The sequence below is a fragment of the Choloepus didactylus genome, chromosome 16 (genome assembly GCF_015220235.1).
Source record: "Choloepus didactylus isolate mChoDid1 chromosome 16, mChoDid1.pri, whole genome shotgun sequence".
Taxonomy (NCBI): Eukaryota; Metazoa; Chordata; class Mammalia; order Pilosa; family Megalonychidae; genus Choloepus; species Choloepus didactylus.
The window spans coordinates 57036619-57273777 of NC_051322.1; the positions used below are offsets into that span (position 1 = coordinate 57036619).

The window sequence follows — 237159 nt, forward strand, 5'->3', positions numbered from 1 at the left end:
CTGGGGGTGGGGTGGGGTGTGGCTACCAACCCCTGCGCTTCCTCAGAGCTGGAGCGGGGTAGGGAGACTGGGCAGGCCTTGGAAAAATAGAAAGGTCTCCCAAGTGTTGGCATGCCCTTTCCCGCCTTTGAGGGCCATAATGTAAACTTCTGCTACCCGTTAAAAGTGACGGTTTCTTGTTTGTTGGATATTTCTAAAAGTCTATATTTCTACATGAAGGGAACACTTGCACCTTTAGTTACTGACAAAGTCATCAGTATGTTTTCACGTACGTTAACCATTATTTGCAGAAGCCTAATTGGATCAGTTTTCCACTTTGGTTACTAGGAAACAGGGCTGTGCTTGAAACTCTGCTTTTGGAAGGAGTTCTTATTTTATAGATATTTCAACTCAAAGGAATGACTTTTCTAAAACAAAACAAAACAAAACAAAAACAAAAACAAAAAACAACAAAACTACACCCATTCCAGTTCCTTCCCCCCTCAGCCTTCTTTCTTTTAAAATAACTTTTATTGGTGTTAGCATTTTTGTGTGATTGCAAAAGTAATACAGATTCAAAGTTTAAAAATTGGGAAAACTCAGTAAAGCATAAACCTCAGTAAAGCATAAACCCACCATTTAGAGATGACTGTTAACATTTTTCTTTACACAGTCCTGGGGTATTGAGAACTGTTTTTATAAGCCGAAAAGACAGACTTCCAAAAGACAACGACTACGCCTACCTTTCTCCACCAGTGGTCGGAGCCCTGACTCGGGTTTCATTGCGCCCCTCACCTCCATCACTCCACCCCGCCCCCCGGGCTGTCAGGTCAGGCACTGAGAACGACCCGCCCAATAGCAGAAAGGCTGCCTGGCCCACGGCGGCGCGGCCCCTTTAAGGAAGCAGGCGTCCGGGGTTGTGCCCGCGTCGATTGGCGGAGCTCGTAGTCACGTGGTCAATCACGACAGCTGCGGCAGTGGCAGGGCTCCGGCAAAGGCCACGTGGCCCGGGTGGGCGGGTGCAGTAAGTAGCTCCCGGGCAAGGGGAGCGAGTTGACAGATGTGTGTGAGCAGGTACCTGGTCGGCCTCACGTTTTGTGCCTGCTACCTGGCTTCTTACCTTACGAACAAGGTGAGGGGGGCGGGCGCGGGGAGGGGTTGCACGTGGGAGACGGAGTCAAGTAATCTTAGGTGGAACAAATGTAGCCTCCAGCTTTTTATGTTATTTTCCCAGAAGATGATGGACAAGAAGCTGACTGTGTGTGATGCTCCTTTTATTAGTAAGGTTTGTTGGAGGGTAGTGTCTGTTTCATGTTCTGTACACCTCCTGGGAAACAGGATATTTTGACTGGCAGATTCCAGTGGACTTTAATCTTGGACTGTGTAGACTACTTTTAAGGAATAGGCAACAATTGGCTCCTGTTCCCTCGGGAAGGGAAGAGTGGGAGAAGAAATCGCAGGCATCCTGCCTTCTTTTCTAAACAAGCCCCTGCCTCAGAATCCCACAAGATTTCAGAAGCCTTTAAATACAAGACATTACTGCATCTCCTTTCACATCACTGATTCCCAAACTTATTTTTTTAATCCCCATCCCAAGCACTTCCAGTATATTCAAGAGTTTTTCAGTGACTTAATTTTAAGAGTGAAATGTAAGTTTAATTTCAAATATAAAATAAGGTCATGAAATCCTCTTTATGAAGAGACAGAAAAAAAGTGTTGCCGTGAAAAGACAGTGACTGAAAGATAGCTTGACAAAAGTTGAGAATCATTGGTAAACCAAAGGTTTTTGTTTTATTTTGTTTTGTTTTCCCCATAGGATGGGGAAGCTGGCTTGGCTTTGGTACCCTGCATGGATGGGGCATTGCCTCTTGCCCTCTCCTCAGGGCCCAAGCCAAAGGGTGATACCAGACCCAGGACCACATCCCCCACTGTGAGGTTTCTACTGTCCCCCTTCCCTTGCTCCCTTACTCCCCCTACCCCCACCCCCAAAAAAGGAAAACCCTCTTGCTTTCTGGAAAAGAGCTATTAATAGCATTTCCTTATACTTTGCATCTTAGTATGAGTGGCTGTCCTTGGGATATTTAGGGGAAGCTCCTTTACCCTCTCCCCTTCAGTTGGTTTCTAGTCTTGGTGATGGGCCTTTGAAGATCCATTAGTGTATGCTTGCTGGAAGGCAGTGATGGATTTGCAGGCTGGCTCCAGTTATTTGGCTTTTTAGACTCTCTCTAAATCTAAGCTTTTCAATAGGATAAATGTCCTCTTCAAAGGACCGTCTTGAAGATTAATGGAAATAATGCTTATGAGGTGGCTGGCCTAGTACCCCAGCTTGTAGTAAATGCTCAATATGATAAGTGGCAGCTACTCTGGAAGAAAAGAAAGGAAGAGAGGAAGGAAAAACAGTCTTTTGCTTCTTACACGACACAGCAATTAGTTTCTAACTTTTTTTTTTTTCCCTCATGGGACAGGTAGATAAACTAAAAAAAAAGGTAGACTCTTGGCCTTTTGTAGCATCAACTCAGGAATATGTGAATTTATGAAATCCTGGCCCTTTCATTGAACTATTCTAATTTGTCTAGGTAACAATAAGTTGGTGACATCTTTCTGAATTTTTCATGATTGCTTGGAATGCTTCGGCTTAGGACTGCTGGGAAGTGTCAGAGATAGATGGAGAGAGTGGGATAATAACTGCAGAAGGCAGAAAAGAAGGGGAGATGGAGGAGATTGTACAAAGAGGGAGGAAGAGGTGAAATCAAGAGTCGTGGTGAGGCCCAGGTCTGAGTAGGAGAGGTGGCTGTTCCTAACAGGTCCCTGGAGAGGAACTTCGCAGTTCTCAGAAGCATGGACCTTTTATTGCCATGGTTTCAGCTTCTTTTGACAGCCAAGGCTAGTGCTGCTGCTGCCCCAAGGTGGGACTGGATAGAGACCCAATAGGAAGAGACCCTTGTGGTGGAAACTCCCTGGGCATGTTCTTCTGCATCTAGCCTCTGCCAAATTAATTTTCTTTTGAATTAATGAAGATTTTTTGTCTGCAGTAGAGGTGCTCTCAGTTTTTAGAAAACTCTATGATGGTTTCTTTATTTCCATATTTATCAGAGTAGTCTTTTCCTTGAACTGTTCCCCTCTTTTTTTTTTTTTATTTGCAGATGATAGGATCTTTTTTTAAAATTCAGTTTTAGTGAGATATATTCACATACCCTACAGTCATCCACAGTGTACAATCAGTTGTTCACAGTGCCATCGTATAGTTGTGCATTCATCACCAAAATCAATTTTTGAACATTTTCATTACTCCAAAAAAATATATAAAAAAAAGAATAAAAACAAGAATAAAAATATAAGTAAAGAAGAACACCCCAAACTTCCCACCCTCTAACCCCACCCCTATTATTTGTTTACTTTTTGTTCCAATTTTTCTGCTCATCTGTGCATACTTTGGATAAAGGGAGTGTGAGCCACAAGGTTTTCACAATCACGTCACACCATGTAAGCTACATAGGTATACAATCGTCTTCAAAAATCAGTGCTACTGTTGCAGTTCAACAGCTGTTGCCCTCTTTATTTGTGGAAAGCAAATTCAATTTTTTTTTTTTTATCTTGTACATCTCACTTTCCCCCTTCTACTGTTTAAAGGAATGGATGGTTTTTGTTTGAAGTTTAAGGCAGCATGTGTGCTGCTAAAGGAAGCTACTCTAATGTGGGTGGAGAGGAGAAAGGCTTTGAGTTCTGGCTTTTGGGGCCGGGAGTGGCAGAGCCTGGGGATGTGCCCCTCTAAGATGCCAGAGGTCTCTGCGGTGACCTGGGGTCCATCTGTCCCTCTCCCCATCTGTTACAGCTGTTAAGCCGCCAGCCTGGAGGCAAAGTCTGCTTCTGTTCTCCTCCTTTTCATGGTTCCCAAGTTCTTCCTTCTTTTTTCCCAAGAACACTCGCTGCCAGGGCCTTACTGCTTTATCAAATAGCATTTTATTCTGAGCAACATTTTTCATGATGGTGCATGAAAACTTGTTGAAAGGAGAAATTTTTAGGATTTAGATCCCATTTCTTTTGTCACCGATTTCTTTTTTTTACTGTTCTTTAGCCAGGTAAGGTGAGCGGTTCTAGGATTTTCTATCTCCCTCAGTCTCTAGGACAAGGCTAAGCACACAATAAACTAAATAAATATTTTCTATTTTAATGAAGGCCCTTATGGTTGATATAGGACGTGACCCAGATGCTCACTGAATCCTTTCTTGTTTTAGAGTGGAGAGAGGCATATTGAATTATGTGAGCCAGTAGACTTCAGGAAAGAATGGAGGTCCATTTCTTAATAAATATAGAACACAATTAGCCTTAATTGTGGCATTCAAGAGTTCATGCAAGGGGAATTTGGCGTAGGCCAACCCACAGAGAAAAAAACGCACATGTGATCTCATCCAGCGCCAGTCCACTCCGTTGTTTAGATCATGTGAAGAATCAGCCTAGTCCTTGCCTCAGACCAGTTAATGGTTTTAGACTAAAAAAAATTCTTAAAGTGTTCAATTATAGAGAAACTAGAAAAAGATACCCAGAAGGACACAGCACAGTTCCCCCATTCATAAAGTCCTGTAATTCAATTAAAAGACAGTAGAAATATAAGTTGATCTTAGCTGAATTAATGGGTTTTAAAGAAAATCCTTAAAATGCTAAAATATAGCAAAAGTTCTAGGACAACTAAGCTGAATTGGTTAGGAAAAATCCTTAGAATGCAAAAACCAAACTAAACCCTAAACATTAAAGGAAAAACAAGGGAAAGAAAGACTGAGATGTAGTTCTCCTAGAAGGTAAGCTGGACAATAGATAAAGTGGATATCCCAAGAAAACAGACTACATCTGGGGCTTTCTCTAGAGTTGTTGCTCCAGTTAGAAGGCGATGTTTCTGGGGTCTGCTGAGATACCGAGTGTGTGGGCATCCACGATGTTGGACACATCCACTGTGCTCCCCAGTTTCCTCATAATGCCAGCTCCATTCCCCAACCACTGGTGGCCTTGGGGTAAAGCAGGCAGACTTATCTTGTTTTTCTGGCCTGTGATTTTTTTTGGGGGGGATGGGGTGGGTTAAAGGCCTTTTTGATTTGCAAGTGTATTATGTCATTCTTCAGTAGGGATTTCTTTGATTATATAGTCTATCAGTTCTCTATAATTTGACATGTTCATTAATCTGTTTGTTTTTCAGTACGTCCTGTCTGTCTTGAAATTTACCTACCCTACATTATTCCAAGGGTAAGTATCTTTTATGTTCTTTGTACCCATTCGTAGGAAATGTCCAACCAGCATCATTAAAAGTTCTTTAAAATATTTTTAATGACAGCATAGAGTTTTTCATCAAGTAGGCATACTGTTTTTATTTATTTTACTATGCTATTTAAAGTGGGTCTCATTTTTTTAACTATGAAAACAACGTTATAAGGCATTTTTGTACTCAAAGCTGCCAAATTTCTGACTGTTTCTTTTGGACATATTCCTACCTGAGAAATTTGGTTTAAGAGCTTGAACTTCTTTAGTCTTCCCCTTGAATATTAACAAAATTTTTTCCCAAAATGTTTAACCACCTTACATGCCACTTTCACAGAGCATATGTGAAAGTTTCTATAACAGTGTACTTGACGATGACTGTTATTTTTTCTCTTTCTGCTGACTTCATGAGCAAAAGTGGTATCTAATTGTTTTGTCTTGCAATTTCTTAGATTATTCATGAAGTTGGACCATTTGCTTGTGTTTATTATATACTTTTATCTGTTTTTCTGTGAATTGTGTATTTTGCCTTTTACCCATTTATTTTTATTGAGGTTTAAGTATATTTTAAAATTGATTTTAGTGAATCTTTTGTATTTTAAGAATGCCAATCCCTTATCCATCATGTTTATTGAAAGTGTTTTTCTCAATATATTTATTTGCCTTTTAATTTTATTTATAAGTATTTTGATTATTTAAATGTCTTGTTTTTATGTGAACAAATATGTTCATTGATTATTTTGTTGTTCCCTCCATTGCTTTTCTGATTCTTCTTCCCCATCACGAGGTTATGTAGCTGTTTGCCAATATTTCATTAGAGCTTTTTTTACATTTTAATCACCGTCAGTTTATTTTAGTTTATGGTGCAATGTAAGGAAATCATCCTTCCCCCAAAGATTAACAAATTTATACTAACCTCATTTATTGTGTTTTTTGTATGGTTTTTCTTTTCACCTTTGAGTTGTTGATATCCTATATAAAATTATTTTTCTTGGGTCTATTTCTGGAGTACTTATTTGTCCATTTTTATGGAGGGGGTTAGTGCTAAATTGTTTTAATTATCATAGAATTTAAATATATGTTACTGCAAGTCATCCTTCATTCTTTTTTTAAATGTACTTTATATTACAAGCAACATGTTATTTCAGGTGAACTTTAGAATTACTTTGTCAGTTTCCCCCCTCCCCCAATATTTCATAGCAAAACTTTAAAAATATATTTCAGTCAGTAAAGCAGGGATGGTTGTTCTCTTTGGTGAATGGAAAGGGCTTTCTGATCTGGATGGTGCATTCCTTTCTCTTCAGATAGAGGGGCTTGCTTCTAGTACTTGGGTTCCTCCTGTATGGTAATTTTCAGCTAATTGTCCTACTTCCCTCCAGATCAGGGATTCTCACCCTCAGCACCATGACATTTCAGGTTGGATCATCCTTTGTTGTAGGGGCTGCCTGTGCCTTGTAGAAGGTTTAGCAGCATCTCTGGCTAGGTCTGCACCAGACGCCAGTAGCACACATCCCCTCCCCCCTGGTTGTGACAACTCAAAGTGTCTTTAGACATTGCCAAACGTCCTCTGGGGGAAAACCACTCGGTTGAGAGCCACTGCTCTAGATCATACTGCTTGAGGGCACAACCAGTATGTCTGTAAACTGTCACAGTCCCAGAGCTAGCACAGCTCCTGCCACCTCGTAGGTGCTCACTGCTCAATGAATATTGTTAAGTGAACGATGAATACTTTAGTTAACCCTTTACACAGCTGTAGAGCCGGTTTTGCTTCTTGTAAAAAATAAGTTTGTGGAAGGCCAGGCTTGGAAGCACTTTTCAAAGGTGTATGGCTGGAACCCTGGGGCCTCTTAGAGCAGAATTAAGCCATGCTCTCCAAAATAGGTATGTGATCAAGCTGTGGATTTTGTTCTGTATGCTAGAGAGAAAAAAAACAATTAAAAAACTTTTACAGATTCAAACAGGTAAAATATATAAAAAAAAATATTGCTCTGACCATGTAGCCTTAGTCAGCCTGCTAACTTCTCATAAAACATGAAACAACACATAAGTATTTGTCATTGTATTCTGAATGCAATTTTTAGCTGAACTTTCTTTCATACCACTTCTGGATGGAACAGTTGGCCTTATGATAAAAATGCTTGTCTCTGGGTTTCAAAGCCCCGATATTTTCCCTAAAAGCCACAGACTGTAAAGACCCCTCCGTAACTCCTAACCTAGTTCTATAAAAGGCTCAAGTATGTTTCAAGGTTAGAGACTCAAACAATTTATTCATCCATTCATTCGTTCAACAAACATTTTTTGGAGTGCCCACTCTGTTCTATATAGGCACAGTCTTATTCTAATTCTGAAGAGTTTTGCAATCCAGTTGGCAGTGTGGGTAAAAATAAGTAACTGCAGTGCCACGTGAAAAGCACCATAATCCAGATAATTCTGCTTGGCTGGTTCAGTGACAGCTTGACGAAGGAGGAGTCGAGACTGGGTCTGAAGGATGAGCAGGTGTTCACCAGCCCCCAGGGGAGACAGGCAGGGCATGACAGGTCAGAAGGACAAGGTGCAGTGTGCACACACCTGAAGCTCTGGGCGGGCAGTGTGGCCGGAATGTAGCCCCCCAGACAGACAGCCGGAGCTGATCCTGCAGAGGGATGGGTGTGGGCTCCATGTGTCACCGTGACTTTATCCTGTAGTCCAGGGTTCTCCCCTGTAGTGATGCAGCACGCTGGTATGTGGCAGTCACTTCCGGGCTGAGCTGTTGCAAGTCATTTGTAAGTTTGTAGAAAGTTTATTCTGTGTGCTAGATAGAAAAAGAAAAAAGGCAGCGAGGGTGAGAATTATACAGATTCAAAAAACTACTAGCATAAAAATATCACCTGACCAGGTAGCTTAGGCAGTCTGCTGGCTGCTTACAAAATATGAAACGGTACAATAAATGTTTGTCATTATGCATGTAATTTATAACTGGACTTCCCTTCGCATCACTTCTGGGTGACACAGGCCCTGAAATTTATGAATGATTCATCCAAAATAAAAAAGCTGTTAGAGTTGGAACAGAATAAGGTTTTGCCTGTGATATCCCTCTGGCTTATTTGGCATTTTGATTTGCTTTATGGCATGGAGAGGGAGGGGTCTTTATAACCTCTGCATGCTGATGGGCATGTGTCTCATCTGAGCTTTAGGATCCCAAGTGAGTTGTGGCAGAAAAGAGGCTGAGAGTGGCTGCTTATGGCAAAGGGAAGGAAGAAGCACAATTAAAAAACAATTAAATTTGCAGTTTAGAATGAGCCCTCTGTCTGCAGGGTGGGGAATGGATGGTGCAGGACAACTCAGAGACAGGGGACCAGTTAGGGACTAATGCTGTGTGACAGGGGCAGGGGCAGAGGGGCTGAAGGGAGGGAGAGGGAAGGTCTAGGATCACCTCTGGGTTCTGATTGGGCTGATTAGGCATATTAAGAGGACACTCAGGGTGGGGAGGGGGAAGTTCAAGTTTATGCCTTAGGCATGTTTAAATGGTGAGCTTGTGGGATTCCGGGTGGTGGTGTCTGGGTGAGAGCAGGGGTTTGGGAATCGTCAGTGCCTGGGCAGTGGGAGAAGCAGTGGCTGTGGGTAGTTCAGGAAAAGTCTGTAGTAGGAAGAGATCATCAATGTCAGCACTCATCGGAACTAGACTCAAAGGAAAAGTAGAAATCAAGAAGGAAGTCTGAGAAATGGGCTGGTAATTAGGAGAGAGTGAGAGAACAGAGTTCTTAGAAGGGTTAAATGTGTGTGTGTGTTGGTCATCAAACCTGCCAGGGCTGGATAGTGTTTGAGAACATAACACTCTATTAAATTCACCTTGGTACTTATCCATTTCAGGTGGCAGACTTTAATTGGTGGACTTTTGCTTCATGTGTCATGGAAACTGGGCTGGGTGGAGATCAACAGCAATTTCAGGTATAACAAACTCTTCCTGTGTGATTTGTGATTCATACCCTGCTTATGTTTTATATTATTTAATTTCTTTTGGTTTACACAGGCAAAAGAATATAGAATCACTATGAATGAGTTATTAAATCAGCTTCAAAGTTTTTTCGCAAATTTTTTATTTTGAAATTATTTGCAACTTTTAAAATAGTACAGAGAACTATATACCTTTTACTCAGATTCCCAATTGTTATTATTTTACCACGTTTTCCTTTATTATTTTCTCTAGATATACATGCACATATTATTGTTTTCTGAACTATTTGAGAGTAAGTTACAGGCAAGATACCTCTTTACTTTTAAATTCTTTAATGTGTGTTTCCTAAAAGCAAGGACAATCTCTTACATGTGTATAGTAGAGGATATTATGTGTGATCGGTATAGTAGCAGTCCTAGGAGGGCCATGGTGAATGCTAGGAAGATATTGATATAGGCGGATGGCATATGATAATTATAAGTTTAATCGTAGTTTAGTGAGTCGAAATCATTTGTTTTGGGTTAAACTAATTATCATATTCAGTCCATTCTAGGCCCTTTTGGGATCATTTGTATAGTAGAGTTATCAAAATCAGGAAATTAATATTGACACAATACTATTTACCTAATCTACAGACCATATTCATATTTTTTAAATTAAATTCAGTTTTATTAAAATACATTCGCATACCATACAATCATCCATGGTATACAATCCACTGTCCACAGTATGATAACATAGTTATGCGTTCATCACCACAATCTATCTCTGAACATTTTCCTTACATCAGAAAGAACCAGAACAAAAATAAAAAATAAAAGTGAAAAAAGAACACCAAAATCATCCCCCCATCCCACCCCATTTGTCCTTTAGTTTTTATCCCCATTTTTCTACTCATCCATACACTAGATAAAGGGGGTGTGATCCACAAGGTCTTCACAATCACACTCTCACCCCTTGTAATCTACATTATTATCTAATTGTCTTCAGGAGTCCAGACTGCTGGGTTGGAGTTTGGTAGTTTCAGGTATTTACTTCTAGCTATTCCAATACATTAAAACCTAAGAGGTGTTATCTATATAGTGCATAAGAATGTCCACCAGAGTGACCTCTTGACTCCATTTGAAATCTCTCAGCCACTGAAACTATTTCGTCTCATTTTGCATCCCCCTTTTGGTCAAGAAGATACTCTCAGTCCCACGATGCCGGGTCCACATTCATCCCTGGGAGTCATATCCTGTGTTGCCAGGGAGATTTACAACCCTGGGAGTCAGGTCCCACGTAGGGGGGAGGGCAGCGAGTTCACCTGTCGAGATGGCTCAGTTAGAGAGAGAGAGGGCCACATCTGAGCAACAAAGAGGTACTCAGGGAGATTCTTAGGCACCATTACATGCAAATTTAGACTCTCCTTTGCAGTAACGAGCTTCATAAGGGCAAGTCCCATGATCAAGGGCTCAGCACATCAAACCGCCAGTCCCAATGTTTGTGACAACATCAACACCAGTCCAGGTGAGGATGTCCAACACATCCGCACCTTCCCCCAGATCCTCGGGGCTGGGGAGGGGGAAGCTGTAAATATATTTTTTATGAAAACAACTTTACTCATGTTTCCTTAAAAGCAGTTTTATTCTTACTTTTGTCTTCTTCTATTTTTTTTTTTTTTTTTGTAAGGACTAGTAGAACTGGGTGAAGTCAAAAATTCTCAAGATTGTTTCCCTGGAAGAAGTTTGAGAACCACTAGACACTGTTGTCACTTGAACTCTTGTGACACGAGGTTCCACCCAGCCCACAAGATCTGGGTGCATGCCTGGTTTTACTACCTTGCTAAGCTTAGAGCCTTTACAGCTCTATCTTCTGCAGTTGCTGAGGTGGTTTTACAGCCCCACATATGACACCAGCTCATTTAAACTTCTTGTCAAAGATCCCAGTGTCTGGGCTTTTTGTGGATCTTGTGGTTAACACCTATTGGCACAGCTCAGGATTTCTGGTGACCACAGGTCCTTGGCGAAGGGAAGTTCCAGATGGCTAGCAGCAAGGACCCGGAACTAGTGTTCTTTCATTTCTTCCCAAGCTGGGGCTGTTTGCTGTGGCTGCTGTTACCTGTTGGGCTTGTTTTCTTATTACGTCATTAGGGAACTGAAGCCCAGTGAACTTGTGCACATAGCAGAGGTTTCCGCTCCAGTAAACATTAAACGACAGCAGGAAGACAGTTGGGAGTTCCAGAGATCATTGTGGGGGTGGAGTGGGGTGGGGTCCCAAACTGGTATTTCATAGTGTGTGCCACAGAGAACTCATTTAAACTGTCCTAACCTGGCACACAGTGGAATCTTAGGGTCACACTCAAACTAGTCCCAGAACTTGGCATGCAGTTCTTGTGATAAAGGGGCCATATTTGCCATGTCTCTGGCTACATCATGTGCTGACTCCACAAGAGTGAAGACCAAGTCACTCTCCTCCCAGGATCGTCTGCCCTGGCGATTGCTTCTCACCACCTAATCTTGGGTGATGCCCTTGAAACCTCTGTCTTGAGAAACAAAGCATAGTTTTCAGCCTCAAGTTTGTTATTATATGGCAGCTACTGTTGTTGCCAAGCCATTGGAGAACATTGGAAGTGGTTTTTCTAACAGATATTGAAGTCCTTCCCTGATGTCTTCATCTATTTCCAAAATGCGATGCTAACAGAACATTGTGTCCTGTTTTAACTGAGTGGACATCTCTTAGCACAATGAGCCCGTGGCACCCTTTACGGGATTCTCTAACCAGTCCTGAGGACAGACTCAGGTGTGACTTCACTGTGGTTTCTGACACAATCCTACATTTCCTGTATTGCCAGGCTATGGTTGAAATAAAAACACTTGGAAAGTCATTTTTAACCTATTTGCTACATTTTTTCCATTATAAATGAGAGCAGATTTTTGACTCTCAAGTATTCAAGTAAGAGACTTTAGAAGTTAAAAATTCGATGCCATAATGCCTTTGTGGCCAGAGATTTCTAACCTAGGAAATAGACGCCCCACCTCTTAATTTTCCACTGAGGGTGTATGTTGGAGGATATCATTAGTCTTTGATAAAACCTCCAATCTACTCAGTACTGTGCTTAAAGAAACAAACCATTAGCCAATTGGTTAGGGTCCAAGTGTACATTTTTTAATACATTTTTATTGTGAAGTTTAACATATATACATAATGGTGATAACTTTCAAAGTACAACTTAACAAGTAGTTAAAGAGCAAATTTCAAAGAATATCATGGGTCACAGATCCACAACTTTAGCTATTTCCATTATTGTAAAATGTAACATACATCCAAAAAGGTGTTATCTTGCAATCTACAGCTCAACAAGCAGTTATATAGGTAATTTCAAAATTTTATCGGTTATATAGTTCCACAATTTCAGTTCTTTCCTTATTATGCAATGTAGGGTATATACAGAGAGGTGAAGACCTTCAAAGCACAATTCAATGAGTAGCTATAGAGCAAATTGCAAAGGATGTTATAGGGTACAGTTCCACTGTGTCATTTACCTCCTTCCAGCTATTCCAACACCCTAGCATCTAAACAAATATATGTATTTATATAAAGTTTCAGTATTCATAGACCTTTGTTAAATCTTATCTTGTTTGTTGCTACCCCTTCCTCTCACTTAATCCCTTTCTCCATCTTCAGGGGTGTCTAGGCAGTTAGCACCCTAATTTGTTCATATTGAAAAGGGGGTGTCAACAGTATGGGGAAGGTGACTGCATCTGACTGTTATTTTTAAAGAGGCTGTTGCCTCTGGGTTTTATGACTTGTCTGGCATAGGAACACTCTGGTGGATTTAAGTTTCTGTGAGATGAAACTTAGTGACTGTTTTATAGAATCTCTGATAGGGACCTATTGGGGACTGTTTTATTAAGGTCATGGTGTACTATGGCCATTTGGGGTGTCTAGCTAGAACTTGCATAAGAGAAACTCCCAGGATAGCCTTTCGACTCTTTTTGGGATCTCTCAGCCTCTGTGACCTCAGCTTGTTACCTTTCTTTTTTTCCTCTTTTTGGTCAAGTAGGCATTTTCAGTCCCTTTTTGCCAGGGCCAGGCTCATTCCTGGGAATCATGTCCCACATTGCCAGGGAAATTCATTCCCCTTGGAGTCATGTCCCTCATGGAAGGGTGGTTAATGAATTCATTTGCTGAGTTGGGCTTAGAGAGAGAAAGGCCACATCTGAGCAACAAAAGAGGTTCCCTGGAGGTGCCTCTTAGGCATAATTAAAGGAGGGCTGAGCCTCCCATTTGCAAGCCTAAGTTTCACAAGGGCAAGCCTCAAGTCGAGGTCTTGATTTATTAAGTAGTGGGTTCTTAATTCCACTTAATATACATTCCATCCAAGATAAACAGTCAGTTTCTTACATTATCTTCACTTAGTTGTACAGTCATCATCACCCTCAACTTTAAACAATTATCATAACATTATAACATTCCAGAGCTCTTATCAGCTGCGAATTATTCATCCCTAGTATTAGTGTAGTTTTGGTAAGATATTCCTATTAAACTTAGTCTTTAATATGTAATGGGTAGTTTTTCCATATACCACTCTGTTGTTAACCATACCTTGTAAGTATATCATGCTAACACTTATTTAGGTTTCTGGTGCTACTCTGTGGGTTACATGCCTTTAAACAACCATTTGAGAACATGTTCATCTTCAATGAGTCACTGATACTTACAGTCCCATTAACGAACCATAGTCACACCTGACCATTCCAATACCATTAAGTTCATCCTCATTCTCATATCGTTACATATTAGATTATCACTCCCCCTTCACTAACTTCTGTCTATCTCTAAGTCCCCTATATTCTACATTATAAGACTTATTTAACATTTTTCATGGAGTTCACATTAGTGGTAACATACAACATCTCTCCTTTTGTGTCTGGCTTATTTCACTCAGCATTATGTCTTCAGGTTACATACATGTCATATGTTTCATGACCTCATTCCTTTTTACTGCTGCTTAGTACTCCATGGTAAATATATACTATATTTTATTTATCCACTCATCTGTTGAAGGACATTTGAATTGTTTTCCTCTCTTGGCAATTGTAAACAATGCTGCTATGAACCTTGGTGTGCAAATATCTGTTTGTGTCACTGCTTTCAGATCTTCTGGGTATATACCAAGAAGTGAAATTGCTGGATCATAGGGTAACTTGATATCTAGTTTGCTGAGGAACTGCCAGACTTACACAGTGGCTATATCATTATACAGTCCCACCAGCAATGAATAAGAGTTCCAGTTTCTCCACATCCTTTCCAGCATTTGTAGTTTCCTGTTTGTTTAATGGCAGCCATTCTTACTGGTATGAGATGGTATCTCATTGTTCTCTTGATTTACATCTCCGTAATAGCTAGTAAAGCTGAACATTTTTTCACGTGTTTTTGGCCATTTGTATTTTCTCTTCTGAGAACTGTCTTTTCATATCTTTTGCCCATTTTGTAATTGGACTATTTGTACTATTTGTATCATTGATTGTAGGATTTCTTTATATATTCAAGGTATTAGTCTCTTATTAGAAAATATATTTTCTCCCATTGTGTTGGCTGCCTCTTAACCTTTTTGACAAATTTCTTTGAGGTACAGAAGCTTTTGATTTTGAGGCATTCCCATTTATCTTTTTTCTCTTTCGGTGCCTGTGCTTTGGGTGTCAGGTCTAAGACGTAACCTCCTAATACTAGATCTTGGAGATGTTTCCCTACATTGTCTTCTAGAAGTTTTATGGCACTGGCTCTTATTGTGGTCTTTGATCCACTTTGAGTTCATTTTTGTATAGGGTGTGAGGTGGGGGTCCTCTTTCATTCTTTTGGATATGGATATCCAGTTCTCCCAGCCCCATTTGTTGAAGAGACTGTTCTGTCCCAGTTCTGTGCATTTGGAGGCCTTATCAAAAATCAGTCAACTGTAGATCCAGGGGTCTGTTTCTGAGTTCTCAGTTCTCTTCTGTTGATCAATATGTCTATCTTTTTGCCAATACCATGCTGTTTTGAGTATTGTGGCTTTATAATAGGCTTCAGCTGCAGGAAGTGTAAGTTCCCCCACTTCATTTTTCTTTTTTAGAAAGTTTTTAGCAATTCAAGGCTCCTTCCAAATTATTTCCCTTCCAAATAAATTTGATAACTAGCTTTTCCAAATCTGCAAAGTAGGTTGTTGGAATTTTGATTGGAATTGCATTTTATCTGTAGATCAGTTTGGGTAGGATTGATATCTTAATGACTTTTTGTCTTCCTGTCTGTGAACACAAAATATCTTTCCATCTCTTTAGGTCCCCTTTTATTTCTTTTAGTAAAGGTATGTAATTTTCTGTGTAGAGGTCTTTTGCATCCTTGGTCAAGTTTATTCCTAGGTACTTGATTTTTTTAGTTACTATTGTCAATGGAATCTTTTTCTTGAAATGACCTCTTCCATTAGGTCATTTCTAGTGTACAAGAACATTACTGACTTACGTGCATTAATCTCGTATCCCACTACTTTGCTGAATTTGTTTATTAGCTCATGTAGCTGTGTCATTGATTTCTCAGGGTTTTCCACATAAAAGATCATATCATCTGCAGATAATGACAGTTTTACTTCTTCCTTTCCAATTTGGATGCCTTTTATTTCTTTGTCTTGCCTAATTGCTCTGGCTAGCACTTCTAGCACAATGTTGAATAACAGTGGTGACAGCAGGCATCCTTGTTTCATTCCCAATCTTAGGGGGAAGGCTTTCAGTCTCTCACCATTGAGTGCTATGCTGGCTATGGATTTTTCATATATGCCCTTTATCATATTGAGGAAGGTTCCTTCAATTCCTACCTTCTGAAGTGTTTTTATCCAAAAAGGATGGAGAGAACCTAAGATGGCGGCTAAGAGAGACAGAGCAAAAAAACTACTCCATGAAGAATACTAGATAGAGGCCAGAAAGTGACCGAGGACACCAGTTCCAGCGATGCACCAGCTGGACATGGTCTGCTAAATCCACAGGGACTGTGCACTTGATGAAACTGGGAGCGTGCGTTCTGAAATGAGTGAGTGAGCCTGCTGAATGTCTGGCAGCCACGCTGCAGTGTGGGGAAACCATGGGTTGGCATTTGGAGGTGGACTAGTTCTTTTTTAAATAAAACCCAAAAGCGGCTGCAGATACAGCAGCGAGAACCACACAGTGAAGTGTGGCAGGAAAGGGCTGTGCGAATGCCTCAATATCTGGCGTGGAAGATATCCTTTCACGCACCCACTGCTAGTTGTCTTGGAGCAAAGAGGGCAGAGGTGAGCCAAAAGGGGAAAAAAACCATGCCCCTTGCAGCTGTCTTCCCAGCGGGCTGGGAACGCTCCTGCCCAGTGCCGGAGCCACAGCCCAGAGCTGCGTCAAGGGACCCAGTGTGACTGGAAGTGTTTCCAGCAACACTGTGCAGACGCCACAATATCAGGTGTGGACACTAGCCTTTTGTGCACCCACAGCTAATTGTCCCAGAGCTGGGAAGACGGAGCTGTGTGAAAAGGGGGAAATTAACATGCCCCATTCAGCCATCTTTACAGCAGGCTGGGAATGCCCTTGCACGGCCTGGTGGCCCAGGGCTTCCCTTGAGGGATGGCGTGCACTTGTGACGTAGCACAGCCTTCCCTCAGCAGAAGCCCTAGAAGGGCATGGCTGGGAAGAGGAACCCACCTGGAAATCCCAGGGACCATACGCCAATACCAAGGACTTGTAGGTCAGTGGCAGAGACCATCTGTGGCGAGACTGAAATGAAGGTTTAGACTCTTGCAACAGCCTTAAATCTCCAGGAACACCTGGGAAGTTTGATTGTTAAAGCTGCCCTGTCTCCCTAACCGCTCAGACACACACCCCACATTCAGGGCGGACAGCACCAACAACACACCCAAACTTGGTGCACCAGTTGGATCCCACAAGAACCAGACCCCCACACACCACAAAGACAAAGTTGGGGAGAACTGACTTGAGGAGAATAGGTGACTCGCGGATGCCATCTGCTGGTTGGTTAGAGAAAGTGTACGCCACCAAGCTGTAGATCTGACAAATTAGAGATTGGCGTCTGAATAATCCTTCATATCCTAAAAGAACCCTATCAAGTAAAGCAAATGCCAAGAGCCCAAAAACAACAGAAAATTTTAAAGCATATGATAAAACCAGATGATATGGATAATCCAAACCCAAACACCCAAATCAAAAGATCAGAGGAGACACAGTACTTGGAGCAATTAATCAAAGAACTAAAGACAAACAATGAGAGAATGGCACAGGATATAAAGGACATGAAGAAGAGCATGGCACAGGATATAAAAGACATGAAGAAGACCTTAGAAGAGCATAAAGAAAAAATTGCAAGAGTAAATAAAAAAATAGATGATTTTATGGAAATAAAGGAAACTGTTGACCAAATTAAAAAGTTTCTGCATACTCATAGTACAAGACTAGAGGAAGCTGAAAAATGAATCAGTGACCTCGAGAACCACAGAATGGAAAATGAAAGAACAAAAGAAAGAATGGAGAAAAAATCCAAAAAATTGAAATAGATCTCAGGGACATGATAGATAAAATAAAACATCCAAATGTAAGACTCATTGGTGTCCCAGAAGGGGAAGAGAAGGGTAAAGGTCTAGAAAGAGTATTCAAAGAAATTGTTGGGGAAAACTTCCCAAACCTTCTGCACAATATAAATACACAAAGCATAAATGCCCAGTGAACTCCAAATAGAATAAATCCAAATAAACCCACTCCAAGACATATTCTGATCAGACTGTCAAATACTGAAGAGAAGGAGCAAGTTCTGAAAGCAGCAAGAGAAAAGCAACTTACCACATGCAAAGGAAACAGCATAAGGCTAAGTAGGGACTACTCAGCGGCCACCATGGAGGTGAGAAGGCAGTGGCATGACATATTTAAAATTCTGAGTGAGAAAAAATTCCAACCAAGAATACTTTATCCAGCAAAACTCTCCTTCAAATTTGAGGGAGAGCTTAAAGTTTTCACAGACAAACAAATGCTGAGAGATTTTGCTAATAAAAGACCTGCCCTACTTCAGATACTAAAGGGAGCCCTACCAACAGAGAAACAAAGAAAGGAGAGAGAAATATAGAGAAATTTAACAGACATATATAGAACATACTTCCCAAATCACCAGGATACACATTCTTCTCTGTGATCATGGAACTTTCTCCAGAATAGACCATAGGCTGGGACATAAAACAAGCCTCAATAAATTTAAAAAAATTGAAATTATTCAAAGCACATTCTCTGACCACAATAGAATACAAATAGAAGTCAATAACCATCAGAGATGGAAAATTCACAAACACCTGGAGGATAAAAATGAGGGGGAGATGAAAACATTCCTGGATAATCAAAAGCTGAGGGACTTCATCACCAGTAGATCAGTCCTATAAGAATTGCTAAATGGAATTGTGCAGGCTGAAAGGAAGGGACACTAAACAGTTGACTGAAACCACATGAAGAAATAAAGATTTCCAGTAAAGATCACATGGTAAATATAAATACCAATACTACTGTATTTTTTATTTGTAACTCCACTATTTACTTACTACAGGATCTAAAATACATAAAGTGTAATGATAAATCAGTGGTTTTGTACTCAATGTAAAATACGTAATTTTTGACAAGAACTACATAAAGGTGGGGGAATGGAGGAGTATAGGAACATAGTTTATGTGTCCTATTGAAGTTAAGTTGGTATCAAAGAAAACAAGATTGTTATAGACTTAAAATGTTAAATTTAAGCCCCATGGTAAACGCAAAGAAAGTATCAGAGAATATGATCATAGAGATGAAAAGTAGAGTATGGGTTATGAGAAATGGGGGCAAGGGGAATGGTGAGTAAAAAAGAGATGAGTGTAGGGTTTCTGTTTGGAGTGAAGGGAGATTTCCAGTAATGGATGGTGGGAAGTTGATGGCATTGCAACATTGTGAATGTGATTAATCCCACTAAGTGGAATGCTTGGGAGGGGTTGGAATGGGAAGATTTATGCTGTTGATACGTTTCCACAATTGAAAAAAAAGACAGTCTAAATAGATAATGACAATGAAATGCCATAGATGATCCTGGATGAGCAATAAGAATAGAGGAGAAAAGGCTCAAAAGGACACAATTGGGACATAAGAAAAAAATGAAATATAGAATGTAAACTTTATATCAATGTTAAATTTCTTGAACTTCTTAACTACACTTAATGTGATTACATAAATGAATATTGTTTATAGGAAATGTATATGTGAATTATATTATTTTGTTCAAGGATATGTGCAACTTGCTCTCATATGTTCAGAAGACAGCAATATATGATGGATGATAGGGAGAGGGAGGGAGAGGGAGGGAAAGAAAGAAATGGTAAAGGGACAAAATGTTAAAGTTGGTAGATTGGGGTATCAGTGGAAGGGGGTTGGGGTATGCTGGAGTTCTGTGTATGGGGTTTGTATTATTTTTGCAACTGTTACTGTAGTTTTGAATTTATTTCAAAATAAAAATTCAATTAAACAAAAGATGCTGGATTTTGTCGAATGCTTTTTCAGCATCTATTGAGATGATCATTTGATTATTCTCTTTTGACTTGTTAATGTGTTGTTACATTGATTGATTTTCTTATGTTGAACCACTCTTGCATGCCTGGAATGAACCCCACTTGGTCATGGTGTATGATTTTTTTCAATGTGTCTTTGGATTCAATTTGCAAGTATTGTGTTGAGAATTTTTGTATCTATATTCATGAGAGAGATTGGCCTGTAGTTTTCCTTTCTTGTAGTATCTTTACCTGGTTTTGGTATTAGAGTGATGTTGGCGTCATAAAATGAGTTATGTAATGTTCCATTTTCTTCTATTTTTTGAAAGAATTTGAGCAGGAATGGTATCAGTTCTTTTTGGAAAGTTTCATACAACTCTCCTGTGAAGCCTTCTGGCCATGGGCTTTTATTCATAGGAAGTTTTTTGATGACTGATTGGATCTCTTTATTTGTGACAGGTTTGTTGAAGTCTTCTGTTTCTTCTCTGGTCAGAGTAGGTTGTTCATGTGTTTCCAGGAAATTATCCATTTCCTCTAAATTGTCTAGTTTGTTGGTATACAGTGTTCAATAGTATTCTCTTATGATTTTTTAAATTTCTTTGGGATCTGCAGTAATGTCCCCCATCTCATTTATTATTTTGTTTATTTGGGTCTTCTCTCTTTTTGACTTTGTCATTCTAGCTAGGGGTTTGTCAATCTTGTTGATCTTCTCAAAGAACCAAATTTTGGTTTTATTTATTCTATTATTTTTTTGTTCTCCGTATCATTTATTTAGGCTTTAATCCTTGTTATTTCTTTTCTTCTACTTGCTTTAGGATTAGTTTGCTGATCATTTGCTAGCTTTTTCAGTTGTTCCATTAATTCTTTGATTTTAGTTCAAAATAGAACGTTAAATAGCTTATCTGTTCTTCTTGGATTATTGTTCCCCCTTCCTTAATTTCTCTCTATTGATATTCCCCTACATTCTACATTATAAACCATTTGTTTTACATTTTTCAAAGTTCACATTAGTGGTAGCATATAATATTTCTCTTTTTGTGCCTGGCTTATTTCGCTCAGCATTATGTCTTCAAGGTTCATCCATGTTGTCATATGTTTCGCGAGATCGTTCCTTCTTACTGCCGTGTAGTATTCCATCGTGTGTATATACCACATTTTATTTATCCACTCATCTGTTGAAGGACATCTGGGTTGTTTCCATCTCTTGGCAATTGTGAGTAATGCTGCTGTGAACACTGGCGTGCAGATATCTGTTCGTGTCACTGCTTTCCGATCTTCCAGGTATATACCGAGAAGTGCAATCGCTGGATCAAATGGTAACTCTGTATCTGGTATTCTAAGGAACTGCCAGACTGACTTCCAGAGTGGCTGAACCATTATACAGTCCCACCAACAATGAATAAGAGTTCCAATTTCTCCACATCCCCTCCAGCATTTGTAGTTTCCTGTTTGTTTAATGGCAGCCATTCTAACCGGTGTTAGATGGTATCTCATTGTGGTCTTAATTTGCACCTCTCTAATAGCTAGTGAAGCTGAACATTTTTTCATGTGTTTCTTGGCCATTTGTATTTCCTCTTCAGAGAACTGTCTTTTCATATCTTTTGCCCATTTTATAATTGAGCTGTCTGTACTATTGTCATTGAGTTGTAGGATTTCTTTATATATGCAAGATATCAGTCTTTTGTCAGATACATGGTTTCCAAAAATTTTTCCCCATTGAGTTGGCTGCCTCTTTAGCTTTTTGAGAAATTCCTTTGAGGTGCATAAACTTCTAAGCTTGAGGAGTTCCCATTTATCTATTTTTCCTTCTGTTGCTTGTGCTTTGGGTGTAAAGTCTAGGAAGTGGCCGCCTAATACAAGGTCTTGAAGATGTTTTCCTACATTATCTTCTAGGAGTTTTATGGTACTTTCTTTTATATTGAGATCTTTGGTCCATTTTGAGTTAATTTTTGTGTAGGGTGTGAGGTAGTGGTTCTTTTTCATTCTTTTGGATATGGATATCCAACTCTCCCAGCTCCATTTGTTGAAAAGACCATTATGACTCAGTACAGTGACTTTGGGGGCCTTATCAAAGATCAGTCGGCCATAGATCTGAGGGTCTATCTCTGAATACTCAATTCGATTCCATTGATCTATATGTCTATCTCTGTGCCAGTACCATGCTGCTTTGACAACTGTGGCTTTATAATAAGCTTCAAAGTCAGTGAGTGTAAGTCCTCCCACTTTGTTTTTCTTTTTTAGAGTGTCTTTAGCAATTCGAGGCATCTTCCCTTTCCAAATAAATTTGATAACTAGCTTTTCCAAGTCTGCAAAGTAGGTTGTTGGAATTTTGATTGGGATTGCATTGAATCTGCAGATGAGTTTGGGTACAGTGGACATCTTAATGACATTTAGCCTTCCTATCCATGAACATGGAATATTTTTCCATCTTTTAAGGTCCGCTTCTATTTCTTTTAGTAGAGTTATGTAGTTTTCTTTGTATAGGTCTTTTACATCTTTGGTTAAGTTTATTCCTAGGTACTTGATTTTTTTTAGTTGCTATTGAAAACGGTATCGTTTTCTTGAGTGTCTCTTCAGTTTGTTCATTTCTAGCATATAGAAACATTACTGACTTATGTGCATTAATCTTGTATCCCGCTACTTTGCTAAATTTATTAGCTCTAGTAGCTGTATCGTCGATTTCTCAGGGTTTTCCAGATGTAAGATTATATCGTCTGCAAACAATGACAGTTTTACTTCTTCTTTTCCAATTTGGATGCCTTTTATTTCTTTGTCTTGCCGATTGCCCTGGCTAGCACTTCCAGCACAATGTTGAATAACAGTGGTGACAGCGGGCATCCTTGTCTTGTTCCTGATCTTAGAGGGAAGGCTTTCAGTCTCTCACCATTGAGTACTATGCTGGCTGTGGGTTTTTCATATATGCTCTTTATCATGTTGAGGAAGTTTCCTTCAATTCCTAGCTTTTGAAATGTTTTTATCAAAAACGGATGTTGGATTTTGTCAAATGCTTTTCCAGCATCTATTGATATGATCATTTGATTTTTCCCTTTCGAATTTTTAATGTGTTGTAATACATTGATTGATTTTCTTATGTTGAACCATCCTTGCATGCCTGGAATGAACCCCACTTGGTCATGGTGTATGATTTTTTTAATGTGTCTTTGGATTCGATTTGCAAGTATTTTGTTGAGGATTTTTGCATCTATATTCATTAGGGAGATTGGCCGGTAGTTTTCCTTTTTTGTAGCATCTTTGCCTGGTTTTCGTATTAGATTCATGTTAGCTTCATAGAATGAGTTAGGTAGTGTTCCATTTTCTTCAATGTTTTGAAAGCGTTTGAGTAAGATTGGTGTCAGTTCTTTCTGGAAAGTTTGGTAGAATTCCCCTGTGAAGCCATCTGGCCCTGGGCATTTATTTGTGGGAAGATTTTTGATGACTGATTGGATGTCTTTGCTTGTGATGGGTTGGTTGAGGTCTTCTATTTCTTCTCTGGTCAGTCTAGGTTGTTCATATGTTTCCAGGAAATTGTCCATTTCCTCTACATTATCCAGTTTGTTGCCATACAGTTGTTCATAGTATCTTCTTATAATTTTTTTAATTTCTTCAGGATCTGCAGTTATGTCACCTTTTTCATTCATTTTGTTTATATGGGTCTTCTCTCTTTTTGATTTTGTCAGTCTAGCTAGGGGCTTGTCAATCTTGTTGATCTTCTCAAAGAACCAACTTTGGGTGATATTTATCCTCTCTATTGTTTTATTGTTCTCTATGTCATTTATTTCTGCTTTAATCCTTGTTATTTCTTTTCTTCTACTTGGTTTGGGATTGGTTTGCTGTTCATTTTCTAGCTTCTTCAGTTGATCCATTAGTTCTTTGATTTTGGCTCTTTCTTCCTTTTCAATACATGCGTTTAGTGCTGTAAATTTCCCCCTCAGCACTGCTTTTGCTGCATCCCATAGGTTTTGGTATGTTGTGTTCTCATTTTCATTTGTCTCTATATATTTAGCATTTCTCTTGCCATTTCTTCTTTAACAACCCACTGATTGTTTAGGAGTGTGTTGTTTAATCTCCAGGTATTTGTGAATTTTCTAAGTCTCTGATGGTTATTGACTTCTAATTGTATTCCATTGTGGTCAGAGAATGTGCTTTGAATAATTTCAATCTTTTTAAATTTATTGAGGCCTGTTTTATGTCCCAGCATATGATCTATTCTGGAGAAAGTTCCATGAACACTAGAAAAGTATGTGTATCCTGGTGATTTGGGATGTAATGTTCTATATATGTCTGTTAAATCTAATTCATTTATCAGATTGTTTAGGTTTTCAATTTCCTTACTGGTCTTCTGTCTGGTTGATCTATCTATAGGAGAGCGTAATGTGTTGAAGTCTCCCACAATTACTGTGGAAACATCCATTGCTTCCTTTAGTTTTGCCAGTGTTTCTCTCATGTATTTTGTGGCACCTTGATTGGGTGCATAGACATTTACGATTGTTATTTCTTCTTGTTGAATTGCCCCTTTTATTAGTACGTAGTGGCTTTCTTTGTCTCTCAAAACATCCCTGCATTTAAAGTCTATTTTATCTGAGATTAATATTGCTACACCTGCTTTCTTTTGGCTGTAGCTTTCATGAAATATTTTTTTCCCATCCTTTCACTTTCAGTTTCTTTGTGTCCCTGTGTCTAAGATGAGTCTCTTGTATGCAACATATTGATGGTTCATTTTATTGATCCATTCTGCGAATCTATATCTTTTAATTAGGGAGTTTAATCCATTTACATTCAACGTTATAACCGTGAAGGCATTTCTTGAATCTGCCATCTTATCCTTTGGTTTATGTTTGTCATATTTTTCCTCTCTCTCTATTACTATCCTTTATTGTACCCATACCGAATCTCTTTAGTACTGAACCTTTCTCCAAGTCTCTCTGTCCTTTCTTTGTTTCTCTGTCTGTAGGGCTCCCTTTAGTATCTCCAGTAGGGCAGGTCTCTTGTTAGCAAATTTTCTCAGCATTTGTTTGTGAAAAATTTAAGCTCTCCCTCAAATTTGAAGGAGAGCTTTGCTGGATAAAGTATTCTTGGTTGGAAATTTTTCTCACTCAGAATTTTAAATATATCGTGCCACTGCCTTCTCGCCTCCATGGTGGCTGCTGAGTAGTCACTACTTAGTCTTATGCTGTTTCCTTTGTATGTGGTGAATTGCTTTTCTCTTGCTGCTTTCAGAACTTGCTCCTTCTCTTCCGTGTTTGACAGTGTGATCAGAATATGTCTCGGAGTGGGTTTATTTGGATTTATTCTATTTGGAGTTCGCTGAGCATTTATGATTTGTGTATTTATGTTGTTTAGAAAATTTGGGAAGTTTTCCCCAACAATTTCTTTGAATACTCTTCCTAGACCTTTACCCTTTTCTTCCCCTTCTGGAACACCAATGAGTCTTATATTCGGATGTTTTATATTATTTATCAGATCCCTGAGGTCCGTTTCGATTTTTTCAATTTTTTTCCCCATTCTTTCTTTTATGCTTTCATTTTCCATTCTGTCATCTTCCAGGTCACTGATTCGTTGTTCAACTTCCTCTAGTCTTGTACTATGAGTGTCCAGAATCTTTTTAATTTGGTCAGCGGTTTCTTTAATTTCCATAAGATCATCTATTTTTTTATTTTGTCTTGCAATGTCTTCTTTATGCTCTTCTAGGGTCTTCTTGATATCCTTTGTATCCCATACTATGGTCTCATTGTTCATCTTTAGTTCTTTGAGTAGCTGCTCTAGGTGCTGTGTCTCTTCTGGTCTTTTGATTTGGGTGCTTGGGCTTGGGTTATCCATATCATCTGTTTTTTTCATATGCTTTATAATTTTCTGTTGTTTTTGGCCTCTTGGCATTTGCTGAACTTGATAGGGTTCTTTTAGGATTTGTAGACCAATTGAAGTCCTTATCTCTAATTTATCAGATCTACAGCTTCATGGAGTACACTTTCTCTAACTAACCAGCAGGTGGCGTCCACGAGCCACCTGTTCTCCACAAGCCAGTTCTCCCCTGCTTAGCCTTTTTGGTGAGTGGTGGAGTGAGTCTTGTGGGGTCCAATTGGTGTACCAAGCTTGCGTGTGTAGTTGGTGTTGCCCGCCCTGTATATAGGGCGTGTTTCTGGCAGTCAGGGAGGGGGGGTGGCTCTAACAATCAAATCTCCCTGGTGATCCTGGAGTTTTAAAGCTGCTGCAATAGTCTAATCCTTCAGTTCAGTCCTGCCACATTTTGTCTCTGCCACTGACCCACAAGTCCTTGGTATTGGTGTATGGCTCCTGAGACTTGTGAGTGGATCCCTCTTCCAGGCCGTGCACCCCCTGGTCCTCTGTTGAGGGATGACTGTGCTATGTCACAGGTGAGTGCTGTCCCCCCAGGGTGGTTCTGGGCTGCTGGGCTGTGTAGGGGGGCTCCCAGTCTGCTGAAATGATGGCTGAATCGGGCTTTGTTAATTCACACTGCTCCACCTTCCCAACTCTGGGACAGTCAACTGAGGTTGCAGGGAAGGCTAATGTCCACGCCCAGTTTTGTGGTGTGTGCCTGTTATTTGAAGCACTTCCGTCACACTGGGTTGTGTGGGGCAGCTCTGGGCTATGGGGCTGGCGATGGGCAGGAGTGTTTCCTGTCCACCAGGATGATGGCTGTGAGCGGACACCCCCCTTTTCTTGGGAAGTTGTGGTGTTTAGTGAATTCTCTCAGCCAGTGGATTATTGCCTTTTGTCTCAGAGCTCTCTTAGTTCTTCTCTTGTCTTGACCTGCCCAGATTGCAAGTCTTTGAAGCTTTCTGTATTGGGCTTCTTAGAGTAATTGTTTTAGAAAAAGAAAAAAGGATTAAAAAAGAAAAGAAAGAAAAAAGGGCCCTCCTCAGAGATCTAATGGGTTATTGAAATGCTAAGAGACAAAGCAATTAGGGCCATTAAGGAAAGGTCCACAGGGCAGAGAGATCAGCTTTTCTTCGGGATTTGCATATGAGCCTCAGGTCCTGAGCTCTGCCCTTCCCCTTTCTATGTTCACCAGAACTCCAAAAATCCTCCGCTTTTATTTTGGAGTTTTTCGTGCTGTTTTTTTCTATGCCTGTCTCCTCTCTGCTGGGCTGGCTGCTCTCAGATTCTCTGGTGTCTGGTCTCAGTCTATCTATGGTTGGAGTTTGGATCAGTAGAATGAGTTTCTGATAAGGGCTGCCACTGCAGTTCTCCCTTCTCCTTCCCGGAGCTGACAGCCCCTCCTCCCACGGGACTGAGCCTGGCAGGGAGGGGCGCGGGTCCCCTGGCCGCAAAAACTTACAGATTTCGCTGATCTCAGCAGTTCCACATTTTCATGAGTGTTGTATGAAGTATGCCCAAAGACAGATTGCTCTGTGGTGTCCAGTCCACGCAGTTCCTGGCTTTCTACCTACTTTCCTGGAGGAGTAACTAAAACATACAGCTCACCAGTCCGCCATCTTGCCCCACCTCCTCCTCTGGCTTTTTAATTTGGATGTTTGGGTTTTCCGTATCTTCTGGTTTCTTCACATGCTTTATAATTTTTTGTTGTTTTTGGCCTCTTGGCATTTGCTTATCTTGTTAGGTTCTTTTAGACTATGCAGAGTTATTTGAACATTTATCTATAATTTGGCAGAGCTACAGCTTGGTGGAGTGCACTTTCCCTGACCTATCAGCAAATGACACTCTTGAGCCACCTCTTCCCCTGAAGCCAGTTCTGTCCCAACTTCTTCCATGCACTGATTGAGGGTCCAGGAAGTCCCATCAGTGCACAAGTTTTCCGTGTGCACTGAGGACTGCCAGCCCTATGGATGGGGGATGTGCCCTACATGGTTTGATAGGGAGTCCACTCCAGGATACTGTGGTCCCAGCCATTCCCAGGACTGCAGGTGGAGTACTCTGGGGTTGCAGAGCTGTGTGTCTCACCTTCGAGCTCAAATGCCCTACAGTCCCTGTCTGCCATGCCTACCCCCTGAGATTGGGGGACGGCTCCTGGCACTTCCCTGTGGCACCCCTGCCTCTAGGCTTTGCACACTGTGGGCTTCTGTAGAGGAAGAGTGGACACTGTCAGAAGCCTGCAGAATCCCAAATTCCCTCAAGGAAGCTCTCAGCTTTGGGGCTGCAAAGGGTCATCTCTTAGCCACCTGCAAATATGGCTGCATGGGGCATGGAAAGCTGCCCCCCTCCACGCTGTCCTGCCTGCTACAACTGCCAGTCCCTGGCACAGGGGCTCTTGGCTGTGGGTCTGCAAAGAGTTATCACCCAAGCCAAGTGCTGAGGAGGGTGCCCGGGGCATGGAAGGCTGCTCTCCTCCGCGCTCGTCCAACAGCTCCAAGCGCCCATTCTCCAGTGGCGTTCCGGGCTAAACACTCACTGGTCTTAAAATGCAGTCTCTCAGCCTCTCCAAGTGCACAGTCACTAAGGGTGTAGAAGTCCCTGCCCAGCCAGTGGAACCCTGAAACTGCTGTTCTGGAGTGCTTGCTGTCCTTTATCTAGTGTTTTTCACGGAGAAGAATTTTGGTCTGTCTCCCCTAATCTGCCATCTTCCTGGAACCCTTCCAGAGTGTACAATTTTTTAATGATTATTTCTTTGTTTTTAAGTGAGAGCCCACCTTACTCAGAGGTACTGAAGGTTGGCATTTTGAAAACATGTTTTTATGGGTTAGAATTTCATTTTAAGTGACTCTTGTGGTTTTATAAAAAGTTATCTTTGCTCACAGAGGAAAGTTAGGGCTCAAGTTCATGAATTTTTAAATACTTTTCCCTGTTGTTTTCTCTGCAAAGGAGTGCTTTAAGAACACATGTAGAAATGACTCTTCTGGGGGTAATGAAACTGACTTTCAAAACTTCTGCAGGACACAAGCTGAGAACCACGATAGGGACACAGTAGTGACTAAAATCGGGTTGGTGTTGGGGTGATGACTGTGGGAGTGTCTGAGAGAAGGGAGTGGGTGTTGCTGATCTCTGATGATCTCACCCGACTGGAGGGCAGGCAGGGCTGGAATGCCAGGTGTTGATTTATCCCTGCCAGCAGTTCATGCCTGTGACACCCAGTGCATAGGAGACTGTAGGAGTCACACATACCACGGACCTCACCCACATAGCTGCCACTCAGGGCCCATAAAGCCCGTTTCTAAGTCAACAGTGTTAAATCTGAAACTCCCCAGGCTTGAAATTAAAGGCATTATGTCTTCCAGGTTAGCTGGGATTTCCAGGCCTTTGGGACTAGATACTGGCAAAGTACTAGGGCTGGGGTTTTCTTCTTTCTCATATTTATCAGAAATGAGATATGCATCCCTTTTTTTTTTTTTTTTTTTTTTTTTTTTTTCTGCTTCACTTATTATTCAGGGACCTGGGAGACGCAGGCTTCTTTTCATTTATTTTTATCCGTGTGACACTGACATTGCCTCCATCTTTTGTGCTGCACCTGTAGTCCATCCACTAATGCTTACTCAGGCCCATGGCTGGCCTCCATCCTTCCAGGGGAGAGCTGAGGGGCATGAGGCAGCAGTGGAGTGAGACAGCCGCTCCAACAGTGGGAGCCCCTCCACTTGCAGTCAGCAGAGGCCAGAACTTCTGGAGGGAAGACAGCCACGGACTGTCAAACGTGGTGGTGATGGGATCTGAGAATCTAGCTTCTTTGAGGCGCCCATTGGCCTTCAGTGTTTGTCAAGAACCTTAGTGAAGGTGATGAGATCTCCATTTCCAAATCTATCGGGATTACATGTTGAGAATCTTGTGCTAGGGAATGAAATGTGAAGTGGGTAGAAGTGGCGATTCTGCATGTTTAGAGAGCTGGGAAGAACCAGTTAAGATCCCACCCTGAAAAGTGAGGCTTTACAGAAGTCCAGCAGGAGCATGGCCCTTTGTGTCTAATCGGGCACTGTCTCGTGAGTGAGGACTTGGGTAATGTAGCTAGAAAGTGCCAGAGGGATTCAAGCAACCTTCCTCTAAGGCAGGGTCAGCAAACTTTCTGTAAAGAGCCAGAGAGTGAATAGCTGAGCTTTTGTGGGCCACCTCATTTGTGTCACAACCATTCAACTCTGCCTTTATAGTACAAAAGCAGCCATAGACAGTGTAAGAATGGATGAACCGGGCTGTGTTCTAATAAAAAGCTATTTTTGAAAACAGGCAACTGGTCAGATTTGGCACACAGGCCATAGTTTGCTGACCCCTGCTCTGAGTTACGCTCTGTGAGAAAACAGTATCTTCACAGATTCTTGGGTTCAAGTGATTATAGGCTGGCTTTTTCAAGGGAATTGATACTCTGAGTCAGGAGGGAGACTAAAGGGTTAAGAGGCAGGTCTGAGAAAAGCAGGAAGGAGGGAGAAAAGGGGGAATAAGACCCTTTGAGGAACTTATTCGCCAGTAAAGGGCCAAAAACAAAAAAGAAATCTAGGAGGGAGGCGGGGCAAGATGGCAGACTGGTGAGCTGTATGTTTTAGTTACTCCTCCAGGAAAGTAGGTAGAAAGCCAGGAACTGCGTGGACTGGACACCACAGAGAAATCTGACTTTGGGCATACTTCATACAACGCTCATGAAAACGTGGAACTGCTGAGATCAGCGAAATCTGTAAGTTTTGCGGCCAGGGGACCCGCGCCCCTCCCTGCCAGGCTCAGTCCCGTGGGAGGAGGGGCTGTCAGCTCCGGGAAGGAGAAGGGAGAACTGCAGTGGCAGCCCTTATCGGAAACTCATTCTGCTGATCCAAACTCCAACCATAGATAGACTGAGACCAGACACCGGAGAATCTGAGAGCAGCCAGCCCAGCAGAGAGGAGACAGGCATAGAAAAAAAACAACACGAAAAACTCCAAAATAAAAGCGGAGGATTTTTGGAGTTCTGGTGAACATAGAAAGGGGAAGGGCAGAGCCCAGGCCCGAGCTCAGGCCCTGAGGCGCATATGCAAATCCCGAAGAAAAGCTGATCTCTCTGCCCTGTGGACCTTTCCTTAATGGCCCTGGTTGCTTTGTCTCTTAGCATTTCAATAACCCATTAGATCTCTGAGGAGGGCCCTTTTTTTTTTTTTAATCCTTTTTTCTTTTTCCAAAACAATTACTCTAAGAAGCCCAATACAGAAAGCTTCAAAGACTTGCAGTTTGGGCAGGTCAAGTCAAGAGCAGAACTAGGAGAGCTCTGAGACAAAACGCAATAATCTAGCGGCTGAGAAAATTCACTAAACACCACAACTTCCCAAGAAAAGGGGGGTGTCCGCTCATAGCCATCATCCTGGTGGACAGGAAACACTCCTGCCCATCGCCAGCCCCATAGCCCAGAACTGCCCCAGACAACCCAGTGTGACGGAAGTGCTTCAAATAACAGGCACACACCACAAAACTGGGCGTGGACATTAGCCTTCCCTGCAACCTCAGCTGATTGTCCCAGAGTTGGGAAGGTAGAGCAGTGTGAATTAACAAAGCCCCATTCAGCCATCATTTCAGCAGACTGGGAGCCTCCCTACACAGCCCAGCAGCCCAGAACTGCCCTGGGGGGGACGGCACTCACCTGTGACATAGCACAGTCATCCCTCAACAGAGGACCCGGGGTGCATGGCCTGGAAGAGGGGCCCACTTGCAAGTCTCAGGAGCCATACGCCAATACCAAGGACTTGTGGGTCAGTGGCAGAGACAAACTGTGGCAGGACTGAACTGAAGGATTAGACTATTGCAGCAGCTTTAAAACTCTAGGATCACCAGGGAGATTTGATTGTTAGAGCCACCCCCCCCTCCCTGACTGCCCAGAAACACGCCCCATATACAGGGCAGGCAACACCAACTACACACGCAAGCTTGGTACACCAATTGGACCCCACAAGACTCACTCCCCCACTCACCAAAAAGGCTAAGCAGGGGAGAACTGGCTTGTGGAGAACAGGTGGCTCGTGGACGCCATCTGCTGGTTAGTTAGAGAAGGTGTACTCCACGAAGCTGTAGATCTGATAAATTAGAGATAAGGACTTCAATTGGTCTACAAATCCTAAAAGAACCCTATCAAGTTCAGCAAATGCCACGAGGCCAAAAACAACGGAAAATTATAAAGCATATGAAAAAAACAGACGATATGGATAACCCAAGCCCAAGCACCCAAATCAAAAGACCAGAAGAGACACAGCACCTAGAGCAGCTACTCAAAGAACTAAAGATGAACAATGAGACCATAGTACGGGAGATAAAGGAAATCAAGAAGACCCTAGAAGAGCATAAAGAAGACATTGCAAGACTAAATAAAAAAATGGGTGATCTTATGGAAATTAAAGAAACTGTTGACCAAATTAAAAAGATTCTGGACACTCATAGTACAAGACTAGAGGAAGTTGAACAACGAATCAGTGACCTGGAAGATGACAGAATGGAAAATGAAAGCATAAAAGAAAGAATGGGGAAAAAAATTGAAAAAATCGAAATGGACCTCAGGGATATGATAGATAATATGAAACATCCAAATATAAGACTCATTGGTGTCCCAGAAGGGGAAGAAAAGGGTAAAGGTCTAGGAAGAGTATTCAAAGAAATTGTTGGGGAAAACTTCCCAAATCTTCTAAACAACATAAATACACAAATCATAAATGCTCAGCGAACTCCAAATAGAATAAATCCAAATAAACCCACTCTGAGACATATACTGATCACACTATCAAACACAGAAGAGAAGGAGCAAGTTCTGAAAGCAGCAAGAGAAAAGCAATTCACCACATACAAAGGAAACAGCATAAGACTAAGTAGTGACTACTCAGCAGCCACCATGGAGGCGAGAAGGCAGTGGCACGATATATTTAAAATTCTGAGTGAGAAAAATTTCCAGCCAAGAATACTTTATCCAGCAAAGCTCTCCTTCAAATTTGAGGGAGAGCTTAAATTTTTCACAGACAAACAAATGCTGAGAGAATTTGCTAACAAGAGACCTGCCCTACTGGAGATACTAAAGGGAGCCCTACATACAGAGAAACAAAGAAAGGACAGAGAGACTTGGAGAAAGGTTCAGTACTAAAGAGATTCGGTATGGGTACAATAAAGGATAGTAATAGAGAGAGGGGAAAAATATGACAAACATAAACCAAAGGATAAGATGGCAGATTCAAGAAATGCCTTCACGGTTATAACGTTGAATGTAAATGGAGTAAACTCCCCAATTAAAAGATATAGATTCGCAGAATGGATCAAAAAAAATGAACCATCAATATGTTGCATACAAGAGACTCATCTTAGACACAGGGACACAAAGAAACTGAAAGTGAAAGGATGGGAAAAAAATATTTCATGCAAGCTACAGCCAAAAGAAAGCAGGTGTAGCAATATTAATCTCAGATAAAATAGACTTCAAATGCAGGATGTTTTGAGAGACAAAGAAGGCCGCTACGTACTAATAAAAGGGGCAATTCAGCAAGAAGAAATAACAATCGTAAATGTCTATGCACCCAACCAAGGTGCCACAAAATACATGAGAGAAACACTGGCAAAACTAAAGGAAGCAATTGATGTTTCCACAATAATTGTGGGAGACTTCAACACATCGCTCTCTCCTATAGATAGATCAACCAGACAGAAGACCAATGAGGAAATTGAAAACCTAAACAATCTGATAAATGAATTAGATTTAACAGACATATACAGGACATTACATCCCAAATCACCAGGATACACATATTTTTCTAGTTTTCATGGAACTTTCTCCAGAATAGATCATATGCTGGGACATAAAACAAGCCTCAATAAATTTAAAAAGATTGAAATTATTCAAAGCACATTCTCTGACCACAATGGAATACAATTAGAAGTCAATAACCATCAGAGACTTAGAAAATTCACAAATACTTGGAGGTTAAACAATACACTCCTAAACAATCAGTGGGTTAAAGAAGAAATAGCAAGAGAAATTGCTAAATATATAGAGACGAATGAAAATGAGAACACAACATACCAAAACCTATGGGATGCAGCAAAAGCAGTGCTAAGGGGGAAATTTATAGCACTAAACGCATATATTAAAAAGGAAGAAAGAGCCAAAATCAAAGAACTAATGGATCAACTGAAGAAGCTGGAAAATGAACAGCAAACCAATCCTAAACCAAGTAGAAGAAAAGAAATAACAAGGATTAAAGCAGAAATAAATGACATAGAGAACAAAAAAACAATAGAGAGGATAAATATCACCAAAAGTTGGTTCTTTGAGAGGATCAACAAGATTGACAAGCCCCTAGCTAGACTGACAAAATCAAAAAGAGAGAAGACCCATATAAACAAAATAATGAATGAAAAAGATGACATAACTGCAGATCCTGAAGAAATTAAAAAAATTATAAGAGGATACTATGAACAACTGTATGGCAACAAACTGGATAATGTAGAGGAAATGGACAATTTCCTGGAAACATATGAACAACCTAGACTGACCAGAGAAGAAGTAGAAGACCTCAACCAACCCATCACAAGCAAAGACATCCAATCAGTCATCCAAAATCTTCCCACAAATAAATGCCCAGGGCCAGATGGCTTCACAAGGGAATTCTACCAAACTTTCCAGAAAGAACTGACACCAATCTTACTCAAACTCTTTCAAAACATTGAAGAAAATGGAACACTACCTAACTCATTTGATGAAGCTAACATCAATCTAATACCAAAACCAGGCAAAGATGTTACAAAAAAGGAAAACTACCGGCCAGTCTCCCTAATGAATATAGATGCAAAAATCCTCAGCAAAATACTTGCAAATCGAATCCAAAGACACATTAAAAAAATCATACACCATGACCAAGTGGGGTTCATTCCAGGCATGCAAGGATGGTTCAACATAAGAAAATCAATCAATGTATTACAACACATTAACAAGTCAAAAGGGAAAAATCAACTGATCATCTCAATAGATGCTGAAAAAGCATTTGACAAAATCCAACATCCCTTTTTGATAAAAACACTTCAAAAGGTAGGAATTGAAGGAAACTTCCTCAACATGATAAAGAGCATATATGAAAAACCCACAGCCAGCATAGTACTCAATGGAGAGAGACTGAAAGCCTTCCCTCTAAGATCAGGAACAAGACAAGGATGCCCGCTATCACCACTGTTATTCAACATTGTGCTGGAAGTGCTAGCCAGGGCAATCCGGCAAGACAAAGAAATAAAAGGCATCCAAATTGGAAAAGAAGAAGTCAAACTGTCATTGTTTGCAGATGATATGATCTTATATCTAGAAAACCCTGAGAAATCGACGATACAGCTACTAGAGCTAATAAACAAATTTAGCAAAGTAGCGGGATACAAGGTTAATGCACATAAGTCAGTAATGTTTCTATATGCTAGAAATGAACAAACTGAAGAGACACTCAAGAAAAAGATACCATTTTCAATAGCAACTAAAAAAATCAAGTACCTAGGAATAAACTTAACCAAAGATGTAAAAGACCTATAGAAAGAAAACTACATAACTCTACTAAAAGAAATAGAAGGGGACCTTAAAAGGTGGAAAAATATTCCATGTTCATGGATAGGAAGGCTAAATGTCATTAAGATGTCAATTCTACCCAAACTCATCTACAGATTCAATGCAATCCCAATCAAAATTCCAACAACCTACTTTGCAGACTTGGAAAAGCTAGTTATCAAATTTATTTGGAAAGGGAAGATGCCTCGAATTGCTAAAGACACTCTAAAAAAGAAAAACGAAGTGGGAGGACTTACACTCACTGACTTTGAAGCTTATTATAAAGCCACAGTTGCCAAAACAGCATGGTACTGGCACAAAGATAGACATATAGATCAATGGAATCGAATTGAGAATTCGGAGATAGACCCTCAGATCTATGGCCGACTGATCTTTGATAAGGCCCCCAAAGTCACTGAACTGAGCCATAATGGTCTTTTCAACAAATGGGGCTGGGAGAGTTGGATATCCATATCCAAAAGAATGAAAGAGGACCCCTACCTCACCCCCTACACAAAAATTAACTCAAAATGGACCAAAGATCTCAATATAAAAGAAAGTACCATAAAACTCCTAGAAGATAATGTAGGAAAACATCTTCAAGTCCTTGTATTAGGCGGCCACTTCCTAGACTTTACACCCAAAGCACAAGCAACAAAAGAGAAAATAGATAAATAGGAACTCCTCAAGCTTAGAAGTTTCTGCACCTCAAAGGAATTTCTCAAAAAGGTAAAGAGGCAGCCAACTCAATGGGAAAAAATTTTTGGAAACCATGTATCTGACAAAAGACTGATATCTTGCATATATAAAGAAATCCTACAACTCAATGACAATAGTACAGTCGGCCCAATTATAAAATGGGCAAAAGATATGAAAAGACAGTTCTCTGAAGAGGAAATACAAATGGCCAAGAAGCACATGAAAAAATGTTCAGCTTCACTAGCTATTAGAGAGGTGCAAATTAAGACCACAATGAGATACCATCTAACACCGGTTAGAATGGCTGCCATTAAACAAACAGGAAACTACAAATGCTGGAGGGGATGTGGAGAAATTGGAACTCTTATTCATTGTTGGTGGGACTGTATAATGGTTCAGCCACTCTGGAAGTCAGTCTGGCAGTTCCTTAGAAAACTAGATAAAGAGTTACCATTCGACCCAGCGATTGCACTTCTCGGTATATACCCGGAAGATCGGAAAGCAGTGACACGAACAGATATCTGCATGCCAATGTTCATAGCAGCATTATTCACAATTGCCAAAAGATGGAAACAACCCAAATGTCCTTCAACAGATGAGTGGATAAATAAAATGTGGTATATACACACGATGGAATAGTATGCGGCAGCAAGAAGGAACGATCTCGTGAAACATATGACAACATGGATGAACCTTGAAGACATAATGCTAAGCGAAATAAGCCAGGCACAAAAAGAGAAATATTATATGCTGCCACTAATGTGAACTTTGAAAAATGTAAAACAAATGGTTTACAATGTAGAATGTAGGGGAACTAGCAATAGAGAGCAATTAAGGAAGGGGGAACAATAATCCAAGAAGAACAGATAAGCTATTTAACGTTCTGGGGATGCCCAGGAATGACTATGGTCTGTTAATTTCTGATGGATATAGTAGGAGCAAGTACACAGAAATGTTGCTATATTAGGTAACTTTCTTGGGGTAAAGTAGGAACATGTTGGAAGTTAAGCAGTTATCTTAGGTTAGTTGTCTTTTTCTTACTCCCTTGTTATGGTCTCTTTAAAATGTTCTTTTATTGTATGTTTGTTTTCTTTTTAACTTTTTTTTTCATACAGTTGATTTAAAAAAGAAGGGAAAGTTAAAAAAAAAAAAACAAAAAAAAAACAAGGGAAAAAAAAAGATGCAGTGCCTCCTTGAGGAGCCTGTGGAGAATGCAGGGGTATTCGCCTACCCCACCTCCATGGTTGCTAACATGACCACAGACATAGGGGACTGGTGGTTTGATGGGTTGAGCCCTCTACCACAGGTTTTACCCTTGGGAAGACAGTTGCTGCAAAGGAGAGGCTAGGCCTCCCTATGGTTGTGCCTAAGAGCCTCCTCCCGAATGCCTCTTTGTTGCTCAGATGTGGCCCTGTCTCTCTAGCTAAGCCAACTTGAAAGGTGAAATCACTGCCCTCCCCACTACGTGGGATCAGACACCCAGGGGAATGAATCTCCCTGGCAACGTGGAATATGACTCCCGGGGAGGAATGTAGACGTGGCATCGCTGGACGGAGAACATCTTCTTGACCAAAAGGGGGATGTGAAAGGAAATGAAATAAGCTTCAGTGGCAGAGAGAATCCAAAAGGAGCCGAGAGGTCACTCTGGGGGGCACTCTTACGCACACTTTAGACAACCCTTGTTAGGTTCTAAAGAATTGGGGTAGCTGGTGGTGGATACCTGAAACTATCAAACTACAACCCAGAACCCATGAATCTCGAAGACAGTTGTATAAAAATGTAGCTTATGAGGGGTGACAATGGGATTGGGAAAGCCATAAGGACCACACTCCACTTTGTCTAGTTTATGGATGGATGAGTAGAAAAATAGGGGAAGGAAACAAACAGACAAAGGTACCCAGTGTTCTTTTTTACTTCAATTGCTCTTTTTCACTCTAATTATTATTCTTGTTATTCTTGTGTGTGTGCTAATGAAGGTGTCAGGGATTGATTTGGGTGATGAATGTACAACTATGTAATGGTACTGTGAACAATCGAAAGTACGATTTGTTTTGTATGACTGCGTGGTATATGAATATATCTCAATAAAATGAAGATTAAAAAAAAAAAGAAATCTAGGGAGCTTCAATAATTAGTAAGTTAATCTGTGTAGAAATTATTTTAAGCTGTAAAGCAAATATTGACTTTAATTGCAAGGTATTACTATTTTAGGCAGTGCCAGAAGGCAACAGACAAAACCTGCTGTCTTGGTCTCCTATTTTCGTGTTTGAAAATGGTCTTAGGTCCACTAGGTGTCAGCATAACGCACAGAATTCTCAAGAATTCCACTTAATGGCAGGCCCTCCTAAGAGTTTTTTGAGAGCAGATATTCTCTCAATAATGCATGCTGTATTTGAAAAACAAGTGATTTAATTTAATTAGCCTTCCTCTAAATAACAACAGCTTTATAATTCGTGCCTACAGATTTTTGTCAGCTTCTGGTAAAATGCTTTCTTCCTCAGGGTTCTTAGGACTGTAGAATGTGCACAAACAAAAAACAAACAAACCCACAATTCAAACAAGACGCAGTATTTGTGCATATAAATCAATTAAGAAAAATTACATATTACAATGGTTTTCAAACCAGGCCCCATGGCAAATAGTCCGTCGACATGGGCTTACAGTGTCCATCTTTCCCCCAGGAGTTGCTGTGAGACCCTTCCGCTCTCCACCCCCCATGCCCGCCCACCCCCATGTCCCCACAACCCTCCCCAGCCCCGCAGCTCCCTTGAAGTTCAAAGATGTGAGGTTGCACCAGGACCACCTCAGGGTTAACTCCTTCTTGCCTCCTTTGTTAGCACATGGGAGGAGGAAAGAACCTCCCAGTGGGAGGGCCAGGTGGTGCCACGGATGAATTAAAGGTGGGGACAGGGTGTGTTAGTAGTTGCCCAGTTGTTTCCTAATTTCCAGGCCTTTGGTGCTCTTAGAATCATACAGCCTAAGTATGGATAAGCCATTTACCCTCTCTGGAAGGTGGTTTTGTAACCAGTTACAAACTTTAATGCATGTATCTTTGAACAGCAGTTCCACTGCAGGGAACTTACCTTGATGAAAACATCCTGAATATGGGAAGAGAATATATATATTCAAGGATAATTGTGACAGCATTAGAATAGTAAAAACTAGGGATTCATTTAAATATCCAGCAATAGACTTGTATGCAATTATTAATAATTTGGGGGATGACTTTTTTTGACATGGAAAGATATTCATAATATAGGATTAAATTAGGCAGGTTGTGAAACTATATGTGCAGTGGGATCCCATTTTGTTGCAGGGTCATATCTGCACCATGGACAGAAAGCCATTTTGGAAGGAGACACACCCAGATGTTAACAGAGGTTGTCTTTGGGTACTGGATTGCCATTGTAATGTTTTTCTTGATTATCTTGTTTTCCAAATCTTCTAACGTGTGTAGGTACATCCATGCTAAAGAACAGTTATTATGGAAATGAAAATAACTGCCTCAGCTCCAAGTTTCTAATTTCATGACTGTTGCAGAAAAACATGTTTATTTTTTAATGCAGTCAGTTTTTTGTTGTCACAGTAGTAAGCTACAGCATGATTGTTAATACATGTTTATTGAATTTAAAATGGTCAGAATTTCCCATTAGGGCTGTTTCAAAGAGGCTGGTGACAGAATGGAAGTATTTTTCACTCTCATGTCTACTCTGAAGAGCCGAGTAGCCGTAAACACCAGCAATCCAAGTCTCTGAAGGGCTTGAGAAAAGCAGAGAAAGAAGTGGGAATTATGGTCAGGACTGAAGTTTCCTGAAATATATATAATTTTAGGCATTTTATTTATTTCCTTGTTACATATTTATTTCAAACAACTACATACAAATCGCTATAGTTTCAACACCATTCTTTTACTTTTGGCAAAAGATTATTTGAGACAGTTGTTATTTGGTAAGTAATGTTAAACTGCCACCAACAAAAGGTGTTGGTTCCAAGGGTGGCATCTAAACTATTATTAAGATTTAAATAGTCTTGCTTATATATACTCATGTAAAAGTGAACTTGGAGAAGCAAATGTTGTGACTGTTAAGTATGTAGGTTCTGAGAAAGGGTGCTTGAGTTTTTTTGTTTTTGTTTTTTATTAAAGAAGTTATAGGTTTACAGAAAAATCATGCATATAATACAGGGTCCCCCTGTATCACCCTGTATTAGTCAAGGTTTGCTAGGGAAACAGAACTGAAGGGATATATATATATGTGTGTGTGTGTGTGTGTGTGTGTATATATATATACATATATATTATGTAAGTATTATGAGATTTTTTTAATAGGTATTGGGTCATGTGACTGTGGGGTTGGGTGAGTCCAAATTCTGTAGGGCAGGCAAGCTGGGAACTCTGATGAAAGTTTTTGATGTATTCCTCAGGAGAAACTGGCCAGTTGAAGTAAAGTTGGAAATTCTCCCTCCTGACTGCTGAAATCATCACTTCTTTTAAGGCAGCTGTCCACTTTTGGCTGGTACCTGTATGATGTGCAGAACCATCTGTAAACCAGGCCTGAGTTTTCTCTTCAACTGATTGTAGGGAACTCCCCAAGAGGCCATAGCTGTGGGCTGGGAAAGAGAAGGTAAGGTGGCAGGAGTAGGGGCCGTGGGCATTTGGGCCACTTTCTCATATAACTTACTTGTGTCTTTAAGGACCCACTCAAGCCCTATCTCGTATATACCACTTCCATTTTATGATGGAGTGCTGCTGTTCATGCCCAACTTTTTGGCAGGTCAGACAACACCCAGTTAATGATAGGCAACTCAAGTCTCATGGTAATTTGGTGGCCCATGGTTAAGCATTCAGTCTCTACTAAAGCCCAGTAGCAGGCCAAAAGCTGTTTCTCAAAAGGAGTGCATTATCTACAGGGGATGGCAGGTCTTTGCTCCAAAATCCTAAGGGTCTGAGTTGTGATTCTCCTGTAGGGGCCTGCCAGAGGCCCCAGATAACATCTCTATTTGCCACTGACACTTCCAGCACCATTGGATCTGTTGGATCATATGGCCTAAGTGGCAGAGTAGCTTGCACAGCAGCCTGGACCTGTTGCAGAGACACCTCTTGTTCTAGTTCCCCTTCAAAACTAGCAGTTTTTTGGGTCATTTGGTAAATGGGTCATATTCCAAATGTAGAATATGTTGTCTCCAAAATCCAAAGAGGCCAACTAAATGTTGTGCCTCTTTTTTTAGTTGTAGGAGAGGCCAGATGCAGCAGCTTATCCCTGACCTTAGAAGGGATATATTGACATGTCCCACATCACTGGACACCTAGAAATTTCACTAAGGTGGAAGCACCCTGAATTTATGTTGGATTTATCACTCACCCTCTGATCTGAAGTGCTTTACCAATAAGTCTAGAGCAGTTGCTACTTTTTGCTCACCAGGTCCAGTCAACATGATACCATCAACCTAATGGACCAGTGTGATGTCTTGTGGGAGGGAGAGATGATCAAGGTCCCCACCAACAAGATTATGACGTAGGGCTGGAGAGTTGATATACCCTGAGGACAGTTAAGGTATATTGATGGTCTTGTCAACTAAAATCAAACAGTTTCTGGTGGTCTTTACTAATAGAAATTGAGAAAAAAGGCGTTTGCAAGATCAATAGCTACATACCAGTGGGATGTGTTGATTTGCTCTAGCAACTATACCGCATCTGGAACAGCAGCTGCAATTGGAGTCACCACCTGGTTAAGTTTACGATAAACCACTGACACCCTCCAAGATGCATCTGTTTTCTGCACAAGCAAATAGAAGAGTCGATTGGGGATGTGGTGGGAATCATTACCCCTGTATCCTTCAGGTCCTTGATGATGACACTAATCTCTGCATTCCCTCCAAGAATTTACTATTTTGCTAGGTACAGGCAGTTCTGGTGGTTTCCACTTGACCTTTCCTATCTTTGTAGCCCTCACTTCACAAGTCAGGGGAAATGTTGATTTCTTTTTGTTTCATTTTCCTTTTATTCTTTTAAAAAAGTGCCTAAATTCTGGAAGCATCAGACGAACATACCATTCTGTATACTTTGTAAAGCAAGAGTTAGATTCACATGGCCGCCACCTGTGCACTGCCCCAAGCAGCTTCTGCTACACCCAGCAGCCATGGCCTCAGGATCCCCAGTGGGGGTGGCATGCTGAGGTCCACAGTCTCTTCTGAACACGTCTCTATGAGGAAGGACCAGGACTTTAAGGCATTGTCTCCTACAGCTTTAGCCTGGGAAGTCAAGAAACCATGCTGCCAGTTTCTGAGTATGTCCATTCTGATTATGCATTCTGGAACTTGGGAAATAACCACAGAATGGGTCTAGTGACCCACTGGGGACCCACTGTAAGATGGACCTGGGTGAAAACTCTATTGATCACCTCACCTCCAAAAGCCCCTACTCTGGTGGACCACAATGATGTTGGTTTCCTGGAATTAATGTCACTTCCAAGCCAGTGTTGAATAATACTTGAAATGTCTGATCATTTCCTTTTCCCCAGTGCACAGTTACCCTGGTAAAAGGCCATAGGTCTCTTTGGGGAAAGTTGGGAGGAAGAGTAACAGTATAAATTTTTGGCAATATATTAGGGTCCTTCTCCAAGGGGACCTGCTCTTCCATTCATTCAAGGGGCTTTTGGTCTGTAAACTGTCTCAAGTCTGGGAATTGACTAAGGGGCCATGACTCTCTGTTTTTGTAATTCACATTAGACTTTTGTTCCCTTGACCTGGAAGGCTTCTGCTTATACAGATCAAGTAAGAATTTTGTAGATTGTCCATCTACTTTACTGCTAAATACCTCATGATCTACTAGCCAATGCCATAGGTATGTGCAAGTTAAACTATTTTGATTACTGCTTTGAGTCTACTGTCAGTTATGGTAGCCACACCCACCTTGTCTTTGTCTATTAAGTGCTCCCCCTTGGCTTCTGCCTCCCTGGGATCTGATCATCCCCACTGTGTTTAAGCATCCCAGTTCACAGCAGCAGTTCCCACAGTAATACCTGACCTACAGAGAAGAGCTCCAGGGATTGTAGTCTTACAATTTATTCCTCATGGTCCTGGTGGAAGGTGTGTCCTCTGGACATAGCTGGGGTGGGTGAACAGGTCTTCCATGATTAATACACTCTAATGTTCCAATCCCCTCATCTGTATTATACTAGGGCAGTTCTGGCATTTGACCTCAGGCAATGTAGGACCCCTTTCAGTGCATGCTTCAGCCAACCACCTGAACAAACTGTTAGAGCCCTTTCTAACCCTTCAAGCTTCAACTTTGAATCCAGAATCTCTGTTTAGTGGGCCCATATTAGTAATATCACCCTGATCCAACTTTATGTTCCTTCCACCATTATCCCCACATCCTCACTATCCATTCCCATATATGTTCTCCTGATTTCTGTCTATATAAACTGGAAAAATCATGCAGTCCTTTTGGAATACAATGGACCCCCACGTGGGTCACATCTTTTGCCTCACCTTTTGAGGTCTCTTGGGACTTCAGTTCAGTTATAGGTCTGGAAACAAAGAGGGATGGTGGGGGTGGGTCATGAGAAGAATTAGAAGTGTCTTGCAGGCCACCCACTTCAGGGCAATTCCCTTGCAGTTTCATGTGGTGAAAGAGTCCCCTGTGGTGAAAGAGTTTCATGTGGTAAAAAAATTTCATGTGGTGAAAGAGGATTGACATTTTCTGACAGAAGAATGAGGGCTGTTTCCTCAGGGGAGGTGGTTACAGGTTTATCAGGCACAGCAGGGTTAATCTCTTCAAGTGGAGATTGGGTGGCTGATTGCCCAGCACAGCCCATTACAGGTTTGTCTGGCAAAGACTCAGGGGAATCTAGGGTTTTGATGTCCCCACTGTTACATATCCCCATTCCAGTTTTCAGGGTCCCATTCCTTTCCAATCAATGCCCTCACTTTAACAGCAGACACCCTGCGAGGTTGGGAATTCAATTTATGTTGTAATTCAGCCACTGGCACAATGAGACTTTGGGTCTGTTTTTCAGAAATCTCAAGTCTGTGACTACATGAAATAAGATTTTCTTTCAAGGCGTATGTAGAAACTTTCATGTCCTTCATGCAGTGCTTAAGTTGGAAATTTGAAGCCTTGAGGTCATCCCTTTCTTTTATAAATCTATCAAGCATATTTAGGAGCAATCAGCCAAATCATTATGTATTTTAATTGCACAAAATTCTGTTCATGTCTCAAAAATACTCTCACCCAGAGCCTTACCTCATAAGCATTTGAGTAGCTGTATCCTGTGATGATATTTTGCATATCTCTATTGCCAGCTTACCCCATGGACTATCTGGGCCATCTTGATCATTGGGAATAGAGTCACTAGTGCCTTTAAATCTATTCGGGTTAGAGAACCAATTCTAAAAGCCCTGGAATGAACTCAGAAATCTCATCCTTAAGAATCTGTTTCTCAAGAACCAAATCTGTATTAGTCAAGGTTCTCTATGGAAACAGAACTGACAGGAGATATATATATATAGTGTAAACATTGAGATTTTTTTAATAGGAATTGGCTTATGTGACTATGGGGATGGGCAAGTCCAAATTCCATAGGGCCGGCAATCTGGGAACTCCAATGAAGGTTTTCGATGGATTCCCCAGGAGTAGCTGGCTGGCTGGAATAGAGACGGAAACTCTCCCTACTAACTGCTGAAGTTATCACTTCTCCTTTTAAAGCCTTCAATTGATTGGATGAGACTCCTCTCATTGCTGAAGGCAATCTCCTCGGCTGACTGTAGTGGCAGTCAACTTACTGATGATTTAAGTACACGAACTATCCTCCAGTAACGATCAGGCGAGTGCTTGCTTGGCTAAACTGGGCACTATAACCTGACCAACTTGACAAATGAACTTAACCATCACACACCTTATTATTAACACCTTGTATTGTGTGGTATTTTTGTTACAATTGATGAAAGCACAGTTTTATAATTGTACTATTAATCGTATTCCGTGGTTTAACTTACGCTTCACTGTATTGTGCAGCTCCATAGATTTTTTTTTTTAATTTTTATTCTAGTGGCATGTATATAACCTAAAATTTCCCCTTTTAACCACATTCTAGTAGATAATTCAGTGCTGTTAATTATGTTCACAATGTTGTGCTACCTTCACCACCATCCATTACCAAAACTTTTCCATTTGTCCCAAATAGAAACTCTGTATATTTTAAGCCTTAACTCCCTACTCTGTATTCCCACCCCATCCCCTGGTAACCTATATTCTGGATTCTAACTCTATGAGTTTGCTTATTCTAATTATTTCATGTCAGTGAGATCATACAATATTTGTCCTTTTGTGTCTGTCTTATGTCACTCAACATGATGTCTTCAAGATTCATCCATGTAGCAAAACTTCATTCCTTTTTAGAGCTGCATAATATTCCATTTTGTGTATATACCACATTTTGTTTATCCTTTCATCAGTTGATAAACATTTGGGTTTCTGCCATCTTTTGGCAGCTGTGAACAATGCTGCTACAAAATCAATGTGTATATATTTGTTGGAGTCCCTGCTTTCAATTCTTTGGGGTATATACCTACAAGCAGGATAGCTGGGTCATATGGTAATTCTAAACAACTTTCTGAGGCACTGCCAAACTGTCTTCCACACTGGCTACACTATTTTACACTCCACCAATAATGAATATGTGTTCTTGTTTCTCCACATCCTCTCTGACACTTGTAATTTTCTGTTTGTTTGTTTGTTTTTCAGTAGCCATTCTAGTGGTGTGAAATGGTATCTCACTGTGGTTTTGATGTGCATTTCCCTAATGGCTAATGATGTTGAGCATCTTTTTGGCTATTTGTATATCTTCTTTGGAGAAATGTCTCTTCAAATCTTTTGCCCATTTTTAAATTGGGTTGTTTGTCTTTTTGGATTTCTCTTTGTATTCTGAATATTAAATCCTTATTGGAAATGTGGTTTACAGATATTTTCTCCCATTATGTTGATTGTCATTTCACTTTCATGATAAAGCTCTTTAAGGTTCAAAAGTTTTTAATTTTGATGGATTCCCATTTATCTATTTTTTCTTTTGTTGCTTGTGCTTTGGGTGTAAAATCTAACACAGGGCCCTGAAGATGCTTTCCTATGTTTTCTTTTAGGAGTTTTATAATTCTGGCTCTTATATTTAGGTCTTTGATCAATTTTGAGTTGATTTTAGTATATGGTGTGAGGTAGGGGTCCACCTTCATTCTTCCTTTTTTCTTAAATTCAGTTTTATTGAGATATATTACATACCATACAATCATCCACAGTGTACAATCAGTTGTTCACAGTACCATCATACAGTTGGGCATTCATCACCACCATCAATTTTTTTAATGGTCTAAAAATCTTTAATTTTTGTGTACCAGGTTCATAAAGAATACCTTATCAGAAAGAACAAGCATGGTGAAAACTTTTAAAGAAATTCTTCTGTGAGTGTATATATGAAAGTTGTAATTTTTTTAATTTAAGCATCATGTGATATGTAAAGCAAGAACAAGGAAAGATGAGGCTTACTTTTAACAGTATTACTTAGTAACATATTAAATATATTTTAATATATTATCAAATCTGTGAAGAACCACAGGTTAATATACTTCTGCTGGTTACTTTTTAATTTTTTCACTTTAAAGACAAGACCAAAATCAAAACCTCTAAACTTATGGTTTCAACTTGGAAGAATCAAAGAATGGTTGTAATTTAAAATAGTTATCAATAAAGCAAATATTCTTTTGAGTGTTAATAGCTGATACTGAAACAGGATAAAGTATAAACATCATATTCTGCTCTTAATTTGAAGGTGCCAGTGAAATCAATTCAAATATTTATTCTGAAAGATGCTACTATGAAGGCTGCACATTCAAATATAGATAATGAGTATTTAAAATTAAATTTATGGAATACCTAGAAAATGGGTTTCTTTGGAACTTGCAGGCAAATTTATAATATTCATTAGCAATGATTTTTTAAAGACTTAGAAGGCCAATATTTTAATATAAAACTAGGTTTAAAATTGTCTTCCTTTAGTGTTTTCAATTGTCACATGGCCATGAACCAAAGAATCAAATAATTTCAAATGAACACTGGTACTATTTGGACAAAAATTCTCATGTGTCAGTACTTTTAATGTTGTGTACATCAAATTATAGTAGAAAGACAACTATAAACAAAATACAGTCCCTGTTTTCATTAACAGCACAACTGTGTTACAGTAAACCAAGTTTATGTTCAACCATCAGTGTGGTTCTCCCATTACTTCACTCTGTGATGGATCATTAAGAATATCTTCAAATCCAATAGTCTCATCATTATCCTTCAAAATATCCAGTGAAAAGTTTGAGCTTGGAAGAAATGGAAGCCGCTAAGCATGCTGCGCTTTCTTGAGTTCCATCTGTAATTTTAGTGGAGCAAACAGACCCTGGATGTTTCTCAGTGTGGAAAAATTCATTTTATCTTGGTTGAGCTGGAAATTCTTTTCTGATAATTCAAGAGGATGACTGGGCAAAAGTTCATTTTTCACACAAGGAAATCCTCTCCGAAGAAGATCTTGACTTTCAAAAGGGCCGTTTGCTGAAAGTTCAGTTACTGGAATACTGTCCTTTAGCTGAGATCCAAGTCCTCTGGCATTCATCTTCAGCCTGCTGTCCACACCGCCTCTCAGCCCCGTCCACAGTCAATTTTTAAACATTTTCCTTACTTCAAAATAAATGAATAAATAAATAAATAAATAAATAAAAATAAAAATAAAAATAAAAAAGAACACCTAAAGCATTCCCCCCACCCCCGTCCAACCCTATTTTTCGTTTAATTTTTGTCCCCATTTTTCTACTTATATGTCCATACACTGGATAAAGGGAGTGTGAACCACAAGGTCTTTACAATCACACAGTCACACTGTGTAAGCTACATAATTATACAATCATCTTCAAGAATCAAGGCTACTGGGTTGCAGTTCAGCAGTTCCAGGTATTTCCTTCTAGCTGTTCCAATACACTAAAAACTAAAAAGGGATATCTATATAGTGCATAAGCATGCCCTTGAGAGTAACCTCTTGACTGCATTTGAAATCTCTCAGCCACTGAAACTTTATTATTTCATTTTGCTTTCTCCTTTTGATTAAGAAGATTTTCTCAATCCCATGATGCTGGGTCCAGGCTCATCCCCGGGATTCATGTCCCACATTGCCAGGGAGATTCACACCCCTGGGAGTCATGTCCCACATGGAGGGAGGACAGTGAGTTTACCTGCCGAGTGGGCTTGGGGGCAGGAGGTGGGGGCACATCTGAGCAACAGAGAGGTTCTTTGGGGGTTACTCTTAGGCACAATTATAAATAGGCTTAGCCTCTCTTTTGCAGTAATAAGCTTCATAAGGGCAAACCCCAAGATCGAGGGCTCAGCCTACTAAATTGGTAGTCCTCAGTGTTTGTGAGAATATCAGTAATAACCCAGGTGGAAAGTCCAACATTTCTGCATTTTTCCCCAGTTCCTCAGGGGGGCCCTGTAAATACATTTTTACTCTCTGCCCAAATTATTTTGGGATGTATTAGGACTTCACACTAACCTGTACAAACCTACCAGATCTCACTTCCTATTCAAAGTTCAAAGTAATTATGGTGTTTGAATAAACTGACCATACAAGTTAAATTATTTAGTGTGCTACAGAAAATATAGATCCTGCACCAAATAAACATCTCTTCCCTTGGTCTCAAACAGAAGTTGAAGTTTTAAAACCCAGTCAATATTGTCTTTACCTTTTGGCCTGATTTGCCTTAGTCCCAATCAAATCCGCATCATTCCTATTTCTAATTGAAGTCTGATCTCTTTTTCAGCTTTTTTTTAACAGTTGTTGTATGAGGTAATACTGACATTCATAGCTGCCAAGTTCTAGCTCTGAGTTTCAGGTGTCACACAGATACCCAAAGTTCCAGAGACCAACCAGGTTATACATGAAGAGCTCAGCATCTCAGAATTTGGAGATAACCATTACAAATCAGCAATAGATGTGACTGCTGTAAGGTCTTACAATCTAGGGACCCTTACAATAAGCAGTCGCCTGATAATCTGTGCTGCTCTAAGATTCAGTTTGCAGAGTTTACACATTATAATTAGTCCATATTAGTGAGGTGTTTGATGTTTATCTTTTCATTTCTGGTATACTTCCTCAAAATGCTGTCCTCAAGATCCATTCACCTAGTTGCGTGTCTCACAACTTCATTCCTTGTTGCAGTTGCTCAATATTCTATTGAATGCATACACCACAGTTCACCATTCTGTTCATCAGTCAGCGTACTCTTAGGCCACCTCCATCCATTGCAAATCGTGACTACTGCCACCATAAACACCAGCGTGCAAGTGTCACCTTCATTCTTTTGCGTATGGAGATCCAGTTTTCCCAGTGCCATTTGTTGAAGAAAGTTTTCTTTTCCAGTTGAGTGGTCTTCATCCCCTTGTCAAAACTCAGTTGGCCATAAATGTGAGGGTTATTTTCTGAACTCTCAATTCAGTTCCATTGGGCTATATGCCTGTCCTTGTGCCAGTACCATACTATTAGATTATTGTGGCTTTGTAACAAGTTTTAAGATTGGCAAGTTTGAGTCCTCCAACTGCATTCTTCGTTTTCAAGGTGGCTTTGGCTATTCAGGGCTATTCACCCTTCCATGTAAATTCCATATACATGATTGACTTTTTCATTTCTACAAAGAAGTCTGTTGGAATTTTGATTGGGATTGCACTGAATCTGTAAATTGCTTTGTGTGCAATTGACATCTTAGCAATATTTAGTCTTCCTATACATGAACACAGAATATTCTTCCATTTATTTAGGTCTTCTTTGATTTCTTTTAGCAGTGTTTTCTCTATGCAAAATCTTTACATCCTTGGTTAGATTTATTCCTAAATATTTGATTGTTTCTATTGCAAATGGATTTTTTTTTTCTTGATTTCCTTTTCCAATTCTCCAATACTAGTGTATAGAAATACTACTGAGTTTTGGGTGTTGATCTTGTACCCCACCACTTTGCTGAATTCATTTATTAGCTCTAGGAGCTTTGTTGTGGATTTTTCAGGATTTTCTATATACAGGATCATGTTATCCGCAAATAGGGAAAGTTTTACTTCTTCCTTTCCAATTTGGATGCCTTTTACTTATTTTTCTTGCCTAATTGCTCTAGCTAGAACTTCTAATACAGTGTTGAATAACAGTGTTGACAGTGGGCATCCTTGTCTCGTTTTTGATCACAGAGGGAAAACTTTCAGTCTCTCACCATTAAGTATGATGTTAGCTGTGGGTTTTCAGTATATGCCCTTTATCATGTTGAGGAAGTTTCCTTCTATTGCTAGTTTTCTAAGTGTATTTTCAAGAGTGGGTGCTGTATTTTGTCAGATTCCTTTTCTTTGTCAATTGTGCTGATCAGGTGATTTGTTCTCTTTATTCTGTAATGTGGTGTATTACATTAATTGATTTTCTTATGTTAAACCAACCTTGAATACCTGGGATAAATCCCACTTGATCACAGTGTATACTTCTCTTAATGTAATCAGCGTTTGGATTCAGTTTGCTAATATTTTGTTGAGGATTTTTACATCTATATTCGTAAGGTTTGTTAGTCTGTAGTTTTCCTTTCTTTTGGTATCTTTATCTGGCTTTGGTATGAGGGTGATGTCCTCATAGAATGAATTAAGGAGTGTTCCCTCCTCTTCGATTATTTTTGGAAGATTTTGAGCAAGATTGGCGTTAATTCTTCTTGAAATGTTTGGTAAAATTCCCCTGTGAAGCCATCTGGTCTTGGGGTTTTCTTTCTTTGGAGGTTTTTGATCACTGAATCAATCTCTTTGCTAGTTATTGGTTTGCTGAGATCTATTTCTTCTTGAATAAGTGTAGGTAGTTTGTGTGTTTCTAGGATTTTATCTGTTTCATCCAGGTTATCTAATTTGTTAGCGTACAGTTGTTGATAGCATCATCTTATATTCCTTTTTATTTCAGTGTGATCAGAAGCAATGTTCCCCTTTGCATTTCTGGTTTTATTTGCGTATTCTTTCATTTTTTGTTCCATCAGTCTAGCTACAGGTTTGTCAATGTTACTGATCTTTTCAAAGAACCAACTTTTGGTTTTGTTGATTTTCTTTATTGCTTTTTTTTGTTTTCTATTTCATTTATCTCCAATCCGATCTTTGTTATTTCCTTCCTTCTGCTCACTTTTAGTTCAGTTTACCCTTCTTTTACTCATTCTTCCAGTTTTGAGATTAGGCCTCTGATTTGAAATCTTTGTTCTTTTTTAATGTCTGAATTTAGAGTTATAAATTTCTTTCTCAGCACTGCCTTCACTACATCCCATGAGTTTTTGGTATGTTGTATTTTCATTTTCATTCATCTGATATTTCCCAATTTCTCTTATGATTTCCTCTTTAAACCACTGGTTGTTTAAGAGTGAGTTGTTTAAGTTCCACATAATTATTAATTTTCCATTTCTCCCTCTGTTATTGATGTCTAGCTTCATTCCATCATGATCATAGAATATATGTTATATTATTTCAATATTTTTTAATTTATTGAGGCTTGTTTTGTGACCTAAGGTCTGGTCTATCCTAGAGAATGATTCATGTGCGCTTGAGAAGAATTTGTATTCTGTTTTGTTGGGTGAAGTTTTCTATATATGTCTATTAGTCCTAGTTGGTTTAGAGTATCATTCAAGTCTTATATTTCCTTACTGATCTTCTGTCTAGTTGTTCTGTCCGTTATTGAAAGTGGTGTATTAAAGTCTCCTACTATTAATATAGAACCACCTATTTCTTTCTTCAAATCTGTCAATATTTGCTTCATGTATTTTGGGGCTCTGCTGTTAGGTGTATATACATTTATATTTGTTATATCTTCTTGTTGAATTGATCCCTTTATTAGTATGTAATGACCATCATTGTCCTTCGTTACAATTTTTGAGTAAAGTCTGTTTTATCTGATGATAGAGTAGCTACCCCAGCTCTCTTTTGGTTACTACTCACATGGTATATTTTTTTTACCATCCTTTCAATTTCCACCTATTTATGTCTTTGAATTTAAGGTGAGCCTCTTCCAAACAACAAATAGTTGGGTTATGTTTCTTTTATACATTCTCCCAATCTCTGCCTTTTGACTGAGGGGTTTAATCCATTTACATTTATAGCCACTACTTATAATGCAGGACTTTCTTCTGCCATTTTGTTATTTAGTCTTTGTATGTTTTAGTCCTTCATTGACCCTCAATTCTTCTGTTAATACCTCCTTTCATTTTTATTTGATTTTTTTTTTTTTGTATTGTACTATATTGAGTCCCTTCTCATTTCTATATGGATATGTTTTGTATATTTTTCCTTGTGGCTACCATGGGGTTAAAATATAACATCCTAAATATATAGTAACCATATTTGATTTGGTACCAACTTGACTTCAGTAACATGCAGATACACTGTTCCTATACTGCTCTGTCCCCCCACCTTTTTTTGTATCTGATACAAATTATTTCTTTTTGTGTTGTATGTCCAGAACTGTAAATTTATCATTACCTTTTATGAATTTGCATTTTAGCACTTGTAGGAAGTAAGAAGTAGGGTTATATACCAAAAAATACAGTACAATACTCCTGGCATTTATAATCACCCAAATGGTTACCTTTACCAGAAGTCTTTATTTCTTTATACCATTTGGAACTCCTGTCTAGTGTCTTTTCCTTTCAGTCTGAAGAACTACTTTTATCATTGCTTGTAGAGCAGATCTAGTGGTAATGAACTCCCCAGCTTTTGTTTATCCGGGAATGTCTTAATCTCTCCCTTGTTTTTTTTTGTTTTGTTTTGTTTTTAATAAATTTTATTTCGAAATAAATTCAAACTTACAGGAACAATTGCAAAAACAGTACAAACCCCATACGTAGAACTCTAGCATACCCGACTCCCCTCCCCCGATACCCTGATCCACCACCTTTAATATCCTGTCACACCACCATTTCTTTCTTTCCCTCCCTCTCTCCCTCTCTCCCTCCCTCCCTGTCTATCATCCATCATCTATTGTTCCTCTGAACATAGGAGAGCAAGCTGCGCATATCTTTGAACAAACACTATAATTCACATATACCTTTCCCATGGACAAGAACATTCTTTTATGCAATCCCATTAAGCACAGCTAAGAAGTTCAAGAAGTTCAACATTGATACAAAGCTTACATTCTGTATTTCCTTTTTTTTTTCTTATGTCCCATCTGTGTCCCTTTGAGCCTCCTCTCCTCCATCCTCAGATCCCATCCAGGATCATCCTTGGCATTTAATTGTCATCTATTTAGACTGTCTTTTTTTTTTTCAATTGTGGAAACATATATACAGCCTAAATCTTCCCATTCCACCCCCTCCCTAGCATTCCATTAGTGGGATTAATCACATTTAGAACGTTGCAATGCTATCACGTTCCCACCATCCATTTCTAGAAGTTTCCCTTCACCCCAAACAGAAACCCTACACTCATTTCTTAACTCCCCATTGCCCCTTTCTCACTTGTTTTTGAAAGAAAGTCACACTAGATAGAAAATTCTTGATCAGCAGTTATTTTCTCTCAGCACTTTAAGTATTTCAGTCCATCTGCCTTCTTGTCTCCATGGTTTCTGACGAGAAATTGGCACTCAGTCTAACTGGGATTCCCCTGTACATAAGAACTTGTTGCTTTTCTCTTGCAGCTTTCAGAACTCTCTCCTTGTCCTTTGCATTCAGCAGTTTGATCAATCGAGAAGGGGTATATTTTTCTTTAGGTTTATTCTGTTTCATGTTCCCTGGGTTTCTTGGATGTACATATTCATGTCTTTTGCCAAGTTTGAGAATTTTTCTGTTATTTTTTCTTTGACTATTCCTTCTTCCCTTTTCTCTCTTTCTTCTCCTTCTGGGACTCCCTAATATATATATTGGTACACTTGATCTTGTCTCAATCAAGTGACAGGCTATTTTTGCTTTTTATATATTTTTTCTTTTTGCTTCTCAGCCTGACTCACTTCAATTATATTGTTTTCGAGTTCACTGATTCTTTCTCCTTCCATCTCCAGCTTGCTGTTGAAAGTCTCGGGAATTTTTTCATTTCGGTTACTGTGGTCTTCAACTCCAGTAATTCTGTTTGATTCCTTTTTAAAATTTCTACCTCTTTATTGCAACTCCCATACTGTCATTCATTGTTTGCTTTATATCCTTTAGTTCTTTTTCTGTATTTACCTTCATCTACTTGCACATATTGATTCCTTTTTTAAAAGTCTTTGTATGATATATACGATATAAACAAATACGGGGTTCTTTGCCCGGTGCACACAGAAGCCCATCTGTGACACCAGCTATATGTGGGGCAGGAGATCAGATGGCCTGTCAGCCCAAGCATTTGTCTCTCTAAGGAGTCTAAGGAGTTCAGGATTTTTATGGATTCAAACAAGAGGGGTTAGAGTAGTTACCATTACAGTAGTAAGTATACACAGGACTGAGACTAGTTGAGTTTCAGAAATTTCAGGTATTCACTTCTGCCTATTCTACAACATAGAAAGAAAAAACACCTATATAATGATTCAGTGATTCAGTAATCATAATCATTTGTTAATTCTTAATTTCTTGGTTACATATATCCACAGCCTCATCTTATTCATTGATGTTTTCTGGATTTTATCCACTTCCTTTGGATGGGCCATTGTTTCTTGTTTCTTTGTCTTATATTTTTTGTGGCACACTGTACATTTTAATGTTTTAAAATGTTAGCTCTGGGATATTTTCCTTAGATGTCTGTTTCTTGAGTTTGTATCAGCTAGTAGTATGGCAGAGATTTTCTTGAGTGTCAGGATCTAACAAAACCAAGCAAACCTAAGCAAAAAACACTTTACCTTCTTTGCAAATTGTTTTGGCATCGACTGGTGCTCTGTATCGGAGTTCAGCCCTCCTATCAGAAACGTCAGCCCAATGTGAATGCAAACTGCGGGACCTTCCCTATCTTTTCTGGGCCTGTGTCTTTTCCTGGGCTTGTGCTTACCGGTGGCCTTAGGAATTGTTCTAGTTTGCTAATGCAGCCAGAATGCAAAATACCAGAAATGGATTGGCTTTTATAAAGGGGGTTTATTTGGTTACAGAGTTACAGTCTTAAGGCTATAAAGTGTCCCATGTAACACATCAACAATTGGGTATGTTCACTGGAGAAAGGCCATTGGCATCCAGAAAACCTCTGTTAGGTCGGAAGGGATGTGGCTGGTGTTTGCTTATATTTCAAAATGGCTTTCTCCAAAATGTCTGCGTCGGCTTCCAAAGGCTGTCTTCAAAATGTCTCTGCAAGCTGCAGCAACAAACTCCTTCTGTCTGTGCTCTTATATAGTGCTCTAGTAAATTAATCAAGGCCCACACTGAATGGGCGGGGCCACACCTCCATAGAAATGATCTAATCAGAGTTATCACCTACAGTTAGGTGGGTCACATCTCCATGGAAACAACCTAATCCAAAGGTCACACCCTAATCAAAAAGATTAATCAATATGCCCCCACAAGATTGCATTAAAGAACATGGCTTTTTCTGGGGGGCATAATATATCCAAACTGGCACAGGACTTCTCCTGCTTATAGGTGTTTGCCTCCTCTGCTTCCCAGGAAACAGACCTTCTCCCTCTTCTAGGTGTTTCACTGCAGGTCTTAAAGCAGGTGAGCCATTGTCCTAGGCTCTCTGCCTCAATTGCTTCTTACACTGCTTTCCTTGTCTCATGCTGCTTTTTCCTGGAGGGCAAACTCTGGGAGGGGCGGCATAGTGGAGAGGAGTTTCCCAATTCACTTCTTCCAGCCAGAGAGGCCAGGGACCTACAAAGGGAGTGCAGGCCAGCTCCAAACTGCCCTGGGGAGGGGATGACAGAGGAGGCACAAAGGGAGCCAGGAGCTTCTTTCACTGCTCCCCAAAGCTATGTTTCCTTGACTTGGCACCTGCCTGGCAAATACAGCCCCTCAACTGTCCTCTGTAGCTCTTTGGAAGCCAAAGCTATGTTTTCTTGACTTGGCACCTGCCTAGCAAATACAGCCCCTCCACTGCCTTTGTCTGGGGCAGTTGGAACAATGACGGCCCTCAGAGCCAGGGATCCAGTGATCCAAAGTCGCTAATCAGAAGCAGTGATCAGTGATTGGACCATATATACCCCTCCCCCTCTTGGATCTTGTGAACTGGATTTTTATTTCCCTGTCTGTCACCAGCAAGCTACGCCAGCCCCACCTGCTGCTTGCTGTGAGGGTGGGCGACAGTAACCGCTGTGCAGAGAGAGCAATTCACTGGGTGTTTATTGTCATCTCCCAGCCTCTCCCTCCTGCTCTTCCCTGGATGCTGTACAGTAGATTCAGACAGGTCCTGCCTGTTTAATAGTTGTTCTGCTGGAGGGATTGATTCCTGGAGCTTCCTACTCCAATCTTCCCACAATTTCTGCTTCGTTTCCTGATACATTGTGTTGCTGGTATCAATCCAGAGAGGGAAGGAAAACTTTTTTTTTTAAGTTATAAAAGTAATACAAAAAAAAAAAAAATAAAAATAAAAAAAAAAAATAAAAATAAAAAAAATAAAAAAAATAAAAAAAAAAAAAAAAAAAAAAAAAAAAAAAAAAAAAAAAAGTAATACATGGTGCTTCATTCAGCAGATATTTGGGGGTCTGCTATGTGCCAGGCATTGCTCTAGGTGTGGGGGCTAGGCAGTGAACAAAACAGACAAAAGTCCCTGCCCTCACAGAGCTTACATTCTATTCGAGGGAGACAGACAACAAAACGATAGAAAAGTAAATATATAATGTTCTGGATAGGGATGGGCTGATAGGATGGCTTTTGAGCAGAGATCTGAACATGTGAGAAAGTGGACCCTGCAGTTATCTGGAGGGAAAGGTTTCCAGGGAGCAGGGACAACAGCAAGCCCTGAGCTGCTTGACAAGTTAGATGAAAAACAATAAGGCCAGTAGGCAGATTTTTTTCCCCACTTTTAAATGCAAACATTTTGGAAGATACCTTTTCACCCACATCCAAGATGAATTTTCAAGGATAAAGTCATAGAAGTGGATTTGCTGGCTAAGGTGTATGCATGTCTGTAAGGCTTTTGATACATGTGAGAAGCAGCCTGCACATGCATTCCAGAAAGGAACCACCTTGCAGCTCACAACAGTGTGGAAAGGTGCTGGCTCCATGTCCCCCATATGAGAAAGGAACTTTAAAACCTGGCTGATTTCTTGGGAAAATTTGGAATATTTTTGTTTTCATTTGAAGTTCTTTTATTATTAGGGTGGTTGAATAATTTTTCATGTTTATTGACCATTTGTATTTTGTATGTGAGAGAGAGAGAAAGCGTGTATGCATGAAAATTACCTTTTTTTTGTCCATTGACTTTTTTTTGTTGGGGATTTCATCTCTTTCTTATTGATTTGTAAACATCATTATACATTCAGGATATTAAACTGCAGTCTGTTTTGTATGTTGCCGTTATTTTTGCATTGTTTGTTCCTTTCTCTTTCCATGTTCTTTATGGTGTCGTTTGGCCAGTGCATTGCATGTTGGCAGATCTGTCCATCTTTCCCTTACTGGCTTCGGTTCTCGTCCCTTAGAGGTATTCGTTAAATTTAATCTGCTAATTGCTGGAAAGTTCTCCAGAGTGAAGAGAACTGATTTTAATTTCAAAATATTTGGGTAACCATGTAAATGTTCTAAGACTATACTCTCTGGTGCCCAGAACCAGGTCTGATTCCATTACTCATTGCTGCATCCTTCTAGAAAATAATCTTCAGTTAGAGCAGAGCTAACTGGGATTTTAAAATTGCAGCTACATTTCTTCCTGAAGAAACGATTCAAAGAATATTTCAAGAGGCAATAAAGCACAAAGAAATACCACATTTGTAGTTCTTATCTTCACCTCTTCTCCAGACTAGCTGGAAAGTATGAAAAATTCAGTTGTCACGAATTGTATCTGCATCAGGTGGCTATTGAAAGGTCTGACCCTCTGAGTTTTGAACATTAGCCATCATGGACCCAACGTCTTGTTCCTGAAATAGCAGCACGAGTAAATAATTCTTCACATTATGCAAATAGAAAAGGTGTCTGTGCCCGTTTGGATGTATTATATCCCCCAAAATGCCATGTTTTTTTGATGCAATCTCATGGGGCCAGTCGTATTACTGTTGATTGGGTTGGAACCCTTTAATTGTTTCCATGGAGATGTGACTCAATCAACTTTGATTGGATAATTTCCACGGTGGTGTTACCCCACCCATTCAGGGTGGGTTTTAATTAAATCACTGGAGCCATATAAAACAGCTGACAACAGAAGGAACCCAGTGCTGTTGCAGCCGAGGGAGTCATTTTGGAGATGGCCATTGAAAGTAGACTTTTGCTAGTCCAGAGTTTGCCTGGAAGAAACTAAGAGAATACCGCCAGATGCCTAGAGAGAAATGTCCTGGGAGAAAGTCATCTTGAAACCAGGACTCTGGAGCAGACACCAGCCACGTGCCTGTGCCTTCCTAGCTAACAGAGATTTTTTGGACACCATCGGTGTTCATTGAAGGTAGCCTATTGTTGATGCCTTAATTTGGACACTATTAGGGCCTTCAAACTGTAGATTTGTAGCCAAATAAACCCCTTTTATAAAAGACAATCCATTTCTGGTATTTTGCGAAATGGCAACATTAGCAAACCAGAACAGTTTCCAAACATGCTACCCAGAATGATGAATACCCGACGGTAAGGACTCGCTTCCCTTCCTGCCTTTTCTGTGGTCCGTGTGACAGTCACCTCTGGCATCCTAGCGGTTTCGCTGGCTGATTTGCACCCCCCATGTCCCCACCCACCCCCTGGTTTGTCCTCCACAGTGTGGAAAGTGAGCCTTTGAAATGTGAATCAGATCGTGGTCTTCCAAGTCCAGCACAGGGCAGCGGCTTTCCTGCACTGGTGGGAAGCAATCCCTGTCCCTTCCACAGCCTCCAAAGCCCTGAGGGGTCCAGCCCTTGGCCACCTCCTTGAACCTATCTCCTTCCCCTCTTTCCCATGCCCCCCTCCAGTCTCTCCCACCATCTTCCCTGCTGTCCCTCCACACCCCCGGCATGCTCTGCACCCACTTCCCTGACCCACCTGCCTCTCATTGCTCTATGTGTTGCTCTCCACCACTCCCCCCCCCCCCCCACCGAGAGCTCAACGCTAGAGTGTATTTATTTGACCATCTGTGGATGAGTCTATGTATCCAGACACCAAGACACAATTAGAGTTGCAAGATTTATTGCCTGTGAAAGGTAAAGGGAGATGGAGCAGGAGCAGTTGGGAGAGCCTCTAGACGGCCATGTGGGCCTCACACCTGTGAAAGAAGTTGGAAAGGGAAGGAGGATGAGGGAGGGGAGCAGGGAGAGAAGAAAGAGGGGGGAAGGAGGAAGAAGAGGTCTGTATTGTAGCCAGAGAAATCTTTTCAAAATGCAAATCGGGCCATATGATATCATCCCCACCCTTATGTTTGTTCCCCCATCTTCTCACTTGCCCTCCTCCAATTTCCTTCTGCCACAAGGCCTTAACACATGCTATATTTATGTCTGGAATGTTGTGTCCCTTCCTCAGCTCTACCCCGTCCCCTATACCCACTAACTTTGGATCTCATCTCAAATAACGCTTATTTAGGGTACCTCCTTCTATATTCTCTGACTGGGTCAGATGCCCTTATGGGATAGCATTATCCTTTATAGTCTCCTTTGTGACATGTATCAGTGTGATAATTGTACATTTATTTACATGGGCAAAATAGACATGGTTCTTACCTTTATAAAACTTACAGTGATTGGGGGGGAGAAAATAATATGTGCAAAAGCTCATTTATCTGACAGTCACACAGATAAATGGCGGGTTAATTGAAAGTCATAAAATGGGGAATTGATCTATTTATTTTAAGATGTACAATTATGCATTAATTTGCTAAGTTTTTGGCATATGGATTGTTGACTGGTGTTCCCTCAGGTGCCTTTTTTTTTTGGCATAAACTATACTTAACATATACTCTATGATTTTTCAGATTTTCAGCTGCAGACTTCTTCTCAATTTTTAGTGATTTCTCCTTTTTCCCCTAACCTCTTACATTTGCCTTGCCTACACCTGTTCTGGCAGCAGTCTTTCCAGTGACCCGTATGTACTGCCCCGAGGAGCAGCTAGATTTTGAGGTTGGTGCTTGGTGCAGGAAGGCAGCTGGCTCACTGATGAGAGAGCAGAGACTCAAGAAGGGCTCGGCCACCACCTGTGCCTCGGGCAGGGGTCTGACGTCCACTGTTGCGCCCACTGCTTTGGCTCTGCCCGCCTGGGAGTGGGCCCTGGGTGGAGCGGCTGTAGGAGCACCAGCTCCAGGGCTGCCTGGGCCCAAGTTGTGGCCCACGTTTGGAGCAGGGAGCTCCCACGACTGCCCAACAGCATTTCCCAGACGTCCCTTGGGTCCAAACAGACCTGCATATATTTTTTCTAGTAAAAGCCCCTTCTTTGTATTTTAGGGTGGAAGGTTAAAATACAAGATGTTCCTGAGGAATGTTTTCCTCCTGTCCACCGGCTGCTCAGACTTGGAGCGCATCACTCAGCAGGAGTTTCCTTTGTTTATTTTAAGAGGGGATGGACTGCAAATATTTGGGGCCCCGCTGACCTTACATTCCAAAGTCCCGGGCTAGCCTCAGTGAGGCCAGCTGTCGTTTTTCCCGGTGCCTCCCCTCCCTCCTCATCAATGCCCTGCCTTCCGGTACCCAACAGGCCGTGGGCCTGTGGCCTGTCTCCACTCACCAGGGTGAGCCCAGTGTCTAACATCAGGGCCTTTGCTTAGAAGAGTAGAACTGGCTGGTGTTACTCTTGACCCCTTAGGATGGGGGATGGTTTCCTTCTTGCTCTGTCCACCTTCTGGCTGGGTTTGCAGACATCTGTTACTGCAACAGGACGAGTGGTGACAGGGAGTAGTCCTCAGATAATTAGCTGCTTGGGTGGCTGTCGGAGCAAAACCATGTTGTGTTTGCAGCTTGCTTGTTTATGTCAGTGTCTCCCATTGGATTATGAGTATAAAAGAATGGTTAAAAGCTCAGGCTTCAATTATTCACAGTAGCCAACCCAAGGGCCCATCGACCCATCCACAGATGAAAGGGTAAATAAAATGTGGTACATCTGAACAATGGGATACTATTCACCTGTAAAAAGGAATCAAGTTCTGGAACATGGTACAATGTGTATGAACCAGGCAACTGTTATGCTTGGTAAAACAGGCCAGTCACAAAAACACTCTAGTTCTCGTATATGAAATACCTAGCATAAGCAAATTCTTAGAGACAGAAAGTAGATTAGCAGTTACTGGGGGCTGGGAGGAATGGGGAAGGGGGAATTATTGCTTAATGGGTACAGAGTTTCTGTTTGGGGAGATGAAAAAGATTTGGTAATTGATGGTAGTGATGATAGCACAGCATTGTGAATAGAGTTAAAAACCGAATTGTATACTTAAAAATAGTTAAAATGGGAAATTTGGATTTTATTTGTTACCACAATTAAAAAAAAAAAAAAAGATAGAGCTTTAGAGTCAGCCAGGAACCAAATTCAGATTCTGACTTTGCCATTTACCAGCTGTTCTGACTACAGGGAAATGACTTAAAATCTTTGTGCCTCAGTTTCCTCATCCATACAGTGGGGATAATAACAATACCTTCCTCATAAGATTGCTGTGCAATTTTTTTTTTTTTTTATAAAGCATATAAACCATTCAGCACAGGGCCTGCTTTGTACCAAGTGCTCAACAAATGTTAACTGCTGGTGCTCCTGTTAATTCTTGTGCTCTCAGCACTTTGCAATTTGCTATAAATATTTGCTGAATAACTTTTTACTATGTGGCAAGTAAGGTTTGAAGGCCTTACTAGTGATCGGGAGCATTTTAATGCCAGCTTCTTTGGGAATTCGTACAAAAACAGGTTTCACTATCAAACTACAACCCGGTAGCCTTGACTCTTGAAGACGATTGTATAGCAATTAGCTTACAAGGGGTGACGGTGTGATTGTGAAAGCCTTGTGGATCGCACTCCCTTTACCCAGTGTATGGATGGATGAGTAGAAGGGTGGGTACAGGAAACGGAATGGAGAATGGGGTGGGAGGTTGGGGATGATTTGGGTGTTCCTTTTTTGCTTTTATTTTTTTGTTCTTGTTTTCACTTTTTCTGGTATAGGGAGAATGTGTGGAAGATGGATTGGGGTGATGAATGCACAACTATGTGGTGGTACTGTGGACAGCTGATTGTGCACTTTGGATGGTTGTATGGTATGTGAATTATCTTAATAAAATTGAGTTATTAAAAAAAGCAGGTTTCATCATGGATAGAGCACCTGCTTGTGCTAATAAAACCAGCAAAGACCATTTATTGGGCAGGCACCATTCCAGGAGAGCAGTTCATTGAGTTAGCCAGAATTATGATGCTATATCCTGTTGGAATGGTTTCATTTATTTATATCCATTATTAGAGTAACTCCAGGAACTTGAAATAATGGTTCAAATGCATTTGTAGCTGATGGGGGAAGCGAGTTGCAACATCAATGATAAGCACTCTATGTAAAAGCTGAGACTTCGCTTTTCTCAAAAAGAGAACGAGATTTGAAACTGAAATGGAAAAGTGGTTCCTGGGGTGGCCGCTAATCGAATCCAAGAAATGTGTGCTTCAGAAGTCCTTGAAGATTCCCTGAACCGGTATTCCGAGAATGCCAGGTTAACAGTTGGAAGTCACCATACGGCCACCTAGCTGAAGCTCTGGCACTCTTTTTTTTTTTTTTTTCCGGATTCTTTCCTTTGACACTGTGGTTCCTTTTGATGTGGTTCCACGGAGCTGTGTGACATATTGCCTGGGTAAATTATCCTCTTTTTATTTTTAATAATTGGACATGGATTCAAAACTTCTGGCCTACTTAAAATCCAAAGAGTAATGTTCACTACCCCTTTTTAAAAAAAGCAATCTGTTTGTTCTCTCTTCCATCCTGCAGCCAGGCTTTTCCAGCTTCCTGCTCCTTTGTGCTTTATCTGTGGGATCAGGAATGGTGGGCAGTTGGTAGAATTCCAGCATCCGTGGTGTGTGTGTGTGTGTGTGTGTGTGTGTGTGTGTGTGTGTGTGTGTGTGTGTGTGGCTTTTCCTGCCTCCATCGTGGGTAAAGGACCACGTCACACCCAACGAGTCACTCAGGGATGGCTAAGTCACCCCTGCTGCAGTGCGTGGTGGTTCTGGAGAGTCAACGCCGTGCAGCCAGGTCTTTTTTACATAACTTGGTGAAAGCATTATGGCTTTTTCCCTCTTTCCAGGTCTGATGTTTGTGCGTGGCTCCCTGCTTCAGTGCTGTTTGTGGGTATAATCTATGCTGGCTCCAGAGCGTTGTCCAGACTGGTAAGTGTTGGAGGTTTTGGGGGGACACTCCCTCACTACTCGTCCCCTCCCTCTTGTAACTTATCCGAGCCGTGGATCAGTGGAGTACAGAGTGTCAGCTTTCATGATGGTAAAAGTAGATTGGAGAACAGGTCTTGGACCTGAGGCCCACATGGGGCCTTTTACTCCCTCTCCCTGAATTGAAAATAACCAGGTAACAAGGAAGGGTCAGCTTGTTTTACAAGATGGAGAAGCATAGACAGAGCAGCAGAAACAGAGCAGCGATGTTTAGAGGCAGCCACAGACAGGCCCTGCCCAGCTGCTTCCCTGCGGACATAGGAAGAGCAGGGCCAGTGCTTGGCTGGAATGCAGGCCGTCCCCGGGGCAGGCAGGGAGGCTCTGCCTGCCCCCTGCTCCTGATACACTGTAGCCCTACCCATGGCCTCCATCCTGTGCATAGGGTGCCTGGTAGAGAGCTGACACTCCGTACAATGGGGACAGTTAATAAAGTGAGCTGTCTGTTCCACCCTCCCACACCTTTCCCCCAGAACCAGGCTCTGCAAAGGCAGTGAAGAGCAAAGCTGCTTTCCAGATACATTATTCGAAACTTCAAAAAGCTCACTATTTGCCATCAGAAGAGAATCCATTAAAACCACTAATGACGGAGGGCAGCTTAAAAATCAGGAGCAGCCTGCTGAGTACACTGCTGCCTCTCCCTGACTTGTACCTTGAAAGCAAACTTTTTATCTATGGGAAAATGGTTGCATCCTGACCTTCGGGAAAATGCAGAATTTGCACAACAACTTTAGTCTTTTTACATAAAGTTTATTGTGACATTGATCCTTTAGGTCTCACATTCAAAAACGGTAAAAACAAACACACCATCAAAATCCACCTAACTGGATAGCAATATCACTGTTAGGACAACAACCCCAAAGTTGCAGAACCACAGTTGAGAATGTGATTTCTGAATTGAATCACGGCTTTTCTCTCATGATTCACAAGCGTGCATAGATGGAATGATGTGTGCAAAGGGGAAGCAGCGTCCTGGGTGGGCCTGAGAGATGACCTACAGCCTATGTTGGTGCCCAGCCCAGGAACCCAGGCTTTCTTGGGCTTTCAGCTGCCTCTTCCTGATTCTCCCAGGCTCCTGCTGGGCTACTGCCTCACTTTACAAATAATTTTCTGGCTTGCAGAGGGCGCTTCCTCTCCTATGGTATAGAATATAGGATTGGTTGAAAACAATGTGTCACTCAAAGGTTTTTAAATATTTTTTGTAGATTCTGGATCATTATGGATGCCAGAATTTTGAAGTTTGAATGAGTCAGGCATTATGCTAATAATAAGAATCTTTTTTGCTTATACAGTGCTTTCTCATATGTTTCCAGAGTGGTTTCTTCTGTATCTCTTATGAGATTCTCATAATCATTGGAGAGGCAATGCTTGAGGCTGATGCTACTCAGCTGGCAGAGGGAGAAACTTAGGTCTGGAGGGTGTCCCTTACCTAACTCTGGGCCAGGGGGTGGTGGCTCTTCTGACCCCTCACATTTTGCCTTTTCAGCTTTGTTTCTTTAGGACCAATGCATGTGGATTTCAGAATGAGTCCAGGGTACACAGTCATGCAGAACTGTGTAACTGCAGTCTCTTTTGCTTGCAAGGGTTAGAAGGCTCCCCAATTGGTCTATGTAAAAAGAAATTTCATTGGTTCACCTATCTGAAAGTCATAGGGTAGATCCCCTTCAGGCATGGCTCAATCCAGGGGCTCCAATGACATACTCAGAATCCAATCTCTCTCCCTCCATCTCTCAGCTCTGCTCTCTGTCTTTGCTCTGTTTCACATCCAGGCTCTACCCTCATGGGTGTACTAACTCCAGGCTCACATCTTCAGAACTTTAAGTCTAATGGAAAGAGACTGTCTTCCTGGTAGCTCCTGCATGAGCCCAGGATTCACTAAGTGCTACTGCCCATCTCTGATTTGAGAACTAATGAGGGTGGGAGTGGGACGGAAGAGGGTGTGTGTGTGATGTTAACTGTCTGGTCCCAGATTGTGGCCTCCCTGTGACTGGAGAGACGGAGAACACTGCTTGGACAGCCCTGGGGATCCCCACTCGGATCCCATGGACTGAGAGAGGGTGTAATGGGTCCTTAGTATAGAGGGGGTGGGTCTTACCAAAAAAAGGGTGAGCAGGACAACTTCAGAAGTCCATGTAGTATGCTGTCAGGTAGGTGGGGAGTTCTGCAGCCTAGAAGAGTGCTTCTCAAAGGGTAGTCCCCGGGTCACGCCAGACTGTGAACTCATCACCATAAAGACAGCAACTTTGGCACTAAACACACTATTTTGTTGAGCTGTTTTTTTTTTTTTTTTTTTTTTGGTAACAAGATTTTTTGAAGAAAGAAGCCCTGTATTCTGGTGCAAGCTCCTTATTGTCTCCAGTCCCAGCACTTTGAGGAGTGTTGACCTTCTTTAGCAAACAAAAAGAAGCCGTTGCAATCCAGACTCTTTGAACAAAAGAAAACCACCGGAAATCAAACATACCAGATTAGAGTGGAAGGAAGAGGGGAAGGAGACACATGGTTTTTTTAGAGAAATATCTTAACCCAGCAGCTTTGCTTTGATTTAGGAGTTCTCTGTTTTTATAGAGTTGCTTAAAAATTAATAGAGTGGATCAAACAGGAGGCCCTCAGACAGCTTGTGTTAGATAGAAAACAGGCACCCATCTGCTGGCGCCAAGTTGTCAATTTAATGAATCCGCAAGGAATTGGGGGAAAGTGCTCTGTTAAAATCTGTGGGTGTATTGTTATGCAAAATGCTTTCGAGGTAGCTCTGCTCCGTGGAGGTTGCCTTGATCTGACAGCCTTGGAGGGCTCTTCTCCAGATGAGCAATTCAGGAGCGCAAGCTGGTTGAACTCTGTAGAGGCTCTGTGGGACAAGTTCCTTATTGATTATTCCACCTCAGACTCATAACTGAATGATATGGAGGATTAAGGGAAAGGAGACAATTTTGGTAGCTGTCTATGCAAGTATTTGTTAGGGGTCTACTATGTGCTAGAGGCTTAAGGACAAATAAGGTATGATACCTGGCCTTGAGGAACTTAAAATGGGGAGAGCAGCCAGGGACACACAACTCACCACAGGCACAGCCGACACGACTGTTAGGTGTTCCACATGTGCCAGCATTTTCTGTTGTCAGTCCTCATGACATGAGGTCGGACTTATTACTCCCATTTTCCATATGAGGAAACTGAGACACGGATTATTTGCGTGAAGCTCAGTGACTACTAAATGTAAAAGCAGGGATTCAAAATCCCAGGTCTGTCCAACAATAACAGTTCATCTCCAAAGCTTACCCTCTTTCCTTCCTGAATCTCAGCACCCAAAGGAGATGAGTCCATCAGGATCTGCTGGGGAGGCAGGGACAGGAATGGTTTAGCTGCTTTCCCTGCTACCAGAGCGCTGTCTGGCCTGTTTCACCCTCGTTCCTGCATTGGACAAGGGCACTGTGATGATGTCTCGATAGTGTGGCAGCCTTTGGAGAGAAAGTACAACTTGGATGGGTCATTACTACTCTTGCTGTGTAGACGTCTCTCCTGGCCTGCAGCCCTCTCAGCTAGTCACTTGTGCTGGTGTGTCTAGGACACATGTGCAAATTCTTTACACCAGTGGCTTGCCATGGAGAGGCTATCCAGGTGTTGCTTGGACTTGGCTGCTCAAACCATGCTGCTTCCTTCTTTGGGCAGCCAAGGTCCACAGCTGGAGGGACTTGGCTGCAAACCGTCCCAGGACTGGAATTGGTTTCCTTACCGAGGTATTTGAGCTTGGTCCTCCCTAACTGCTTGTCAGGGTTTCTCTCTTCCATGAGCACAATGTTCACTCACCACATTAGACACAGAGATGGGATAGGGGGCTGGTGGTCAAAGGGAGACACACACAGGTAATTAAATCCATGTGGGGGAAGTTACTCAGCAAACTGGAGCTCTTTGATCCCCTCCTGTGTTTGGCTCCAGTATCGTGTAATGGAACTTGGATCCACAAAAGAAAAGAATGTACATAATGGTGGAGAATGGGGAGCCTTCTCATAATGTTTCCTCTTAGGGCTGAGCAGAGCTCTAGCTACAGCTCTCCTTCTTCCAGTTGTTTTCTTATCAGAGGTGATCAAAGTAGTACTGTAAGGTGCAGGCTCAGGGGGAAAACATGAAACCCCTCCTCTGGATTTTAGTTATCTTCTTGCTCCATCTAAACCCAAAACCCTTATAAAATGGTTTCTCAAAACTGGGCTCCAATAGAAGTCCTCTTGAGGATTGTGTGAAGAGGAGGGGATGATCATGTGTTCTCACTTGTCCCATTCAGAACTCCTTTGGGGTGCTATGTAATGTGCATGTTTAACGTCACTGAATTCTATTATAAACACTTGGGGAAAAAGTGCAAGAAAAATAGCAATTTTCTGAGAGCAGACAAGTCTGCTCCATTTCCTGAGTTCGTGCCCCTAAGTGAGCGAGCTGTCACACTGAATCTGCCTCTTAGGCCTTTTCTTGTTGCCATGCATCTCTCCTAGTGTTAGCATCTTTGCCAAGCAGCAGGAGCTTCTGGTGTTTGAAGGTACCAGTTTTCTTTGCAACAAGGTCCCTAAACACATCAGCATCTTTTTCTAATGCTCAAATGAAGGACAGAGGTGGCCTCCAAAGATTGGTCCTGGAGATTCATTGGGAAAAAGGGGAGTCTGGGCCCCTGCCCCCAAGGACTTTGCCATCTAATCACAGAATAATACAGTTGAAGTAAATAAACATTTAAATTTATTCCATGTAAATCAAATTATGCGTGTGCTCATTTATATGCACATATATGCATATTCAAATACTCCACCAACATCCAAAAAGGCTGAGTGAGACCTTGTAACAGCCCGAGGGGGCTTTACCAGTCAAAAGATGAAAGAAAACGCCCAGCATCTGCTGAAACATGGACTTTATTTAGGGCTTACTCACAGGGAGGCAGAATTTAAATGGCTTTTCTCTCTCCGGGCAGGCGCAGCTTTCGCAGGGACAATCGGCGGCACGATTCAGAGAACAGCAAGCCCTTTTATAAGGGTTTTAGACAAAGACATTCCTAAGGTTGGGGGGGAGCATAGATACAGGAACAAGGTCACTCTGACCTGAGGGGTGGTACAGGAAGGATTAGAATAACACTTGTACAATTACATTTTGCAATTTTTGTGAGACTAAGAGTCTCTCACTTCCTGCCTGCTTCCCATAAAGTTACATTTGAAGGTCAATTTACCCTTTTTCTCCTTACTGGGTTACAAAGAGGATAGGTTAAACATTTAGCTGCCTTGGTCTCGCAGACTGCTGTGCACCAAAGATCTGCAGGCCTGTTTTGCTCAGGCCATGGCTTGCCACAGAGCTTATAAGAATACTTATCTAAAAAAAGATATTTTTTTGAGTGTGAATAGGATTTTAGAAGAAATCTAGGTAAAGGGCAATTGAAGTAGACCACAGAGAGAGTTAGCACATAAAAATTTATGCTGTAATATCTTACACAATAAACAAATAGCTAAAATAAGGCTCTCAGCTTTCTGCAGTCAGATGCAAACATTACAAGACTCTCAGTGCTTGTAAGAAAAAAAGCAAATGTGGCTCAAGAGAAACACAGCTCTTCCTGGCTCTCAGGCCTGAGGGGAAGTTCTTCTGAGTCTTTCTAAAGGGTAGACTGGGTGACTTAGTGGGGCAGAGTTTTTAATGTCCTTGTAACAAAAAATTGTGAGTTCATATCTAGGATTCTTCAAGGATTTTAGAGGCATAATGATATAGTACAGTTCAGTAGGAGCAGTTCTCTTGGGGGTAAAACTGGAGGTGAAGCCCCTGCTCTCTGGGTGCCTGACACCGTTCAGGGATGGGCAAACTCCTCCTGGGCAGTCCTCAAGCTGCATTATTTCTTGCATGCACGATTTTGAGAAAAGTTGGGTTGCAAACTGTTCAAAATCAGTCTTTGGCAAGAGCCTGGAGTGCAGTTATTCTATATGGTAGATAAAGGATATGTCCACATGTTTAAAATTGCTTCAAAGGAAGGTAAGATTGACGTTCTTTTATCAGAATTGAGGAGGCTATCCAGGACCTATGCTTGAAAAAGGGGGTGCTCCACACCTCTGCAGAGTGAGCCAGAGACGTGCCTGTGAGCAGGGCCAGGGTTTTCCATAGAAAACTGTACTAAGTCAGGCCCAGCACCTGAACAAATAACAAGCAAGGCTTTCAGAGTTCTGCTCAGAGAAGCATGGTACCATGAAACATTTCTAAGTAATAGTTACATATTTCCCATTATAGCCATAGAAAAATTTCTATGGTACATGATGAAATGTTGAATTTTAAGCTAATGGACCCTAAGTGTAAATTAGTTGCAAATTGTGCTCTAGGTTGTTAAATGAATTGGCCTGCAGTATAGTTGAATTTGGTCCACTACATTTGGTCAGATGTGTGTAAAAAACGATGATTTGGGCTTTATGGTAGTTGATGTTGGGCTGGGCTTTCTGGTGATACAGGGTAGAATCTTTTGTTGTTGAGGCCATTCCTCGAGTCTTGACAGTGTGGAAGAACATATTTATTTTTCTCTTCTCTTTAGCAGCATGCAAGCACCCAAATCACCTAAAAGCAGTTTCAGATTAATAAGATGCATGTTAAAAAGAGAACCAGAACACATCCTTTGCTCTTCTTATCTGGAAAATGGAGATGTTAATTGTATCTACCTTATAGAGTTATGGTGAACATTAAATGAGGTAAAACATGTAGGAGTCAGGAAAGTGCCTGGCACATCATAGGCTCTCCGAAATCTTGGCTTTTATTGCTATTAACGTTTCTTAGAACTCCTGTCTGATTTGACAAGAGTTGAGTCCTACTGACCCTGACTCCACAGTCACTGACAGGATGGGTTGGGGGGTGGGTGGGAGGGGCCTCCTGGACTAAGGTAGCATCATTCTTGTCTAGTGTAACCCAGGGTCTTGTTCACAGAGTTTACAGGTCAAGAAAAGACCAGTCATTTATTAAAGCTGCAAACCATTTTAGATTGTTTTTTAAAGATTTCTACACGGTTGGTAAAAAATGTAACTGGTCAATTATAGAATAACTGTCTCTAAGGCCTCGTGGCTTCTGAGTAGGAAAACGGCCTGAGCAACTCAGATTCAGAATTTAAGTAGGAGTGGAAGATAGCTCTTTAAAAAGTGGCATAGATATCACTCTGGGTTTTCCAGGTATGACTAGAGTAAGCAAGTTGGCACGATTTGGAACCAGCTGGTCAAATTGGACTTTGGACAGTGATGGGTCCAAGAAGTTTTCACTTGGTACAACGTCCTTGGCGTGACGTGGGTTTTATAGCATGAGGCTGGGAGTGTGAGCTTTGCAGTGAGACGGGCCAGGCTGCAGTCAAGGATCTGCCCCTCAACCAGCGGTGAGTGCTGGAGCAAGTCGCTCCGTCTCCCTCAGCCTTAATGTCCTCATCTATAAAATCACAGTAATCACGTCTACTAATAGAGTTGGTGGGAAGTTGAAATAAGAGAATGCAAATAAAATGAATAGTACTGTGCTTGAAACATTGAAGGCAATAGATACATGTTAGCTATTAGTGAATTTTTAAATCAATTCTACATATGTAGATCCATCTTTTTCCAGAATCTGATCAGAATAGGGCCTAGAGCCTACAAAGATTGAGAAAACTGCCCCTCATGTAGAAAATTGAGAAAATCAACTCTGTTTTTGAGGACTATGAGGATGTAGAGTTCCATAATCTCAGGCCTAGATCTGGTCTCATTACTAGTTTTAAAAATGGCAAAAGCCATTTTAAATAAATAATTTGATAGGCTCCAGGTCACCCTTTCACATTCACACGCAGGTATCACATGATTAACCGGGCCAAAAGTTTCTTTGTTACCTCCTCAAGTCAAGAACTAGAAATCCAGGGCCCGAGTTTGCCAAACATGAGCCCAATAGATAAAGCCAATTTTAAAGAAAATATAAGCAATCTCTTCAATCATCTTAAAACACACAAAAATAATTTAAAATATAAATATTTCAGAGGAATATAAAGAAATGAAAAAAAAAATTAAAATGGATAAAGCATGATTTTAAAAGGAAAAAAATGAACTTGTAATGAAAGATAAAGTAAAAGAAGAATACTTTGAAAAGATAAGGAAAATATAAGGCTAGGACTCAAGAAATAAAACAGCGCAAATCAGAACAAAATACTAAAACAAGTTATAAATTTTTTTTTTAAATATTTTTAAAACAAGGTAAAAATATAGTCTCCAAAAAGATGAAAAATTAGTACAGCTGGAAGTAGACAAGCAGCATAATCTTTAAATGGGTGCCCTAAGAGCGGGACTGCTGGTGGAAGATAGCAGTAGTCTTTTGTACTGTGCTCCCACGCTCCAAGCAGAAGCCTTTCTTGACATTTTTTCAATCACTCCTCACAACAGCTCCAGGTTACAGGTCTTGTTATCCTCATACTGCAGATAAGGAAACTAAAGTTTGGAAAAGTAAAGTGCTTTGCTCCAGTAGCAGATGGAGGAGCTGGAGTCTGAACCCCAGCCTGTTATCAAAACCCAAGTTCTTATTCTTTATCTTTTTCCACCTTCCAGGAAGCATCGTTATCATCATCAACCACAAAGACAATAACAGAAGAATCCCATGTCCCTTAATTCTGCCCCCTCACCTTGTCAAGATTACCTGTCAGGTTAGGAGAGACTGCCGTTCTAGCTCAACAACAGGAAATGGACAGCGGATAATTGCTGTACCCACCAGCCTACGAAGTGGTACTTTGTAGCTTCCCTTCCCATTTTATCTTTTATTATTATTTTTGTTTGTTTTTGCAAAACTGATCACAGTTATTCAAATACTTACCAAATCCTTTCAGTTCATCCCTAAGTATTTCCTTAATCTGGCCACTCTTCTCCCCCCTCATTGCCACCACCATGTTCTGGCCACGATCTTGTTGCTCCTTGTGTTAGTTTTCCATGGCTGCTGTAAAAGAACTACCACAGACTGGGTGGCTAAAATTTATTCTCTCAAAGTTCTGGAGGCCAGAAGTCCTAAATCCCTCTCACTGGGCTGAGATCACAGTGTGGGCAGCGGCTCTAGGGGAGAAGCTATTCCTTGCCCCTTCCAGCTCTCAGTGGTTGAGCCGCTCCTTGGATTGTGCTGCATCATGTCAGGCTTCAAGGCCAGCATCTTAAATCTCTCTCTCCTTCATCTTCACGTAGCCTTCTCCTTCTGTGGGTGTAACATCTGCCTTCCCCTCCTTCTTATGAGGGTGTGTGTGGTTACATTTGGGATCCACCAGTAATCCAGCATAATCTCCCACATCAAAATCCTTATCTTGATCTCCTCTGGAGAGACCCCTTTTCTGTGTAGTGTAACACTCAGATAATGGGCATTAGAGTATACAAGTCTTTTGCAGGCCATTTTTCAGCCTTCCACACTTCTGGACTTCTGCCTGTTCTCTACGCTACAGCTCAAGTGCCTTCAACATGCAGGTCTGATGTCCATTGGCTGCTGTGGCCCTCGGGACCAGGTCCCAGTTGCCTGACCTCTCACCTTCACCTCCCCCCGCTCTCCTCTTCCATTTTATGTTGCAGCCAGGCTCAACTTCCGCTAGTTCCTTGAAGAAGCCAAATTCACTCACTTGTCTGGGCCTTCACGTCCTCCTCAGCCTGCAGCTCTTGCCTCTCTTTTGGTTTGGCTCACTCCAGAGCAGCTTTCTGTTTTCATTAAGGCTTTGGACTTGACTTCCTTCAGGAAGACTGGCAGTCCCCTCACAGGGTATGGTCCCCTGCTGTGTAGTCCTTTTGTGGCACTTACCGTAAAACACCGTCACATGTCCACCTGGTTCACAAAACGCGTCCCCGTACCTAGCATGGAGCCTGACACACAGTTGGTGCTCAATAAGTGTTTGTTGATGAGAATACCTGCAGGAGGGGAGCCTCTCCACCCTACCCATAATGGTACTACAACAAAGCACTCCGGTCCACTCTGGCTGGAGAGGATTGCTTACGTGAATGCCTGGAGTTCCCAGAGATCTTTATTTTTAAGTGAAAATCAAGAATTATGTGATTACGAGACTGAAGAAAATGTTTTCATACCTATGACTCTGTTTTCTTTCAGGCCATTCCTGTGTTTCTCACGTTGCATAATGTAGCTGAAGTTATCATCTGCGGGTACCAGAAGTGTTTTCAAAAAGAGGTAAATGATGGGACAAAATGCGAGTTTCATTCCTGTTGCTCTAAATTTCAAAGAAGCTTTTTTTTTTTCTTATGGTCCAAGTTAATGTCTACCTCTTCCTGCCACCAATTTCCAGTCAAGACTGCCTGACATTGGTCAGATTGTGGGGATCACAGTTTTGAAATCTGGGTTAGTCAGGGTTCTCCAGAGAAACAGAACTGAAGGGACATGTATGTATGTATGTATATGTATGTATGCATCTTTGTTATATATTAAGAGATTTATTCTAGGAATTGACTCATGTGACCATGGGGATTGGTAAGTCTGAATTCCATAGGTTAGGCTATCAGTTGGACATTCTGATGAAGGTGAAGTTGAATTCTCCAGGAGAAACCGGCTGACAGAGGTAGAGATAGAAACTCTTCTTTCTGTCTGCTGAAACTCTCAGTTCTCATTTTAAGACCTCCAACTGAATGGATGAGGAGATTTCTCTCATAGCTGAGGGCAGGTTCCTTTGTTGATTGTAGATGCAGCCATCCATAGATGCAATCAACTGACTGATGGTTTAAATTCATCTATGAAATACCCTCACAGTAACAATCAGGGCAGTGCTTGCTTGACCAAGCAAATGGGCACCATAACCCAGCCAAGCTGACACATGAAATTAGCTATCACAGCATCCCTTCAAACATAAGGGAAGATGCTCATTGACTCAGCGCTGGGCGAGGTTGGGACCGACCCTCGGGGTACAGAGAAGAGCTGATGTAGTGAGGAGAGCAAACACTCTGATGGCTAATCTTTTTTTTTTTAATTGATTTTATTGAGATATATTCACATACCATGCAGTCATACAAAACAAAGCGTACATTTAATTGTTTACAGTATCATTATATAGTTGCGCATTTATCATCAAAATTAATTTTTGACGTTTTCATTACCACACACACAAAAATAATAAGAATAAACATTAAAGTGAAAAAGAGCAATTCAAGTAAAAAAGAACACTGGGTGCCTTTTGTTTTGTTTTGTTTTGTTTTGTTTTCCTTCCCTCATTTTTCTACTCATCCATCCATAAACTAGACAAAGGGGAGTGTGGTCCATATGGCTTTCCCAATCGCATTGTCACCCCTCATAAGCTACATTACACCCCTCATTTTTATACAGTCGTCTTCAAGATTCATGGGTTCTGGATTGTAGTTTGATAGTTTCAGGTATTCACTGCTAGCTATTCCAATTCATTAGAACCTAATTGTCTATATTGTGCATAAGAGTGCCCACCAGAGTGACCTCTCGGCTCCTTTTGGAATCTCTCTGCCACTGAAGCTTATTTAATTTCCTTTCACATCCCCTTTTTGGTCAAGAAGATGTTCTCCATCCCACGATGCCGGGTCTAGATTCTTCCCTGGGAGTCATATTCCACGTTGCCAGGGAGATTCACTCCCCTGGGTGTCAGATCCCACGTAGGGGGGAGGGCAGTGATTTCACCTTCCAAGTTGGCTTAGCTAGAGAGAGAGGGCCACATCTGAGCAACAAAGAGGCATTCGGGAGGAGGCTCTTAGGCACAATTATAGGGAGGCCTAGCCTCTCCTTCGCAGCAACAGCCTTCCCAAGGGCAAGTCCTGTGGTAGAGGGCTCAGCCCATCAAACCACCAGTCCCCTATGTCTGTGATCACATCAGGAACCATCGAGGTGGGGAAGCCCAACACCCCTGCATTCTCCACCAGCTCCTCAAGGGGGCTCTGCATATTTTTTTCATTGTTTTTTTTTTATTAACTCTTTTTTTTTAAATCAACTATATAAAAAAAATTTTAAAAAACCGTACAATAAAAAAACGTTTCAAACAAACCATAACAAGGGAGTAACAAAAAGACAACTAACCTAAGATAACTACTTTACTTCCAACATGTTCCTACTCTACCCCAACAAAATAACCTAGTATAGCAACGTTTCTGTGAACTTGTTCCTACCGCAACCATCAGAAATTAAAAGACCATAGTCGTTCCTGGGCATTCCCAGAACGTCAAATTTACCCACGATAGCTTATCTGTTCTTACTGGGTTATCATTCCCCCTTCCTTAACTGTTCTCTATCACTAGTTCCCCTACATTCTACATTATAAACCATTTGTTTTACATTTTTCAATGTTCACATTAGTGGTAGCATATAATATTTCTCTTTTTGTGCCTGGCTTATTTCGCTCAGCATTATGTCTTCAAGGTTCATCCATGTTGTCATATGTTTCACAACATCGTTCCTTCTTACAGCTGCATTGTATTCCATTGTATGTATATACCAAATTTTATTTATTCACTCATCTGTTGAAGGACATTTGGGTTGTTTCCATCTCTTGGCAATTGTGAGTAATGCTGCTGTGAACACTGGCATGCAGATATCTGTTAGTGTCACTGCTTTCAGATCTTCCAGGTATATACTGAGAAGTGCAATCGCTGAATTGAAGGATGGCTCTATATCTAGTTTTCTAAGGAAGTGCCAGACTGACTTCCAGAGTGGCTGAACCATTTTGCAGTCCCATCAACAATGAATAAGAGTTCCAATTTCTCCACATCCTCTCCAGCATTTGTAGTTTCCTGTTTGTTTAATGGCAGCCATTCTAATTGGTATGAGATGATATCTCATTGTGGTCTTAATTTGCATCTCTCTAATAGCTTGTGAAGCTGAACATTTTTTCTTGTGTTTCTTGGCCATTTGTATTTCCCCCTGAGAGAACTGTCTCTTCCTATCTTATGTCCATTTTATAATTGGGCTGTCTGTACTATTGTCATTGAGTTGTAGGATTTCTTTATATATGCAAGATATCAGTCTTTTGTCAGATACATGGTTTCCAAAATTTTTTTTCCATTGAGTTGGCCGCCTCTTCACCTTTTTGACAAATTCCTTTGAGGTACAGAAACTTCTAAGCTTGAGGAGTTCCCATTTATCTATTTTTTCTTTTGTTACTTGTGCTTTGGGTGTAAAGTCTAGGAAGTGGCCGCCTAATGCAAGGTCTTGAAGATGTTTCCCTACATTATCTTCCAGGAGTTTTATGGTACTGTCTTTTATATTGAGATCTTTGATCCACTTTGAGTTAATTTTTGTGCAGGATGTGAGGTAGGGGCCCTCTTTCATTCTTTTGGATATAGATATCCAACTCTCCCAGCCCCATTTGTTGAAAAGACTGTTTTGTCCCAGTTCAGTGGCTTTGGGGGTCTTATCAAATCAGTTGGCCGTAGCTCTGGAGGTCTATCTCCAAATTATCAATTCAATTCCATTTATCAATATGTCTGTCTTTGTGCCAGTACCATGCTGTTTTGACAACTGTGGCTTTATAATTAAGCTTCAAAGTCAGGGAGTGTAAGTTTTCCCACTTTGTTTTTCTTTTTTAGAGTGTCTTTAGCAATTTGAGGCATCTTCCCTTTCCAAATAAATTTGATTACTAGCTTTTCCAAGTCTGCAAAGTAGGTTGTTGGAATTTTGATAGGAATAGCAGTGAATCTGTAGATGAGTTTGGGTAGAATTGACATCTTAATGACATTTAGCCTTCCTATCCATAAACATGGAATATTTTTCCATCTTTTAAGGTCCCCTTCTGTTTCTTTTAGTAGAGTTATGTAGTTTTCTTTGTATAGGTCTTTTACATCTTTGGTTAAGTTTGTTCCTAGGTACTTGATTTTTTTAGTTGCTATTGAAAATGGTATCTTTTTCTTGAGTGTCTCTTCAGTTTGTTCGTTTCTAGCATATAGAAACATTACTGACTTATGTGCATTAATCTTGTATCCCGCTACTTTGCTAAATTTGTTTATTAGCTCTGGTAGCTGTATCATCGATTTCTCAGGGTTTTCCAGATATAAGATCATATCATCTGCAAACAATGACAGTTTTACTTCTTCTTTTCCAATTTGGATGCCTTTTATTTCTTTGTCTTGCCGGATTGCCCTGGCTAGCACTTCCAGCACAATGTTGAATAACAGTGGTGACAGCGGGCATCCTTGTCTTGTTCCTGATCTTAGAGGGAAGGCTTTCAATCTCTCACCATTCAGTACTGTGCTGGCTGTGGGTTTTTCATATATGCTCTTTATCATATTGAGGAAGTTTCCTTCAATTCCTACCTTTTGAAGTGTTTTTATCAAAAAGGGATGTTGGATTTTTTTTTTTTTTGATTATTTGAATATGGAGTTAACTTTTTTTTTTTATCATCATTTTATTGAGATATATTCACATACCACGCAGTCATACAAAACAAATCGTACTTTCGATTGTTTACAGTACCATTACATAGTTGTACATTCATCACCTAAATCAATCCCTGACACTTTCATTAGCACACACACAAAAATAACAAGAATAATAATTAGAGTGAAAAAGAGCAATTGAAGTAAAAAAGAACACTGGGTACCTTTGTCTGTTTGTTTCCTTCCCCTATTTTTCTACTCATCCATCCATAAACTAGACGAAGTGGAGTGTGGTCCTTATGGCTTTCCCAATCCCATTGTCACCCCTCTTAAGCTACATTTTTATACAACTGTCTTCGAGATTCATGGGTTCTGGGTTGTAGTTTGATAGTTTCAGGTATCCACCACCAGCTACCCCAATTCTTTAGAACCTAAAAAGGGTTGTCTAAAGTGTGCGTAAGAGGGCCCACCAGAGTGACCTCTCGGCTCCTTTTGGAATCTCTCTGCCACTGAAGCTTATTTCATTTCCTTTCAGGGATGTTGGATTTTGTTGAATGCTTTTTCAGCATCTATTGAGATGATCGTTTGATTTTTCTCTTTTGATTTGTTAATGTGTTGTAATATATTGATTGATTTTCTTATGTTGAACCACCCTTGCATGCCTGGAATGAACCTCTCTTGGTCATGGTGTATGATTTTTTCAATGTGTCTTTGGATTTGATTTGCAAGTATTTTGTTGAGAATTTTTGCATCTGTATTGATGGCTAATCTTGAGCCACATGATCATGTCTTGGTGGAGGTAGACACAACCTGCTGGGAGCATGAGCATACCCTGTAGAGATCAGCTTTTCTTTCCATCCTCAGCTCGACTTCAGACCAGCTAGAGAAGTTCCTCCACCTTCCCAGCCTCTGTCTATGAAGAGCGGGTAATAACGACATTTGACACAGAGCTGTTGAGGGTACTCAGCGAGACGCACTTGTTAAGTACTTTGAACAGTCTCTGGCTCATCCTACATGCTCAGGACTATTTTTATTATTTATATTTCTCTGACCTCTGCCCATTTGAAATGGTTTCATACAGGATATGGGAGACTTATAAACCATAGGGAGGCTAGTTGGCCGCTTCCGGAGGGCTCTTGTGGACGTTCAGGAGATGTGTCCTTCCCGGGGGTCTGAGGCCTCTCCCCACACCTATGCTGCCTCATTACCTAAGCCCCCATAAACACTCTCAGTGCTGTCGGTTCACCAAGAATGGGTTGGCCCAGGAGACTGACTCTCACGGGCCCAACTCTGAAAAAGTGTGTTCATAAAACAACCTGCAAGCAGAAAAACCAGCAAGCCCGTTTTGCTCACATGTGCCCCTCCAGCTCTTGCCTCCCCTCGCCCCTTCCCTGCCCCACCGCAGCATCCTACAGAGAGTCAGACTGGGTCCCATCTACCTTTGAACCATTCCTGCTCCATCCCCACTGTCCCCCTGCGCTCCCTCTGACGTCGCCGGTGACTTCATCTATGTGCATTTGTTGGCAGCCTATGCTGTCGTCACGCTCTTTGCCCCCGTGGCCTTCCTGACCTGCTCCCTGCCTGGCTCTCTTCCCTGCCCGCCTTCGAGGACTCCGTCCTAGGAGCCCTGTGTTCTCAGGCCACATGCTTTCTGGCTGATGTCACCCACACCATGGCCTCAGCTTCCCTCTGCTCATGGTGACTCCCCATCCCCTCCTCCAGTCCAGTCCCGCTGTCCTCCGGTTCTCCACCTGGCTGCTCATGGCCATCAGAAATGCGAAGGGATGAAAATGGAACTGCTCTGTTCCCCAGACCTGCCTGTCACTTGGGAATTCCTATCCTCGGGTCCTTGGGGTCCCTTCCCCTCTACAGCCAGTCTGTCGCCACATCTGCTCATTCGCCATCCTGATGTCTCTGCCACAGTCCCCTCCTCTGCAGCCCCTGCTGCACCGTCTTAGTTCAGGGCCTCATCTCTTCCCTCAGAGCCTCCATCACTCAGCCCTCGCGAGTCCTGGGCTCAGACGAGGATTGTTTCCTCTGCTGCTGTCACCCGGATGGCTTCAGATGCCCCAACTGCCCGGCAGGTGTGTGGCAGTGTCCTGCCCAGTCCCCTGGTCACTTTCCTCTTAACCTGACAGCAAACCTCTTCAAGCACCCCTCATTCACTCTATGTACATCCCTTAACACCTCCATATTCTCTTACTGTGTGGGAGCCAGATTCCCCAGAGACCTCTTTCTCATGAAACAGAGCCTTTTATATGAATTTTAAAATGAAGATTTGCCTGGTTGAGGGATAAGATCTGGGCATCTCCACAGAATGTTTCTTCTTGGTGGACAAGTCGATTCAGGAAACCAAGTTTGGGTCAGACAGACCAGGTCGAGTGTGGGACCCAGGGGCTGGGAGCGTCCTCAAGGGGTATTTCCACCAGGCAGGGAACCCCCCTCCTCTCTGGAGATGGGCTCAGACCTCCAGGACGAGAGGACCTTTCCTTGGAAACCTTTGGATAAACACTAACATAGTTCCAATCTTCTACTCATTTCATCACTAGCAGAAAAACATCATTTCTTCTCAGGGATCTTTTCAATTATTTAAAAGAATCTTTTTTTTTTTTCCCTTTATGAATGTAATATGATGTGATGTAAGTTGTAGAAAATGCAGGGGGAAAATAAACAACCAAGAAATGAAGTATGATTCTACTTCCTTGAGTTCACAATCTTCTCTTCAGACTTTTTTCTGTGCACATCTATATACATATTTACACAAATTGTAGTATATTTTCTGTTTTTCCTCTTAACAGTTTATCAGGAATCGTGTTCATGTTATCATTCTGCTGACGTTAGAACATAATTTGTTGGCCAGTCCCTATGTGTAGACTTTAAGAGGGTTCTTCTAGTTTAGCATTAACATCTGCTCTGCGATGGAGGTTCTTATGATGTGTTCTTTTTTTTTTTTTTTTTTTTTTTTTTTTTTTTTAATCATCATTTTATTGAGATATATTCACATACCACGCAGTCATACAAAACAGATTGTACTTTCGATTGTTTACAGTACCATTACATAGTTGTACATTCATCACCTAAATCAATCCCTGACACCTTCATTAGCACACACACAAAAATAACAAGAATAATAATTAGAGTGAAAAAGAGCAATTGAAGTAAAAAAGAACACTGGGTACCTTTGTCTGTTTGTTTCCTTCCCCTACTTTTCTACACATCCATCCATAAACTAGACAAAGTGGTGTTTGGTCCTTATGGCTTTCCCAATCCCATTGTCACCCCTCATAAGCTACATTTTTATACAACTGTCTTCGAGATTCATGGGTTCTGGGTTGTAGTTTGATAGTTTCAGGTATCCACCACCAGCTACCCCAATTCTTTAGAACCTAAAAAGGGTTGTCTAAAGTGTGTATAAGAGTGCCCACCAGAGTGACCTCTCGGCTCCTTTTGGAATCTCTCTGCCACTGAAGCTTATTTCATTTCCTTTCACATCCCCCTTTTGGTCAAGAAGGTGTTCTCCGTCCCACGGTGCCAGGTCTACATTCCTCCCTGGGAGTCATATTCCACGTTGCCAGGGAGATTCACTTCCCTGGGTGTCTGATCCCACGTAGGGGGGAGGGCAGTGATTTCACCTTTCAAGTTGGCTTAGCCAGAGAGAGAGGGCCACTTTATGATGTGTTCTTAACGTGACTTATGTTCCTGAGCAGACAGCCAGCCTGGGGTCACAAGCTGCACAATAGCATGCCACCTTGCATACTGCTTCCTGTTCCTTCAGCAAGGGCTGTTTTGATCCATTATGTGTCAGGTGCTACTAGAATCAACTTTGCACAGTGATTTCGTCATCTCATTCCAAGAATATGAGTATAGACACTATCTGGAGCACCTAGTTCATTTTCACCATCCATAGCTAGTTCTTTGCATATGTACACGTGCACACACAATTGCACACAGTTTGACCTTACGGTAATGTGAGGCTTGTGGAAATCGTCTTACTACTTTGCATATATTTATTAATATTCATATACTGCTATTTGTTCATTCATTCAATTGTTCAACATTTATTAAGTACAGTATATGCTATATGTTAAACCTTTTGCCAGGCCTAAAGCTACAGAGATGTAGAAGACACATTTATTACCCTCTCAAAACTCCAAGTTGAATGAGTTTAAGAAACACTTCTGGGATGCCCATAATATGTCATATGGCCCTGTAACAGAGGTGTGAGTTCTAGACTGTGAGTCTGTTTGGAAGGTCAGTGAAGGCTCCTCCAGGGGCTAGACCTGAGCTGAGTCACACTGACAAGTAGGAATTTCCTTAACAGGGCGCCCCAGGCAGAGGAAATGGCAGGTGAAGGCTCACGGCCTGAAGGGACTGAGGGTGGTTTTTGCAGGGCTCTCGGCTGCGGCAGAAGAGCATGGTGAAGGGCTGGGGTCAGAAGCCAGATCACCTGGGTCCCGACCCTGTGACCTTGGGCAACCTACTTTGAACCTCAAGTTTCCTCATGTGTCAAGTGGGAGAATTAATACTTCTGACTTGGTAATTAAATGAGCTGACACATGGTGTCCTAGTCTGCTAATGCTGCAGAATGCAAAACACCAGAGATAGATAGGCTTTTATAAAACGGGGGTTTATTTCACTACACAATTACAGTCTTAAGGCCACAAAACGTCCAAGGTAACACCTCAGCAATCGGGTACCCTCACCGGAGGATGGCCAATGGCCTCCGGAAAACCTCTGTTAGCTAGGAAGGCAGCTGGCATCTGCTCCAAAGCTCTGGCCTCAAAACGGCTTTCTCCCAGGACGTTCCTCTCCAGCAAGCTTGCTTCTCTTCAAAACATCACTCCCAGCTGCACTCTCTTTCTTCCCCCCGAGTCAACTCATTTATATAGCTCCACCGATAAGGGCCCACCCTGAATGGGCGGGGCCACGCCTCCATGAGAACATCTCATCAGAATCATAGCCCACAGCTGGGTGGGGCACACTCCAAGCAAATCCAACCATCACCAAAACTTCTGCCCCACACAAGACCACAAAGATAATGGCATTTGGGGGACACAATACACTCAAACCGGCACACATGGGAAGCACACAGCACAGGGTAGCTACCAGAGTAAGCAAGCTGAGCCACAGGGACATTAGCTAATTAGTTTCATTAGGACTTACTACCTGTTATTTTTGACTGAGGGGTCTGGAAAGGGGAGCACTCTGGCATTAGCACAGCTCCGGATGGAGTGGAGCTCAGTATCATTACGTATGTTCATACATACTTGCTTGTTTTTACTCTCCACTTCTCAGGTTCCAGCTTCCTGTAGTCAGAGGCAGTTTTAAATAAGAAAAGAATCAAAGACTCTGTCTTCTGGGATGGATGAACTCTTGCAGGCACAGGAGTGCTTTGTTGCCCTGAAATGCAAGCCCTGAACAGTTAGTAGTTCTTTGCTATTCATAGAAGAGTCGGAACATAGCTTTGTCTCTCTCCTCTCCATGCCTTTTCTTCCACCAGACTGCTGAGGATTCCGTTACATGGAGCTTGCAGTCTTTTAGTGACACATCTCCCAAAATGAGGGAGATTATCCAGGTATTCCGAGCCAAGATCACCCTTGCCCTGCAGCATCTCTGTAGTTGAGGGATAACTGATAAACACCCACAAGGTGGCAGTAGAGTCACAAATGGCCTTGCCTAGCTGAGCTCTGCAGGGGCAGGGTTTGACCAGGACAAGAGATTAGATCTTCAAGTGTCAAACCACAGCTTTGGATAGAAATAGAATCTGTTTATTAAAACAATGAAACTTGGTTATTTAGGAAACATGAAAACTTAAGGTAACCTTCATAGCAAACCACATGTTTCTCTGGTCAGCTCTTTACTTTTTAACGATATGTTTATACCTCACCCTGTTGAATTTGGTGTCAAAAATTGTAATTTGCCTCAACTAGCCAAATAATCCATCGGAAATGTTTAAAAATAATCTCTTTTCCTACCTGTGCATTTCCCTGATTAAATATTTTAAAAATCTGTGCTATTGCCTGCTATAACTGCCTTCCTGAGTGCAAAGGACTATTTTCCTTAAACTCACTAATTAAAAGGAATTGATGAGGTTAGAGTTTAACGTTACAATCTCTTGAACTTGGGGAGCTTTAAAAACCAAGTTCAAGCTGCCCTGGTAAAAAGGAACTTTTTCTTCTTCGCTCCAAGGTGGAGCAAATTGGTCTTTCTTTTTTCTGTTTCTTAATTTACACATCATACCAGGTAATTTATAGCACTGTTCAGAGTCAGAGCTGGATTAATGAAAAGAATATTTAAAGAGACAGGCCTGGAATAGAAGTTGAACAAGGGTTTAATTAGTTTTCTTAAGCAGGTTATATCGATTTCTCTATTCTTTTCTTCATGTATAAGATATTAGAAACCGTTTTGTTTTCCACTGGTAAACTTAGTTTCAAAGGTGCTGTGAGAGGCACTTGGTGAAAATGGTAACCTCTGCATATGCAGCATGCTTTGCTGAAGTGACTCAGCTCTGGAACTCTGAGTCATCCTTCATTTGGCTCAACCAAGGAAAAGCCTCAATAAATAACAAAATGCAGCAAGCTTTTCAGCCCCGAGTACACTTACTCATAATTTATTTTTCTCCTGATTTAAATGTTTTCTTTTAAGGAAAAAAAAAAGAGTTTTTAAAGACTAATCATAAGTCTCTTTACTTTCATACAGAAAACTTCTCCTGCAAAGATCTGTAGGTAAGTTAAAAAAAAAAAAAAACTTCTGAAATACTAGATTTGACCTGATTTTAAACTCTGATGACAGGCTGTTTGTTGAAGATTCATATTCTGGGAGCCGGCAGAGAAATTTATTATAAACATGCATATCCGTATTTTATGTCTTATTTAAAAAAATTGATCTCTCTCTTTTTTTGAAATATTTTATTCCTAAGGGGAAAACAAGCAAAACAAACCCATGTCAGATTGCAGCTATCAGTGCCCAGAACTTCACTTACAAGTAGTTGTGCAATACTGATGGAGAGTGAAAATGAAAAACATGAAAATGACTTACATTTTAAAAAATGATTTTTGCAGTTTATTGGGTTTTTAAGATTTTCCGTGGTGGAAAAAGCCATGGCCTACGAGTTTGGGAATCTGAGCTGCAGGCCTGAGCCCCAGCAAAGTGCTCATGGGCAGGTTTCCTAATCCTGCATGCCTCAGTTTCCTTGGCTGAAACATAAACTGTGCTGGACTCCCTTGTGGGTCCCCCTGGTTCCAGTTTTCTAATTCCAAACTGAGAGCCTCGTTTCGGACTGCTTCCTGCTTCTTCCCTAGTAGCTAAGAAGCTCAGTCCTGTAGGTGGAAAACCAAAAGGGACACTTTGATACATGGATTTAGGACCTTTTGTTTCATTTATTTCTGGGCTTTCATCCAAACTTTTTGTTTTTATTACTGGCTGCTACTTGACAAAACAAACTGTCAGGGCTCATCTTGTTTAAAGGGGGATTAGCCGACGTGAAAGAACGGCACTGAGGTCACTAAACACTGATATTGTCAGGGATTGCTCAGGGCCCAGGCTTGGTGGGAAACCCGACAGCTGTCTCATTCTGTGTCTTCCACTCTTCCCAGCCCCAAGGATTTGTCCGTTGAAGGGCTCCCTCACACTCATTCCCTGTGGGTGGGGACGTGCACTGTGGTCTATAAAGCATCGGACCGCTATCGGACCTTCAGCACTGGACCCATTAGGGTTCTCCTCTCCTCTCCCACCTAACCCCTACCTATTCCTGTTCAGTCCCGGGAGACCCTTCCAGACAAACTCTGCTCCGCCCAGCCCTCCTTGCCTTGCCTTTGGGTCCCTCCGCCGTCCAGTCCTGGTCCCTGTCTAGGCCATTTGTGTGTGTGCCTCGGCGGCGGGCGAGGCTGTAGGAGCAGGGGGCCTGGCGTGGATGTCGCTGGCTGTCCTTCCCTTCCCAGTTGGCTCTGAGGATTCTGTGGACCAGCTCTCCTGCCTCGGCCCCAGCCCACAACACGCATCTGTTGGGGAGGCAGCTACTGCGATGACAAGAGAGGACGTCAGAGGAGGGGCACAGGGGACAGCATTGATCAGCATCAGCCTTTTCAGTGTACTCAGGTTATAAGTATGGGGTTGTTGTGTTTACAGATATTAAATATATACATATGCTATCTATAGAATATAGAATTATGTATGTATTTAGACCATATATTGGCATGAGATGTTATATGACAAAGCCCCCTGAATGTGAAAATGCTGTATTCAGTGTTTTCGTTTATGCCTTTGACCCTTTGCTGTTGCTGAGGGGTAGTGTGACCCAGCAATATTTATGTTGCTGCATTTATAATATGGAAAGAGGAGAGTGTATTGGTTTGGGCTTTGTGCTTCTGATGCGTTCTTTTAGGGGGAGAGAGTGATTTGGGAAAGCTGGGGGGCAAGATCTTTTGGTATTTGAGACGCAGAAGAGGTAGACTAATCACCGGCGATCACCAAATCGACCTTCTAATGAATGAGGGTTGCTTTCTGCAAACATCCATGATGGGCAGTGTTCCTTTTTTTGTACAAGATTTTTCATTATGGAAATTTCTAAACTTGTACAGGAGTAGACAGCAGAGTGTGACGGAGCTCCTATACCCACTGCCAGCTGTCAACTCATGGTCTCACCTGCTTCCTTGCTTCATTATTATTTTGAAGCAAATCCCAGGCATCATAGCATTCCATCTGTAAATATTTCAGGATGTATAAGATATTTTTCCAATAAAACTTTTTATTTGGGAAAAAAGGTTTAAACGTACAGAAACGTTGCAAGACTATTGCAATGAAGTTTCATAAACCCCTCATCTAGAGTCACCCATTGATAACATTTCTTGCATTCACATCCTTTCTCTTTCTCTCCAGATAATAGATAAAATATACACAAAATATGTAAGAATATGTACATTTTTATTTTCTTCTGAACATTTGAGAAGTTTCAGAGATCACGACCCTTGACACCTAATACTTCAAAGTGTATCTCCTAAAAACCGGGACAATCTCTGGTAGAACCACAGAGGGATCATTTAATGTAGAAATTCTAACATCTGATAATACTATTATCTAATAAAGGGTCCATGTTCAGGTGTTGTCAGTTATCTCAGTATTGCCTTTCACAGTAATTTTTTTTCCACAAAGATGTCATATCTCTTCGGTATCCTTTACTCTGGAATGGCTCCTCAGCCTTGGTCTTTGATTGCATTAACGGGTTTGAAGAGTATTAGCCAGTCGTTGTGTTGTCTGCCCCTGAGTTGGAGTTTATCTCGTGATTCAATTCCGGTTCAGCCTTCTTGGCAGGAATTCCACCTCCAGGATGCTGGGTTCCTCCAAGTGCCTGGCGTCAGGAGGCGCAGTGCTATGGATCGCTCCCATTACTGGAGGGGCTAAGTCCATTTGGTTTCGGTGGTGCACAAAAGATTTGAATGTGCTTTCTGTGACATTCCTTTTTGTAACTGATACAACTGTGATCTGACTGCCCAATTTTCTACCAATCTACTTAGTCTGTCGTTTTTAAAAAATCTCCTTTTATTATATGTTTAACAAGCACACTTTTTCTTGAGTGACCCGGTTTGGGTTTTGCAGATGTGCTGCAAGTGCCTCTCTCTTCTTTGGGGCTAGCTGAGTGTAGAAGAAGGGAGCTCCTGGTTATCAGAGGTGCACATGATTGAGAATTACCTGGTGGTTGGTTCTTAGAGGATGACGAGAGCAGCTGGTTGGGTTTTGCAGGATCTTTGCCTCCTCGGAGTTCCAATAGATGTATTTCAATCTCCACACTCTGGGTGGAACCCTTTGATGTTGAAAGGTAAAGCCGTGGTGTTTTATCTCCCTCTCCACAGTGCCCTCTTCCTCCTGACAGCGGCAGGATGCCTTCCCTTCAACGACTCTCAGGTAACTTCAGATACACAATTTTGCCTTCCAAGTATCTTTTACTCTCTGGAGCCTGCATGCATGAGCAGAATTATCCAGTCCTTCCTTTTAGAAGCAGGATAACCCTGGCATGGGGGAGGCATTCAGCGGCTTCTGGGTGGGTACCTTTGGGCCAGCTCAGCACCTTCTCCAGAAGCTTGCCTCCTCCCCAAGGCAGCTTGGCCCTGGAGTTCTCTCCTGTGGGGTGCTGGGTTGTGTGCCGTCTGTGCTCCGTGCACGTTCAGTGAACCTGCCGGCACACTGGGAAACTGCAAGCCTAAATTGCCCTAGCTGCAGACCTCGAGGCAAAGTTTTTTCCTCCCCTCTTGAGGGCCTCATCTGTGGAGTGATTTTTCACATTGTTTTCCTGAGCCCAACTTGCATTTTTCCCTACACTGAAGATCCACCCCCATCCCTGGGAGGCATCTCATTCCTGGGTTTGTTTGTTTTTTCTTTCTTTTCCCCTCCCTCCTTTTCTCCATCAGCATTTATTGGTCCCCACTGAGCATGAGGCACTGAGCCAGGCCCTGGGGACTCAAGGAAGAACTGTCCTTCTCCGGACAAAAGACGGAATCTAACGAGAGTAAAGGGGAGGCAGACAGCCCGGTGCACAGATGATGATCACGTAGCAAGGCCAGGGCTGGAGCCAGGGCTGGAACCAGGGAGGTGTGGGGGGCCGCAGGGCTCCTTGGAAGACTTGGGGGACCCAGGAAGTCAGCATAGCTAACAACGATAGGGAGCCTGCTACGGCCAGGCTCTGCCCTTTGCTGAAGAGGCTTATTATATTTGAAATCTCACAACCATCCCCTAAGGGCAGGGACTGTTATCTCCATTTCACAGCAAAACAATAATGAGGTCCAGAAGGCCACCAGCTAATCAGTAAGTGGATTTTAGAACTTAACCCAGATCTTTCGGACACTAGAGCCAGTCCCTGCTTATTGGACCTAAATTTTGGAGGATGAGGAGGAGTTGGCCAGGAGAAGACAGGAGTGGACACACTCCCAGAGGGGTCATGAGGATTCTGTGATTCAGTTTCTGGAGCACCTGCGTGTGTCTGCCCCTGAGCTAGCACCTGCCCTCCTGGGGGATGGGGGACCAGAGACAGAAGAACAAGGAGTAAGGAAAATAGAGAGTGCATGGGAAGATATCAAGTCCACAGAGAAGACTGAGGAAGGGCAGAGGTGGACTGAGATGCTCAGGGAAGGGCTGGTCGTCTTCTTTCTCTGGAGAGGGGATGGTAGATGCGGCTGGAGGGGTTGGCAGGGCCTCGCCTTAGGGGTCCTTTACCCCGAAGTCGCTGGGGGACTGTCTAGTGCTTTTACGCAGCAGATGACACCATCTGATTTGCCTTTTGGACACACTCTGGTGGCAGCGTGGGCAGAGAGGGGTGGGGCTGGAAGCGGAGTCTGGTCGGGAAGATGCTGGGGCACCTGGGTGAGGAATGGGGTGGGACCACCCTGGGCCCAGGAATCCTGTTTGGATTTGCCTGTCATGCGTGTCGACTGTTGGGGTTTCTGAATGTAGCCCTTGATCCTTGTTTATCTGTACTCATGGCCATTTATTTCTTTTATCCTATGTTACAGTTTGATCCGGATGGGTATTTCTGGGCCACAATTCACTTTTTCTGTGTAGGTAAGTTTTAAAAGAATGGTTGCTTAAATAAATAAGGCTTATTATTTAGATCTTAGAGTATCTCCACTTTTCAGTGGCCCTGGGCAATAGGAAAATTAAATTCAGGGTGTCAAGGTCAAGATGAAATGGGCATTTTCTGGTTTGATTTCTCTGTTTGGTACTTTTCCTCAAATGTTTCCACTTCCCGTGTAGTTTCCTCTTTTTCGTGGCTAAAATTAACTCGCTGTGGCTTGAGTTTTGCTTTCTCAGGCTAGCTTGCAGAGTGCTGCTTGGTCTTCTCTAAAACAGGCAGGAGTACGTCCAGGAATTTGTGTCATAAACACTTTCTTTTAAGTGGGTTAAATAAAAGGACCATCCGACTCTTTCAAATCATGTTAACTGTTTCCTGTTTGTAGTCTTAGGGGAAAGCCGTAGCACCCTGACTGTGTTATACACACGTCAGAAATCCAGGGGTTCTTCTGTTGTTATGTGCACCCCGTAAAGGAAATAAAAACCTCTGTTAGTTGCATCCTTCTGTGGCTCATGAAGCATTTCTTGCAACACGTTCCACGAGCCACTGTAAGTACTGAAAGGCGTTATCACCGAGGGGTGTAGAATTCTCATCCTTGCAAACCTGAAGGGCCGCCTTCTGTGGGATGGTCGTGGCCCCGTAGGACAGCGGGGCCTTCTGCCTTCACAGACACAGACACGCAGGGATCTGAGTGACGGTGCCACCTGCTGTTTCATTTTCAGGGGCTCATAAGATACTACAGAAGTCCTGGAAACCCACCCGGTTAAGGTAACTACTCAAGTTTGGTGAGTTGTTGCTTGGTCCCGGTACAGGAGTGAGATCTGTGATGGTGTGACGGAAGAGCCTCCATTCAGCCAGACTCCAGTGCTGGGGTGCACCGCGGGCAGCGACTCGGCCCTCAAAGCCACTGGGCGGGGTGGACACCAGGCTGGGTCAGCAACACCCGGAAAGTGTCTGCTGTCCCCGGTTTGTGACGAGGCGCAGAAGTCTTCGTCCCCTTCCTTCAGGGGCGGCAGCTTAGATGCCGTTTTTATGACATTTCTGTCCACTCCCTCGGGCCCCCATGTATGACCTCCAGTTCAGAGGCACAGCTTTTTTTTTCCTGTTTCCCGTGCCACTTCCTAACTTGATTCAGTTTTGACCCAGAAGTCTCCCAGTCACTTGCTCTGTTTCTTGGGTGAAATGAGATCTTGGTGGCCGGCAGTCCATGGAGTGGCCTTGGGGAATGTAAAAAATGAAAAAGGAAGTTCAGGCCCGGGGTGGAACTGTGAGGTCCCCTCTCCTGGCCCAGCTTGCCGCTGAGTAGTGAGGGGCTCTGACCTGAAGAGCTGCAGGGAACAACTCCTGGGAAAAGGTTGTACACTTTGAGAGTGCGCACCTTTCCGTCCCTCTCGCATCTTTGGTTCTTTTTGCAGCAAGAGGCCAGATAAAATGCAGATGCCAAGGTAAATTTGAATTTCAGATGAACAGCAAATAATTTTTTTTGGTTTAAGTTTGTCCCATGCAGTATTTGGGACATACTTACATTAAAACATTATACTTTATCTGAAATTAAAATTTATTTGGGACTGTATTTTTTTATTTGTCCTGTATTTTTATTTTTCAAATATGGCCACCCTGGAAGCCAATCCAGTGGCCCAAGACAGTTGGCACTCCTCTAAAGTGGATCCATGGGAAAATAGGCATAGATGGCAAAGATGGCATAGAAGGAAATGTGTACAGTTGTGCTAAATAGGCAATATTTTTAAAAAATGAATCATGAACTGGTTTTGTGTATAATTACTCTTCATACTATTTATTAATAATTTATAAATGTACTCACTTATACAGAGACATAATTCATTAATAGAGAATAACTACTATTTTATGCATGTAAAACTCTTCCATTATTTCACATTTTATCTTTTATTTTTTTCTCTGTCATTCCTTAGTGACTTTGACCAGCAGTACTTAAACTATTTATTCAGGTAAGATATAATTTACATTTTTCAAAGAACAGCTCACTTCCTTTTTGAGCTAATGGATTTTTATTTTTCCACTGAATTCTGATTAGGGAGTGAGCCAATATGCCTGCCAGGAAGGCAAGTTAAATAATTTGTGAGCTGGCCAGAAGTTGAAGAAACCCAATAATAGTTTTACCCTTAGACCAGGCCAGAGGGGCCTCTGCCCAGACATGCACTACAGAGCACTGTACCCCTCCCCATGGAGCTGGAGTCTGTAAGGCCAAGGGGACATCTCCTTGCTGAACCCACATTCTCCTTTTGGACTGTGCCCTGGAATTCTCCACCCAAGTGGCCGTGAGCTCCACCCCAGGCATTCCCTGGGTCTGTCTTCCCAATCCATTGCCATTGCCAGGCCAAGGGGTGTCCAGGTACAGGCTATTGGGGTGTGTGTGTGTGTGTGTATGGAGCATGGATCAGAAGGCTGAGATACACACACACACACACACACACACACACGAGTGTGTCCTTGGGGTGCAGGGTGGCGACTGGGGTGGAAAGAGAAGGGGCTGCATTGGGAACCAGACCAGGGGCTGGATCTCCTCATCCTGCCACATTCTGATGTGAAGCTCCAATGACTCTAAGAATTCTGAATTTTAATCTGGACTTCCTCCCAGGTTGTTTTGAAGGTATGTTTTTTAAAGTGGGATGAAGTTTGAGGCCTGGTTTATAACTTTGAAATAGTTAGACCTGCTTTTGTACTCTTGCCCTAAACCCTGCAAAAGGTGGGGGTGGGCCTGCTAAGTAGAATAGCTGAGGAGTATTCTGGGGTTCAGGTAACCTCAAGGACCTCACTGAGAAACAAGTGAGTGAGATTCACTGTTGAAAACTCAAGTTGCCCTAATAAAATGATATTAAGTGACTAGAACCGTGGATGAAAACTGGACTTGTAGCATTTGGCCATGCTAATTTCTGGAGGATGTTACTCGGCCTAAAACATTCAACATGAGGTACATTATCCATTTGGAGATGAAACTCATAAATATCTTGGTATTTATGAAGACGGCTTTTTGAAAGAGGGATCCCCCAAAGCATGACAGTGGGCCTGTATTGTACCCAGCTGAAAACAGGCATTAGTTCCACCCCTCTTAGATCCCCAGCTGCCATTTTAGGTGGCTTTTATAAAAATGCAGAAGGCTCTTGGGTTTAAAAATGTTTCCATGACCACTTCAGGCCATCCTTTTCCTCTGCAAACCTTATGGCCAAATCAAGCAGCAAAGGAACAGGGCTCTGGAAAACTGAGCCTTTATGGCCCACAGATAATTTTCCTGTCCTCTCCTCCCTCCCTCCACTCCTTTGTTGTGCCGCGAGGTTATTTATTTGCCTGCGAGCCTGAAGCTTGCAGCTTTCTGGCTGAGACTGCAGCACACCTCGCGAAAACCTAGCTGCTGCGTCCAAGTCTTCTTTCAGAACAGACGATGGAGCCTTGAACCAGGCCAGGGCCACTGTTCCATCTCCCCCTGGCACTGAGCACCGAGGACCGCAGCATCCAGACAGTCTGCTCAGATTTATGGGTCAGCTGTGCTCCTGTGTGCCAGCCCAAAGCACCGCCGGCCAGGGAATTGGTCTCATCTCTCAGTTTTTTGAGAGAGGCAAGTATTTGCCTGGTTCTCTGCCTTTGGCAAACACTCTTTGTTTTCCTGAGGATGTATTTGCTCTCTGACCTTGACTCAAGCCTTATTGGTGCTTGTAATATAGCTAGTGGTTTAAGCACAGGGTAGAGGGGAAAGGATGACGGAAAGAATAAAGGAAAAGGTTGTTTATGGGGTTGAAAATAAGCAGAACTTCTAAAATTGCATATAGCTTTTATTTGCATTTGGGGGCATTTAGGTAATTTATAAGGAATGAATATTATGGGGTGCATACTCAGCATCTTTTCTTTTTAATTTGAGGCAGACACCAGTCTCGCCTAGTCTATTAAATAGAAAATGACCAGAATGTTACCTGTTCACACTCCACCTCCTTTTTTTTTTCTGTGTCAAAGGGAAATAGTCAGGAATTATCCCTAGGGTATGACTTAGTGAAATGCAAGAAAAATACATTGGAGTTTAGCACGTATTTTGCTCATATTTTCTCATTGTATTTCCCATGAGAGTAGGGATGTTTTCTACGTTGTTCATTGTGGTCCCAGATCTTAGAATTGTACCTGGTACATACTAGGCACTCAAGAAATATTTGTTGAATGAATGAATTTAAAAGTCTGCTGTTTTTCTGGCATGATGTGCCTTTTATATTGGTATAATTTCCTTGCTAGAATTTACTTATAACTGATATCAGTCTTAGAACTATAGGGAGCTTTCAGGTTCCATTTCTCTTCAAAGCTAGTCCCACCATAAACATACTTAGAGGTTATTGATTCAGAAACCATATTCAGCACCAGCTATATATATCTGGTACTTCTAGGCACTTGGGATCCAGAGACGCATAAAATATGGCTCTTCCCCAAAAGGAGATCACAGGGTAGGAATTGGGAGGTGTTTAACATTTTATTTGCAAAATTCAAACAGAGGTTAGAGAACTAACACTTTTATTTCATTAGTCCTTCATATTTTTACCCCTTAATGTTTATTTTAGGGTCACCCTTTGGGGTGGTTCTGGTAATGGGATTTTCGGTACCATAATGGACCCGGGGAGGTATTTTGGGGTGGGAAGGGGACCCTCCTATCCTTCCATCTAAGCTATAACGTCTGCTTCTGAAATTATAACCAAAAGGGGACCCAGGGGGATAAGTAAAGGAGTATGTATAGGGTACATGTTTTCCAAAGAGAGGAGAGATGGCAGGCAGGGGCTTACAGAGCCCTGACCTAAGGACTAGTCTTTGGAATGTCTCTGAGGCTTGTTTGTAGGGTGTGTATTTTTTTACAGCTACAGGTCAACCCTGTTTTACAACCTTTGCACTGTTTGCATGCCCCAGACACGTGGCTCTTTTCCTTTCCCTTCTCCTGAGCCTCCTCTCCCCTGCCCCTTTCCAGGATATTGCCTCTCTGGGAGCCCCCAAGAGAACCTGTGCTGTAGAGATAGAGGGAAGGGAGAACCCAGCCAAAGAGAAGGGGGCAGGGAGGCAACCATGGGGCAGGGCACAGCTGACCAGCCACCCGTGGTTTCCCTGCCCCAGGCTGCCCCTTCCACAATGCCTAGAACACCAACTAGAGTCCTTGCCGGGGTCCTCAGTCCTGGGGCACGGCAGAATCCCCCGGTGAGGGGGTGTGTCGGAGTGCTAGCTCTTGTTTTTGTATCATTTTTGCAAATTTCCTGTAAGTTTTCAGTTATTTCAAAATAAAAAGTTAAAAAAAAAAAAAGTAAAATGGCAGATACATGGACTGTACCCTTGGAGACTGTAAGTTAAGCCAGCTCTTCTCACGGGTGGCCTGGGGTACGAGCCACAGAGGAGGCTGCCCAGTACCGTCTGGGTTTTCCTGGTATGTCCCTGAGAGGGTTAAGCTCCTCCATACTCACTAAGACATTTTATTCCTGACGCCGAATTGGACCAGCTGCCCGGATGGCATGAGAGTTTTGTTGGAGGGGAGGTGGGTCATCAGGAGGAGGCAGGAGATTGGTGGGCTTAGGGCAGCATGAAGCACTGTCAGCGGGACCCTGGGCGCTGGGAGAGGCTTCCAGAGAGCAAGACGGGACTCACCAAGGACGGATGTGGCCTGCATCCCTCCAGCACTCCCGCTCATTCTCTTCATCCTCTCCCCACTCCGGCATCCGTCGGAAGGCAGTCCTTCCAGGGTGTTTTCAGTCTCAGGGTCGACGGGATGGGTCATTTTGTGACCCAGCTTCTTGGGAATTTCACTACCTTCTAGATAGTTTATTTTGTGGCAAGAAGTATTTAGCTCCCACTCAACAGCTGCCTTTGGATTGCAAGCTGTTTGTAATTTGGAGTTTGCTTTGTATCATTTACAAATAGTCTTTCTCAATTAGGTGAGTTTGATAATTAGGATAAACTGGGGCCAAAAGAAATGACACGGCTGACTTTCAGAGTGGGACATGGGGTCCTCAGTCTGTCTTCAATCCTTTTGCCAAAACATGGCGCATTTCAAGAAATTCTCATGCTTTCACAGCAAGAGTTGGATTTAGGCAAAATGAGACAATTCATTCAAGTAGATATATGCTTTTAGGCAAATTTAACTATTTCTAAGTAGAATGAGTGGAATTTTTTTTTTTTTTTTTAAGTATGGTGGGTTTTTTTGATAGTATGGAGGAAGCTTTCTTGACTCTTTGTATATTTTTTTGCAGTGTGGTACTCCTGGCCTTTGCATCTCACCCCACAGGTAAACTTCATTGCAGCATTATTTATTTTGTTTTAAAAAAATCTCTGCTGAAATACTATGCTTTATTTAATAACAATATTTAGGCCCATGTTAAAAATATAGCCCTGATACTTTCCAGAACATTATTCCCAACACAAGACTTAAAATCAAGTTTGACGATCCTCTGCAAGATGCTGAACAAGACTTCACCTTTATCACTTTGGATTTCTTGAAATCTTATGTTTTCCATCATCGATAGTCCAGCTTCCTAGAAACATTTGAAAAGCAGAAAAGTCTGCCCAATAACTCAGCACACTCCATGATTTTAACAGTGAAGAATGTTACTTGTGCAAGTCAGAATATGGTATCAATTAAATGGTGACGGCTTTACCAATAAACAGAAATACATGGCTAGGAGTGGAGACTGCCACAGCGACAGGTTCCGAAGACACACGGAGACCTCGGTGTTATTTTTTTGTGTGTGTATTTTTTTTACATTGTGCTTGCAACCCAGTGCTCTTGCCCTGGTTATGTCTCTAAGGGATGGTTTGTAAGAGAGCATGGTTGCCTTCCAAGATATCAGACTCAAAGGTTAGGAGCGGCCCACATATTTGAAGCTCCTCTTAATATCCCATTATGGATTTACTGCCCATGAATTTATTCTTACCACTTTTTGAATTTTGTTTTCTACTTTTTCATCTGGTGCCATTTCAGATGTACAGACAGGTTCATTACCTGTCAGGTGAAATAGTGCTTGCTTGGCCCTCTGCTAAAATTCCTTCTTCAAGCATTCAGAATTGCTGTTCAATTCTAGTGCTAAAGGATTTGGTGAAAATTTTCATCCATCTTTTTTCTTCTCGACAGAATTTTATATAATTTTATCACATTTAAAAAATTCCACATTTAAAAAAATCAATTTTTGAAACTTATTCTCATCCTGTTGCTGCCTCAGTTAACTCTCTAGTTGCTCCTTCGTATTCAAGAATTGCCCATTATACCCTGTTTCTCACGGCGTTTTACTTTGAAAGGCTTTGAAGTTGATGCCAAAGATAGAACACTAATATCTGGTGTGGAATGGCTGGGAAGACATGTTTTATTGGTCCTGCTCCTTGGGGCATAGTGGAGTGTGGTGGAAAGAGCAGTGATGCAGAAGATTTGGAGCTTCTCCTGGCTCCCTCGTTAACTGGCTGTAAGCTTTATTCCTCTTAATTGATGTTTGTGGACCACTTGCTACGCCTAAGGCAGGATGAGGTAGGTTCCTGCCCAAATTACCCCAGCCCTCCTGGTCTTGGCTGTCTCATCTATAATGTGAGAAAGCTACGATTGCTAAATGAAATCTAAACGGATGCTTTCTAAAGCCGCCTCTAGCTCTCCCACTGTGCTCAACACAGGGACACGGGGTTTCCACTGGGGTGTTTAACTGCTGGTATCTCCAGGGAACTGTCAGTAGTGGCTTGTGGGTGAGGTTTCCAGGCTGTATATATCATATCCAAACCCATGTCTCGCAAGGATAATCTGAGTGATTTTTTTCTCCATGCATTCCTTTCTCTTCGCCCGCCTTAAAGTATATTTGCCCCTTTCTGCCCACTCCACAGCCTGGCGTCATTTCAGAATTAGGAGGAGTGCCTTCTCCATTAGCATTTGCTGAAAGCTTCTCCTTCATAGAATCTTAAATCCTACAAAACCATGTTTCTAACGCTAACCAGCCTCCGCTTACCCATACAGCTGGTTGACTGCCTGGTCATGGCCCTTGTCACACTCTCCTGCAGGGTGGCTGCCAACCAGCAGTATTTAAGTGCCTGCCATACCCTCCACCTTTGATATGTGCCTTTGCCAAAGGCCTTTGGAAAATTATATTCACTGCTTTCCCCTTTGGTTTACATGTTCATTTACTTCCTGAAAGATTTCTAGTGACTTGGAGTGACTAGTTCTTACCTAACGAAATCACTTTGGCTTTCAACAGGGAGGTTAAGCTCTTTCATTTGTTACACTGAATTTCAGACATTTTCCGGGCGATTGTCCGGGCTACCCCCAAGTTTTACAGATGAGGAAGTGGAAGCCCAGGGGAGCTCAGTGAGAGGAGATGATGCAGTAGAGGTGGGGAGCAGGGGGAGCCTGCAGCTCAGGTCTCCTGACCCTCTTTCCAGTTTTCTTGTTTTTTCTTTTTTAATGCTGCTTTTTCTGTGATCTTCCTCTTTATTACACAGTCTCCCAAGCGGATGAGTAATTCCTTTTTATGTTCCTAAATTCCCTTCTGGAGCGTCTCTTGGTCTGGGGGACGTTTGGTCCACTTGTTTTTGAGCACGCTGGCTGCCAGTAACAGTTTATACATTTTTGCCAACAGTCCCACATTTTACCTTGAGTTATCGCTAAACTTTTAGGTCAATGCAAGACCATGGCAGAAACCAACAACTGTCTTTTGACAATAAAATATTGAACACATTTGATTTAATGGAGATTTTGCTTTCCCTAGCTTACAGAGATACTCAGTATATTTCAGTTGCACCCAGATTACAAAAGACTTAAAAATCTCTCTACACGACGCAGGGTTTGTCTGTAATTGACATGTTGAATTAATTTTACTCTTTATATTTGATCTGATGTATAAGGATAACAATGCAAGGAAACAATAAACTCTTTGTCATGTTTTATGGAATGTATTTCACACTCGTATTTAGTGAATGGTAAAATGGTAAAACCCGAAAGTAAACCTGTTGGTGAGAAGTGCTGCTGTGTCGATAGATGTTCACTGCAGTGGAAAGCCTGCTCTTTACACAGAGTGCCTCTTGGAAGGAAAGCAAAATGGTCTTGACCTAGAATACCTAGATCACTTATAGTGTATATGTTACTAGAATAAAAATTAAAAACAAACAAACCATAAGACTACAACAAAAACAGGAACTCTGATATAAACCATGGACTATAATTAATAGTACAACTACAATAATATTCTTTCATCAGTTGTAACAAATGCACCACATTAATGCAAGGTATTAATAATGGGGTGGTGGTTGTATGGGAACTCTGTAATTTCTGCTTGATTTTTCTGTAAACATACAACTTCTCTAATAATAATAAGAAGAAGAAAAAGAAGAAGAATGTAAGATGCTAAAAAAAAAGAATACCGAGAGCATTTAGTTCTCTCTGGGAACCTGGGAATACAAAATGGTCAGCAGCCTAAGGTTGTAGGATGACCTGGGTAGAGGAGTAGTTGAAAAATAAGCTTCAGTTTCCTTTTGGGGTGATGAAAATGTCTGGAATTCGGTAATAGTGATGGTTGCACAACTCTGTGACTGTACTAAAAACCACTGAATTGTATACTAAAAGGGTGAATTTTATGGTATGTGAATTATATTTCACTTTAAAAATGTGTAGGGGAAAAAAAGAAATCTCTTTGATTTGAGAGTCTGCTTGAAGCTCAGTTATACCAGAAAAGGATATTTGTAAGGATTAATTTCTCCTTAAATTATATGTTTTTAAATTGAAAAAAAAAACCACCAAAGGCCATCAGATGCTCGTGTCCTGTTCCTCCGTCCGCAGGCTTCGGTCCCATTGCAGGTGTGTGACTGAGGCTAGGTCTGTGGTGGCAGCTCTGGGGGCTGCGGCGCCTGTGGGATCAGAGTGGACTCGGCACAGCTCCCCTGATGTACTCCTGTCTACGGTTTTGGTATGTTGCAGTTTTGAGCTGGCTGAGGTGGTATCTTTGAAGCCCCTGGCCTAGGAAGCTGGGTTCTGAGGATTTGCTGGGGTTGATGAGACTGTCTGTGATGCTGGGGTCAGAGCAGAGGTGGCCTTGGCCTCCCTGGCCCTAAGTTGCTGTGGCACCCCAGCAAAGGGATGCCCGAAGCTGTAGGGCTCAGGAGACCTGCAGTTCCTCAGTGGCCATTGTAGCAGGGCTCCTGCCAAAGCCCCAGGGAAGGTGTGTGTGGGGTTTGCACAGACTGACAGCAGCCTTCCAGAAGAAGCTGGGTACTTCCATATATACCTGGACCAAGTTCAGTGTCTAACCCATGAGTGCCCCAGAGAAACACACCCACCTGTGTGTGTACTAAGTAAAGTAAGGGCAGCCTTTTTGTCAAGGTGCTCTGTGCATCAGCATGATCACGTCTGTGTGCCAAGGTGCCTTAATGAGGTGTGCCTCTGTTTCTCCTTCCACTTCCTGTTAGCAGAGTGCTGTTGACTTACAGCCTTGGCAGATGTAGGTGTGTCCTTGAGTTCCCGATTGGATGAGGACTGTTGAGTAGCAAAAAACCTTGAGTAGTAGTGAAGCAGCTAGTGAAATCCAAATTAAAAGGGATCATCCAAGTTTTTATTGGCTTTAACTTCTAACGCTCAGGGCCACCGTATACAGTTGTAGTCTATATAACCAGTATGTTGCCCTCTGAACTTGTGCAGTACACAACCTGTGCAGCTGTAAGTGGCAGCCCAGTGCTCCAGAAAGTGCTCAGTTGCAATATAGCTCTTTTATTTGTTTGTTAGAGCAGATGGATTACCAAGGCAGGTGGAGCCTCAGACCTAGTTAATAAGGTAGGAATTTAGTGTGAGAGATGATGGAAGCTCAGAATCTGGAGGACCCCTTGGGGGATCAATTTTCCCAGCTTTGTAAGCCGGAAACTTTGATGGGTCCTGGTAATGATTTCTCATAGTTGTATATAGTTGATTACAAAATTTGAGCCAAATGAAACATCTGAGGACAATTTCTCTCTGCTGGAACTTTTCAAGGACTACTCTGATTGGGTAGCTCCAATTCCTGCTGCTGATTGGTTAGTTTTCTATTTGACCTATGTGTGGTTTAGCCCATTAAAAAAATAATAATAATAACACTTGATTGCTTATTACAGTTTTTAGTTTCTTAGCTGCTAAAACAAGTAACATACAATGGGTTGGCTTAACAACAGGAATTAAATGACTCACAGTTCAGGATGAGTGTTTTCTGGCCGGCCGGCAGGAAGTCTTTTTAGTTCCTTGGCTTTTCAGCCACGTGGCAATGCACATGGTGGCATCTTCTCTTTTCTCCTCCAGGTTCCGTTGACTTCCAGCTCTGGCTGGTCCCCATGGCTTCTCTCTCTGTGGCCTTCCCTTTAAGGTCTCCAGTAATGTGATTAAGACCCATCCTGATGCAGGTGGGCCAACCTTAACTGAAGTTCCTTCTTACCTGGGTTCACACCCACAGGAGTGGATTAAGCACATGTTTTTCTGGGGTACTTAGCTCCAAGCCCCCTTGACCTTCCATCTAAAATGCCTGCTGCTGGGCCTGGGTGTGCTCAGAGACAGGACATTCCGGGTGTGAGGCTGGCACTGAGCAAGCACAGGAGAGGCAGGGTCCCCAGGGATAGCCTTTCTTTGAAGGTTTTGTGAATAATTTCTAACATTTTAAAGCAGGGCTTGATTCTTTATGGTTTCTTCTCGCTCATTCTTTTTCTACTTTCATCTTGATTGTTTGGTAGTACTTTAAAAATGTTTTTTAATTGAGATACAATTCACATATATGAAATGCACATAAATTAAATGAAATGTCTGATCAATTTTAACATGTATACACCTGTGTAACTCACACCCCTATCAAGATATAGAATATTTCTGGCACCCCAGGCCTGTTGTTAGTCATTCTTCCCCAGCTACCACCAAAAGCCACTATGGATCTGATTTCTATTGCCGTGGCTTAGTTTTGTCTGTTCTAGGACCTCATATAAATGGAACCGTACTGTAGGTATTCTTTTGTGTCTGGCTCTTTCGTCCAGCACAGTTTAGAGATTTAACTGTGTTGTCACGGATATCACTAGTGTGTTCCGTTTAGTGAGTAGGATTCCACTGTGTGGCTGTACCACATTTTGTTTATCCCTTCACCTGTTGATGTGTACCTGGGCTGTTGCCAGTTTTGGGCTGTTATGAATAAAGTTGCTGTGAGCATTTTTATACAAGACTTTTTGCGTACTTAACATTTTCATGTCTCTTGGATAGATACTTAGTTGTAGAATTGCTGGGTCTTCGAGTAGATAGCTGTTTAATTGTTTAAGAAACTTCCAGTTTTCTAAAATGGCCATACCATTTTACACTCCTACCCAGCAGTGTACAAGAGTTCCACCATTTGGTTTGGTCAGTCTCGTCTTAGCTATTCTAGTGGGTGGGTGTGTAATGGTGTCGAGCTGCCCTTCTCACTCACCCACGAGTGGTAAGGATGAAATGCTTTCTTGTAGATGCAGGTGGTGTAGCTTCAGGTCACAAGGTTTGGGGTGCACTGGGCAGTGTTTTCTGCTAGACAGTTCTGTGTGTTCTAAGCACGAGCCCTTCACCTTTTCCCCTTCAGGCACTGGGTTTGCTTCTTGAGTGAGTGGAATCCACCTCCCCTCTAGTTTTTTAACCTCATGGTTCATGTAGAGGCTCCAAGAATCTTGGGACGTTGCTTGGGAAGAGTAACCACCCTTCCCCTCGGGCTGTTTTAAGCAGCAGCAGAGCAGAGGAATTCTTCCATGTTGAGAGTTTGCATTTGGTGTTTGTCTGGGGCCCCTCAGCTGTGGTGTTCCAGAGACAGAATTTCAAGGAACCAGGAGAGCCAGGGACACTCTAGGAGTCTGACCCAGAAGTGAGCGTGTTACCTGCTCTGTCTGTGGCTTGGATGTGAGATAAAGCAAGCAGCACGAATTACTCCTTGGAACTGACCCTTCCATTTCTCTGCCAATTCTGAGGTCTCAAGTGTGGTGAGAGGAAATTGTCTTGATGTTCAAATATCCACTAATCTTGAATGTGGTCAGATTGTGCCACACTTTTCATCATGGCAATTTCATGCTGTAATCTTCAGAGACCTGTGACTCACTCCCTCACCCACAGTCAGCAGTTTTAACTATGGAGAACCGGCATGAAAGCTCAACTCAGACTTTTGCAGCAACTATGTTGATGCCACAAAACATGTTTTCAAATCTTTTAAGCAGTTAATTTGTGCTTGAGTTGTGCTGTTCTGGACTAGGTGGTTATTCAAACCCAGATTAGCCCCCAAACCAAAGAACACACCTGGCTTGGAGTTACCCATGAGTTTAATTAGGGACCTGCAAAATAGGAGACGATTTTTCCCAATGCTGGGGTTGGGAGAGTGAAGTCAGTGTTCTGCCATTCTGCAGAGAGAGAGAGAAGTGCCAAGGCGGGGGGCTTATAAAGGTTTATAACAATGGAATTTCTCATGAGATTTGGTTATTAACAGTAATTAGTGGAGGGACGTTTTAATGCTCCCCTCCCTGGTGGGAGAGGGGCCTGTTGCCTGGTCATGTAGGTGGCTGTGTGTATCTCAGTAATGGAGGAGGGGACAGAGCCCTGGGTCCTCACAGTCCACCCCCACGCAGCAGACTGTGTTGACCATAGGACAGGCATTGCAGTATAAGAGACAACAGAACACTAGGAATTCTCCCTCCCCCATAGAGAAATAACAACCCCACAAAGAGATGCTACTGACAGTTAATAAAATCTGTGCTTATTTTCTGATGCATTGAATTCTGCCAGGCCAGCAGGGTGTGCCACATTGTCCAATTCTCAAGGGTTACAGTCCAAGAAAGGTTAGTAGCACGTAAACTCCGTGCAAACCCAACATTACGTTCAATTGTGGGCATGAGTTACCACTGAGGCCCCTAGGGTGCTATGGGTGAAAAGAAAGTTGTTTATGGGGAACAATAAGGGGTAGTTCCTGCTGATATACAAGCTAAGTTTCCATTAGTGGACAGAAGAGTTCCTGGGGAAGGGGTGCTATGAGGGGGTTTTAGATATCACACTTCTTCCCCCCTGCAATTGAAGGGAGTCTTCTCAAGTTAAATCTATAGTTAGCTTAGACATAGTGTCCACAAAGTCATACATACAGTACCTTGAGGTATGGGGGGGGTCCCAGGTTGCTTATACAGATATATCTTAAATCTTAGGTGACCCTAATATCCCACAGGCTTAGGATTCCCAAGCAGAGTGGCTGCATCAGCCAGGACCACAGCCAATCGACCTTATTTTCCCCAATTTCTAATGCTTGTGCGCAGGCAAGAGCAAATTATTTTCATACCTTGTTGTGCTTGCAATGTTGTCAGTCTTTCTGCCTGAATTCACAGTGCTTGCATGGGTCCAGAGTTATTAACTCAACAGGAGCAGGAGTGGCTGCTCAGGGTCGTGAATTGAGGCTGGTGACAGCTGAGTATAGCTGACCGGTCCACTGCTGCAGGGATTGTTTGTCGTATTTTAGCTGCTCTTTTAAAAGCCCATTCATTCTTCCAATTAATCCTGCTGCTGCAGGGTTGTATGGCAAATGAAATGGCCATAGGGCATCATGTTCAGTAGCCCAGGCTTGGGTTAACAAGGGTGACCCTCTATCACTGTCCATATGTGTGGGACCCCAAAGAAAGAACTTAGTTTCTCCAGGCTATGTATTGCCACCCTCTGGTTGGCTTTTCTTACTGGGAAGGCCAGTAATAGCCCAGTAGTCATGTCCACGGCTGTAAAGGCATATTTTGCACCCTCATAAGAGAAGCGGCCCAATGTAGTCTATTTGCCGTCTGGTGATTGGGATGTGCTTGCGGCCGATGTGATCGAGTTGATGAGGAAGCATTCTTGGTCATCGCAGCATGCAGGAGGGGCAGGCATCCACAACATCTTTCAGCTGTTGCCTTAGGATGGGCAACTGGAATTGCTGCACCAGCCTCCTTGGTGTCCTGTTTTCCTGTGTAGCCATTCAGCAGCCTCATGCAATGTTGGCTCCAGGCTATGAACTTTTACTAAAGTATCTGCTTCAGTATTGCTAGGTAAAGAGTCAGTACAAATAGTTAGTGCGTCTCCTGGTTCATAAACAATGACCATCCTTACAGCCCTTAATTCAGCCCATTGGCTGCTTTGCATCATCCCAGTTTGCCACCATATAGTGTCCATCACGGCTGTTGCCATCCAGGTGGTGGGCTGCCCATGTGCTGATACATCAGTATACCAGGCAGGCTCCAGTATACTGCCACATCTGTCAACGGTGGGCACAGAAACAGCCAACTTGGGAGGATCAGCAGGGAGGGGCAAGTGTTCTTCCACATAGGAAACTGTTCCTAGATTATCATGCATTTCTGCACTTAACGGACTGTTATTAAAGACACTGCATTGCAGCAGATAGGCTCTCAATTTTTTCAGAGTGCTCAGCTGAGCACTCCTTGAGTGCAGTTTATTTGCTGTGTCTTTAATCCATTCCTGTTTGGGGATAGCAGTGTGCAATAACACGGCATTTTTGGGTCAGTCCTTCAGCTTGCAGCAGGGCATGATAGGCAGCACACAGTTGTTTTTCTAAGGGACTGTACCGCAGTTTGGCTCCTTTCCAGAGTTGAGACCAAAAGCTAATGGGAACTTGCTTTGCCTCCTGCCTTTGCCACAAGCCCCACCCAAAGCCAGTATCGGTACTTACCACGTCTAATTTGCAAGGCACATCTGGGTCCACCTGAGCCTGTGCAATAGCCAGTTTGGCTTGTCAAAAGCAGCCTGCTGTGGAACATCCCATTCCCATGTTTGTCCTTTCCTGACTAGGACATACAAAGGTTTTAAAATCTGCACTAAATGAGGTATAAATGGTCTCCAATAACCCAGCAAACCGAGGAAAGCCATGAGCTGTTTAGGAGTGTGTGGAGTGGGGTGATTTTGCACTTTATCAACAATAGCAGAGGGAGTAGTTCTTAGCGGCAGTTTCCAATTCTGCAAGAATTGACTGCAAGACAGTTACCTGTCAACATAACATGAGCAATATAATGAAAAAGAGTGATTTCTGCTGGAGTTTTCCACATTTTAAAATCTTCAGCTACCAAACCATGGCAAATAATGGGACCATGAAAAATATCCTTGTGGTGGCATGGCAAATGTCCATTGTTGTCTTTCCCATATGAGGGTGAATACAGGCTGCCTGGAGGGGTCTAAGGAGAGACTAAAAAAGCGTTAGCAAGGTCTAACGCAAAATGAAACTGGCCTAAATGCGTGCTTATGTCCTGTAACAAAGTAGTTATATTTGGTACAGGTGCAAACAAAGGAGGAGTTACTTTGTTAAGCTCTCTATAATCAATAGTCATTCACCAGGTTCCATTGGTTTTGCTTACTGGCCAGACTGGACTATTAAACAGACTGTGAGTGGGGATTATAATACCCACTCTCTCTAATTCCTTGATGGTAGCAGTAATTTCTTTGTGTCCCCACTGGCAATTTATATTGATGCACTGCTTTTTGCATCTGGGGGAGGATGTCTTTACTGGTGACTGCTTAGCATGTCCTCTTTGGACGATTTTGACCACTTGGCACCAGAGATGGAATTCACCTGCAATAGTTGGCACCGTGCTACCCTGCAAAGTATCAATTCCTAATATATATTCTGAAATAGGAGATAGGTACACTTTGTACTTTTAGGTGTTAGTTGACCAATCTACATTAATAATTGTCATTGTGTTGCTTTATTACTTTGGCCTCTGTACCCTGTGATGGCTAATGTAGGCCCTCCAGGCTGTGGCCATTTTCTATATATTGGAGTGCAGTTTGCTCCAGTATTCACTGAAACTTTATGTTCATTAGAGGGAGAATAGATATAGTTAACTCAATACGTGGCCTCCAATCCCCAGTGTCCCCATATATAGGTTTTATTTGAGGATCTTGACCCGTTCCCTGTGCGAGGGGAAAAGTGGCTCGCCTTGCCTCCTTGGCAGGGGGAGTGGAGGCTCCTTATACTGTAAGGTCTGTGTTTTTGGGCAAGAGATTGTTTCTCCCTCCAGTGATCTGGTTCTGAATTTGGTGCATCTCTGTCCTTTTGGTACCTTACTCCATATCCTTACTAGCACAGGGTTTAGCTGTCTATCAGTATCTCCAATTTTAGTGCCCATGGCTAATACGTCAGCCCATACAGTTTGGATCATCATGTCTTTTGGGGCACAGCCCATAGCCCTGACTCCAGCCCCTTTTCACTTCAGCATTCAGATTCTCCTAGATCTGCTACTACTTGGGTGGCCCTGGAGATGGGTTCCCCACCAGTGTGCTGAGAATGGGCACCAGTGTCCCATATCATTGATTCAGGGCACTTTGTAAGATTGTGTTTTTTATGCCCCTGCTGAAATTTTCGTTATCTGGTCCCGCAAAGTTAGCATTATAAACTGCATGTTTTATTTCTGTCCCGCTTAGTATATTTTATAATTCATCGAGCATGTTCCAATGAGGGGTGACCTGGGTCACGTCCCCCACATTGGGCCAAATTTCTTTACACTGAGCCACTAACCAATTTAATAGTGAGTGGAATTCAGGTCAGGTGGCTAAAGAATATATACCTTGGGGGAAGGAAGGGTGAATGGCGATAGAGGCCAGTCTGCTTATTTCATGTCCTGAAAGCAGTATTCCCTCGGTGCCAGTGTCCCACAGGTGCAGCAGCCAATTTGGTAAAATTCATTTAAGTTTTTGTCTGTATTGAGTCCCAATTTCCTGTAACTCAGTGGCAGTATCATCCCGTGTTGTAACCAGCACCTTTTGATCAGGAGGTGCTGCTAGGGCAGCTGCAGCTGCAGCATCATCCCCCCTGCCTAGGGATCAGGGTGTTGTATTTACTCCGTTTTGATCTTTGGTTGGATCAGAGGACAAACATGCTTACTTCCCTCAATTTCAGTTCCCAGTCAGATGGGGGCTTATCCTCATCTGAAGAAAAATCCATGGGGTCCCACATTTTGGGAACCTAGTCAGGGGGAGTCACAATATACTTATCTTGCCCTTTGGGCAGCTTGCACCCTCTCGCTCTAATGTACCAGCATGCTAATGTCTCTAAACTTTTATCTGCACGGTGAAGCCTCTCATTTAATTCATCCTTCAAATCTGCTTGAGCTATCCACGTATCTCTTCCTAACTTAAGTTCCCCTTCTAGGCGGCAAACCTCAGCTTTGATGCCAGAGCCCCCTCCGTGGCTGGACGCCCAGCGGCGGCCTGACAGCCCTCCCTTTTCTTATGAGATCCTAACTGTCCTGCAGCCTGTTACAGGAGAACCAGCAATCCAGCTGGGGAGTCCTGGGTGGCACCATACTCCCTCGGTGACTCCACTCATCCAGGAGGACTGCCACCCCTCTCCGCGTGGACGTGTTTCAGGCCATCCTGGTATCCCCCCTGGTCTTTCTCCTTTCTCAGGACTCATCATGCCTGTTACAGCTGGCAGTTGCTTGGTCTCCTCACTGGCTCACCAGATATTCCATCCAACCCAGTTTAGCACTAAGACCAAAGAACACACCTGGCATGGAGTTACCCATGAGTTTAATTAGGGACCTACAAAAACAGGACATGATTTTTCCTGATGGCTTCAGGTTGGGAGAGTGAAGTCAGCATTCCACCATTCTGCAGAGAGAGAGAGAAGTGCCAAGGAGGGAGGGGGGCTTATAAAGGTTTGTGACAACAGAGTTTCTCATGAGATTTGGTTACTAACAGTGATTAGGGGAAGGAAGTTTTAATGCTTTCTCCCCCTGGGTGGGGAGGAGCCTGTTGCCTGGTCATGTAGGCAACTTTGTGGACGTCCCCCTCCACCTGCCCGAACGGGGGCTCTGACCCATCTCTCTCACTGGAGGATGGCCAGTGGTGTCCAGAAAACTTCTGTTAGCTGGGAAGGCACGTGGCTGGCATCTGCTCCAAAGTTCTGGTTTCGAAATGGATTTCTCCCAGGATGTTCCTTTCTAGGCTGCAGTTCCTCAGAAATGTCACTCTTAGTTGCACTTGGGGTATTTGTCCTCTCTCAGCTTCTCTGGAGCAAGGATCTGCTTTCAATGGCTGTCTTCAAGCTGCAGTTCCTCTCTCAGCTTCTGGGCATTCTTCAGAGTGTCCTTCTTGGCTGTAGCTCCTCTTCAAAACGTCACTCACAGCTGCACTGAGTTCCTTCTGTTTGTCCGCCCATTTATATGGCTCCACTGATCAAGGCCCACTCTGAATGGGTGGGGCCATGCCTCCATGGAAATATCTCATCAGTTATCATCTACAATTGGGTGGGGCACATTTCCAAGCAAATAACCTGATCCAGACGTTCCAACTTAATCCCCACCAATATGCCTGCCCCACAAGTTTCCATCAAAGAATATGACTTTTTCTGGGAGACATAATACATTCAAACCAGCACACATGGTTACAGTCTAAGGCCATAAAGTGTCCAAGATAACACATCAACAATCAGATACCTTCACTGGAGGATGGCCCATGGCGTCCAGAAAACTTCAGCTGGGAAGGCACATGGCTGGTGTCTGCTCTGGAGTTCTGGTTTCAAAATGGCTTTCTCCCAGGATGTTCCTTTCTAGGCTGCAGCTCCTCTTCAGAATGTCACTCTCAGTTGCTCTTGGGACACTTGTCCTCTCTTAGCTTCTTCAGAGCAAAAGTCTGCTTTCAAAGGCCATCTCCAAAATGTCTCTGTAAGCTGCAGCTCCTCTCTCAGCTCCTGTGCATTCTTCAAAGTGTCCCTCTTGGCTGTAGCAAGCTCGCTCCTTCTGTCTGAGCTTATATAGAGCCCTAGAAACTAATCAAGGCCCATACTGAATGGGTGGGGCCACACCTTCATGGAAATTTTCTAATTGGAGTTATCACCTACAGCTGGGTGGGTCACTTCTCCATAGAAACACTCAAAGAATTACAATCTAATCAACACTAATACGTCTGCCCACACAAGATTGCATCAAAGATAATGGCATTTTGAGAGACATAATGCATTCAAATTGGCACAATTGTGTTCTTCATGCATGAGAGGGCTGAGGCTGATGTTTTAGTTTGCAGGGTCCCTTCACCAACCTGGGCCCCAATTAGCCAGGGGAGGTTCTCAGTGGAATGGTGACCAAGAAAGTACGAGAACGCTGAACCCTTTTGCTTGGGCCACACGGAAAGCAGATCCCAAAGAAAACCCTCTCCTCTGAGTTAAACACACACCCATATGCACAGACAAAGCAAAACAGAATAACAACAATGACAATAATAAGCAGGCTTCCAGAGGAATGGAATTTAGAACTTCCTTTCCCAATAGTGGCTCAATCGTTTGAGATCATTTAGGTCTGAGGAAGGGCAGAAACCCATTGTGTCTTTTGTTCCAAAACTCTTGATTAATAAGTCTAGTGATGGAGGAAATACTTCCGGTCTGTCCTACCACCCACCTCACATGCTGTGAACACTTAGGAAAATCAGTCCTTCTCCCACCCGTCCAGCAGGACTTGGGTCAGACCAGGGAAGGGGGTCTGGAAGGCCGTGTTCCTCCAGGACCTCAGAAATTCCAGCTTTGGGAGGATCGGAAAGCTTAAGCTATCTGCTGTAGAAATGCTTAATTCCTTTTCTCCGGACATTTTTGGAAGGCTTTCTGCTTTTTTAATCTTCTGATGTCTTGTTTGTGACCAAGTTCAAATTCCAGAGAGAGAAGCAGCCAATATGTGTGATTATTTCCTCTTGCACCAAGTGGAACTAAAAGAATGAGCTTACTTCACTAGAAACAAATGTGCCCTTTGGACCTTAAAATAAAGCGAATATGCACAGTTGGTCTGATCCCTGTGTCTTTTGTGCAATAATTAAACACAAAAATAAAGAAAAGATGTCAGAGGGATATATTCACAATCCTTTTTTTAGACACAAGGCAGAAAAGAACAAAAGCATCTTAAAGAACATTATTTTTTCCTACACTCGCCTTCTGGGGTGGGGTGGGGGGGTGGGGAGGTGGATGCTCTGTGGGGAAGAGGAATGACCCCGGATTTGGATCAACTGGGCTCACATTTCTGGCTCCACGGTTCAAGAGTTGTGCAATCATAGACACATCTCTTAATTTCTCTGAGCTTCTGTTAAAACAGGGATAATAAAACTTCACAGAGTTGCTAATGAGGAAAGAGATAACATACCTAACCCTTTTAGGGCAAGGCCTGGCCCAGGGCATGTTTGTCCTAAACTGCTCATTATCAGGACAAGACAAAGCCAGTAAGGGTGGGAACCCTAGCATGGATTAAATGCTGGGCCTCTCACAGTCAGGGCCTGCTTTGCTGAAGACTGTCCCCTTCCCTTTCTGGGGCGGGTTGGGGTGGGGAAGGGGGGTTGAAAGGCTGCTTGGACGGCTCTCTCACCATTGCTCTGTCCCCAGGTGATCTCCTTGGTTTCCTGGAGTTTCCGTTCCTGTATTTCTACAGATTCCACAGCAGCTGCTGTGCCAGGTAATCTGTAACTCATGCAACCCGTTGCACTGTTAACTTGCATGCTTTCTGTGCTTTCGGCTGTGCTGTGGTCTCAGTAAAGCCCAGCGTCCCTGCGGGTTGTCTGAGTGACGGGAGGGGCTGGGTGCTGGGAGAAAGGGGCTCATCGGTTCACCAGCCATTGTGACTGACCCTCCACAGCTGCTCAGGGGCCTGCTGGGCTCTGTGAAGACCCCTCTCCTGCAGAAGTTCCTCGGCCAAATGCTGCTGTAGAGCTAGAATCTCCCCACTCTTTCCAAAACAAATCTTACACAGAACTTTAATATGTAAAACTTTTGAAATGGAGTCAGTTTGAGGGAAGACTTGTGTCCCACATCCCACCTCCTCAGCTTCCACCTTGACCTCCTTCTTGCACCTGAAGGCAACCTCCACAAACCTCCCCAAACCAACCCTGAGCTACCGAGACTCTGAGGAACTGGTTTTGGAAGCTACTGATGAGCAGATGTTTAAACCACGTGGTGATTGTTGATATTTGGCCTCAGGAAGTACTCAGGGATGTAGTATTAGATAGATACATTGAGATACATAGAAGTTCCTGTACACCCTGCCCCCTTTCCCTGCCATGATGCCCGTGTCATTGGACTTAAGCTGGGAGGTGGGAGGGCTTCTGTGGACAGTCTGAAAGCACGAGTTCTGGGCAGGGCAGACCCCAGGTGAACCCCAGCATCCCTGCTTGCTGATGGTGTGGCCTTTGGGCAAGTCATCCGCATTCTCTCCAGCCTTAGTTTCCTCATCTGTAAAGTGGAAAAAACAATGCCAGTGCAGGGTTATTGTGTGTCTTAGATAAGCTACATAAATGCCTAAGCATTGTGGCTGGCCCAGTAAAGGGTGGTCATTATTATTATCTGCTCAAGTTGACTACAGCTAAAATGTTAACAAAGTGTGAGCTGTTCCTCCCTGAAAGTCAGACTGTCTCTTCCCACATGTATGAAGCAGTAATTCTTTATGGAGAATTAAAAAGCTGTTGTGTGGTTATACTGCTTCTGTTGGAAGAGTGTCATGTTTCTCAGGTGTGTGGGGTCAAAAATTAAAAAAAAGAATATTACAGAGTTTTTTTGTGCATTTGAGCCTCCGTCACCCTCAGAAGGTTTCAGGAAAGCACTAACTGAATCCATCTTGCAGCACCTCCCAGTTTGCTCAGGCCATGTGCACTTGGCTGTCAACTGGGCTGCCCACTGGGCCGGGTGCACCAGTGCATATGGGTTGCTTTCCTGTGAGTGTGGTTATCTGCCAGACAGACAGACTGGGCAGGGAGGGGAGGTCAGCAAATGTTTCGTTATTTGGAACAGAGCGGCACATTTTACGGCACGTTGGCCTTGTGCACAGACATTCTGGCTGTGTTTCTGCCCCCTTTTAATCTGCAGTTTTCTTATAAACCCACCAGAAGAATCAGATTTTTCATTTTAAAGATTGAAAATGTTTATTTGAATTGATGTAACTAACTCTCTGTTACATTATACCCCCTGGCTACAGTACGAAGCTTAACTTCTTTTAAGAAGACGTGTTGTCCCTCCCCATCCCCCATCATTTCCTGGCTACTCCTTTACCAGATCTCAGATGGTGACTTGTCCCTTCAGGAGCCTTGGGGGAGCTCAAAAGGGGTCATGGAGACCCGAGGGGTCAGTAGGAGCCATGACCTGCAGACCCCATTAGCAGGGAGCCCAGGCTCCTTCACTCTGGGACCCTACCCTGCATTTTTTTTAATGAAATTTTATTGAGATACAATCACATAACATACAGTCATTCAAAGTGTACAATCAGTTGTTCACAGTATCATCATATAGTTGTTCATTTATCACCACAAACTGAACATTTTCATTACTCCAAAAAATAAAATAAAAATTAAAAAAGAACATCCAAAACATCCCATTCCCCTCCTCCCCCATTGTTCATTTACTTTTTTAATGCAGTTTAATTGAGATATATTCACACATCCTACAGTCATCCACAGTGTACAATCAGTTATTCACAGCACCATCATACAGTTGTGCGTTCATCACCAGAATCAATTTTTGAACCTATTCCTTAGTCCAAAATAAAAATAAAAGCAAAAAAAGAACACCTAAATCTTTCCATCCCCTCCATCCCACCCTATTCTTCATCTAATTTTTGTCCCCATTTTTCCATTCATCTGTCCATATACTGGATAAACGGAGTGCGAGCCACAAGGTTTTCACAATCACACAGTCATATATGCAGTCTTCATAGTTATACAATCGTCTTCAAGAATCAAGGTCATTGGGTTGCAGTTTGACAGCTTCAGATATTTCCCTCTAGCCATTCCAATACATTAAAAACTAAAAGGTACTATCTGTATAGCGCATAGGAATAACCTCCAGAGTGACCTCTCGACTCTATTTGAAATCTCTCAGCCACTGGAACCTTATTTTGTTTCATCTCTCTTCCCCCTTTTGGTCAAGAAGATCCTCTCAGTCCCACAGTGCTGGGTCCAGGCTCATCTCCAGGAGTCATTTCCCATGTTGTCAAGGGAATTCACACCCCTGGGTGTCATGTCCCATGTAAGGGGGAGGACAGTGAGTTCACCTGCTGAGTGGGCTTAGAGAGAGACCACATCTGAGCAACAAAGAGGTCGGTGCTCTGGGGGGCACTCCTAGGCACAATTATAAGTGGGCTTAGCCTCTCCCTTGCAGCAACTAGCCTCACAGGGGAAAGCCCCCAGATTGAGGGCTCAGCCCACTAAATTGGCAGTCCTCAATGTTTGCCCCCTCTGCTTTTGAGATCTGCCTCTGTAGCAAGGGGCAGAGGAGCTGCAAGTGGAGGGAGAAAGCTCAGGGATCCGTGAGAAATTAAGAAATGATTTGCACACATACAAGTTAAGTCCAGTAATGGGAGGGAATCATTGGCCCTCATGAGTGGGTCAGCCACAAACCGAAAGTGGTTTAGTCCTAGCCCAGTGCCTGAGCTGAGGGGAAAAGGCAAAGTGGAATCACCCCCTTCCACTGACCGGAGGGAGAGAGGAGAGCAAGCGATGGAGAGGAAGGAGGTGTGGGAGATTGGACAGGCAGTAAGAGGAGCCCTGGGGTTGTTGGCTGTCTCTGCTCTCCCCTCCCAATTTTCTTGCAGCCCCAGCACAGGGGAGATCCAGAGCCCATTTCCATGGTGAGGTGGAAACAGAACTGTCAGAACAGCCCCCAAATCTGGGTTCTAATTGTGTCTGTGCCTCTGTTTTCTTATCAATAAAGTGAGATTTGGGGGCGAGGTAATCTTTCTGTTCTAGAAGTCTGATTTCCATATAGTGGGATGAGGATCACTATGTTTATTCCTATTTTAAGAAGATAGAACCTGAAGGAAGAAAAAAAGGGAGATTCCTCAAGGTTATAAGGGTCCACGAGCAGAGCCAAGATTAGAAATCCAGGTCACTTGAATTCCAGCCTGCTGCATGCCCGCAAATGCCTCTCTGCCCCTCGGGTGTGAATGACTTGATGTCTTAATCCCTGGCTGCCCAGCCTCCCATAGCTGCAGACACAAACCTGAACAGACTTTGCAGAGCATGCAGGCCAAGCATGCTGCAACATACACAGTGGAGACCTGATGCCTGCCTCTGATCTGGCCCCAAGAATGTGGCTGGGAACTAACTTAATCTAATGAAGTGAAGGTACATATTTCTCTGAGACTTGGTCTGAGGTGTGTTTAATTCAGTTCAACCTGACAATCATTCCTTTCATTCCTAATGATGACAAAGGCACCATGTTGGATAGGCTCTGTGGGGATGACCAAAGATTGGGCGCCTACCTCTCAGAGGTTCTGGGGGTACTGCCTCTCTGGCTTGGGGTACAACTGTGGTCATATCTCTTACTTTTCAATGTTCAATTTCATATAAAAGCCACACGCCAGCCCCCATTTTCATGCATCTGCAGGACGTTGGCCTCTCTGTCCCACCCTCTTGCCTAATTGTCTTGTCCCTAAATGCCAGCAGTGGCCATTCTGTTTGGAGCTCCCTTTGCTTTGGCCTTGACCATGCAGTGACACTTTTGAACATGGTTCCAGTGCAGGCCACTGCTTTCCTCTGTTGCTGTGCTAGTGCCTTTGCCAGCCCCAACCTCTGAGTAGCTCCCAAGATGCTGTCCCTTCTCCAGACCCCTGTGGCTTGGGCTCTTGCAGTTTACACACGTGCCCCTAGGCAGCATGCCCAGAGCACAGCTCCTAGGGATGTGTGCCTGGCTTGGGGGAATTCTGGCCTCAGCCATGTATGTTCCTAGAGCCAGGCTTCCCCCTTCGGTATTTACCTTGAGCCCAGGGGCGGGTCCCTACCTTCTCTTCTTACCTGGGGAGTTTCCCTTTGGAGGTCTTTTCCTGGCAGTTTGTTTTGCTTAAAGAAAACTGAAGCTCCACCTTGGCAAGCACCAAATTCCAGAAGTAATATGGGGGGAAGCATGATTCTTTTCATGATTTAGCCTGAGAGTTTCCACATTTCTAGATCCCCTCCCCACCTCCAATGAAATGTTCTCATCATAGCTCCTTGGAAAAGTGGAGCCTAATGCTTTGTTTCTTTTTAATTTTTTGTTTTTGTTTTATCCAGAGGTCAACTAGAAAACACAAATGAAATAGAGATAGTGTAATTAGAAACTGGTAAAATGTAGCAGAAAAGAGTCAGCTAGTGACTAAACTAAGACAAGCCTCACTAACAATAGAATATTTTTTCCTTCCAGTGGATTTTTAGGATTCTTTCTCATGTTCAGTACAGTGAAGCTAAAAAGCAGTATGGCCCCAGGGCAGGGCGCTGCCTGGATTTTCTTTGCTAAGGTAAGAGAGAGGGGAGGGTGGGAAAAATCTATCTCAGGAGCCTGTGTGGCCATTATTCTCAGAGCTTGTATGACATAAGGATTGACCTTCATGAAATCATTTCTAGTCACTGGCCCTAAGCCTGTCCCTTCATTAACTCAGATAGCAATTTCTGAGACCTTCCACCCCTTTTATCAGCATTACATAGTCAGTCTTTATGACCCTCCTGGAAGGTGACCCTGTGTGAGCCCCTTAACTTCCCTGAGCTTAATTTCCCCATCTGACAACAAGAGGCTTTCCAGAAAATCTCAGAGGACCTTCCAGCTCTCAGTGTGAACTCCTCTATGCAGGTCTTACTTTCCTTTTCTGGGGATTGTGAGGGTATCCTGAGCTCAGGGACAGCCTGCCAGAGGTGACAGAGAAAAGGAAATAGGAAAAGGGCCTGCCTGAGGTCTTTGATGAAGGGTTCAAAACAAGGATTATTATAAAAATGCCCATTGGGTATCTGAACGACCATGGTTGAAGCATAAGATGGAAAGGTGGGAAAACTGAGAAGAAACAGAAGGAACAGAAAAGCAGCCATGGAGTGCACAATCTTCGCTGAAATACCTTGGGACTAATTCTCTCTATTGGGTTATTTGATTTCTTTAATGTCTGTGAAGGAGTCAATTGTGGGACCTTGGGTGCTGCTCCCAAGGAGTGAGATTTCTTAATTAATTTAATCTAATGAAATCATTATTTCAACTCACATCTTTAATCATCTGTATGCTTTTTTGGTTGATGTTTTTCCAAGAAAACAAATTTTTCCTCGAAAATCAGACTTCATAGTCACATTTTCACCCTCACGGTCTACTTTTTAATAGCATTGGTCGTTCTAATCCCAGCAGAATGTCACAGTGGTTGTGACATTAACTTCAGGCCTGACTGAGTGAGAAGGTTGGCAAATCCTCTCCCCCAAAAGCAGCTGAAAGCTGGACAAAACTGTCAAAGCAAACAAACAAAAACAGCCATTTCAGCTCTGTGCAAATTGACCAAAGGCTTACAACAAGCTGAGAAACATTTATGTGTGCGAACTGCTGAACTCTGGGTAGAGACAGTATGGGTTTGTAGGGTTGCTTCCATTCACTCTCCAGCTCTGCCAACAAGATAGTTCAACTAGGGCCAGACAGGCTGTGAAAACCAGCAGGCTTGTGCTGCTTCTAGAAGGGGCTCACCCTCTCGGAGCATTGTCAGTTAAAGTGGCAACGTCATAGGTAATCAAATCAGAAGGGCCAGTAGCTCCATCAGCTTCAGTTTCTGGCTCTGTTTGGGGCAGGCAGTGGACCCCTGGACTAGCTAGGTACTTATTTGGTAGGTAGTTCTGGTAGGTAGTTCTGGGAACAATCAGGGTCTTGACTACTCTCCATATATCCTTCATCTGTGTACTTGATCAGCAGAGATGGAGTGGGACCAAGCCCCAACCCCACCCCCACCCCCCACACACATCCGTGTCCAGTGGCACCTCTGTGCACATACAGAGGAGATGCAAGAGAGCCCAACAGAAAGTAATAGCTGGGACAGACGTCGAAACTGCCTAAAGTTTGAATGTGCTCCCCAACCACACTCAGAAGCAGAAGCAGAGAGGAGAAGCCTTACTGGCTCAAGCTGTTTGTACACACTCTCTGACCAGTCTTTTCCAGAACATTAAGCTATCCAGACACAGGAATGACCCCCTAGGAGGCCAGGTTTAAAAAATAAAAACAAGGAAAAAATTGAGTAAAGACATCAGCAGGTGTACATTGCATGGGAGACAGGTTTTACAGACTTAGTCCAAGCAACTTACTAAACAAACAAAACAACAACTCTCAGGGGAAAAAGTCAGAATCCAAAGTTGCTACCATGTATTATCTAAGATGTCCAGTATTGAACAAAAAGTTAGACACATTCAGAGAAACAAGAAGGTGTGATCCATACTCAGGAATAAAATAGTCAATAGAAACTCTCTGAGTTCTGTCCTCAAATGTTGGACTTAGTAGGTGAAAACTTCAAAGCAGCTATTAAAAATATATTCAAATACCTAAAGGAAGCCATGTATAAAGAATTAAAGGAAAGTCTCACTGACTACAGAATCTCAATAAAGGAATCAAATGGAAATTCTGGAGCTGAAAAGTACAATAACTGAAATGGAAAATTCTCTAGAGGGACTCAACACCATATTTGAGATTTCAGGAGAAAAAAAAAATGAGTGACAGATGTGGCCCTGTCTCTCTAGCTAAGCCAACTTGAAAGGTGAAATCACTGCCCTCCCCCCTACGTGGGATCAGACACCCAGGGGAGTGAATCTCCCTGGCAATGTGGAATATGACTCCCGGGGAGGAATGTAGACCTGGCATCGTGGGACAGAGAACATCTTCTTGACCAAAAGGGGGAGGTGAAAGGAAATGAAATAAGCTTCAGTGGCAGAGAGAATCCAAAAGGAGCCGAGAGGTCACTCTGGTGGGCACTCTTACGCACACTTTAGACAACCCTTTTTAGGTTCTAAAGAATTGGGGTAGCTGGTGGTGGATACCTGAAACTATCAAACTACAACCCAGAACCCATGAATCTCGAAGACAATTGTATAAAAATGTAGCTTATGAGGGGTGACAAGGGGATTGGGAAAGCCATAAGGACCACACTCCACTTTGTCTAGTTTATGGATGGATGAGTAGAAAAATAGAGGAAGGAAACAAACAGACAAAGGTACCCAGTGTTCTTTTTTACTTCAATTGCTCTTTTTCACTCTAATTATTATTCTTGTTATTCTTGTGTGTGTGCTAATGAAGGTGTCAGGGATTGATTTGGGTGATGAATGTACAACTATGTAATGGTACTGTGAACAATCAAAAGTACGATTTGTTTTGTATGACTGCGTGGTATATGAATATATCTCAATAAAATGAAGATTTAAAAAAAAAAAAAAAAAGACATAATGCTGAGCAAAATAAGCCAGGCACAAAAAGAGAGATATTGTATGTTACCACTAATGTGAATTCTGTGAAAAATGTACAATGTTTTATACTGTAGAATGTAGGGGACCTAGAGATACCAATTAGTGGAGGGGGAATGATAATCTAATAAGAACAGATAAACTATGTAGGGTAATCTCAAGGTTATGGGAATGCTCAGGAATGATTATGGTTTGTAAACTTTCTTGGATATAGTAAGATCATGTTGGAAGCAATAGAGTTATTTTAGGTTTTTTTTTCTCTTATTCCATTGTTTTCTTAGGGGTTGTTAATTTTCTTGGGGTATGGTAGGAACATGTTGGAAGCAATGTAGTTATTTTAGATTATTTGTTTTTCTTACTCCCCTGTTTGGACATGGTTTATTAATTTTCTTGGGGTATGGTAGGAACATATTGGAAGCAAAGTAGTTATTTTAGGTTATTTGTTTTCCTTAATCCATTGCTTTGTTTGAAATGTTGTGGGGTTTTTTTGGTTGTTGTTTGCCTGTTTGTTTTTAATTTTTTGATAAACAAAGTTAAAAAATTGAAAAAAAATCAGTAGAAAAATGGGAGTAAAAACTAAATGACAAATAGGGTGGGATGGGGGGATGGTTTGGGTATTCTCTTTTCACTTTTATTTTTTATTCTTATTCTGATTCTTTCTGATGTAAGGAAAATGTTCAGAAATAGATTGTGGTGATGAACGCATAACTATATGATCATACTGTGAACAGTTGATTGTATACAATGGATGACTGTATGGTTTATGAATATATTTCAATAAAACTGAATTAAAAAAAAAAGAAAAAAAAATGAGTGAACTGGAAGGTAGATTAATAAAAATTATCCAATCTGAAGAATAAAAATCTTTTAAAATTGAAAAAAATATGAACAGAGCCCCAGAGACCTGTGGGACAACATCAAAGCCTATCAGCATATGTGTAATAAGAACCCCAGAAGTAGAGGTGTTAAGAGTAGAAAAAATATTTGAAGAAATATTGGCTGAAAACTTTCCCAAATTTGATGGACAACATTAATTTACAGCTCAGAAGGTGATCAATGAACCCCAGTAGGATAGACACAAAGAGATCTACACCTACTTGATTTTAGTGAGCTTGGATGGTGTTGGCTGTGTCTGATATTTAAAGCTAAATGCTGATGACTGTTACATTAAATAGCAGCATTATATAATGATTAGCTAGGAATCTTATCATTTATTATCAGTACTTAATAACACATTTGTTAAATTTCAAAATTAGTTATTTAGCAGAACTGATCTGAATAAAGTAGGAAATGACTCAGCAATCTGACCTTCTTCCATCCTGTTAAGTTCTTCAATTGGGAAGAGAAGAGACCAAAACTCCATCAAAGGAGCTTTATTGTGCTGCTATGCGCAGGCAGGCTGAAGCCTAAGATGGTGACAGCCCTGAGTGAGGGGAACAGAAAGGCTTATAAGGAATGGTTGGCGGGAAGTTTTTTGTCCAGGAAAGGGGAGCTAGCAGGTCTAGGTTGGCAGTTTCTCAGTGGCTAAGGGGGGTTGCTGCCAGGTCTCTGTTGGTTGGCTTCAGAGCAGAAACCTGGGGGCAGGAACTGGGAGCAAGAACTTGGGAGCAGGAAAGTTTAAAATTTTAAATGTTATGGCAAATTTGCAGAATTCCTGAGGGTGGGGGGCCGTGGCTCATGGCAGACTTGCAGAATTCCTAAGGGCAGGGGTGGGGTGAGGGTCCAGGGCCTAGACCTAACACATCCCTAACATCAAATGCCACCACCTTTTGTGGAAGATCATGATGTCAGTGCTACAAGCAGTTAATTGTCATGTTTACCCCCATTTTCACTTTGAGTTTGGACAGTAAGAATTAGTGCTTGTGGAATGGAGTTTCCTTCTCCATTGCTGCTTGAAATAAAATGTCGCTCACACAGTCCAGTTAGAAGATGGTAAAAGCTTTTTTAGAGTTGGGCCCATGTGAGCCTTTAAACCTGGAGTGTGTGGTGAGTGCAGAAATGAGCTGAGTAGACAAGAACCAAAGGGGGAAATAATTGCAAAATTACAAAATGCTAGAACCTGATTCTTAATAGGCTCAAGATAAAAGCAGAACATATAAGATAATGTATGTGCAAATAGCTGAGGAGAGGCAAAGTGCTATATAAACATAGAGCATTACATAGCGTCACAGAGACCTAGACCAAGGCTTAGTTTGACTTGGGTTTGAGTTCCAGGTCTGCCACTTTCTAGGTGTGTGCCTCAGTTTCCTCATCTGTCAACAAGTATAACAATGTCCACCTTACTGAGAAGATTAAATAATATTTATACAGTCCTAGATCAGTAAGAGGCCAGCAGTTATCAGGTCGTCTGTGGCTCTCTCAAACCCCTGGTTTGATTCTCGCACTAAATTATCCAGCGATTTCCTGGGTCTGAATTTGCCATTTGTATTCACCGATTCCAGGCAGTGAATTTAGTTGTGGACCAACTACTATAGACACTGCTCAGAATTCAGCATGCAGAGAATAGAGTCTCTCACAGCATATTTAATCAGACATTGTTTAACAAAAGAAGCAATTGATGCCCCATCACAATGTTTTTAAACCTATATAAAGAGTCATTGATTTAGAACAGTTGCTGTGAATGTGGAAATGTATGTTTGATGGTTTCCATAGAGACCACTCTGCTGGCTGTTCGCTAGCCTTAATTATACACCGGAATTGCCCGGGAACTTTCAAAGCTGTCTCCATAACAACAACTCCTTGTTAGCATGACCGCAGTGCTGCACTGTGTTTCCATATAGGAGTTTCTCTTAAAAGAGGTGAGAAGATTCTGCTGGTAACTTTAAGCCTCCGTTTGATGTATCCTTGGGAAGAACTCTTAAGTGGATAGGAATGTTTCTTAGTTTCAATTCTTTCCCTCTCAAGGTGTTTGCCAGGTCTCAGGAACTTGGATGAAGATAATAGCAGGACCTCATGTCTTTTTCTTTTTAGTGACATGCTGACATTTCTCTTGACCTATTGCTAAGATATTGAACTAAGATGTTGAACTATTGACTGTCCATTTATTATATAAAATTGTACCTGCTTCATATATATACATATGTATGGTGGGTTCAGAAGTGGGCTACGTAGACAAGAACCAAAGGGATAGATATTGCAAAATTAGAAAATTAGAAAATATATATATGATGATCTTTTAAAGGTGCTAGGGTTTGCTGTTTGGGATTTTAAAGTATCTCCAAGACCATTGGTGAAACTCTGGCTGGTGGAATTAAAAAAGAAAGGCTAAGTGTCTTTTAATATGGAATCACAGAGATTTGATGACTTCTAAATAACATAATATTTCACTTTCCATCTGATTTTTTGAGACATATTTGCAGGGAAGTTTCAAGTCTTAGCACTGAATCTTACCTTGAATTTCTGAGGAAGTGACAAATGGACAAATCTATCGGGATCGGCATTAGACTTCTTAGATTCAATTTCTGGCCATGTACACACACAACACACAAGAACAGAGAACAGAAGAAATCCTTGAAGTATAGTTACAATGTCCATCACATTTTGCTCTCAGTAGGCCAAGTCTATGCTGAACAGCTGGTTCTCTTCCTTCTCTCCCCCTTTCTACTTCTCATTCTATTACTACTCTTTTTTCTTTTTGATGATCATCTCATTATTTTCATCATTATTCCACACCTCTTGGTGCAGGGAGCCTGGTGTTGTCTCTCTGTGCTGCTTGGCTGGTAAGAGAGCCTGTCCTCCTACGTTCATTATTTTTAGTTCTTCCCATCTTCTCCGCTGCTCAGTACACCTCACCCCTCTTCCCATCACATTTAAAAGCTCATTTGAATATAAATCTTTCTGTTTAGCAGGTTAGTGTTCCTTTTATTTTCTTCCTTCTGCTGTTATTCCACACCTTAATGCATTCTGGAATGGTCTGATGGAAATAAATTGTTAAATCCAGTGTAGCTGTGCTGCAGCGTAACTTTTAATGTTGAAAGAGTGTGCTTAAAAAAATCTAATTAAGGCTGTTTCCTAATTAAATCATTTTTCTTTTTCATCATCTAAGCAGCTGTAGCAGTGAGAATAATTTTTCATGGAAAATTAAAACCTAGAAGCAGCAGCATAATTTCCGCTGCAGTCTTTAGCTCGGCAATCATAACAGCATGTCGATGTCTTTCCATTACATCACCGATGAGGCGACAGGAACGTGAAGTGGCAAGCCAGGGAGCCACTCTGTTTTTGTGAAGTTGGATGGAAACAGTCAGCAAAGAAGTTAGTTATCTGGGAATTATTTGTTTATGAACAAGGTTTTCCCAGAGGGCACAGGGGAGAGGAAATACAGTTTGGTATTAAAAAAAAATTTTAATTCCATTTCCTATTGTCAAAATATTTCATAGTGAAGTGATGTTAATGAACATTTTGCTCTTTTGGATTGGGTGGTGGTTTTTCTTGCTTCTGATTATGTACTCTTAATTTTTCTGGGCTGTTTTTGCTGCCATTGATCATCACAGTGTTCTGTGCTGCAAAAATATAGTAACAATTCTGGGTTTCACAACTTTTGAACTTAATGGTTTAGTTCATTTACTGAGGAAATACCCTTAATTTCCATTAATTTCCTGAATGCAAGATTTTCCTGGGTGTTGTTAGTATCCAAGATAATTTAAAATAGCTAAAATTGAAGTGATTTTTGCAACATAAAGGCCAATTAATTGGGAAGGTTTACAAGGCCTGCCTTAGGGATGAACTGATGGGTCCTTGGCTCACTGTAGGATAGTATTTAATAAATGCTTGTCAGGTGAGTGTTTAAATACTCTGATCTTATTTAACATACCTTGCATGTTTGTGCACTCACATCAGAAACAGACAGATGGAATTCAGCCTGTATGTCATGAAGCACCTCCCACTGCCCATGGGATCTTGATGTATGTATTCCTTTCTTTGTGCCTTTTATTGTTTGAATTCACTTTTCTTTATAAAGACCCTCTCTCTGTATCCCTAGGGGGAAATTTTCCAAGGTGTGGCCAAATCCAGGGTAACTAGCTGGGAGCACTCCAGATCCTGTACATGTCCCCACCAGGGGTCAGATGGTGGAAAGAACCAAGCAGTGTTGCCTGCGTCAAGACAGAATGAGCTGCAGGAGTCAAAGCTAATAAAATGAAGCAGTCCTTGGGAAATTCGCAGAAGCAGATTTTTATTATGGGAAAGCTAAGTTTTGACGCATGAATGATAGAAAGGAATGACATGTGGATTTGAAAGGCTCTTCGTAGATCCTTACTTTGTGCAAGTTTGTGAAAATAACGATTCTATCCCATTGTGCCTTAGAGATGCCTTGGCAGCCTGTACCCCCACCCCATGCTCCAGGTACCCCACCTGCTGCCTCCCCATGCCTATTTTCCTGTTTTCTCCCCCAAATCAAATTTGTTTAAAGTACAGTTATTCACTCATTTTTTTTTCCTGTTTAAAATTTCCCTCCTCTGTTACAAAAAGTCCTAACTTGCTTTTCTCTTCTTAACTCTAACTCGGTGTTTTGAACCCCAGCCCAGTTATTCTTTAGGTGAAGAGTTGTGCTGTTGTTTTTGTTTATGTAAAAGTAGACTGTAAGTGACTTTGAGGCCAAACAGTTAAGTACAAGCAGGTTATGTGTTTTTTGTTGTTGTTGTTGTTGTTGTTTTAACTCTGAAATAGTCAAAAATGTAGCAAGAAAAGTTTTTTAGTCAACAACAAATTGCCTGGTACTATGTAAACCCAACTAGCCGTTAGACTGGATTTGTCGTTTTATTTGATTGTCTCTGTGCACTTCTTGGGGGTCCAGAGGGGAAAGGTTGTGTGGGGAACAGGGTCTCCCCATCTTCTTGCCTCACTCCTTCTTGAGTGGGGGCTGCACAGAGGAGCAGGCCCACAGATGCATCTTTGTCCCAGAATATTTCTATCTTGTTTCTTCCCTGCCTCCTTTCAAGCCCTGGCCCCCCTTTTTGGGACTCTGTGTGTTTTCTGCACAATTTTCCAGGCATTTGGTTATGTTTGGCCTGGAATATATTCCATGGGATCGGAAAGATTTGACAAATAAAATGCCCACCACTTTCCCTCACCTCCATGTCAGGAGAAGGAAAGTAAGGGTAAGAGTCAGGCTAATTAAAAAATAACAATAGCAGTAACAATCAGGTAACTGTACTTCCCCCAGTCACCTGCTGTATCAGCCTGTAAGCCGGGGAGGGTAGGCCGTGTCCCATTCCAGGTTGCACCCCTAAACCCTAGCAGAGTGTCCAGCAGTCCAGAAGTGTCGTTGAAAGACTCAGTGAAGGGTAGTGGCTTCCCGATGCATAATTTGAACTGCAAAGGTTTGGTGACTTTTTAAGTACCTTTGAAATTCTTTTAGTGAAAATAGAATTGGGAGCCTTTGTTATCAAGTATCCAGTTAGTCTTTTGTGATTACCCCCCACCCCAAATGATTTTACTTTCTTCACCCTGCATTAGATTTATCATCTTGGCATTTGAAATCTTCAGTTATGATGGGCCGGGCAGCTCTTGTTACCAGTGCCTCCCTTAAAAACAGGAGGATTTCTCACCTGTAAAAACATATTTTTCCTTCAAGTAAGAGTAAGAGGTCTCTCATAACTTCAGGCCTTACTGCAAGCAGTGTAAGCCCTAATATTCCAAATTGCTAATGGTTTGCTGCCATTTGGCCATGACAGTCAGAGCTGTTTACTTCTCTTTGTGCCTCCTTAGGATTGGGGAGCTCAACCCTTTGGGAGGGAAATGTTTTACAATGATTAGATTTCTCCTTTCAATGGAATTGGCTTTATATATATAGTCCTTCGCAGGCAGCTAGAACACTCAAGAAGGTAGTAAAGGAGCCCACAGCAAAGGACTGTAAGAAGGGTTTACTCTTGTATGTCCTCCCCTGACCCCCACCCAGTACAGTCCTGAGCCCATAGTCAGTGAACAATAGATGCTTCTTGTTTGAATTATTCCTTTCCTTGGCATCTGAATTTAGCTACTGCTGTTTGAACCACTCATATATATGTCCTGATGGTTTGAAGCCTGCATCTTTGAAGTCTGCTATGGTTACTATTATTTTCCTGAAGTTATGTTTGGGCTGTTGACAGTTCACTCTAAGACTGGGACCTCTCTTAGACTGGGACTTCCCAATACGTAGCCTGGTTTCACTTCTCAGGATCCTCATGAGGGTTTTCTTTTCTTTGAAAAAATTTTTCGAGTTGCTTGTTTTATTCAGCAGCTCTTTTCAGCAGCGATTTATGGAGTAAATTGTCCTGTTCCTGACTGGAAATTCAGAACCATCAGGGAGTAATAAATAGCCCATCATTTTGGAGACAGAAAGGCGTAGAAGTGTGCCCATGGGCAGGTTACTTAACCTCCCTATGTATCAGTTTTCTCATCCATAAAATGGGAATAATTGAACATGCTTCACAGACACGTTGCACAGATTATAAGAAATGATATGTGTTGAGCAGTTCCTGTCATTATTTTACTTGGAAAGATGAGCTTTTCCTTTGCAGAAGGCAGTGTTTGAAAGGCAGTTTGCATTTTACAATTTGAGAGCTGCTGATCTGTATGGATAGAGAGCCTTCACTTGTTTCTTTCACTTTGCCATTTTGATATCAAGAGGGATTTAAAATCACCAGACTCAGGTGGCATCATAGGTGTTAAAGTGCTATTTCCAATTTTGCAGTTAATTTGGGAGACCTGAGTTATTTCATTGAGCATTTTGGAAGTGCTTCACAAGTGCTCATTTTAAAAAGAAAATAATTATCAGACTAAAGATTGTTGGGTGAGTCTTTGGTAGGGAAATTACTGCTTTCAAGTTGTACTATGTGGTGGCAAGAGAAAGGCAAATGGAGAAAGAAGTGGCATTAAATCTGATGTGGAACTGCACACCCACTAGAATAGCTAAAATTAAAAAGTCTGACAATACCAGTGTTGGTGAGGATGTGGAATAATACTTTGGATTTTGAAAACTGCTTTGCTTAGCAGTATCTTCTAAAACTAAATATACATCTACCCTATGACCCAGCAGTCCCACTCTTAGATATGTACCCGAAAGAACTGAAGACATAAATCTACAAAAAGGCACGTTTAACATTATGGAATTAGATAGTGGTGATGGTTGTACAACTCAGTGAATATATTGAAAACCACTGAATTGCACACTTTAGCAGGGTGACTTTTATGGTGTATGCATTGTATCTCAATATTAAAATAGACATTCAAGAATATCCATAGCAGCTTTATTTATAACAGCCCCAAATTGGAGTGGCCAGCCCACATGACAGTCAGGGGGAAATGAATTGCGATCTTTTCTCACAATAGGTTACTACACAGCAGGAAAATAAGGAACTGCAGCAACGCAGGTGTATCGATTGGGAAGAAGCATGAGGGAGCGGGTGAGATGCTGGAAAGATTAGGTGTCTTTGTCTAGATGGTGGTTCCATGGGTGTTAATGGATGTAAAACATCCATCAAGCTGTACACTTAGAGTAGTGCACTTCGGGCTTATGTTATACTTCAATTAAAAATATTGTCAGGTGGGTGCTGTGATAGTGCCGCCCTCGGAAAGCACAGCCCAAAGCCCTGAGCTTACTCTCCCATTAGTCGCTGGAAGGGTGGACAGATGTTGAGCCTGCATTGCTCCAGCAGATCCCTGTGCCTCTTGCTTTGATATTGTCTTCATACTGTGGCGTATTTGTTTCCTGGGGATGCTGTAACTCATGAACACAAACTGGGTAGCTTAAAACCACAGAAATGTGTTCTTTCCCAGTTCTGGAGCCCAGAAGTGTGGAATCGAGGTGTTGGCTGGACAATGCTCCCTCTGAAGGCTCTCGGGGGAAAATCCTTCCTTGCCTCTTCCTCACTTCTCTGGCTGCTGGCAGTCCTTGGCGTGCCACGCCTTGCAGCTGCATCGCTCTCATCCCGGCCGCAGTCCTTGCACAGTCTTCTTCCTGTGCGTCACTGTCTCTTCTCCTCTTTTTATAAGGACATCAGTCATAGTGGATTACAGGCCCACACTACTCCAGTGTGACCTCACCTTAATTCTAATTACATCTTCAATGCCCCTATTTCCAAACAAAGTCACATTCTGAGGTTCTGAAGGTTAGGACTTCAATGTATCTTTTCGGGGGACATAGTCCAACCCATAACATCTGAGGTTTTCCTTGCTGGGGAAAGGAAAGAACCCATGGGCAGATGCCTGCTTGCTGGGCTGTGGCCACCAGGTCTCCTGAATGTCATGGTTGGACAGGGTTTCTAATAAATATCTAGCTCAGTGCCCGGGTGAAGAAAGTGAGCTCAGACTTACAGGGAGCATTGCAGAAGCAGTTATTGTTCTGCTCTTGCTTGACCAATGAGGACCAGGCTTTTACAGGCTGCGGCTGATTAAGGGAAATGCCATGTTCTCAGGCCACCGTGTCTTAATTAAAATGAATGCCATCGTTCCAGGGCTCTGCTTCTCACTGGGCTCTCCTGCTGGGTTGGGGTGGAGAACTGGCCTGTGGACCTTGCAGGTTTCCAGTTCTCCTTCCTCTCGCATCTCAGGCTCTCCTTGGCTTTGGAGCTGGGGGTTAGACAAATTTTAAACTTGTTTGCTAAGTTGGTGACCCCCTTCATCCCAGGAGGTAGGGGTGTGTGTGGGTGTTATTGGGTGTTGTGGGTCAGTGATGATGAGGAGAGAATGGGACACATTAGTTTTCATATAGGAGTAGAGAAAGGGATCAGACTCCTGAGGCCGGGCTGGGGTGACCCTGGTTAGCCTGAAAAGTAACTCATGCTCCGTCTTTCAGCTGCATCCTGCAGGCTGTGGACTCCTGCTCTAGAAAGAGGACAGAGAGGCAGCCTTGGCCCCCTCTGCTCTGTGTAGAGGTTGGGCACTTTTCTCATGCTTTCCAGCAAACAACTCCCAGGCCTCTTGCCTCATGCAGGTGGCAAAATGTAATATGATTTTCACTCCCAAGACAGCCACTCATTGATCAGATTTTAGACTCGGAGCCACTGAACACTCATTGAGTGCCAGGTATAATGCAAGTAAGAACAGTAGTTGCCACTGACTTAGATTTTCCTTTACTATGTGCCAGGCAGTGTGGTAGGTACTGTAACACACACTTCTTATTTTCTTAATAATCTTGCAGGGTTCAAATTGTGTGTTTCTCTTTTGCTTTTTGACATGAGGAAATAAGCTCTAGGATGTTACGTAACCTGTATAAGCTAAAGGAAGGGGGCTCAGCCTTGAACCAGGTTTTCTGATCTTTTTTTGGTGGGCCCTCTTGAGAAATACTCAGTTATGGTGGTTTTCCTTTTGGAGAGTGTGACTTTTGAGAGACTGTTTTAGTTTCCTGGCTGCCAAGACAAATACCATACAATGGGTTGACTTAAACAATGGGAATTTATTGGCTCAGTTTTTAGACTAGGACAAGTCCAAATCAAGACATCATCAAGGCGATGCTTTCTCCAAGAAGACTGTGGCATTCTGGGGCTGGCTGCTGGCGATCCTTGGTCATGGGCTCCTCTGTCACATGGCAATGCACATGGCGGCCTCTCCTGGCCTCTCCCTTCTTTTCTGGCTTCCGTTGACCTTCAGCTAAAGGCCGCTCCCTCTGGCTTTCTCTCTCTCTCTCTGTGACCTTCTCTATAAGGCCTCCAGTAATAGAATTAAGACCCATCCTGATTCAGCTGGGCCACATCTGAACTGAAATAAATTCATCAAAAGTTCTTAATTATAAGAATCCCCATCCGTGGGAGTAGATCAAGTTTAAGACCATATTTTTCTGAGAACGAGTCTCCCAGACCAGGCTTTATCATTAGTGGGCAACCCAACCTAATTGCTGTTGTTGCAATTTTCTTTATATGTGTAACCGCACAGTGTACAAAATACCTGCAGGCAATGGAGAGGCTGCTGGAGATTGGCGGAAAGGGGTGAAAGTAGGGGCAGTCATTTGCCATGGAGCAGAACGCAGCCCACACCCTGTGCGGAGCAGAGCCGTGCTGCCAGGATGCGTCTCGGGATCTGCCACAGCCAAGCCCTCAGGACAGCCAGTGCCCGCCGTGCCCCGATGTGAGCTGGGCGTGGGAGATGCAGATGTCAGGGTCCCATGGCTAGGTTTTGAACTTTTCCATAGGTGTTTAACTATAGGGTGTGCTCACCATTATTGAAGCAAAATAACTTTTCCTTGTGACTTCAGTTTTGATCCGTGACACCTCTAGAAAAGACCTTAGGAATCATTTCATCTAGAAAATAAGGAAAAGTAAAATGAAAAGAGGAAAAATCTTATGCGGTTACCACCACTATAAATATTTTGGGGTGTATCCCTGGGTCTCTGTACACACATAACAGGTTTTGTAGATCATTCATTCTCTACTTGTCATTTTCAAGTAACATTCCTGAGGACATTTTCTCCTTCTTGGGGTGGGTGAGGAATTAATTGAGGCCCAGCAAGGTGAATGGACTTTCTCGAGGCTTCCTGCACCAGGCCCTGACCTGAGCGGGGCAGCCACATGCCGCTGTTGCACCGTCGAGGCCAGTGGTTTCTTGGCCTGACACAGGCCTGAGAAAGTCTCTCTGGGGCCATGTGTGTTCAGCACAGTATCTGACCCGTGGGAGGCCCTTAGGAGAGGAGAAAAATGAACAAAAGAAACAGCTTCAGCAGCTGAAGTCTCTTTCCCACCCTTCCCTGGCTTCCTCCTTAGGTTGCCCAACAGTTTGTCTTTCTCAGCTGGCTTGCTCTCACTTCCAAAGCCACGTGCAGTGGTTGACTCTGTGGTGAGCTCAGAAGCCTCCAGTGTTAAGTTTGCAGAAAACGCAGGGTCTTTCCTCTAGCGGTGGTAGAACGAATGCCAGGTACAGTCTAGCAATTAAAATGCCAGCTGTGGGGGTGAGTTCCTCTGAAAGAAAGATGCTAGAAGTAGCAAGGGGGTGGGTCTCCTTAGAGGAGACAGAACAGTATCCCAGGTACCATGACCTCCTGAGTTGAGGGGAAACGGCCTTCGAGACTCTGTTTGAAGCGTGCCCAGAGCTCTCCAATTTGCCCAAAAGGCAGTCCATGGGCTCTCCTGAACGTGAGTTCCTCAGTGGCAGGGACCACATCACATAGCCTCAGTCTTGGTACCATACAGAGCAGGGCCTAGATGCTTCGTCCTGAGCAGGTGCCCCATAGGTGACCAACGGCAACGTGCCAGAGACATCCAGACAGATTGCTGTTGTCCCAACATTTTGGAGATGGCAACACAATGAGGCAGTCAGCACATTCCAACTGTGTAAATGAATAAGCCGAGTTACTTGGGAGTGCTGCAAGGGAATTCTGAGATAAAGACTTACTGCCTTCAGAATATCTGCATGTGCCTGGGTCCACAGGCTTTAACAGTGCTTTCATAAAAAGTAGTCACTAATTGGGCATTGGACTCTTCTTGATAGAGGACACTCGATGGGCTCCTTGCTTCCCCCAGAGGAAGCATCCTGGGCCTGTGCTTTCTGGTTCCTTCTGTGGGACCCAGGGAAAGACCACAATCAGATTTCTATATTTTTAGCTTTCCGGAAAGGGTATACCTTGCAAATTGGATGGGTGTGAGACAACACATTTCTTCTCTCTGGGACATTACACTGGGCCTTACTGTGGCAACTGACAGGTTTATTAAGTTAATTGTTCTCTGCTTTCTTTGGAACATATGTTTGAATGTCTATAACAATGTTTACGTTTTAAACGTAGGTTACAGACTAACATTTAATGCTTTCTCACAAGTACTTGGTTTGCCTGCATTTTAGGGATACTCGGTTGAGTGACTGATCACGTACCTTCTTTACTTTGGCCTCTAGAAAATAAGAAGCCAAACTTGGGACCTCCATCATCCCCTGTTCTGTACAGCCCCCCCTGCCCACTAAGGATGTAGACTTTCTTGGTATGGATTTTGTGTAGTAGCCTCATCTTGGGTTCCCTGTCTTTGTGTCCCCCTTTCCTTCATCTTTCTTACCTACTTCTAATTGATGTTTTGTGCTTGTATTGATCTGTCTCTTTTTTTTTTTTTTTAAATAAAGTTGGATCATATTTATTTATTTTTTTTTAATCATCATTTTATTGAGATATATTCACATACCACGCAGTCATACAAAACAAATTGTACTTTTGATTGTTTACAGTACCATTACATAGTTGTACATTCATCACCTAAATCAATCCCTGACACCTTCATTAGCACACACACAAAAATAACAAGAATAATAATTAGAGTGAAAAAGAGCAATTGAAGTAAAAAAGAACACTGGGTACCTTTGTCTGTTTGTTTCCTTCCCCTACTTTTCTACACATCCATCCATAAACTAGACAAAGTGGAGTTTGGTCCTTATGGCATTCCCAATCCCACTGTCACCCCTCATAAGCTACATTTTTATACAACTGTCTTCGAGATTCATGGGTTCTGGGTTGTAGTTTAATAGTTTCAGGTATCCACCACCAGCTACCCCAATTCTTTAGAACCTAAAAAAGGTTGTCTAAAGTGTGCGTAAGAGTGCCCACCAGAGTGATCTCTCGGCTTGTTTTGGAATCTCTCTGCCACTGAAGCTTATTTCATTTCCTTTCACATCCCCCTTTTGGTCAAGAAGATGTTCTCCATCCCACGATGCCGGGTCTACATTCCTCCCCGGGAGTCATATTCCACGTTGCCAGGGAGATTCACTTCCCTGGGTGTCTGATCCCACGTAGGGGGGAGGGCAGTGATTTCACCTTTCAAGTTGGCTTAGCCAGAGAGAGAGGGCCACATCTGAGCAACAAGGAGGCATTCAGGAGGAGACTCTTAGGCACAAATACAGGGAGGCCTAGCCTCTCCTTTACAGCAACCGTCTTCCCAAGGGTAAAACTTATGGTAGAGGGCTCAACCCATCAAACCACCAGTCCCCTATGTCTGTGGTCATGTTAGCAACCATGGAGGTGGGGTAGGCGAATACCCCTGCATTCTCCACAGGCTCCTCAAGGGGGCACTACATCTTTTTTTTTTTTTTTTCCTTGTTTGTCTTTTTTCTTTTTTTTTTTTTTTAACTTTCCCTTCTTTTTTAAATCAACTGTATGAAAAAAAAAGTTAAAAAGAAAACAAACATACAATAAAAGAACATTTCAAAGAGACCATAACAAGGGAGTAAGAAAAAGACAACTAACCTAAGATAACTGCTTAACTTCCAACATGTTCCTACTTTACCCCAAGAAAGTTACATAATATAGCAACATTTCAGTGAACTTGTTCCTACTACATCCATCAGAAATTAACAGACCATAGTCATTTCTGGGCATCCCCAGAACGTTAAATAGCTTATCTGTTCTTCTTGGATTATTGTTCCCCCTTCCTTAATTGCTCTCTACTGCTAGTTCCCCTACATTCTACATTATAAACCATTTGTTTTACATTTTTCAAAGTTCACATTAGTGGTAGCATATAATATTTCTCTTTTTGTGCCTGGCTTATTTCACTCAGCATTATGTCTTCAAGGTTCATCCATGTTGTCATATGTTTCACGAGATCGTTCCTTCTTACTGCCGCGTAGTATTCCATCGTGTGTATATACCACATTTTATTTATCCACTCATCTGTTGAAGGACATTTGGGTTGTTTCCATCTCTTGGCAATTGTGAATAATGCTGCTATGAACATTGGCGTGCAGATATCTGTTCGTGTCACTGCTTTCCGATCTTCCGGGTATATACCGAGAAGTGCAATCGCTGGATCGAATGGTAGCTCTATATCTAGTTTTCTAAGGAACTGCCAGACTGACTTCCAGAGTGGCTGAACCATTATACAGTCCCACCAACAATGAATAAGAGTTCCAATTTCTCCACATCCCCTCCAGCATTTGTAGTTTCCTGTTTGTTTAATGGCAGCCATTCTAACCGGTGTTAGATGGTATCTCATTGTGGTCTTAATTTGCATCTCTCTAATAGCTAGTGAAGCTGAACATTTTTTCATGTGTTTCTTGGCCATTTGTATTTCCTCTTCAGAGAATTGTCTTTTCATATCTTTTGCCCATTTTATAATTGGGCTGTCTGTACTATTGTCATTGAGTTGTAGGATTTCTTTGTATATGCAAGATATCAGTCTTTTGTCAGATACATGGTTTCCAAAAATTTTTTCCCATTGAGTTGGCTGCCTCTTTACCTTTTTGAGAAATTCCTTTGAGGTGCAGAAACTTCTGAGCTTGAGGAGTTCCCATTTATCTATTTTCTCTTTTGTTGCTTGTGCTTTGGGTGTAAAGTCTAGGAAGTGGCCTCCTAATACAAGGTCTTGAAGATGTTTTCCTACATTATCTTCTAGGAGTTTAATGGTACTTTCTTTTATATTGAGATCTTTGGTCCATTTTGAGTTAATTTTTGTGTAGGGGGTGAGGTAGGGGTCCTCTTTCATTCTTTTGGATATGGATATCCAACTCTCCCAGCCCCATTTGTTGAAAAGACCATTATGGCTCAGTTCGGTGACTTTGGGGGCCTTATCAAAGATCAGTCGGCCATAGATCTGAGGGTCTATCTCTGAATTCTCAATTCGATTCCATTGATCTATATGTCTATCTTTGTGCCAGTACCATGCTGTTTTGGCAACTGTGGCTTTATAATAAGCTTCAAAGTCAGGGAGTGTAAGTCCTCCCACTTCGTTTTTCTTTTTTAGAGTGTCTTTAGCAATTCGAGGCATCTTCCCTTTCCAAATAAATTTGATAACTAGCTTTTCCAAGTCTGCAAAGTAGGTTGTTGGAATTTTGATAGGAATAGCATTGAATCTGTAGATGAGTTTGGGTAGAATTGACATCTTAATGACATTTAGCCTTCCTATCCATGAACATGGAATATTTTTCCATCTTTTAAGGTCCCCTTCTGTTTCTTTTAGTAGAGTTATGTAGTTTTCTTTGTATAGGTCTTTTACATCTTTGGTTAAGTTTGTTCCTAGGTACTTGATTTTTTTAGTTGCTATTGAAAATGGTATCTTTTTCTTGAGTGTCTCTTCAGTTTGTTCATTTCTAGCATATAGAAACATTACTGACTTATGTGCATTAATCTTGTATCCCGCTACTTTGCTAAATTTGTTTATTAGCTCTGGTAGCTGTATCGTCGATTTCTCAGGGTTTTCCAGATATAAGATCATATCATCTGCAAACAATGACAGTTTTACTTCTTCTTTTCCAATTTGGATGCCTTTTATTTCTTTGTCTTGCCGGATTGCCCTGGCTAGCACTTCCAGCACAATGTTGAATAACAGTGGTGACAGTGGGCATCCTTGTCTTGTTCCTGATCTTAGAGGGAAGGCTTTCAGTCTCTCACCATTGAGTACTATGCTGGCTGTGGGTTTTTCATATATGCTCTTTATCATGTTGAGGAAGTTTCCTTCAATTCCTACCTTTTGAAGTGTTTTTATCAAAAAGGGATGTTGGATTTTGTCAAATGCTTTTTCAGCATCTATTGAGATGATCAATTGATTTTTCCCTTTCGAGTTTTTAATGTGTTGTAATACATTGATTGTTTTTCTTATGTTGAACCATCCTTGCATGCCTGGAATGAACCCCACTTGGTCATGGTGTATGATTTTTTTAATGTGTCTTTGGATTCGATTTGCAAGTATTTTGTTGAGGATTTTTGCATCTATATTCATTAGGGAGATTGGCCGGTAGTTTTCCTTTTTTGTAGCATCTTTGCCTGGTTTTGGTATTAGATTGATGTTAGCTTCATAAAATGAGTTAGGTAGTGTTCCATTTTTTTCAATGTTTTGAAAGAGTTTGAGTAAGATTGGTGTCAGTTCTTTCTGGAAAGTTTGGTAGAATTCCCCTGTGAAGCCATCTGGCCCTGGGCATTTATTTGTGGGAAGATTTTTGATGACTGATTGGATCTCTTTGCTTGTGATGGGTTGGTTGAGGTCTTCTATTTCTTCTCTGGTCAGTCTAGGTTGTTCATATGTTTCCAGGAAATTGTCCATTTCTTCTACATTATCCAGTTTGTTGCCATACAGTTGTTCATAATATCCCCTTATAATTTTTTTAATTTCTTCAGGATCTGCAGTTATGTCACCTTTTTCATTCATTATTTTGTTTATATGGGTCTTCTCTCTTTTTGATTTTGTCAGTCTAGCTAGGGGCTTGTCAATCTTGTTGATCTTCTCAAAGAACCAACTTTTGGTGATATTTATCCTCTCTATTGTTTTTTTGTTCTCTATGTCATTTATTTCTGCTTTAATCCTTGTTATTTCTTTTCTTGTACTTGGTTTAGGATTGGTTTGCTGTTCATTTTCTAGCTTCTTCAGTTGATCCATTAGTTCTTTGATTTTGGCTCTTTCTTCCTTTTTAATATATGCGTTTAGTGCTATAAATTTCCCCCTTAGCACTGCTTTTGCTGCATCCCATAGGTTTTGGTATGTTGTGTTCTCATTTTCATTCGTCTCTATATATTTAGCAATTTCTCTTGCTATTTCTTCTTTAACCCACTGATTGTTTAGGAGTGTGTTGTTTAACCTCCAGGTATTTGTGAATTTTCTAAGTCTCTGATGGTTATTGACTTCTAATTGTATTCCATTGTGGTCAGAGAATGTGCTTTGAATAATTTCAATCTTTTTAAATTTATTGAGGCTTGTTTTATGTCCCAGCATATGATCTATTGTGGAGAAAGTTCCGTGAGCACTAGAAAAGTATGTGTATCCTGGTGATTTGGGATGTAATGTCCTGTAGATGTCTGTTAAATCTAATTCATTTATCAGATTGTTTAGGTTTTCAATTTCCTTATTGGTCTTCTGTCTGGTTGATCTATCTATAGGAGAGAGTGATGTGTTGAAGTCTCCCACAATTATTGTGGAAACATCAATTGCTTCCTTTAGTTTTGCCAGTGTTTCTCTCATGTATTTTGTGGCACCTTGATTGGGTGCATAGACATTTACGATTGTTATTTCTTCTTGCTGAATTGCCCCTTTTATTAGTATGTAGTGGCCTTCTTTGTCTCTCAAAACATCCCTGCATTTGAAGTCTATTTTATCTGAGATTAATATTGCTACACCTGCTTTCTTTTGGCTGTAGCTTGCATGAAATATTTTTTTCCATCCTTTCACTTTCAGTTTCTTTGTGTCCCTGTGTCTAAGATGAGTCTCTTGTATGCAACATATTGATGGTTCATTTTTTTTGATCCATTCTGCGAATCTATATCTTTTAATTGGGGAGTTTAATCCATTTACATTCAATGTTAAAACCGTGAAGGCATTTCTTGAATCGGCCATCTTATCCTTTGGATTATGTTTGCCATATTTTTCCCTCTCTCTATTAATATCCTTTATTGTACCCATACCGAATCTCTTTAGTACTGAACCTTTCTCCAAGTCTCTCTGTCCTGTCTTTGTTTCTCTGTCTGTAGGGCTCCCTTTAGTATCTCCAGTAGGGCAGGTCTCTTGTTAGCAAATTCTCTCAGCATTTGTTTGTCTGTGAAAAATTTAAGCTCTCCCTCAAATTTGAAGGAGAGCTTTGCTGGATAAAGTATTCTTGGCTGGAAATTCCTCTCACTCAGAATTTTAAATATATCATGCCACTGCCTTCTTGCCTCCATGGTGGCTGCTGAGTAGTCACTACTTAGTCTTATGCTGTTTCCTTTGTATGTGGTGATTTGCTTTTCTCTTGCTGCTTTCAGAACTTGCTCCTTCTCTTCTATGTTTGACAGTGTGATCAGTATATGTCTCGGAGTGGGTTTTTTTGGATTTATTCTATCTGGAGTTCGCTGAGCATTTATGATTTGTGTATTTATGTTGTTTAGAAGATTTGGGGAGTTTTCCCCAACAATTTCTTTGAATACTCTTCCTAGACCTCTACCCTTTTCTTCCCCTTCTGGGACACCAATGAGTCTTATATTCGGACGTTTCATATTATCCATCATATCCCTGAGGTCCATTTCGAGTTTTTCAATTTTTTTCCCCATTCTTTCTTTTATGCTTTCATTTTCCATTCTGTCATCTTCCAGGTCACTGATTCGTTGTTCAACTTCCTCTAGTCTTGTACTATGAGTATCCAGAATCTTTTTAATTTGGTCAACAGTTTCTTTAATTTCCATAAGATCATCCATTTTTTTATTTAGTCTTGCAATGTCTTCTTTATGCTCTTCTAGGGTCTTCTTGATTTCCTTCATATCCCGTACTATGGTCTCATTGTTCATCTTTAGTTCTTTGAGTAGCTGCTCTAGGTGCTGTGTCTTTCTGGTCTTTTGATTTGGGTGCTTGGGCTTGGGTTATCCATATCGTCTGGTTTTTTCATATGCTTTATAATTTTCTGTTGTTTTTGGCCTCGTGGCATTTGCTGAACTTGATAGGGTTCTTTTAGGGTTTGTAGACCTATTGAAGTCCTTATCTCTAATTTATCAGATCTACAGCTTCGTGGAGTACACTTTCTCTAACTAACCAGCAGGTGGCGTCGACGAGCCACCTGTTCTCCACAAGCCAGATCTCCCCTGCTTAGCCTTTTTGGTGAGTGGGGGAGTGAGTCTTGTGGGGCCCAATTGGTGTACCAAGCTTGCGTGTGTAGTTGGTGTTGCCTGCCCTGTATGTGGGGCGTGTTTCTGGGCAGTCGGGGAGGGGGGGGTGGCCCTAACAATCAAATCTCCCTGATGATCCTAGAGTTTTAAAGCTGCTGCAATAGTCTAATCCTTCAGTTCAGTCCTGCCACAGTTTGTCTCTGCCACTGACCCACAAGTCTTTGGTATTGGCGTATGGCTCCTGAGACTTGCAAGTGGGCCCCTCTTCCAGGCTGTGCACCCCGGGTCCTCTGTTGAGGGATGACTGTGCTATGTCACAGGTGAGTGCCGTCCCCCCAGGGCAGTTCTGGGCTGCTGGGCTGTGTAGGGAGGCTCCCAGTCTGCTCAAATGATGGCTGAATGGGGCTTTGTTAATTCACACTTCTCCACCTTCCCAGCTCTGGGACATTCAGCTGAGGTTGCAGGGAAGGCTAATGTCCACGCCCAGTTTTGTGGTGTGTGCCTGTTATTTGAAGCACTTCCGTCACACTGGGTTGTGTGGGGCAGTTCTGGGCTATGGGGCTGGCGATGGGCAGGAGTGTTTCCTGTCCACCAGGATGGTGGCTGTGAGCGGACACCCCCCTTTTCTTGGGAAGTTGTGTTGTTTAGTGAATTTTCTCAGCCACTGGATTATTGCCTTTTGTCTCAGAGCTCTCTTAGTTCTGCTCTTGACTTGACGTGCCCAAATTGCAATTCTTTGAAGCTTTCTGTATTGAGCTTCTTAGAGTAATTGTTTTAGAAAAAGCAAAAAGGATTTAAAAAAAAACAAAAAACAAAAAACAAAACGGCCCTCCTCAGAGATCTAATGGGTTATTGAAATGCTAATAGACAAAGCAACCAGGGCCATTAAGGAAAGGTGCACAGGGCAGAGAGATCAGCTTTGCTTCGGGATTTGCATATGCGCCTCAAGGCCTGAGCTCCGCCCTTCCCCTTTCTGTGTTCACCAGAACTCCAAAAATCCTCTGCTTTTATTTTGGAGTTTTTCGTGTTGTTTTTTTTCTATGCCTGTCTCCTCTCTGCTGGGCTGGCTGCTCTCAGAGTCTCTGGTGTCTGGTCTCAGTCTATCTATGGTTGGAGTTTGAATCAGTAGAATGAGTTTTCGATAAGAGCAGCCACTGCAGTTCTCCCTTCTCCTTCCCGGAGCTGACAGCCCCTCCTCCCCCGGGACTGAGCCTGGCAGGGAGGGGCGTGGGTCCCCTGGCCGCAAAAACTTACAGATTTCGCTGATCTCAGCAGTTCCACGTTTTCATGAGTGTTGTATGAAGTATGCCCAAAGACAGATTGCTCTGTGGTGTCCAGTCCACGCAGTTCCTGGCTTTTTACCTACTTTCCTGGAGGAGTAACTAAAACTTACAGCTCACCAGTCTGCCATCTTGCCCCGCCCTCGATCTGTCTCTTTAAGGCTCTTGAAATTCTCACTGAAGTAAGTCAGGGAATGAATAAAATCTCCTCTTCCCCTTCATAAAAAGAGATTGAGTGAAAGGACAAAATTCATCCTTGAGGGATACTTTATAGCTGATGATTCCTTTGTTTTACTGAAGAGGAAACTGAAATTCAGAGAGGAGAATTGCTCACATGAGGTTATGCAGCAGGTTTGTGATACCGGAAGGGAACCCCTAAGCCTCCTGGCTGTGTGCTGCTCTCACAGACATGGCATGAGGAAGGCTGTCTCTGAGATGGGCATAAACTCTTTTGGAGAAGTCCCTGTTAAGGATTACCTCTGATGTGCTGATAAAACTGCACACCTGTCTTCTTTCAGTGACTAGAATTCTCCATGGGAGTTTTCAATACCTTGAAAAAGGGGTTTCTAGCTATTGATTTTTTTCTCTCTTCAGTTTTCCTTTGACTTTAACTGTGGCCACTACCCCACAGATTTTGCACTTTTGTTAAAATCCAGTGTCTTCTCATTTCCAAAGTTTGTTTGTGCTCTTCCTTTTGTGGAGAATGCCCTTCCCACCCCTCCTCTTTTGGTAATTCTTATTTGTCATTCAAGACTTAGCCCAGAAACTATAAACCTCTTAGGAGAAAACTTAGGGGAATGTCTTTGGGATCTTTTATTATGCAGAGTTTACACCAAAAGTGTGAGCAACAAAAGAAAAAATAGATAACTTGAACTTCATCACAGTTAAAAACTTTTGTTCATCAAAGTTATCAAGAAAGTGAAAAGGCAGCCTACAGAATGGGAGATGATACTTGGAAATCACGTATCTGATAAGGGTTTAATATCCAGAATATATAAAGAACTCCTACAACTCAACATCAAAAGCATAACCCAGTTTTTAAAAGGGCAGAGAACTTGGACATTTCTCCAAAGAAAATTTACAAATGGTCAATAAGCAGATGAAAAAAATCCTCATCATCATTAGCCATTAGGAAAATGCAAATTAAAACCACAATGAAATACCACTTCATACTCGCTAGAATGGCTATCATTAAAAAAAAAAAGAGGAAAATAAGTATTGGAGAGGATGTGAAGAAAGAGGAACTCTTGTATGTTGTTAGTGGGAATGTAAAATTGTGCAGCTATTGTGAAAACAGTTTGGTAGTCCCTGGAAAGCTAAGTACAGAATTACCATATGACCCAGGAATCCCACTTCTGTATGCCCAAAAGGCTTGAAAGCAGGTGTTCTAGTTTGCTAATGCTGCAGAATGCAAAACACCAGAGATGGATAGGCTTTTATAAAACGGGGGTTTATTTCGCTACACAGTTACAGTCTTAAGGCCACAAAGCATCCAAGGTAACACCTCAGCAATTGGGTACCTTCACTGGAGGATGGCCAATGGCATCCGGAAAACCTCTGCTAGCTAGGAAGGCAGCTGGCGTCTGCTCCAAAGCTCCGGCCTCAAAACGGCTTTCTCCCAGGACGTTCCTCTCTAGCAAGCTTGCTCCTCTTCAAAACATCACTCCCAGCTGCACTCAGTGAGTTCCCTCTCTCTGAGTCAGCTCATTTATATGGCTCCACTGATCAAGGCCCACCCCAAATGGGCGGGGCCATGCCTCCATGGGAACATCTCATCAAAATCATTACCCACAGCTAGGTGGGGCACATTCCAAGCAAATCTAACCAGCACCAAAACGTCTTTCTCCCAAAACCACAAAGATAATGGCATTTGGGGGACACAATACATTCAAACCGGCACAGCAGGGATTCAAACAGATATTTTCACACCAATGTTCTTAGCAGCATTATTGAAAATGGCCAAAAGGTAACAGCAACCCAAGTGTCCATCGACAGATGAATGGATAAACAAAATGTGGCATGTACGTAGAATGGCTATTATTCAGCCGTAAAAAGTAATGACGTTCTGATACATGCTACAACATGGATGAACCTTGAAGACATCATGATGAGTGAAATAAGTTGATTATACAATAAGGACAAATATTGTATAATCCTTCTTATACTGAATACCTAAAATATGCACATTTGTAGAGACAGGAAAGGGTGGGAGTGAGGAATGGGGAGTAGATGCTTAATGGGTGCAGAGTTTTTGTGTGGGGTGACGGAGGAGGTTGGGTAATGGATGGTGATGATGGTAGCACAATATTGTGAAGGAAAGTGGTTAAAGGGAATGTTTTGTGTTGAATATTTGTTATCACAATAAAAATTAGGGGAAAAAAAAAGAGCACAGGCATTCTCTCTAGGTGGGGCTTGTACTGATAACAAAGTATCTTAGCACTTAGCTTGTTGCACTGAAATTATCTGCTAGTAACCTTTAGAGTTGGTTAATCTGGTGTGGGATGCCGGGAGGGTAGATTCTTGCCTTCCATTTTTGCACTTCTCATGTATAGTGTGCGCCTGTATGCCGTTGCTTCTCAGTGAATGTCATTTGGCCTGAACTTTATCCCAGCAATGACTCAAAGCTTTTTTCCCTTTTCAGTTCTAACTCAGTGAAAGCTTCCTCTGAGATAGTGTTTTAACTTTCATTTTTTAAAAACTTTCCCAAAGAGCAAGGATTGGGTTCACAAGTGACTCATTTATGTTTTACAATGAGTGCCTGGAGTTATGTGGCAAGAGCTGGAAAGTCTCCATGGTTTGTGTAAATCATTAAAGTGGAAATCTTGTGCCAGCTTTGTATTTTCCTAGGAAGTTCTCACTCTCTGGTCATGTGAAGCTGGGTGTGGCCAGACCTGGAGCCAGGTACAGCCCTTGATATCATGCAGAGGTCTCATTTCTTCCAGTTGATGCTCCTTCAGGAATTGGCAGGATAAAGGAAGGAGGCAGGTCAAAGTAGCAAAAGGGTTTTTACCGAAAGGGCACCACATTCCCTGCCTTTGAACATTGCAAGGAAGTCTCAGGATCCAAGGTCTTGATGTATATCTTTTGGCAATGCATTCTGTCACTACCATTATTAGTAACTATAAAAAATAATGTGAACTGAAGTTATTGCTGTATCAAAAGAGATGAAAAAAATCCTCATGGCCTTGGAGTAAGTATGATTATGGTGCTTTTATTTAAAGTCCTTTGAGCTTAAATTAATCTCATTTCCAAACAGCCTGTAGAGATTAGATCTAACCTTTGAGCGAAGCAAAACAACTTAGAAAATAAAAACACCTCAGCCATATGCCTTCCTTTCCAGAAGCACAGAGTATTGCTTTACTTGGGAGACTGCTAGAACTTTTTAATCCACAGAACGAAAGTTTAATAAATAACTTTGGCAGAAACCCATCATTCTAAAACTAAGTCTGACAGTAGATGAGCACATTTACTGAAAAAAACTGAAGCCCAGTGAAGTACTAGAGAAAGAGAAAAGAAATAGAATAAGGAATCAGGAGACACCACAACAGGCTGTCACTGAAGTGCATTTAGGGAAAATTAGGGCTGCCTCAAATTCTCCAATTGTTTTCTAAAATTAGACATTCTAAGTATGTCTATATTATTTGGATTTTAATACTAGTTGGCAAAGAAGCAATAACTATCAAATTTATGGTCCCTTTACTTGAAGAAAATTATAATAGCAGATAAAAGAAACAAAAAATCAGTCAGGTGTTTTAGGATGGTAAAGTGGAAAGCCCAGAAAGAAAGAGGAAGGAAGAAGCTTCCAAAGATACTGTGAAACACCAGCTTAGCAGACATGAAATTGATAAGGCCTTCTGGAGTGAGTAGTGAAGAGAAAAATCTGACCCCCAGCCTGAGGAAGAGCTCAACAGCTTCCGCACAACTATCCCAGGAAGAATGCAAGCCCAAGAGAAATGGTCCACAAGTTTCTGAAGTTACAACCAAATAGCCAGTGTCACCTAGTGTTAAAAAGACACACAGGTCTTTTCAGCACACAGCTGGTGTAAAAGAGATCAGGGTTTTGGTTCTTGAATCCTACTACCCCTCTTTTTCACTTCTTGGGGTATAGATCAAGAGAACATATAAATAAGGATTAGTAGGTATGTGGGAAACAGAGCTGAGCTGAAAAACTTAACCCAATCTGGGAGACTTAAGACTGTCCTTCCCATGCTTCATCCCCACCACATATACGTGGATACAGAGTGTCAGTGTTGTCCAGCATACACTCAAAAGTTATAGACATGTGAATGTAATTAATACCTCTAAATTGTACCCATGAAAGTGGTTAAAATGGAGGAATTTTGTGTTGTATATATGTTAATACAATAAAAATTAAAAGAAAAAATATATAGACGTGAAGAAGCAGGAAAATATGACTGATAATCCAGAGGAAAAAATAAACAATTGGAGCAGAACAACTGATGACCAGATATTTAAAATTACTATGACTAATATGTTAAAGAAAATAAGAGAAAAGTTGGATAAAATGATGAGAGAATTTCAGTGCAAAATTGGAATCTAAAAAAATCAAATAGTTATTATAGAACTGAAAAAAGTATACCTTAAATTAGTAACTTATTTGATGAATCTAAGAGCAGATTGGACTCAGTATGGCTGGGTTAGGAAACCCAAGGTTAATAGAAAATACCTGAAGTGAAGCACAAAATGGAAAAAAAGAGTGGAAAGAACAAGATCCAAGCATAAGAGACATGGTGGAAATGGTCAAAAGGTCTAATATATGTATAACAGGAGTTCCAGAAAGGAGATAGAGATTGGGCAGAAGCAGTATTTGAAGATATAATGACTGAGAATTTTCCTGAACTGCTAAAAGACATCAACCCCAAACAAGAAAATAGAAAGGAAACCATATTTAGGCATATCTTAGTCAAACTGTTGAAAACCAAAGATAAAGAGAAAATCTTAGAATCAGCCAGAAGAAATAAACACATTACCTTAAATTAAAGAAGCAACCATTGGGCTTATGGTTAACATTTTAACTGAAATTAGGAGTATCAGAAGACAATGGAATGACACTGAGCTGAAATAAAGTAAGGGGGAGAGATTAGATAATCTCAACAGTCCATTCTTCAATTTCTACTTTAAAGAACTGATCCTGGCATCTTCAAAATTACTATGAAGACATTTGGAGAATTACTTCTTGAGGTTTTCTAGGCTCTTTCATTAAATATTTAAGCTTATTAGATCTATTGCTCAGATTTCTACTGAATCACAGAACCTCAAATTCATATCACAGAGCATGGGATTGGCTTCCTCACTAATATCACATAGGAAACCTATTAGAAAATAAGTGCAGCAGTACATAATTTGGATAGACAGATCATATTCTAAAATAGAATATAAATGTTTGAAGATATAATGAATGAATGAGTCTATAAAAATGAAACTATGATATAAATATAAATGTATACAGTTAGTTAAGATTTGGATAGAATAGTGATTTAGAAATCCTTACTACTCAAAATGTGGCCACGACACCAAAAGTACAATCAACAACAACAAAAACAGATAAATTGGACTTCATCAAAATTAAAAAATTTGTGCTGCAAAGGACTACATCAAGAAAGTGGAAAGACAACCCACAGACAAATTATATATCAGAGAAGCGACTTGCATCTACAATATATAAAGAACTTTTACAATTTAATAATAAAAAGAACCCAATTTAAAATGTGCCAAGGATCTGAATAGCCAGTTCTCTAATGAAGATACACAAATGAACAATAAGCACATGAAAAGATGTTCAACATTGTTAGCCATCACAGAACTCCACATCAAAACTACGATGAGATACTGCTTCATACCCACTAGGATGGCTATATTAAAAAAGATATCAACAGAGATGTGGAGAAAAATTGGAACCCTTGTACACTTCTGGTAGAGATGTGAAATGGTGCAGCAGCTGTGGAAGACATCTGCTAGTTCCTCAAAGATTAAACATAGAGTTACCATATGACCCAGCAATTCTATTCCTGGGTATATACCCAAGAGAATTGAAAATGTATGTCCACATAAACACTTGTATATGAATGTCCACAGCAACATTATTCCAAAATTGGAAACAACCCAAATGCTCATCACCTGATCCATGGATAGATATATTGTGATATTGTGATATATCTATGACCATCCTATACAATGGGATATTATTCATCAATAAGAAGGAATGAAATGCTGATCCATGCTACAACATGGATGAATCTTAAAAACATATGAACTGAAATAAGCCAGTCATAAAAGACTGTATTGTATGATTCCATTTCTGTGAAATGTCCAGAATAGGCAAATATAGAAAGACAGAAAGTAGATTAGTGGTTGCATGGAGCTGGAAGGTGGGATGGGAGAAAATGACTGCTAAAGTGTATGAGGTTTCTTTATAGAGTGACAAAATTTTCTAAAATTGATAGTGATAATGATTGCATACCTCTGTGAATATACCAAAAACCATTGACTTATACCCTTTAAATAGGTGAATTATCTGTATGCAATTATGACTTGATAAAGCTCTTAGTCAAAAAAAAATAAAAAGGAAAAGTATGGCCCATGGACCAGTGGCAACAGAATCACCTGGAAGCATGTTGGAAATGTAGAATCTTGGACCCCACTGGTTTAGATGCATTTACCAGTACTTCTCAAACTTTATTTATCTTGTTAAAATGCAGATTCCCCTTCAGTGGGCCTAGGGTGGAACCAGGATCTGCATTTCCCAAGCTCTCAGCGGCTACCTGTGCTGCTGCTTTGTGGACCACACTTTGAGTAGCCGGGGGTTAGATCACAGGCTTGGAGTCAGGTTGAGCTGGGACTGGCTGCCACAAAATAGTTGATTTGTAAAAGTTACCTTCTGTGCTTCTCCATTTCCTCATTTTAAAGATGGAGATCTTAATTCTGCCCTAGTCAACAATCTTCTTCTTGCATGGAATTGGAGCTCACTCAACCGCCTTAAGCAAAATAAGTGAATTTCTTGGAAGGCCACTGGGATGACTCATAGAACTTGAAGGATGTTGTTCTGGTTTGCTAATGCTGCCTTTCTGCAAAACACCAGAAATGGATTGGCTTTTATAAAGGAGTTTTATTTGGTACAAAGTTACAGTCTTGAGGCCATAGAGTGTCCAAGTTAATGCATCAACAGTTGGGTACCTTCACTGGAGGATGGCCAATGGTGTCCGGAAAACCTCTGTTAGCTTGGAAGGCAACATGGCTGGTGTCTGCTTGCTCCTAGGTTGTGTTTCAAAATGGCGTTCTCCAAAATGTCTGCATCAGCTTCCAACGACCGTCTTCAAAATGTCTGTCTCAGCTACCACTAATGTGAGCTCCTTCTGTCTGATCTTATATAGTACTCCAGTAAACTAATCAAGGCCCACGCTGAATAGGCAGGGCCACACCTCCATGGAAATTATCCATTCAGAGTTATCACCTACAGTTGGGTGGGACACATCTCCATGGACACTGAACCAATAGGTTCCTACCCAATCCACACTAGTACATGTGCCCCCACAAGACTGCACCAAAGAACATGGCTTCTTCTGGGGGACATAATATATATATTACATATTATACACACAAACCAGCACAGATGTATAGTTGGGCCTCAGGAGAGAAAGAGAGGAAGATCCTTCTGTTAAGTAAGTTCCAGCTAGGAGTCTGGCTCATGTAGTACAACCCAACAAACATAAGGGCTGTGTAGGGGTAGGGGAGAGAAAGTTTCAAAGGGGGCCTGGTCTGGGGGCCTGAAGTTTTCTTCTGCAGTTACCTACCTCACTGGGTTGTTTTGGTGCCTAAATGGGAGATATTGTTTATGAAAGTGCTTAGCCAAGTCATAGCCCTGGTGATAAGCGTTAGGTAATGAGAGCTGCACTGACGATGATGACGATGGTGATGGCAACAATGATGTCTCATTTTCCCAGGTTCTGACCTATTTCGTCAGTGTCATAATTAGTTGTACGAAGTTTGGCAGTTTGGCAGATGCTTTTACTCAAACTCAGTAATATATCTGTAATGAGGGATTCAATCCTAGCTTCATGTGAGAATCACTAGGGGTCTTTCAAAAATGCAGATGTCTGGGTCTCATCCTGAGAGATTCTGATTTGATTGCTGTGACAGGACATTAGTATTAAAAAACAAAAAACAACAAAACAAACAAACAAACAAACAACTTCTCAAGATATTCTGTTGTGTAGCCAGGGTTGAGAACTCCTGAGTCAATTTGACATCTCCAGGGTTAAGAAAAGCCACCGTGGAGGGTTGCCTTGGTGGTGGTGTTGGAAAGGGGGATTGCAAAGAAATCAGGAGACCTGGGTTTTTATCCCAACTCCTCCCTTATTACAATTATGTGCTTTGAGCGAGGTAATTAATCGTGTTGTGAGCTTTGGTTTCTTCTGTGAAGTGGGGCTGTTTGTCCTCCTGTGCCAGGTGTGGTGGGGGTTACCGAAGATGATGTATGTGATTCTGGTTCATTTTTTACCCTGTTGAATATTTGTTACTTTCTTCCCCTACCTTCCATTAACTGGCTATTTACGTCATGTTTTTCTAATTTTGTTCTCATTCTCTTGTTTCTTCTGTAAAATGTAAGAATTTATTAAGTCATCTATGTTTTCTGCAGATTTAAATTTTCTTCTTCTTTTGCATGACTCTAATCTCTTTTTTGTTCCTCTTCTATGTCTTGAAACCCACTGTGCTTTTGGTAAATGTTGTTTTTTGGACACCTGGAAAAATTAATGGTGTTCTCTATCTTTTAATGTGGTGATAAATGCTACTAATAGCCATGCCTGGGGTTTGTCATGAGTTGTCTCTCATTAAGAATTACACTGATCATTATGATAAATCACAGAAGCAGTGATAAGGGTTAATAAAATTGAGCATTTAAAATATGCCAAATAGAGTTCTCAGCCTTACTGTGGTTTCTATCTGGTGGGCTTGGAATAATTCCTTGGGTCCTAGGAGCAAGAGAGAACTTAACTCTCAGGTTAAGTTTATTGTTGTATCAGATTCACTCTTGAACTGAAAAGGAAGACAGGGTGAGTAACATTATATGTGAGTCTATGACACAGACTCTGAGACAGGCTGACACACGCCTCCAACTCCGAAGCCGGTGGGAGAGCTGAGCCTGCCCCTCCGGACGTGTGGCCTCGGAGTGTCTGCATACCAGCTGGCAGAAGTAGTTCTTTAGCCTTGTTGCCGGAGTTGGAGGGTTTAGAATAGAATTTCTCGAATTTTAATGTGTGCTTATCCCCTGGGGATTTGTGAAAATGCAGATGCTGCACAGTAGGGGTGGGCTGAGGCCTGAGATTCTGCATCCCTGACGAGCATCAGGGATGCTGATATTGCTGCTGCTTGGCTATGAGCACTCTTGCACAGCAAAGATATAGAAAGACATCTGCTGTTTTGTCTGCCCAGCACTTCTCCCTGTCTTCGTATGAGGAAATGCTTCTTCATTCCAACCAAGAAATTCAAGGGCAAGCTTCTGTGTTCTTACATTATTCTGCCTCCCAGGCCACACATGGTCCTGGAGCCAATCAGAACCTTTTCCTGGCATTTTTGGACTTGGAACCAGCGAGAGCCAACCTGAGATCCTGTCTTTGGGGCTGTTTCTAGCCCCAAGAAGGTGATTGGTCAAAGCAGCAGAGATAAGGGGCATAGAGAAAGCACCAGTGGTCCTCAAGTCCTTGGTTCCAGTTGTCCCTCATATATGAAAAGGGATTTAAGAATAAACAGTATTGTGACATTTGGGGTTATATGATCAGCTTTGATAATCTAGTGCGGTTCTATAAAATTTAGCAGGTGCTTACCATAGCTGGGCCCCTGTTGTGAGGTCCCAAGTGTACAGAAGGGAAAAGCCCACAGCCTGCCGGGGAAGCCACACATTTCAGGAAAGCGTGGCACCTGCAATAGCAAGAAATGCCAGACGCAGTTGGGTGTGTGGGTGGGAGCCGGGTCCAGGAAACGTTTTCTAGGGATGGTTTTTTTTTTTTTAATAGTTATTGTGCTAATGCTGCCATTATGCAAAATACCAGAAATGGATTAGCTTTTATAAAGGAGGTTTATTTGGTTACAAAGATACAAAGAGAATGTCCAAAAGAAGGCATCAACACAAGTATACCTTCATTGAAGGAAGGCCAATGGCATCTGGAAAACCTCTGTTAGCTGGGAAGGCACATGGCTGGTGTCTGCTGATCCCAGGTTGTGTTCCAGCTCCACCCTCAGCTCCTGTGCATTCTTCAAAGTGTCTCTCTTGGCTGCAGCACCTCCTTCTGTCTGTGAGCACTTTTATAGGACTCTAGTGATTCAATTAAGACCCACCCTGAATGTGTGGGGTAACACCTTCATGGGAATTGTCCAATCAAAGGTCTTGCCCACAGTCACATCTCCATGGAAACACTGAATCAAAGGATTCCAACCTAATCAGCACTAATATGTCTGCCCCCACAAGACTGCATCAAAGAACATGGCATTTGGGGGGACATAATACATCCAAACTGGCACATATATATACAACATAAAATTTCCCATTTTAACCACTTTCAAGTATACAATTAAATGGTGTTAATTACCTTTACAATGTTGTGCTACCATTGCAACCATTACCATTACCAAAATTTTTCCGTCACTCCAAGCAGAAACTCGACCCATTAAGCAATAATTCCCCATTCTCCACTCCCACCCTTGCCCCTGGCAACTTGTATTCTGATTTCTGACTACGAATTTGCCTATTCTGGGTATTTCATAGAAGAGAAATCACAACATTTGTCCTTTTGGGTCTGGCTTATTTCACTCAACATGAGATCTTCAGGGTTCATTTAAGATGGATGTTTGAAAGGTGAGTAGGAATTGCTTGGGGAGGCCAGTGAAATTATTCCAAGCAGAGAGAACTAGCTGAGCAAAGCTATGTCTGAAAAACTACACCCAGCGTAAGTGGGAGGTTTATGACTGTAACTGGGGCTGACACGGTAGACCGTGGAGGGCTGGTGTGCACGTTGAAGTCTGTCACTTTTTTCTTGGAGTCCTGTGTATTTTCAAGCAGCAGCAAAAACAACAAACAACAAACCTGCATCTCTTTCTCCCCCAACTACCTTACTCTCTGGCAGATTCCTACTAAGGACCCCTCCCCTTTTTTCCCCTTAGAAAAACAGAAAATTTGATTTAGAATTGAAACGAATGTTTAAAAAACAAACCTAATCTGCTTCAAATACCAAAATCTGTTTAAATAACACAGAGGTTGGGACATCAGTTGACAAAGCCAGGAAGTTCAAAGCCACGCTGTTGACACATTGAATTGAGTTCTGCTGTTCTTGGCATCTCCCCAACGGGTGGCAGGGCCCTGGTGTTTGTTATTCAAATCTGCATGTGAGGAGACGTTCCTAAGGCTAAGAAAGAAACTTTCTTCTTTAGGAAAAAAAAATTGTATTTTCAAAACTGCTCTTAAACACAAGCACAATAGGTAGTAATGGCCACTTCTTATGTCCCTTGAATGGCATGTTCCAAGAGTAAAGCTAAGTCTTTTTATGGGTAGATTATGGCCATTTTAAAGGTATTTTGGTTTTTTTAAATGCTATGCTTTTGCTGACATTTTTGGAGGACAGGAGGTGTAGTTATATTTCACGTGGTTGGAGATGTAGAGGGGGCACGAGACCTCAAGGCCCCACAGGGTGAACCCGCTGTAGGGTCTTTAATGACCAAGATCTGCTCTGGGCTCTGTGATGTCGGAGGCATGATTTTACCCCATCACCATGGAGTGAGGTGCACTGGGATTGATTTCAGTCTCCCAGATGATAAAAGACCAGCAGGAGGGCAGACGGCATCGCGTCTCAAGCCTTGGCCTTTCCCTCTCTTCCGAAGCCCAGGATAAGGAAAGGGAGATGGCTAGGATTTGGGAGACCCTCTCCCAAAGTGCACCCAAGCCTAAAAGACTGGCAGGCGGAGGCTGGTTCTGGAGGATGGAGACAGAGCCCGGTCCGCTGGGGCCGGAGCACACAACTAGGGCCCCTGGGTTGGGGGTGCAGTGAGAGGCGGGAGGGGAGAGGGTTGCCTCTAGGGATCCCATTTCCGTGCTGACTCCTGAGAACCCTGAGCCCTGGGCCCCATCCCAAGGTCATTGCTCAGGAAGCCCCCAGTGCAATCAGATGTCACAATCAATGTGTTCCCAAAGCAAGAGCTTAGCCATCGAGAGTGGGGTAGCAGTGAAGCCCTTCGTGGGCGAGGCAGGAAAGACAAAGCTGAAGTAGGGTTCACGTCTGCGTGGTCTCGGTAAAGTTACTGTTCTGTGACCTAAGGTTTGCATTTGGTGACCTTGTCATCAAGGAGCTGGAAGTTAGGAATTAAAGTTATGTTTCTGTTCTCCCCACCCACCCCCTACACAATATTCCAGAATCACAAGAGACTTTTTCTTTTCGTATTTAACCTTTTTGTTTTTAAACACCTGTTTTGTGTTTAATGATGAGATTTTGTTTCTGTGCTGAAACGATGTGTTCCTGCTTGTGTTCCAGAGCAGAATTTGCACTTTCAGCACTGAAAGCTCCTTGCCCTCAGAGCAGACCCCGACTGAGCAAAGAGAGTCAGCACCAGGCCCCTTTGGGAGTGAGCGCGTGAGCCCCCCCAGGGCTGGCCCTGCCCTCCCTGCGCTGCAGCCGCTGTCCAGTGCCTCCTCGGACCCTGAGCTCGGGCCAGGGTGGAGGCCCGGGCAGTGTCAAGAGTGGGCAGCCAGCGAGAGCTGCTAGATCAAGAGGGGCAGAGCGCTGGGGGGTCAGACGGTCGGACACAGGGCACCCGGGAAGGCCCCCCGAGGAGGGGCCTCTCCAGATGCCATGAAGATGTAGTCGGGGGAAGAATCTGTGGTGTGGGGGGTGGGTGGCTGGGTAAGAAATTAAGCATTCAGGCAGAGAGGAAGAAATGGATTCCTTCTTTATAAGCTGTGTGGAGCCTGTGGGGCTCCTTCCTGAGTTTCTGTCGGTGAGGGAGCGCCGACCTCACTTCTCCCCCTCCCTGCCGTGGATTAGGGGCCCCAGGTCAATCACACACTCTGCAGGGTCGTGGTTATCCACCCGTGAGCTACAGGAGCCCCTTCACCTCTCAAGCGCTGCCCCTCGGTGGCTGTGAAGGGGCGTCCTGCACCCAGACTTGCACAGCGAGCCACTCCTGGCTTCTCTGTCTTCCTGCCTGGAGTGAGGAGCAGACCCTTGGCATTAGCGGATCTAACCTTCACACTTTCAACCATTCCTGAGCTGCCCCCAGGCCATGGCATGTAGAAATCTGTCACTTCGCTGAGGCGTGAATTGGAGCCTCCCGCATGGCACAGTGGACGTGTGGGAGGGAGCGAGTCACTCGGTGGGTGAGCCGGGCTGGGGGCTGGCCGGTTGCCCAGTGCCTGCCTCGCTTTGAGGCTTCATCGGCTGCTACTCATCCTTTCTTATGCAGTGACTTTTGTGAAGTGGTGGAACTTTGGTTAGTGAGAGAGTGTGGGTGTGGGTGTGTGTGTGTGAGTGAGTGAAAATGCCTCTAGAAAGAGAGCTGACTTCTGGGGTCGTATTGGAAGTAAAAGAATGTGGAGAAGGCTGAGAAACCAAATAGATTGAACAGTGGCCCATCTGACTCCACGGAGCTCTACAGCATTGAACAAATCCACTACACAGTCTCTGCAGAAATAAGATGCAATAATTTGTGAAATTTCACTGTGCCTCCCAGCCAGCAGAAACTCTGCCTGTCGATTGGGAGATAAACTTGAGAGAAGTTTGAGAGGGTGGCTCAGGGGAAAAGCTGGAGACAGTACAAATAGTTCCAGGAAGCAGCAGATGGCAAAGGCACCCGCCTGGCTACTGAACCAGCCTTGTTTTCAAGTAAGGGCTGGTTTGAGAATTTTTAAGCATATTTTTCTTGGCATAAGGTGAAGTGAAAAGAAATATGCTGAGCAGCTGCCTGTACCACGGCCAACGTGAGTCGTCCTAAGCTAAAGACATTCACGGAGGTCCAGAGACATGAATTCCATCCGGTGAGAGTTTCAGGGCATGGGGAGGTGACAGCTTCCCAGGCTGGACGAAAAGTCATGTGAAAAGTGAGCAGAGAAGGAGAGGAACTGAACAAAGAATGCCTTGAAGAGCTGGTAAATGGAGGCAAAGAAGATGAAGATAACGGTGAAGAATTAGGCAAGGCTAGCTGAGCCTTGATCAATTTTGTGAGGTGTTCCCACACGCCAGGCTGCCAGCATCAGTTACATCCATCGGTAGCATGGAGCCTTTTTAGGCAATTCCAAGAGATATATCTCCATTGGCACCATCCTAGGAATTGTAAAAGGAAGAGAGAAATTGTCATTCATCATGTTCTTTAAAGAAAAAAAACCCCCGTTGAACAGTCTCTTTCCCCTTATCCTTTTGGGATCTGCTTTGCAATGGTCTCTGTCGCAGTTTCTACTTCTTTGTCAGCCCTGAAGACAATTTGCAGGTATTTTTTTGTTGTAAAAGTTTTGGCTGCAAATCAATAAAGAGCGGCAAACAGAAAAGTGACCCCAAGTGGGTAAATTACAAAGGTTCCAAAATCTTGCAATGTTCAAATGCCTAAGGTTCCAGATTGATGGTTCCAGACTCCTTTATGAGATGGTAAATGTACGTTCTCTCAACCTTCAGCCTTTCCTTTTCTTCCTGAGGATGGAGCTTATCAAACATACTCCTTCCTTCTGGCAATCTGCTGGCTGCCTTGTTCCCAGCTTGGAGTCCTCTTAACTGGATGACATTTCTGAGGACCTCCAGCCTGAGTGACACTCATCCCAGCACAGCCTGCCTCCTGCTTCTCACTGCCACCCAAGAAAGCAAGTCCACAGGGTTACTTCCTAGTGGATGCTGTTTTGACCTGCCAAATGCAGAATTCCGGAAACAGAAACTGTCTCTTCTGAAGCATACCTCCCAGGCATTAACCAAATTGAGTCACTGGTTCACACAAACTCTTTTGTGCCAGCTTTTTAGAGGCACCTCCAGAATCTGAGTCCTGTTCTTGCCATGCCTAAGAGATTTTCTGCAATTTCTAGTTCTGAGAGATGCGGAGGTTGGTAACTCCTCCCTGTCCTCTGGCTTCTAGGTGTCTGCAAATAATCAATTACTGATTTAATTGCGCCCTTCCCCAAAAGCATCTGGTTTCTCAGTATGTGTTTCACGGGCGAGAAAGATGGGGCCTTAGGAGGTTGCGGAGTCAGTGCTGAAGGCAAAGGCAGGCTGACAGGGATGTTTTTATCTGAAGGATCTGGGAACAGGTAAAAAGAACCATGGACCTTGGAGATGAATTCTACTCAGCTGAGGCAAGATGGAAAGGAGCCTTCTTAAGATGCCCCTTCCCGGGAGAGAGCCTGATGGTTGGCTGTGTGCAGCTTCTTTTGAGGGGTTTGCAAGTTAAATGTGTCTTTGAAGATTCCCACCCCCAAAATAGATTAGGGCTTGGCATTTTCAACACCAAAGGCTTTGCTCTCAGAGGCAGCACTAAATCGAGGGAACTAGAGTGTGCAAGGAAAAGAAGCACATGAAGTGGAAAGAAATGGCTGATGTTGCGGATCTGAACTAATAGGAAAACAGTTTGTGAAAAAAGATTTTGGAGGCCCGCGAGGCTCGTCACAGACAATGCGGCGATGTCCATGAGTCAGGCGATGGCGGCAGGGCCTGGTGCACAGGGCGACCCGGTTCCGGGGAAGCAGTGGCAGCCAGTGTGGGAGCAGCAGCGGTGGAGGTGGGGACTCAAGTGCGTGCCTCTCCGCCCCCTCAGCCTGAGCCAGGGGAGGCCAGGCGGCTTGGGGGGCTGGAGGGGGTCCACTGCCCGAGAATGGGGATTCCCTTCCCCAGGATGTGGAGACTGTTCAATCAACAGGAGCACCAAGTTACCATTGTGGGGCTGGATAATGCAGAGAAAACTACCATCCTTGACCAGTTTTCTATGAACGAAGTACCCACATCCCCTACAATAGGAAGTAATGTAGAAGAGATAGTCATTGATAACACGTTTTCTAATGTGGGATTTTGACAGCCAAGAATCTCTTCATTCTTCCTGGAATACTTTACTAACAGTGACTTTGTAATAGTTGTGGACAGTACAGACAGAGAAAGGATTCCTGTAACTAGAAACTGTATAAAATGTTAATGCATGAGGACTTAAGAAAAGCTGGATTGCTGATTTTTGGTAATAATCAAGATGTTAAAGAATGTGTGACTGTAGCAGAAATCTCCCAGTTTTTGAAACAACTTCTGTTAAAGATCACCAGTGGCATATCCAGGCAGGCTGTGCTCTTACGGGTGAGGGATCGTGCCACGGACATGAGAGGATGATGTCATGACTTCAGATTAGATGATCTCTACTGACCTCTCCTTATGGACTTTGTATAAACGAAGGGCTGGACTTTTCCTGAAAGCTGCAAGTTTAGATGTATTTATAATAAACTGATTTAAACTTTTTCTGTAAGAAGAAAAATTAAGACCACTTATTTGAAAACAAAGATGAAGTCTCACCTTCCAATTTGCTTTCTCATCAGTTCCTTCCAAAGTAAGGTCTTAAAGCTGTGACTGACATTTTTCTCAAAATGAACCCTCTCAGAACATGGTGTAGCCTGTGGTAAGTATAAAAAGATGAAGACCTTGTTAACTTTAAGAGCTTTATTATCAGTGTAAACCTCCCCAGTTGAATGTTGTTCTCTTCTTATTCTATTAAGTCAAAATACAAATCAGCACAAATCAGCAAAATACTATGAGAAATATTTTGCTAAGGTTGTGTATGTATTGTATATATATCTTAAGTTCAGGTTAACAGCTTTGATTTAGGTTCTAAAAAAAAGTAACACGAAAATTGATTTATCCCTAGTTGTAATCATATGTGATGAGAACAGGCATCGGTGTTAAGTGCCATTTTGTACTTTTCCCCTCAGGTGCTCTGTATTGTACTAACCAACCTCCAAATCATTGAGCTGCTCTTAAAAAAAGAAAAAGAAAGAAAAAAAAAAGAAAGAAAGAGGAAAAAAGCTTGATGTTGTGTACATCTTTGTTGTTGAGCAAATCACACAGAAACATGTACTGCAACTGAATGGAAATTATATCAAATTCTTGGCCTAAGTATTACTATGGGCAGAATTACAGAGCAAATAATTATCAGATCATTCCGTGTAGAGGTCCCTATGCCATCTATATTATTAAATAAATTATTGAGCCACTAAAAAAAAGAAAAAGACTTTGGAGAAGGTTAATGAAGTCCTACTACTATGATGACCTTTTGTTGACCTTATCTCTGCAGGTGATCACAGCTGGTTCATCGGTATTGCTGTTTGATGTAACCCTGACCCGTGCAGCTGTGGGTTGGTAAGTCTTGCACAGAGAGGAAATGCAAATTAGTTATTTTGGTTTCATCAGGATACTAATTTCTTTTTCATCTGAAATGTTCAAGAACGGGTGTGTGTATTGGGCGTATATCTCCATCCAAATGGAAATCCCATGTTAAAGAAGACGTTTTAAAAAAACAATTAAACCATTTTATTGAAATATAAGTGTACATTCAGAAAAGTGCTTACATCATAGGTGTGTACAACTTGATGAATTTTCAGACTGAACGTACTATACAAAACCAGCACCCAGATCAAGAAACAACATCACTAATATGCCTTCTGGTTGCTAACCCACATGAGAGTAACCACGTTACTCTCTAAAAGCTGGAGCGTTTTAGAATGTAGCTATGTTTTGGTCTCTTTCCTTTTCTTTGATCCTTCAATTCCGTTTCTCTTCGACAAGCTACAGATCACTCTTGTTTAGAACGTGGCCACCTGTTTGCTCTCCCTAAGGTGTCTGAGCAGAGGCCTGTGGGAGTGCAGGAGCCGCGGGCATGTGGGGGGCCAGTGAGTGCAAACGCCCTGAGGTGGGAGGGTGCTTGGTCTGTGTGAGGAACAGAGTGACTGGAGCAGAGCAACAAGGGAGAGACTGGTAGGAGACGAGGCCAGGGAGATGGTCAGGGGACCATGCGGGGCCTCAAAGCCATTGTAAGGTTCCCCCAAGTGAGGTGGGAGGTGATTAGAGGGTATTGGGCAAAGGACACATTGCTTCTGTGTTAAACTGCATCCTCTGTGTGCTGCCTGGAGAACAGGCTGTTGAGGGGTGCAGAGGAAACAGAAAGAGCAGAGATGGGCTCTGGCAGAGATGCAGGTGAGAGATGACGGTGGCCAAGGCCTGGGGATAGCAAAGGGAGTGGCAAGGAGTGGCCAGACACCTGCAGTGTACTGAGGGTAAAGGCCATAGGATTTGAGGGGAAGACAGTCGTCAAGGATGACTCCTAGGTTTTTGGCCTGAGTGGTGCAAAGAATGAAGTTGCCTTTTACCAGAAATGGTGCATGAAGAGCAGAGTTTTTGTGAGGTGGGGCTGGGGACATCAGGACTTGGTTGGGGTATACTGAAGTTGAGATGCCTTCTAGACTCCAAGTCGAGGTGTCAAGTAGGTAGTTGGCTGAATCAGTCTGGAGGCCAGGGCAGGGGAGAAGCTTTCTGGTCCTGGACCTGGCTCCCCATTCCCAGCTCAGCCTTCCAGCATGACCGCCCTGCAGGAAGGCTGTTCCAGCTTTCCAACTGCCTCTGACTTTTCATCCTCCGGATCTCAAATTAAAAATGACCTCCTCAGAGAGGTCTTCCCTGGCTACACCTCATACAAATACCCCTGCTGTTTCCCATAACTGTGCTTGTTTCCTTGCAGGCAGTTCTTGCTGTCTGAAAATACCCTGTCTGTTCATTTTCCTGCTCGTTAGGGTCCTCACCCCCCATGGCAGGTAGAGCCCCCACACTGAGGAGGCTGGACTCTGCAGGGAGTGCAGGAGATAGCCAGTGGTGGGCTTTAAGCAGGGAGCGACTTGAGCAGGAGGCCCTTTAGGAGGACCACAGAGGCAGGAATATGGAGAGGATGCCTGAGAAGCTGCAGCTCCAGGACGCAGTGGCCTGTTTCATGTGTGGGAGGAACCCAGGAGGTGAGGTGGAGCTGTGTTGGTAGCTTCAGAGTCCACTTCGTGGAAATAACCATGCAGCCTGGTGCCATCTCCCTCAGAGCCTGTTACTCACAAAGGGGGTTTGGCCAAGGCAGGGAGGGTGTGGAGGCTGTGTGGAAGTATGACCTGCTGACTCAGACTTGACCAGCTCTGTCAGCATGCCCTTCACAGTCGGGTGCAAAGCCCTCCACCCATGATGGATGGAACAGGCTGCTTTGGTCTTGCTACAGGATATATATCCCCATGTAGCTCTGCGGGCTGGGGCCACGCCAGGAACAGAGTGAACCCACCACGTGGGTCCCCGCTGAACCCTCTACCCAAGACACCACCCACTGAGCTGTCCAGATGAAGAGAGAGATTTGCTCTCTCCTGGATTACTAACATCCAAACCAGTACATGCGATCATTGCAAAGGCTTTTGGTTGTCGTTTGGAGGGGAGGTGGAGGTGAGGGAGGAAGTAATATGTGCTTTCAGCTGTTAAAACTGCTCATCTCTACCCTGACCACTGGACATGCTTTACTTTTTTTTGGGGGGGGAGGGTGTTGACTTATGTAATTTTAAGCTATATAGTTTACATGCTATTTGTAAAACATTTAAAACAATACAGAAATACCTAATGCCAAAAGTAAGGAGAAACTGTTAGGGGGGTTGGAGAAGGGGGTATAGGAAACACTTTGTACCTTCTGCACAATTTTTCTTTAAAACTAAAACTGCTTTAAAAAATCAGGTCTATTAAAACAACAGTAAAGTACACCATAAATAAATTTTAATCAGAGAGACTGTAAAGGTCTCTCCCTTCACTCCCACACTCACCTCTTGCCAGAGAGAAGCAGTTTGGTTTATGAGTGAAAACAATTCAGTGTTTGCTCACGCCAAGTGTATCCCAAGTGAGGGGCACTCGTGTCACTGTGAGGAGAGATTAGATTGGGGGCCCTAGGTGGGACATTGTCTTCAAAATGAAACCACAGCAAGTGATGCTGACCAAGAAAGATGAGCTTTCCATCACGTATGACCACTTTAGTCCTGGGTGAGGCTTTGGGCCACCTCTGGGCCTGTGGGCTGGCTGCCTGACCTGTGTCATTAATGCAGCCCATTAAATAGAATAATTCATATTTTTTGTGGCTACTTACTGGTGTCCTCTCCATTGTTTTAAAAAGAAAAACGAGCCCAGGGTCATTATAAGAGAATGTGTATTTCCATTCCAGTTTTGATATATTGTTTGGCAGATTCTTTTTTTTTTTACAGAGTAGCACTCCAAAATTGAAGTGCAGACAAATTTTAGAATAGGTTTTTACATTTCCTTACCAGGTTTATCAGGAAGGAAAAAGCAGAGAATTGGCTCAGCTTTGCTCAAGTAACCAAGCTTTGCAGGTTATCGAAAATTTTTTCCCATGCCTGGGATCATGGTAATGCTAAAAGCTGGCCCTTCCCCCACCCCCTTCTTTGCATTAGTTTGCGAGTTGGACTTGCAGAATTGTCTGTTTGACGCAGAGCTGCTTGGCGAGAGGCGGGCGCTGCTGCCAGGGTGTGCCCGAGGCCATCACCCACTCCCAGGACTCTTCTTCAGGATAATCACCCGGGTGCTGTTGTAGCCACAGAATGAGAGGTGGCTGTGTTTAAACTTCAGTGGGAGATTAGTACCGGATAACTGTGAGGAGAGGAGCAGTAGCTCTGTGGAATACAGGATGGGGACGTCCAGGAGGTGACTTGGCATCCTGGGCTGGAAGGGGTTCATTCCGTAAACAGTGTTTACTGAGTGCCTCCTATATGCCGGGAGCCAAAACTCACTACCCCCACAGTGTCTGTAGTTGCTCATTTCCTGCCCAAGGGCAAGTCCATATCTCAGCCATCCCAGAGGGACAGAAATGAATCTTTTTGTTTATGGCATTCCAGTCTCTCTAAGGAACTTCCAGTGGGACAATTCCTGTCCCGAGAAGAAAAATGGAAGGAGAAGAAAAATTAGAAATACTCCTGCATCCTTTCATTTCCTTCTCCTGGTCTCATCTTCCTTTAATAATATTAACTAACCATTTATTGAGCAGCTACTATGTTTCAGACATTTTTATATCAATGCTATCTCATGTACTTTTCACAACAACTTTCCAAGTTATCTCCATTTTAATGATGATGAAGTTCAGCTTCAGAGATGTTTAACTGATTTTTCCAGGTTTTTTTTAGCCACGAAGTGATCAGACAAGGATTCAAACCCTTTTTGTGTGTCCAAAGCCCCATAACCTGCCATTCTGCCTCCCTAGAACTGATATGGGAAATGCCAAGGATTTACCAGCAGTGTGCAGAGTGGACAGAGAGAAGTGGGTCCTAGGGAGCTGTAAGGGAAATTGCCGGAATGTTCCTCTTCCCACCGGTGTGATCATCTATAAAATAATATCAAGATGATTTGATGGCAAAACAGAAGGAGGGTTACCCAGGACAAGACACTTCTATTTCTCACTCAGGGGCTGACATGGGTGAACAAAAGAATGTCCAGTGGAACATTTTAAGGAAAAAGATCTCGTTGTCTTAGTGATGATTTGTGGGATAGGAAGGTAACCTTTTAAATGTCCAGTGAATGTAGAGACTGCAGGAGGGAGAGAGGGGGTCTTTCTTTGAACCCGGCTTGGAACCTCACTGTGGAAGGGAAGAGGCTTGGCTGGGCTGAGGGGTGGGGGAGGACTTGGCCTCTTGCACCCCAGGAGGGCAGGCTCGGATGGAGGAGCAGGTGGTGCCCAGGGTGAGATTTAAGGATTTGTAACTGGAGCTGGGGCTGTGCAGCAGGACCTCATCCTGCGCGCCATCCTTCTTCCTCTGCACCTGTCCTTCTGGAAACGGATGACACCAATGGTGGTAGGCGGACATCTGAAAGAAGGAAAATGTATATCCTACTCCATTTCAAGACTTTTCCCCTGCCCCAAATTTCTGTATCCTTAACCTTCATAGTGATAGCCTAAATTCTTGACAGTATTTTTCTTTCTTACAAATAAGCCTTCCTGTGACCATATTTTGTACAGAATTTCAAAGTGAACAACAACAACAAAAAAAACAGTTGTTGAGCTGAGTATGGGAAATAAGAGTAAACAGCTCTCCAGTGGCGAGGAAATGGTAAGTTGTGTATAGGAAAAAAGCAGCTGTCAGTAAAAAGTCGTCTCTCCAGGCTGTCTCACATCCTGTGAACTTTATGGTTTGCCCCGGACAGAATGGAAAGAAAGGCTGTGGGGTTTGTGTACCCAAATCAAGGAAACAGCATGTATGATTATTGTAAAAGGAACCTTGACTTTGGAATTTCCTGATTTTTGAGAACTCTTGAGTTTAAGGATGGTGTGTTTTCAGTCTCAGAGAATTTTCCAACCACAAAGTGAACCACCAGATTTCGGAGTCTCCGTCGTTTGCACAGAGCTGCCTGCTCTGCACATACGCTGGAAGTGCTCAAGCAGGGGCGACCAGCCCGCAGAGTCTAGGCAGGGGACAGGGCTGCTCTCTGTGGTCTGATCTGGTCAAAAGTCGGGTGGGGTGGAGGCAGCCTGCAAGCCTGCTTTGTTTGGACCGACAGGGTTTGCCTGTAAGTGTACTGTTTCTGCTTTTTCTTTCTTTTTTTTTTTTTTTTTTTTTTTTTTTGCTTTTCAAATTTTAAATTAGTTGTCAACATTTAGAAATTGGGTGATTTCCTCATAGAAGTCCAGCTTTCCAGATTCTTTTGAAAATGTGGAACAGCTGCTAATGCTGGGCAGCAGCTGCCAGGATGGGCGTGTGCTCTCCAGTTTAGTGCGGCCACCACCGCCCCTGGGCTGGCTGAGATCAGTGGCCCCGTTCCAGCTTATGTCCTCTCCCATTTGTTTGTGCTTTCATTCATTCCGCAACAAGGGCTGTGCTGGGCCGGGCTCTGAGGCTACAGAGGTAAGCAGGACACAGCCCATGACCCATGTCACCTTCTTGGGGCTGAGGGTTCACACGCACACATCAGCATTCACCTTCTTGGTGGGCAGCAGCTTAGCTGCACAAAACGGAGCCTCGGGAGGGTTTCTCAGGCTCCGTTTATTGACATGTGGGACCAGATCATTCTTTGTTGTGGGGGCTTTTCTGAGCCTTGTGGGAAGTTTAGCAGCAAACCTGGTCTCAACACACCAGATACCAGTAGCATCTACCCTCCTCCAATTGTAGCAACCACAATATCTCCAGACATTGTTAAATGTTCCTTGGGGGGGCAAAATCGCCCCCAGTTGCGAATCACTGATCTAAAGGTTTGTGGTGGTTAGTGGAGAGAATGACATTTGAAATTTCAGCAAGATCTTAAGGAACTTGCTTATCTCTTAATTAGAGAGTAGGACCTGCTCAAGTGTCAGGTCCTCGGGGACCCCGCCCAGCCCCTCTGTGCACCCATAGCTCCATGTGCGGCTTCTGTAAGCTCTTGGCACTCAGGGTGTCCCTGAGATGTGCACCCTCCATCTCACCCCTGAGGCCAGGAGCACCTCCAGGAGGGACCACATGAGACTTGCCTTTCTTCCCATCTCCAGGCCTAGCACCAAGTGCCTGCTGAATAAATAATGAACGGGCAGCCTTCTAAATACTGTACCCAGGAGAAATTATAAACCTACATACTCATTGTTGGTCAATTTTTAATGTCTGCAGTTAAAAGCGTCTGCTCTTGTCCAACTAATTATACTGTTTTTAAAAAAATTTATACTGTTTTTAATGATAAAATATTTCAAACCCAGTAACTTAAATATCCAGATTCAGATTCAATTATTCATTTTTTAATTAAGAGTTTTATGTTATATATTGATATTAATTCCCTCATTTACCAAATTTCAGCCAAAGGGATCCAACACATACAAAAGAAAACATTTCTGAACTGTGAGCCGTGTCCCTACCAAGTAGAATTCGTTATGAGTGCCTGCTATTTGCATCCACTTGTTTCGACTAGAAGAGTCACCCTTCTCTTTGGAGTAGGTTAGATCCAAGGAAAGAAAGGAATAACCAAAAAGCTACCTCTTTTAGGATTCCATAATCACCTTTTCCCCTTTGTTCCTTATTCACTGAACCTGCCTTGATCACAGGTTACCAGCTTTAGGATCATTTTTACTTAATTGATCCGAACACAGAGATGAGCTACAACACAGATCTTTAGGAGAGGACCTTATTGCATCTTTGAGTAAAGATGTCTTATCCCTTCATTGAGACTGCCCAAGTCTACATGTGGGAAGAATTAATTCAGGGATGACTTCTCCCACCACACCTCAAAATGCCTCTGGTATCACAGCATCTGAAATTCACATATCAGCTTTACCTTTGAATTAAAAAATTAGAACCCCCTCTTTAAAATGCTGCCTAAAAGGGCCTTCTAAGTAATCATTGCTCACTACCCCTCAACGATTATCAGATTATGAGCTGCCCTTTGGCAAGGCCCAGAGGGGATAGTATGTTGGACAGATACGTTTTGAGAGGAAGAGAGAAAAAAGCAGAAATAGTTTGGAATACATGTGGGAGAAAAGATTGAAAAAACATTGAGCCTGGCAATAGGGGCTGGGCCTGCAGCCAGGAGGACACAGTCTCCATCCTCTGTCTAGTGTTCAATAGGAATTAATCGCATAACCACACTAATAAATGTAAAACGAAGACTGGGCCGTTGGTACCCTGTAGGAGAAGGAGAAGGGCTGGAGAGGCACTGAAAATAAACCTCTGAAAGAGAAGCCAGTGATGAATGTTTTTGGCTGAGTGCACTCTGCAATCTGATGTTTATGCCTTAGTAGCATGAAGTTTGTTCACTTCAGGAATGACAGGATTAGAAGATTTGCAAACAGTTCAGGAAAGCTCTGACTTAAATAGTTGTAATGCTATTAAGATTCCCGCAGCCCTGTCAGCTTCTCCCGCTGTTGAGAAAACAACATCAAAGCGCACACCCCCTGGCTCCTTTAGCAGTAAACCGAGCAAGGCTTGTTTTCCTTTTAGCATTCACTAAGCTGCTTTAGTGTTTCATAAAATGGCTAAGCCAAGAGGATGAAGTGCAAGGTTATTACACTTCAGCTTTGTTCTAAGGCTTGTGGGAGTAGAAATGGCAAAGGGCCAGCCCCTACTCTGTTCTTCCCCTGGGAATCAAGGAGGATTAATGAAAACTGTATAAAATGACCGAGCCCCCAGTCACATTTGCAAAAATAAAACCCTCCGCAACCTGGAGCTCCATGCAGTGCAGGCCTTGGGTCAGGTCACAGTGACCCTGCACTTGCCGGGGGGTTAAGACGACAGCCTCGGCCGTCTTTAAGGATGTGAGGGGTTCAGCAGGTCTGCTTACCAGGGAAAGGAGGGTCTTTAGAGGTGAGCCTGCATACTGGAAGAACGGCTTCCTCTTCCCAGTCACCTCCTCATCCGGAGAGCGGAGGAGCCAGAGCCCTGCAGCTTCTGGGGACCCAAACTAGACAGGGCTCAAGCAGACCCCCAACTTCACAAAGGGGTCTTGTTTCCAAAATTGGTCTTTTGGAACTTGGAACATAACTTCTCACAGACACCACCCTATTAAATGATGATTGTAGATCTAGAAAAGGCCTCAGGCATTGATTTAGTTCATAATGTAGACTCTTCTTTCAGCCACATTATTATGAGTTAAAATGAGTGAAACAGAACTTACCGGTTTATCCTATTTATAATATTTCTGTAGAAAGAGTAAAGTCCATCCCAGCGTGGACCCTAGGGTACCAGGAGTACATCTGTCCCCCACCATTTTGTCCCACTTGTTAGCCCCACGGCGAGACTGGCATCTCCCTCTGCCCTCGCACAGAGCCCTTTCTTCACCCAACAGGTGGCTCAGGGAGGCTTCCTACCCTCTCCGGCTGATGGGTGGGTGATGTGAGGGAGCAGATTTGTTCTCTGTTGCTCCAGAAGGCAGCACTTGGACTCTTCAGTGAGGCATGAGAAGCAGCTGTTGGGTCAGCCTGAGGAGGGGCTTCCTCCTTGAGGAACTCAGTCTGTCCCCAGGCCCAACCACAGTGCCGCCCAGGTGAGAGGCCCAGAGCTACCTGCTTGAATCCCATGACTAGTTCAACCATGGGATGGGCTTGCTTAGCACTAGAGGCTACGCCCCTTAGCAGCAGGACTGGAGTAGGCTTGGGTGACCAGCCAGCTGTGAGGGCCACTGAAGGCTGGATTGCTGCTCGGGGAGGGCAGGCAACTAGAAAGTAAGAATATGTCCATTATAGGCCAGGCACAGTGGTAGGTTGCTTTAGTTGTGTTATTTCTAAGCCTCACTGTAACTGTGGGATGTGATTATCTCCCATGTTACAGATGGGGAGACTAAGGCTAAATGACATGTGCAAGTTACATAGCTAATAAATGCCTAAGCCAAGATTTGACTACAGGCCTGCCTAATTCTAAAGTTTATTGTTTTTATATTGTCACACATCGTCAATTCATTCCTATATTAAAAGCAGTAAATGATGCAAGCTACCTATATGTCATAACCACCCACTTGGGCAACCTTTTTCCCTGGGGATGTAATAACAGTGTTTCATATATTCATTACCAGATTATAAAGGCACCAAAGCCTTAAGGTACGTGTGTTGTGTGTGCGTATATAGGAGGATCGAGATATTGCAGGGCTGGGTGGGAAAGGGAGGGAACAATAGGGTATTATTGAAAAGGCTGTTGGGACCTAGAAAAAGAGCATTTCAGATTGTCTCCTGAGAAATTTAAAACTGAAAATGTAGAAACCTTTGGAAGTATTAAAATTTAGGGTTGTTAAAATATTTATCTCTTCCCTTTCTCATAGTCTCTGGTTCTCTCACTACTTTTTCATTTTCACATCATTGACCATGTTTCCATTTTGCACTGGTGGAAACTGGTGTAGCTTCTTTTCCCATTTGTATTTTCATCTTTAAATGTTTATTAGTCTGAATGAAATAAAATGATTCAGAAATTGTTTCCCTGATGCTGATGAGATGACAGGTACCTACATTATTTCATAACCATTAATCATCCTAAGCAAAAAGTGCCAGAAGGGCCCTGTGGGACCCTCCTCTTTTATTTCCACCTGAGGGCACTAACCTAAGCTGTCACCTTCACCTGGTCAGGATGAGTGGATGAGTAGGACATGTCCCCTTCTCCCCTGAGGGGAAAGTATCAAAGCCCACTCTCCTCCCACCGTATAGCCGAGGTTTGCTCTGGAGGGTCTGGGCAATTCCTGGCCCTGATAGAGTCACAACTGCAGAATGAGGGGAGGCATTCCTTGACCTGTTGTTTGGGGGACTGGCAGCTGAGGGCCACAGCCTCCTGGCTCGAGGGAGTGCAAAGCTGATCTCTTGCTATTGTTTTCAGCCTCCTGCTCGGTGGAGTTGGAGAGGCCTTGCTGGTTTTGTCCAAGAAGAAAGGCTCATGAAGAAAACGGCAAGAAAATAAAACTTGCAGACGGCCAGCTGGAGAACACAGCTCCCTTGCTTCGTACCTCTCTGTCGAGTGGGTTAGAAAGAGGAAAGCAAGGACAGTAGGACCAAGCCAGGATCCCAGGTGGCCAGAGCCAATGACCTGTTCATCCTCTGACCCAGATGAATGTGGCTGTGGATGATGTGAAGGCTCCAATTGCTTCTCATTGCTGCAAGGAGGGGGTCTCTGGGCTTCTGCGTTGTCTTCGCATTTCAAGAACCTCTCTCCAGTACTGCCTGACCGGGGTGTACCAGTTCTGCAGAAACAGGAAATGCACGATTTCACTGGGATGGCTCAGCTCACCTTGATTAAAGTGCTGGACTCTTTGTATACTAAATATCCTTCCCCAGACATTGCTTTCAATATAAGGTAGTGGGTCCAAGGCGGTGTGTTCGATTCTTTTGTTCTGTGTGTGTGTTTTATATATATATACATATATATCTTTGGAGACTCCTCTGGGAACTTCTTTTCCTTCCTGTCTTGCCTGGAGCACATTTCCACCACCTATGATAATTCCTTGGGAGGGCTTTGATTTGGGAGCAGGGGTAGAGATGGGGGGTCAGGTGCTCGTTCTGGGCCAAGAAAGAGACAGGAAGTTCACCTTATAACTTGGGAGTGAGGTCTGACACCTTTTTTTTTTTTTTTGTGGTTGATGATGCTTTTTATTTTCTGCTTCTAAATATTTTCTACTTCTCTTGGTTCTTGTAAACTTGTCAGGATATGTGTTGTGCTTAATTCTGCACATTCTTTTTTGTCCACCTGTTAGGTTTAGTTAGTACTAAAAAAATCACCAGAGAATAGGGTTATAAGGGCGGATGCATGTCTTCCTTGGGCAGATGAAAAAACAAAGGAAAAGCTTCCTTAAAGCTTTAAATCCATTTAATCAACTGATATCTCAGAGGAGGTTTCAAATCATTGAACACTGAAGTTTATTTTCCAGGCCAGATTAAAAATTGAATTAAATCCCTATACTTGCCTCCATGAGGGTCTTAAATGGATTTACATGAAATGGTAGTTTGATCCTGAACCCAGAAAGAAGGTTTAAGGAAATAATGACCAGCTCTAAATATTTCTGCTCATAACAAGTTTTTCAAAAACCTTATTTCTCTGCCAGGGGTCACAGAGTTTTGGTCATTTTGAGATGAAGCAGCTAATAAAGTGAGTCTCCTTCAGGAAGCCAGGCCTTGCAGTGTTGCCCACCTTGTCGTCAATGGGGACCCCATTCAGCATTTGGACATGAGCCTTGTCCATTCTCAGCCCTGGAAAGGATAAGATCAACTCAGCCAGTGGCCATTTTTATGCATGTTTTCTCCAACTTGTTGAAAATGAAACAAATAAGAATGACTTCGCATATTTGGGTCTTAAAAGACCTTATATTCACTTCATTGTGTTTTCCTGGTCTCTGCTTGTCATTTAAGATAAAGATGACCTTTACATATATTTGTTCCATATCTGGGATGTCAAATTTTCTATATATAGACTGAAGATAAAGTTGGAAATCTGGATTTAAAAATTTTTCCATATTCTTCTGCTCCCACAAAACTCTACCTCTTCTTTTCCACTTGCAGAGAGTGGCACCTGTCCAAATGTCATAATGCCTGTCTGTCTCTGTGCTGTGTAAACAAACAAGAGTCCTAAGGCTGGGCAGATCCCTGGGCAGTTATCAAACCCAGGCTCCTGCTTCCAGGAGGACTGACCTCAAAAACTTTTGAGATGAGTTTTAGACCTCCTCCTGACCCCACCATCTCCACCCTTTTTTAAGGATCACAAGCAAGGTTTTTTGGTTTTTGTATTAATTGCATTCCAGAGTCCCACTGTTTTGAAAAATCTCAGGTCTTTTCTTACACCAGCAAGCCCATAAGGTGTTTCTTTAGCATACCCATCCTATTTCCTTCAGCTTCCATCTCTTCGTGGACTTTTGCCTTCAAGCTTTAACCACTATCTTTTTTGCTCAAATTCACATGCTCAGCTCTGAACGCAGGGTGAGCCCCCAAGGCCCGTGAAGCTAGGGGGTGGACCAGACCACCATAGTCCCTCCTGCTCAGTTTCGATGGCCTCTGAGCTCCTGGTCCAGGCAGGGAGTCCCCAGGCCACCCCAGTACCCTCTCTTAACTCCTGTGGATTTGTTTGGTTCTGGCCTTTTCTGGTCCTGATTACCTTAGTCCTCACTGACCTCAAGTCATTATTATTATTATTGTTAAATTATTCTTACAAATAAAGAATATGCTTTCAGCCCAGAGAGGGAAGGTTATGTATGAGTGTGTATTATATTATTTCTATTCTGCCATGGGCTTAAAGAGAAACGAACCATTTATTTTCTTGGAAAGTTGCCTTTCTTTCTCTACTCTTCAACCCTGGCAGGGGAGTGTTGCAGAAAGGTTGTTGTGATCCCTGGGGAAGAAGTTCTTACATCTGAAGCCCAGCCCTCCCCCTCCTCCACCTGCATCCGGGCCTCTTGGCTCCAGCTGGGACGGGCCCGTCCGGATCTCTCCTTCCAGGCCTGCGCTGCCCAGTGCCAGGCCCCAGCCATGTGTGGCACCTGAGCCCCAGAAATGTTTGGTCCAGATTAAGATGTGCTGTAAGATACATACACACCAGACTCAAAGACTCGGTATTAAAAAAGAATATAAATATCATTCATAATTTTTATACTGATTATGTGTTGAAATAATATTTTGGATATATTGGATTAAATAAAATATATTTTAAAAATCAGTGTCTCCTGTTTCTTTTTACCTTTTTTTAATTTGGCTACCAGAAAATTGAAATTACATATGCAGCTCACATTATATTTCTGTTAGTCAGTGCTCATCTAAAGTAATTCATCTACACTAGGCCCAGGAATTGGTTGTTGGCAGCAGCTGCTGGGGCTACCGATGCAGTAACAATATCTGAGGGTGGTAGTTAGCGAGTGCAGACTATATGCCCAGCAGAGTGCTCGGCATTTCTATGCTTCATGTCGGCTGCTCTTTCCAATGGTAGAGCAGGTGATAGCCTCCCCTTTAATGAATCTCTTTCAATGAAATTCAGAGATGGAGTAACTTCTCCAGAGCCAGTTAGAACCGGAACCCAAGTCTTTCCAACCTCAAGCTCCTTCTTTTAATGTTTACTTGACGGAATTCTGGAGAAGGACAAATGAATCCCCCCACCTTTTATAGGGGGTTGTCAGATCTCCAAGAATTAAGTGCTTAGAACTGGATTCCTAGCATTGCGCTTGAGAGTTCTCCCTGGAGGCCTGGCGCCCTCCCTCTGCCCCCAGGCAGGATCTGTGGCCCGCGGTCCAGCTGCCTTCCCCGAGTGTCCCACTCCTGCCTGCGTCCCCTCAGCTGTGTCTGAGGTCAGCCCTGAGCAGGGTGAGAGCCCCAGGTGCACTTTGGAAATGGAACTGCTCTCACCTGAAAAGGAACTCGAAGTGTACGCAAAACAAACCAGCCAGTTTGACTCCTGGAGCTCGGTTTATCGGCGATGGGCGTGTTCAGAGGATCGCAGATGCAAGGAAAAGCTGCAGCCTCTGGAGCCTCAGGCTGTGCCAGGAGGGACTCGCCGCCACGGCTGCACAACCGAGCTGGCTGTGCACCGTCGCGCTGCCCGTCAGGACGCTGTTAGCTCACAGAAGGCAGACATGGAGAAGCCGAGCAACTTCCCTCAGGTCCTCAGCCAGGTAGAGGCTCCTGCCTCCCCCACGAGGCTGGGGTGGGGTGGGGTGGGCTGACGGGAGCCGTGGAGGGGGGAGTGACAAGCCGGAGGGAAGGCCTAGAGCCTGTAGAGGGGCGCGCTGGTGGGTGAGGCTGCGAAGGCAGGGCGGGCCAGCCTGGGATGCCCAGCCCAAAAGGCTCGGAAGGAATGAGGGTGAGCGGCGCTGTGCTCCAGGACGCCCAGAGGGCCCCCGCACGCTGCGCCATCTCCTCTCCACAGGCTCACGTGCAGACGGGGCCTCCCAGGCCTGACGCAGCCGCAGGCCGCTCCAGGGTCACACGCTGTTCAGCCAAGGTCCAAAGGCCGTTTGTGGAACCGAGATGTTAGCATTTAGGGGATGAGTATAATTACTGAATCATTATGTAGATATGCCTTTTTACTTTCTGGTATATTAAATAGAGGAAAATACCTGAAATCTCTGAGCTGTGACCCAGCTGCCTTTATCTCTGATAATGATTGTATAACCATAAAGCCTTTAGCTTATGATTGTAAAAACCTTGTGACTGACCCTCACTTGTACCCCCTTATCCTGTTTTTCAACTTGAGAGTCTTATGATCACTGAAAACAGCCCTTAATGTTTATTAGTAAAAGGCCTTGAGTCAGCCCAGAACTAACCCACCCCAATTCCGAAACTGGCCTTGAGTCAGCCCAGAACTAACCCACCCCAATTCCGAAACTATCTCACTAAACAGAGCAGGATCTAACCAAAATGGGCCCGCCTGACATGTACTGTAGCTTAAAGTTTAACCTGTAAGTGACCTATACCTCATTATAATACCAAAAATCACGCCCATCATCATATTAATAGCACTATTTTCTTATATATGTTCTGTGGCAAAGCATGTAATCAATCTGTGCATGCTCAACAATTAGATTACCTCTAACCTCATCATTTCGAGCCGTTATGTTCATTATCCTAAAACTTACCCATCTTTTTATACTATAAAACCACCAGAGTTACTGCAGTTCGGGGAGACAGCTTTTTAGCGGATAGGCCATCTGATGTCCTGCTTTGCACTTAGCACTGAGTCCCAGGAATTGGTCATTGAGTGCATCGTACAGAGAACCCACAGCTTTTGATTGGTATCATTTGCACAACCAGTTCACTCTGACCCCTTCCCCAGGTGCTGGGTCTCTTATGGGCATTGACCGCCCACCTCCCCACTCCTCCCCCCAGGTGGCCCGGTTCTAAATGAGCCAGAGGACAGGTACTCGCCACACCCCCCACGGCCCTCAGGCGGGGCAAGGGTGCCCAGGGCCATGGTTCCCGCCATGTGTCGGGTGGGCCTGCAGGGCCCCTCCTCGCCCTGTGACTCTGTAGCAAACCAGCGGGAAGGCGGAACCGGTTCTGGAGCTCCCACAAGGTAGGCTCTGTTCTGCAAACATTTATGACATGGCAGCGGCTCTGTGCTCCCTGGTGAAATGAGGATCCTTTGCTCCTGCTGTGAGCTGATTTTCGGCACCCTAGTAAAACAAACAATGGCGTATAAGCCTCCAGGCCGGTTCCTTCCAGCATCAGCGGGAGAGTGGTCTAGGAGAACCTGGCCCCTGGCCCCCCACCCCACCCCATCCCACTCCGGCTTCCCCTCTGGCAGCTGGGGAAGAAACCTCATTTTAAATAATTGCCTGAGCCACAGAGAACATTTGAGTCATTTATTTTCAGCTTTCTGTGCGAAAAGGCCGGTGGAGCTGGCAAAGGCAAGGCTCTGCAGGCCCATTTGTCTTCACTCCTTCACTCTGAGCCTTGGGAGAGCAGTGGGAGCCTTTGGAAATTCAGGGACTTAATCTAGGCACCCAGGCCAGTGGATTTGTGTGACAAATAGAAGTTAAGTGGGGTTGTTTCATGAAAGGAGCCCTCGCTGGGAGGTGGGACCAGGTCTGTCCAGGGCCCCCTCACTACCCTGGCAACTAATTCCAATTCGTCTTCAATTCCTTCATTTATTTCCTCATTTCTTCATTCATCAAATGCACATTGGTTGCCTCCTGGCACTAGTCTTGGTTACAGATGTCTCCATTTTCTCCAGCAGAGCTTAAAACAGCCCCTACTAAATGAGTCAGCCACTCCTGTTGCTGGAGGTGAACCGGGCTTTTCAAACTAAGGCTGCGGGCAGATTCTGCCTCCAGCGAGGGGAGCGGGAATTTGTCCTTGAGGCAGACTCCATCCTGTTCTTTGAAGGGCAGCTCTGGCGACTTTTGTGATAGCTTTTTTAAAGCAAGTAAATACACACCCCCTGTTCTCAGGGAGGCCCCAAGTCTACAAGAAGACATACAGGCTGAGATTTTTTTTTTAATAATAATTTTATTGAGATTTCATTCACCTGCCCTAAAATTCACCCACTTAAAGTATACAGCTCAGTGGTTTTTAGTATATTCACAGAATTGTGCAACCATCACCCCTAGTTTTAGAACATTTTCATCACTCCCAAAAGACAGGGGCACCTCGTATCCATATTCATTCACATACATCTCCCACCCCTGCTGACCTAGGCAACCACTGTCCGCTTTCTCCCTGTGGATTTGCCGATTCTGGATACTTCATATGAATGGAGTTGTGTCGTATGTGGTCTTATGTGTTAGACTGTGGTTTTTTGAGTAGTTCCTGTAATTCTATCAGAGGCTGCCTTCCCTAGCAGCCTGGAGCAGCTGGTCCTGAATCCGGGGCTTGGAAACACTGGAGATGAGGGACACCAGGCACCTGTGGTAGGTGAGGGAATTATGGGAGAGCCCCAAGAGCCAGGTTTAAGTTTTATCTTTCAGCCAGTACCCCTATGTTACCCTCAAGCCTTCAGGAAAGCCTGTCGTGCCTGGTAGCCCTGGGTTAGCTGTGCTTTGGGGAATGTAGGGCCTGGACCCTCCACCTGTGGTGGAGTCAGAAGGGGGAAGGAGAAGAAGTGCCGACCATCAGGTGGCACCACTTTAGCCTTTGGCTCCCAGCAGCATCCTCTTCAGATTGGGGGGATCCGGGAGAGGCAATGGAGTCAAAACGGTGCATTGTATTTGTATGTGTGCTGACTCAGTGGAGTGCCTGCTCTGAGCAAAGCACCGTCTCCCCCGAGGAAGGAGAATTCCCCATGCGGCCATTAGTGTTTGCAAGGTGAACAGATTCCCGTGTGCACATGTTGTGAGGCAGTGGACGGGAAGGTGCAGGAGTGGTGAGTCCAGTGCCAGCCTCCAGTCGAGATTCCAGGCCACAGGCTGGCCTCAGGTGTAGGCTCTTGGGGAGCTCAGCCCTGGGTGTGGGAAACTGACCCAGTGGAGGAAGGGTCTGGAAAGCAGTCTGCTTGGTTTTCACCTCTCCAGCCCTCCCACCCAACCCAGCTGAGGCCTATGTGGAATCTGACCCTGCAGGTTCACGCTCAGGGCCAGCCCAGCCTCCTGCAGTGAGATGCAAGGGGCTCAGATGTGGGCTGCTCATCTAATGGCTTGTCCAATATGTGTTTCCTTTCCTTCCTTAGTAACAGGAATCTGATTTGATTTGACTGTCTGTGCGGACAGCTAACAGATTACATTCCCCAGCTTCCCTTGCAACCCCATGTGGTTAGATAACTGATTTCTGACTAGTGAAGTGTAAGTAGAAGTTAACGGGTGATACTTCTAGGACAGTTCCTTAAAAGAGTCAGACAGGTAAAAGAGGCCCTTTTTGTCATTTCTGCCTTCCTCCTGCTTCTTGCTCGATTGAGGACATGATGGCTGGAATTCTAGCATCTGTCTTGGACCTTGAGGAAACCTGGAGATTAGAAGATCTGGTCTGAGGAAACCATGGTCTAAAGAAAGACAGAAGGAGCCTGAGTTCCTGATGAGACAGTGGAGCCTCCAAACCAGCCGTTAGCTGCCCACTTGCGGGCTTTTATGGGAGAGAGAAAATATTAATAAAGTTATCCTTTGTTCAAGCCCTTGTTATTTCCAATCTCTGTAACTGCAGTCAAAGGCAACCCTAACTGAAACAGACTTTAAGAAATGAGTCTGGTATAGTGGATAAAGCACGTACTGATACTTTGTAGTGGGACAAACTTGATTGCATCCCTTCTGCTGTTCTCTTTCTACCCAAAATTGCCACAAAGTATAGAAATGACCTCTTACTTGCTTGTCTTTCCCCCCACATTGTAAGCCCCTTACCGGCAGGACCCATGTCGACTTACCTTTGTTTGTTTAGTGCCTAGTACAGAGCCTGCACATAAAAAGGTGCTCAATAGATGTTGACTCAAACTGATTTTAAATCCTCTACCCTTACTAGCCCTGTGGTCTTGGACTCTTAATTTCCTTAAGGATAAAATGGGGGTTGTAATAGCAGGGGTGTTTTTTTGTTTGTTTGTTTTTTGTTTGTTTTTTTTTTTTCACTTCAGCTGTTTACTATAATCCTGGTAAAACCACGTTACTGTTTCCTCTATTAGGAAGGTTTAAAAAAAAAAAGAAGGTTTTCTGGAATTCAAACTAACTACAAAGTCACTGCAATTGCAATGCTGTATTTTAAATTTTACCAGGGAGATTAAACACTCACCCCCACCCCCCACCCCAATCCCCCAGTGACAAGCAGAGAATGACAATGCTGATCATTTAAAAATAGGACTATGGGACAAAAGGGCATAAACTAGTCACATTTCATGTCATGATCTTATACATTCACTTATTAGCCATGAGCGTCATGTTGAAGAAACCCATGTTTCAAGATAAAAAGAATACATTTAATTTTCTGAAAATTCAGTTCTGTTATATTCACAATGTTTTGATATTAAAATTTTTGAGAAGGCTGCCACTGATGAGGTAAGTGCCATTGGAAGCAGCTCTTTGCTGTAACTGCTATGAGGTGTTTTTGTTGAGGGTTGTACCTCATTCCTGTTTTTTTATTTTTGTGGCTTGACTTCAACTATCACAACTGGGAGGCCCAAGAAAAGCTGCTCTGAATAACTAATTGGTAGACAAAGTCTGCGACTTGAGACTTTTGAAGATGACTTTAGATTCTTACATGGGTGGGCTTTGCTAGGTGTTTTGATTCACAATTCCCTTATTTGGAACATCAAACAGGAAGACTCTAGGAAGTGAAGTATGTAAACTCCTTGCTCCCTTTAGATTAAAATTATGTAAGTGTTACAATTTGTAGACGTGGGAGACATACTGGTAACTATATAGCTGAAGATACAGTGAAGGCAATGATATATATACTAATTCTAAATCTAGATTAAGAAAAAAAGGATGTTGCATTAAACTCATGGGGCAGGGGAGTTTTAAAGACTATATAAGATTGTGTAACATTTAGCACAGTGCCTAGCACATGATGGATGTCCAAGAAACAGTGGTCATTGCTAGTGATATTGCTGTTTCCGTGAACCTCTTTACTAGTCCTTGCATGACCCTCCACTTACTTCTGACAACCAGACTTTTGCTTTGGCCTAAGACCAAGTCTCTGACTTAGCCCCTCTGTGTCCGTTAGGTTCCAGTCTTATTCCCTTTGCTGCCTTTTTGATCATGAGAACCTTGTTAGTATCTGCAGTCCTTCGGTTGCCTGGTTTCCAATTTTGATCCCTTCTTGACTGCCTTTTGTGTTAGCAGATAAGTCAGGATAGAGGGAGCCTGTGGACTTTGTATTCTGCACGAGGGTGTTGGTATTCCCATGAAGCAAGTAGGAAAGTGGCAAAAACGGTCTCAAATTTCCACTCTTCCCTGCATGCATAACATTTGCAACATATCTTTGCAACTCTTCCCTTCAAAAAAAAATGGAGCCAGTTTTCCCACTTCTTGAACCTGGGCTAGCCTTTGTGACTTGCTTGGACCACAGAATGCAGTGGAAGTGATGCTGCCAGTTTTGAGCCTAGGCCTTAAGAAACCTTGCACACTTGTACTTGTTCTTTTGGACTTTAAAATATATATATATACACACACATACATATGAACAGATTTATTCACATACCATACAGTCCATCCAAAGTGTACAATCAGTGGCTCTCTGTATAATCACAGAGTTGTGCATTCATCATCTCAGTCAATTTGAGAGCATTCTCATTGCTCCAAAAAGAAAAATCCTATACCCCTTATACCACCCTATTACTGGCACTTAGCAATTATGTGGTACCTATGTTACAGTTGATGAAACAATATTACAATTTTACCGTTAACTATATAGTCCATAGTTCATTAGTTGTATTTTTTCCCATATACCCCCTGTTCCAGTTTGCTAATGCTGCCCTTTTGCAAAACACCACAAATGGAGTGGCTTTTATAAAGGGGTTTATTTGGTTACAAAGTTACAGTCTTAAGGCCATAAAGTGTCCAAGGTAAGGCACCAACAAAGGGCACCTTCACTGGAGGATGGCCATCGGCATCTGGAAAACCTCTGTTAGCTGGGAAGGCACATGGCTGGTGTCCGCTTGCTCCCAGGTTGCGTTTCAAAATGACATTCTCTAAAGTGTTGTTCTTGGGGTGTTTTGTCCTCTTAGGTGCAGCTCCTCTTCAAAATGTCACTCTCAGTGGCTCTGCATCTGGGCCTGTGTGGCTCTTTTTAAAGTACTCCCCAATAAAGACCCACCCTGAGTGAATGGGGCAACACCTCCATGGAAATAATCCAATGAAAGTTCTCGCCCACAGTTGACTGAGTCATATCTCCATAGAAATACTGAACAGATAGGTTCCAACCTAATCATCCCTAATGTGTCTGCTCCCACAGGATTGCATCAAAGAACAGGGCTTTTTCTGGGGAACATAATATATACAAACCTGCACACCCCCCTATTATTAACACCTCGTAATAATGACATACATTTGTTCTAGTTCATGAAAGAACATTCCTGTATTTGTACAATTAACTACAGCCATCGTCTACCACAGGGTTCACTGTGTTATACAGTCCCATGTTTTATCCTTTAGCTTTCCTTCTAGTGACATATACAACCCTAAACTTCCCCTTTCAACCACAGTCACACCCATAATCCAGTGCTGTTAATTACACTCACAATAATGTGCTGCCATCACCTCTGTCCATTTACAAATGTTTATAATCAACCCTGTAAAAATTTTGCACAAATTGAGCATCAGCTCCCCATTCTCTAACTTCATTCTGTCTCCTGGTAAACTATACTCTAGATTTTAACACCATGAGTTTGCTTATTATAATTAGTTCATACTAGTGAGACTATACAATATTTGTCCTTTTGAGTCTGGCTTAATTCACTCAACATAATGTCCTCAAGGTTCATCCATGTTGTTGCATGAATCAGGACTTCATTCCTTCTTACAGCTGAGTAATATACCATGTATATATATATATATATACCACATTTTGTTTATCCATTTACTGTTGATGGACACTTGGGTCGCTTCCATCTTGTGATAATTGTGAATAATGCTCCCAGGAACATCGGTGTACAGATATCTGCTTGCGTCCCTGCTTTCAGTTCCTCTGAGTACATACCTAGTAGCGGGATAGCCAGATCATATGGCAATGCCATTCTTAGCTTCCTGAGGAACCGCCAAACTGTCTTCCGCAGCGGCTGTACCACTCTACATGCCCACCGTATAGTGAATGAGTGTTCCTATTTCTCCACATCCTCTCCAAACTTGCAGTTACTGTTCTGTATAAGAGGCCATTCTAATAGATATGAAATGATATCTCATTGTGTTTTTGATTTGCATTTCCCTAATATTGATGTTGAGCATCTTTTCATGTTCTTTTGGCCTTTTGTATTTCCTCTTGTAAAGTATAAGAAACCATTGCCTACCACAAGATCTTGAAAATGCTTCCCTACATTTTCTTCTAGGAGTTTTATGATCCTGGCTCTTAAATTTAGGTCTTTGATCCAATTTTTTTTGCATTTTTAAATGCAATCTTATTGAGATATATTCACACATCATACAAACCATCTGAAGTAAATAAAAAAAAAAAAATCCTCCCATATCCCTTATCTCCTCACTATTATCTTTTTTTTTTTTTTTAGGAAAAGTATAACAATGTGTTATATTTTTATCATAGAATTATTTTCAGATACAGAAAAAATAAGTAGATAGGGCAGAGATTTAGCATGTAAACAAGTTCCAGTTTCTTCTCTTATCATTATTTATCAGCATGGTATATTTGTTAAAATTAATAAGTCAATATACATACATTATTATTAACCACAGTCCACTGTTTCTCCAGATTTCCTTAGTTTTATCTTTTTCTTCTCCACATCTCATTCCAGGATATCACATTGTATGTAGTCCCCATGTCTGCTTAGGCTCGCCTTGCCTGTGAGATTTTCTCAGACATTCTTTGTTTATAATGTTCTTGAAAATATTCAGAAGTATATGTCAGCAGTTTTGTGGAATGTGCTTCAACTGAGATTTACCTAATGTTTTTCTCATGATTAAGCTGCAATATTTATTTGGGAAGAAGGCCACAGTAGTAAAGTGCCATCCTTATTTCTCTATATCAAGGGTACAAACTCTTTTTCTGATTTTTCATTGTTGATGTTTACCTTCTTCAGCACTAATTGAGGTATTATTTGTCAAGTTTCTCCACTGTAGAATTACTCTTTTCCCCCTGTCCAAACTATGTACTTTTTGGAAGAAAGTCACCATATACATCCCACCCTTTAAGGAGCAGGGAATTTAGTGCACAATCCTTGATTGGATAAGTATCTATATCAATTAATTGGAATTTGGGGGATGGGATAATTCTAGTCTTCCCCATTTTTTCATCTTGTACTTTGGGTTATAATGCAATTCAAAGTGATTTATTTTATTGGTCAAATTATTCCATATTTGGCCATTGGGAGCTCTTTCAGTTGGCACCCATTTTACACATATTTGCATGTGTGTGTATTTGTGTTTTGTCATTATTGCTTTTTTTTTAATTTAATAAATTTTATTTTGAAATAAATTCAATCTTACAGGAACAGTTGCAAAAGCAGTACAAACCCCATACATAGAACTCCATCATACCCCGACCCCCCTCCCCCGATACCCCGATCGACCACCTTTAACATCCTGTCACACCACTGTTTCTTTCTTTCCCTCTCTCCCTCCCTCCCTCCCTCCGTATCTATCATCCATCTATTGCTCTGTCCTCTGAACATAGGAGAGCAAGCTGCACATATCTTTGAACAAACAATATAATTCACATGGACAAGAGCATTCTTTTATGCAATCTCATTAAGCACAGCTAAGAAGTTCAAGAATTCAACATTGATATAAAGCTTACATTCTATATTTCCTGTTTTTTTTTTTTCTTATGTCCCATCTGTGTCCCTTTGAGCCTCCTCTCTTCCATCCTCAGATCCCATCCAGGATCATCCTTGGCATTTAATTGTCATCTATTTAGACTGTTTTTTTTCTTTTTTTTCAATTGTGGAAACATATATAGACTAAATCTTCCCATTCCACCCCCTCCCTAGCATTTCATTAGTGGGATTAATTACATTTAGATTGTTGCAATGTTATCACCTTCCCACCATCCATTTCTAGAAGTTTCCCTTCACCCCAAACAGAAACCCTACACTCATTTCTTAACTCCCCATTGTCCCTTACCCCACTTCTCGGAACCCCTACTCTACTTTTCATCTCTATAGTCATATTCTCTGATACTTTTTGTGTTTACCGTGGGGCTTAAATTTAACCTCTGAAATCTATAATAGTCTTATTTTTCTTTGATACTAACTTCAATATGACACATAAACTATGTTTCTATACTCCATTATTCCCCCACCTTTATGTAGTTCTTGTAAAAAATTACATATTATACATTGAGACCAAAACCACTAATTTATCATTACAGTTTATGTATTTTAGATCCTGTAGGAAGTAAACAGTGGAGTTATAAATAAAAAATACAGTAGTATTGGTATTATATTTCCCATGTGATCTTTACTGGAAATCTTTATTTCTTCATGTAGTTTCAGTCAATTGTTTAGTGTCCCTTCCTTTCAGCCTGCTCAACTCCCTTTAGCATTTCTTATAGGACTGATTACTGGTGATGAAGTCCCTCAGCTTTTGATTATCCGGGAGTTTTCATCTCCCCCTCATTTTATTTTTTTTTATTAAATTCAGTTTTATTGAAATACATTCGCACACCATACAATCATCCATGGTATACAGTCCACTGTCCACAGTATGATAACATAGTTATGCGTTCATCACCACAATCTATCTCTGAACATTTTCCTTATATCGGAAAGAACCAGAACAAGAATAAAAAATAAAAGTGAAAAAAGAACACCCAAATCATCCCCCCATCCCACCCCATTTGTCCTTTAGTTTTTATCACCATTCCTCCACTCATCCATACACTAGATAAAGGGGGTGTGATCCACAAAGTCTTCGCAATCACAGTGTCACCCCTTGTAATCTACATTGTTACACAGTTGTCTTCAGGAGTCCAGACTACTGGGTTGGAGTTTGATAGTTTCAGGTATTTACTTCTAGCTATTCCAATACATTAAAACCTAAGAGATGTTATCTATATAGTGCATAAGAATGTCCACCAGAGTGACCTCTCAACTCCTTTGAAATCTCTCAGCCACTGAAACTATTTCGTCTCATTTTGCATCCCCCTTTTGGTCAAGAAGATACTCTCAGTCCCACGATGCCGGGTCCACATTCATCCCCGGGAGTCATATTCTGCATTGCCAGGGAGATTTACACCCCTGGGAGTCGGGTCCCACGTAAGGGGGAGGGCAGCGAGTTCACCTGTCGAGATGGCTCAGTTAGAGAGAGAGAGGGCCACATCTGAGCAACAAAGAGGTACTAAGGGGGAGACTCTAAGGCACCATAACATGCAAGTTTAGACCCTCCTTTGCAGTAATGAGCTTCATAAGGGCAAGTCCCATGCTTGAGGGCTCAGCACATCAAACCGCCAGTCCCAATGTTTGTGACAACATCAACACCAGTCCAGGTGAGGATGTCCAACACATCCGCACCTTCCCCCAGATCCTTGGCGCTGGGGAGGGGGAGGCTGTAAATATATTTTTTATTATCTGCCCAAATTACTCTGGGATATGTCACTATTTCACTCCAGCCTATACTAACCTACCTTATCTCACTTCCTATTCAAAGTTCCATGCAATTGTGGTGTTTGAACAAATCGACTGTAGAGTTGTACCGTTCAGAAAATTTAGATCCTGTACCAAATAGATATCTCTTCCCTTGGTCTCATATGGAAGTTGAAGTTTTAAAACACAATCAGTTTCAACCTTTATCCTTTGGCCTTGCTTGCCTGGTCTTAACCAGACTTGCTTCATTCATATCACTAATTGAAGTCTGGGCTCTTTTTCAGCTTTTTTTTTTTTTTTTTTTTTTTTGACAGTGGCTGTATGCACTAACACTGACATTCATATCTGCCGAGCTCTAGCTCTGAGTTTCAGGTGTCTCAGAGATATGCATTGTTCCAGAGACCAATCAGGATATACACTAGGGGATCAGCATCTCAAAGTTTAGAGATAGGCATTACAATTCAGGGATAGAGTTAACTGCTGTAAGAGCTTACAATCTAGGGACTATTACAATTATTATGTCCATGTTAGGCTATGTTCTAAGATTCAATTCTGAGTTTACACATTGTAGTTAGTCCATATTGGTGAGGCATCATCCCTCTCACCATGTTTTCTCCAACACTTTTACTCCTATATATATATTTTCCTACAATTTTATAGAGTTATGTTCACATACCATACATTTATCCACAGTGTACAATCAGTTGTTCATAGTATCATCATAAAGTTGTACATATATCACCACAATCAGCACTTGAACATACTGATTACTACAAGAAAAAAAAATTTTTTTAGCCATAAGAAAAAAATGATAAAAAGAAAAATAACATGTCATACAATACAATATACTAGTAAGGACAGCAAATAACACCACTACCAAGAATCCCATATTCCTCCCCTATATCCCCCCTCATATACATTTAGCATTGGCATATTGCCTTTGTTACATTTAATGGAGGTATGTTACAATGTTACTGTTGACCATAGACTCCAGTTTGCTTTGTTTATGTTTTTTCCTGAATACCATCCCCTTTTCAACTCTCTACATGGTTGACATTCATTTGCTTTCCCACATGCAAAAACATTTTATATTTGTATATTTAGTAACAGTCATTGGCCACTCCAGTTTTTGCCACGTTATACAGTCCCAGTCTTTATCATCTATCTTTACCTCTGGTGTCATACATTCTCCTATCCCACCTCTTTCAGCTTTACTCACAGACATCTTTGTTCAGTGTACTTACAATACTGTGCTACCATCACACAGTATTATGCTATCTATTTCTGGATCTATGCAATCAATCCTAAACATCCTGTAGTCCTTCAGCATCAAATGGCTGGTCTCTGCCCTCTTTCTATCTCCTGGTCACCTGTGTTGTCAGCTTTTAACTCCCAGAGTTTGTTCATTAATGTCTCTTCATATTAGTGAGACCATACAGAATCTGTCCTTTTGTTTCTGGCTAACTTCACTCAACATAATGTCCTCAAGGTTCATCCACATTATTACATGATCCATGTCTTTGTTCTGTCTTACAGCTGCATAATATTCCATCATGTGTATATACCACAGTTTATTTATCCACTCGTCCTTTGATGGACATTTGGGCTGTTTCCATCTGTTGGCAATTGTGAATAATGCTGCAATAAATCCCCCTCATTTTTATCCTCCAGGTGTTTGTGAATTCTCCAAGTCTCTGAAGGTTATTGACTTCTATTTGTATTCCATTTTGGTCAGAGAGTGTGCTTTGAACAAATTTTTTAATTTTATTTTATTGAGGCTTTTTTTTATGTCCTAGCATACGGTCCATTCTGGAGAAAGATCCATGATCACTAGAGAAGAATGTGTGTCCCAGTGACCTCGGATGTAGTATTCTATATATGTCTGTTAAATTTCTCTGTGTCTCTCTCTCCTTTCTTTGTTTCTCTGTTGGTAGGGCTCCCTTTAGTATCTGAAGTAGGGCAGGTCTTTTATTAGCAAAATCTCTCAGCATTTGTTTGTCTGCGAAAAATTTAAGCTCTCCCTCAAATTTGAAGGAGAGTTTTGCTGGATAAGGTATTCTTGGTTGGAAATTTTTCTCAGAATTTTAAATGTCATGCCACTGCCTTCTCACCTCCATGGTGGCTGCTGAGTAGTCACTACTTAGTCTTATGCTGTTTCCTTTGTATGTGGTGAATTGCTTTTCTCTTGCTGCTTTCAGAACTTGTTCCTTCTCTTCAGTATTTGACATTCTGATCAGAATATGTCTTGGAGTGGGTTTATTTGGATTTATTCTATTTGGAGTTTGCTGGGCATTTATGCTTTGTGTATTTATATTGTGTAAAAGGTTTGGGAAGTTTTCCCCAACAATTTCTTTGAATGCTCTTTCTAGACCTTTACCCTTCTCTTCCCCTTCTGGGACACCAATGAATCTTAAATTTGGACGTTTTATTTTATCTATCATATCCCTGAGATCCATTTCGATTTTTTTTATTTTTTTCTCCATTCTTTCTTTTGTTCTTTCATTTTCTGTTCTGTGGTCCTCGAGGAGGCTGAGTTGTGTTCAACTTCCTCTAATCTTGTATTAAGAGTATCCAGAGTCTTTTTTAATTTGGCCTACAGTTTCTTTAATTTCCATAAGATCTTCTACTTTTTTATTTACTCTTGCAATATCTTCTTTATGCTCTTCTAGGGTCTTCTTTACGTCTTTTATATCCTGTGCCATGCTCTTCTTTGTGTGCTTTATATCCTGTTCCATGCTCTTGTTGCCTGACTGTAGTTCTTTGATTAATTGTGCCAAGTACTGTGTGTCTTCTGATTTTTTGATTTGGGTGTTTTGGTTTGGGTTCTCCATATCATCTGGTTTTATCATATGCTTTAAGATTTTCTGTTCTTTTTGGCCTCTTGGCATTTGCTTTACTTGATCTTTAATTTGTCAGAATTGCAGCTTGGTGGCATACACTTTCACTAACTAACCAGCAGATGGCATCTGTGAGTCACCTATTCCCTCAAGTAAATTCTCCCCAACTTTTTCTTTGTGGTATGTGGGGATCTGATTCTTGTGGGGTCCAATTGGTGCACTTAATTTGGGTGTGTTGTCAGTGCTGTCTGCCCTGAATGAGGGGCATGTGTCTGAGCAGTTAGGGAGGAAGGGCAGCTTTAATAATCAAACCTCCCAGGTGTTCCTGGAGATTTAAGGCTGTTCTCTGCCGCTGACCCAAAAGTCCTTGGTATTGGCTTAGGTTCCCTGGGATTTCTGAGTGGTTCCCTCTTCCCTGCTGTGCTCTTCCAGGACCTCTGCTGAGGGAGAGAGGGCCGTGGTACGTCACAAGTGTGCACCGGCCTCCAAGGGAAGCCCTGGGACACCGGGCTGTGCAGGGGCGTTCCCAGCCCGTTTCAAAGATGGTTGAATGGGACTCATTAACTTCTCCCTTTCTGCACAGCTCTGTCCTCCCAGCTCTGGGACAATCAGCCGTGGGTGTATTAAAGGCCCCTGTCCACGGCCGATATTGTGGTGTGTGCACGGTGCTGCGGGAAAGACTCCCTGTCACACTGGGTTTCTTGGCACGGCTCTGTGCTGTGGGTTCGGCCCTGGGCAGGAGTGCCCCTGCCCACCAGGGAGATGGCTGCAAGTTGTGTGTTTTTTTCTCCTTTTGGCTCCCCTTTGCTCCCCTGGGCCCAAGACAATCAGCAGTGGGTGCGGGAAGGGCTATCCTCCACGCCAGACACTGAGGCGTTAGCCCAGCCTGCTCCCGTCATATCTGCAGCTGCTCCCAGGCTTTTTTTTTTTTTTTTAAGAACTAGCCTGTCTCCAAACGCCACCCCACCCGTTTCTCCACACTGCAGCATGGCTGAGGGACTTTCAGCCAACTCACTCACTTGTTTCAGAATGCAGACTCCTGGTTTCACCAAATGTATGGTCCCTGTAGATTTAGCAGAACTTGTCTGGCTGGTGCTACTCTGGAAGTGGTGTTCTGGGTCACTTTCTGGTTTTTATCTAGTATTTTTCATGGAGGTGTTTTTTTGCCCTGTCTCACCTAGCTGCCATCTTAAGTTCTCTTCTCCTATTATCATTTTTTAATGCAATTTTACCGAAATATATTCACACAGCATAGAAACCATTTGAAGTATATAATCACTGGTTTATAGTATCATCACATAGTTGTGTATACAGCCCCATGATCAAATTTAGAACATTTTCATTACTCCAGAAAAGAAATAAAAATAAAACAGAAAACCCTAATCCTCCCATACTCCTTATCCCCCCCCCATATTATTGACCATTAGTATTGCTGTAATCCATTTGTTACTGTTGACAAAAGAGTATTAAAATATTACTGTTAACTATAGTCCACAGTTTGCAATAGGTACATTTCTCCCATATACTCCTCTATTATTAACTTCTTATAATAGTGTCATACATCTGCTCTAGTTCATGAAAGAACTTTTTTTATGTGTGTACAGTTAATAACAGACATTGTCTACTACAAGAGTGACTATGTTATACATTCCCATGTTTTAACCTCCAACTTTCCTTCTGGTGACATACATAACTCTAAACTTTGCCTCTACACCACATTCACACACCATTCAGCACTGTTAATTATTCTCACAGTAATGTGCTACCATCACCTCTGTCCATTTCTAAATGTTTAAGTTCAACCTAAACATTCTGCGCATATTAAGCAATCATTCCCCATTCTTTAGCCTCATTCTATATCCTAGCAACCTGTATTCTATATTTTATGTCTATGCATTTACATTTTATAATTAGTTCATATCAGTGAGATCATAAAATATTTGTCCTTTTGTGTCTGACTTATTTCATTTAACATAATGTTCTCAAGGATCATCCATGTTGTCACATGCGTCAGGACTTCATTCCTACTTACTGCTGAATAATATTCCATCATATGTATATACCACATTTTGTTTATCCATTCATCAGTTGATGGGCACTTGAGTTGTTTCCATCTTTTGGAAATTGTGATTAATGATGCTATGAACACTGGTGTGCAAATGTCTGTTCGAGTCCCTGCTTTCAGATCTTCCGGGTATATCACGAATAGCGGATTGCCAGATTGTCAGACAACTCTGTACCTACCTTCCTGAGGAACTGCCAAACTGTCTTCCACAGCGGCTATACCATTTTACCTGCCCACCAGCAGTGAATGAGTGTTCAGTTTCTCCACATCCTCTCCAACACTTGTAGTTGCCTGTTTGTTGAATAGCAGCCATTCTAGTAGGTGTGAGATGATATCTCATTGTAGTTTTGATTTCCATTTCCATAATAGTTAATGAAGCTGAGCATCTTTTCATGTGCCTCTTAGGTTCTTCTGTATTTCCTCTTTGGGTAACTGTCTATGTTCTTTGGCCATTTTTTAATTGGGTTGTTTGTCTTTTTGTTGTTGAGTTGTAGGATTTCTTTATATATTCTGGATATTAAACCCCTTTGGATATGTGGTTTTCAAATATTTTTCCCATTGTTTAAGTTACCTTTTCACTTTCTTCAGAAACTCCTTTAAATCACAGAAGTTTATAGTTTTGAGGAGGTCCTATTTATCTTTTTTGTTGTTGTTCTCACTTGTACTTTGGGTATAAAAGTCTAAGAAACCATTGCCTGCCACAAGATCTTGAAGTTGCTTCCCTACATTTTCTTCTGTGAGTTTTATGATCCTGGCCCTTAAATTTAGGTCTTTCATCTATTTTTTTTTCTATTAGTTACAGTCTCCAGTTTATGTTGATTGCATCCCTCCCCCAATGCCTCCCCATTTTTAACACCTTGCAAGGTTGACATTTGCTTGTTCTCCCTCGTAAAAGAACATACGTGTACATTTCATCACAATTGTTGAACACTCTAGATTTCACCAAGTTACACAGTCCCAGTCTTTATCTTTCCTCCTTTCTTCTGGTGTCTCACATGCTCCAAATCTTCCTCTCTCAACCGTATTCATAGTTATCTTTGTTCAGTGTACTTACATTGCTGTGCTACCATCTCCCAAAATTGTGTTCCAAACCACATACTCCTGTCTTCTATCACTCTGTAGTGCTCCCTTTAGTATTTCCTGTAGGGCGGGTGTCTTGTTCACAAAGTCTCTCATTGTCTGTTTGTCAGAAAATATTTTGAGCTCTCTCTCATACTCGAAGGACAGCTTTGCTGGATACAGGATTCTTGGTTGGCAGTTTTTCTCTTTCAGTATCTTAAATATATCACACCACTTCCTTCTTGCCTCCATGGTTTCTGCTGAGAGATCCGCACATAGTCTTATTAAGCTTCCTTTGTATGTAATGGATTGCTTTTCTCTTGCTGCTTTCAGGATTCTCTCTTTGTCTTTGACATTTGATAATCTGATTATCAAGTGTCTTGGCGTAGGCCTATTCAGATCTCTTCTCTTTGGAGTACGTTGCGCTTCTTGGATCTGTAATTTTATGTCTTTCATAAGAGATGGGAAATTTTCATTAATTATTTCCTCTATTATTGCTTCTGCCCCTTTTCCCTTCTCTTCTCCTTCTGGGACACCAATGATATGTACATTATTGTACTTTGTTTCATCCTTAAGTTCCCGGAGATGTTGCTCATTTTTTTTCATTCTTTTCTCCATCTGTTCCTTTGCATGTAGGCTTTCAGGTGTTTTGTTCTCCAGTTCCTGAGTGTTTTCTTCTGCCTCTTGAGATCTGCTGTTGTATGTTTCCATTGTGTCTTTCGTCTCTTGTGTTGTGCCTTTCATTTCCATAGATTCTACTAGTTGTTTTTTTGAACTTTCGATTTCTGCCTTATGTATGCCCAGTGTTTTCTTTACAGCCTCTATCTCTTCTGCAATATCTTCTCTAAGCTTTTTGAATTGATTTAGCATTAGTTGTTTAAATTCCTGTATCTCAGTTGAAGTGTACGTTTGTTCCTTTGACTAGGCCATAACTTTGTTTTTCTTGGTGTAGGTTGTAATTTTCTGTTGTCTAGGCATGGTTTCCTTGGTTATCCAAATCAGGTTTTCCCAGACCAGAACAGGCTCAGGTCCCAGAGGGAAGAAATATTCAGTATCTGGTTTCCCTGAGGGTGTGTCTTAGAAAATTGCTCCACCGTTTGATGCCTCGGGTCACTGTGCTTTTCTGCCCAGCAGGTGGCGCCTGTCAGCCTATAATTCTTGACTGGTGTGAGGAGGTATGGCCGTGTTCCCCCAGGCTCTGGGGTCTGGTTCTGAATGGAAAGGGCCCCACCCCTTTCCTCTTAGAGAAGACAGACCCCCCAGGTGGAGGTCATTAGCATTTCAATGGTCTCTCTCTCTGCTTGTGCTGTCTCTATCCTTCTCTGAGTCACAGCCCTGGAAACTGAAAATGACTGGGGCTTTCTCCACTGAGCGGAAAAAGAAACAGATAGTCCCCTTCAGACCTAGTCCAAGGCTACCCTCTGGCTTTCCAAGGTCAGTTGTCACCCAAAGCCTCTGTCTGTTTTTTGGGGATTCGTACCTGTAGTGAGCAGTTCGCACTCACTACTTAAAACCCCAGTTAGAGCTCAGCTGAGCTATATTCGCTTGCTGGGAGAGACCTTCTCTCTGGCACCACGAGGCCCTGCAGCTCAGGCTATGGGGGACGGGGTCTCGCGACTTGGATCCACAGGTTTTACTTACAGATTTTATGCTGTGTTGTCGGGCATTCCTCCCAATTCAGGTTGGTGTATGATGAGTGGATGGTCTCATTTGTCCCTCTGCAGTTATTCTGGATTATTTACTGGTTGTTTCTGTTTTTTTTTTTTTTTAGTTGTTCCAGGGGGACTACTTAGCTTCCACTCCCCTCTATGCCACCATCTTGCCCAATCTCTCTCTCATCTATTTTTGAGTTAACTTTTTTATAAAATGTGAGATAGGGGTCCTTTTTCATTCTTTTGGATATGGATATCCAGTTCTTCTGGTACCATCTGTTGAAGAGACTGTTCTATCCCATTTTAGTGGATTTGGCAGACCATAGACGTGAGGGCCTTTTACAGACTCTCAATTTGATTCCACTGATCTATCCATTGGTCTATCTATCTTTCTTCTAGTACCATGCTGTTTTGACCACAGTAGCTTTGTAATATGCTTTTAAGTCAGAAAGTGTGAGTCCTCCAACTTCATTCTTTTTCAAGATGTTTTTGGCTATTCAGGGCTCCTTACTTTTCCAGATAAATTTGGCTTTTCCATTTATGCAAAGCAGGTTGTTGGGATTTTGATTGGGATTGCATTGAATCTGTATATCGCATTAGGTAGAATTGACATCTTAAAGATATTTTGCCCTCTAATACATGAACATGGAATATCCTTCTCTTTAGTTAGGTCTTCTTTGACTTCTTTTAGTGATGTTTTGTAGTTTTCTGTGTATAGTTCCATTTCATCCTTGCTTAGATTTATTTCTAGATTTTTTATTCTTTTAGTTACTATTGTAAATGGAATTTTTTCCTTGATTAACTCTTTGGATAGATCATTACTAGTATATAGAAATACTACTGATTTTTGCATGTTGATCTTCTACCCTGCCATATTGCTGAACTCATTTATTAGCTTTAGTAGCTTGGTTGTAGATTTTTCAGGACTTTCTAAACATAGGATCATATCATCTCCAAATAGTGAAAGTTTTACTTCTTTCTTTCATAATTTGGATGACTTGTATTTATTTTTCTTGCCTAATTGCTCTAGCTAGAACTTCTAGCATAATGTTGAATAACCATGGTGACAGTGGGCATCCTTTTCTTGCTCTAGATCTTAGAGGGAAAGCTTTTGGTCTTTCACCATTGAGTATGATGTTAGCTGTGGGTTTTTCATATATGCCCTTTATGATATTGAAGACATTTCCTTCTGTTCCTATCTTTTATCAGGAAAGGGTCTTGGATTTTTTTCTGTGTCAATCAAGATGACCATGTGTTTTTTCACCCCTTTGATTTGTTCATGTGGTGTATCACATATACTGATTCTCTTGTGTTGAACTACCTTAGCATATATGGGATAATCATGGTGTATAATTCTCTTAATGTCCTGCTGGGTTTGATTTGATAGTGTCTTATTAAGGATATATTTGCATCTATATTCATAGAGAAATTGGTCTGTAATTTTATTTTCTTGTAGTATCTTTATCTGCCCTTGGTATTAGAGTGATCTTGGCTTCATAGAATGAGTTAAATAGCTTTCCCTCTTCTTCAATTTTTGGGGAAGAGTTTCAACAGTATTGGTATTAATTCTTGTTGGAATGGTTGGTAGAGTATACCTGTGAAGCCATTTTGTCTTGGGCTTTTCTTTGTTGGAAAGTGTTTGATGACTATTTCAGTCTCTTCACTTGTGATTGGTTTACTGAGGTCTTCTATTTCTTCTAGAGTAAGTTTAGGTTGTTCACTCATTTCTAGGAAATTGTCCATTTCATCTAAGTTCTCTAATTTGTTGGCATATGGTTGTCCATAGTATCCTCGTATGATCTTTTTTATTTCTGTGGGGTCAGTAGTAATGTGCCCCTATCGTTTCTGATTTTCTCCCTCCCTCTTCCTCCCCTCCTCCCCCTTTGTCATTTTAGCTAAGGGTTTGTCAATTTTAGTGATCTTCTCAAAGAACCAACTTTTGGTATTGTTGATTCTCTGTATTGTTTTTTGTTTCTCAATTTCCTTTATTTCTGCTCTAATCTTTGTTGTTTCTTTCCTTCTGCTTGCTTTGGTGTTAGTTAGCTGTTCTTTTTCTAGTACTTCCAGGTGTGCAGTTAGGTCTTCAGTTTTAGCTGTTTCTTCTGTTTTAAAGTAGCTGTTTAGGGCTATAAATGTCCCTCTTAGCACTGCCTTAACTTCATACCATAAGTTTTTTTTAAATGCAATTTTATTGAGATATATTCCCATAACATACCATCCTTCAAAGTGTATAGTCAGTTGTTCATCACCACAATCAAACTTTGAACATTTTCATTACTCCAAAAAATAAAATTAAAATTAAAATAAAAGAGCATATAAAACATTCAATTACCCTCCTCCCACCATTGTTCATTTACTTTTCTAACACTCTTTCATTGTGTTTTTTAAACTTTATCAGAAAACTAAAAAACAAACAATAAAAAAATTCAAATAAAACCAAAACAAAGGAATAAGAAAAAACAAATAACCTGAAGTAACTACATTGCTTCCAACATGTTCCTACCCTACCCCAAGAAAATAAACAAACAATAACCCAACAAAGGAATAAGAAAAACAAATAACCTAAAATAATTACATTTCTGTGAATTTGTTCCTACCATACCCCCCAGAAATTAACAAACCATATTTGTTCCTGAGCATTCCCATAACATTAAGTTTACCCTGATAACTTACCTGTTTTTATTAGATCATTTCCCCCTTCATGATTTGCTGTCTATTGCTAGATCCCCTACATTGTACAATATAAAACATTTATTTTCATTTTTCACAGAGTTCACGTCAGTAGTAACATACAATATCTCTCTTTTTGTGTCTGGCTTATTTCACTCAGCATTATGTCTTAAAGTTTGTCCATGTTGTCATATGTTTCACAACCTCATTCCTTGTTACTGGCGTGTAGTATTCCATCATGTGTATATACCATATTTTGTTTATCCACTCATCTTTTGAAGGACATTTGGGTTGTTTCCATCTCTTGGCAATTGTGAATAATGCTGCTATGAACATCAATGTGCAAATGTCTGTTCATGTCCCTGCTTTCAGATCTTCAGGGTATATACCAAGAAGTGCAATTGCTGAATCGAAGGGTAGCTCTATATCTAGTTTTCTAAGGAACTGCCAGACTGTCTTCCAGAGTGGCTGTACCATTATACAGTCTCATGAACAATGAATAAGAGTTCCAATTTTTCTCCATCCTCTCCAGCATTTGTAGTTTCCTGTTTGTTTAATGGCAGCCATTCTAATTAGTGTGAGATGATATCTCATTGTGGTCTTAATTTGCATCTCCCTAATAGCTAGTGAAGATGAACATTTTTTCATGTTTTTTTTTTGGGGGGGAGGGGGGCATTTGTATTTCCTCTTCAGAGAAATGTCTATTCATATCTTTTGCCCATTTTATAATTGGGCTGTCTGTACTATAGTCGTAGAGTCATAGGATTTCTTTATATATGCAAGATATCAGTCTTTTATCAGATACATGGCTTCCAAATATTTTTTCTCATGGGTTAGCTGCTCTTCACCTTTTTGACACATTCCTTTGATGTACAGAAGCTTTTAAGTTTGAGGAGTTCCCATTTATCTAATTTTTTCCTTTTTTGTTGCTTGTGCTTTGGGTATAAGGTCTAAGAAGTGACCTACTAATATAAGGTCTTGAAGAGGTTTCCCTAAATTATCTTCTAGGATTTTTATGGTAGTGTTTCTTAAATTAAGGTCTTTCATCCACTTTGAGTTAATTTTTTTTTAATTCAATTTTATTGAGATATATCCACATACCATAAATCATCCATGGTGTACAATCAACTGTTCACACTACCATCATATAGTTGTGCATTCATCACCCCAATCTATTTTCAAACATTTTCCTTACACCAGAAAGAATCAGAATAAGAATAAAAAATAAAAGTAAAAAAGAACACCCAAATCATCCCCCCCATCCCATCCTATTTTTCATTCAGTTTTTGTCCACATTTTTCTACTCATCCGTCCATACACTGGATAAAGGGAGTGCAATCCACAAGGTTTCCACAATCACAGTGAAAAAGACATCATTTTTAATTGAACAACAGTAGATTTCAAGGGAAACAAAACCAATGTAAGTCCAATATTTCAAACAGACATTCTGAATGTCTCCTCATGGTAGACTCACAGAAAGAAGGAAAAAGATATCCTCTTGTCTAACTCTAACCCTCTGTAAGTGAAAAAAACAGACGTCCAAAATTACGAGTACTGAAGTACACCAAAGGATCTAGAGGGCAAATCAAACCCATCTCTTTCATTTGCTAATTTCCAGTTGAGTGGCTGATAAATGTGATAATATTTACAGAAAAGTTTTGATATTGGATCTCTGTGGTCCTCTCTCTCCCCTCTATTTCTTTACCAGCAGCCATAGAAAGAGCACCCTCTGAAACAATGAGAAAGTTACCACAGCAACAACAAACAACAACCCCATGATGGGGAACTTCAGCCACCCTCTCTGCCCCCTAATCTGCAAACATAGGCAGACAATAAAGGATGTGGGGATCAACTGAAATTTTAATATATATAACATATTTTCCTCTTCTGAAATATTTGAGCTGGAGTCAAGGCTGGGTTTTTAAGTATATGTCCAGAGGAATGAGTCATCCCCTCATACTCTTTTTTTTTTTTTAATCTTCATTTTATTGAGATATATTCACATACCATGCAGTCATACACAACAAATCGTACTTTCGATTGTTTACAGTACCATTACATAGTTGTACATTCATCACCTAAATCAATCCCTGACACCTTCATTAGCACACACACAAAAATAACAAGAATAATAATTAGAGTGAAAAAGAGCAATTGAAGAAAAAAAGGACACTGGGTACCTTTGTCTGTTTCTTTCCTTCCCCTATTTTTCTACTCATCCATCCATAAACTAGACAAAGTGGAGTGTGGTCCTTATGGCTTTCCCAATCCCATTGTCACCCCTCATAAGCTACATTTTTATACAATTGTCTTCGAGATTCATGGGTTCTGGGTTGTAGTTTGATAGTTTCAGGTATCCACCACCAGCTACCCCAATTCTTTAGAACCTAAAAAGGGTTGTCTAAAGTGTGCGTAAGAGTGCCCACCAGAGTGAGCTCTTGGCTCCTTTTGGAATCTCTCTGCTACTGAAGCTTATTTCATTTCCTTTTTTTTTTTTTTTTTTTTTTTTTTTTTTTTTTTTTTTAATCATCATTTTATTGAGATACATTCACATACCACGCAGTCATACAAAACAAATTGTACTTTCGATTGTTTACAGTACCATTACATAGTTGTACATTCATCACCTAAATCAATCCCTGACACCTTCATTAGCACACACACAAAAATAACAAGAATAATAATTAGAGTGAAAAAGAGCAATTGAAGTAAAAAAGAACACTAGGTACCTTTGTCTGTTTGTTTGCTTCCCCTACTTTTCTACACATCGATCCATAAACTAGACAAAGTGGAGTTTGGTCCTTATGGCATTCCCAATCCCACTGTCACCCCTCATAAGCTACATTTTTATACAACTGTCTTCGAGATTCATGGGTTCTGGGTTGTAGTTTAATAGTTTCAGGTATCCACCACCAGCTACCCCAATTCTTTAGAACCTAAAAAAGGTTGTCTAAAGTGTGCGTAAGAGTGCCCACCAGAGTGATCTCTCGGCTCATTTTGGAATCTCTCTGCCACTGAAGCTTATTTCATTTCCTTTCACATCCCCCTTTTGGTCAAGAAGATGTTCTCCATCCCACGATGCCGGGTCTACATTCCTCCCCGGGAGTCATATTCCACATTGCCAGGGAGATTCACTTCCCTGGGTGTCTGATCCCACGTAGGGGGGAGGGCAGTGATTTCACCTTTCAAGTTGGCTTAGCCAGAGAGAGAGGGCCACATCTGAGCAACAAAGAGGCATTCAGGAGGAGACTCTTAGGCACAAATACAGGGAGGCCTAGCCTCTCCTTTGCAGCAACCGTCTTCCCAAGGGTAAAACTTATGGTAGAGGGCTCAACCCATCAAACCACCAGTCCCCTATGTCTGTGGTCATGTTAGCAACCATGGAGGTGGGGTAGGCGAATACCCCTGCATTCTCCCCAGGCTCCTCAAGGGGGCACTACATCTTTTTTTTTTCCCTTGTTTTTCTTTTTTTTTTTTTTTTAACTTTCCCTTCTTTTTTAAATCAACTGTATGAAAAAAAAGTTAAAAAGAAAACAAACATACAAGAAAAGAACATTTTTAAGAGACCATAACAAGGGAGTAAGAAAAAGACAACTAACCTAAGATAACTACTTAACTTCCAACATGTTCCTACTTTACCCCAAGAAAGTTACATAATATAGCACCATTTCTGTGAACTTGCTCCTACTATATCCATCAGAAATTAACAGACCATAGTCATTCCTGGGCATCCCCAGAAAGTTAAATAGCTTATCTGTTCTTCTTGGATTATTGTTCCCCCTTCCTTAATTGCTCTCTATTGCTAGTTCCCCTACATTCTACATTATAAACCATTTGTTTTACATTTTTCAAAGTTCACATTAGTGGTAGCATATAATATTTCTCTTTTTCTGCCTGGCTTATTTCGCTCAGCATTATGTCTTCAAGGTTCATCCATGTTGTCATATGTTTCACGAGATCGTTCCTTCTTACTGCCGCGTAGTATTCCATCGTGTGTATATACCACATTTTATTTATCCACTCATCTGTTCAAGGACATTTGGGTTGTTTCCATCTCTTGGCAATTGTGAATAATGCTGCTATGAACATTGGCGTGCAGATATCTGTTCGTGTCACTGCTTTCCGATCTTCCGGGTATATACCGAGAAGTGCAATCGCTGGATCGAATGGTAACTCTATATCTAGTTTTCTAAGGAACTGCCAGACTGACTTCCAGAGTGGCTGAACCATTATACAGTCCCAACAACAATGAATAAGAGTTCCAATTTCTCCACATCCCCTCCAGCATTTGTAGTTTCCTGTTTGTTTAATGGCAGCCATTCTAATCGGTGTTAGATGGTATCTCATTGTGGTCTTAATTTGCATCTCTCTAATAGCTGGTGAAGCTGAACATTTTTTCATGTGTTTCTTGGCCATTTGTATTTCCTCTTCAGAGAACTGTCTTTTCATATCTTTTGCCCATTTTATAATTGGGCTGTCTGTACTATTGTCATTGAGTTGTAGGATTTCTTTATATATGCAAGATATCAGTCTTTTGTCAGATACATGGTTTCCAAAAATTTTTTCCCATTGAGTTGGCTGCCTCTTTACCTTTTTGAGAAATTCCTTTGAGGTGCAGAAACTTCTAAGCTTGAGAAGTTCCCATTTATCTATTTTCTCTTTTGTTGCTTGTGCTTTGGGTGTAAAGTCTAGGAAGTGGCCGCCTAATACAAGGTCTTGAAGATGTTTTCCTACATTATCTTCTAGGAGTTTTATGGTACTTTCTTTTATATTGAGATCTTTGGTCCATTTTGAGTTAATTTTTGTGTAGGGGGTGAGGTAGGGGTCCTCTTTCATTCTTTTGGATATGGATATCCAATTCTCCCAGCCCCATTTGTTGAAAAGACCATTATGGCTCAGTTCGGTGACTTTGGGGGCCTTATCAAAGATCAGTCGGCCATAGATCTGAGGGTCTATCTCTGAATTCTCAATTCGATTCCATTGATCTATATGTCTATCTTTGTGCCAGTACCATGCTGTTTTGGCAACTGTGGCTTTATAATCTTCAAAGTCAGGGAGTGTAAGTCCTCCCACTTCGTTTTTTTTTTTTAGAGTGTCTTTAGCAATTCGAGGCATCTTCCCTTTCCAAATAAATTTGATAACTAGCTTTTCCAGGTCTGCAAAGTAGGTTGTTGGAATTTTGATTGGGATTGCATTGAATCTGTAGATGAGTTTGGGTAGAATTGACATCTTAATGACATTTAGTCTTCCTATCCATGAACATGGAATATTTTTCCATCTTTTAAGGTCCCCTTCCATTTCTTTTAGTAGAGTTATGTAGTTTTCTTTGTATAGGTCTTTTACATCTTTGGTTAAGTTTACTCCTAGGTACTTGATTTTTTTAGTTGCTGTTGAGAATGGTATCTTTTTCTTGAGTGTCTCTTCAGTTTGTTCATTTCTAGCATATAGAAACATTACTGACTTATGTGCATTAACCTTGTATCCCGCTACTTTGCTAAATTTGTTTATTAGCTCTAGTAGCTGTATCGTTGATTTCTCAGGGTTTTCTAGATATAAGATCATATCGTCTGCAAACAATGACAGTTTTACTTCTTCTTTTCCAATTTGGATGCCTTTTATTTCTTTGTCTTGCCGGATTGCCCTGGCTAGCACTTCCAGCACAATGTTGAATAACAGTGGTGACAGCGGGCATCCTTGTCTTGTTCCTGATCTTAGAGGGAAGGCTTTCAGTCTCTCACCATTGAGTACTATGCTGGCTGTGGGTTTTTCATATATGCTCTTTATCATGTTGAGGAAGTTTCTTTCAATTCCTACCTTTTGAAGTGTTTTTATCAAAAAAGGATGTTGGATTTTGTCAAGTGCTTTTTCAGCATCTATTGAGATGATCAATTGATTTTTCCCTTTTGACTTGTTAATGTGTTGTAATACATTGATTGATTTTCTTATGTTGAACCATCCTTGCATGCCTGGAATGAACCCCACTTGGTCATGGTGTATGATTTTTTTAATGTGTCTTTGGATTCGATTTGCAAGTATTTTGTTGAGGATTTTTGCATCTATATTCATTAGGGAGATTGGCCGGTAGTTTTCCTTTTTTGTAACATCTTTGCCTGGTTTTGGTATTAGATTGATGTTAGCTTCATAAAATGAGTTAGGTAATGTTCTATTTTCTTCAATGTTTTGAAAGAGTTTGAGTAAGATTGGTGTCAGTTCTTTCTGGAAAGTTTGGTAGAATTCCCCTGTGAAGCCATCTGGCCCTGGGCATTTATTTGTGGGAAGATTTTTGATGACTGATTGGATCTCTTTGCTTGTGATGGGTTGGTTGAGGTCTTCTATTTCTTCTCTGGTCAGTCTAGGTTGTTCATATGTTTCCAGGAAATTGTCCATTTCCTCTACATTATCCAGTTTGTTGCCATACAGTTGTTCATAGTATCCTCTTATAATTTTTTTAATTTCTTCAGGATCTGCAGTTATGTCACCTTTTTCATTCATTATTTTGTTTATATGGGTCTTCTCTCTTTTTGATTCTGTCAGTCTAGCTAGGGGCTTGTCAATCTTGTTGATCTTCTCAAAGAACCAACTTTTGGTGATATTTATCCTCTCTATTGTTTTTTTGTTCTCTATGTCATTTATTTCTGCTTTAATCCTTGTTATTTCTTTTCTTGTACTTGGTTTAGGATTGGTTTGCTGTTCATTTTCTAGCTTCTTCAGTTGATCCATTAGTTCTTTGATTTTGGCTCTTTCTTCCTTTTTAATATATGCGTTTAGTGCTATAAATTTCCCCCTTAGCACTGCTTTTGCTGCATCCCATAGGTTTTGGTATGTTGTGTTCTCATTTTCATTCGTCTCTATATATTTAGCAATTTCTCTTGCTATTTCTTCTTTAACCCACTGATTGTTTAGGAGTGTGTTGTTTAACCTCCAGGTATTTGTGAATTTTCTAAGTCTCTGATGGTTATTGACTTCTAATTGTATTCCATTGTGGTCAGAGAATGTGCTTTGAATAATTTCAATCTTTTTAAATTTATTGAGGCTTGTTTTATGTCCCAGCATATGATCTATTCTGGAGAAAGTTCCATGAGCACTAGAAAAGTATGTGTATCCTGGTGATTTGGGATGTAATGTCCTATATATGTCTGTTAAATCTAATTCATTTATCAGATTGTTTAGGTTTTCAATTTCCTTATTGGTCTTCTGTCTGGTTGATCTATCTATAGGAGAGAGTGATGTGTTGAAGTCTCCCACAATTATTGTGGAAACATCAATTGCTTCCTTTAGTTTTGCCAGTGTTTCTCTCATGTATTTTGTGGCACCTTGATTGGGTGCATAGACGTTTACGATTGTTATTTCTTCTTGCTGAATTGCCCCTTTTATTAGTATGTAGTGGCCTTCTTTGTCTCTCAAAACATCCCTGCATTTGAAGTCTATTTTATCTGAGATTAATATTGCTACGCCTGCTTTCTTTTGGCTGTAGCTTGCATGAAATATTTTTTTTCCTTCCTTTCACTTTCAGTTTCTTTGTGTCCCTGTGTCTAAGATGAGTCTCTTGTATGCAACATATTGATGGTTCATTTTTTTTGATCCATTCTGCGAATCTATATCTTTTAATTGGGGAGTTAATCCATTTACATTCAACATTATAACCGTGAAGGCATTTCTTGAATCAGCCATCTTATCCTTTGGTTTATGTTTGTCATATTTTTCCCCTCTCTCTATTACTATCCTTTATTGTACCCATACCGAATCTCTTTAGTACTGAACCTTTCTCCAAGTCTCTCTGTTCTTTCTTTGTTTCTCTGTCTGTAGGGCTCCCTTTAGTATCTCCAGTAGGGCAGGTCTCTTGTTAGCAAATTCTCTCAGCATTTCTTTGTCTGTGAAAAATTTAAGCTCTCCCTCAAATTTGAAGGAGAGCTTTGCTGGATAAAGTATTCTTGGCTGGAAATTTTTCTCACTCAGAATTTTAAATATATCGTGCCACTGCCTTCTTGCCTCCATGGTGGCTGCTGAGTAGTCACTACTTAGTCTTATGCTGTTTCCTTTGTATGTGGTGAATTGCTTTTCTCTTGCTGCTTTCAGAACTTGCTCCTTCTCTTCTGTGTTTGACAGTGTGATCAGTATATGTCTCGGAGTGGGTTTTTTTGGATTTATTCTATTTGGAGTTCGCTGAGCATTTATGATTGTGTATTTATGTTGTTTAGAAGATTTGGGAAGTTTTCCCCAACAATTTCTTTGAATACTCTTCCTAGACCTTTACCCTTTTCTTCCCCTTCTGGGACACCAATGAGTCTTATATTCGGACGTTTCATATTATCTATTATATCCCTGAGGTCCATTTCGATTTTTTCAATTTTTTTCCCCATTCTTTCTTTTATGCTTTCATTTTCCATTCTGTCATCTTCCAGGTCACTGATTCGTTGTTCAACTTCCTCTAGTCTTGTACTATGAGTGTCCAGAATCTTTTTAATTTGGTCAACAGTTTCTTTAATTTCCATAAGATCATCCATTTTTTTATTTAGTCTTGCAATGTCTTCTTTATGCTCTTCTAGGGTCTTCTTGATTTCTTTTGTCTCCCGTACTATGGTCTCATTGTTCATCTTTAGTTCTTTGAGTAGCTGCTCTAGGTGCTGTGTGTCTTCTGATCTTTTGATTTGGGTGCTTGGGCTTGGGTTATCCATATCGTCTGGTTTTTTCATATGCTTTATAGTTTTCTGTTGTTTTTGGCCTCGTGGCATTTGCTGAACTTGATAGGGTTCTTTTAGGATTTGTAGACCAATTGAAGTCCTTATCTCTAATTTATCAGATCTACAGCTTCGTGGAGTACACTTTCTCTAACTAACCAGCAGGTGGCGTCCACGAGCCACCTGTTCTCCACAAGCCAGTTCTCCCCTGCTTAGCCTTTTTGGTGAGTGGGGGAGTGAGTCTTGTGGGGTCCAATTGGTGTACCAAGCTTGCGTTTGTAGTTGGTGTTGCTCGCCCTGTATATGGGGCGTGTTTCTGGGCAGTTGGGGGGGGTGGCCCTAACAATCAAATCTCCCTGGTGATCCTAGAGTTTTAAAGCTGCTGCAATATTCTAATCCTTCAGTTCAGTCCTGCCACAGTTTGTCTCTGCCACTGACCCACAAGTCCTTGGTATTGGCGTATGGCTCCTGAGACGTGCAAGTGGGCCCCTCTTCCAAGCTGTGCACCCCAGGTCCTCTGTTGAGGGATGACTGTGCTATGTCACAGGTGAGTGCCGTCCCCCCAGGGCAGTTCTGGGCTGCTGGGCTGTGTAGGGAGGCTCCCAGTCTGCTGAAATGATGGCTGAATGGGGCTTTGTTAATTCACACTGCTCCACCTTCCCAACTCTGGGACAATCAGCTGAGGTTGCAGGGAAGGCTAATGTCCACGCCCAGTTTTGTGTGTGCCTGTTATTTGAAGCACTTCCATCACACTGGGTTGTCTGGGGCAGCTCTGGGCTATGGGGCTGGCGATGGGCAGGAGTGTTTCCTGTCCACCAGGATGATGGCTGTGAGTGGACACCCCCCTTTTCTTGGGAAGTTGTGGTGTTTAGTGAATTTTCTCAGCCCCTGGATTATTGCGTTTTGTCTCAGAGCTCTCTTAGTTCTGCTCTTGACTTGACCTGCCCAAATTGCAAGTCTTTGAAGCTTTCTGTATTGGGCTTCTTAGAGTAATTGTTTTAGAAAAAGAAAAAGGGATTAAAAAAAAAAAAGGGGGGCCCTCCTCAGAGATCTAATGGGTTATTGAAGTGCTAAGAGACAAAGCAACCAGGGCCATTAAGGAAAGGTCCACAGGGCAGAGAGATCAGCTTTTCTTCGGGATTTGCATATGCGCCTTAGGGCCTGAGCTCTGCCCTTCCCCTTTCTATGTTCACCAGAACTCCAAAAATCCTCCGCTTTTATTTTGGAGTTTTTCGTGTTGTTTTTTTTTCTATGCCTGTCTCCTCTCTGCTGGGCTGGCTGCTCTCAGATTCTCTGGTGTCTGGTCTCAGTCTATCTATGGTTGGAGTTTGGATCAGTAGAATGAGTTTCCGATAAGGGCTGCCACTGCAGTTCTCCCTTCTCCTTCCCGGAGCTGACAGCCCCTCTTCCCACGGGACTGAGCCTGGCAGGGAGGGGCGCGGGTCCCCTGGACGCAAAAACTTACAGATTTCGCTGGTCTCAGCAGTTCCACGTTTTCATGAGTGTTGTATGAAGGATGCCCAAAGTCAGATTGCTCTGTGGTGTCCTGTCCACGCAGTTCCTGGCTTTCTACCTACTTTCCTGGAGGAGTAACTAAAACATACAGCTCACCAGTCCGCCATCTTGCCCCGCCTCCCCTCATACTCTTTATCATCTTTCTCTCTTGCCACCACAGACTTGTTATATTCCATAAATTTTTACATCTAAAGGAACATTTGGAAAAACTGGAATTTAAGTAAGATATTTACCACATTGTGCCATATTCACTTGTCAGAAGTGTATAATGTACTACAGTGTATGACGTTCTATAGTATAAATAAATATATCAATTAACCCAAGTTCTATTACCACTAATGCTAATATATTTAAGATCTTATCATTAGAATCATTTAAACTTTAATTTTCTAAGCCTAACTAAAGCAGGATTTGTTTTTTACTTATTTATGTTAAAATGTGATCTACACTACTGAGGTATTCAAAAACTTCCAACTTTAAGCTGAAACCAATATTTAAAGATTTCATATATACCTGAAGTAATATTTCTCTAATTTTATAGCTATGCTCCAGGAACTAGTTGCACTGTCTACAAAGCTAAGACAAAGAGTAAAATAAAATTTGAACTGTCTCAATGGGCTTTGGTGCATAAGAATGATGTGTTTCATTTAAATTTCAAACCAGAGTTTTTTCATGTTAGATCGGTGCCTAGCTATGCTCAAGTTTTTTTTTGTTGTTGCTGTTTTTAACCCTCTATCATTTCCAGGCTAGCAGAACAATTTATTTGGAAAGTGTTGCTTCTATATTATGAGTGATAAAGTAGGGAGAATACATTTACATGTTCTAACATGTACAATTATCATACAGTGTATTCAAGCTTGGAATCTTGGAAAGAGTATCTGATATATGAATCTGGAAACCTGATTTTCATCCTCATTCTATTCACTTACTTTAAACTTCATTTTTTCTTATCTGAAATATCAAGTAGGTTTGACCAGATAGTTTCCAAGGTCCATTTCTGCTCTGAAATTCTGATACTCTATTTATCTACTTATTTCAATATGTTCTGAAGGCAGTATTGCAGTATGGAAAAAAGCCTGGGTTCCGGAGATACACATTACATCCTTGGTACTTTCAATAGTCGGTTTTGTGACCTTGAATAAGTTTCTTACCCTTCCAAATTTCAGTTTTCTCACCTGTAAAACAGACGTATTGTCTTCTCCTAACCACCTCAACTGCTCATTATGGGGGAACAAGATTTGAAAACCAGATCATATGGTAAGACATTTTCTAAATATTTAGAGGTTATCGTAGTGAAATGAAGAGGTGATGTTTATTTTGCTAGGATTAAGTAAATTTCTTCTAGCATTTAAATTCTATGAAAATATGATGGAAACACAGAAACAAAACATAGATTCCTATTTGAAATCCACTTTTGTATGTATTTAGGACTTTGAAAATCACCTAGCCTCTGATTCTATTGTTGAAAGATTTCCAAGATTTTTAAGTGTTTCTCTTTAATTTAATTCACGTTTTTAAGTTCAAGAAATTACAGCATTTAAAGTCCATAAATTTGATTTGAAGCCCTGCTAATGTGAAAATATTATTTCCTACATAACTTAAATGTATAGATGTAGACAAATTGTTTTAAAATATGGCCTTGTAACTGTTTTCTCTATGTCACCTTGCATATAATCTTTATTACACCAATCTCATTTTCTTATTGTAAATTCAAATTCCACGGAGCTTACATCATGAACTGTGATGGATGAACCAGACTGTTGCATCTCTCTGGGCAGGTGTGAGATAAATTGCTGGGCAGGCTATGATCTTTGGGCAAATTACTCTCCATGACTACAATATATATCGATGAGCTGTGTCAGTGTTCATATACACACTTGTCAGTTGCATTACCTTGGTAATGGTTTCATGAAGGTTGAAAAGAGGATCCAGTTCTTCAATTTTTGTTGCATGTTTAGGAAAAAAGGCCTCAGAGAGAAAACTTGGACCCTCTAATGTGTTGATGTCCTCGTAAACAAACTGCACGGTGGGAACTCCAAGATGGTTGATGAAATAATCGGTGTCACCTTGTATTTGGACAGAACTGACATTGTTTTCTGAGCACTGTGCTCTTCTGATACAGTTGAAATTCTTTTTTGGGTGGGGAAGTCAAGCCATGTTGCCCTGAAATCAAGAGCTTTTCTGAATTGATTCAGGAGCTGCTCTGAATCGAGTTAATTTTTGTGTAGGGTGTGAGGTAGGGGTCCTCTTTCATTCTTTTGGATATGGATATCTAGCTCTCCCAGCCCCATTTGTTGAATAGACTGTTATGTCCCAGTTCGGTGGTTTCGGGGGCCTTATCAAAGATCAGTTGACCATAGATCAGGGGGTCTATCTCTGAATTCTCAATTCAGTTCCATTAATCAGTGTTCTAGTTTGCTAATGCTGCCAGAATGCAAAACACCAGAAATGGATTGGCTTTTATAAAAGGAGGTTTATTTGCTTACAAGGTTACAGTCTTAGGGCCATAAAGTGTCCATCAGCAAAGGGTACCTTCACTGGAATAAAGGCCATTGGCATCCAGGAAACATCTGTTAGCTGGGAAGGCACATGGCTGGCATCTGCTTGCTCCTAGGTTGCGTTTCAAAATGGTATTCTCCAAAATGTCTGCATCACCTTCCAACAGCCATCTTGAAAATGTCTGTCTCAGCTCCTTCTGTGTGAGCTCATGTAGTGCTCCAGTAAACTAAACAAGGCCCACACTGAATGGGCAGGGCCACGCCTCCATGGAAATTATCCAATCACAGTTATCACCTACAGTTGGGTGGGTCACATCAACACTGAACCAACAGGTTCCAACTCAATCCACATTAATACTTCTGCCCCCACAAGAATGCATTAAAGAATATGGCTTTTTCTGGGGGGCATAAATAAACAAACCGGCACATTCAACATGTCCATCTTTGTGCCAGTACCATGCTGTTTTGACTTCTGTTGCTTTATAATAAGCTTCAAAGTCAGGAAGTGTAAGTCCTCCCGCTTTGTTTCTCTTTTTTAGAATGTTTTTAGCAATTTGAAGCATCTTTCCCTTCCAAATAAATTTCATAACTAGCTTTTCCAAGCTGCGAAGTAGGTTGCTGGAATTTTGATAGGAATTGCATTGAATCTGTAAATGAGTTCGGGTAGAATTGACATTTTAAAGACATTTAGCCTTCATGTCCATGGACACAGGATATTTTTCCATCTTTTTAGGTCCCCTTCTATTTCTTTTAGTAAAGTTATATAATTTTCTGTGTAAGACTTTTTACATCCTTTGTTAAGTTCATTCCTAGGTATTTGATTTTTTTTAGTTGCTATTGAAAATGGTATCTTTTTCTTGAGTGTTTCTGCAGTTAGGTCATTTCAAGTGTACAGGAATATTACTGACTTAGTGCATTAATCTTGTATCCCTCTACTTTGCTAAATTTGTTTATTAGCTCAGGTAGCTGTGTCATTGATTTCTCAGGGTTTTCCAGATATAAGATCGTATCATCTGCACATAATGACAGTTTTACTTCTTCCTTTCCAATTTGGATGCCTTTTATTTCTTTGGTTTGTCAGATTGCTCTGGCTAGCACTTCTAGCACAATGTTGAATAACAGTGGTGACAGCGGGCATCCTTGTATTGTTCCTGGCCTTAGAGGGAAGGCTTTCAGTCTCTTGCCATTGAGTACTATGCTGGCTGTAGGTTTTTCATATATGCCCTTTATCATATGGAGGAAGTTTCCTTCAATTCCTACCTTTTGAAGTGTTTTTATCAAATAAGGATGCTGGATTTTGTCAAATGCCTTTTCAGCAGCTATTGAGATGATCATGTGATTTTTCCCTTTTGATTTGTTTATGTGTTGTATTACATTGATCGATTTTCTTATGTTGAACCATCCTTGCATGCCTGGAATGAACCCCACTTGATTATGGTGTATGATTTTTTTTAATGTGTCTTTGGATTTGATTTGCAAGTATTTTGTTGAGAATTTTTGCATCTACGTTCATTATGGAGATTGGCCTGTAGTTTTATTTTCTTGTAGCATCTTTACCTGGTTTTGGTATTAGAGTGATGTTAGCTTTATAAAATGAGTTAGGTAGTATTCCATTTTCTTCAATTTTTTAAAAGAGTTTAAGTAAGATTGGTGTCAGTTCCTTTTGGAAAGTTTGGTGAAATTCTGCTGTAAAGCCATCTGGCCCTGGGCATTTATTGTTGGAAGCTTTTTGATGAGTGAATGGATCTCTTGTGATTGGTTTGTTGAGGTCTTCTATTTCTCTGGTCAGTCTAGGTTGTCCATGTGTTTCCAAGAAATTGTCCATTTACTCTGCATTATCTAGTTTGTTGGCATACAGTTGTTCAAAGTATCCTCTTATAATTTTTTAAATTTCTTTGGGATCCGCAGTAATGTCGCCTCTCTCATTTACTATTTTGTTTATTTTGGTTTTCTCTCTTTTTTATTTTGTCAGTCTAGCTAGAGGCTTGTCAATCTTGTTGATCTTCTCAAAGAAACAACTTTTGGGTTTAATTATTCTCTCCATTGTTTTTTTGTTCTCTATGTCTTTTATTTCTGCTTTAATCGTTATTTCTTCTCTTCTACTTGGCTTAGGATTAGTTTGCTGTTCATTTTCTAGCTTCTTCAGTTCCATAATTCTTTGATTTTAGCTCTTCCTTTTTAATGTGTGCATTTACAGCTACAAACTTCTCCCTCAATACCACCTTCACTGCGTCACATAAGTTTTGATATGTTGTGCTCTCATTTTCATTCATCTCTCTATATTTAGCAATTTCTCTTGCTATTTCTTCTTTGACCCACTGATTGTTTAGAAGTGTGTTGTTTAAACTCCAGATATTTGTGAATGTTCTAAATTTCTGATGGTTATTGACTTCTAATTGTATTCCATTGTGATCCAAGAACGTTCTTTGCATAATTTCAATCTTTTTAAATTTATTGAGGCTTGTTTTATGGCCCAGCGTATGATCTATTTTAGAGAAAGTTCCATGAATACTAGGTAAGAATGTGTATCCTGGTGATTTGGGATGTAATGTTCTATATATGTCTGTTAATTCAAATTCATTTATCAGAATGTTTCAGTTTTCAATTTCCTCATTGGTCCTCTGTCTGGTTTATCTGTGTTTAGGAGAAAGTGATGTATTCAAGTCTGTCACAATTATTGTGGAAACATCTATTGCTTCCTTCAGTTTTGTCAGTTTGTCTCATGTACTTTGGAGCACCTTGATTGGGTGCTTAGACAATTATGATTGTTATTTCTTCCAGTTGAATTGTCTTTTTTATTAGTACATAGTGACTGTCTTTGTCTCTTATAACATCCTTGCATTTATAGTCTATTTTATCTGAGATTAATATTGCTACTCCTGCTTTCTTCTGGCTGTAGCTTGCATGGAATATTTTTTCCATCCTTTCACTTTCAATTTTTTTTGTTTCAGTGTAAGATGAGTCTCTCTCTCTCTTTTTTTTTTTACATTTTATTATTTTGAAATAAATGCAAAATTATAGGAACAGTTGCAAAAATAATACAAACCCCATACACAGAATTCCAGCATTCCCTGACCCCCTCCCCTGATACCCCGATCCACTAAATTTAACATGTCACACCGTTACTTCTTTCCCTCCCTCCCTCCCTCTTTCCCTATCTATCATTCATCATCTATTGCTCTGTCTTTTGAACATAATAGAGCTAGCTGCACACACTCTTGAACAAACACTATAATTCACATATACAATTCCCATGAACAAGAACATTCTTTTATGCAATCCCTTTAAGCGCGGCTAAGAAGTACGAGAGATTCAACAATGATACAAAGCTTACATTCTATATTTCCTTTTCCTTATGTCTCAACTGTGTCCCTTTGAGCCTCCTGTCCTCCATCCTCAGGTCCCACCCAGGGTCATCCTTGACATTCAATTGTCATCTATTTAGACTGTCTTTTTTTTTTTCTCAATTGTGGAAACATACATACAGCCTAAATCTTCCCATTCCACCCCCTCCCTAGCCTTCCATTAGTGGGATTAATCACATTTAGAATGTTGTAATGTTATCACCTTCCCACCATTCATTACTAGAAATTTCCCTTCACCTCAAACAGCAACCCTACACTCATTTCTTAACTCCCCATTGCCCCTTCCCCCCATTTCTCTTAATCCATACTCTATTTTTCATCTCTATGGTCATATTTCTGATAATTTCTTTGTGTTTACTATGGGGCTTAAAATTAAACTCTTAAATCCATATCAATCTTATTTTTCTTTGATATCAACTTAATTTCAATAGGACACATAAACTATGTACCTATACTCCTCCATTCCCCCACCTTTATATAGTTCTTGTCAAAAATTACATATTTTACATTGAGTTCAAAACCACTGATTTTTCATTAGACTTTGTGTATTTTATATCATGTAGGAAGTAAATAGTGGAGTAACAATTCAAAAATTATTGACTTCTATTTGTATTCCATTGTGGTCAGAGATTGTGCTTTGAATATATTCAAATTTTTTTTTCAATTTATTGAGGCTTGTTTTATGTCCCAGCATATGGTCCATTCTGGAGAAAGATCCGTGATCACTAGAGAAAAATGAGTGTCCTGGTTATTTGGAATGTAAGCTTCTATATATGTCTGTTAAAATTCTCTGTATCTCTTTCTCCTTTCTTTGTTTCTCTGTTGGTAGGGCTCCCTTTAGTATCTGAAGTAGGGCAGGTCTTTTATTGGCAAACTCTCTCAGCATTTGTTTGTGAAAAATTTAAAGCTTTCCCTCAAATTTGAAGGAGAGTTTTGCTGGATAAAGTATTCTTGGTTGGAAATTTTTCTTTCTGAGTTTTAAATATGTCATGCCACTGCCTTCTCGCCTCCATGGTGGCTGCTGAGTAGTCACTACTTAGTCTTATGTTGTTTCCTTTGTATGTGGTGAGTTGCTTTTCTCTTGCTGCTTTCAGAACTTGCTCTTTCTCTTCAGTCTGATCAGAATATGTCTTGGCATGGGTTTATTTGGATTTATTCTATTTGGAGTTCGCTGGGCATTTATGCTTTGTGTATTTATATTGTGTAAAAGGTTTGGGAAGTTTTCCCCAATAATTTCTTTGAATACTCTTTCTAGACCTTTACCCTTCTCTTCCCCTTCTGGGACACCAATGAGTCTTGAATTTCGACGTTTTATTTTATCTATCATATCCCTGAGGTCCTTTTCGATTTTTTTCGATTCTTTTCCCCATTCTTTCTTTTGTTCTTTTGTTCTTTTGTTTTCTGTTCTGTGGACCTCTAGGACACTGAGTCGTTCAACTTCCTCTAATCTTGTATTATGAGTATCGAGAGTCTTTTTAATTTGGCCAACAATTTCTTTTATTTACATAAGATCTTCTTCTTTTTAATTTAATCTTGAAATTTCTTCTTTATGCTCTTCTAGGGTCTTCTTTATGTCCCTTTTATCCTGTTCCATGGTCTTCTTCATGTCTTTTATATCCTGTGCCACGTTTTCATTCCTCGATTTTGATTGTTTGATTAATTGTGCCAAGTACTGTGTCTCTTCTGATATTTTGATTTGGGTGTTTGGGATTGGGTTCTCCATATCGTCTGGTTTTATCATATGCAGTAAGATTTTCTGTTGTTTTTGGCCTCTTGGCATTTGCTTTGCTTGATAGGGTTCTTTCAAGTTGTAAAAAAAGAAAAAAAATACCAATTTAATTTTTCAGAAATACAAGTTGGTGGTGTACACTTTCTCCAACTAACCAGCAGATGGCATCTGCAAGTCACCTATACCCCTCAAGTCAGTTCTCCCCAACTCTGTCTGTGTGGTGTGTGGGGAAATGATTTTTGTGGGGTTCAGTTGGTGAACTCAGTTTGGGTTTGTTGTTGGAGCTGTCTGCCCTGAATGTGGGGCGTGTGTCTGGGTGATCAGGGAGACAGAGCCGCTTTAATATTCAAACCTCCCAGGTGTTCCTGGAGGTTCAAGGCTGTTGCAAGAGTCTAAGCCTTCATTTCAGTTTTGCCCCAGACTTTTTCTGTTGCTGACCCACAAACCACCGGCATTGACATAGCGTCCCTGGGTTTTCTGAACAGGCCCCCCTTCTCAGTTGTGATGTTCCAGGACCTCTGCTGAAGGAAGGCTGTGCTACATCAGTAGTTCTCGTCATCCCTCAAGGGAAGCCCCGGGCCACCAGACCGTGCTGGGGCGCGCTCAGCCTGATGCAAAGATTAGCCTATAATTCTTGACTGGTTTAAGATCTGAATGAAAAGGCAGGTAGTAGAGCTGGGCCCCACCCCTTTTCTCTTAGAGAAAATGGATGCCTTAAGGGGAGGTCATTAGCATTTCAGTGGTCTCTCTCTGCCTGTGCCACACCCGTCTGGGTCACAGAACTGGGAACTGAAAATGGCCAAGGCGACCCTCCAGCTCTCCAATGTCAGTTGTCACCCAAAGCCTCTGTCTACTTGTTGGGGATTTGTACCTCGTAGTGAGCAGTTCACACTCACTAATTAAAACCCCAGTTGGAGCTCAGCCTAGCTATATTCACTTGCTGGGAGAAAGCTTCTCTCTGGCACCACGAGACTTTGTAGCTCAGGCTGTGGAGGGAGGGGTCTCCCGATTTGGAGCCGCAATTTTTACTTGCAGATTTTATGCTGTGATGTTGGGCATTCCTCCCAGTTCAGGTTGGTGTATGATGAGTGGACGGTCACTGTTGTCCCCCTGCAGTTATTCCGGATTATTTACTAGTTGTTTCTGGTTTTTTTTTAATTGTTCCAGGGGGACTACTTAGCTTCCACTCCTCTCTATGCCGCCATCTTAGATCCTTTCCCAAGATGAGTCTCTTTTAGGCAACATATTGATGGTTCATATTTTAAAATCCATTCTGCCTATTTATATCTTTTAATTGGGGAGTTTAATTCATTCACATTCAATGTTATTATTGTGAAGGTATTTCTTGAATCAGCCATCCTATCCTTTTTTTTTTTTAGACATGAGCTTTTATTATAGGGCTTACCTACAGGGTAGGGAAGACGAGCCAAGTTGCCCTGAAATCAGGAGCTTCTCTGAATGGTTTCAGGAGCTGCTCTGAATGGTGGCTAGTTCAGAGCACAACATGGAAATAGTCTGCACTTTGGGGTGCTGAATCAGCTGGTTATAAGGGCTCAACATTCCAATAGGTATGAGAGAATAAGGCAGGGAGTGAGATCATGCAACATAGGGGTTGATTGTAATCAACAGGGAGGAGGAGACGATTATAGAGATAACAGTATCTCAGGGAGTCTCAGGGAGTAGTTTCAGGTATAGATTACAGTTAGCATCTGATATTACAAGGAGAATAGCTCAAACCTCAGCTGTTCTAGGTCAAGCAAAAGGCTGTGTGCAGTTCTCAAGACACTTGGGGCCAGGGGCTCCCACATTCCACCCCCACTCAGCGATTTGCATTGAACATAGGACAGACATTGCATCCATAATTCACAACAACAATACAGGGAATAGCAGAGTAGAAGTAAACCATTACATACGGACAGTAATCCCCTTGGCACCATGGCCAAGTCAAAGAATTAAACCATTTGGACAAAGGATTATCAGATAAATGTTCAATATGATCTGGCATGTGATCAAGAGCTTGTGTTACATTTTGTGAGTTATCAGGTACATATACACAAAAATGAATATTATTTAAAGCACAGGTACACCTGGGACCAAAATAGCTAAAGGATAAAACTACCAGGCAGTCTGTTTTATTCTATTTCTAGTAAATTTCCCTTTCTGCAAACTTTCTGCAACTTTCTATAACCATCCAGGTTTTTGTCCTACATTTTCTCTTTTCCATTCTGAAACAACCAGTCATTTAGGACAAAACTACTTTCCTTATCCTTTTCATGCAAAACATTCTTTATACCTCTTAAACTTAAGTTACCAAAATAATTTTGAAAACCATTTTCAAGCAGACACTCTGCAGCATACAATTACCACTAAAATTAAAACTTGTTGGAATAATGCTAAATACAGCACTTTAGTTAATGCATTATTGAAACAGTAATATACAATTTTTTAACAAGAATTAATAGCACACATAGGAACAATATATACATACTGAGTTTCCATTAGTGGATAGAAGAGTTCCAGGTGAGGTTTTTTTTTTTTAAATGCCATATTTTCTTTCCCTGCAGGGAGCCTTTTGGAATCAGATCTACAGTTAGTTTGGGGTTGCAAAGTTACACATACAGTTCCCTGGGGGATGGGGGTCCCAGTTGGGGAATATAAATAACCTTTGGCACAGTAAATACCCCATGGGCTTAGGATTCTCAACCAGGTAGGCTGCATGGTCCAGAACCAGAGCCAATTGACCTTCTTTTCCCCAATTTCTGGTGTTTATGGCACAGGCAAGAGCAGATTATTATTGTAGCCTTGCTGGGGCTTGAAGGTAGCTGGCCCCCCTTATTTGAATTCATAAGGCCTGCATGGGTCCTGCAGTTATTACCATTTCCACAGACGTGGGAGCTGCTGCTTCGGGTCTGGAGTCAACGCTGGTACAGTCATCAAGTCCATTGTTGGAAGGAGTTTCTATCATCCTTTAAGTGTTTCTTTAAAAGACCATACATTCTTTCAATTAACCCAGTTGCTGTGGGATTAGAGGGCAAGTGAGAATTCCAAAGGACATTATGTTCTGTAGCCCAGGCCTGGGTTAAGTGTCCAGTGAAAGGGGTCCCCTGTTGCTGTCCATGTATGTGGGGACCCCAGAAAAGGCACTTAATTTTTTTTTTAAGCTACGTATGGTAGCTCACTAGTTGGCCTTGACCCCTGGGAAGGCCAGCAGCAGTCCCGTAGCTGTATCTACAGTGGTGAAGGTGTATTTTGCCCCTTTGGACAGAGGAAAGTGGCCAGTATAGTCTACTTGCCACCAGGTGAGAGGAATCTGGTCTCAGCTGATGGGCCCAAGTCAGTGAGGAAGCATTCTGGGCCAGCGCAGCGAGCAGGAGGGTCAGCGTCCTCTACTCCTCTTAATTCTTGTTGGGTGATAGGCAGCTGAAACTGCTACACCAGCTTCTGCAAGGTCTGGTACCCTCAGTCCTCAGTTTTCCAATGCAGCCATTCGGTCGCCTCAAGCATCATCGCTGTTACGTTGTGGAATTTCACTAGGGCATCTGCAGCTATGTTACAGGGTGGAGAAGTTGAACCAGGTTGTCCTAAAATTAGGAGCTTCTCTGGATGGTTTCAGGAGCTGCTCTGAATGATGGCCAGTTCAGAACACAATGTGGAAATAGTCCACCTATCCTTTGGTCTTTATTTGTCAGATATATTTTTCCCCTTCTCTCTTTATTTCCTTTAATGTACCCTTACTAAACCTCTTTAGTTCTGAATCCTTCTCCATATCTCTCCTTTCTTTTTTTCTTGGCCTGTAGGGCTCCCTTTAGTATTTTTTGTAGGGCAGGTCTCTTGTTAGCAAATTCTTTCAGCATTTGTTTGTCTGAAGATTTTAAGGTCTCCCTCAAATTTGAAGGAGAGCTTTGCTGGATAAAGAATTCTTGGTTGGCAATTTTTCTCTTTCAGAATTTTAAATATATCATACCACTGCCTTCTTGTTTCCATGGTGGCTACTGAGTAGTCACTACTTAGTCTTATGTTGTTTCCCTTGTATGTGGTAAATTGCTTCTCACTTGCTGCTTTCAGAACTTTCTCCTTCTCTTCAACATTTGACAATCTGATCAGAATATGTCTCTGAGTGGGTTTATTTGGATTTATTCTGTTTGGAGTTCATCGGGTATCCATGATGTGCATATTTTTGTCATTTAGAAGGGTTGGGAAGTTTTCCCCAGCAATATCTTTGAATACTCTTCCTAGACCTTTATCCTTCTCTTTCCTTTCTGGAACACCAGTGATTCTTATATTTGTGTGTTTCATGTTGTCCATCATATCCCTGAGACCCATTTTGAATTTTTCAATTTTTTCTCCATTTGTTCTTTTGTACTTGAACTTGCAAGACAGCACTCCTCCAGTTCACTTATTCTTTCCTCAGCTTCCTCTAATCTAGTGTATATCAAGAATCTTGTTAATTTGATCAACAGTTTCTTTTATTCCCATAAGATCATCTATTTTTTAATTTATTCTTGCAAATTCTTCTTTATGCTCTTCTAGGGTCTTCTTCCTGTCCTTTATATCCTATGCCATGATGTTGTTGTTTGTGATTACTTCTTTGATTAATTGCTCTAAGTACTTTGTCTCCTCTGATTTTTTGATTTGGGTGTTTGGGTTTGGGTTATCCATATCTTCTGGTTTCTTCATATGCTTGAAAATCTTCTGTTGTTTTTCGCCTCTTGGCATTTGCTTATCTTGATAGGGTTCTTTTAGATATGCAGTCTTATAAGAACAATTATCTATAATTTGTCAGAACTACAGTTTGGCGGCATGCACTTTCCCTGACTTACCAGCAGATGGCACCCCGGAGCCACCTAATACCCTCAAGCCAGTTCTCCCCAACTTTGTCTTTGTGGCAAGTGGGGGTCCAAACCTTGTGGGGGTCCAATCAATGTACCAACTTTCCATGTGCCATTGGAGCCACCAGCCCTGAAAGTGGGGGGTGTGCCCTGTGCAGTTTGGCAAGGGAGATGGCTTTAAGATTCAGAACTCCCAGCCATTCCCAGAGTCTTAAAGCTGTTGCATGAGTCTGACCCTTCAGCTCAGATTCCCCACAGTCTCTCTCTGCTGTGGGCCCACAAGTCCCTGGGATTGGTGTAAGGCACTTGGGATTTCCATGCGGGACCATGCCTCTAAGCTGTGATCTCCATGGTCCTCTGCAGAGGAAGTGTGTGCAACATCACAGGCAAGCAAAATCCCCAAGGGAAGCTCTCGGCCATGGCACTGTGAAGGAGCGTATTCCAGCCCACTGAAAATATGGCTGTAGGGGTGTGGTAACTTCCCACTTCTGTGGTCCTCTGTCTGCTGCAGTGGGCTGTTCTTGTCTCTGGAACAGTTAGCTGCGGGTGTGCAAAAGGCTATCATCCATGCCAAATACTGAGGTGGGTGGCCGGGGCTTGGAAGGGACTCCACATCATGCTCGACTGCCTGGCTCTTGCTGCCAGGTCTGCCACTGCTTTCAAGGTTTTTAAACTAACTCACCTCCAAATCCGACCTCAGTTTTCTCCCCACCGTGGTGCAGCTGCCATTTTCCCAGCAGCCTCACTCACTCAATTCTGAACACAGACTCAGTTTTACCAAGTGCACAGTCACTGTGGATGTAGTGGACCTTGTCCAGCCAGTACAACCCTGGAACTGGTATTCTGGAGCACTTTCTGTCTTTTATCTAGTGTTTTGAATACAAAAGTATTTTGCTCTGTGTCTCCTAATCGGACATCTTCAGGAATGCCTCATAAGTTTTGGTATGTTGTATTTTTTTGTTTTCATTTGTCTCCAGATATTTACTGATTACTTTGCAATTTCTTCTTTGACCCACTGAGTGTTTAAGAGTGTGTTGTTTAATCACCAAATATTGGTGAATTTTCTAGTTATCCACCTGTCATTGATTTTCAGCTTCATTTCATTATGATCAGAGAAAGTGCTTTGTATAATTTCAATTTTTTTAAATTTATTGAGACCTCTCTTTTTTGACTCCACATGTAGTCTATTGGAGAATGATCCATAAGGACTTGAGAAGAATATATCCTGCTATTTTGGGGGTACAATGTTCTGTGTATGTCTGTTAGGTCTAGTTCATTTATCATATTATTCAAGTACTCTTTTTCCTTATTCATTCTGTGTCTAGATGTTCTATCTATTGATGAGAGCTGTGTATTAAAGTCTCCAAAATTATTGTAGACATCTGATTCTCTGTTCAGTTTTTTTCTCATTTTTTGTTGTAGAATATAACATGTATACATAAAAGTGACAACTTTCCAAGTGCAATTTCACAAGTAGTTGGAAAGCAAATTTCAAAGAATATTACAGGTTACAGTTCCACAGTTTCAGTTGTTTCCTTGTGAAATATAACATATATACAAAAAGATAATATCTTTCAAAGTATGATTTAACAAGTATATATATAGGAAATATATTATGAGTTATAGTACCATAGTTTCAATTATTTCCTTATCATGAAATACGACATGTATACAAAGAGGTATAGCTTCAAATTACCATTTAACAAGTAGCCATAGAACAAATTTCAAAGGATGCTATGTGTTACAGTTCTACCATTTCAATTCTTTCCTTCTAACTATTCTAATACCCTAACAATTAAGAAAAAAAAATTATGTCAAGATTCTGTATTCATAATCCTTTGTTAAATACTATCTTGTCTGTTTCTACCCCTTCCTCTAGTTTAATCACTTTCCCCATCATCAGGGATGTCAAGGCAGTGACCACCCTAACCTGTTCATGTTGAAAAGGGTGTCACCTTTATGAGCAAAGGGGACACATCTAGTTGATGTTCTTGGAGAGGCAATTGCCTCTGGGTTTTGGAACTTAGCTGTCAAAGGAGCACTCTGAAGGGTCTACATTTCTGACAAATAAACTTAGTGAGTGAAACCTTTATAGAGTCTCAATCTGGATACTCCTTAAAGTTTTGGACTACTATTGACTTGGTCAATATTATGGTCACTAGGCATATCTAGGTGCAGCTTGCATAGGAGTAACCTGCAGGACAGCCTCTTGACTCTACTTGAATACTCTTAGCTGATAAAACCTTATTTTGTTGCATTTCTTTCTCCCCTTTTGTTCAAAGAACATTCTCAGTCACTCTGTGCCAGGATCAGGCTTATTCCCGGAACCCGTGTTGCACATCATCAGGAAGGCTCATTCATCATAGGCGTCCTGTCCCACACTGGGGGGAGGGTGATGAATTTATTTGCAGAGTTAGGCTTAGAGAGAGAAAGTCAACAATTGAGCAACAAAAGAGGTTCTCTGGAGTTGACTCTTAGGTATAATTATGGGTGAGCTTAGCCTCCTGTCTACAGCCATTAGTTTCACCCAAGCAAGCCTCAATATCAAGGGCTTGACTTATAAAATACAGGGTTCCTAAGTTCACATAGCATCTGTTATATCCACGTAATCTATCCATATCTCACATTATCATCACTCAGTTGTACAGTCCTCATCACTCTCCATTTTAAACAATTCTCATGTCCCAAATCATCTCATAGATCTTGTCAGCCCTTAATTATTTTTCCCTAGCATTTGTGTAATACTAGTATGGTATTCCTATTAATTATAGTCCCTAGTATGCAATATGTAGATTTTTCCCATATACGCTTCCACTGTCAACTGTCTGTGCTAGTGTCATACCTTAGAAGTATATCGTGCAAGCACCTATCTATATTTGTGGTGCTGATCTGTGGGGAACATGCCTTAAACAACCTCTTACATTTCTATTCACCTTCAATACAGCTTTGATACTTATAATCCCATTAACAAACAATCACCACCCCTATCCGTTAACAAAACCTTTGAATTCACCACCATTAACATATCTGAACATATTAGATTATCATTCCACCTCACTAGCTACTGTCTATCACTAGGTCCCCAATTTTCTTACATTAAGACATTGATTTTACATTGTTCAGATAGATCATAGAAGTGGTAACATACAATGTCACTCCTTTTCTATCTGAGTAATTTCACTCAAAATTATTTCTTCAGGGTTCATCCATGTTGACATATGTTTCAGGGCCTAGTTGCTTCTTACTGCTGCATAGTATTCCATCGTATGTATATACCACATTTGGTTTATCCGCTTGTCTGTTGAAGGACACTTGGATTGTCCCCATCTCTTGGCAATTGTGAACAGTCCTGCTATGAACATCAGTGTACAAATGTCTGTTAGTGTCACTGCTTTCAAATGTTCTGGGTATATATCGAGACGTGGAATTGCCGGATCATAGGGTAATTCAATATCTAGTTTTCTGAGAAACCACCAAACTGTCTTACAGAGCGGCTGTACCATTATACAGTCCCACCAGCAATGAATAAGAGTTCCAGTTTCTCCACATCCCCTCCACCATTTGTAGCTTCCTGTTTGTTTGATGGCAGCCATTCTTATTGGTGTGAGATGATATCTCATTGTGGTCTTGGTTTGCATCTCCCAATTAGCTAGTGAATAGATGAAGATTTTTTCATGTGTTTTTTTTTTTTTAAGCCATTTGCATTTCCTCTTGAGAAATGTCTTTTCATATCTTTTGCCCATTTTATAATTGGGCTGCTTGTACTATTGTCATTGAGTTGTAGGATTTCTTTATGCAAAATATCAGTCTCTTATCAGATACATGGTTTCCAAATACTTTCTCCCATTGTGTTGGTTGCCTCTTCACCTTTTTGACACATTTCTTTGAGGTGCAGAAGCTTTTGATTTTGAGGAGTTCCCATTTATCTATTTTTTCTTTTGGTGTAAGGTCTAAGAAGTGACCCCCTAGTACTAGGTCTTGGAGATGTGTCGCTGCATTATCTTCTAAGAGTTTTATGGTGCTGTCTCTTATATTGAGGTCTTTGATCCACTTTGAGTTAATTTTTGTATAGGGTGTGAGGTAGGGTTCCTCTTTCATTCTTTTTGTTATGGCTATCCAGTTCTCCCAGCCTCATTTGTTGAAGAGACTGTTATGTCCCAGTTCAGTAAATTTGGGGTCCTTATGAAAAAATCAGTCGACTTTATATCTGGGTTTCTATTTCAGAACTCGCAATTCAATTCCATTGATCAATGTATCTATCTTTGTGCAAGTACCATGCTATTTTTTTTTTTGTTGTTTTTTTTTTGTTTTTTTGTTTTTTTTATTTTTTAATCATCATTTTATTGAGATATATTCACATACCACGCAGTCATACAAAACAAATTGTACTTTCGATTGTTTACAGTACCATTACATAGTTGTACATTCATCACCTAAATCAATCCCTGACACCTTCATTAGCACACACACAAAAATAACAAGAATAATAATTAGAGTGAAAAAGAGCAATTGAAGTAAAAAAGAACACTGGGTACCTTTGTCTGTTTGTTTGCTTCCCCTACTTTTCTACACATCCATCCATAAACTAGACAAAGTGGAGTTTGGTCCTTATGGCATTCCCAATCCCACTGTCACCCCTCATAAGCTACATTTTTATACAACTGTCTTCGAGATTCATGGGTTCTGGGTTGTAGTTTAACAGCTTCAGGTATCCACCACCAGCTACCCCAATTCTTTAGAACCTAAAAAAGGTTGTCTAAAGTGTGTGTAAGAGTGCCCACCAGAGTGATCTCTCGGCTCGTTTTGGAATCTCTCTGCCACTGAAGCTTATTTCATTTCCTTTCACATCCCCCTTTTGGTCAAGAAGATGTTCTCCATCCCACGATGCCGGGTCTACATTCCTCCCCGGGAGTCATATTCCACGTTGCCAGGGAGATTCACTTCCCTGGGTGTCTGATCCCACGTAGGGGGGAGGGCAGTGATTTCACCTTTCAAGTTGGCTTAGCCAGAGAGAGAGGGCCACATCTGAGCAACAAAGAGGCATTCAGGAGGAGACTCTTAGGCACAAATACAGGGAGGCCTAGCCTCTCCTTTGCAGCAAACCGTCTTCCCAAGGGTAAAACTTATGGTAGAGGGCTCAACCCATCAAACCACCAGTCCCCTATGTCTGTGGTCATGTTAGCAACCATGAAGGTGGGGTAGGCAAATACCCCTGCATTCTCCACAGGCTCCTCAAGGGGGCACTACATCTTTTTTTTTTTTTTTCCTTGTTTGTCTTTTTTCTTTTTTTTTTTTTTTTAACTTTCCCTTATTTTTTAAATCAACTGTATGAAAAAAAAGTTAAAAAGAAAACAAACATACAATAAAAGAACATTTCAAAGAGACCATAACAAGGGAGTAAGAAAAAGACAACTAACCTAAGATAACTGCTTAACTTCCAACATGTTCCTACTTTACCCCAAGAAAGTTACGTAATATAGCAACATTTCAGTGAACTTGTTCCTACTACATCCATCAGAAATTAACAGACCATAGTCATTTCTGGGCATCCCCAGAACGTTAAATAGCTTATCTGTTCTTCTTGGATTATTGTTCCCCCTTCCTTAATTGCTCTCTACTGCTAGTTCCCCTACATTCTACATTATAAACCATTTGTTTTACATTTTTCAAAGTTCACATTAGTGGTAGCATATAATATTTCTCTTTTTGTGCCTGGCTTATTTCGCTCAGCATTATGTCTTCAAGGTTCATCCATGTTGTCATATGTTTCACCAGATCGTTCCTTCTTACTGCCGCGTAGTATTCCATCGTGTGTATATACCACATTTTATTTATCCACTCATCTGTTGAAGGACATTTGGGTTGTTTCCATCTCTTGGCAATTGTGAATAATGCTGCTATGAACATTGGCGTGCAGATATCTGTTCGTGTCACTGCTTTCCGATCTTCCGGGTATATACCGAGAAGTGCAATCGCTGGATCGAATGGTAGCTCTATATCTAGTTTTCTAAGGAACTGCCAGACTGACTTCCAGAGTGGCTGGACCATTATACAGTCCCACCAACAATGAATAAGAGTTCCAATTTCTCCACATCCCCTCCAGCATTTGTAGTTTCCTGTTTGTTTAATGGCAGCCATTCTAACCGGTGTTAGATGGTATCTCATTGTGGTCTTAATTTGCATCTCTCTAATAGCTAGTGAAGCTGAACATTTTTTCATGTGTTTCTTGGCCATTTGTATTTCCTCTTCAGAGAACTGTCTTTTCATATCTTTTGCCCATTTTATAATTGGGCTGTCTGTACTATTGTCATTGAGTTGTAGGATTTCTTTGTATATGCAAGATATCAGTCTTTTGTCAGATACATGGTTTCCAAAAATTTTTTCCCATTGAGTTGGCTGCCTCTTTACCTTTTTGAGAAATTCCTTTGAGGTGCAGAAACTTCTAAGCTTGAGGAGTTCCCATTTATCTATTTTCTCTTTTGTTGCTTGTGCTTTGGGTGTAAAGTCTAGGAAGTGGCCTCCTAATACAAGGTCTTGAAGATGTATTCCTACATTATCTTCTAGGAGTTTTATGGTACTTTCTTTTATATTGAGATCTTTGGTCCATTTTGAGTTAATTTTTGTGTAGGGGGTGAGGTAGGGGTCCTCTTTCATTCTTTTGGATATGGATATCCAACTCTCCCAGCCCCATTTGTTGAAAAGACCATTATGGCTCAGTTCGGTGACTTTGGGGGCCTTATCAAAGATCAGTCGGCCATAGATCTGAGGGTCTATCTCTGAATTCTCAATTCGATTCCATTGATCTATATGTCTATCTTTGTGCCAGTACCATGCTGTTTTGGCAACTGTGGCTTTATAATAAGCTTCAAAGTCAGGGAGTGTAAGTCCTCCCACTTCGTTTTTCTTTTTTAGAGTGTCTTTAGCAATTCGAGGCATCTTCCCTTTCCAAATAAATTTGATAACTAGCTTTTCCAAGTCTGCAAAGTAGGTTGTTGGAATTTTGATTGGGATTGCATTGAATCTGTAGATGAGTTTGGGTAGAATTGACATCTTAATGACATTTAGCCTTCCTATCCATGAACATGGAATATTTTTCCATCTTTTAAGGTCCCCTTCTATTTCTTTTAGTAGAGTTATGTAGTTTTCTTTGTATAGGTCTTTTACATCTTTGGTTAAGTTTATTCCTAGGTACTTGATTTTTTTAGTTGCTATTGAAAATGGTATCTTTTTCTTGAGTGTCTCTTCAGTTTGTTCATTTCTAGCATATAGAAACATTACTGACTTATGTGCATTAATCTTGTATCCCGCTACTTTGCTGAATTTGTTTATTAGCTCTAGTAGGTGTATCGTCGATTTCTCAGGGTTTTCTAGATATAAGATCATATCATCTGCAAACAATGACAGTTTTACTTCTTCTTTTCCAATTTGGATGCCTTTTATTTCTTTGTCTTGCCGGATTGCCCTGGCTAGCACTTCCAGCACAATGTTGAATAACAGTGGTGACAGCGGGCATCCTTGTCTTGTTCCTGATCTTAGAGGGAAGGCTTTCAGTCTCTCACCATTGAGTACTATGCTGGCTGTGGGTTTTTCATATATGCTCTTTATCATGTTGAGGAAGTTTCCTCCAATTCCTACCTTTTGAAGTGTTTTTATCAAAAAGGGATGTTGGATTTTGTCAAATGCTTTTTCAGCATCTATTGAGATGATCAATTGATTTTTCCCTTTCGAGTTTTTAATGTGTTGTAATACATTGATTGTTTTTCTTATGTTGAACCATCCTTGCATGCCTGGAATGAACCCCACTTGGTCATGGTGTATGATATTTTTAATGTGTCTTTGGATTCGATTTGCAAGTATTTTGTTGAGGATTTTTGCATCTATATTCATTAGGGAGATTGGCCGGTAGTTTTCCTTTTTTGTAGCATCTTTGCCTGGTTTTGGTATTAGATTGATGTTAGCTTCATAAAATGAGTTAGGTAGTGTTCCATTTTTTTCAATGTTTTGAAAGAGTTTGAGTAAGATTGGTGTCAGTTCTTTCTGGAAAGTTTGGTAGAATTCCCCTGTGAAGCCATCTGGCCCTGGGCATTTATTTGTGGGAAGATTTTTGATGACTGATTGGATCTCTTTGCTTGTGATGGGTTGGTTGAGGTCTTCTGTTTCTTCTCTGGTCAGTCTAGGTTGTTCATATGTTTCCAGGAAATTGTCCATTTCTTCTACATTATCCAGTTTGTTGCCATACAGTTGTTCATAATATCCTCTTATAATTTTTTTAATTTCTTCAGGATCTGCAGTTATGTCACCTTTTTCATTCATTATTTTGTTTATATGGGTCTTCTCTCTTTTTGATTTTGTCAGTCTAGCTAGGGGCTTGTCAATCTTGTTGATCTTCTCAAAGAACCAACTTTTGGTGATATTTATCCTTTCTATTGTTTTTTTGTTCTCTATGTCATTTATTTCTGCTTTAATCCTTGTTATTTCTTTTCTTGTACTTGGTTTAGGATTGGTTTGCTGTTCATTTTCTAGCTTCTTCAGTTGATCCATTAGTTCTTTGATTTTGGCTCTTTCTTCCTTTTTAATATATGCGTTTAGTGCTATAACTTTCCCCCTTAGCACTGCTTTTGCTGCATCCCATAGGTTTTGGTATGTTGTGTTCTCATTTTCATTCATCTCTATATATTTAGCAATTTCTCTTGCTATTTCTTCTTTAACCCACTGATTGTTTAGGAGTGTGTTGTTTAACCTCCAGGTATTTGTGAATTTTCTAAGTCTCTGATGGTTATTGACTTCTAATTGTACTCCATTGTGGTCAGAGAATGTGCTTTGAATAATTTCAATCTTTTTAAATTTATTGAGGCTTGTTTTATGTCCCAGCATATGATCTATTCTGGAGAAAGTTCCGTGAGCACTAGAAAAGTATGTGTATCCTGGTGATTTGGGATGTAATGTCCTGTACATGTCTGTTAAATCTAATTCATTTATCATATTGTTTAGGTTTTCAATTTCCTTATTGGTCTTCTGTCTGGTTGATCTATCTATAGGAGAGAGTGATGTGTTGAAGTCTCCCACAATTATTGTGGAAACATCAATTGCTTCCTTTAGTTTTGCCAATGTTTCTCTCATGTATTTTGTGGCACCTTGATTGGGTGCATAGACATTTACGATTGTTATTTCTTCTTGCTGAATTGCCCCTTTTATTAGTATGTAGTGGCCTTCTTTGTCTCTCAAAACATCCCTGCATTTGAAGTCTATTTTATCTGAGATTAATATTGCTACACCTGCTTTCTTTTGGCTGTAGCTTGCATGAAATATTTTTTTCCATCCTTTCACTTTCAGTTTCTTTGTGTCCCTGTGTCTAAGATGAGTCTCTTGTATGCAACATATTGATGGTTCATTTTTTTTGATCCATTCTGCGAATCTATATCTTTTAATTGGGGAGTTTAATCCATTTACATTCAACGTTAAAACCGTGAAGGCATTTCTTGAATCGGCCATCTTATCCTTTGGATTATGTTTGCCATATTTTTCCCTCTCTCTATTAATATCCTTTATTGTACCCATACCGAATCTCTTTAGTACTGAACCTTTCTCCAGGTCTCTCTGTCCTGTCTTTGTTTCTCTGTCTGTAGGGCTCCCTTTAGTATCTCCAGTAGGGCAGGTCTCTTGTTAGCAAATTCTCTCAGCATTTCTTTGTCTGTGAAAAATTTAAGCTCTCCCTCAAATTTGAAGGAGAGCTTTGCTGGATAAAGTATTCTTGGCTGGAAATTCCTCTCACTCAGAATTTTAAATATATCTTGCCACTGCCTTCTTGCCTCCATGGTGGCTGCTGAGTAGTCACTACTTAGTCTTATGCTGTTTCCTTTGTATGTGGTGAATTGCTTTTCTCTTGCTGCTTTCAGAACTTGCTCCTTCTCTTCTATGTTTGACAGTGTGATCAGTATATGTCTCGGAGTGGGTTTTTTTTGGATTTATTCTATTTGGAGTTCGCTGAGCATTTATGATTTGTGTATTTATGTTGTTTAGAAGATTTGGGAAGTTTTCCCCAACAATTTCTTTGAATACTCTTCCTAGACCTTTACCCTTTTCTTCCCCTTCTGGGACACCAATGAGTCTTATATTCGGACGTTTCATATTATCTATCATATCCCTGAGGTCCATTTCGAGTTTTTCAATTTTTTTCCCCATTCTTTCTTTTATGCTTTCATTTTCCATTCTGTCATCTTCCAGGTCACTGATTCGTTGTTCAACTTCCTCTAGTCTTGTACTATGAGTGTCCAGAATCTTTTTAATTTGGTCAACAGTTTCTTTAATTTCCATAAGATCATCCATTTTTTTATTTAGTCTTGCAATGTCTTCTTTATGCTCTTCTAGGGTCTTCTTGATTTCCTTCATATCCCGTACTAGGGTCTCATTGTTCATCTTTAGTTCTTTGAGTAGCTGCTCTAGGTGGTGTGTCTCTTCTGGTCTTTTGATTTGGGTGCTTGGGCTTGGGTTATCCATATCGTCTGGTTTTTTCATATGCTTTATAATTTCTGTTGTTTTTGGCCTCGTGGCATTTGCTGAACTTGATAGGGTTCCTTTAGGGTTTGTAGACCAGTTGAAGTCCTTATCTCTAATTTATCAGATCTACAGCTTCGTGGAGTACATTTTCTCTAACTAACCAGCAGGTGGCGTCCACGAGCCACCTGTTCTCCACAAGCCAGATCTCCCCTGCTTAGCCTTTTTGGTGAGTGGGGGAGTGAGTCTTGTGGGGCCCAATTGGTGTACCAAGCTTGCGTGTGTAGTTGGTGTTGCCTGCCCTGTATGTGGGGCGTGTTTCTGGGCAGTCGGGGAGGGGGGGGTGGCCCTAACAATCAAATCTCCCTGATGATCCTAGGGTTTTAAAGCTGCTGCAATAGTCTAATCCTTCAGTTCAGTCCTGCCACAGTTTGTCTCTGCCACTGACCCACAAGTCTTTGGTATTGGCGTATGGCTCCTGAGACTTGCAAGTGGGCCCCTCTTCCAGGCTGTGCACCCCGGGTCCTCTGTTGAGGGATGACTGTGCTATGTCACAGGTGAGTGCCGTCCCCCCAGGGCAGTTCTGGGCTGCTGGGCTGTGTTGGGAGGCTCCCAGTCTGCTCAAATGATGGCTGAATGGGGCTCTGTTAATTCACACTGCTTCCCCTTCCCAGCTCTGGGACATTCAGCTGAGGTTGCAGGGAAGGCTAATGTCCACGCCCAGTTTTGTGGTGTTTGCCTGTTATTTGAAGCACTTCCGTCACACTGGGTTGTCTGGGGCAGCTCTGGGCTATGGGGCTGGCGATGGGCAGGAGTGTTTCCTGTCCACCAGGATGGTGGCTGTGAGCGGACACCCCCGTTTTCTTGGGAAGTTGTGTTGTTTAGTGAATTTTCTCAGCCACTGGAATATTGCCTTTTGTCTCAGAGCTCTCTTAGTTCTGCTCTTGACTTGACGTGCCCAAATTTCAATTCTTTGAAGCTTTCTGTATTGAGCTTCTTAGAGTAATTGTTTTAGAAAAAGCAAAAAGGATTTAAAAAAAAAAAAAAAAAAAAAAAAACGGCCCTCCTCAGAGATCTAATGGGTTATTGAAATGCTAATAGACAAAGCAACCAGGGCCATTAAGGAAAGGTGAACAGGGCAGAGAGATCAGCTTTGCTTCGGGATTTGCATATGCGCCTCAAGGCCTGATCTCCGCCCTTCCCCTTTCTGTGTTCACCAGAACTGGAAAAATCCTCTGCTTTTATTTTGGAGTTTTTCGTGTTGTTTTTTTTCTATGTCTGTCTCCTCTCTGCTGGGCTGGCTGCTCTCAGAGTCTCTGGTGTCTGGTCTCAGTCTATCTATGGTTGGAGTTTGAATCAGTAGAATGAGTTTCCGATAAGAGCAGCCACTGCAATTCTCCCTTCTCCTTCCCGGAGCTGACAGCCCCTCCTCCCCCGGGACTGAGCCTGGCAGGGAGGGGCGCGGGTCCCCTGGCCGCAAAAACTTACAGATTTCGCTGATCTCAGCAGTTCCACGTTTTCATGAGTGTTGTATGAAGTATGCCCAAAGACAGATTGCTCTGTGGTGTCCAGTCCACGCAGTTCCTGGCTTTTTACCTACTTTCCTGGAGGAGTAACTAAAACATACAGCTCACCAGTCTGCCATTTTGCCCCGCCCTCCACCATGCTATTTTGACCACTGTAGCTTTATAGTAGCCTTCAAAGTCTGGAAGTGTAAGTCCTCCCACTTCATTCTTCTTTTTTAGGATGTTTTTGGCAATTTGTGGCCCCTTTCCCTTCCAAATAAATTTGATAACTAGCTTTTCCAAGTCTGCAAAGTGGGTTGTTGGAATTTGGATTGGGATTGCATTGAATCTGTAGATCAATTTGGGTATAATTGACATCTTAACAGTATTTAATCTACCTATCCATGAGTATGGAATATTTTCCCACCTATTTAGGGCTTTTTTATGTCTTTTAGTAAAATTTTGTAATTTTCTTTTTAGAGGTCTTTTACATCCTTGGTTAAGTTTATTCCTAGGTACTTGATTTTTTTAGATGCTACTGTAATGGATTTTATTTTTATTGCCTCTTCAGTTAGGTCATTATTAGTGTATAGGAACATAACTGACTCATGTGCATTAATCTTATATCCCACCACTCCGCTGAATTTGTTTATTAGCTCAAGAACTTTGTGGTTGAATTCTCAGGATTTTTCAAATATAAGATCATATCATCTGCAAATAATTACAGTTTAACTTCTTCCTTTCTAGTTTGGATACCTTTAATATCTTTATCTTGGCTAATTGATCTGGCTAAACTTCTAGCACAATGTTGGATAATAGAAGTGACAGTGGGCATCTTTGTCTTGTTCCCGATCTTAGGGGGAAGGCTTTCAGCCTCTCACCATTGAGTATTATGCTGACTGTGGGTTTTTCATATATGTCCTTTATCATATTTGAGGAAGGCTCCTTCAATTCCTACCTTTTGGTGTGTTTTTATCAAAAAGGAATGTTGAATTTTGTCAGATGCTTTTTCAGTGTCTATCGAGATGATCATTTGATTTTTCCCTTTTGATTTGTTAATGTGCTAAATTATATTGATTTTTCTTATGTCGAACTACCCTTCATTCCAAGAATGAACCCTAGTTGGGGCATGGTGTATAATTCTTTTAATGTGCCTTTGGATTTGATTTACAAGTATTTTGTTTAGGATTTATGCATCTATATTCACGAGGGAGATTGGCCTATAGTTTTCCTTTTTTGTAGTGTCTTTATCTGGTTTTGGTATAAGAGTGATATTAGCTTCATAAAATGAGTTAGGTAGTGTTCCTTTTTCTTCAATTTTTTGAAAGAGTTTGAGCAAGAATGTTGTCAATTCTGTTTGGAAAGTTTGGTAAAATTCCCCTGTGATGGCCCTGGACTTTTATTTGTAGGTAGATTTTTTGTGACTGATTGGATCTCTTTGCTTGTGACTGGTTTGTTGAGATCTTCTGTTTCTTCTTGGGTCAGTCTAGGTTGTTCATGTGTTTCCAGGAAATTGTCCAATTCCTCTAAATTATCTAGCTTGTTTGCATATAATTCATAGTATCCTCTTATGATTTTTAAAATTTCTTCCAGATCTGTAGTAATTATCCCCTTCTCAATTGTGATTCTGTTTATCTGGGTCTTCTCTCTTTTTGTCTTTGTCAGTCTAGCTAATGGTCTGTCATTCTTGTTGGTTTTCTCATATTGTCTCTTTTTTTTTTTTTTGGTACCCCAGCTTATTTATTTCTGCTTTAATATTTCTTGTTTCTTTTTGTCTACTTGCTTTAGGGCTAGTTTGCTGATCATTCTCTAGCCTCTTCAATTGTTCAGTTAGGTCTTTAGTTTTAGCTCTTTCTTGCTTTTTGATATATGCATTTAAAGCTATAAATTTCCCTCTCAGCACTGCCTTTACTGCATCCCACAGGTATTGCTATGTTGTATTCTCATTTTCATTCATCTCTGGGTATTTACCAATTTCTCTTGTAATTTCTTCTTTGACCCACTGGTTGTTTAGGAGTGTGTTTTACCTCCATATATTTGTGAAAGATCTGGTTCTTTGTTGGTTGTTGATTTCTAGTTGCATTCCATTGCAGTCAGAGAATGTGCTTTGAATAATTTCAATCTTTGTAAATTTATTAAGACTTACTTTGTGCCCCAGCATATGATCTATCCTGGAAAATGTTCCATGGGCACTACAGAAGAATGTATATCCTGGTACTTTGGGATGTAACACGCTATATATGTCCGTTAAGTCCAATTCATCTATCATATTGTTTAGGTTTTCAGTTTTCTTATTGGCCCTCTATCTTGTTGTTCTCTCTATAGAAGACAGTGGTGTATTTAAGTTTTCCACTATTATTGTAGATGTGTCTATTGCAGACTTCAGTTTAGCCAATATTTGTCTCATATGTTTTGGAGCTCCTTGATTGGGTGCATAAACATTTATAATTGTTATTTCTTCTTGGTGAATTATCCCTTTTGTTAATATATAGTGTCCTTCTTTGTCTCTTATGACATCTTTGCATTTAAAGTCTATTTTGTCCAATATTAGCATAGCTACCCCAGCTTTCTTTTGATCGCAGTTTGCATGGAATATTTTTTTCCATCCTTTCACTTTCAGTCTGTTTTTGTCACTGGGTCTAAGTTGAGTCTCTTGTAAATAGCATATTGCTGGGTCATATTTTTTAATCCATTCTACCAGTCTTTTAATTGGAGAGTTTAATCCATTCACATTCAAAGTTATTATTTTGAAGGGAGTTTGGTTTTTAGTTATTAGATCAATTTTTTTTCTCCTTTTTGTTTCCTTCAAGTTACCCTTACTAATAAGTCTTCAGTTCTATGCTCTTCTCTAGACCTCTCCCTCCTTACCTCAGCTGGTAGAGCTCCCTTTAGTATTTCTTGCAGGGCAGGTCTCTTGTTATCAAATTCTCTCAGCATTTGTTTATCTGGAAAATTTTTAAATATCCCTCAATTTTTTTTTTTTTTTTTTTTTTTTTACAGGGAGGCACTGGTTGGAACCCCAGCCAATACACATTTTTTTTTAAAAAAATTCAGTTTTACTGAGATATATTCATATATCATAAATCATCTGTGGTGTACAATCAACTGTTCACATTACCATCATATATATATATAGTTGTGCATTCATCACCATAATCTATTTTTGAACATTTTCCTTATACCAGAAAAAGCAAGAATAAGAATAAAAATTAAAAGTAAAAAGGAGCACCCAAATCATCCCCCCACCCCATTTTTCACCCAGTTTTTGGCCCCATTTTTCTACTCATCTATCCATACAGTGGATAAAAGGAGAGGGATCCACAGGGCTTTCACAATCACACTGTTACTGCTTGTAAGCTACATTGCCATACAGTCGTCTTCAAGAGTCAGGGTTACTGGGTTGCAGTTTGATAGTTTTAGGTATTTACTTCTAGCTATTCCAATACATTAAAACCTAAAAAGGTTATCTATATAGTACATAAGAATGTCCACCAGAGTGACCTCTAGACTCCATTTGAAATCTCTCAGCCACTGAAACTTTATTTTGTTTCATTTTGCATCCCCCTTTTGGTCAAGAAGATGTTCTCAATTCTACAATGTTGTGTCCAGATTCATCCTCAGGAGTCATATCCTGCATTGCCAGGAGATTTATACCCCTGGGAGTGATCCCACCTGGCAGGGGGAGGGCAGTGAATTCACCTGATGAGTTGGTTTAGTTAGAGAGAGAGAGAGAGGGTCACATCTGAGCAACAAAGAGGCACTCAGAGGGAGATTCTTAGGCACAACTACAAGCAGATTTAGCCTCTCCTTTTTTTTAAAAAAATAATTCAATTTTATTAAGATATATTCACATACCATGCAGTCATACACAGCGTACAATCAATTGTTCACAGTACCATCATACAAGTTTGCATTCATCACCAAAATCAATTTTTGAACCTTTTCATTACCACACACACAAAAGTAATAAGAATAAAAATTAAAGTGAAAAAGAACAATTAAAGTAAAAAAGAACACTGGGTGCCTTTTTTTTTTTTTTTTTTTTTTCCCGTTTTTCTACTCATCCATCCATACACTGGACAAAGGGGAATGTGGTCCATATGGCTTTCCCAATCACATTGTCACCCCTCATAAGCTACATTTTTATACAATTGTCTTCAAGACTCAAGGGTTCTTGGTTGTAGTTTGATAGTTTCAGGTATTTACTGCTAGTTATTCCAAGTCATTAGAACCTAAAAATGGTTATTTATATTGTGCCTAAGAGTGCCCACCAGAGTGACCTCTTGGTTCCTTTTGGAATCTCTCAGCCACTGAAACTTATTTCATTTCTTTTCACATCCCCCTTTTGGTCAAGAAGATGTTCTCCATCCCATGATGCTGGGTCTAGATTCCTCCCCAGGAGTCATATTCCACGTTGCTGGTGGGGGGGGGGGAATTTACACCCCTGGGTGTCAGATCCCATGTAGTGGGGAGGGCAGTGATTTCACCTGCCAAGTTGGCTTAGCTAGAGAAAGAGGGCCACATCTAAGCAACAAAGAGGCATTCAGGAGGAGAAGCTTAGGCACAATTATAAGCAGGTTTAGCCTCTCCTTTGCAGTGGCAAGCTTCATAACGGCAAGTCCCGAGATAGAGGGCTCAGCACACCAAACCGCTAGTCCTCAATATTTGTGAGAACATCAGCAATAATCCAGGTGAGGAAGCCCAATACCTCTGCATCTTCCCCCAGCTCCTCAGGGGGGTCCTGCATATATATTTTTATTTTCTGCTCAAATTACTTTGGGATGTGTCGCTATTTCATACTAACCTATACAAGCCTACCAGGTCTCACTTCCTATTCAAAATTCCATGTAATTATGGTATTTGAACAAACTGTACAAGTTAAATTGTCTAGGAAATATAGATCCTACACCAACTAAACATCTCTTCCCTTGGTCTCACATGGATTTTGAAGTTTTAAAACACAGTCAGTATTGTCCTTTACTCTTTGGCCTGATTTGCCCTAGTCCTAACCAGATCTGCTTCATTCATATCACTAATTGAAGTCTGGGCTCTTTTTCAGCTTTTTTAACAATTGCTATATGTGCTAATATTGACATTCATATCTGCTGAGTTCTGGCTCTGAGTTTCAAGTGTCATAATGATACCCAGAATTCCAGGGATCATTCAGGTTATACACCAAGGGATCAGCACCTCAGAATTTGGAAACAGCCATTGCAGTTCAGGAATAGATGTGGCTGCTTTAAGAGCTTACAATCTAGGCACCGTTACAGTAAGCATTCCACTGATAAGCTGTGTTCTAAGATTCAATCTTGAGTATACGTATTGTAGTTAGTCCATATTGGGAAGCATTATAGTGTTTGCCTTTATTTCTGGCATAGAATTTCATATTCATATATAATGCAATGCAACTAGAAATCAACAGCTACCAAAGAACCAGATCTTTTGTTAATATATAGTGTCCTTCTTTGTCTCTTATGACATCTTTGCATTTAAAGTCTATTTTGTCTAATATTAGTATAGCTACCCCAGCTTTCTTTTGGTTGCAGTTTGCGTAGAAATTTTTTTCCATCCTTTCACTTTGTCTCTTTGTGTTGCATGGTCTAAGATGAGTCTCTTGTAAACAGCATATTGATAGGTCATACTTTTTAATCCATTCTATCAGTCTGTATCTTTTAATTGGAGAATTTAATCCATTCACATTCAAAGTTATTACTGTGAAAGGAGTTATTGAACCAGCCATCTTATCCTTTGATTTTTAGTTGTCAGATATATTTTTTTCCACTCACTTTTTCCCTTTAAGTTACCCTTACTAATACTTTTCAGTTCTGTGCCCTTCTACAGACCTCTCTCTCCTTTCTTTTTTCCTCAGCTGGTAGAAATAACTCCCTTTAGTATTTCTTGCAGGGCAGGTCTATTGTTAACAAATTCAGCATTTGTTTGTGAAAATTTTAAGCTCTCCCTCAATTTTGAAGGAGAGCTTTGCTGGATAAAGAATTCTTGGCTGGCAATTTTTCTCTTTCAGAATCCAAAATATGTCATACCACTGCCTTCTTGTCTCCATGGTGCCTGCTGAGTAATCAGTACTTAGTCTTATGTTGTTTCCCTTGTATGTGGTGAATTGTTTCTCACTTGCTGCTTTCAGAAGCTTCTCCTTCTCTTCAGCTTTTGACAATCTAATCAGTATATGTCTAGAGTAGGTTTATTTGGATTTATTCTATTGAAGGTTCATTGGGCATCTTTGATTTGCATATTTATGTAATTTAGAAGGGTTGGGAAGTTTTCCCCAACAATTTCTTCGAATACTCTTCCCATACTTTACTCTTCACCTTCGAGAACACCAATGATTCTTATATTTGTGCCCTTCATGTTGTCCATCATTTCCCTGAGCTTCATTTCAAATTTTTCGATTTTGTTTCACCATTTGTTCTTTTGTGCTTTCACTTTCCATCATCTTATCCTGAGGGTCACGAATTCATTCTTCTACTTCATCAAATCTGGTGTTATATATCTCAAGAATATTTTTAATTTGATCAATATTATTTTTTATTTCCATAATTTCCACTACTTTTTATATTTACTCTTGCAAATTCTTCTTTATGCTCTTCTAGGGTCTTAATGTCCTTTATATCCTGAGCCATAATATTGATGTTTGTGTGTATGTCTTTGATTAATTGCTCCAAATTTTGTGTCTCTTGCAGCTTTTTAATTTGTTTGTTTGGCTTGTCCATGTCTTCTATATCCTTTAAGTTTTTTGTAATTTTCTGCTGGTTTCAGGGCATTTGCTTGTCTTGATAATGTTATTTTGGGAAGCGCAGAATTAATTGAGCATTTACATGCAGTTTCCTAAATATACCAGCAGGTGGTGCTCCTGAGGTACAGCTTGCTGTAGTGCAGTTTCTCTAACGTGCCAGCAGGTGGAGCTCTCAAGTAGGTCTTCCCCGAACTTCTCTTGTGTAGTGGGAAGAGTCCAAACTAGGTGAGGAACCAGTCAGTGCATCAGATCTCCTTGTGCTCTGGGGAATCCCTGTCCTGGGAGTGCCTCGTGGACCCGGAGCAGGTAGGCAGGGAGCCTGATCAAGGGCACCCCACAGTTGGAACGTGGGCCCTGCCTGTTGGTTCTCTGCCTGCCTTGCATTAGAGAGTCTCAGTGGTGTGGGAGAGGCTCCTGATTGCCATTTTGGCAACTGTTCCCTTCCCAGCTTCTCACTGTTTCACCCTCGCAGACTTCTGTGGGGCGGGGGGTGGGGGGGTGGGGGCAATTGCCACATGCTGGGCTCCCTCATGGGAGCTCTCCACTGTCTGACTGGAGGATCCTCCCCCCCACCCCCAGCAAATTGTCAAGGTAGGTAGACATGAGTGGAGAGCACCTCTCACTCCCTTGCCCACCAGAGGTTTTGCTGCTGCTGGCCTGGGGGCGGGGGGGAGGTGGTCCAGACAGGGAACACACTCATGGAGACCATCAAGCCACTGTCTTTCCTTGTTTTTTGTCGGGTGTCCCCTCACGTACTGTGGGGGAGCCTCTATGGCTGGTCGCTCCCCAGAACCGCAGTCCTAGTGTCCTCTGGCCACTTTTTGGCTACTCTGATGGAGGAAAAGCCAGTTCCACCTTACTTACTCTGCCATCTTCCCTGGAAGTCTCTCTGTTCAGTTTGACAGTGTTTGACTCATGTAATTTGGGGCACCATCTGTTAGTTGTATCAGTATTTATGATTGTTATTTCTTCTTGGTGGATTGCCCCTTTCATTAGTATTTAGTGTTCTCCTTTGTCTCTTTTAACAGTTTTGCATTTAAAGTCTATTTTGTCCAAATATAGTGTAGCTACCCCAGTTCTTTTCTGGTTACTGTTTGCATGGAATATCTTTTTTCCAACCTTTCACTTTCAAGCTATATGTGTCCTTGGGTCTAAAGTGAGTCTGTTGTAGACAGCATAAAGCTGGATCATAATTTTTTAAAATCTATTCTGCTAATTTGTCTCTTTGTTTTGGGGAGCTTAATCTATTAGCATTCAATGTTATTACTGAAAGGCAGTACTTCCACCATTTTATCCTTAGATTTTTATATGCCATATCTTATTTTTGTCTTTTTTTAACCCTTTTAGTTACCCTTACTGATAATATTCATTTCTACACTCTCCTCCAAGCTTCTCTCTCCTGTCTTTTTTTTCAGCCTGCAGAGCTCCCTTTAGTACTTCTTGTAGGGTAGTTCTCTTGTTGACAAACTCTATTTGTGTTTATCTGTGAAGATATAAAACTCTTCCTCATTTCTGAAGGACAGTTTTACTGGATAAAGAATCCTTGGCTGGCAGTTTTTCTCTTTCTGTGTATTAAATATATCATAGCGCTGCCTTCTCACCTCTGTGGTTTCTGATGGGAAAGTTATGCTTAGTCTTATTGTGCATCCTTTGTATGTGATAAAAGTGATAAATCACTTTTCTCTTCCTGCTTTAGTAATTCTCTCTTTATCTTTGGCATTTGACATTCTGATTAATATGTTACTTGGAGTAGGTCTATTAGGATTAATTCTGTTTCAAATATATTGTGCTTCTTGGACATGTACATTTATGTCTTTCATAAGATGTTCCAGTTTGCTAATGCTGCTGTTATGCAAAATACCAGAAATGGATTGGCTTTTATAAAGGGGATTTATTCAGTTACAAATTTAAAGTTCTAAGGCCATAAAAGGGTCCAAACTAAGGTATCAACAAGAGGACACCTTCACTGAAGGAAGGCCGATTGTGTCTGGGGCACCTCTGTCAACTGGGAAGGCACATGACTGGCATCTGCTGATCCTTTGCTCCCAGGTTACATTTCAAAATAGCTTTCTCCAAAATGTCTCTGGGCTTCCATCTTTGCCCCTCTCTCTCAGCTCCTGTGCCTCTTGCTTCTTTCTTCCAGGGTCTTTCTCTATAAGCATCTGGGGGTCCTCTCTTACCTTCTCTGGGGCAAACTCTGGACTTCATCTCTTAGCTTAGCATCTCCAAATGTCTCCAAGCATCAGCATCTGTGTTGGCTCTTGTGCTGTCTTAAGTACTCCAATGAAATAATCAAGACCCACCCTGAATGTGCAGGGCCCACACCTCTATGGAAATAATTTAATCAGACATCTCACCCACAGTTGGGTGAGTGACATCTCCATGGAAACACTCAGTCAAAAGTCTCCACCCAACAAGATTGGATTTAAAGATCATGACTCTTCTGGGGTCCATATCACTTTCAAACCAGCACATAAGAGTTGGGAAATTTTCAGCCATTATTTCCTCAAATATTCTTTCTGTCCCTTATACTTCTCTTCTCCTTCTGGTATACCCATTGGTGCATATATTTGTGTACTTCATGCTGTTATTCAATTCCCTAAGACCCTGCTCATTTTTCCCCCTGTTCTTGACTCTGTTCTTTTGTCTGCAAGATTTTGGATATCCTGTCCTCTGCTTTGCTGATCTTTTCTTCTGCCTGTTCAAATCTGCTGTTGTATGCCTTTAGTGTATTTTTAATTTTTTTGTTTGTTTTTATTTTTCTTTTGTTTAACTTTTTATTTTGAAATACTTTCAAATTTAAAGGTCAGTTACAAAAATAATTTTTAAAAAACCATACAAACATACAGACAACACACCCCACAACCTCTCAGATAACCAGATACACCACCTTTGCCTTACCATTCTGTCTACCTGTCTATCTGTATGTCTGTCTGTCTTTTAATCCAATTTTTTGGAAGACATTTCTTCAAACCTTTCTTCTCTTTCTTTTAAGGTTATCTTGTTATTTTGGAAAACATCAGAAAGATGGCCACATGAGAGGCATCTAGTATATTTTTAATTCCTTCTATTGTGCCTTTCATGTGATTTTTTTTTTTTTGCATGCTTTCAAAATTCTTCATGGTTATCCAATGTTTTCTTAATATCCTTTATCTCTTTTGCCATATTTTCCTTCATCTTCTTGAATTGATTTAGATTTGTTTGAATGTCTTTGATTAGTTGTTTCAAATCCTGTGTTTTGTCTAAAGTTTTAATTTATTCCTTTGACTGTGTCATATCTTCCTGTTTCTTAGTAATGCTTGTAAGTTTTTGCTGGTGTGTGGGCATCTGATTTTCTTGATGAGTTTACTTTGGAGGTAGGTTTCTCTCTCTTGCCTAGGGTTTTCTTGTTGATTGGCTTTGTGCTAAAGCTCTTCTTTGGCACTTGGTTCAACTTATTCTAGACCTTTAGAATAGCTTGTATTTAACCAGATTTTTTCAGCTCTTATTCATTTGATTCTTACCCTGGATATATGGTACAATTTTTGAAATTGTAGTATTTGTGCAATTGTTCCACCTCCAGGAGAAAGCTTCCTTTTCCCTGTTCCCCCTCTGGGAATGTTCTGTTTGTTTTTTATATGCCTCTCTATATTTTTAGCACTTCTTTCATTATATGTAGCTGCTTTTACCTGGAGGGCTAATTCTGTGAGAGGGTCTCCCCAGAGAGGACTTTACCAAGATAGTTTTTCCCAGTCAGAAGAAGACAAGGGACTCATGTAGTGGGTATAGATCAGTTTCAATGTGACCTGGGGAGGAGACCCAGAAGGATAACTATCTCTGGTTTCCTGGCACTCTTTAGCCAACTATTCTGGAAGTTCTAGGGTGGTACTGTACCTTTAATTCTCAACAGACTCTGCTCTTGCCAGTGGCATTGTTGAAAGAGGCTGCCAGCTGCTTTTGGCCAGGGTGGGTTGAAACTGTCACTGAGATCCCAGACCTTGCAATCTGAATTCCCTAATCAAAAGCTGCAAACTGCACTGGGCTGTGTCACCCCTCTTGTCTTGGGGGAAGAGCCACCCTTCAACAAACTATTCCCTGCTGCCCCAAGAAGGCACTGTATCTCTAATTCAGCCCTGTTTCCTACCCTGCCTGGGACAGGGTTAGAACAGAGGCTGCTGACTGCTTTCTGTTCTGGGTGGGTTGAAACTTGAGCTGTCCATGGAGCTGGAACCCAGCAATCCAAATTCACTAATCAAAAGGCACAATCAGTACCCAGCTGTGCCCCCTCCTCACATTCTTGGGAAGGAGGATTTCTATTTCTAGCCAGGGAGTAGCTCCAAAGGCAGCTTGCCATGCCAGTGGGGGATCTACTCACAGATCTTCACCACAGTTTATCATTCTTTGTTCTGCTCTTCCCTGCATGGTTTATGATGATCTTCTGGTCTCTGG

The 237159-nt window shown here is 41.7% G+C and overlaps 1 protein-coding gene, 1 non-coding gene and 2 pseudogenes across 3 annotated transcripts; 2 read left to right on the forward strand and 2 right to left on the reverse strand.

The window, feature by feature from the left end:
* The first annotated feature begins 984 nt into the window (after nt 1–984).
* TMEM241 (transmembrane protein 241) lies at nt 985–169144 on the forward strand. 2 transcript variants are annotated; one of them, XM_037806171.1, is made up of 15 exons: nt 985–1111; nt 5168–5214; nt 9076–9153; nt 63140–63221; nt 73338–73415; nt 84263–84288; nt 87412–87463; nt 89065–89113; nt 89846–89891; nt 91055–91090; nt 95363–95397; nt 110462–110531; nt 115241–115334; nt 156304–156368; nt 166328–169144. In XM_037806171.1, the coding sequence occupies exons 1-15, from the start codon at nt 1040–1042 to the stop codon at nt 166386–166388; spliced, it is 891 nt and encodes a 296-aa protein (XP_037662099.1). In that variant the 5' UTR covers nt 985–1039; the 3' UTR covers nt 166389–169144. The 2 variants fall into 2 exon arrangements, 1 of the variants encoding a protein (XP_037662099.1); XR_005212224.1 differs by lacking the exon at nt 115241–115334 and having other exon boundaries at nt 166328–166372.
* LOC119511659 lies at nt 47041–47465 on the reverse strand (annotated as a pseudogene).
* Nucleotides 95713–95834, reverse strand: LOC119511950. The gene has a single exon (XR_005212291.1). It is a non-coding gene; the product is annotated as a small nucleolar RNA SNORA24 (small nucleolar RNA).
* Nucleotides 154200–155371, forward strand: LOC119511658 (annotated as a pseudogene).
* Nucleotides 169145–237159: the final 68015 nt, after the last annotated feature.

What these genes read in the sequence shown, in the direction of transcription:
- TMEM241 (XM_037806171.1), top strand. Translation starts at nt 1,040, where the DNA reads ATGTGTGTGAGCAGGTACCTGGTCGGCCTCACGTTTTGTGCCTGCTAC. An exon ending in GAGATCAACAGCAATTTCAG is followed by an intron (nt 9,154 to 63,139) that starts GTATAACAAACT and finishes CCCTCTTTCCAG; the next exon opens with GTCTGATGTTTGTGCGTGGC. An exon ending in TACTTAAACTATTTATTCAG is followed by an intron (nt 91,091 to 95,362) that starts GTAAGATATAAT and finishes ATTTTTTTGCAG; the next exon opens with TGTGGTACTCCTGGCCTTTG.